This window comes from Thamnophis elegans, chromosome 2 (genome assembly GCF_009769535.1).
Source record: "Thamnophis elegans isolate rThaEle1 chromosome 2, rThaEle1.pri, whole genome shotgun sequence".
NCBI classification, from domain to species: Eukaryota; Metazoa; Chordata; class Lepidosauria; order Squamata; family Colubridae; genus Thamnophis; species Thamnophis elegans.
This window is the reverse complement of record NC_045542.1, coordinates 8197968-8486325: the sequence shown is the minus strand read 5'-3', so window position 1 is coordinate 8486325 and position 288358 is coordinate 8197968. Positions and strand designations below refer to the sequence as shown.

General features: G+C 44.7%; 3 protein-coding genes and 1 long non-coding RNA gene across 4 annotated transcripts; 2 read left to right on the top strand and 2 right to left on the bottom strand.

Moving 5' to 3' along the window:
* Positions 1-17012: 17012 nt before the first annotated feature.
* LOC116503959 (extracellular matrix protein 2-like) lies at positions 17013-48798 on the bottom strand. The gene is made up of 9 exons (XM_032210712.1): positions 48597-48798; positions 43210-43518; positions 38873-39967; positions 36270-36385; positions 34867-34999; positions 28961-29118; positions 26805-26944; positions 21038-21364; positions 17013-17317 (listed from the first exon to the last, which is right to left on the bottom strand). Exons 1-9 carry the CDS (start codon positions 48796-48798, stop codon positions 17140-17142), a joined length of 2658 nt encoding a protein of 885 aa, XP_032066603.1. The 3' UTR covers positions 17013-17139.
* A 41261-nt stretch (positions 48799-90059) lies between these two features.
* Positions 90060-124679, top strand: HAUS7 (HAUS augmin like complex subunit 7). The gene is made up of 10 exons (XM_032211684.1): positions 90060-90203; positions 96354-96471; positions 101229-101299; positions 111055-111116; positions 111798-111913; positions 113191-113349; positions 114826-114922; positions 117895-118122; positions 123003-123114; positions 124605-124679. The coding sequence occupies exons 2-10, from the start codon at positions 96395-96397 to the stop codon at positions 124676-124678; spliced, it is 996 nt and encodes a 331-aa protein (XP_032067575.1). The 5' UTR covers positions 90060-90203; positions 96354-96394; the 3' UTR covers position 124679.
* Positions 124680-154415: 29736 nt separating this feature from the next.
* Positions 154416-277154, top strand: LOC116503571 (filamin-A-like). Its single transcript, XM_032210071.1, is given in 61 exon segments — positions 154416-154624; positions 170048-170535; positions 185899-186147; positions 187037-187134; positions 187298-187445; positions 188285-188403; positions 189258-189335; positions 190354-190516; positions 192909-193109; positions 193603-193740; positions 199527-199653; positions 201246-201382; positions 204178-204371; positions 205283-205396; positions 205958-206101; positions 209378-209501; positions 211040-211200; positions 211779-211869; positions 212615-212784; positions 213677-213794; positions 216074-216336; positions 218547-219144; positions 222288-222461; positions 222861-223023; positions 223801-223961; positions 226396-226566; positions 226649-226772; positions 228533-228689; positions 231003-231192; positions 231455-231478; positions 235461-235601; positions 235604-235707; positions 243452-243518; positions 243521-243541; positions 244437-244577; positions 244683-244811; positions 246831-246844; positions 246846-246899; positions 246901-246982; positions 246985-247005; positions 247097-247113; positions 247115-247259; positions 247381-247584; positions 249928-249966; positions 249969-250079; positions 250829-250951; positions 251962-252228; positions 253984-254121; positions 258153-258173; positions 258176-258267; positions 258887-259019; positions 270227-270276; positions 270278-270310; positions 270312-270399; positions 271028-271119; positions 271121-271186; positions 271188-271217; positions 271219-271290; positions 272303-272498; positions 276305-276442; positions 276445-277154. Coding segments are annotated over 60 exon segments (7887 nt in total). The 5' UTR covers positions 154416-154624; positions 170048-170123; the 3' UTR covers positions 276492-277154.
* LOC116503572 lies at positions 204209-208980 on the bottom strand. Its single transcript, XR_004254722.1, has 3 exons — positions 208793-208980; positions 206427-206589; positions 204209-204292 (listed from the first exon to the last, which is right to left on the bottom strand). It is a non-coding gene; the product is annotated as an uncharacterized LOC116503572 (long non-coding RNA).
* Positions 277155-288358: the final 11204 nt, after the last annotated feature.

Below are 288358 nucleotides of genomic sequence, written 5' to 3'. Positions count from 1 at the left end.
AGTTCCGTTTTCTTGTTCAGGGCAACAAAAGAAGATCAGCTGGGAGGCAGCAGGGGGCGGGGCCAGCCTATTTGCCGGTTCTCCAAACTACTCAAAATTTCCGCTACCGGTTCTCCGGAACCTGTCAGAACTGGCTGAATACCATCTCTGTGCACAAGCCAAAAAGAGGGCCGTGAAAATATCTATAGACCCCTTGTTTCCCCTTGGACATAAACAGTTTCAACTTCTATAGGGCAGGGCTGTCAAACACACGTCATTATGGCGGCATCACATGACGTATCGGAACACTTTTTCCCTTTGCTAAACCAGGCATGGGTGTGACCAGCATGTGACATATCTGGCCCACAGGCCAGGAGTTTAACAGCCCTTGCTTTGGCATTGCACATCAGAACAACTAGACATAAGGACAGTCCCCCCCCCCCCCCCAATGCCATCACTCTGCTAAACAACTAATTCCCACAACTCTAAAAAGTATTACCATCATTATTCTCATCTTCCCTATTACTTATCTTCTTATGGCTATAACTTTTGTAGGAAGTTATCACCCAGCCCTCTCCCAGGAAAAATGAAATATCCTAGGAAATATTGAAAAGGCGGAATATTTCTCTGGATGCGAAAAGGAAGAAACATGTTTTAAAAGACAGAATAGCTCCCTGGAGCTTCCTGCCCATCCCCACTTTGTCAATGGGCCATTAAGAAGGCCAAGCTAGTCCCTTTTGCATAATAAAGACTTCTCCACTGCAGCCCCAGGGGGGATGGGAGTAAAGGCATGATAATATTCGCCCTTTACTCAACTGACCACATGGCATCTGAGAACTCAAGCAAACCTGGATTCAAAACGCAGCCTAGAGAGTTGCCCCTGCATGGCCCCATGGGAGTCTGACTACAGAATCAGAATACATTTCTTACACAGGAACAGGAAACAGAGAGGTGGGACTTAACAGGTTATAAAAAGCCTAGCAAGCCCTTCTCTTCTTCTCCACCAACATTGAAGCATGTGATCACCTTTCCTGTTCAGGACTCAATCCATGTGGTCCTGTCCACCAATAAACCATCTTTCCAAGCAGCCTCCATGTCTCCAGTGTCTTTTTCCCCATTTGGAGCCGAACCCAGAAGGACATTTCTTTCATCACTTTGTTGCTTATCACTATTGTTCTATGTACATTGAGATCTTATGCACTGGAAACAAATTCATTGTGTGTCTAATCACACTTGGCCAACAAAGAATTCTGTTCTGTTCTTAGTTGTTATTTCTTTTCCAGCCCTGCATGATTATTTTCTGTCTGTCAACTCCCAGTTTAAATCCTCACCCCAGGAGCTCCTGGCCTCCTCTCTATCTTAAGTGTTAACATTTTCACTAGATGGCTCCTGTTAGGCTGGTTAGCAGATGAACCAATGGCTCTTTATCCTCTACAGTAATGTGGGAGTCTGCTCTACAGGTGGGGGGAAAGGTACAAGAATTGAACACTGTTTTAAGGATAAATAGAGCTTATATTTACTAGACTGCAGTGAGTGGAATTCTTTCATGATGGCTTCTTAGCTTTTCTTCAGTAAATCAAGGGTTCTGGCATTCTTTGTGCGCCTCTTCATCCCTTCCATTCCTGGTCACCAGGGAGATGCTTGGGAGAAAGGAGAAAAGGCAAGGCTACAAATGGCAGAGTAAACTTCTCCCTATTGCTCCAGCACTCCTGAAGAACTAAATGAACTGGGAAAAGGTGATGTGTAGCACACACTAGAGAGACGTGAATTGGGGCAACAACATTGTGGCTTGTGCATATGAAAGCGCACTAGACACAGGAGGAAGTTGAGGCCCTGGAGAAATGAGATAGACAAGGTAATATAAGCCAAATGAATGACAAATAATAATAATTTTAAAACACTCAGAAATTAATCCAGGAGGAAACCCTGTAATAACTGATTTATTTTTTTCCACTTATCCCCTCACTCTTCTTTTGTTTATTTATTTGCAATTAACCTTGTAGGTTAAATGCTTAGAAAAGGAAAGGAGCAGATATTGGGGGCGGGGGAGAGATTCACCTGCATCCTACCTACCGAATAGGTGCGAACTGGTAGGAACCCAACTCTGGGTGGGGGGGAAACAGTGAAATATAAATCAAGTAACAATAAGTGTCAGTTTCCAGAGTCCCGTAGCAAGCTAGCTTCATGCCCAACAAGTGAACTTAAGGGTGGAAGTGCACAAAGGAGAGCTGCGGCTGTGCAGATAATCCTTCCCAAAGGATTCTGTGGGATTGAGTTAATTAGATGCACTTGATAAGACTATTACAGGGTTGGAAAAGCAGATCCACTTAATGGCCTGGGATCAGCTCCCATTCTTACCCAAAAGAGAGTTCTACCATGCCGTACCCTTGCACAGAAAGCGAATGGAATGAAGCTGAATTAAAATGCGGCTTTCCAGATTTCAGCCATTCTCCCAGAGTCGGGAACGACTAGCACATATATGGGAAGGGAATCTTTACCTTTACCTTGAAAAGTATTATGGATCATCCTGCTGCAATTCCCTGGATTCCTATCAAATATAAGCTTTAATTCTGGTCACTGTCATAATGATTGATGTTTGCTTACAATGTCTGTATTTACTATTTATTCTAACCCTAACCCTTCAGCTCAGCAGACCATGCCTGAAGCAACTTAAATTGGATTTGTCTAGTCTAGTGAAAAGAAGGACTAGGGGCAGAGGTGGGTTCCCTACCAGTTTGCACCTATTCGGTAGAACCGGTGCGTCAAATCTACCGAACCGGTTAGAAGAGGTTCCACCAGTGGACCCGGAAAGCAGGCTCACACCTACAGAAGAGGTTCCAAAATTTTTTGAAACCCACCACTGGTCCTTGGATAGGATTATTGTACACTATCATGCTCATATTTATAAAACTCAGTGCCTCTGTGAAAGGTAAGGATGACCACTGCGTTTGTGGTGCAATCAGAACATTGCGTGTGTTGAAGTTGTTTTAACGCAAACCAAAGATGCCTTTTAAAAAACAAGTTTACATCATATTCTTATGCATGCCAGTGCTGGGTGTGAGGAAATTTAAGGTGGTTCTGACAAGTGTCGTCAGCATCTTCATATCCGGTCACATGGGTGGCAAGCCACTCCCATCCGGTCACATGGATGGCAAGCCACTCCCAGAAAGGAGGCCACACCCACAGAGTAGGTTCGAACAATTTTTGAAACCCACCACTAACTAGGGGTGATATGATAGCAGTGTTCCGAATATTTGGGGGACTACCATCAGGAAGAAAGGGGGTCAGACTATTTTCCAAAGCACCAGAAGGCAAGGTAAGAAACAATGGATGAAAACTAATCAAGGAGAGAAGCAACCTAGAGCTAGAGAGGAATTCCCTAACGGTGAGAACAATTAACTGGAACTCCTTGGCTTCAGAAGTTGTCCTTCACTGGAGGCTTTTAACAAGAGATTGAAATCCATTTGTCTGAAATAGCATAGGGTACCTTGCATGAGTAAGGGGTTAGGCTAGAAGACTTCCGACTCTGTTATTCTTTTAACGTCATAAAGCCAGGAGTTGATGGGTTTTGCTTTGTTTGCTTTTATGGTTATTTAAAACTCTTTTTATAATTGTATTGTTGTTTGTGTCCCATTCAGGATGCTGCTGCGTTAACTAGACACCTGTACAGATCTCTCAAGTAAATAAACTTTCCCTTTAAATAACAAGAAGTCATAGAAATTTGCCACAGGTATACTCCGATGGTTCACCGACAAATGCACGCTTGACAAAAGCACACCGACAAAACCACGGGGAGAAAACCGTGAGTTTGAAATCGCACCGACGAATGAGCGCAGAAGCGCGCCGACAACAGCGCGCCAACAGAAGCGCGCTCTTAAACCTAACCCTCAACCTAACCCTAAACCTAACCCTAAACCTAACCCTAAACCTAACCCTAAACCTAACCCTAAACCGAACCCTAAACCGAACCCTAAACGTAACCCTAAACCTAACCCTAAACCTAACCCTAAACCTAACCCTAAACCTAACCCTAAACCTAACCCTAAACCGAACCCTAAACCTAACCCTAAACCGAACCCTAAACCGAACCCTAAACGTAACCCTAAACCGAACCCTAAACCTAACCCTAAACCTAACCCTAACCCTAAACCGAACCCTAAACCGAACCCTAAACCTAACCCTAAACCTAACCCTAAACCTAACCCTAAACCTAACCCTAAACCTAACCCTAACCCTAAACCTAACCCTAAACCTAACCCTAAACCTAACCCTAAACCTAACCCTAAACCGAACCCTAAACGTAACCCTAAACCTAACCCTAAACCTAACCCTAAACCTAACCCTAAACCTAACCCTAAACCTAACCCTAAACCTAACCCTAAACCTAACCCTAAACCGAACCCTAAACCTAACCCTAAACCGAACCCTAAACCGAACCCTAAACGTAACCCTAAACCGAACCCTAAACCTAACCCTAAACCTAACCCTAACCCTAACCCTAACCCTAAACCGAACCCTAAACCTAACCCTAAACCTAACCCTAAACCTAACCCTAAACCTAACCCTAAACCTAACCCTAAACCTAACCCTAAACCTAACTCTAAATCTAACCCTAAACCTAACCCTAAACCTAACCCTTACCCTTACCCTTACCCTTACCCTAACCCTTACCTTAACCGTAATCGCCCTTCTCTCGGCGCTCATTTGTCGGTGTGCCTTTGTGGGCGCGCTGTTGACATTGCGGTTTTATCGCCGCAGTTTTGTCAGTACGCTGTTGTCGGGCGCACATTTGTTGGGTCACGTACTCTGACATGTTTCACTGGCCATTTGGTCAGTCCTGCAATCAAATGGTCATTGAATCAACCCAGACCCTCTTTAGGTTGGTGTCTTTCCGATCTTTTTTGCTAGAAGAGACGTAAGAGTTTGGTTCTTTCAAACTGAGCTCTTCTGCAATTCACCCATGTCCATTGGGTCTCCAAGCCAATCTGTGGGTCAAACTGAAGACCAGATGACCACTGGCAGAAACAGGGGCTTTATAAAATGAAGGAGGAGAAGGAAGGCCAACTTTCTGTTATTTCACGGTGAAACTTTCTCCATGCTTGTCAACTATTGTTTAGGCTGCTTTTGAACATGGGCTTAGTGCTTTTTTCTAAAGCATCGCTCTTCCAGAATATCTCATGGCTAAAAGGAGTTCAACTATCAAATGGTATTAGCTCAAGTTGGGCTCCTTTTGAACATATCCATGCAAAACATCTACCCACACCCCACACCCCAAACAGAGTAAGTTTTCACAGTTGGCTGAACTGCCAATCTGTCACAATTGGTTTGCTCCATAGCCCCGTCCTACATTATGGAGAACTGTAAATAAGGACAAAACAACTGCTGGCATTGTGCCCGCAGCAAGCTAGGGATTAACCACAGGGGCAGCAAATCTTATACTAATGTATAGTTTTATGCTGGTTCAAGGACTGGTGAATAGCATTTTAACTCAGCCATGAGGAAGAAACTTCAGCCTCTATTAGCTAAGATATTTGTCAGAATTGTTTTGAACTCAGCTGACCTGGCTAAAGAGGAAAGACTCAACAATATGCCCCTCAGAATAATGACACCAGGGACAACCTGCTACCTTCTGCGCAAATCCAACAGAAATAAAAAGACAATTCACAACGTTCTTGTATTCATTGGGGTCCAGTCATGGTTAGTTTAAGGTTCTTGGACAATTTGTGGCTTTTAACTACTGAACTAGCTCAGGAAAAAAAAAATGGACTAATTCAATGATTGGGTTCAATATATTGTGTAAATGTTTCCTATGTATCTAACTTTGGTTATCATAGCTTTTGTATATCAGCCCTGAAATTGCCCACAGCTTGATTGATTGATTGCAGATTGTCAGCATCTCAGATGGGATGGGCAGTCTTACCCAACTCTCCTGTCTGAGCATTTTTTAAATTAAAATACTGGATCCTTCTACATTTCAAGGTTGTATTCAGTCTCTTAGCTATGAGCCCTTCCTCTGTCAAGAGGGTTTCTGTCAAACTCATGGTCCATGGGCCAGATGTGTCACATGCTGGCCACGTCTACCCCCAGTTTAGCAAAGGGTGAAAAAGTCCCGATACGTCACATGATGACAATGTGGGTTTGACACCCCTTGAGCAGCAATCCAGCACAGATAAGCCATGGCAGCAATCCAGCCTGCCAAGCTCACAATAATGTTCTCCAACATTAGTTCCTGTGTTGACTTCTGCAAGAGGAGCGTGTGCACAAGCAGTCTTTTTATAGTCTGGAGAGGAGCCTAATGACTACCAGCTGAGTGCAATTACCTCCTGTACTTGCGCAACTGTTCCTGACGCCTATTAGCTCTTCGGTGCCGGGCATCCAGGAACAACTCACTGCTGGCATCCGGATCACTCTCCCTTGTCTCCTCCCCACTGGTCCAAGGCTCAGGCGCCTCCTAGTGGCCAACCAGCCTCTCTGCTCCCTGCTCGGAGTCGGAACCCTGTCCAGGGTCCTCCACATCCTCCAGAGCCGACTCAAAGGGCCCCTCGCTGTCGGAGTCTGGTGGCAGCTCCAATGGCTCCTGCTGGGCCACAACAGAAACTAATCAACGAAGCAAACTGGAATCAAGGAGAAACTTCATAACAGTGAGAACTATTAACCAATGGAACAGCTTGCTTTCAGAAATTGCAGGTGCTCCATCACCGGAGGTTTTTTAAGAAGAAACTAGACAGCCACTTAACTGAAATAGTATAGGTGCTCCTGCTTGAGCAGGGGGCTGGACTAGAAGACTTCCAAGGTCCCTTCTAGTTCTATTCTATTCTATATTCCATTAATTGTGTCCCTTAGGTCAAGTATATAATGTATATCATACATACATTATTCCCCCTCTCCATATCTAGCCGAGGTGGTGCAGTGGTTAGGGTGCAGTACTGCAGGCCACTTCAGCTGACTGTCACCTGCAGTTCGGCGGTTCTAATCTCACCAGCTCAAGGTTGACTCAGCCTTCCATCCTTCCGAGGTGGGTGAAATGAGGACCCAGACTGTGGGGGCGATATGCTGACTCTGTAAACCGCTTAGAGAGGGCTGAAAGCCCTATGAAGCGGTATATAAGTCTAACTGCTATGGCTATTGCTGTATCTCAAGCTTTTATTGTCAACCAGATTAATCTAGGAAACTCACAAATAATCTGAAGGCTAAGACCTCATTGGTATTGTCTTCAGAGCAGACTTCCTTCCCTTGTTGGAGACCATATGGAGTTGTGAAGACCAGGATTGTATCTCTCCCCTAAAACTGTGTTAAGTCTCCTTTGAGAAAACATCTACATTGATGGTTCCTTCCCTACCTGCAACCTATAACGTAACACCTATCCTCCGCGAGCTGCACTGGCTGCCTATTGGTCTTCGGATACGCTTCAAGGCGCTAGTCGTCACTTATAAAGCCCTTCATGGTATTGGACCTGGGTACTTGAGAGACCGCCTACTGCCAATTACCTCCGCTAGACCGATTAGATCCCACAGATTAGGCCTCCAATAGCAGTAATAGCAATAGCAGTAGACTTATATACCGCTTCATAGGCCTTTCAGGCCTCTCTAAGCGGTTTACAGAGAGTCAGCATATTGCCCCCAACAATCTGGGTCCTCATTTTACCCACCTCGGAAGGATGGAAGGCTGAGTCAACCCTGAGCCGGTGAGATTTGAACCGCTGACCTGCTGATCTAGCAGTAGCCTGCAGTAGCCTGCAGTGCTGCATTTAACCACTGCGCCACCTTGGCTCCTCCGAATTCCATCCACCGGCCAATGCCGACTGGCGACTACCCAGAGGAGAGCCTTCTCTGTGGCTGCTCCGACCCTCTGGAACGAGCTCCCCGTGGAGATTCGAACCCTCACCACTCTCCAGGCCTTCCGCAAAGCCCTTAAAACCTGGCTGTTCCGACAGGCCTGGGGCTAAAGAGCTGTTACCCCCGTCTCGAATGGTATGACTGTTGTGTGTTTTTAAATTATGTATTGTTATGTTTCGTCTTTTTATTTTCTGTCTCTACCCCCCCTTCCCTGATTTGAATTGTGAGCCGCCCTGAGTCCCCTTCGGGGAAAAGGGCGGCATATAAATGAAATAAAATCAATCAAAATCAATCAATATAAAAAATGTTCATTTTATCACCTCTTTGAAACATGCCTGTTTATTTTCAAAAGTATGGAGGGAAGGTCTCTCTCTCTCTCTCTCTCTGTCTCTCTCTCCCTCCCTCCCTCCTTCTCTTTCTCTCTCTCTCTCTCCACATCATGCAAGAACATGTCAGTGTGAAAAGAAAGTGCTTGTAGTCATCCAATGACTCACTTCTGGGAGTGATGGAAATGGATTGTCTTCCTCCTTTATCCCTTACTCACTCTTTTAATGCAACGTGTTCTCTAAGCTGCCTATGTTGTATCCCTCCCCCATCGCTAGGCCCCCAGAGGGCTCCATCAAACCCAGCTTGCTGCTACAATCTTCTTCTGATCTGGATCATAACAAAGGCACTTCCTGTTTTGGAAAGGTCAGGGGGCCAGCACTAAATGTTGGCTTTGGCTGGGGTTTTGCTGTTCCCTCCAGCCCTTGAGCTGCATTGACCTAACCCTGAGCTATGTAAATTGGAACCAGCTTTAGAGACTACGTCACAAAGCAGTTGCTCCTCCCGCTCACCCGCAGAAGAAAGCTGAAATAGCCTAAAATGTGTCCTTTGCCTGCTTTCTGAGAACAGCAAAGTAACAGAGTTGGAAGGGGCCTTGGAGGTCTTCTAGTCCAACCCTCAAGCAGGAGACCCTGAACAAGGATTTCTGGCTTGATTGCACAATTCAATGCGGATGCCTTTCACGCTGGTGGAACCAGGTTTGCTCTCCTTCCATCTAAAGCCACCCACACATCATAAAGAGCCGAGGTGGCGCAGTGGTTAGAGTGCAGCACTGCAGGCTACTTCAGCTGACTGCCGTTCTGCAGTTCGGCTGTTCAAATCTCACCGGCTCAAGGTTGAACTCAGCCTTCCATCCTTCCGAGGTGGGTAAAATGAGGACCCGGATTGTTGGGGGCGATATGCTGACTCTGTAAACCGCTTAGAGAGGGCTGAAAGCCCTATGAAGCGGTATATAAGTCTAACTGCTATTGCTATTGCTATCTTGTGCTCCATATTGCAGTAGTGGGCGACATTTGGATGGTAAAGAGGTCTACTTAATATTTCAGGGGGGTCTGAAAGTGGAGAAGTCATATCACAGTACAAGGACAGGTTTGGGGAAGGAAAAACATGAACCTTTGGGTTTATTTAGGTTATGCTATGGGGCATAAATTATAACGTTCCCAGATTTTCATGATGAGAAATATACTGTCAAATGCCTGCAATTTAAGTCCAAGGGACCTGGGGGCCACATGTACCCTCAGGACAGAGAATGGCCACCTTTGCCATATGAGAGGGAATATGGTTCATATTCCTTGTGGTTTTTTTTTAGATAGTGAAATATTTATGGCCATAGGAATTATCGATTTTCTGCAACTGGGAAGGGAAGGAGAAAGAAAAGAAAAGAAAAGAAAAGAAAAAAGATAGAGAGAGAAAGGAAGGAAGGAAGGAAGGAAGGAAGAAAGAAAGAAAGAAAGAAGCTTAAATCTAGTCAAGAGGTTAGCTTGGGGATCACTACAACTCCCTTTTCCAGCTCTAGGAATTCTGGTTGCAATCTTTCAGAGGGGAAATGCACATTTTAAGCTATTTGGGGCTGGGGGTGTCATTCAAAACCAATGAAGGGTATTCCTTTGCGTAAAAGAACCAGATGTAGATCTCACATATTAGTTCCACTCTTGGTAAGATTGCCAAGTAATCAAATGATTAAGCTGAAACACAATCCTTACAAAGTGATGTTTTTTAGATGTGTTTCTTTGCGAGATGGGTCAAAATGGACGCTTTGAGAGATGTTTTGGAAACCTTCAGCATTAAAGAACTCGGGGTGGGGGGGAGACGCAGCCAGAGATCCCTTCAACCAGAAGAAAACAAGGCTGGCCATTGGTTCCTCTGCCTTCTGCTAAGCCCGACTCGCTGGCCACGTTTGGCGATGCTGCTGCTGAAAGTTCTGGTGCAGAATCAGGAAGGCGGTTAGTGGACTTCCCTCTCTTCATTTCCTCTCCTACTAATCATCCCTTTCAGGGAGGAATAATGATGAGCTGCTCTGGGGGAAGGGGAGGGAGGGGTGTAAGCAAGTGCTTGGCATGACTGGTTTAGCTACCTGTTGTCATCTTCATCCCTGCAACCTGGCTGAGATGCTCCAAGGATGGAGAGAGGTATGATTAGATTTAGATTTAGATTTATTTTATTTGTATGCTGCCCTTCTCCGGGAGGGACTCAGGGCGGCGAACAACTCAAAAGGGGAAAAGGGGAACATAGAACGCAATACAAGTAGTTAAAATAGCCAAGAATCACACAACCACACAAGTCAAGAGGGGAGAGGAACTCATCAATCCCAGGCCTGCCGGCAAAGCCAAGTTTTGACGGCTTTTCAGAAGGCCTGGAGAGAGGTGAGGGTCCGAATCTCTGCGGGGAGTTCGTTCCAGAGGGCCGGAGCTGCTACAGAGAAGGCCCTCCCCCGGGTAGTAGCCAGGTGGCATTGGCTGGTAGACGGAACCCGGAGGAGGCCTAATCTGTGTGATCTAACGGGTCTTTGGGAGGTAATTGGCAGCAGGCGGTCTCTCAAGTACCCAGGTCCAATACCATGAAGGGCTTTATAAGTGACGACTAGCACCTTGAAGCGTATCCGGAGACCGATCGGTAGCCAGTGCAGCTCGCGGAGGATAGGTGTAACGTGGGTGTACCGAGGTGCACCCACAATCGCTCGCGCGGCTGCATTCTGGACGAGTTGAAGTCTCCGAATACTCTTCAAGGGCTGCCCCATGTAGAGCGCGATTGGAAGCAGGAAGATAGTAAACGTTGCAAAAGAATGGCAGGAGAAGCAGAAACTGTTAATGAGCAGCCACACTTGAAAACAGCCCTTGTAATACACGAAACAGGAAGTTCTCACCTTACAACCATCCGTTTAGTGACCCTGCTAAACAACGGCACCGGAGAAAAGTGACTTAGAACTGTTTTTCCCACTTACAACCATTGCAGCATTTCCACGATTGTGTGATTAAAATTCAGATGCTTGGCAACGGGCTCATATTTATGATGCTTGCGGTGTCCGGGGGGGGATGTGATTGTGACAAGCAAAGTCAATGGGAAAGCCACATTCACTTAAGAATCGTGTTGCTAACTGAATAATTACAGTGGTTCACTTAACAAGTACGGCAAGAAAGGTCTTAAAGTGGGGCAAAACTCACTTGACTGTTTTGCTTAGCGTCGGAAATGTTGGGTTCAATTGCCAAGGACTGCCTGTAACAATAAAAAAATGCAGTGCATGAAACCCCTTAGCCAGTAACTAAGATGGCTTTTTAAATTATTGCCATCAATCTCCTGGGAGATTGAGAGAGAGAGATTGGGATTGAGAGATTGAGATTGAGATTGAGAGAGATTGAGAGAGATTGAGAGAGAGATTGAGAAAGATTGAGAGAGAGGTTGAGATTGAGAGAGATTGAGAGATTGAGATTGAGAGAGATTGAGAGAGATTGAGAGAGATTGAGAGGGATCGAGAGGGATTGAGAGAGAGATTGAGATTGAGAGAGATTGAAAGAGAGATTGATATTGAGAGAGATTGAGAGAGAGATTGAGATTGAGAGAGATTGAGAGAGATTGAGAGAGATTGAGAGAGATTGAGAGAGAGATTGAGAGGGATTGAGAGAGATTGAGATTGAGAGAGATTGAGAGAGATTGAGAGGGATTGAGAGAGATTGAGAGATTGAGATTGAGAGAGATTGAGAGATTGAGATTGAGAGAGATTGAGAGAGATTGAGAGATTGAGATTGAGAGAGATTGAGAGATTGAGATTGAGAGAGATTGAGAGAGATTGAGAGATTGAGATTGAGAGGGATTGAGAGAGATTGAGAGATTGAGATTGAGAGAGATTGAGAGGGATTGAGAGAGATTGAGAGAGAGATTGAGATTGAGAGAGATTGAGAGAGATTGAGAGATTGAGAGAGAGATTGAGAGAGATTGAGAGAGATTGAGAGAGAGATTGAGAGAGATTGAGAGAGATTGAGAGAGAGATTGAGAGAGATTGAGAGAGATTGAGAGAGAGATTGAGAGAGATTGAGATAGATTGAGATTGAGAGAGATTGAGAGATTGAGAGAGATTGAGAGAGATTGAGAGAGAGAGATTGAGAGGGGGAGGGAGGGAGAGAACTAGACAAAGAGTTTGCTGTTTCCGTGAAGAAATACAGAAAAAATGTAACATCAATTACATTGTAGATGAACATGACATCATATGAACAATTATTCAAAATGATTGCTGTTTTGAGCAAAAACGTCTTGTGGGAATGTTGCTAACATGAGAAATTAAATTAAACCAAACCATTGACTTCCAAACAGCTTTGAACTTTCAAGATAAAGTGTACCTGAATATACACATGCGCAGGCACATACCCACACACTTCATTCACTTCCTATTCACTAACATTAACACTAGCATCTAATATGGTCTATCTCAGCTTTTTCCAAACCGAATTTCAAATTAATTGAATGTTTGCAAATTGAGGATGTTAGATGATAACTTGCATCTTGTTAGCTGTTGATGAGCAAAATTGTCCAATACCTCTGAAAGCCACTTAGTTGCAATGGCCAGTCTATTTGTAGAGTAACAACAGTTATACATCGCAAATGTGCTTTTTCTGTGGTTTAAAAGTTTTTATTTTCCATTTTATCATTTTCATACACTCACATATGTACTGTGCATAGCCTGCGCCATACAACATTAAACAATAATCGCAGCAATTCCTCTTGTCAACAATACCCCAAAAAATACAAACCCAATATACCTCTTCCACTCTCCATACACCTCTTTCTTCCACCCCCTCCAACTTTCTATCTTCCCTCCATCATCATCCTCTACCCTACTTCCCCTCCCCCTCTACCACTCCTCTCTCCCGATCCACTCCCTTCCTTCCTTCTCACCCTCCCTCCTATCCTCTCTCCCGTCCCTCTTTACCCGTCTTTCTTCTATCCCACTCCCCTTGGTGTATTTCCACTATATGTCAATGTACTTAACTTATCCTATTTTTACAGAGAAATTATAGAAAAACAGTATACATGTGAAGTCATTTTACATTGAAATCTAACCTAGTATATATCCCTCCCTCCTCCCACCCATATTTGTTTTGTATATGGTCAATCCATTTTTTCTCGGCAAATGTGCTTTTTCAAGAGGCAGCTGGACTTTCTGATTTTTCTTCAGAGCTGAAGAAGCTTCTTGGATGAGAAGTGAAACATCTTCAAAGAAAATCCAGAAAGTCCAGTTGCCTCTTGAAAAAGCATCTTTGGGGCAGCCATGACCTGGATGACTGAGAAGCTCCATAGACATATTATTTCTATTAAACACGTTCTATTACTAGGCTAGTAAAGTAGACATCAAGCATTTAATTATAAAAATCTGTTTGCATGGAGAAAATAAAAAAGTGAATTCAACTTTTATGTGTATACATATAGATTTGAGTGAACAAGGCAATAGAATTCTAGAGCTTCTGACAAAAGGACTTGGGGTGAAGTGAAAATGAATAAGCAACAAATAGTTAATCTTTTTTTTAAAAAAAAATCAGCAGCATACAAATGATAAATCAAAACAAATCCTTGCGCAAATTGCTATTGGAACGCAGTCAGCAAAACAGACTCTGTGTGAGTGGCCTATGGCCACCTTTTCAAATCAAAGGGAACATTTGGCGTCATGCAGAAATCTTATATCAAGTATGACAGGCTGCCTTGAAAGTCTGCAAAAAGTACGAAAAGAGGATTTGGGAACTGAACTTGATGAATCAGCTTGGAACTCTTTCGAGCATGAAAGTCCCTTCTAATCTGTTTCGATGATTCATCAAGAATGAGCCATAAAAAAACAATTCACAGATTATATTACTCCCATTCAAATTACATTACAACCAGGCCCTTGATGTAATGGACTAATGGGGTGGGGGTGTGAGGAGAGATGTCCATTGGAACCAAATGTCCATTAAATGTTAATTTGGGCCCCCCAAAAAGGACATGGGTATATTTAAAAAAAAGAAGAAGAAAGGGGGGTGGATTTGAGTTGCAGCTGGAGAGCAAGAGGCAGCATGGCTGATCACACATGTGGCAGGGGAGCAGGCCAAAAATGAACTGTAGCCAAGAGGCCATATGTTGAGTGAGGATCAGTACCTAGAAACACCAGAGCTGGGACGATTACACAATTGAGCTGTTCCATGGATTGGAGGAGCTATCAATGCCAACGAAGAGAGGGTAGAATAAGCAGCATATTGGGCACCAGCAGCAGCTTTCTGATTTCAACACATTTTGAGAAATTCATCCAATGGTTACTTAAACCAAAGTCTGTCAAATTGCTGGTAATAGGTTTAGCTATATATCTTGTTCAGTGGTGGGATTCAGCCAGTTTGCGCCTATTCGGGAGAATCGGTTGGTAACTTTCTAAGTAGTTCAGAGAACCGGTTGTTGGAAGAAATCTCCTTTTGTTTTTTTCCCACTTTGCAGGGCTAATCCTGTAAGGAAGGCAGGAAGGAAACATTCTGGTGTTGTTTCTAGCCTCATCTTTGTTGCCCTGCTTACAGAAACTGCCTCTCCGGTTAACCCTTATTACATTGCAACAGCTAAGGCGAAGCACCCATCGACCTGAGTGACATTGAGTTGGCCACGCCCACCCAGTCACATGACCACCGAGCCCCACCTACCCAGATAGTCATTAGGGCAGAGAACCGGTTGTTAAATTATTTGAATCCCACCACCGATCTTGTTTTTAAAAAAAAGTGGGAAAACAATTAAACCATCTTTAAACCACAATTATTCCTATTGTAGGTTTCTCTTCCATAAGCCTCAGATAGTTAATCTTTAAAAAAAAAATCAGCAGCATACAAATGATAAATCAAAACAAATCCTTGTGCAAACTGGATTAAACATAAACAACTGCAATAACAAGGAATTAATTTGATTTCTTATCTTTACCTGTCATATTTATTCTTAGCAATAGCAATAGCAGTTAGACTTATATACCGCTTCATAGGGCTTTCAGCCCTCTCTAAGCGGTTTACAGAGTCAGCATATTGCCCCCAACAATCCGGGTCCTCATTTTACCCACCTCGGAAGGATGGAAGGCTGAGTCAACCTTGAGCCGGTGAGATTTGAACAGCCAAACTGCAGAACTGCAGTCAGCTGAAGTAGCCTGCAGTGCTGCATTTAATCACTGCGCCACCTCGGCTCTTAAACTGGGAATGCATTTTTCTTTGGATCAATGTATTTCAAAAAGTGGCAAATTGCATTCTCCGAGAAATTAGCATTAAAGAGTCTTGGTGCCTCTATCAATTACAGATTGTTTTATTAACAGATTGGCTGTTATTTTAATGTGATTATTTTAATGTGATTATTATCAAATTATTTTGTAATAGCTTGCTTTTTGTCTATCTGTCCCTTTTCTGGATCTCAAATGTTCTTTTCTTGGTATCCTTTATTATTGTTTATTATTTTATCACGGAAGGGTATCTGTTTCATTATAAACATAAAGAAAAAGATATAGGATACCTGAATGCTTGTCTGGTCTTTTATATATGTTTGCAAATAATGGGTTTCTTTTAAAAAAAAAAACTATATTCCCAGGAATCACAAAAAAAGGTTTTTTTTAATCCAATAAATTGGATTTTTTTAAAAATAGAGTAATGGGAGTAGGAGGCATGTAAAATTGATTGTAAAAAAGAGGAGATGTAGGTAGATGCATCTTTTTTTGCAATTTGTTTTTATTTTTAAACATAAAAAACAACATAAAAAAAATTCTCATCCATTACATACAGCATGTCGTTTGATTACAAGTGTTTTGCATCCATATTCTCAATTACATTTACAATCACAGATTTTTCATCTAATATAACTGGATACCTCACTTTCATTGTACAACGTATATTCAATTACAATTAATATTTTTTTTCAATAAACCTAATTCCCTTACCTTCTTGATTGTCTGTTTAATAACAATATACCTTTATATAATCACATATCCCGATATGAAAAAGATTTACCAACCATTTATATTTGTATATCACTGTTTTCAATTAGGTATAATCCCACCAATCAACTATCGAGTATGCTTATGTTCATTATTGTCCTTGTACATCATACATTCAAACAGAGATGTTATTCCTTCATTTTTCAACAAGGTATTCTAAATAGTCACTTCATATATATATATATATATATATATATATATATATATATATACATACATACATACATACATACATACATACATATATATATATATATATATATGCCCAAATATGGGAGGAAGGTCACACTTCCACTCTCTGTCTTCGGCTCGTCACAAGAGACCATCCAGACAGAAACCCAATATTTTTTACTGTTGCCTTTTTGTTTCATTTGTTATATTTATGCTGATAAATAAATAAAGGGAGACTAGTATAGATCTATTTCAAGCTATTTAGCTCTCATCAGCTAGCCATACCCTATGTTGGGAATCGAACCTGTGCTCTATTGCCTCTCAGGCAGATGTGTTAACCATTGAGCTACAAGGCTCGACTCCTTATGGAAGTGTGACCTTCCTCCCATATTTGGGCATACCAGGGGTTGTGACTTTAAATATATACCTCTCACCCTGGCTGGCTGATAAGGAGTCGAGCCTTGTAGCTCAATGGTTAACACATCTGCCTGAGAGGCAATAGAGCACAGGTTCGATTCCCAACATAGGGTATGGCTAGCTGATGAGAGCTAAATAGCTTGAAATAGATCTATACTAGTCTCCCTTTATTTATTTATCAGCATAAATATAACATATATATATATATATATATATATATATATATATATATATATATATATATATATATATATACACCAATTTTTAATTACTTCCTTATTAAAATTATTTAAGATGCATCTTTTCTTATTATTTTAGTAACATAATAATCCTGAATAGCAGAGACTTCTCTAGTCATCGCCCACCTTCAGGTTAAGGGGGGGGGGGGCTTTCTTCCCATACTAAATCTGAGGCTACTTCAATGCTGTTGGTCTAATTCCCACTAGCTTAGTAATCCTCTTCATTCTGTTGTGGTCTCAGTATCACACTGTGATAGGCTTTGATGCAGGAGAAGGCTGTGGGAGGGATGCGGCGGCGATCAATCAAATTGTTCTCCAAGTGCACAGACACAATGTTCGAGTCTTCTGACACCCTTGTGTCACAGACAGAGTTCAGGGGCACATGCCTACCAGGAAGAAAGAATAAGAATACATAAAAATATATAAAAAGGACTCGTTGAGAGTTTTACAGTACTTTCTGTAACTTATTGTTTTGACCTAGGCTTCCACAGCAGCACGAAGCTGAGTCCTCGTCTCGATAAAACCCTTTTATTTAATTTACAGTGAATTCCTCTCCAGCAAAATCCCGGTCCGCAGTCTTTCAAGGTAGTTCCACAATTATCACCACTGATTGTTCTGCTATAGAGACTAATTTGATTTTGAACTTAATATCGGCAGCGAGACTGTTGGTGGCGCAGTACTGGAAGAAGGAAGATTTGCCTACTATTCAAGAATGGACATTAAAAGTAACAAACTTGGCAGAGATGGCTGAAATATCAGCATATCTTAAAGATCACTCAAATGAGAGATATAAACTGGAGTGGAGAAGATGGATTGGCTATACTCAAAATAAATATGGGACTAAGAAATTCCAGATAGTTTATGACTGAAGAAACAAGGAATGATATAATCTGTTTAGAGTTAGCCTAGCAAAGATGAGTTAAAGCTCAAATGAAAGATGACACTAACTATCTTTAAGTTTATTTTAGAACATCTTTGTTAAAGATTTTTACCCTGTAGTAGTTCTGGGAAGTCGGGAGGGGGAAGGTTGGGGGGAGGGTAGGGGGGAGGGAGGTAAACATTTGTAAAAGTTTTTTTCTTCAAAAATTTTCAATTAAAAAAAATATATAGTTCCACAATTATCAACCTTTATCAGGCTTGGAGAGTGGCCAGGCCGATATCTTTCAGATGCCACAATACTTGGCAAGAATGCAGGAACGAACTAATTGTCTCCTGCAAAGACCCCTCCCCTTTCGCTCCTCTTTTATTCCCTATGAGAGGGGCCATTCGGCCTTACTCCCAAGTCAATCCTTGTTCCTTAGCTGTTCCCTTCGTCTGGCAACCCTGCGCATGCGCACACCGGGAACAGGCTCCAGCTATTCGTCTGCCTCGCTGATGTCTGACCCTGAAGGCAGCTGATAACTGTCAAGACAGCCCTGGCCCCATCTCTGCCTCTGATGCAGAGCACTCTTCAGCCTTCCCCAGACTCCAGGACTGACCATGTTCTTCCCCCACCTCCTCAGAGTCTGAATCTGAATGTTTGAATGTTTATTTCATTTGTATGCTGCCCTTTTCCCCCGAAGGGGGACTCAGGGCGGCTCACAACTCAAACCAGGGAAGGGGGATACAGACAAATTAACAACAACACAAAACAATACATAATTTAAAAACACGCAACAATCATACCATTCGAGATAGGGGCAACGGTTCTTTAGCCCCAGGCCTGTCGGAACAGCCAGGTTTTAAGGGCTTTGCAGAAGGCCTGGAGGGTGGTGAGGGTGCGAATCTCCACGGGGAGTTCGTTCCAGAGGGTCGGAGCAGCCACAGAGAAGGCCCTCCTCCGGGTAGTCGCCAGTCGACACTGGCCGGCGGGTGGAATTCGGAGGAGGCCTAGTCTGTGGGATCTAATCGGTCTATTGGAGGTAATTGAATCTGGTGGGCCACAACACTTATCTCTGTAGTCCTTTAATGTGGAGCAAGTTTAAAGCCTTTTTCAAAAATTGGAAGACTGGATAAGATAAGGCCTCTTAATCACAAGTTAATGATACTGGACTGGCTGACACATCCTGGCTCATCTTAGAACAAGATCCAGCTGCTGAGAATCTACTTCTCCATAAGATGCTACTTTTGAGTTTTTCTGCAAAAGGCTCCCTTTAACTCTTCCTGGATTAGGCCAAAGTAGGAATGTTCAAACTTTCCACTGTGACCACCCGGATACCAACAAGAGAGAGGCAAGCAAGATTATATTGCAGCAAAGAATTAGGAAGTCCAGCATAACAACTTCATCTCTTTTCCTTGGGACCTCTTGCTAAGTAAGAAAGAATGAGCACATTTCCTGCCTGCAAATTGAGTTTGCTGCAGCAATAAACTTTGGAAGGATTTAACAAGAGCTGTTTTGTTTATGCCTCGTAGGTATAATACAGGCTTGGAACTGCTTGAGCACCCACTTAAAGATTTTGAGGAGGCCGATGCTGCTCGAAAAGTACTTTGTATACAACTTGCTTACTGGATGCATTCGTAAATAAATCGATGTGAAGCAGAAGTGTCCAATCACCAGCATTCTTTCCTACAGAGAAGTGACCTTGGTTAAGAGTTAACCTGGGATTCCCCAGCATTTGGGAATAGGAGGCGGCATAAAACAGGGATGGCCAGCGGAGAGCTGTATAGCCCCCTTCATTTTTTCATTTTCATTTTTTCTCCATCTATTTCTTTTTGCATTCAGGGAAAGAGTTGGCTAAACATGCTTGCAAACACAGCCTTCCTTGCGCATGATAAGAAAGGATTCAATCTTTTGAAGGCGTCTAATATTGAGATGAATGCTGGCTGTTTTTTTTTGCTAAGGCACGGATGTCAAACTCGCCATGTCGTGTTGCCATCATGTGACATTTCACAATGCTTTCCCATTCATGGAGCTGAGGTGGGCGTGGCCTGCGCATGACTCATCCGGCCCACGGGCCACCTAGTTTGACAACCCTGGTCTAAGGCAATATTTCTTCCACTGTCTCTCTCAACTGCCTTTTTCCTAGACTCCAATAACATAGCAATAGCAATAGCAATAGCAGTTAGACTTATATACCGCTTCATAGGGCTTTCAGCCCTCTCTAAGCGGTTTACAGAGTCAGCATATTGCCCCCACAGTCTGGGTCCTCATTTCACCCACCTCGGAAGGATGGAAGGCTGAGTCAACCCTGAGCCGGTGAAATTTGAACAGCCGAACTGCAGATAACAGTCAGCTGAAGTAGCCTGCAGTGCTGCACTCTAACCACTGCGCCACCTCGGCTCGACATGATTTCCCCCACAAAAAAAAGGATCCTTGTATTACAGAAACATCTTGGCAGCTCCAGCCCCAAAACCAGATTCTTGACTTACAAACAATAACACCCTCCCCCCCCCAAAAAAAATATGCCCAAATTACCCCCTTGTTTAATAATCTTGTACTTAGCTCCAGTTCAATTAACCTCCAATTTAAGAACCACTGCTTTAGGGGTCTCGACCTCCCTCAGCCAAGGCTAATAATGAGTATTGGGCCATATGGTCCTGGACAGAGGTGGGTTCCTACCAGTTCACACTTATTCAGTAGAACCGGTTCGTCAAATCTACCGAACCGGTTAGAAGAGGTTCTACCAGTGGACCCGGAAAGCAGGCCACACCTACAGAAGAGGTTCCAAAAATTTTTGAAACCCACCACTGACACACACACACACTCACACAGAGAGAGAAAGAGAAAGAAAGGAAGAAATAAATAAAGAAAAAAGAAAAAAGAAAGAAAAAGTGAGAGAGAGATAAAAGAAAAAAAGGAAAAATTGTCAGAGAGACAAAAGAAAGGAGAGAGAGAGAGAGAGAGAGAGAGAGAGAGAGAGAGAAAGATAACACATGGCTGACAAGCCACTCCCACCAGGTCACACGGCCGGCAAGCCACTCCCACAAAAGAGGCCACACCCACAGAGTAGGTTCGAAAATTTTTTGAAACCCATCACTGGTCCTGGACCATGGAATCAAACCCAATTGCCTCTGCCCAAGAGCTCCTTCTACTGGAAGGGTAGAGGCATGCAAGACACAAGCTCTTCCTTCAGTACTCCGATTACCCTTCCTCAAAGGTGAACAAGAGCAGAACAGAATCCCTTTACCGGATGCGGTTGTGGCTCAGCCGTAGAACCTGCAAGCCCTTTAACTTGATGATGCCACGCGGGATGGCCTGGAACTGATTGTTGTCCAAGAGCAGCTCGGCAAGCGAACGGTGTAGCCCTAAGAAAGACACAGCATGGACGCCCTCATCCTGCAGCACGTTGTGGGAGAGATGCAGGAATTCCAGGCCAGGCTTCATATGGGCGAAAACGTAGCCGGGGATACGTTCGATGCGGTTGTGATGCAAAGCCAGCTGTTTCAAACATCGAGGCAGAAATGAGGGCACGTGTACTAAGCGGTTGTGAGACAAATCGAGTGCCTCCAGTTTCCTGGAAGTGAAACAAGCACAACGGTCCATCAGGATTGTAAACCACATTTCTCTGGAAATAAGAACCATACCCAGATATTTAGTCACGCTCTATGACCGAGAAGAAGAGCTTGAGATGGGTCTGTGCCAGGAGTGGGTTGCTGCTGGTTTTACCACCAGTTTGCAACCTTTAGTGACTGCAGGCACAGTCACTAAAATCCAACATGGCAGTGAAATCAGCGATGGCGAGGGAACCTGTTCGGGGGCATGACCCAACAAAAGCGCGCACGGCAAAAGTGTGCCGACAAAACCGCGTCGCTAAAACTGCGACGTCATCAACGCGCTGACAACAGCGCGCCGACAACAGCGCGTCGACAGAAGGGCATTTAAGTTAAGGTAAGGGTTAGGTTTAGGGTTAGGGTTAGGGTTAGGGTTAGGGTTAGGGTTAGGGTTAGGGTTACGTTTAGGGTTAGGGTTAGGGTTAGGGTTAGGGTTAGGGTTAGGGTTAGGGTTAGGGTTAGGGTTAGGGTTAGGGTTAGGGTTAGCATTAGGGTTAGCGTTAGGTTTAGGGTTAGGTTTAGGGTTAGGGTTAGGTTTACAGCGTGCTTCTGTCGTTGTTGTCGGCGCGATTCAGCGCTCATTCGTCGGCGCGGTTCAGAACTCGCGGTTTTGTCACCGCGGTTTAGTCAGGCGCACTTTTGTCGGTCGCCCTTTTGTCGGTGAACCGTTCGGGGGCGCGGCAGGCCTGGGTTGCTGGTGATCCTGCAACCCAGGCCTGAATTCCACTACCGGTTTGACCAAACCGGGCTGAACCGGCAGAAACCCACCTCTGATCTGCGCAACTAGAAGCAGGGCAGAACGGACACTGGCACTATTAGATGCAGAGAGCAAGATCTTTTTAAATCTGCCTTAGGGAGGGGGTTGCTTTTCTCTATCCTGTACATATGATTTTACATATATGAGGATTTTACTCATCCTCAAAGGGGCAAAATAAAAAGCAAAGAACAGAAACCAAACTCTGTCCCCTGCATCCTGGCCAGTTTTCTGGAGGCTATGGAAAACACCCAACATTTCCTGGGTGGGGTGGGGGTGAGGGGGGTCAGCCAGCTTCCCAAGTGGATTCGGAGCCACATCTGGCACGGCCATTAGAGTTTACGGAGATGCATTGCAAAAGCTCTTTTCCACAGTCATTGCGACATAGCGCCCTTTCGAGAGGTAGCCTGCTGCATCGCAATAATGGACTTTTGGCGACTTTAAAATGAACTATCCGTAGAATCCCAGCCAGTTCTCCACTCAGTCGAGACAAAGCAGAGTTATGCTGATTTAATGTCTACAAGCAGCGGTTAAAAAAAGGGGATGGGAGTGTTTATGTAAACTGCTAAGCTAAACCCTCTCACTTGCTTTTCCTGAATGCTGCTTATTGTCTCTTTGTAGCTGATCTGCAGCTGGGTTGCAATAGGCGGTATACAGCATTCTGTGTAAGGGAAATATTTATTTTATTTTTCTTACAAAAGTAAGCCTCCTTCCATTAGCACAGTCCCGTCCTGCACACTGGGCTGATGATGTGACATCATAATGCAGGCAATCAAATCTGGCCATGTGGTACTGCTTTACAAAATCAAGGCAGAGTGAAATAGCTTTAATTATGCTTTCTGACAGGAGGACCATGTGGCCAAATAAGCTAAGGGAGGCTGCTGGCACAAAAACTGTATCAGAGAACACACACACCCCAAGCGTTGCCAAAACACACACACACATCTTGGTGATGCGTGCTACAATATGAGTTGTAATTTGTTTTTGTAGAACAACGTGTTTTAATCATCTCACTTTTGGATTGTTGTGATGTTTTACATGGCATTGCCCTGAAGACCTTTCAGAAACAGCAGCTGGTTCAGAGTAGGGGACATGGGGTAGTTATGCCTCAGTAGGCATCAGAGTAACATCTCTGTCTAAGAACCGCACTGGCCCCTGGTAGGCTTCAGGGTGAAATTTAAGGTGCTGGTCATCACCTATATAGCCCTTCTGTTGTGGCCCAGCAGGAGCCGTTGGAGCTGCCACCAGACTCCGACAGCGAGGGGCCCTATGAGTCAGCTTTGAAGGATGTGGAGGACCCTGGACAGGGTTCCGACTCCGAGCAGGGCGCAGAGAGGCTGGTTGGCCACCAGGAGGCGCCTGAGCCTTGGACCAGTGGGGAGGAGACAAGGGAGAGTGATCCGGACGCCAGTAATGAGTTGTTCCTGCATGCCCGGCACCGAAGAGCTAATAGGCGTCAGGAACAGTTGTGCAGGTACAGGAGGTAATTGTACTCAGCTGGTGGTCATTAGGCTCCTCTCCAGACTATAAAAGGACTGCTTGTGCACACGCCCCTTTTGCAAAAGTCAATGCAGGAATGAATGTTGGAGAACATTATTGTGAGCTTGGCAGGCTGGATTGCTGCCACGCCTTATCTGTGCTGGATTGCTGCCCAAGCTTGTCTGTGCCGGTTTGCTGCCAAGGACCTGTCTGTCTGTTAATTAAATGCCGTAACTTATCTTTGGCTCGGAGTGTTTTGGTGTAGGACGAGGGGGGGTCAGAACACCTTCATGGCAGAAGGTCTGGTTTCTTCATAGCCCAGAACCTGTCTTCCACAGCTACTGGCCACCCTAGCAGATTCTGCATGCTCTGGGGCCCATCAACTAAGCAATGCCTCCTGATGGGATCCATAAAGCAGGCCTTCCCCATCATAGCCACCTACCCTCTGGAATGATATCCCTCCAGAGATTCATACGGCTCTCCCTGATCTTATTTAGTGGAGTCCTTAAGAGCCAGCTCTTTTCCCAGGCTTTGATCTCTCTGGGATGCCTAGTTTGTATGATGAGGGATGTGGTGTGTTTGCCAGACATCCTTTCGTATTCTATGGAATGTTTCATTTTAAATTTTGAATATGGTATGCCACCCAGAGTTAGGCAGCTTATATGTTGAATTAAATTTTAAATTAAAATTAAATTAAAACATATGATCCACAAAAAAAAACATTGCTGTCTAAGGTCAGACTTAATTGAGCAGAGCTATTAAGTCAAAGAAACCAGCACCATTTTACTCAGTGCAACAAGTGTGAAGGGCAATAACCCACCTACCTGCTAGCAAGGCTCGCATCTTTTATGTTTAGTTCAAACATAACATAATGTAACATGACGTAACGTAGCATAACGCGATGGAGTACTCTTGTTGTAATGTGTCATGTTGTGAAGCTATGTTATGCTATGTTTCCTGTTACATTATGTTATTAAATCTAGTGTAATTTTTCATTCTAATTGTCAATTCAGAAAATGCATGACTATTTTACGTGATCCTCTCTTGAAAGAAAGGTAGTGAATTTAAATTGGAGCCGAGGTGGCGCAGTGGTTAAATGCAGCACTGCAGGCTACTTCAGCTGACTGCAGTTCTGCAGTTTGGCTGTTCAAATCTCACCGGCTCAGGGTTGACTCAGCCTTCCATCCTTCCGAGGTGGGTGAAATGAGGACCCGGATTGTTGTTGGGGGCGATATGCTGACTCTGTAAACCGCTTAGAGAGGGCTGAAAGCCCTAGGAAGCGGTATATAAGTCTAACTGCTATTGCTATTGCTTGCAGGCTGTTCCCATTTCCACCACTGCTCCATCCTTCAAAAGTCATCCTGCCATCAATGTACAAACTTCTGTTGATCTCAAAGTGGAGATGTTTGTGCATTTCCTCCAGTTGACCCAGAAGAGGGTACCAAGACTATCACTTGGTCAAGATTCTGTCCTGAACTGTTCCTACCAGAGGTGGGTTTCAAATCCCGGCACCACCGGTTCGCTCGTGCGCACAATGCTCCTGCGCATGCACAGAAGCTTCCGAGCCATGACCCGACAAAAGGGCGAATGACAAAACCGCGCCCGACTAAACAGCGTCGCTAAAACCGTGACATCATCAATGCGGTGACAACAGCGCGGTGACAACAATGCGGAGACAGAAGGGCGCTTTACAACAGCGCGTCGACAGAAAGCCGATTTAACTTAAGGTAAGGTTTAGGTTTAGGGTTAGGTTTAGGGTTAGGGTTAGGGTTAGGGTTACGTTTAGGGTTAGGGTTAGCGTTACGTTTAGGGTTAGGGTTAGGTTTAGGGTTAGGTTTAGTTTTACAGTGCGCTTCTGTCGCCACGCTGTTGTCGGCGCGATTCAGCACTCATTCGTCGGAGCGCTTTAGAACACGCGGTTTTGTCACCGCGGTTTAGTCGGGCGCGGTTTTGTCGTTCGCCCTTTTGTCGGTGAACCCTTCCAGGCAGGTGGTCGAGCCTCCCCCCACTACCACTACCGGTTCAGCCAATCTGGGCCAAACCGGGAGCAACCCATCTCTGGTTCCTACTCTTGGAGTAATGAGCCTCCTCGCCCCCATTACCTTTGCACAGAAAAAAGGGGATTGCTGGCAAGCCCCATTTTCACAAATGTTTGTTCTGCTTCTGCAACATCCAAAGCTTTTACCCAAATGAGCTTTTGTCAAAATGACGACATCTGCGTCACAGAAGCTCAGCCACTCGTATACATGCGTAAAGTGTCACAAGTCGTAAAGTGCGTAAAGTGTCACCCTATCGGTCTCCGAGCACAATTCAAAGTGCTAGTTATCACCTTTAAAGCCCTACATGGCTTAGGACCCGGATATCTACGAGACCGTCTTCTGCCGCACACCTCCCTACGACCGATAAGATCGCACAGGGTGGGCCTTCTCCAGGTGCCATCAGCTGGACAATGTCGGCAGGCAGCCCCTCGGGGGAGGGCCTTCTCTGTAGCCGCCCCCGGCCCTATGGAATGAACTACCCCCAGAGATCCGGACCCTACCCACTCTCATGGCCTTCTGAAAAGCTATCAAAACCTGGCTATTCCGGCAGGCCTGGGGCTGTTGACCTCTCGACCGAGGTCCAGCCCCGATTAGACTGGGTGCATGATGTGTTTCTTTTAATCTGCTTTCTCTTGTTTGTTTTTTAACCCTTCTTTTAAAATTTTATCTTCTGTAAGTCGCCCGGAGTCCTTCGGGATTGGGCGGCCTATAAATTTAATAAATCCAATCCAATCCAAATCCAAAGTCCCCATATAGAAAAGGAGTGATGTAACACTGCTTTTGTCATCCCCTTCCTTAATCCCCCTCCTCAGACTAATGATGCAACATCTCTTTTATCCATGTTATACTGGAAGAAACTGAGTCATTCTTATGGGGGAAAGTTTCCTGGTGGATCTTGACAAAAAGTGTGTGCATTAGCTGTTCTTTTCCTGGCAGGACACCGAGGACTTTAATAGCTGTAGAACAGGCAGAAATTCACAGTAGTTACTTTTGCCTACTGGTGCATCAAAGAAAAAGAACAGACAGTCTTGAATTTCTGATTATCGTCACACTTGCAAGTGGGCATGACTGGCAATCTTAACCCAAAGGTTTCAGCTGTTTCCTAGGAAATGGAAATACAGTGTTACTCACAGGAGGTCAATCCAGGCACGTGAAGCAATACGATGCTCTTCCAGCTTATTGTTGCTCAAAACCAGCACAGTGAGATTCGGGGTTCTGTTGAGGACACCCTCAGTCACCTCCTCAATGTGATTGGAATCTAGATGCAGCTCCTGGAAGCAGATGGGATAATCCAGACACAACCAGAAGCATCTCAGCCAGCGTCTTCCCCCTGACTCTCCTGTTCTGACCCCCCCCTTCCTCGCTCGATCACAGACGACAGTCAGACAGACTTAAAAGGAAATAACTTTATCAGTCCTGACTCACGCTGGCTGCGAGCCCAAAATAAACATAAATAATGTCTCTGGCAAAAAGGTTACGCAGCAGAATGCAAAAACAAAGAGCTATTACAGCAACGCCAGGTTTACAGAAAGAAAGCAAATCACTTCTCCAAGTGTCTCTTTGAATCAGGGTTACAGAAAGCAAATCACATATCCAAGTGCCTCTCACAAACAAACCACAACCGATGAACGACGAACCACAAACGAATGAATGAACGTTGACTTCTGCAACCGGGGCATGGCACCATCAGTTCTTTTATCTCCAGAAGACGACACTAACGAGCCCCAGCTGCATTGTTATTCCTGCATCCCGACTCAACTCACAGCAAACTTCTGCTGAGTCACAACACTCTCCTATCCCGCTTCCCAATCTGCTCTGCCTCCTTAGCTGACATAGATATGTCATTGAGGTAGAGATCACCTCCACCACCTTGCCAGCTATCAAGCACAGAGGGAGACAGGTTAAATGAGGCTAGCATCAATCTATTTCTGAAGGGAGCTCAAAGTGATGTATAGATAGGAATGCAGGCGGTAACACAAAGTCCTCCCCTGTTCCGACCGAGGCTTCCTGATACAGTAAAAAGCAGACACTCAGTCCCCAAAATCCTCTTTTTATTTCAAGGGCTGTGAATTATGTTCATTCCCAGCCCGTAAGGAGTCCCAAATAGTTTGTAAAGAGTCCGACAGTAAGCTTTTGGGATAAGGCTGATAAGCACTCGCCTTTATCTTCCTTGAAATGCTGCCAAAGACTTAACTGGCAATTAGCTTGGCAAAGCCACATGGAGCAAAGAGTCAAAACGGAGCTTCAGAATGTAAACTGACCAGCATGAACGAAGTTGCTTCCTACAAAGGATCACATGCCTTTGCTCCTCCTTGATGTCCTATGGGAGCGGCCAATCACCTCCAAGCCTTAATCCCAAGTCATCCCTTCTGTCTTAACTGTTCTTGCCTTCTGGCAGTTCTGCACATGCGCACACTGGGAACAGGCTCCCCTGTTCCTCTCCTTGCTGATGTCCAGCTCTGGAGGCTCTGGAAGCAGCACATAACTCCCAGATGGCCCTGGCCCCTTCTCTGCTTCCGATGCAGAGTCCTCATCCATGCCTTCCCCACACTCCAGGACTGGCCCATGCTTCTCCCGAACCTCCTCACTGTCCAACTCTTCTGCCAGCTCTGCAAACCACCAGTGGACCACAACATGAGCCAAGAGCCGAGGCGGCGCAGTGGTTAGGGTGCAGTACTGCAAGCCACTTCAGCTGACTGTTATCTGCAGTTCAGCGGTTCTAATCTCACCGGCTCAAGGTTGACTCAGCCTTCCATCCTTCCGAGGTGGGTAAAATGAGGACCCGGATTGTTGTTGGGGGCAATATGCTGACTCTGTAAACCGCTTAGAGAGGGCTGAAAGCCCTATGAAGTGGTATATAAGTCTAACTGCTATTGCTATTGCTATCTCCCTGATTTATCCTCTTATTGCTCTCTTTCTTTAAATCCGATTTGGGTAAGTTTTTTTAATCAAACAGAGGAGTATGAAGATGTGCCCTGGCAGCTTACAGGTGAGAAGGACAGCCTTAATAATTACCAACAATTTCCTGAACAACCACCTCCAGCTTTTCAGAGCTGACACAATGAACCACTGAACCTCCAGATTCTGTTTCCAGCCTGGTCTAGGTGGCCAATATTTTCCAAACCAAGAGTTGGCAGTACATCAATTACAGCTGTTGGGCTACAACTCCTATCACCTCCAACCTGGACAATGGAGATTGCAGGTTTTGCACATCTGGAAGCATACCAGCTTGGGAAAGTCTGCGTCAGGAGTTACATTCTGATCTAAATGAAAGGTGTTCTGCTCACCTGCAAAGATGCAGGCAAACCTGATGGGACAGTCCGAAAATGATTCCGGTCTAGTCTCAGATAGATAAGCCTGCCCAGGGCCCTGAAAGCAGCAGGGGGGACATTGCCATCATGCAGCTGGTTTCCTTCTAGCTCCAAGGTGAGCATCTTGAAGAGGCCTGTGGAAGAAAGGGACAGAGACAATGAATGCCTCTCGGGACTAGGTAGAACCAGTTTTTTGAAAATACACAGATCAAGGTGGAAAACAAGCTGTAATATGGAGCCGTGGTGGCGCAGTGGTTAGAGTGCAGTACTGCAGGCTACTTCTGCTGATCACCGGCTGCCAGCAGTTTGGCAGTTCAAATCTCACCAGGCTCAAGGCTGACTCAGCCTTCCATCCTTCCGAGGTGGATCAAATGAGGATCCAGATTGTTGGGGGCCATAGGCTGACTCTGTAAACTCCTTAGAGAGGACTGCAAAGCACTGTGAAGCGGTATATAAGTCTAAGTGCTAATGCTATTGCTATTTTACAAAATGCTGCTCAGTGCTAGAATGGCAGTGATAAATAGAATACAGTATAAAACACATTGCTGATTCCCAACCACCACATTAAGCCAAATCAAATTCCATGCTCCCACAGCAGTTGTGGGTGGGATTCAAATAATTTAACAACCGGTTCTCTGCCCTAATGACCATCTGGGTAGATGGGGCTCGGTGGTCATGTGACTGGGTGGGCGTGGCCAACTCAAGCTCACTCAGGTCGATGGACGCTTCGCCTTAGAATGTAATCAGGGTTAACCGGAGAGGCAGTTTCTGTAAGCAGGGCAATAAAGATTAGGCTAGAAACAACACCAGAATGTTTCCTTCCTGCCTTCCTTACAGGATTAGCCCTGTAAAGTGGGGGAAAAACAAAAGGAGATTTCTTCCAACAACCGGTTCTCTGAACTGCTTAGAAAGTTACCAACCGTTTCGCCCGAATAGGTGCGAACTGGCTGAATCCCACCACTGTCCCACAGCCTCCTGAAATCAGCAACTTAAAAGGCTAACACAAAAGGTAAGGTTGTAATTCAAGCATTGCATGGCTATACACCAATTATAAAAAGTTGGTCCAGCTAAATGGTAAAATTTACATATCATTACTAGGCAGCTAGGCAGTCGGGCCAGATTAGTGTAAAAAAACAGCAAGAAAAGTTTTGAGCTGTAGGTTAAATTGGGAAATGCAAAAAGCACTTTCTAATTTAACCTACAGCCTGTTGGAATCAGGCTGTGGCCAATCACTTCAGTATTGCTGCCAAGAAAACAGATGTGCTCATGAAGCCTCAAAGAGATGCTCTCAACCCAGGTCATGGCTGTCTCAAGGGTGCTTTTTTCAAAAGGCAGCTAGAATGGGTTTTTTTCCCCCTTGAAGAAGACATTTCGCTTCTCATCCAAGAAGCTTCATCAGTTCCAACTGATGAAGGTCTTTGGATGAGAAGTGAAAATCTTGTTCCTCAAGGAAAAAAAACATAGTCCTTTTGAAAAAGTACCCTTGAGACAGTCAATTTGAAGTAGGTTTTATAACAGAATTAGTTAAAGATTGTATGATAAAATGGGCTCAAAATATTGAGGAACCAATAATGTTGGATACATGGGAAAGAATCTGGGTAAGAAATGTGAAATTCACACAAGCTCAAAATCTGAGAGAAAATTTTTACAAGATGTTCTATAGATGGCATTTAGATCCTAAAAAGCTGGCTTCTATGTATCCGAATGTACAGCCTAAATGTTGGAGGTGTGGTTCTCTCGATGCTACATATTATCATATATGGTGGACCTGCCAAAAGGTTAAGGCATTCTGGATAAAAATATGGTGGGTTATGCAAAATATTTTTAAAAGAAGGATAAAGTTTATTCCTCAGTTATTTTTACTAGGTATATGTACTGACTTTACAGTGGTAGAGACTAACTTGATTCTGCACCTAATAACTGCAGCAAGACTGTTGGTGGCGCAATACTGGAAGAAGGAAGACTTGCCTACAATCCAAGAATGGACATTGAAAGTCACAAACTTAGCCGAGATGGCTAAAATATCAGCATATCTTAAAGATCACTCAAATGAGAGATATAAACGAGACTGGAAAAAATGGATTGACTATATACAAAATAAATACGGGACCAAGAAATTCCAGTTAGCCTATGCTTAAGATCAGAAATTATTTAAACTGTTAAAAGTTAGTTCAGTAAGAAGAAGCTAAGGTCAATGTAGAATGTCATTAATTTCTTTATTTCTTTTTTCTCAAAAGATTTTAGACTGTGTTAGTTAAAAATCCATACCGTGTACGGGTTCTGGGAAGTCGGGGGGGGGGAGGAGGAGGGGGGTTGGGGGTGGAGGGAGGGGCATACAAAAAAAATTGTACTTCAACGTTTTAATGATTGACGAATGATGAAATATTTGTGTTTTTTAAAAGAAATAAAACCTTATCTAAAAGAAAAAAAAAGAATTGGTATCTTTCCCCCTTATTTTAGAAGAAAGGACTTAGAGAGAAGATGATAGGCCTGTAAATGTCTTAGAAGACTTCAAATTGAAGAAAGTCAAATCTTATTCTCCATCTTTCCAGACATGGGATAATAGATTAAAGCTATATAGAGGCAGATTTTGAAAGGGAAACAATAGCAATTCAGCACTGGGACAAAATGTTCAGACATAATAAATTCTCCTTCATCTGATGTGTTTAAGTGGAAGCTAGAAGCCATTTATTAGTGATACTTTAATTTTAAGTTTCTGCACTGGATTCCAAGGGTTGGACTTGATGGCCTATAGCTCTTCATGGCCCCTGCTTTTGCGTACATCATTTTCTATGTAACCTACAAAAAATTGGCAAAGAGAGGGGAAAAACTACTCAACTGTTACTTAACCCACAACTGGAAAATCTTTTAGAAGAAGGTTAAAAAGGAAAAGCTAACATTCCTGGTCTTGGTAATTCCAATTTTGTAACAAAGGACCTGGCAATTTTAAGCAAGAAACGGAAGAAAAAAAATCTAAGTCCTACAAACGGCAATCTTGTTGTGTACATAAGCCCCATTCCCAGAAGGAAATATGAAATAGGAACTATTCGACCATATTTTATCCTCAGAGAGAAGATAGAAACAAGGGGCCTCTGTTAAGTGCAAACATAACAGAATTTGCTTACAGTAGGTCTAGTGTATGTGTCAGCTTCCTGTTTACATACTATTTATCAACTGGTAACAAGCTGCTCAGAAACCAAGCTGCACATCCAACATGGGAGGTCATAGAAGAAGAAGAAGAAAGCAAATGATGTCTTAATTCTGGATTGACTGGAAACCCCTGCTTAACACTGCTTGGGTGAAAGGGTACATTGTAATAAAAAGACAGACAACATGACTTTGTGATTAAAGCATTGGACTAAGGCCACAAGGACCAAACTTCAAGTCACTGTCTCTGAGCCTATCATACTGTACCATACTGTAGATGTGGAACATAATGGCTCACCGACAAAAGGGCGACCGACAAAAGGGCGCCTGACTAAACCGCGGTGACAAAACTGTGAGTTCTAAATCGCGCCGACGAATGAGCGCTGAAGCACGACGACAACAGAACGCCGACAGAAGCGCGCTGTAAACGTAAACCTAAACCTAACCCTAAACCTAACCCTAAACCTAACCCTAACCTAACCCTAACCCTAACCCAAACCTAACCCTTAACCTAACCCTAACCCTAACCCTAACCCTAACCCTAACCCTAAACCGAACCCTAACCCTAACCCTAACCCGAACCCGAACCCGAACCCGAACCCTAAACCTAAACCGAACCCTAACCCTAACCCAAACCTAACCCTTAACCTAACCCTAACCCTAACCCTAAACCTAACCCTAAACCTAAACCGAACCCTAAACCTAACCTAACCCTAACCCTAACCCTAACCCTAACCCTAAACCTAAACCTAACCCGAACCCTAACCCTAACCCTAAACCGAACCCTAAACCTAAACCGAACCCTAACCCTAACCCTAAACCTAAACCTAAACCTAAACCTAACCCTTAACCTAACCCTAACCCTAACCCTAACCTTAACCCTAACCCTAACCCTAAACCTAACCCTTACCTTAACTTAAATCGTGCTTCCGTCGGCGCGCTGTTGTCAGCGCGCTGTTGTCAGCACGTTGATGACGTCGCGGTTTTAGCGCTGTGGTTTTGTCGGCGCGGTTTTTTTCGTGCGCACATTTGTCGGGTCACGGAACATAATAACAAAGAAATGTCATAAATAAATATGTCTACCAGATAAGTCCTTATTCTGGCTTTCAACTTTCAATTGAGGAAATACCTTTTTGTGTGCCTGCCCAAGTCAACGGCATTCTACTCATTTTACTCAAGAGTTTTATTTGACTGTTCAGCGGTTTCAGATATTTAGACACATGGATGCTGTTAGCAAAATGAGTTCATGTATATTAATGGCAAGCCCTGTTATATAATTGTTCTACTGTCTACATCTTGGTAGCACATGTCTTGCGTAATGTGTAAAACTGCAGAACAGTTATTTTTTTTCCTTAACGTCCTACCCTCCAGATGCATTGAACTACATAACCTATCATCAAACAGCAGCATCTACAAAAAAATTATGGTGACCATTATGTACTTGCTCCCAATGCCTGATGCAATTTATAGCAGCAGTGTAGTGATACTGTCATACCCACGTTGTCATTTGTCCCCTATCACATCTTTAATGTAACTAGGACTTCTGGTCATTGTAGTTCAAATACATCTAGAAAATAGATAGATGGATGCAAGGATGGGTCACTGCTTCTGTATTTCTTTATACTTCAAAAACTCAAAATCAACAACAACTAGAGTTTGAAGCTAAATGCTGTCTGGATCCCCACATGAAGCTAATTCATAATCTGATTTCCTTAACGTGGCTTACCTAATATGTAAACCTAGCCTCTACTTACGGTTTGTAAATGATGATTTAGGAATTAATGTCTTGTGTTAATTCAATCAATCATGGATTTGTCAAACATGGTTAAAAAGCATGGGTTAATACATAACTGGTACATGTTCCATGTGTCCCAGCACTCCTTTTTATAACCTGGGGGTGAAGGAACTGAGCAATTTTAAGGGGCATACTTTTAGCAAAATATATGAAACACCATTGTAACCAGAGGTGGGTTCCTACCGGTTTGGTAGAACCGGTTCGTCAAATCTACCGAACCAGTTAGAAGAGGTTCCACCAGTGGACCTGGAAAGCAGGCCACACCTACAGAAGAGGTTCCAAAATTTTTTGAAACCCACCACTGACACACACATACACACAGACTCACACAGAGAGAGAAAGAGAAAGAAAGGAAGAAAGAAAGAAATAAAAAAAGAAAAAAGAAAGAAAAAGTGAGAGAGAGATGAAAGAAAAAAAGGAAAAAGGGACAGGCAAAAGGAAGGAGAGAGAGAGAGAGGGAGAGAGAGAGAAAACACATGGCTGGCAAGCCACTCCCTCCAAGTCACATGGCTGGCAAGCCACTCCCACAAAGGAGGCCACACCCACAGAGTAGGTTCGAAATTTTTTTGAAACCCACCACTGATTGTAACCCCTATTGTTTTTTTAGTGCAGTGCATTATTTTGGAGAACAGCAATAGCAATAGCAGTAGACTTATATACCGCTTCATAGGCCTTTCAGGCCTCTCTAAGCGGTTTACAGAGCGTCAGCATATTGCCCCCAACAATCTGGGTCCTCAGGAAACATTATTATGCCTAGGACATGGCAGTATTACACAAATCTCTCAGATAAGTGGATTAGTACACTAACTTCTCTGGCTAACAAAAGTTCTAGCATTTTGAAATGAAGGCTCCCGATTACGCGCAGAGTTTGTCCATGTCCCAAGACTTTTTTGCTCTTTTTGCTATCCTAGGAAAAGGCAGTTTGTGAGAGGTCTCCTACCTCTGAAGCTCTGTCTCTGAAGTCCTGCTAAATTATTGTCATTCAGTTTAAGTTCGTGTAATGAACTTGGCAAGGCTGGGATTGAAGTGAGCTGGTTCCCATCCAGATTCAGACGCTTCAGCTTGGTGAGATTCTGCGTGGGAAGATAGTGGCAGAGAAGTAAGTAATAAACATTCCAATATTGCTGTACTGCAAACAGACAAGATAAGCAGTGGACTCGCTCTGAATGTAAACAGGGAGCAGAGAACTGGGCCATGGGATCGGATTACTTGTGGTCCATCTTTCCTGTTGTACAGTGGTGGGATTCAAATAATTTAACAACCGGTTTTCTGCCCTAATGACCAGCTCGGTAGGCGGGGCTTGGTGGCCATGTGACTGGGTGGGTGTGGCCAACTCAACGTCACTCACGTCGATGGGCGCTTCGTCCTAGCTGTTAGAATGTAATAAGGGTTAACCGGAGAGGCAGTTTCTGTAAGCAAGGCAATAAAAATTCGTCTAGAAACAACACCAGAATGTTTCCTTCCTGCCTTCCTTACAGGATTAGCCCTGTAAAGTGGGGAAAAAACAAAAGGAGATTTCTTCCAACAACCGGTTCTCCGAACTGCTTAGAAAGTTAACAACCGGTTCTCCCGAATAGGTGCGAACTGGCTGAATCCCACCACTGCTGTTGTATCTACCTCTTGTGAGATCCAGCAGGAAAGGCATGTTCCAGATCCAGACTGTTAGGGAGTGTCACTTGGTGCATCCCCAGACAAGAGCCTTTTTTATTGTGATGCCTGCCCTCTGGAACATCATTGCCCCAGAGATTAGCAGTGCTCCGACCCTGCTGTCCTTTTGTAATGTCACACCCTACAAAAACCTGGTTTTGTTGCCGAATCCAGGGCCCAAGATGTGTGCCTGAGTTCCACCTCTTGGTTAAGTTGACTGCATTCTTGGTTTTATGTCAGCTCCTATAATTGCTATTTATTGTTTTTCCATGTTTGTCTTGTTTTGATTTTCTGTTAGCCAGGCAGAGTCATATGTTTGAAATGGGTAGCTATATAAATTAAACACATAACTAAATCTCTGGCCTAAATGCTGCATTGCCTGCAAACTTCAGCCTCATTTCATGCAGAGCTAATTTCACACAGGTTGAAGAGATACCGTAGCAAGGGAGACGGAGAGATATGAGATGGCAGGGAGTGAGAGAGAAATGGGACAGCAGAGAGTAAGACAAATCTGTCAAAATTACCAAATTTTCTTTATCTATAACTGTTACCTACCTATTAACTATAGTTTCTGCTTTACTTTGCCCATTGCATTTCTTCATATGGGTTTTCTACGCTTGATACAAGAATCCTTAAATCCACTCCTCCCTGGCATTTCCCCCTTTCCATTTCAGATAGCCGTTCCTTTCCAATTACCTTGAAGGCTTCTGGATGCAGGCGGGTCGATTTTAGCTTGTTTTTGCTGAGATCCAACCATTCCAGATTAGGTAATCCCAAGAAAACTCCAGATGGGATGTTGTTGATTTCATTCTCTGGGGGAGCAGGAGAGGGAAATGTGAAAGGTTACTGTCTTAATTAGGGAGAGTTTGAATTCTTGAACTACATGTTCAAGGCAGCATTTGATTCCAAAGGAGGGTGACTGTGTATGAGTTTCATGGGAGAGGGTTGGGTTTTTTTTAACCATCAAACTCACATGCAGCAACTCACAAGAACAACCTTCAGCTTTTTCCTGCGGCTGAGCAGAAGATGCTATTCACTCATCCTTGACCTCTACTGGCACTAAATGAGTTGCCCCCATAGCTGATCTCTTTTCTGCTCCGACCCTGATTAGGTTCATGCAGTGCATGACTTGGCAAAGTGATTGGTTGGTTCTTCCTGCTTTGCTGCCCTCCCTGTCACCAGCCAGCAGGAAAAACATCTGCCAATCACTGCACTGCACTGGGAACAGGTTGTGCCTGATACCAACTGTCTGATGCTTGGGCTGGCCCATTCCTTAAACTCCGTTCTCCATTCTCTCACCTCGCAAGTTCAATCAATTGTGACATCCCCACTCCTCCCACCCCCCAAAAATCATAATAAGAAAATTGAGTTCCTGCCAACATAGCAATAGCAGTTAGCAATAGCAGTTAGACTTATATACCGCTTCATAGGGCTTTCAGCCCTCTCTAAGCGGTTTACAGAGTCAGCATATCGCCCCCACAATCTGGGTCCTCATTTTACCCACCTCGGAAGGATGGAAGGCTGAGTCAACCCTGAGCCGGTGAGATTTGAACAGCCGAGCTGCTGAACTAGCAGTCAGCTGAAGTGGCCTGCAGTACTGCACTCTACCCACTGCGCCACCTCGGCGCCATCTCCCGAGGGGGAAATTCTTTTATTCAGGATTTATTTTCTTTTATTCAGGATTGTTTTCTTTGTTTTCTTTTTGTTTAGAATCATGTGTAGAATTTTATTGGTTGAAACTAACTTTTGGGGCAATCCAATGGAATTTCACTGTTAAGCTGTTTCAAGCCTATTCCATTACTCCATGATTCCCACCCCAATGGCATCCTATTGTTGGTAGTTTTCCCAACATTTCGTGTGATACACCACCCACTCTTTAAGCATTGAATGACAATGGAAGAGTCAGTGTACACATCAGAGAGAATTTTCCAATAATGTCTCTTTGATGCATTTTCCCTATTAATGGCCACCTGTCTTTGTTGTCAGAAGTGGTGAGAAGTCTAGCATTTAGATACTTGAAGCTACTTCTGGACGGTGTTAAAATTCAAGAGACAGTGCTATTTTAACCTTTAACCAGATGCTCAAGGAAACTCAATGGGGAAGCCGAGGGAAAGTTGAAAGTCACTCCCACTGTGCTTTTTTTTTTTTAACCTACATATGGTAAACATATGGTGTTTCTCTGTTTAGGTAAGGAAATATCTCTGAAACGATGACCTAATGGCTTTCTAAAACACAGTAGCTAGGTACCAGGGGTGGGTTCCTGCCAGTTCCAACCTCTTCTATAGAAGAGGTTCCACAAATCTACTGTGCCGTTTAGAACCGGTTCCAGCTCCTTCCCCCCCTGCCCGTCCGCACATCATCAAGATGAAGAGCGAGAGGAGGAATTCTGGGAGTTGAAGTCCACAAGTCTTAAAGCTGTCAAGTTTGAACACCCCTGGGGTTTTTTTTCTAAAGGGTTAGGGGTGCAAAAGGGTCTTGTAACTTGACAGCTTTAAGACTTGCACACTTCAATGCCAGAGTTCCTGAGCCAACATGACTGGAGGAGGAATTCTGGGAGTTGAAGTCCACAAGTCTTAAAGCTGTCAAGTTTGAACACCCCATGGGTTTTTTTTTTTTCTAAAGGGTTAGGGATACAAGGGTCTTGTAACTTGACAGTTTTAAGTCTTGCGTCCTTCAAATGCCAGAGTTTCTGAGCCAACATTTTGGTTGCTAAGCAAGAGCGTTGTTAAGTCAGTTTCACCACATTTTACAAGTTGGCCATGCCCACCCAGTCACATGGCTGGCAAGTCACTCCCACTTGGTCACATGGCCAGCAAGCCACTCCCACCCAGTCACATGGCTGGCAAGCCACTCCCACACGGTCACATGGCTGGCAAGCCACTCCCACACGGTCACATGGCTGGCGAGCCACTCCCACAAAGCCGGCCACACTTACAGAAGAGGTTCTAAAAAAATGTGAAACCCACCACTGCTAGGTACCCACAATATGCTGAACCCACTTTGCATCAATGTCTACGGAGCTTCTCAGTCATCCAGGTCCTGGTTGGCCCAAAGGTGCTTTTTCAAGAAACAACTGGACCTTCTGTTTTTTCTTCGAAGACGTTTCGCTTCTCATCCAAGAAGCTTCTTCAGCTCTGGCTGGATGGTGGGGAAATGGGGAAAAAGCACCTTTGGGACACTTTGCATAAACGTTTATAACTTAGCACAACCAGGCTTAAATATGTGACTCCATCCAGCAGGAACACTTAGAACAAGATTCAACGTTTGAAATTGGGTACATGCACGATTCAGTGATTCACCTGCCAGGTAGAGGGTTTTCAGAACAGGATCGGTCAGTTTGGGCACACGTTCCAAGTGAGCGTTCCCACAGGCGATGGCGTGTTCAGACAGCAAGCAAGTGGGAGGTAAGGATGGCATGATGGGCTTCTTCCTTCCTTTTGGCTTTGCCGGCTGCTTTCTTGGTGAGTCTATCCTTCCTTGGGAGATATTTGCATGAGGTCTTTGTCCTCTCCTATGTTTTGACTGAGTGATATTCCCCAGCTGAGCCTGGACAGTATTCTTGCTTTGCAGAACATGTCGAGTTCTGCTCAGGGCCCGTGTGACATCTCTATGGGGAGTCCCTGGCTCCTGGCTGAGTAATGACCTGTTTGAGTTCCTGTGGCAAGGGCTCTGGGGATTGTCTTCTGCTGCCCAGCTGGCATTCCTTGGCTTGCTGGTGAGTCTTTTTCCTGGGGATGCTCCACTCGCCACCTTAAGAGATGATGTGAGTTCTTCCTGCAGAAGGGACTGACTAGCATTTCGTAAGGAAGTTGTGGAATCCTTCCTGTCTTCAGCCTGGCTACACAGAGTAGTAACCGGTCCTTTTGCCAGCTCTACCTGAATGCCAGTTCTCTTTTTGCCCATCTTCTGGAAGGCTCCCTGCTTTTCTCCAGGAAGCCTCACGGTGACATTTGCAGAGGGCATTCCCTGAAACTTCCCCTTTGGGGGTGGGCTGGCATGTTTGTGGAGAAGCCTAACCTCTTTCTCTCTTGGAACATGAGTGCTGTTCCTAGCGCGAGGGCCACGTTCCTTCCAGGTCACTGTGAGGTTGTCATTTTTCTTGAAAGTGCCGTGGGCATTTTCTGTGGGTGACCTATTGGTCTTCCTTGGTGTGGAGCGGTTCTGCTTTCGCAACAATATCCAACTGGCATTTCTTTCTTTTGTCTGAATGACACATCTATCGACAGAAAAAGAGGACGTCCGGTTTTCACTTCTATGCCGAGGGTTTAGAGCTTGCCCCGTTTCCATCTGAGGCACAGTCTTATATTTGCAGGCATCTCCTTCTCTTGCCTTCTTCTTGTGAGTGGCGATGTCCCTCTGCACTGATGCTGTTGTGGTGTGATTCAAAACCAAACCTGCAGAAAAGGAAACACACGTTGAAAGGCAGAGCCAGATCGCAATATTTTGGAACCCCTTCCCGGCTGACACAGAGCCTAGCACAGAGGTGGGTTCCTACCAGTTCGCACCTATTCAATAGAACCGGTTCGTCAAATCTACCGAACCGGTTAGAAGAGGTTCCACCAGTAGACCCAGAAAGCAGGCCACACCTACAGAAGAGGTTCCAAACTTTTTTGAAACCCACCACTGGTCCTTGGATAGGATTATTCTACACTATCATGCTCCTATTTATAAAACTCAGTGCCTCTGTGAAAGGTAAGGATGACTACTGCGTTTGTGGTGCAATCAGAACATTGCGTGTGTTGAAGTGGTTTTAACGCAAACCAAAGATGCCTTTTAAAAAACAAGTTTGCATCATATTCTTATGCATGCCAGTGCTGTGTGTGAGATAATTTAAGGTGGTCCTGACAAGTGTCGTCGGCATCTTCATATCCGGTCACATGGGCGGCAAGCCACTCCCATCTGGTCACATGGGCAGCAAGCCACTCCCACAAAGGAGGCCACACCCACAGAGTAGGTTCGAACAATTTTTGAAACCCACCACTGGCCTAGCACTTAATGAACGACCTCAGAGCTAATTAAATACTGTCATCCTTATTCAACCTGGACATAGAAATGTAATTAAACAGGCATTCTCCTCTATGAGCCCAGCATGGCTCTTGAAGAATCCCAGTGAAACCTGCTCAGATGAACTTCCTCAGTTCAGTCTTCCACTCAGCCACTGTAAATGGCCCCTGAAGTCTTAGAGCTACTTCATGCACCGTTAAATTTCTGTGATCTGCACAGATGATTTCCAGCTTGTTGTCCAAAGGATTTGGACTTAATTGGGCTGTTTTAACCGTTACCAAAATGGTACGGGCTAATTGATATGAATTGTAACCAAGTGTTATGCACACAGTAATTATTTCTGGGAGATGCAGGCTGAGCCATCTATTAAAATCAAGACATGTTTGCGGATGAATAATTGGCCATGCGCACTTAGAACAGCGTTTCTCAATCACCTCATATTTAAGATGTGTGGATTTCAATTCCCAGAATTTTCCAGCGACCATTTGTAGGAATATTCTGGGAGATTAAATGCACACATCTTAAAGTTGCTGACATTAACAACTGACCTGATGGACTCAAAGGGGCTATGAAGGGAAATTTAGGTTCCACGCCCCACTCAATTGAGCCAATAAACCCCACAGGTTTGCTGTGGAAAAAGAATGGCAGAAGGCAAGCTATGTATGCCTCCTTAAATCCCTTGGAGAAAAAATAGATATATAAATAACCTTTGCCAATTCACCCACAAGGAAATCGCTCTTCCAAGGAAAGTATCTGCTGGCTGGGTGTTTGTTTTTTTTCATAGAAAACATAACTTGCAAAATTCTTATTAGAAAGTAGGCATTGCTGTGATGGTTCTATGTTGAATTTTTTTCTGATTCATGTACAAACAAGCTGCCCTCATTAATTTATTTGTTAGTTTGTTCCATTTACATAGCTGTCCACTTGCCAGGCAACTGGCAACTCTTAATATATGAAATCATTTCCCCTTTCCCAACTAATTGATCCCAAAGAACCAAGAGTCTTTGATTTTGTATTCAAGCACAATAATTAAAGCAGATTAGAAATCCGGCAGCATCTTAATTGTAAACAGTAAGAGCCATTCAGAGAGTGGGTGACCACAACATGCAATCTTTGATGTTCCAAATGTGTGAGAACATAAGGTATCATATGTCAGGGTGTTAATGTGTGTGTGTCCATGTGTGTGTCCATGTGTGTGTCCGTGTGTGTCCATGTTTGTGTGTGTGTGTGGGTGGGTGGGTGGGTGTGTGTGAGAGAGAGAGAGAGAGAGAGAGAGAGGGAGGGAGAGAGAGAGAGACTGACAGTGTCAGCGTTCCAAATACCATGCAGAATTAAATCAGAGTCAAAGGCAAAACTATCCTTAAAGTTCCAATTTAATAAGACGAGGCACATTGGCATCATGCTATGGAATCCCAATTCTGGAAATGACATCAGAATTCCACCCAGTTAAAAGTTCATGATCTTGTCCCCACACCCACAATCCATCACATGGTCCAATCTTCTTCCTCCACCCTGGCATCCACACTCAGCTGCTTCCGGTCAGGTGTACTGGTGCGGAGACAAAGGATCGTGACCCGTCAAAACCGCGTTCCACAAAAGCGCGGTCGACGAAAGCGCGTTGTGACGTCATCACAGCGCGACGAAAAGATCGAAAAATTGAAATAAAAATTACATTACAGCAAGCCGATTCACATAAAGGTAAGGGTTAGGGTTAGGGTTAGGATTAGGGTTAGGTTAAGGGTTAGGGTTAGGTTTAGAGCGTTAGCGTTACGTTTAGCGTTAGGTTAAGGGTTAGCGTTAGGTTTTTCGTTAGGTTAAGGGTTAGGTTTAGGGTTAGGTTTAGGGTTAGGTTAAGGGTTAGGTTTAGGGTTAGGTTGGGGGGGTTAGGGTAAGGTTTTCGCTTTATTTTTACATTTTTCGATCTTTTTCGTCGCGCTGTGATGACGTCACATATGCGCTTTCGTCGACCGCGCTTTTGTCTACCGCGGTTTTGTGGTGGAACCCAAAGGATGACCTTGGCTTCTAGTAAAGAATGAAAAACAATACATTCCACAATCCCACTCCCTGTCTATTCCCCCTCCCATCAACTATACTAAAGAAACAGCATAATGAAATAAGATAGGCCATAATTCTAAGAGGAATATAATTGCAGGCCTGACAGACAGACAGACAGACAGATTGATTGACTGACTCCTGGCAACTGCCTAGATGAGTCCCTGCAGTTTCCTTGGCAAGGTTTCAGAAGCGGTTTGCCTTTGCCTGCTTCCTAGAGCTGAGAGAGAGTTACTGGCCCAAAGTCACCTAGCTAGCTTTGTGTCTTAAGGTAGGACTAGAACTCATGGTGGCCTAGTTTCTAGCCTGGTGCCTTGATCACCACCCAAAACTGGCTCTCTAAATTCATTGTCTTGAATAATAAATGAACCCCTTTATAGATAAGGGGGAAATCCCGGGTGGGGATCACCTTTAGCAATAACTTCTCAGAAGTGAATCTCGCTAAATTGCGTTGCGTTTATTCCTCTGATAAGCTTGCTTGTATCTTAAATTTAGGAGGTCAAGCTGAAAACAGAAGTTCTGCAGGTTAAATGAGAGGCTGATTTTTCTTTTCCTTTAACAGCTTGTATTTCACTCATACCTTCTGGCTCATATCTGTTTCTTGCTTGGGTGAGGCTGCTGTTAGTCTCCAGGCCAGTAGTTTCTGGTATAGCATGCAATACGTTCCTGTTCTCTGTTTTCTTAACACCCGGTACTTTCTTCCCAAATCCGACAGACTCTGCCACCTTCTTAGCTCTGTCTCCTTTTTTCCATGTTTGCTCATCTTGACGGAGGTGAATTGGCACCTTTCTCTTTAAGGCACTGTTCTTCAGGATGGGAAGCTTCCTTCTTCTCAGCTCCTTCCCTCCACCTGGAAGTTTCACTTTAGTGGCAGCAGATCTGGAGAGTTCTAGAAAAAGGAGCAAGGAAATGTGACTTAGTTAAGGTTCTTTTTCTTTCTTTCTATTAATATACCCTCATGTCCTCTATGTGTGTTGGATTACAAGCGCCACCATCCCTAACCTGAATGGCTCAGAACAATAGTAACCTGTTGTGGCCCAGCAGGTGCCGTTGGAGCTGCCACCAGACTCCGACAGCGAGGGGCCCTATGAGTTGGCTCTGGAGGAGGTGGAGGACCCTGGACAGGGTTCCGACTTCGAGCAGGGAGCAGAGAGACCGGTTGGCCACCAAGTGGCACCTGAGCCTTGGACCAGTGGGGAGGAGACAAGAGAGAGTGATTCAGAAGCCAGCAGTGAGTTGTTCCTGGATGCACGCCATCGAAGAGCTACTAGGCATCAGGAACAATTATGCAAGTACAGGAGGTAATTGCACTCAGCTGATAGTCATTAGGCTCCTCTCCAGACTATAAAAAGACTGCTTGTGAACCCTTCTTGCAGAAGTCAACGCATTGACTAAAGAGAACATAACTAACTTGGCAGGCTGGATTGCTGCCAAGGTTTGTCTGAATTGCTGCCAAGGTTTGTTGGACTTGCTGCCAAGGTCCTTATCTGTTCGTTTGCTTGGCTTTCAGCCACCAAGATTCTAGTCTTGTTATTAAAGGACATTCTAATTAAGCTCATCTCGGCTTTCGTTACTGGGGATCAGAACAGTAACCTGATTATGCAGAGAGGAACAGAAATTAGAGGCAGGAAGCTGATTTTACTTCTGAAAATATGGCTGCTCTTAAAATCACCTTTTTCTTTCCCACTTCCATGGGGAAAGCAAAACACTCTTGTCATGCTGTTAGCCACTAGATGTTACGCATACGTTCAGTTTGCTGAGAAAAAGACCGGCATCTTGCCCTCAGGATGATGTATCTATGCTAACTCAAGTATTGCAATAAAATATGATCTGGTAAAACATAATTTGGTCATTATTGGTTTGAAGTGGGACTCCAATATGTGAATCTTGTCTACGGGACATTGACACTGGGTTCACTTATCACACAGCCATAACTTTGCTCACAGTTCCTCTTCCCCCTCGTGACCTCTTGTCTGGACAACTGTAATGTGCTCTACATGGGGCTGATCTTGAAGAGCATTGGGAAACTTCAACCGATGGAGTATGTGTTTGCAAAGGTAATAAAAGCATTGGGTATATGTAACCCCACTACAGTGGTGGGTTTCAAAAATTGTTCGAACCTACTCTGTGGGTGTGGCCTCCTTTGTGGGAGTGGCTTGCTGCCCATGTGACCGGATGGGAGTGGCTTGCCGCCCATGTGACTGGATATGAAGATGCCGACGACACTTGTCAGAACCACCCTTAAATTACCTCACACACAGCCCTGGCATGCATAAGAATATGATGTAAACTTGTTTTTTAAAAGGCATCTTTGGTTTGTGTTAAACAACTTCAACACACGCAATGGTCTGATTGCACCACAAACGCAGTAGTCATCCTTACCTTTCACAGAGGCCCTGAGTTTTATAAATATGAGCATGATAGTGTAGAATAATCATATCCAAGGACCAGTGATGGGTTTCAAAAAACTTTGGAACCTCTTCTGTAGGTGTGGCCTGCTTTCCGGGTCCACTGGTGGAACCTCTTCTAACCGGTTCGGTAGATTTGATGAACCGGTTCTACCGAATAGGTGCGAACTGGTAGGAACCCACCTCTACTCCACGAACAGTGTGGTTGACAGTGCGTTTCTAGGTACAATTCAATTCAAAGTGCTGGTGAGCACCTCTAAAGCCTTAATGGCTTGAGGCCTGGTTAACTAAGGGAGACTGCCCTTCCAGCTGTTCAACCTCTCCAGTGAGGTTGGACATGCTGCAGGTCCTTCAGTCAAGGAATGTCAGCTGGTGGGAACCAGGAGACATGGCTCCTCTGCCATAGCCCCTGCCCTCTATATCAGGGGTCTCCAACCTTGGCAACTTTAAGACTTGTGGACTACAACTCCCAGAGTTCGTCAGCCAGCTGGCTGAGGAACTCTGGGAGTTGTAGTCCACAAGTCTTAAAGTTGCCAAGGTTGGAGACCCCTGCTCTAGATTATTCACCCTTCAGATATCAAGATAATCCCAATCCTGTTGGCCTTTCATAAGGCCATGAAGACTTTGTTGTGTGCCTCGGCCTGGGGCCCTGTGTATGTTAAGGGCCCTGTTACCTGGCTGTTTTAACATCCATAGTAACAGCTTTACTTGGCATCATATACAGTCTATTTATCTTGCACTGTTTTAATAGTTACAGTAATTGTGTTTATATTTATTGATGTATGCCACCCAGAATCACTTGTTGAGGTGGGTGGCTGTAGAAATCAAATGGATTAAAAAAATAAATAACCAAACAGTTAATAATGGTTTAAAAGACACAGTTGCTTTGATTCAGACATATTAAATCGAAACTTATCAAAACACGTTTTGGTTTCACATAATGTACGAATAAAGAGGAAATAACTGTTTTGACATCCCTAAAAATGGACACAAAATTGGGAGTTGGATCAGAGGCTATGCTGCTTTTCTGAGTGGAGAGACAGTTATGCTGATTGCTGGAAGAACTTGCTATTCTTCTATTCTCTCAATGAAAAAAACCCTGAATCTTTCAAAATGCCATCAGTTCCATCATTCCTTTTTACATAAGGAATCTGCCTATACAAAATTATCCCAGGAATTTTAAGAAAACTTGAAGATTTGAAAGAAGATGGACATTGCAAATAATATCCAGAAGAGCCTTTCTGATTTTCCACTACCCAGTTAGGATGGTGCCATTTTGGGGATAGACGATCTAGAAGAAAATATAATTTGGATTAAAAAGGTCTTGTAAACTTACTCCTGGACTTTTATTGGCAATAGACTCTATATCCAGACAATTATCCTCTTTGCTGAATAAAGTAGAGACTAGCGAGCCATTTGTCTGGAAGCTTTGAATTTGATTTCTGAATTGAGTGGAGGTTGGACTTGATGGCCAAAAATTGTAACCTTCCACTAATCTTGATCCCAAGAAGTTCTGGTCTTTATTTACTAAATTAGTCCTGCATATGTTGGGACTGATCCAGAAAACAATCCAAGCCAGGCACTGATTGGAAGGGGATGTAGTGAGAAGGCCAGACCTTTTTTTTTTTTAAATAAAACAAACAAAAAATTAGATTAGCAAATTCAGAGTTGTACTATTCTTTGGTTCTGTGTTCAGCTGTTGCTCAATGCTGATTGTTTCCCCATGATTTACTGAATGTAAAATTAAAATAGAAGCACTCATATACCACATAATATAGAGCTAGGAACCACGGTGTCCGGCATGCTGAACTAGCCAATATCTTTGCATATTATTTAGTAACAAGTAAATTCTATTCAGCAAAATTGCCAATAATTAAATTCTTTAAAACTGTTTTCTACTTTCTTTGCCAGGGCTGGGGACTTAACTAATGAATAGTGTGTTTCTAACACCATGAATAGCTTTCCTTAATTGCTTCAACATCAGTTCCTTTTTCCTTGTGGTTACACATTTTCTTGCACTTCATTTCATGTGACCTTTTTACTTAGGAAAATATAATGAAAAAAAAAAAACCCTAATAATTAGAGAAATAAAACCTATGTGACTAGTAGAAAGCGACAGTGTGATTCTATATACGTTTGCTCAGGAGTAACTGCCACACTGTTTTATGCATTTTACTCCATCCTAAATGGAGTCACTGCGTGTGGGTTGGTCAGCTATATAAATTGGTTTAATTAATTAAGTAAGTAATTAAGTAATTAATAAATAAATGTGTTTAAAATTTCAGCCTAATAATTATGCTGTTCACAAAGCAATTAGCAGGCAGTTTTTCACTATATTTCACCTGCAATTAAAGTTAAAACTAGAAAATATGAACATTTTAATTAAAGTCATGGGAATTCTGTGAAGCCTCCGGCTGCAACATGTAGAACTAACCCGTGGCACGACAAAACCACGCTCGACTAAAGCGCGCCCGATTAAACCGCGTCCGCTGACGTCATCAACAGGGCGACAACAGCGAGCGCGGAGAAAAAGGGCACTTCAAATAGCGCTTTGAAAGCAAGCCGATTCAAGTTAAGGTAAGGGTTAGGTTTAGGGTTAGGTTTGGGGTTAGGTTTGGGTTAGGTTTAGGGTTAGGTTAAGGGTTAGGGTTAGGTTTAGGGTTAGGTTACGGGTTAGGTTTAGGGTTAGGTTTTAGGATTAGGTTTAGGGGGGTTAGGTTTAGGGGTTAATTTTAGGTTTAGCTTTTACAGCGTGCTTCTGTCTCCGCGCTGTTGTCGCCCTGTGATGACGTCAGCTACGCGGTTTCGTCGAGCGCGCTTTAGTCGAACGCGGTTTTGTGGTGGAACCGAACTAACCCTATGTTCCAAGTGGAATCTCTCTCCCATTTGTTACCATATAGCTGTCTTAATTGTTAGATTTAACAGATGAATAGGCAAGGACCAGTGTGGATGGTCACATCCGGAGTAGGAAAGGGGAGGAGCGGGAAGGATGGACAGAGTAGAAAACAGAGTAGCTTTTAAAGGTAGCTTTATCTAGAAATGGTGGTTGGAAGTGATACGCTCAGGTAGCTTCACGGTCGTTCTTATCTCAGTGGTCTCCAACCTTGGCAACTTTAAGACTTGTGGACTTCAACTCCCAGAGTTCCTCAGCCAGCTGGTAGAGCCGAGGTGGCGCAGTGGTTAAATGCAGCACTGCAGGCTACTTCAGCTGACTGCAGTTCTGCAGTTCGGCTGTTCAAATCTCACCGGCTCAGGGTTGACTCAGCCTTCCATCCTTCCGAGGTGGGTAAAATGAGGACCCGGATTGTTGTTGGGGGCGATATGCTGACTCTGTAAACCGCTTAGACAGGACTGAAAGCCCTATGAAGCGGTATATAAGTCTAACTGCTATTGCTATTGCTAAGCTGGGAGTTGAAGTCCACAAGTCTTAAAGTTGCCAAGGTTGGAGACCACTGACCTATCTCACCTCCCCATTATTTTTCTCACAACTTCTTTTTTTTGCCTGAAGCCCTTCCCTTATAAAGTTCCTACCATCCAGCCAACCTTTTCCATGACTCACCTTCCTCCACATCCTTTCCCAGGTTTAGCTCATTCTCCGTCAGCTGCCTTTGGCTTTCCACTGCATGGGCTGACGCCTTTAGATCAGGAGAGAATGAGGAACTCAGATCCACGACTGGATGGTTGGGCTTGGGCCTGACAGCCCAGTAAGTGGGCGCCCAGAGGACCACAACGAAGAGGCCAAGGGAAAAGAACCTCATCATGCCCGACCCTTCTCAATGGAAGACTGCTATTCTCTAGGTTGGGATCTCTCAACTCCACATATCATCCTGTACAGTGAGTGGGTTTATATTCTTCTTCCCCTCAACTTTGATGAGGGGGGAGGAAAGTGGAAGCCAAGCTAATGGAGCAAACACTCTGGCAATCCAGAGGGCACTCGGCCAGTTACCAACGTTTGGGAACCCGACCTGCCTAATACAGGGGACTTCTCTATTAGTCTTTGGCCAGGCTCTGAAGTCTCACACATTCATGAATGCTTGCTTCTGTGAGTGCACACAGCCAGCTACTGTCCAGAAACCCATGAACTGTTTCTGTCAAGAAGGAGACATGATATTCCCAGAGCTAAACCAGCCTGTGTCTGCACAGGGCCAAGGCTGTGACTGCTGACGTCAGCATCTGTCTTACCAAGCACCGGTGATGATTATTGGTCAAGCCTCGTGCAGGAGGTGGGGCGTTTATGCTCTGCTTGGTGTTGGGCATTGAACATCTAGTGGAGGTCCTCTTGAAGGAATCTCCCATACGGACGTAACATATAAGGTCAATCCATCTGTATCTCCTGAAGCCAGGAGGACACCAAACCATGATTTTGCTTGGCATCTAGTATCCAAATGGGGGAAAAAAGGTACGGTTTTCTGTTCTGACCCCCCTCATTCCACACCAAAGCACATTCCGAGTCAAAGATAACTTGTGGCATTTAATTAACAGACAGACAGGTCCTTGGCAGCAAACCGGCACAGACAAGCTTGGGCAGCAATAAACACAGATAAGGCTTGGCAGCAATCCAGCCTGCCAAGCTCATAACAATGTTCTCCGACTTTCGATCCTGCGTTGACTTCTGCAAAGAGGGGCGTGTGTTGTAGCATAAGTGTAGGCATGCATAGCTGTGCTGGAACACGTATACAACAGCAGTAATGATTAACCATACCATAAGATCAGTAACACAAACTCTTAACTCTAAGCATTAAGTAGATCAGTAATCACAGACTCTTAACTCTAAGCATTAAGTAGGTCAGAGGTTACAACTGATTAACTCTCAAACGTTAATTAAGGATTAGAAGTTTGCATGCTGGTAAAAGATTTATTTGCTGACTATGGGCATTCTTTAGGTCTACATGGAAGTAAATGAGTTACCATATACCATAGACTTGTACAACCATGATTGGTCCACATAGACCATGTGAATCCACCCTTTCCTTGTGTATGCTCAATAAAAGATGGCCTCCGGACTCTGTTCCGGGTCGGCTCATCCCGAGAGAGACCTGCCTCCGAGTCTTCTTTCATCATTGGCTTCATGGGCGACCTGCGGAGAAATCGCAGCCGTGTGCACAAGTAGTCTTTTTATAGTCTGGAGAGGAGCCTAATGACCACCAGCTGAGTACAATCACCTCCTGTAACTGCGCAACTGTTCCTGACGCCTATTAGCTCTTCGATGCCGTGCATCCAGGAACAACTCACTACTGGCGTCCGGCTCACTCTCCCTTGTCTCCTCCCCACTGGTCCAAGGCTCAGGCGCCTCCTGGTGGCCAACCAGCCTCTCTGCGCCCTGCTCGGAGTCGGAACCCTGTCCAGGGTCCTCCACATCCTCCAAAGCCAACTCATAGGGCCCCTCGCTGTCGGAGTCTGGTGGCAGCTCCAACGGGCTCCTGCTGGGCCACAACAGTTTTCCTTGACTTGTTTTCCTTGAAACGTCTAAGCCATCATTGAGTTCTATTGCTTAATTTGGAAAGGAGAGATTAGAACCACTGTCATCTTAACAGCAGCAGTAGAAATACAGGCAATCTACCTCTGCTTCTGTAGCAAAGATTGCAGATGAGAAACAGTCTGAGCAGTTTCCATTTCTTGACTGTCTAGTTTGGCTTAACCAATAGACTTCGTGGCTTTTAATTATTTACCACAACAAGAAACCTCCCATCATAAGAAAGATGGATGACTTCCAATCTGTTTGATCGTTCAATCCATCATTAAGTTTAGTTGGCGGAATCTTCTCTAATATTTCCTGATTTCCTGTCCAGAATTTTTCCATTTATATGGCTGTCTGGAAGGATAAAGGGGAAAAAAGGAAAACTGGTGTGATTAGGAAAGCAATGAAGTCTCCTGAGAGGAACCAAGTTTGGGGGTCCCCCGTGTAGCACCGTAATAATTCCTTTGATGCACACCAAGTTTCCACCCTTCCTTATTCCTGTTGTTCTAGTATTTCAGAGAACATTAAGTCAATATTTGTCACATTCTTCAGAGGAATGGTGTAATGTAATATACCACCTTTTGCATTACGCGAGAATTACATTAGGACATCTGTTGTGGCTCAGCAGGAGCCGTTGGAGCTGCCACCAGACTCCGACAGCGAGGGGCCCTATGAGTCAGCCCTGGAGGATGTGGAGGACCCTGGACAGGGTTCCGACTCCGAGCAGGGCGCAGAGAGGCTGGTTGGCCACCAGGAGGCGCCTGAACCTTGGACCTTTTCCCCACTTGGAGCCGAACCCAGAAGGACATTTCTTTCATCAATATATTATGTCCGTATGGAGATTCTTTCAAGAGGACCTCCACTAGACAAGGGAGTGTGATCCTGACGTCATGCATTGGAGCAGTGGGGAGGAGACAAGGGAGTTGGTCCTGGATGCCCGGCAACCGAGAGCTAATAGGTTTAAAGAACAGTTACGCAGTTACAGGAGGTAATTGCACTGAGCTGGTGGTAATTAGGCTCCTCTCAAGACTATAAAAGGAATGATTGTGCACACGCTCGTTGGAGAACTCTCGTGGCTAGCTTGGCAGGCTGGATTGCTGCCAAGGTTAGTCTGTGCTGGATTGCTGCCCAGGTCTGGACTGTGCTGGATTGCTGCCAAGGTCTGGACTGTGCTGGATCGCTGCCAAGGTCTGGTCTGTGCTGGATTGCTGCCAAGGTCTGGTCTGTGCTGGATTGCTGCCAAGGTCTGGTCTGTGCTGGATTGTTGCCAAGGGCTAGTCTGTGTGTTAATAAATCCTTGAAGTATCTTTGTCTCGGCGTGCCTTGGTGTAGGACGAGGGGGGGGGGTCAGAACAGATATCCAACTGAAGCAGCTCCAACCTACTGAGAAGTCCTTACCTGTTTTGGCATTAAAGTAGGATTTCCCCCCTATTCCAACCTAGTCCAAGACATCCTTGAGGTACGCCCTTGGCTGGTTTCAGGAATTCTAGGAATTGAAGTCCACAAATCATAAAGAGGCCATCGTTGCCCACCCCTGATACAGCTAAATATTAAAATGGTTGCCTTTGCAACAAATATTTGCTTGGTTTGCTCTCATCCTAACCATGACTTCCTCTTACTTAATAAAAACAACAAACCATGAACGTTGGATTGGCACAATTGGATTTATGTAACCTTGGGCTACCACAATTTTTCCATGAAACTGGGAACCAAATTGTATAACCAATCCATTATACCTGCTTTTACTCCTTGAGGTGAGATGGGTGGCAAATCAATCAATCAAGCAAACAAACAAACAATATTTGCATCCCCAAATGGTTATTACGAAAGAAGTATCAAGTGGATTTTTCCCAGATCAAACTAGACATGATGGGTTGTTATCCAACACTTTTAAGCATACTTACTAGAGACAAAGCCACATGTTGCTGCTTCTTGAATGTATTCATAACAAAGTCAAATATAACTAGGGCACTTTCCCCCCAGGTCCCATGCTGCTGATCCCAGAGGAGGAAGCATATCTCAGTCCTTCTCATTTTGCAGGACCCATGGAAAGAGGAATTACAGAAATTACAGAGGAAATTACAGAAATTACAGAAATAATGGGAATTATTATAAAATGGGAAGTTAACAATGTTCTGTGCACCTTCGATGTTTAGTCATGCTAGCCATATGACCATGGAGATATCTTCAGACAATGCTGGCTCTTCGGTTTTGTAATGGGGATGAGCACTTGCGAGGATACCTTTACCTTTATAAATATATAGTGTACTGCAGTCTAGGAATTAAATGACTGCTTCTAATTACATAACATCTACATTGATCCAGATGGATCTTGACAGGCCTAAAACAATGGGCCCTATCTAACAAAATGAAATTCAATGTAAGAAAAGTAAAGTCTTACACTTAGGCAAGAAAAAACCAAAGTAATATTACAAGACTGGGTGAAACCAGCCTTAATAGTAGTAATTGTGAGAAGGATCTGGAGTTTTTGTGGACAGCCAATTAAATAACCACTTTGGACACTTTGGAAATTGGGACAACCAATTTCATTGTATTTAAGTACAATGACAATAACGATTATACTACTATAAAATATGAGCAACAGTGTGCGGCAGCAGCCAAAAAAGCCATGCAATCCTAAATTTCATTAACAGAGGGAAGCAATCAAGATCACATGAGGTAGGTAATACCACTCTATAAAGCCTTAGAAAGACAACACCTAGAATACCTTCCCATATTAATTTCTGTAAATTACAGAAATAATAATGCCTTTTCTTCTTGCCATCTGTCATTCCAAGCATTTTCCTCCTACAGAACTTCCTCCTCATATCTGAACTGAATGGGAACATGGGATAGGAAAGTCCTAAGCTTAGGCATTTTCTTTCATTTGTCCAATACTGTACATTAACCACGTTCATACAATAGACTTAAGGTTAATTATGATTTACAGAATTCAAACCAATACAGTGGTATTCTGGTACTCAACTGCTTTGAAACTTATTGACTTTGGTACTCAACGCATTTTGATGCAAAAAAATTTGTCTCGGTACTCGTTCATTTGTTTGGTATTTGACACACAAGCTAAAACGTGTTGGTTTGGGCTGCCTTGCAACTCACTGGGTACATTATTCCTTATGGGAAAAATTTTGTTCGGTACTCATCATTTTTGGTACTGAACATGCCTCCTGGAACCAATTAACAATGATGAATACGAGGTACCGCTATAATACAAAAGCCATCAGTCAAGGTTTAGAAAACCCTCTGGATATTACATCCAATCCAACAGGTTATCCCACACCTTTTCAGTTCCGTTATAAACCCAGTATAACATACATCTGCATAACCAACATGTCTTCCATCTTCCTTCTTCATACTTTCATCCCATTTTAATTCTACATCAATTTGGGCATTTCATGCATCATGAAAGCTTATGCCTTTTATAAAAATTAATAGTCAGAAAGATACCAGTCTCCTGAATTTTTTGCCACCATAGACTAGCATGGTTTCTCCTCCTACAAACCCAACATATGATTGAGTTCATTACATTTATGAACTTATATCTAAATGGATTATAGGTTGCTATTTATTGAACCTGTGGACTGCCATCCTCATGAAATCATTCTAACTCTAAGAGGCCCTTAGCACAAATAAATGTAATAGGTTTCTGGCTTTGTGTGAAGGACTCGGCAATATGATATTCAACTGCCTCCATGTTATGGCTGTCCTTATAAACACCCTAAGTCCTAATAGGATTAGTTTGGTTTTGGCTTAATGTGTATTAGGGACTTAACCAGTGGTGGGATTCAGCCAGTTCGCATCTATTCGAGAGAACCGGTTGGTAACTTTCTAAGCAGTTCGGAGAACCGGTTGTTGGAAGAAATATTTTGTTTTTTCCCACTTTACAGGGCTAATCCTGTAAGGAAGGCAGGAAGGAAACATTCTGGTGTTGTTTCTAGCCTAATCTTTATTGCCCTTCTTACAGAAACTGCCTTTCCAGTTAACCCTTATTACCATTGTAACAACTAAGGCGAACGCGCCATCGACCTGAGTGACATGACTTGGCACGCCCACATGATCACATGACCACCAAGCCCCACCTACCCAGATGGTCATTAGGGCAGAGAACTGGTTGGTAAATTATTTGAATCCCACCACTGGACTAACCATTAGAGTTTTGCAAACTCTAGCTTTGTATGTTGTGGAAGCCCAGCAGCTATGATTGATTCAGACACATAATTATACCCACCATGGTTCAGCACAATATGTCATTCCAAGCTAAACATGAAGTTTGACATTATTAGGCCCATTTCCTTTGTCTTGCAGAACAAATATCAACTGCTCCGTGAATTTTTATCAGGAATATAGGGAAAATATTTTTACACATACACGTGCATCCTAGTTAGATCTTAACTGGATGATAGTGATCATTACTTTTAAGGCAATGTTTCTCAACTTTGGCCACTGGAAGATGTGTAGCCTGTTAAATTCTGGGGGTTGAAGTCCTTAAAGTTGCTGAGGTTGGGAAACGCGGGTTTAAGAAATCCTTTACAACAGTGTTGTTTAAACTTTTTGCTTTCGGGATCCCATCACACTTTTAAAAATTGTGGCGAAAGAATTTTTGTTTGCATTTTGTTTACATTTATTAAATACTTACTGTATTATTAAACATTTACTGTATTAAATGTTTAAAAATTGTAAAATGTTTAATGAATTATGTAAAGATAACAATGTTAAGCTATTTGATATTAACACAAACACGTTTTTTTTTCCCATTAAAAAGCCATATATATTTTTTAAGAAATAAAAATAGTAATGAGAAGCATGGCATTGCTTTAATTTTTTTGCAAACAACTTCAATCTCTGGCAAATAATTCTGATTTTGTGGACCCCTGAGAGGGTCTTGGGGGACCTCCACCGCACTTTAAGAAACTCCACCTTTCATCATATCCTGTTACTGGCTTTTAAACAATTCCAGTCTTGGCTTCCGATTCTTCTGGTGGCTCCAAAATTGAAAGCTCAGAATCAGCTGACTGAGGGAGCCTGCTTTTTCCCCTGTTTCCTAATTGCTGGCGTGTGTGTATGTATGTGTGTAGAGCAAAGTTGGAGTCTGGGAGGGAACAGAACAAATCTTTGGAGGAGGTGATCACACGGCTGCCAAAAGTTTGCAACGTGCTGCTTAAAAGGCTTCTTACTCATCCTCAGCCACAGAAGTTGGACTCTGTGCCAGGATTAAGATGGGCCCAGTGCTAGGAAGGTACAAATCACTGAAGATTAGTAGGCACAGCATATTAAAACCATGATGTTGCAAAAAGGAAGAATTATAATATACACATGACAAAGCAATCTTCCAACCCTACCTCCCCACGCACAATTATATGGAGAACTTTGGGGAGAGGGGGAACCAGGCTTACAGTACATGTGTGTGTTCTTTAGTCCAGCCTTCAGAAGGCACCGTACTGAAAAATTAGGATTAGTTCAACATATACAGTATGCCATTGTTCCACAGAATGCAAGAAGATTGTGCAACGCATTGTGGGAAGTTATCATCCAGCCCTCTCCCAGAAAAATGAAATATCCTAGGAAATATTGAAAAGGCAGAATATTTCTCTGGATGTGAGGAGAAGAAACATGTTTTAAAACAGAATAGTTGCCTGTAGCTTCCTGCCCGTCCCCACTGTTAATGGGCCAAGCTAGTCCACTTTTACATAATAAAGACTTCTCCACTGCAGCTGCAGGGGGAAGGGATCAAGGAACTCTACTCAACTCTCCACGTGGCATCTGAGAACTCATCCATACCTGGATTCAAAACACAGCCTAGAGCAGTGTTTCTCAACCTTGGCAACTTGAAGATGGCTGGACTTCAACTCCCAGAATTCCCCAGCCATGCATTTGCTGGCTGGGGAATTCTGGGAGTTGAAGTCCAGCCATCTTCAAGTTGCCAAGGTTGAGAAACACTGGCCTAGAGAGTAGCCCCTGCATGGCCCCATGGGAGTCTGACAACCAATCAGAATGCATTTCTTACACAGGAACAGGAAACAGAGAGGTGGGACTGACAGGTTATAAAAGCCTAGTAAGCCCCTCCCTCAGCCCTTCTCTTCTTCTCCACCAACATTGAAGCATGTGATCACCTTTCCTGTTCAGGGCTCAAGCCATGTGGTACTGTCCACCAATAACCATCTTTCCAAGCAGCCTCCATGTCTCCAGTGTCTTTTTCCCCACTTGGAGCTGAACCCAGAAGGACATTTCTTTCAACAGCATCATTGGACAGAGAATTTACGGGATCTGGGCTTTTCCATTTCAGAAAAAGAGAGAGAATGCAAGTGTTAAATTCCCTGCAGTTGAGTTTCAAATATTGCACTGAGACATAATATAATCTAAGTTAGAAACTCTGGGTTACAGTTTAGCTTGATGAGTGAGTTTAGCCAATGGTGGTCCATTTTTTTAAAAAAACTTAAAAATATAGTATGACATGTAAATTAAGGCTGTGCCTGCTGATCTTAGAAACTTGCTAAGATCCTCTTCGGTCAGGGTAGATTTTTGGTACCTCCAGGGGTCCTTGTTCACCTTGTATACTAGAAACAAGTCAGTTTATGTTGAGATTAGTAAACGTATCTATTACATTCTGCAAAGTAGCATAAACTGCGGGGTTAGCTTAATCTGTACAATTTATCTAGTCACAAAAACTACCTACTCTTGGAAATAATTTGCCTTGCCTAACAGCAAATATATATATATATTCCTTTTTAAAGTTTATATTTGAACTGTGTAGCTCAGTTGTATGTATCTTTATTTTGAAGTGAGTTTTGGCAAGTTCCATTTGACAAGGCTGCAGGTCTATAAAAAGCAAGGATTTTCTTTTTCTTTTTAAAAAAAACCAAGCTTTTATTCTTAGCCAAGCTCAGGGATTTCAGTAATGCTCAATTTCTTTGACTGAGCCGACATACTTGCCAAACCATAATATAACTTTGCTTGCTTATGATTTAGTATGTTCTGTAAATCCACTTGTGTGGTACAGCAAATAGTAGCTTAGCAGGGCAGAATTATTGTGTTCTTAGTGAGCTTAATATTCTAGGCCAGTGATGGCAAACCTTTTTCACCTCGGGTGCCAAAAGCATATGCGCGCGCTTGCATGCCCACCCCTATAATTTAATGTCCCCCCCCTATGTCGTGCCCAATGAGCATGTGAAAAAAACCCCTCTGCTGCCCCGTGCATGCATGCATGGCTTTCTTGGAGCCTGGGAAGAGTGAAAAGGTTTCCCCAGCCCCCACTCGGGAGGCTGGAAAGGGCCTGTTTTCCAATTTGGGGGGGGGGTAGGTCCATTTTTTTGCCCTCCCCAGGCTCCAGGGGCTTTCTAGGATCCTGGGGAGGGCGAAAAACAGCCCAACACGCAAACCGGAAGTTTGAAAACAGACTTCCGGGTTGCCCGTTGGGCCATTTTTCTCCCTCCGGAGGCTTCAGGAGGCTTCCTGAAGCCTCTGGAGGGCAGAAAAACCCAATGCTCAAATCAGAAGTTCGGAAGCCTCCGGAGGGCAAAAACCAGGCAAAATCAAGGCCGAAAATCAGTTGGCATGCGCACGCATGCACGCTGGAGCTGACAGGACAACGCTTCACGTGCCTCAGAAACCATAGGTTCACCATCAGCGTTTTAGGCTATTAATTAGCAAATTATTCAACAGGATTACAGATTAACAGAGTTGGAAGGGACCTTGTAGGTCATTTAGTCCAACCCCATGCCCAAGCAGACCCTACACCATTAATGACAGATGGCAGTCCAGTCTCTTCTTGAAAGCTTCCAGTGATGGAGCTCCCAAAACCTCCGAAGGCAGCCTGTCCCATTGGTTGATTTTTCTCACTGTCAGAAAATTTCTCCTTATTTGAAGGTTGAATCTCTCCTTGTTCCGTTTCCACCCATTATTCCTTGCCTGGCCTTCAGATGCCTTGGAAAATAGCTTGACCCTCTCCTCGCGGTGCCAGCCCCTCAAATATTGGAACACTGCTATCATGTCTTCCCTGGTCCTTCTCTTCACTAGACTAACCATGCCCAGTTGTATTATGCCCAGTTGCTAGACTAGTCATGCCCAGGAGTATTATTAAGAACCTGCCAATCCATAACTGTTCTTAACTGTGAATTTATACCTAACTGGAAGCAAAATGGCTAAGTTGTACAATAACTTTATTATCAAATGCATATAACAATAGAATGGATCAGATAGAAGTTTATTCCTCTGTACTACAATCTGGTGCCTTATAGAAAACTTGGATTACAGCTATCAATGGCCATGTGGGCTGTGGAAAATGTGAATCTAGATGGTGCAAGGTTGGATAAAAACCAGACTTCAACATAAGGTATTGTATGGATTTAGCCCACTTTGGGGCTAAATTGGCCACATTTTGTAAAACCATTGCTTATGATTTATCATGTTGTGTAAAGCCAGCCTCTTTCTATTCTGCACCTATTCAAATATTCATCTGTAAATGCCTTTCCTTCAGCTTCTTACATTGTACTGGGAATATAAAAATATACAAGGACATTTGCACTTATTTCTATACGCAACTTTCCCTAACATATAATATAAGATGTACTTTTTAATATACGGTTGCAATAGAGAATGAGTTCACAAAATACAGAGAAAGTTTCGATTCAATTGACAGCCATGTTCCATTTTGTATAATAAGCATAAATTAGACCAGTTCTCTTATTAGGGCAGGCCAAATCAACAACTCTGAGCTCTGTAGCCTGGGGGAGAAGCCTTTGTAAGTTTTCTGCTAGGTTTTCTGAAGGACAGTCCTGCCTGTTGAACCCATGGCTCTTGCCAACAGCAACTAGTCCTTGGAGGAATATTTGTTTCAAAGACAGTAACACAGATCTGAAGTACGATGGGAAGGTGAATTAATGAGCTAAAACTTTATTATCATTCTTTGTTCCAGAAGACTTTAGAGCCAATCCCCACCCCTTTCCTGTTTTTCATTCAACCTGACCCTGTTCTTCTGATAGAAACCATCTTTCCCATAGCTCTGGCAGCTGGTTCCCATTACGACGCCTCTTGAAAGAGCTGTTTTAAAATGCTTCAATGTAATTTTTGTCCAAATAAATTCATGGCATTAGGCATTGCCCCAGGGCTCAAGACTAGGACATTCTGGACTCTCAGCTTTATTGTGTTCTCTCTCTCTCTCTCTCTCTCTCTCTCTCTCTCTCTCTCTCTCTCCTCTCTCTCTCTCTCTCTCTCTCTCTCTCTCACACACACACACACACACACACACACACACACACGGTTGTGTTGTGAGATAAGGCATCAGGAGACAAATGCAATCTCTTTTTCATCAAAGACAGAACAGAAGCTAGCATTCTGGGTTTTGGGTGAGTCAGACAAATTGTAAACAAAGGCAGCAAACACGGGTGTCAGTCCTTTGAGACTGGATGAACTGAAAGTGATTTTTTTCCCCAAGTATAAATCCACTGAATTCTCTTTAGCAAGATTTATTGAAATGGAAAAACAGTCATTTAAGAGTTCCAACACATGAATTACCGGTAACTTTCAATTTAGAACTAGTATATCTCCTTATAAATGCCTTCCTATTAACTGATCAAAGATTGGGGTGGTGTGAGCTGCACAACAGAACTCTTCTGCTTTAACTCACCCACCCACCCCCAATACTTGAAACTGAATCCCTTGAGGTCTGCATAGCTGAATCCGCGATATCATGTAGAAAAGTAGCCAAAATGATACTGTTGTGTTGACATTTTAATAGAATATTAGGGTGAAAGCTTTTTCTCGTTTTCCATAGCAGTGCACTGAAGTCCAACCAATAACACAGGAAGATTATTTCGGGTAAGGGTCTTGCCTTGAGCAGGGGGTTGGTCTAGAAGACCTCTGAGATCCCTTCCAGACCTATAATTCTATGTCCTATGCAGCTGATGGTTAACCTGTTGGTTAATCTTATCAGTCTGAGAACCAACTCCCCAGGATAAATAGAGAAATATAGAAAGCTATATGAATGCACTGGGAATCTGTATCCTTGGTTCCCTTAAGACAGGCAGCATCTCAAGCAACATTCTTCCTCTTGGTACCTTCAAACATGCTAGACCAGCATTTTACATGAACTTGTAGTGCAATACTTGTAAATTGCATCAAGTCAGGCAAGATTAACTGAAATCCTGTGGACATAAACAGAAAACATTTCATAAAGTTATGGTGGGCCTATATAAAGATTAAAACCCACCTCTCTTCTATAATTGTACCAGTGGTGGGTTTCAAATTTGTTCGAAACCTACTCTGTGGGTGTGGCCTCCTTTGTGGGAGTGGCTTGCCACCCATGTGACCGTATGGGAGTGGCTTGCCGCCCATGTGACCGGATATGAAGATGCCGACGACACTTGTCAGAACCACCTTAAATTACTTCACACACAGCACTGGCATGCATAAGAATAGGATGTAAACTTGTTTTTTAAAAGGCGTCTTTGGTTTGCGTTAAAACAACGTCAACACGCAATGTTCTGATTGCGCCACAAACGCAGTGGTCATCCTTACCTTTCACAGAGGCACTGAGTTTTATAAATATGAGCATGATAGTAGAATAATCATATCCAAGGACCAGGGGTGGGTTTCAAAAACTTTTGGAACCTCTTCTGTAGGTGTGGCCTGCTTTCCGGGTCCACTGGTGGAACCTCTTCTAACCGGTTCGGTAGATTTGACGAACCGGTTCTACCGAATAGGTGCGAACTGGTAGGAACCCACCTATGAATTGGACCTATATAATGCTACTCCTGTATAATTAGGGAGACGTATATGACAATATACGATTGCATTGTGAGGCAGAACAGGAAGAATGTGGGAGAAACGTAGAACACTCCTCTGCTCATTCCTTTGCATAAGGTCATATTCTGGTGTCATATTCCATTCAGTGGGAGCTGGATATCTAGATTAGTGCCGTTGCAGAAGGCCAGCTCAGAATGGCATTCAAGTCAGCGCATAACATTCATTCAGATTAGTACTGCAATGTCCATTTTTTCCTCATAATGTACGTTCTCTCCTCTACCCTTTGCTGACTACACATGCCAATCAATCAGCAATTGTCCTTCTGACTGCTCAATTCAAGTTTCATCTGAGATTGTGTCATTTCTGAGAATAAAAAGAATGCAAGCTGTTTGCCTCTTCTACTTCCTCTGGGATTACTTGTCTAGGGCAGTGTTTCTCAACCTTGTCAACTTGAAGATGTCTGGACTTCAACTCCCAGAATTCCCCAGCCAGCATTCGCATTCGCTGGCTGGGGAATTCTGGGAGTTGAAGTCCAGACATCTTCAAGTTGACAAGGTTGAGAAACTGGTCTAGGGTTAACACCCTTGAATAGACTCTAAAGATGGGAAAACAATATTGTACGGTAGAATAAGAATGCATTGGACACTTTGTCAGCAGAACCATGTTGAAAGAAATGTCCTTCTGGGTTCAGCTCCAAGTGGGGAAGAAGACACTGGAGACATGGAGGCTGCTTGGAAAGATGGTTTATTGTTGGACAGGGGCACATGGCTTGAGCCCTGAACAGAAAAGGTGATCACATGCTTCAATGTTGGTGGAGAAAAGAAGGAGGACTGAGGAAGGGGCTTGCTAGGCTTTTAATACCCTGTTCAGTCCCACCTCTCTGTTTCCTGTTCCTGTGTAGAAATGTATTCTGACTGGTTGTCAGACTCCCATGGTGCCATGCAGGGAGCTACTCTGTAGGCTGTGATGAGTCCAGGTATAGGTGAGTTCTCAGATGCCATGTGGAGAGTTGAGTAATATCCCTTCCCCCTACAGCTGCAGTGAGGAGAAGTCTTTATTATGTAAAGTGGGCTAGCCTGGCCATCTTAATGGCCCATTAGCTGGGGATGGGCAGAAAGCTATAGGCAACTATTTGTCTTTTAAAACATGTTTCTTTTCACATCCAGAGAAATATTCTGCCTTTTCAATATTTCCTAGGATATTTCATTTTTCTGGGAGAGGGCTGGGTGATAACTTCCCACAACCATCAAGGTAAGTAAGTAAGATCTTTTTGACGGTCAAAGACCAGCAATATACATTAGTCTTTACACTATATTAAAAAAATACTAACATTGAAATATAATTAAAAAGTATTGACATTAAAAGTGGATAATAACATAATGGTCCAAAGATTGTTAAAGGTATGTCCAGATAATTGGTACCAGATGACAACTATACTTCTGTAGCCAATTTTTTTCTTATGGACATTACAGCCGCACAGAACTTCGCCACTGCATACGTGGTAACCAGGTTAGTGTCCTGGAGGAGAAAGCCTAGATAAAAATTGTCTGCCCTCCCTGGCAATCTCTCTAATAAGGGGAGAATGTGTGCAGACCTACAAGCTCTGTATAGCTCGCAGTGTAATAGAACATGTGAATTATCTTCCGCTTCTCCTTTACCACATATACAAACCCGTTCTGCTGTAGGTGTTCTCTTATACCTGCCCTGGAGTGCTGAAGAATGTTAAATCCGGCTCTAAAGAAAGCTATTCTTTGTTTTGGGGAGATCAGGTCATTTAGATACCTTGCCGATTCCCACACACCCTGTTTGATTCTGTCCCTACTGTGGAGAGGCAACCTATTTAGTTCTTCTTGGAACTCCGTATCCTTCATTCTATTAATTACTACTTGCTTTGCTTGCTCAAAGCCTAGGGACATTAAGAATAATGGTGAGAGCCCATAAGAGCCCAGCTTGTGATCAATTGCTTGTTTCCAGGGGGAAGGGAAATTGTCAGTCAACACTAGTGGGGACAGTCCCTCTGGGAAGAAAGAATCATCAAGGAAAGAATACATTGAGAAATATCCAGACAGCTGAACGATACTGCAAATATGGTTGTTCTTAAGGATATCAGGACATTTACAACAATACAACATAAAAAGAAATGACACTGGCTAATGGCTACTGGCTACTACATAGCACTGGCATCATTTTTATGTCCACATTTTTGTAAAAGGGACATTGTAGTGTCACGGTCAAATAAGATCCAGAAAGTTTCTTATGTAATTGTTTCACCGAGGAAAGCCTAAATATTTACTCCTTGACCTGTTTTTGAGCAGAGAGAGAAAACGGCTTGTTTCCTGCAATGCCTTCCCCCACACCCCACCCCATATAATGACCAAAAACAGAAATAGCCATTCCAAAACTCATCCAGGCAAGTGCAGAGGTGGGTTCCTACCAGTTCGCACCAGTTCGGTAGAACTGGTTCGTCAAATCTACCGAACCGGTTAGAAGAGGTTCCACCAGTGGACCCGGAAAGCAGGCCACACCTACAGAAGAGGTTCCAAAAATTTTTGAAACCCACCACTGACACACACACACACATACATACACACAGACTCACACAGAGAAAGAGAAAGAAAGGAAGAAAGAAATAAGAAAAAAGAACAAAAGAAAGAAAAAGTGAGAGAGATGAAAGAAAAAAAGGGAAAAGGGACAGAGAGACAAAAGGAAGGAAGGAGAGAGAGAGAGAGAGAGAGAACACATGGCTGGCAAGCCACTCCCACCAGGTCACATGGCCAGCAAGCCACTCCCACAAAGGAGGCCACACCCACAGAGTAGGTTCGAAAAAATTTGAAACCCACCACTGGTCAAGTGATTGGAGAATTCAAGAATCTAGAATGACACCCCTCACCCATCCCGAAGTATGGCTTCCAGAACCTTCTGGCAGCATAGCCAATGGAGTTAATCAACAGCCAATGAAGCCACAGATTCCCCAACATTCCTATCGTTGAGTTTAACTACTGGTGGTTTCACAATTTTCTTGACAACAATACAAATATCTGCCATTTCACTTACTAACATACCCTATAGCATTCCTATTTCTTGGTAGCTCCCAATTATAATTATCTAGATTTCTGGCTATCACTGGCCTTCTATTTATTGTCATGACTGAGCATCTGCTAGTGTGTGACTCTGGGTCTGTTTGATGAAATATTTTGTTCTAGGATGGTTTAAGATTCCGTTTCTAAATGAACCCACTTTAATCTTTCTGGCCAATGATTCTAACAATTAGATCTCTAGGAAAGAGTGTGATCCTTTTGACTCTCATGGATTATCCAGCATCTATGGATAGTAGTCACCTTGGTATCCTTCTGGACCATCAGACTAGACTGAAAATTGGAAGCAGCTTTACAGTGGCTTTACTAGTATGTATTAGTGAGATTCATATGGTACCGCTGAGCATTGTTAAGGAATTCCAGAGGCTGTGTGTGACCCACTTGCAAAACACTTTGGGGATAAAATCCCATGCATCCTATTTTTAGGATATATGTGCCTAGAATATATCTGGCCATATTTCTTCAAATGGTTTCAAGCGTTGTTCTTACAATTATAGCCAAGGTGCTTGTGGGAGCATATTCTACCATTTGTGTGCTCAGTTCTTGGTCTTGTGAGTCAGAGACCATCAGCTGATGGCAAATGTATGTTCCACTTTAGGGATAAATACTTAAAAATCGACCAATTTCAGTCTGGTTTTGACTGCACTTCTTGTAGGAAAATCTTCTACTGTGAAATGTGCACCATTCATTACATAAATTTCACTGGGCACCAAGATGGCATTGCTATTATTTAATTATAACTCTACATTTTACTTCTAGCTCCTAAATTAACTGGAGTATTCTGTTAGACAAAAGTCCTGGACCAGAAGAACACATTCTTCAGAGAAGAAGAAAGAAGAGAAGAGAAGAGAAGACAAACAAGACAAGACAAGACAAGACAAGACAAGACAAGACAAGACAAGACAAGACAAGACAAGACAAGACAAGACAACAAGACAAGACAAGACAACAAGACAGAATAGGACACAAGAGGAACTTGTCACAATTACCTCCCACAGACCGATTAGATCGCACAGACTAGGCCTCCTTCGGATTCCATCGGCCGGTCAATGTAGACTGGCGACCCCCTGGGGGAGGGTCTTCTCTGTAGCTGCTCCGGCCTTCTGGAACGATCTCCCCGCTGAGATCCGGACCCTCACTACCCTTCCGGCCTTCCATAAAGCAACGAAGACTTGGCTGTTCCGCCAGGCCTGGGGCTGCTGAACTGTCCAGCCCCACCCTAGGTTGTGAATGTTGTTGTAATTTTAAACTGTTGTTTTTATTTTTGTATCCCCCTTCCCTTTTTTTATTGTAAGCCGCCCGGAGTCTTCCGAGAGTGGGTGGCATACAAAACCAATAAATAATAAAAATCATAATAATTGTCTCCAGTGTATAAGCTCTCAGTGTACATACATGATAAATTATGATCATAATCATAAATACAATCATCATAAATCATAAGATACAACACTCAGTGATAGACGTAGGATACTAAATAAGCAATCAACATAAATCATAACAGGATACTAATAAAAGCAACAATAGCAATAGCAATAGCAGTTAGACTTATATACCGCTTCATAGGGCTTTCAGTCCTCTCTAAGCAGTTTACAGAGTCAGCATATTGCCCCCACAGTCTGGGTCCTCATTTTACCCACCTCGGAAGAATGGAAGGCTGAGTCAACCCTGAGCCGGTGAGATTTGAACAGCCAAACTGTAGAACTGCAGTCAGCTGAAGTAGCCTGCAGTGCTGCATTTAACCACTGCGCCACCTCGGCTCTTATCATAAATCATAAGATACAACAACAAAGTTATAGGCATAAGAAGCTAAGGAAATAGGTAATAGGAAAGTTGAGCAGGATAATCGTAATACAGCCCTACTAAGTGATTTGACATCCCAGGGCATAAAGACAGTATTGTTGGAATTAGTTGTATAGGAGAACCTTTTTTGCAATGCGTGCCAAAAGCAGGGCGAGTTCAAGGGGGTTGTGCGTGGGCATGCCCACACCCATAATGCTATGTGCACCACATGCTCCCCCCCCCCCCCGCTACTTTTGGTGTGCTTTTTTTGCCCTCCCCAGGCTCCGGAGGCTTTCTAGGAGCCTGGGGAGGTGAAAACAGCACCCCGCGAGGCTTCAGGAGCTTCCCTGTTTTTCGCTCTCCGGAGGCTTCCCCAAAGTCTCCAGAGGGCAGAAAACAGCCTTATCAACAAACTGACTTCCAGTTTGCTCGTAGGGCGGTTTTTCACCCTCCGGACAATTCAGGAGCTTTCCTGAAGCCTCCGGAGGGCAAAAAACGGCCCTATGGGCAACCTGGAAGTTCGGAAATGGTGGCTTCTGGTTTGCTTTTGGGGCGTTTTCCGCCCTCCAGAGATTCAGTGAAAAACCGCCCTACGAGCAAACTGGAAGTCAGTTTGCTGATAAGGCTGTTTTCTGCCCTCTGGAGACTTTGGGAAGCCTCCGGAGAGCGAAAAACAGCCTTAAAAGGAGGCCAAAGCCAGCTGGCTTGCATGCCCTTACAAATGGCTCTGCGTGCCACCTGTGGCCCTATAACATTGTCTTGAGGGAAGAAGTTGAAACACCGGCAATGCTACTGCCCTACAAACCGACCTTGACTAGGTGTTAAATGGTCAAACAATTGGCAACTCCAACTCTCAGCCAACCAATGCTCTGTCTTACACATTGGCAAAAAATAATAATCAGAACACCAAATACAATCTGGGCAGATATGTATTTGTATTGTATTTATTTGTCTTGTATGCCGCCCACTCCCGAAGGACTCCGGGCGGCTCACAATAGACAAGGGAAGGGGAATAACTAGACAAAGACAACACTTTAAAAAAAACGCAACATTCACAGTTTCCGTGGGGGTGGATGTTTCACAAGCCCCCCGGCCTGCTGGAGCAGCCAGGACTTGGTGGCTTTGCGGAAGCCAGGGTAGTAAGGGTCCGGATCTCAACAGGGAGCTCGTTCCAGAGGGCTGGAGCTGCAACAGAGAAGGCTCTCTCCCGGGGGGGTCGCCAGCCGACATTGGCTGGCGGATGGATTCCGGAGGAGACCTAACCTGTGAGATCTAATTGGTCTGAGAGAGGTAATCGGCAGGAGGCGGTCTCTCAGGTACCCAGGTCCGATGCCATGTAGGGCTTTATAGGTAGCGATCAGCACCTTGAAGCGGGTCCGGAGACTAATGGGTAGCCAGTGCAGCTCGCGGAGGTGTAACGTGGGTACCTGGGTGCACCCACAATCGCTCGCGCGGCTGCGTTCTGGACTAACTGAAGTCTTCGAACACTCTTCAAGGGCAGCCCCATGTAGAGCGCGTTACAATAATCCAGTCTTGAGGTCACATATGACCTCATAGATGACCCTCCCTCTGTCAAGGACCTTGGAGTACTCCTCTGAAACGATCTAAGTGCCAGAGCTCACTGTAACAGCATTGCCAAAAAGGCATTAAGAGTTGTCAACCTAATCTTGCAAAGCTTCTTCTCTGCTAATATTGTACTGCAAACTAGGGCATGCAAACCTTTGCTAGACCAATTCTCTAATACAGCTCATCTGCCTGGAATCTGCATTGTATATTGGATATTAATTCAATTGAGAGAGTTCAGAGGTATTTCACGAGAAGAATACTCCACTCCTCTACGCACAACGAATACCCTATGCCACCAGACTTGAAATTTTGGGCTTGGACAACATAGAACTATGCCGCCTACAATCTGACCTAAGCGTAGTACATAAAATAATCTGCTACAACCTCCAATCTGTCAATGACTTCTTCAGCTTCAACCATAATAATAGACGAGCACGCAATAGATCCAAACTCAAGGGAAACCACTCCAAACACGATTGCCGAAATTACGACTTCAGCAACAGAATGGTCAATACCTGGAATGCTCTACCTGACTCGGTTGTTACATCCCCAAATCCCCATAATTTTAATCTAAGACTGTCTACTGTTGACCTCACCCCATTCCAGTGGTGGGTTTCAAAAAAATTTTCGAACCTACTCTGTGGGTGTGGCCTTTGTGGGAGTGGCTTGCCGGCCATGTGACCTGGTGGGAGTGGCTTGCTGGCCATGTGTTCTCTCTCTCTCTCTTTCCTTCCTTTTGTCTCTCTGTCCCTTTTTCCCTTTTTTCTTTCATCTCTCTCTCACTTTTTCTTTCTTTCTTTCTTTCTTTTATTTCTTTCTTCCTTTCTCTTTCTCTGTGTGTGTGTGTGTGTGTGTGGTGTGTGTGTGTGTGTGTGTGTCAGTGGTGGGTTTCAAAAAAAATTTTGGAACCTCTTCTGTAGGTGTGGCCTGCTTTCTGGTGGAACCTCTTCTAACCGGTTCGGTAGATTTGACGAACCGGTTCTACCGAACTGGTGCGAACTGGTAGGAACTCACCTCTGCCCCATTCCTAAGAGGTCCATAAAGGGGGTATGCATAAGCGAACCAGTAAGCCTACCATCTCTGTCCTACTGTCTCCATTTACTATGTTCATATTTACGTACATATTTTATCTGTTATTTTTTTTAACATTTTTGACAAACTAAATAAATAAATAATAAAAATAAATGTCCAGGACATGAGGAGTCTGTAGATATTTTTGCAGCCCTTTTTCTGGCTCATGCAGTATGCAGGTCCTCAATGGAAGGCAGGCTGGTTGCAATTACTGTTTCTGCAGTCCTATAACTATCCATTGAAGTCTGGGTCTGTCTTGATTGGTTGCTGTGCCAAACCAGACAAGTTATAGAGGCGCAAATGACAGACTCAATCATCCCTCTGTAGAACTGTATCAGCAGCTCCTTGGACAGTCTGAACTTTCTGAGTTGGCGCACGATGGACATTCTTTGTTGTACTTTTTTGATGACGTTTTTGATGTTTAGAGTAACCCGGGAATTCATTCTCAAACTTCCGGTTTGCATGCTGGGCCGTTTTTCGCCCTCCCCAGGCTCCTAGAAAGCTCTGGAGCAGTGGTGGGATTCAAATAATTTAACAACCGGTTCTAATGGCCAGCTGGGTAGGCGGGGCTCAATGGTCACGTGACTGGGTGGGTGTGGCCAACTCAACGTCACTCCCATCGAAGGGTGCTTCGCCTTAGCTGTTACAACGGAATAAGGGTGAACCGGAGAGGCAGTTTCTGTAAGCAGATCAATAAAGATTAGGCTAGAAACAACCCCAGAATGTTTCCTTCCTATTCCTTTTAGAATTTTGGCCTGCCACACTTTCTCTTATTTCATTATGCTGTTTCATTAGTATAGTCGATGGGAGGGGGGAATAGACAGGAGTAGGATTGTGGAATGTATTGTTTTCATTCTTTTCTAGAAGCCAAGGTCATCTTTTGTCTCCGTACTTTTACACCTGACCGGAAGCAGCTGGGTAGAGATGCTAGTGTGGAAGAAGAAGAATGGATTATGTGATGGATTATGGGTGTGGAGCAGTGGTGGGATTCAAATAATTTAACAACCGGTTCTCTGTCCTAATGACCAGCGGGGTAGGTGGGCTTGGTGGTCATGTGACTGGGTGGGCGTGGTTAACTCAACATCACTCAGGTCGATGGGCGCTTCGCCTTAGCTGTTACAATGTAATCAGGGTTAACCGGAGAGGCAGTTTCTGTAAGCAGGTCAATAAAGATGAGGCTAGAAACAACACCAGAATGTTTCCTTCCTGCCTTCCTTACAGGATTAGCCCTGCAAAGTGGGGGAAAAAAGGAGATTTCTTCCAACAACCGGTTCTCCGAACTGCCTGGAAAATTACCAACCGGTTCTCCCGAATAGGTGCAAACCGGCTGAATCCCACCACTGCTCTGGAGCTTGGGGGAGGGGGGAGAAACGGACCTACCAGGTCCACTGGAAGTTGAAAAATGGGCTGTTTCCGGCCTCCAGAGGGCCGGCGGGGGAGGATGTTTTTGCACTCCGCAGGCTTCAAGAAAGCCATGTGCACATGCGTGGGGCAGCGGGGGGGGGTGTCACGTGATCATGCACAGGGGGCACAGCATGTGGGGGCATTAAATTATGGGGTGAACACACGAGTGCACGAGATAGCGCCCGCACGTACTTTTGGCACCCGAGGTGAAAAAGTTTCGCCATCACTGACATGGTGTTTCTTAATGATATGGTGTAGGAAGTTATCACCCAGCCCTCTCCCAGGAAAATGAATATCCTAGGAAATATTGAAAAGGCAGAATATTTCTCTGGATGTGAAAAGAAAGACACATGTTTTAAAAGACTAGCTGCCTGTAGATTCCTGCCCATCCCCACTTTGTCAATAGGCCATTAAGAAGGCCAAGCTAGTCCCTTTACATAATGAAGAGTTCTCCACTTCAGCTCCATGGGGTGGGATTAAAGCATGATATTTGCCCCAACTGACCACATGGCATTTGAGAACTCAACCAAACTTGGATTCAAACGCAGCCTAGAGTGTTGCCCCTGCATGGCCCCATGGGAGTCTGACAACCAATCAGAATACATTTCTTACACAGGAACAGGAAACAGAGAGGTGGGACTGAACAGGTTATAAAAAGCCTAGCAAGCCCCTCCTTCAGCCCTTCTCTTCTTCTCCACCAACATTGAAGCATGTGATCATCATTTCTGTTCAGGGCTCAAGCCATGTGGTCTTGTCCACTAATAAACCATCTTTCCAAGCAGCCTCCATGTCTCCAGTGTCTTTTTCCCCACTTGGAGCCGAACCCAGAAGGACATTTCTTTCATCAATGGACACAAAAATTAACCTGCTCTGAATATGAAATGTGTAGCTTGTCAGTCAGCCCTGCCTTGGGATCATTGTGGAATATTTATAGCATGCATCACCTGTCCTCTGATTATTGACAGAAATAGCCTGACTACTATTCTTTATGCTAGCCTTTCGCATACAGCAATGGTTCCCAAACTTGGCAGCTTTAAGACTTGTGGACTTCAACTTCCAGAATTCTCCAGCCAGCTGGCTGGAGAATTCTGGGAGTTGAAGTCCACAAGTCTTAAAGTTGCCAAGTTTGGGAACCACTGGCATACAGCAAAGGCTATGTTGAAACTGCAACTCCCAGAGTTCCTATTCAACGATGCCATATTGACTAGGAGTTCTGGGAACTGCAGTCCTAATGCAACTGGGGGATCCATGGAGGGGAAAGTCTGCGCTATATCCCGTACAGTATTTCTCAATCTTAGGCTTAGGAATTCTGGACGTTGGCCCACACATCTTAAAATTGCCAAGGTTGAGAAACACCGCTTTAGTAGAATCCAAAATACAATACTGTAATTACTATGTATGAGATTATCTTTGAAAACACCACAACTATTTGAAGACCGTCTTTGACTTACAACCACAATTGGGATCAGAATTTCAGCGCTAAGCAAGGCAGTTAATTGTTAAGTGAGTTGTGCCTTATTTTACAACCTTTTCTGCTGTGGGTTTTTAAGTAAATCACTGCAGTTAGCAATAGCAATAGCAATAGCAGTTAGACTTATATACCGCTTCATAGGGCTTTCAGCCCTCTCTAAGCGGTTTACAGAGTCAGCATATTGCCCCCAACAACAATCCGGGTCCTCATTTTACCCACCTCAGAAGGATGGAAGGCTGAGTCAACCCTGAGCCGGTGAGATTTGAACAGCTGAACTACAGAACTGCAGTCAGCTGAAGTAGCCTGAAGTGCTGCATTTAACCACTGCGCCACCTCGGCTCTTAAGCTCTTAAGTTCTTAAGGAAATCACATGGTCATTGGGAAAATCCAGCTTCCCTCATTAACGTTGCTTCTTAGAAGCTGGCTGGGAAGATCACCGTTTGTATCACTTTGTCCTAGAATGATGTCTGAATCCAGCCAGTATGGCTTGATTCTACAAATTAGAATTAAAACAAGCCATGACTGAACCCAGCCTGTGATATTTTGTGTGTCAAGAAGATACAGTGGCTGTCCTGGATTGGCTGTTTCTGGAAACTACGTGGTTTCATCTGCCTTTGCTAGAATTAAAAGGCAATTGCAAGGACATTATGGACAAGGCTGCTTTTTTTTAAAAGCATTTTTCATTTTCCTTTCTATCATGTTTTCCACTCCTGTCCTGCAAAGAAAGTATATTGATCTAAGCCAGTGTTCTTAACCCTGATCTGTTGATTAAATCATGGTTGGATTCACACTACATGCTAAAGCCACAGCTTAGAGGAGAATAAAAAATATGGTCATACATCAGAGGTGGGTTCCTACCAGTTCCCACCTATTCGGCAGAACCGGTTCGTCAAATCTACCGAACCGGTTAGAAGAGGTTCCACCAGTGGACCCGGAAAGCAGCCACACCTACAGAAGAGGTTCCAAAATTGTTTGAAACCCACCACTGGCAAGGATCTTGTAACTTGACAGCTTTAAGACTTGCATGCTTCAATGCCAGAGTTTCTGGATAGCTACTTGGACCAACCTAAGTACTAATTCATAATTTCATATCCGGTCACATGGGCGGCAAGCCACTCCCATCCGGTCACATGGGTGGCAAGCCACTCCCACAAAGGAGGCCACACCCACAGAGTAGGTTCCAACAATTTTTGAAACCCACCACTGTCATACATATTCCAGAGGGATGTCTAATGAAACCCCTAACTCCAATTCTAGAGTGCAGTCAAGTGTTACTGTGTCAAACGGTTAGTCAAACTGCTCACCACCACCATAAACCATGATTCACAAACTGTTGCAATATAGTTCCTTGTGTAGGCGTAGCGGTCACCCATGGCCCAGTGGATAACAGGGCATGCAGAGCCACGCTGAACCACACAGGAGAAAACAAACTCCTAAAACGCCATAACATCCTGATAGTGCATAATAGCAGTAGACTTATAGCAATAGCAGTAGACTTATATACCGCTTCATAGGGCTTTCAGCCCTCTCTAAGCGGTTTACAGAGAGTCAGCATATTGCCCCCAACAATCCGGGTCCCCATTTTACCCACCTCGGAAGGATGGAAGGCTGAGTCAACCCTGAGCCGGTGAGATTTGAACCGCTGAACTGCTGATCTAGCAGTAGCCTGCAGTGCTGCATTTAACCACTGCGCCACCTCGGCTCATAACATTCTGAGATGTGCCCTACCATTGACGCCCAGGATTTGACCATATATAGACTGAGCAGTAGATTAGAAATTGTACCGTATATACTCGAGTATAGGCCGACCCGAATATAAGCCGAGGCACCTAATTTTACCACAAAAAACTGGAAAAGTTATTGACTCGAGTATAAGCCTAGGGTGGGAAATGCAGCAGCTACCGGTAAATTTCAAAAATAAAAATAGATACCAATAATGTTTTTGAATATTTATTTCAAAGAAAAACAGTAAACTAGCGGTGTATTCAATGAAATACTTCACTCACCTCATGATGCTGATGTCCCTGTGATGATGATGTCCCGTGCAGCCGCGGGAGCGATGTCCCGCCTCCTATGACACACGGCACAGTGATTCCTATCATTGGATCACTGTACCAGAGGAGGTGGGACATCGCTATGTGGCTGCTTGCCATAACAAGGAGGAGGTGGGACATCGTTGCAGAGCGGCAGGAGGGGGGGAAGGGGAATCGTAAGACAGCCCTGCATTACATTAGAACGTGAGGAGGGGGGATGGTGCGGTGCGCGCTGCGCGGCAAACTGACACAGAGGGAGGGGAAACTCACAGGGGCACTGGGCCATTCACGAGTGTCACCCAGCGGCATGGCCCCGCCCCTTTTTCTCCTCCATTTCGGGCAAATTTTTCACTGACTCGAGTATAAGCCGAGGCGGCTTTTTTCAGCCCAAAAAGTGGGCTGAAAAACTAGGCTTATACTCGAGTATATACAGTACTTTTACAGGCTGTCTTTACTCACATGCTATTGCTCCTCCTGCCTTTGCCCTAGCTCAATAAAAGGGGCTCTCAGACCCCCAATCTGGGTCGCTCCATCCCGAGAAAGGTTGTGCCTTGTCTTTTCTCAACATTGGCCTCATGGGCGAACCACGGGAACGTTACAACAAACTTCAGTGGCTGGATTAATGCAACACAATAAGCCAAACCCAAGTAACCACCTTATAGCCAAGTGTAATACATGGTTTAATCAGTGAATTCCACAACTGCCCAGCACAGTGTTTCTCAACACTGGTTGAGAAACACTGCCCCAGCATCACCGCACGAAAGGCTGTTCTGCCAGTAAGTCTTATGCAATTCTCCCGTGAAACCCGATAGGCCTCTAGTTACGTTTCCCAGGAAGTTAGTCAACTGCTTTATTCCAGCAACCCAAGGAATCTGGTTTTTATCCCTTCAGAATGAATTGCGGTCATAGTGGGAAATGCTATGACTGCTATGGCTTTATTATTTGTGCTTTCAGAAAAAGATGTTTGGGGGGGGAGCACTTCTTCCTTAACAGAATAGGGTGGAGGGACAATAGGAGTAACCTAGTCCCAGACTATGTCCTACTCTGTAATTTTTCCATGCTTTCCTACCACTTCCTCCCTCCTTCTCCTTCTCCATCAAAAAGCCATGCACAGGCAATTGTTACAACAAAGAGGAGAGATACACAATGTCTTTTGACCAGTCGCTAGGAGGTACGATTTGGGAAGCATCCTGCTTATGTGTGGGGGAAGTTATCATCCAGCCCTCTCCCAGAAAAAATGAAACGTCTTAGGAAATATTGAAAAGGCAGAATGTTTCTCTGGATGTGAAAAGGAAGAAACATGCTTTAAAAGACAGAATAGTTGCCTGTAGCTTCCTGCCCATCCCCACTTTGTCAATAGGCCATTGAGAAGGCCAGCTAGCCCTTTACATAATAAAGACTTCCCCACTGCAGCTGCAGGGGGAAGGGATATTACTCAACTCTCCACATGGCACCTGAGAACTCATCCATACCTGGATTCAAAACACAGCCTAGAGAGTTGCCCCTGCATAGCCCCATGGGAGTCTGACAACCAATCAGAATACATGTCTTACACAGGAACAGGAAACAGAGAGGTGGGACTGAACAGGTTATAAAGAGCCTAGCAAGCCCCTCCCTCAGCCCTTCTCTTCTTCTCCACCAACATTGAAGCATGTGATCACCTTTTCTGCTCAGGGCTCAAGCCATGTGGCCCTGTCCAACAATAAACCATCTTTCCAAGCAGCCTCCGTGTCTCCAGTGTCTTTTTCCCTACTTGGAGCTGAACCCAGAAGGACATTTCTTTCAACATGTGGAACTACACACTTGGAATACTGCAGACAATTTTGGTCACAGTGACACAAACAAGATGCCGAGGCCCTAGAGGGTGTATAGAGAAGAGCAACAAAGATGATAAAGGGTCTGAAGGCTTAGGATGAATGGTTGAGGGAACTAGGTGCGTTTACCCTATCAAAGAGAAGGATTAGGAGGGACACGATGATTGTCTTCTAGTACTTGAGGGGCAAAGAAGAGGGGATTGATTTATTCTCCAAAGCACCAAAAGGCAGGATAGGAAATAGCAATAGCAGTTAGACTTATATACCGCTTCATAGGGCTTTCAGCCCTCTCTAAGCGGTTTACAGAGTCAGCATATTGCCCCCACAGTCTGGGTCCTACTTTTACCCACCTCGGAAGGATGGGAGGCTGAGTCAACCCTGAGCTGGTGAGATTTGAACCACCGAACTGCAGCTAACAGTCAGCTGAAGTGGCTGCAGTACTGCACTCTAACCACTGAGCCACCTCGGCTCTTCTAAAGTCTTCGGAAGTAATGGGTGGAAGCAGTGACGTGCGGTGAGGTTTATGGATGGTGAGGCAGTCCTCTCCCCCGACACCCCATTTCTTTCGCCCTCCTGAGCCTAAAGCATTTTCTTTCGCCCACCTGTGCTCATGGCAGAGCTCAGGCGGGCTGCCGCAAGCTCAGGCGGGCGAAAGAAAGTGCTTTAGTCAGTGGGGTGTCGCGGGAGAGGAGAGAATGCCTGAGCATTGCATTTATTAAAGAAAAAAAAGGAAATTTGAAGGAAAAGAGGGAGCGTGGAGTGGGGGGCATCAGAAACGGAGAAAGAGAGAGGAAGAGTGAGCGCAACGCTGCAGCTTTAAACAGAATGACGAGAGTTGAAGCCTCTAAAAAATGCGCCCTCTACTGTGAGGCAGGAGAACTGCGTGCCTCAACTACCTGGGGATTTTTCAGGCTTTTAACCCTCGCTTAACTCTGCTCGAGCGCCTAAAAAGTCAGACTAGATGAGGCATGCAGTTCTCCTGCCTCATGGTAGAGGGCGCTTTTTAGAGGCTTTTTTTAAACAGGTAGTCATTCACGGTATGGCAGCAGCTAGCTAGCCTAACCTCAGCACTCACCTTTTCCCGTGTACATTTTTTTTCCTTTTCATGATTGACAGTGGTGAGGCTGTGCCTCTCCTGCCTCCCCTGACTGCACGTCCCTGGGTGGAAGCTTGTTAAAGAGAGATCCAACCTAGAAGGAAGGAGAAATTTTCTGACAGTGAGAACTGTTAAGTTGTGGAATAGCTTGTCTCCCATTACTGGAGGTTTTCAAAAAGACTGGACAACCATTTTACTAGGATGGCATAAGGTCTCTTGCCTTGAGTAGAGGGTTGGACTACAAGACCTCTGAGGTTCCCTTCCAGTCCTATGATTCTATGTTCTAATCCCACCTTGCTGTGCCAGCTCCTTACTAGCAGGGGAGAAGGTAGAGAAAGCTGCCTGCAGAGCAGAGAGCAAGGGGAAATCTCAGTGGAGCCACATTTATTTCCCTGGGACTAGAATATTTCTAAGCTGCAGATGTCTTTTGGCAAGGCTGCCTCTCTCCCCGTGTTGTTTCTGGGGACAAGAGCAGAAGGGTTGGACAGGGTTCCAACAGTTTAAGGGCCATTCCTCTCCCCTTACATTTAACTATGATGCAAACGTGCTCTAGGCATATCTTTATTCTTTAATTTATGTGGCTTGTCCCCAGCCAAGGGTTGAGACAGCCTTAAATTGTCTTTAGCAGAGCTAATATAAATACCTAACACTAAAACTATACTACAACAACATCAGTTAACAATGTTTGCAGATGCCAGAAGAAGAAGAGCCAGAACTTTGTGTCTCCCTCAACATCCAAAGTAGAAAAGAGGAAGTAAAGAAGAAAAAAAGAACTAATATTAAGCTAGTTTTCTCCCCTGTTCCAGCAATGTCCAAAGACAGCCTTAAGGTGTTTAAATCAGCCAATAGGGAACAGAGGCATGATGGATATTAGCTGTGGGGACAGCTAACTCAAAAATACTGCATGTCAATAGCACCTGTGCAACATGCTAGGCTGCACATAGCAGAATAACAGAATAACAGAGTTGGAATGGGCCTTGGAGGTCTCCCAGTCCAGCCCTCTGCTCAGGCAGGAAACCCTACCATTTCAGACAAATGGTTGTCCAATCTTCTTCTTAAAAACTTCTAGTGTTGAAGCACCCACAACTTCTGCAGTTAAGCAGTTTCCACCGTCAGGAAATTCCTCCTTACTTCTAGGTTGCTTCTCTCCTTGATTAGTTTCCATCCATTCCTTCTTGTCCTGCCTTCATGTGTTTTGGAGAATAAGTTGACCCCTCTTCTTTGGGGCAGCCCCCGAGATATTAGAACATGTGGATTTCGCCATATAGGCATGTTCTCTCCCTCAAACTTGTTAATGATGCACACATTGCACGATTTCTTTCAAAGGTATTGTTTTATGATTCTAATGTATTTTACCGGGTTGTTTTGAATTTTTAGTAACCTACAAGATATCCACTGGGAAAGCCAAACATTTTTACAAATCCCAAAATTTTAAACGCCCCATCGTAGAACTTGTCCAGGAAAAACTAGAGGGTTAACTAGCCCTCTTTTTCTTCTGGGACAAGATATAGTCTTTGTCTACAACCCATAAAATAGGCATTTCTATTTCGGTTTTTCCAAACCACCAACTAAATCAATTTGTAGCAGGACTCCAGTTGTGCATTCTTTAAAACACCGAAGGAAGGGATTTGTTACGATAGTGCAAAAAGCTGCCAAAATGCAAGACAAGAAAACACTTTCTAGACAAACTGTCAGAACCTCTCCATTAGATAATTAGGAAGAAGACCACGAGACTCCGTGGGTAGAAATCAAGTGTACTTTTACTAATATAAATGATTAAAGGAATAGCGAAGCGAAGACTGATTATTTAGGCGCGAAAGCGATTGATATATAGAATAGCCCATTCCCCACCCTTGGCATCACAGTTACAGTCCAATCATAATTCTCCAAGTGTCAGGTGTGAGATAACTTCAAAAGGCATCACGAAGATGGAATGTCAGTGCCGTTAGTCCTGGCGGGAGAACCTCCTACGCATGCGTAGTCCGACAGGCCGCAGAGCTCCAGAAACTTCCTCCAGCACAATTAGTAACCCCTCCCAAATACCATGCCCTCCCTCCCCGTTTCATGGCAGCCGAAGCAAACAGCAAAGCAGAGGCTGACACAAACGTTTGCAACCTAAGTAAGGTAAAGATCAATTTGATCCAGACTTGGCTGGACCTTCCCATCCGTGTCTAAATTCAGCAACCTGAACATATGGAGTGGCCCAGCAGGAGCTGTTGGAGCTGCCACCAGACTCCGACAGCGAGGGGCCCTCTGAGTCGCCTCTGGAGGATGTGGAGGACCCTGGACAGGGTTCCGACTCCGAGCAGGGCGCAGAGAGGCTGGTTGGTCACCAGGAGGCGCCTGAGCCTTGGAGCAGTGGGGAGGAGACAAGGGAAAGTGAGCCGGTAGCCAGCAGTGAGTTGTTCCTGGATGCGAGCACCGAAGAGCTAATAGGCATCAGGAATAGTTGCGCAGTTACAGGAGATAATTGCACTCAGCTGGTGGTCATTAGGCTCCTCTCCAGACTATAATAAGGACTGCTTGTGCACACGCCCTCTTGCAGAAGTCAACGCAGGAACTAATGTTGGAGAACAGAATTGGAGCTTGGCAGGCTGGATTGCTGCCAAGACGTATCTGTGTTGGATTGCTGCCAAGACGTATCTGTGCCGGCTTGCTGCCAAGAACCTGTCTGTCTGTTAATAAATTCTGGAATGTATCTTTGACTCGGAGTGTGTTGGTGTGGGAAGAGGGGGGGTCAGAACAGAGTGGTAATTAAAAATTAAGTAATATTATTCATTACATTCATCATATCATAGGCAAAGGCCGATTTATCAGCCTAAATGTACTTTTTTCATGGGGTTGCCCCTGAAAAGTGTTCAGAGACTACAGTTGGTCCAGAATGCAGCTGCGTGAGCGATATTGGGTGTACTTAGGTACACCCATGTTACACCTATCCTCCGCGAGCTGCACTGGCTTCCTATTGGTCTCCGAACGCGCTTCAAGGTGCTAGTTATTACTTTTAAAGCCCTACATGGCTTAGGACCTGGATATCTGAGAGACCGCCTCCTGCCACATACCTCCCAATGACCAATTAGATCTCACAGGTTGGGCCTTCTCTGGGTCCGTCGACGGACAATGCCGGCTGGCGGCTCCTCAGGGGAGGGCCTTCTCTGTAGCTGCTCCGGCCCTGTGGAACGATCTACCCGTAGAGATCCGGACCCTTCCCACTCTCTCGGCCTTCCGAAAAGCCACTAAAACCTGGCCGTTCCGGCAGGCCTGGGGCTGTTGAACACAGTCCAGCCCCACTTAAACGGAATGTCTGGTATGTTGTTTTTTAATTGTATCTCTCTTTATTTTTAATTTTAATTTTTATCTTTCTGTAAGCCGCCCAGAGTCCTATGGGATTTGGGCGACATATAAATTTATTAAATTGGCAATTGCCAATTTATGTTGGAATTTCCTTCTATATAGCTTTTCTCTTGTATCTCCCCCACCCAACTTTTTTTTTTAAAGCACACAGACAGTTTTGCTATTTGTTCACCTTCTCTCTAAGCCAAGCCCCTGCAAGTCACAACTTTTCATAAGATAGTGAGACTAAATGCAGTTTGCAGGAGAGATTATATAGGAGAGAATGTTGTGTGTGAAAGGCATTCTTCTTTCGTCAAACTGAGCTCTTGCTAGCTCTGATTTCTTCCTTTTAGTGACCCCCCTCCGCCTGTCGATTCCTTAGGATCTTGCTCCTCGTGGAATTCCTGACCGGAATGCTCCCTTTCTCCCCACACCCCACTTTCCATTAATATTTCTCTGCCATTCCCTCTTTCTTCAGACATTTTTGAGTCACAGGTGACACTGCCAAGCACTCTGTCTAGACTGAGAGTCATTCCCAGTTATTTGACTTTTCATTTCCTCCCTACTGCAAGTGGGGGAGGCAGAATTCTCCCTCCCTTTAAGCTTGGTTAGCCCATTATACTACTACCACCACTGCTCCATAGGCACAGGGCTGGGCCCCACATTTCACAGGCTGCCCAGCAACAACAGTTTTAGCCTAGGATATGCGAGGTGAAAGCAGTTAAACTAAAAAAAAGTTTAATTTAAGGGAGTGGGGATGGGAAGGCCCAAGACAAATGGTATATAGGTGAAAGAATCGCAAAAAAAAAAATCAGCATGTCAAATGTTACCAGCTATTCATTATAGCTGCTGGTGCACTTTGAAAAGGAGCCTGATCTCCACTCAAGTCTATAACAAGTAGCGGTATCTCTTGCCAATCACACTGAGCAGCATTCCTGGTGACTTTTGCAGTTAAAGGTTTTAGAAAAGGCACTCAACCTCTCTAGGAGGGGTGTGTGTGTGTGTGTGTGCGTGTGTGTGCGCGCGCGCACGTGTGTGTGTGTGCGCGCTGCGACGTGTGTGTGTGGTGTGCATAAGTATAATCTTTAATGTCATTGTACTAAAATACAACAAATTGCATGCGTATGTATAGATATAGATATATAGCAGTGGTGGGTTCTGGATCCCGTTCCAACCAGTACGCCTGCGTCTTAGCGCCTCCATGAGTCTCCGTGACGCTCCAGCTGCTCCGCGGAGTGTCGTGCAGGCACTGTACACGCCGTGCGCGGAAGCCTTAAGAGACAGGTAAGGAGCTCAGGCGGGCGGGTGGCCCGCCGGAGCACCATACCGGAATGATATCCGGTGCTCCGGGCAGGCTCCGGTATGCCGTATCGGGGCGTACCACCTGCAACCCACCACAGACAGACAGACAGAGATAGAGATATAGAAATATAGATGTATAGATGTATAGATGTATAGATGTATAGAGATAGAGAGATAGAGAGATAGAGCAATAGAGAGATAGAGATAGAGAGATATAGAGATATATAGAGATGAGATAGATATAGATATAGATATAGATATAGATATAGATATAGATCTAGATAGATATAGATATAGATATAGATATCGATATAGATATAGATATAGATATAATAGATATAGATATATAGATATAGATATAGATATAGATATAGATATAGATATAGATATAGATATAGATATAGATATAGAGATAGAGATAGAGATAGAGATAGAGATAGAGATAGAGATAGAGATAGAGATAGAGATAGAGATGATAGATATAGAGATAGAGATAGAGATAGAGATAGAGATAGAGATATAGATATAGCTATAGATATAGATATAGATATAGATGATATAGATATAGATCAGTGGTGGGATTCAAATAATTTAACAACTGGTTCTCTGCCCTAATGATTTCTTCCAACAACCAGTTCACCAAACTGCTTAGAAAGTTACCAACCGGTTCTCCCAAAGGTGGTGCGAACTGGCTGAATCCACCACTGATAGATATAAATATAATGTTATAGTATTATATAGATATATAGATATATAGATATATAGATATAGATATAGATATAGCTATAGATATAGATAGATATAGATATAGATATAGATATAGATATAGATATAGATTATAGATATAGATATAGATATAGATATAGATATATAGATATAGATATAGATATAGATATAGATATAGAGATAGAGATAGAGTAGAGATATATAGATGATATAGATATAGATATAGAGATAGAGATAGATGATATATAGATATATAGATATATAGATATAGATATCTAGATATAGATGATATAAGATATAGATTAGATATATAGATATAGATGATATAGTTATATAGGATATAGATATAGATGATATAGTGATATAGATATAGATACTATAGATATAGATATAGATGAGATATAGATATATAGTATAGATATATAGATATAGATGATCTATAGATATGAGATTTTAGCTATATAGATATAGATGATATAGTTATATAGATATAGATATAGATGATATAGATATATGATATATACTGTATATACTCAGTATAAGCCTAGTTTTTCAGCCCACTTTTTGGGCTGAAAAAAGCGCCTCGGCTTATACTCGAGTCAGTGAAAAATTTGCCCGAAAGGAGGAGGAAAAAGGGGCGGGGCATGCCGCTGGGTGACACTCGTGAATGGCCCAGTGCCCCTGGGAGTTTCCCCTCCCTCTGTGTCAGTTTGCCGCGCAGCGCGCACCGCACCATCCCCCCTCCTCACGTTCTAAGGTAATGGCAGGGCTGTCTTACGATTCCCCTTCCTCCCCCTCCTGCCGCTCTGCAACGATGTCCCACCTCCTCCTTGTTAGGCAAGCAGCACATAGCGATGTCCCACCTCCTCTGGTACAGTGATCCAATGATAGGAATCACTGTGCCGTGTGTCATAGGAGGCGGGACATCATCATCACAGCGGGACATCAGCATCATGAGGGGAGTGAAGTATTTCATTGAATACACCGGTATTGTGTGATAATAATTTTTAAAGCAATAGCAATAGCAGTAGACTTATATACCGCCTTCATAGGCCTTTCAGGCCTCTCTAAGCGGTTTACAGAGAGTCAGCATATTGCCCCCAACAATCTGGGTCCTCATTTCACCCACCTCGGAAGGATGGAAGGCTGAGTCAACCCTGAGCCGGTGAGATTTGAACCACTGACCTGCTGATCTAGCAGTAGCCTGCAGTGCTGCATTTAACCACTGCGCCACCTTGGCTCTATTTGTTATGCAGAGCAAATTTTTACAATGGCTACTGTATATTTAATGGGCACAGGCAGGCTGTATATGTTATTCAATGGGCAATGGCATTATTGGTATCTATTTTTATTCTTGAAATTTACCGGTAGCTGCTGCATTTCCCACCCTAGGCTTATACTCGAGTCAATAACTTTTCCAGTTTTTTTGTGGTAAAATTAGGTGCCTCGGCTTATATTCGGGTCGGCCTATACTCGAGTATATACGGGTAGATATAGATATATGGATATGGATATAGCTATAGAGATAGAGATATATATAGATGATATAGATATAGATATAGAGCTATAGATATCGAGATATAGATATAGATGATATAGAGATATAGAGATATAGAGATATAGATTAGATATAGATTAGATATATATAGTATAGATGATATAGTTATATATAGATATAGATGATATAGATCTATGATATATCTAGATATATAGATATATGGATATGGATATAGAGATATATATAGAGATATATATAGATATATATAGATATAGATATAGATATAGATATAGATATAGATATAGATATAGATATAGATATAGATATAGATATAGATATATAGATATAGATATAGATATAGATATAGATATAGATATAGATATAGATATATAGAGATAGAGATAGAGAGATATAGATATAGATAATAGATATCGAGACAGAGATATTTAGATATAGATGTAGATGATGACCAGCTGCAATCCTGTTTTAAAAAGAAGGGAAGGAAGAAGTCAAGCTCTCCTATAAATTATAGGGGAAAGAGCTGCCTGATCTAACACTATCGCTATGCTGCTTAAAAGTTTCCTTCTAGTCAAGGAAGCTCCTAGAGGTTTTGAGGCCGTCTCCATGTAATTTTCTTGGCAAATTGTATGATTTTCTTGTCATTGCGTCCTTCCATAAACCTCTTGGCTTCCTAGATTGAAAGTTGGGTTTTCCTGTTTGTCCCCACCCATCCCAGGACAAATTAAGACCAACCTGCATACACTTCTGAGATAAACCAAGATCCCAGCAGGGGTTCTTATCTAGCAAGATCTTTTATTTTGGTATTTATATGTAACTAAAAATAGCATGCTTTGATGTTCACGATTAATGGTAAAACATTACCTTAGTCCTGCCTCCATTCCAGGAGTTTAAAAGTTCAATTGCATTTAGGTATTATTAATTACTATTTTTAGGTTATGTTGTTTTTTTTGCATTATTTTATATATGTATGTATAAATGTACATGCAAATAATTATGTAATTATTTTAAGCCTTTTTTTAAAAAAAATCAGATTTGCAGTCCACCATAAACAATCTTACTCTTGGAATTATATAAACATCCAACTAAGAAATAACACTAGTTTTTGAGAAAATATGCCCCAGCATCTACTTCCTTTAGGAGAATTGGGAAAGTGGATTTTTATTTTCCTTGGTTCCACCACAAAACCGCGTTCGACTAAAGCGCGCTCAACGAAACCGCGTAGCTGACGTCATCACAAGCGCAACAACAGCGCAGAGAAAAAAGCACACTGTAAACGCTAAAGCTAAAATTAGCCCCTAAGCCTAAACCTAACCCCCTAAACCTAATCCTAAACTAACCCTAAACCTAACCCTTAACCTAACCCTAACCTAACCCTTAACCTAACCCTAAACCTAACCCTAAACCTAACCCTTAACCTAACGCTAAACCTAATCCTAACCCTAACCTAACCCTAAACCTTAACCTAACCCTAAACCTAACCCTTACCTTAACTTGAATCGGCTTGCTTTCAAAGCGCTATTTAAAGCGCCCTTTTTTCTCCGCGGTCGCTGTTGTCGCCCTGCTGATGACGTCAGCGACGCGATTTAATCGGGCGCGGCTTAGTTCGAGCGCAGTTTTGTCGTGCCACGATTTTCCTTTTCATTTCACTGCTATTACATTTTCACTTACAATACTTCCATCTTCCTTCAGGGGGGGTTACATGAGGCAGCACGTGTACAAACAATCATATAAATGAATTTCCCTATAGCCCTCACAGATTTTTTTTTTGGATGGACAACACGAGTCATTTGTTAGGAGTATCTGAAAGAACAAAATTGTTCTCTCCATTTAGACAGATAAGCAATATTTTGGCTGGGTTAAACACTAAATTAAACTGCCGTTTGTGGTTCAATTGGGTGACATCAACAAGAAATGGCTCAGCTGTACAAACACAGTTCTCACCATCTGATAACACCTGTCTTTGTCTTCTATTTATTTATTTTAAATATTTAAACAGCAACCCCCTTGTAACCAACTCTTGGCAACTCACACAAAAAGTAAAAAAGTAAAAAAGTCAGATCTTCCAAACTTTTTGGAAGGCTGGGAGGGTGGAGGCTTGCCAAATTTCAAGGGGCATAGGGTGTTCCATCGGGCAGGGCTGCCACAGAAAGGCTCGCTTCCTAGATCCCATCAGATGGCAATTTATTTATTTAGCGTATGGCGATGGCAATATTTAGAAGGGACTAGTCAGGGCCGGATTTAGATGAAAGAGGCCCTAGGCTATTCCCACTTATGAGGCCCTTTCACCTCCCATTTTTAAGTTTGTAAATTGCATGAGAGACAATAAAATACATCATTACTGTGATAGATATCAATATATATCAATATATATAGCTGGCCCTCCGACGGAGGGCGGCTCTGCTCTGCGGCAAAGGCAGCGAGGCCAGCCGCCTCCCCTGCTGCGTTCAGCTGCCCGGCTTGGCCCCCTTGCCCTCACCTGCCTGGCCGCTGGTGGGCTCCGCGTCGACGGGGCGGCTACTGGGAGCGGCCACGCCTCTCGCCCGACCACCGGTGCCGGGAATGTGGGCGGGCTCCCCAACTGCCGCAGCGCTGGAACGATCTTAACCAATACATTTTTATGTTTGTTTATTAGTCATATGCGTAGAATTTCTCCTTATTTTCGGTTCAGTGTTTTAGTGTTCACTGTTTTAGAATAGTGTAATTTTAATTTTGCTAACAATTTGAATGTAGGCCCCTCTTGATCTTGAGGCTCTAGGCTGAAGCCTAGTTAGCCTATAGGAAAATCCAGCCCTGGGACTAGTACAGAGGGGGTATTCAGCAGGTTCTCACCAGTTCTGGAGAACCGGGTAGCAGAAATTTTGAGTAGTTCGGAGAACCGGTATAAATGCCACCTCTGAGTGGCGCCGCCCCTGAGTCCCAGCTGATCGGGAGGAAACGGGGATTGTGCAGTAACCTTCCCTGGAGTGGGGAAGGAATGGAGATTTTACAATATCCTTCCCCTGCCACGCCCACCAAGCCATACCCACAGAACCGGTAATATATTTTTGGGGGGAATCCCACGCCTGGACTAGTAGCATCCTTATTCTAACTGATCTGACTCGAAGTGCTACTTTTCATTTTTAGGAGAAATTCCTGCAGCCAACTTCCTGATGGACTTAGTTACTGCTGAATAAATGCCAAATCCTGTTTAGAGTTGCACACTACTACAGTACTGAGTCTTAAATCCGCCATTTAGAAAAGATGTTGAAATTGGCTATTATGCTGTACCGGTTTGCTTGATGCGCCCTCTGCTGGCCACTGCAAGTCAGCAACATTAGGACTCCAAAAGGCACTTCGAATGGTCACTCATGCCCTCGTCACGTCAAGGCTCGATTACTGTAATGCGCTCTACATGGGCTGCCCCTGAAGAGTGTGCAGAGACTACAGTTGGTCCAGAATGCAGCCCGCGCGAGCGATATCGGGTGTACCTAGATACCACCCATGTTACACCCATCCTCCGCGAGCTGCACTGGCTTCCTATTGGTCTCCGGACGCGCTTCAAGGTGCTGGTCATCACCTCTAAAGCCCTACATGGCTTAGACCTGGATATCTGAGAGACCGCCTCTTGCCACATACCTCCCAACGGCCGATAAGAACTCACAGGTTGGGCCTCCTCCCGGTGCCGTCGACCGGACAATGCCGGCTGGCGGCCCCTCGGGGAAGGGCCTTCTCTGTAGCTGCTCCGGCCCTGTGGAATGATCTACCAGTAGAGATCCGGACCCTTCCCACTCTCTCGGCCTTCCAAAAGCCACTAAAACCTGGCTATTCTGGCAGGCCTGGGGCTGTTGACCTCATGAACAAGGTCCAGCCCTACCTAGATGGAATGTATGGTGTGTTGTTTTTAAATTTGTTTCTCTTTTTCTATTTTGAACTCTTATCTTTTATCTTGTTTTTGTAAGCCGCCTGGAGTCCTACGGGATTGGGCGGCATATAAATGTCTAAATTACTAAATTACTAATTAAACTACAATGACAAATGAGCTAAATAGATATATAATATGAATTTCAGGAAAATCCTGTCCTTGTCTGTGAGCATATATGTAGAGCATGATACATAAATCTGGATTTTTTTGCTGAGATTGCATAATTACAATTTTAAGCAACATTAGCCAGCGTGGTCCTGGTAAGGAGGAGTTGTCAGTACAGCTAGTCCTCAACTTACAACAGTTGACTTAGTGACTGTTCAAAGTTACAATGGCACTGAAAAAAGACACTCATGACCATTTTCTGACAAGCAAAGTCAACGGAGAAACCAGATTCACTTTATAAACATGTTACTTACACTAACTTAACAACTGCAGTGATTCACTTAACAAATGTGTGCAAGAAAAGTTGTAAAATGGGACACGCCTCACTAATAAATTTCTCACTTAGCAACATAATTTTTGGGCTCAGCTGTGGCCATAACTTGAGGCCTGCCTGTAATGGGAGGGGAGTTTGTAATGTAGGAAGTTAGCACCTAGAAGAATGAATATCCTGGGAAATATTGAAAAGGCAGAATATTATATTTCCCTGGATAAGAAATGGAGAAACATGTTTTTAGGTAGGAAATAGACTCACTCTTAATAGCCCCCACCTTTGTCAATAGGCCATTAAAAACCCTGGGCTAGTCTACTCTGTATAACAAAGGTAGGATTAGTCTTCCACAGAAACTCGCCCGCAATGCACCTGGGAAAATTACATTAGGCAGCAAGGCAACCAAAACTCAAAGCACAGCCTAAAGAGTTGCCCCTGCATGGTCCCATGGGAGTCTGACAACCAATGAGAATACAGGATCAAGATCAAAGCCAGAGAGGGCATAAAACCAGGATCTCTCAGCATCTCCGCCTCTTTTCTTCTCCACTCAACATCTTGAAGCACGTGGTCCCCCCTTTTCTGTTCCAGAACTCAAGCCATGAGATCCTGTCCATCATTAACCATCTTTCCAACCAACCTCCATGTTTCCAGTGTCTTTTTCCCCCCACTTGGAACTGAACCCAGAAGGACATTTCTTCCAACAGTAGTGTGTCTACTTCTGTGTGTGGGAAGTTATCATCCAGCCCTCTCCCAGAAAATGAAATATCCTAGGAAATATTGAAAAGGCAGAATATTTCTCTGGATATGAAAAGAAACATGTTTTAAAGGACAGAATAGTTGCCTGTAGCTTCCTGCCCATCCCCACTTTCTCAATGGACCATTGAGAGGGCCAGGCTAGTCCACTTTACATAATAAAGGCTTCTCCACTGCAGCCCCAGGGGGGGATGGGAGTAAAGGCATGATAATGTTGGAACTTTACTCAACTGACCACAGGCAACTGAGAATTCATCCATACCTGGATTCAAAACACAGCCTAGAGAGTAGCCCCTGCATGGCCTCATGGAGTCTGACAACCAATGAGAATACATTTCTTACACAGGAACAGGAACAGAGAGGTGGGACTAAACAGGGTATAAAAAGCCTAGCAAGCCCCTCCTTCAGCCCTTCTCTTCTTCTCCACCACATTGAAGCATGTGATCCCCCCCTTCTGGTCAGGGCTCAAGCCATGTGGTCCTGTCCAACAATAAACCATCTTTCCAAGCAGCCTCCATGTCTCCAGTGTCTTCTTCCCACTTGGAGCTGAACCCAGAAGGACATTTCTTTCATCAGTTGTTGTACCGTTATCAGCTCGTTCAGAATACACACAAACTGTGCGCTTGTGAATATAACTGAACCAATTCTTCACTGCTTTGTGTCCCATTTTATGCGCGCCCTTGTCATCTGGGAACTGGTTTTTCTTGCACGTCTGTATGCATTCTAACAGAAACAGGACTGGGGGGAAAAAAATAGCCCGCAGTCACGAAGGATTCAACCTCACCTCCTACCTAGCTCTTGTGGGAAGTTATCACCCAAGCCCTCTCCAGAAAATGAAATATCCTAGGAAATATTGAAAAGGCAGAATGTTTCTCTGGATGTGAAAAAAAAGAAACATGTTTTAAAAGACAGAACAGTTGCCTGTAGCTTCCTGCCCATCCCCACTTTGTCAATGGGCCATTGAGAAGGCCAAGCTAGTCCCTTTACATAATAAAGGCTTCTCCACTGCAGCTGCAGGGGGAAGGAATGTTGGAACTTTACTCAACTGAGCACAAGGCATCTGAGAATTCATCCACACCTGGATTCAAAACACAGCCTAGAGAGTAGCCCTGCATGGCCCCATGGGAGTCTGACAACCAATGAGAATACATTTCTTACACAGGAACAGGAAACAGAGAGGTGGGCTGAACAGGTTATAAAAAGCCTAGCAAGCCCCTCCCTCAGCCCTTCTCTTCTTCTCCACCAACATTGAAGCATGTGATCACCTTTTCTGTTCAGGGCTCAACCCATGTGGTCCTGTCCACCAATAAACCATCTTTCCAAGCAGTCTCCATGTCTCCAGTGTCTTTTTTCCCCACTTGGAGCTGAACCCAGAAGGACATTTCTTTCATCACTCTGCAATCCCGCTCTTTTACTATCTCTAGCAGCGTCCTACTCTCCTCCATAACCTACTAAGACTCCCTAATCAAAACAAGGAGATATTTGCCTTCCAGCAGAACTGCCTATCCTTTTGCAAGAGCGGCGGATTCCATTCTGTCCTATCAGCTTCGAGGCCGCCGAGCCGACCAACCAATAAAAGCGGCGTGTGGGCGGGGCCTAGCCGCGCGCGGGGAAGATGGCGGCCGGCGGCGTTATGGCGATCTATGGGCGGCTGAAGGTGGTTTGTTTTTGGCAGAGCGGGGTGGGCGAGATCTAATTGTTCGCGTACAAGGAATTGGGGAGTGGGGGGCCGGCGGCGATATTGCTCCGTGTCGCCTCGGTGTAGGGGTAAGGGCTACCTGCTTTGGGGAGGTGGGTCCCGGGCAGGAGTCGCCATCTGCGCAGCGTGTAAAAAATTCCAATGCAAAAAAAATAGCAAAATGGTGCAAATGCAAATAGATGCATCTGGGAGCTGCCTGTTCTTTTATCGTGATGCGCAGTGGCGGCGGTCCTTTTTTTGACACACGACCGTTTAGACGCGAGTTTTCCTGTTTAGATTTCAAATTCAAACAAAGTAGGTGGACTGGAGTGGTCTCCAACCTTGCCAACTTTTAAGACCTGTGGACTTCAACTCCCAGAGTTCCTCAGCCAGCTTTGCTGGCTGAGGAACTCTGGGAGTTGAAGTCCACAGGTCTTAAAGTTGCCAAGGTTGGAGACTAGGACCTAACTGTTTCAAAATGCTAATGTTCTTGGCTTGTTAAAGATCCCCTGGAAAATGTGCGTCTCTAATTTGCTTCCTGGAGATTGCTTTATTTTATTTTTAAATTTTTATTTTAAACACATCAACAAAAACAAACACATGACTTAAAACAACGTAGGAACAAGAAGTTCCATCGTATATCTACAGCAGTTCAGTATCGGTTTCTTTACAGTTAGTGTTTTCCCTTCTATACATTTCTATCTTGCATTCATGGTCCCCTTATTCGTTATCCATTTTTATGTACTATTCTATATTTATTTATACTTAGCTATTTATAAAATATTGTTTACCTATATTGTGTTTTATAGTCATACTATCATTTATTCTCTTACATACAATTATAGGTATACATTCACATAGTTATTCTTTTTCTTTGCCATTCTTATACTTTTTGTTATTCCATTTAAAAGGTTATAATATACAGTTTGGGTTGCTTGTTTACCATCCCTAGGGCCTGTTGTAACACCACCTTATTTTCCCTTTTCTGGAGATTGCTTTAAAAAGGAAGGTCAGATTCCCGAGTATTGATTGATGGCGTTACGAACCTCCACGTTCGGAGGCAGTGTATCACAAAATACTGCTTATGTGGAGCACTGGTAGGAGCAATTATTTTTAGATGTAGGTACCTTGGTTATGAAAACTGGGTTCTAGTTTAGCTATCATTCTTTTCTAAGTTATGGCACACGTTATTAATCCATGTTGGATAAAAGAGCTAATTTCTTTGCCTACTGTGCTTATATTATGGTCTTTGGTATATTTATTCTGCAGTAACTTACATTCCACTGAATGTGATGAAATTTGCTCCATGAAAAAACAGCCTTGCAACCTGATCTTCTGCATGTTACTTAGAAGTAAATGTTGAGTTTTATTGTACGTAGAATCCTAACAGTCTTTCCCCTGAATAACCATGCATAGAAAGAAAGCATTGGATTATGGCTGTGAAAACTCAGTGTGGCTGCTTATACTTGAAAAAGAATAGATGTTGTACGGAGGACATCATGACTTTCCTGGAATTCTTGAACTTTTATTTAATATAGACTTCTTGCACTACATTGATGTTTAAGATTTCTTTCTTTGTTTACCCTAAATGCGTTCCCTAATACAAGGTTGTGCTTCAGAAAAAAGTACCTTGCTTCTTTTTATGCATCTGTTAGAATACAATACACTACTTCAACTCAGTATAAATAGAATAAAATAAGTTGACCTCACATTTCAGAACAGTATATATTTGTTTCTGAGTTCTTGGACTACTAATATTGCTACCGTTTACATCCTGACTCTGTGTATTGAAAGATTTCCAATGGTTGTAATACAAATTGAACCCTAGAGACCAATTCCTCTGTCTTTTCAAAATACCTAGGAAGCAAAAAACTGTATGAGGTTAAGAAATCTGGAAAACAGATGTGGAGTGAATGCAATATTGTAGGAGTAAACTCATTCCAGCAAATGTTAATGGCACTGGAGTAGTGTTGGCATATTTTAGGTTAAATGATTTCCACATTTACCCATAAATTTGAGGGTGACATGGAAGATTTCCACTATGCCCTATACTTTTTAAAAATAATTACCACACAAATAGATATTGATTTATTTATTGATTTATTTATTACATTTATATGCCGCCCTTTTCCCCGAAGGGGACTCAGGGCGGCTCATAATTCAATCAGGGAAGGAGGTACAGACAGGGGGATAAAAAAGACGAGACATAACAATACAAAATTTAAAAACACACAACAACCATACCATTCGAGAAGGGGGCAAAACTCTTTAGCCCCAGGCCTGTCGGAACAGCCAGGTTTTTAAGGGCTTTGCGGAAGGCCTGGAGGGTGGTGAGGGTTCGAATCTCCACGAGGGGAGCTCGTTCCAGAGGGTCGGAGCAGCCACAGAGAAGGCTCTCCTCCGGGTAGTCGCCAGTCGGCATTGGCCGGCGGATGGAATTCGGAGGAGGCCTAATCTGTGGGATCTGATCGGTCTATTGGAGGTAATTGGCAGCAGGTGGTCTCTCAAGTACCCAGGTCCAGTACCATGAAGATATGATAAACTATATCAGTGTCATTAAATTCATAGGTTGGAAAAGTTGAAGTCTTAACCTCCTCCTAGAAGCCATCTACAGTAGATCTTCATACTTTGGACCTGCCTTCTTATCACACTGATTTGATGGATCTTGCTGTTGTAACATATCTTCTGGAAGTGCCCTGTGGAAGAAATATGCTTCTGGGTTAAGTCCAAGTAGGAAGAAAGGGCACTGGAAAGAAACATGGTGACTGGTTTGGAAAGATGATGGTTTAATGATGAACAGGATCTCGTGGTTTGAGGTCCTGGGCAAAAAGAGGAAGATGCTGAGAGTGCAGGGGGTTTTATGCCCTCTCTGGGCTTTTGAATTTGAGTTTGTATTCTGATTGGGTTGACAGACTCCCATGGGGTCATGCAGGGGTATTTTTTTTTCAAAGAATTTTTTTTAATTCTCTTAGATACCATTTTAGTATACATTCACATGATTGTTCTTCTTTACATTTATCATTCTTATACTATACATTTATTATTTCATTTAATAGGTTACAATATACAATTTGGGTTGCTTTATTTACCATCCCTTCCTCCTGTTGTAACACCACCTTGTTTTCCCTTTCTTTTCTCCCTCCCTCCCTTCTCTGCTTCCTTCCTTCCTCCTCTCCTTCCCCTTCCTTCTTCTCTTCCCTTTCTCCTACTCCTATACTTTCCCTTCCTACCCTCTCTCCTTCTCTTTCTCTCCCTTCCTTCCTCCTCTCCTTCCCCTTCCTTCTTCCCTTCCCTTTCTCCTACTCCTACTCTTCCCCTTCCTACCCTCTCTCCTTCTCTTTCTCTCCCTTCCTTCCCTTTCTCCTACTCCTATTCTTCCTTCTTCCCCTTCCTACCCTCTCTCCTTCTCTTTCTCTCCCTTCCTTCCTCCTCTCCTTTCCCTTTCTTTTTCTCTCCCTTTCTCCTACTCCTATTTTTTCCTTCCTACCCTCTCTCCTTCTCTTTCCCTTTCTTCCTCCTCTCCTTCCCCTTCCTTCTTCTCTTCCCTTTCTCCTACTCCTATTTTTTCCTTCCTACCCTCTCTCCTTCTCTTTCCCTTCCTTCCTCCTCTCCTTCCCCTTCCTTCTTCTCTTCCCTTTCTCCTACTTCTATTCTTCCCCTTCCTACCCTCTCTCCTTCTCTTTCTCTCCCTTCCTTCCTCCTCTCCTTCCCCTTCCTTTCTCCTCTCCTTCTCTTTCCTTCTTCCTTTACCTCTCCCCTACCTCCTATTCTTCCTCTTCCCCTTCCTACCCTCTCTCCTTCTCTTTCTGTTATGCAGGGGTAATTTTGTAGTCCCAGGCTTGGTTGAGCCTTGCTGGGTGATGATGTAATGACGGGGCTTTGGCAATTCCTACTATGGCTCTGCTGAAGGAGGGAGATCTTTGTTGAGTAGAACAGACTGGCCCAGGCATTAATGACCCATTGACAAAGGGGGGGGGGGGGAGTTACTGCCCTCCCTTTTAGGAGAAATATTCCTGATTCTGCCTTTTTAATATTACCTAAAATATCTCATTTTCCTAGGAGAGGGGTGGGTGCTAACTTCCTACGGCCTCCCCTGATGTCCTTCCCGTACCTCAAGTGAGGTATGAAGGACATAGGACTCCTGTAGTCTTTATTCTTAAAAGTTGTTTCAAAAAATCTATAGTGCCACTTTCTGGCAGGGGTAGATGGAGGCCAAAATCGCATCCTTTTCCACTCCTTGGCAAGACAGACTAATCTCACTGGAGATAAATAAATCAGTTTTTAAAAGAGAAAAAGTATATAAAATCTGGGTTTTTTTTAATAGATGTAATAGTCACATGCCAAAACCTTCAGTGGCAAAGAGTTATAGTGCTGTTAATTGCTATTTCAGTCGTAAGTCAGAAAGGATTTTTCACATTAAAATGTTAAAAGATGATAAGGCTTTAGGCAGATCTCCAGATGATGCTGGTCTGATCCTTGTTTTACAAGGCAAGTCTGCTATGAAGAGATTCTTAGTTGAATAGAGAAGTAACAGACAAATTATTAGGCTTAAGTAGTGCCGTAAGTCAAAATAAAAATAACCCTTTACAATCTTTCTAACTAAACATTTTTACCTACAGTATTAACAATATTCATTTTAAATGGCATATAATCAACGCTGTAGCCATGGGAAGCAAATGGAAAGTGTTTTTTTTTAAATATTTTTTATTTCCATTTTCATAACATACACTCACATGTATACTATACATAGCCAGTATCATATAGTATTAAATAATAATTACATCAGTTCCTCTTGTCAACAACGCCCAGAAAAATAAACACCCATTATAGCTCTTCTGCTCTCCATACACCTCTTTCTTCTACCTCTCTCCAACTTTCTAATCTTCCCTCCATCATCCTTTCCTACTCTATTTCCCCATCCTTTCTCCTTCTCCTCTCTCTACATTCCACTCCTCCTTATCCTCATCCTCCTCATCTTCTCTCCCCTTACCCTCTCTCCTATCCCTCTCTTCCCATCTTTCTTCTCCCTTCTGTTTCCCACTCCTTCTCTCATTGGTGTATTTCCGCTTCATATCAATATGCTTAACATATCCTAGTTATAAAGAGAAAATAATAATAATAGTAATGAAAATATAAGAGAAGACAGTATACATGTGAAGTCAAATTACATTAAAATCTAACACGTCTCGTCAAACCTGATATATATCCCTCCCCCCAACCCCACCCCAGCCTTCCCTCCTCCGACTTCCCAGAACCCGTACACAGTATAGATTTTTAACAAAAAAATTGTAAAAAATAATAAAAAATTTATAACCTCTTTACATTGAACTTAGCTCCTCCTTGCTAAGCTAACTTTAAACAATTTAAATCGTTCCTGATCTTAATCATAAGCTATCTGGAATTCTTAGTCCCGTATTTATTTTGTATATAATCAATCCATTTTTCCAGTCTCGTTTATATCTCTCGTTTGAGTGGTCCTTAAGATATGCAGATATTTTTAGCCATCTCGGCTAAATTTGTGACTTTCAATGTCCATTCTTGAATTGTAGGCAAGTCTTCCTTCTTCCAGTGTTGCGCCACCAACAATCTTGCTGCAGTTATTAAAGTTTAAAAACAATAAAAACATGAACAAACAGATTTGCCTCTGTCAGTTTTTCCTGAACTTCCTCTGCAGATCCCTGAATATCCCAGTCAGTTAATTCTGAGGCTGCTGAGGAGATGGAAAGAGCTCTCTGTCTCTCTTCTCAGCCTTTGTTCCCAATTTTTTTTTATTTTTTAAAGTTGTCTAGCAAAAAGAGAGGGATTGGGAATGACTGCCCTGCTGACATGATTAAAAGTCATGCCTCAGTCATCTTGAATCTTAATTGAAGCTGAGAAGTGGCAAAACAGCCAGCAAATGCAGAATCGGAGGCTTACTATTTACGTAAGCATTTACCATTTATGATTCTGCCTATTTTTACACAGTAAGAAAAGGCAAAGAATTTAATTTCTTAAGATCAGTCTGGGAGAGGAGGGTGAGAAAACAAAGTATTTTTGGTGGTTGGAGATCCTAGCAGCAATTCAAGAAGTACGGGGGGAATGCATAGAACGAAACGAAATATTCCAGACTTTATTCTCCATTATCCTCAGGAACTGGGCTGCCCTGCACTAGAGGGTGTATACCCTGTCAGATGCTGAAGACATACAAAATTGCTATCCGCCCTTCATCTCTTCCGCTTGGACATATTGGAATGGATCTCTGTGTCAGGTAAGGGTACTCACATTGAAGCCTTATTCCCTGATATGTTATTCTAGCAGTACTGTCAGAATGTCTTTTGCAAACTCAGTGAATCTAAGGATCTGACAGTACGAGCTCAGAAGCGAGGGAGGAAGGGAGGGAGAAATAGATGTTTTTTTCACTCCTTCACAGAGAAAAAAACTTTATAGCAATAGCAGTTAGACTTATATACCGCTTCATAGGGCTTTCAGCCCTCTCTAAGCGGTTTACAGAGCCAGCCGGAGTCAGCCAGTCAACAATCCGGGTCCTCATTTTACCCACTCGGAAGGATGGAAGGCTGAGTCAACCTTGAGCCAGTGAGATTTGAACAGCCGAACTGCAGTCCAGCTGAAGTAGCCTGCAGTGCTGCTTTTAACCACTGCGCCACCTCAGCTCTTTATAGTCTGCTTTGTTAAATATCTCCACAAAACCCCTGTATAAGGTCATCCACCAGTTCAGAGTCCCCGTATCATTAATATAAGATATATTCAGTTGTTTATACAACTTGACCCAAGTGATGATGTCTCAATATCTGTGCCTATTCAGGTCTGAATTGGGAGGAACAGTCTCAGGCTCAAGAAGGGGTGGCTGGTAATTATGAGGCTCCCTGGATTGAGATTTTTCATATGTGATCTATTGATCCCACAGACAATTTGTTTTTGGGTATGCTGGTTTGTTTTCTTTACGAGAATGCTTCTCTTTTTTTTCCCTCTTCTTTTTATTATTTCTTGCTTTTAAAATATAACATGTCCAGAATCTGGGAGTTTGTCAGCCTCTAAATAGCAATAGCAGTTAGACTTATATACCGCTTCATAGGGCTTTCAGCCCTCTCTAAGAGGTTTACAGAGTCAGCCTATTGCCCTCAACAACAATCCGGGTCCTCATTTTACCCACCTCGGAAGGATGGAAGGCTGAGTCAAACCTTGAGCCAGGTGAGATTTGAACAGCCGAACTGCAGATAGCAATCAGCTGAAGTAGCCTGCAGTGCTGCACTCTAACCACTGCACCACCTCGCGCAAATAATACATCATTCCTTTTAGAGAAACATGACTGTAGAGTTGAGGAGGCCCTACATATAATGCCTCTATAGCCCCTTCTTTGCCACGCCTGTTTTTAGCCTTTCAAGTGCTGGGAGGTAAAGGAGAAAGTTTCTGATCACAGATTCCTTTGCTGATAAAGAATTATCTCTGCAGTCGTGGGAGCAGGAGACTGAAAAAATCCTGTGACTCTTAGGATGCTTTGCTGGAGATCATAAGATTGCGATTTTAGCATTTTCTTTCCCTGACAAGCCAGAGTCATTTATTATTAATAGTAAAAGAAACAGCTCTTGAAACCGTTATTGCTTCTTTCTTTGTGATCCTAAAATGTATATGATTTGACCTACTTTTAAGGGTGGTGTTAGTTTCATTTCACGTATGTGTTCCATTTCCAGTTCTGATCAAATGACAGGTGTGCCCTTTGAAGCTTACTTTCCTTGATTATACATGTTAGTAAGGAGGTTAGTTTAGGGAGTTGTAACAAATGTTGAGATTAGCTATAGCAAAAAAAATCACACGTTGCAGAAAACAGTTTGTAGAAATTAAGAGTAGCTAATCAAAAATAATTTACACTAATTTTTACTTCATTGGGCCCAGCTAGTGATAGCATCTAGCTAACGCTGACTGATCTTGAAAAGCTATGTGGGTCAGATTTGATTGTTATTTGGATGGGAGATGAATATAGGTTAGACTATAAAAAAGGGAAAACTTCTTGGAAGAAGGAAATGCCAACCATTTCCATAATATTGTCAAGAAACCTATACAGGTAATCCTCATAACCATTCGTTCAGCAAGCATCCAGTTATGATTGTGCTGAACAAATGGTCCTTATGATTGGTCCTTGGAGTTCCATTGAAGAGCCGAGGTGGCACAGTGGTTAGAGTGCAGCACTGCAGGCTACTTCAGCTGACTGCAGTTCAGCAGTTCAAATCTCACGGCTCAAGGTTGACTCAGCCTTCCATCCTTCCGAGGTGGGTAAAATGAGGACCCGGATTGTTGGGGGCAATATGCTGACTCTGTAAACCGCTTAGAGAGGGCTGAAAGCCCTATGAAGCGGTATATAAGTCTAACTGCTATAGCATGCCTGTAGCCATGTAATCACAACTTGGGATCTTGGCACGCGACTCACAATTTCAACAATATAGTGATCTGGCTGGCCTTTCACAAACAAAATCAAAAGGTGGGGAGCACGAGGTTGGAAATTGAACCACGTGAGATCTTTGCTTAATAGAGTTGCTTCAAAACCATAAGATGGATGGCAAATAGATAATAAATTAATAATAGCAACCAGAACTGCTGGACCATGTTTGACTGCGCCCTCTGATTTAGAAAGAGCTGGCAAATATAGTTTGCTCCCGTGTAACCCAGTATCAACCCATTTTGTAAATGAAATAAAGAAGAACTGAAGTTTTGTACTACCTCTAGGCCATTTATGTGGGGTTTTTTTTTTTTTAGTTAGTTGGCATTTAAAGTCTCTTGATAAGAAATGGCAGGAAGAGACTATGACAAATAGAAGGTTTAAATGGTATTGAAGTATTTACCGTATTTTTCGGAGTATAACACGCACCAAGGTTTTGAAGAGGCAAATTTTAAAAAAGTACGTAGGTAGATATAGGGATAGAGAGGGAGAGAAGAGAGAGAAATAGAGTAGTAGGTAGGGGGAGAGAGAGTAGTTAGGGAGGGACGGATGGAAAGAGAGAGAGTAGGTCAGTAGAGGAGAGAGAGACAGAGAAATAGAAAGAGAGAGAGGGAAATACAGTAGATACGGAGGGAGAGAGTAGGTAGGTTGGTAGGTAGGTAGAAGGATAGAGAAATATAGAGAGAAATACAGTAGATAGGTAGGGAGAGAGAGAGCAGTTAGGTAGGTAGGTAGAAAAAGGGATAGAGAGAGAAAAATACAGTAGGGAGGTAGGGAGAGAGAGTGTGTAGATAGGTAGGAAGAGGGATATAGAGAGGGAAAAAAATACAGTAGATAGGTAGGGAGAGAGATTAGGTAGGTAGATAAAGGGATATATATAGAGAGTGTGAAATAGAGATAGAGAAATACAGTAGGTAGGCAGGGAGAGTGTGTGTGTAGGTAGGTAGGTAGGGAGGGGGATACAGAGAGAGAAATAGAGCTACAGAGAAATGCAGTGGATTGGTAGGTGTTTCTGCTGGCACAGCACTTGATCAATGTAATTCTCATCAATCAGTTAAAGAGCTTTCCAAAGGGGAAAAAGGTTTTGCACTCTGCAAACCTCCCCAAAACAGCCCATTTTTCATGAAAACGGGCCCTTCCCCCCCCCCAAAGAAGGCATGAATAGCCTTTGGGGGGCTTGCAGAGTGTTCCTGGGGTGTGGCAAAAATGAGCAAAAAACAGCCTGTTTTTTGTCAAAAAAATTGCATGCATAGCCTTATGGAGGCTTATAGAGTGCTGCTAGGGGCTGGGGGGGGCAAAAAATAGCCCATTTTTGCTCATTTCTGCCCTCCCCAGCCCCCAGGAGCTCTCTGAAAGCCTAAGGGTATGCACAGCCATTTTGGTGAAGGGCGGGGCTTCAGGAGGCCAAAATGTTGTATTCAGTGTATAAGACGCACCCAGATTTTCAGCCTCTTTTTGAAGGAAGAAGTTGTGTCTTATACTCTGAAAATACAGTAAATTATTAAAGAGGCAGAATAGCTTTTTGCCTTGTAGAAATATATGAAAATTAAGGCAGATTCTTCCTGTGTAAGTTCTCCCTAGATACTATATGGGGTTATAATAGTTTGGTGGAATCCAATCTTTAAAAAAATGCATATTTGGAGTTTCGATTGTAGGAATGTTTTATAACAAGAGTAATTGCCTGTGTCCCTTTGTTCTGGCCAATCTTCCTCTGACTGCTCTCTTCATTCTATGCTAAGGGTTTTCCCCCTTGTTAGATTGAAAATCCATGGGTAGAACTAGATTTTACAATAACTTGTTTTGAAATCATTATACGAAATGATCATCATCGCTATTCAAAAAATAGATGTCTAAATGGTTGGCTATTGCTCTTTGAAAAGGCAGGTATATTATTGTACCTTTTCACCTTTTTTTATCTCTGAATAATTTCAATTATGAAAAGGTGTGAAGTTTTTACAATATTCTGACAAGGCTATTAAAGTTTTTTTCCCCATTAGTTTATAATATAAAATACAAAATAAAATAGTGGGAAAATAAGGGAAAGGTAAACTGTAGGTCAAAGAGAAAAAAGAAAGAAAAGGTGTTGACTTGTGGCTCCCTTTGGTGCATTAGAATAAGGTAATAGCATCAAACTTCCATTTTTTACTTTTACATATGCAGTAAAATAAACCAGCCACTTCTATAACAACAAGCCTATCTAATCGATAAAACCCAAAAATCAAAGTTTCTTTTTTTTTTTCACCTCAAGCACAAAGTCCAGAAGCAGTTTCCAGGTAGAAACTAAAGTAATTGTGTTTTTTTCTTTAATCAAAGCAGTCAATTCGGCCATCTCTGCATCAGCTTTTGTAAGCATTCATCCATTGTGGGGATTAAAGCATCCTTCCATTTTTGTGCACGCAGTAATCTTGCTGCTGTCGACATATATAATATCAACGTTGCAATTTCCCCCCCCCCCCCCAATCTTTTATCCATTAAAACCCAAAAGAAAAGCTTCTGGTTTTATCTTTATATTCACTTTGCCAATCTCCTGTATATTGCTTTGCTTTGAAAGTTTATTTTGCATTCCCTTGCAGTGTGTACCCACCTCTTCGAGAGCAGTTTTCATCTTTCAATAAGGAATCACAATCAGATTTAAAGATAAAAGGTATACTGTATATTTAGTGGTCCTATTAAGTGGATTAATAAATGATCTCTATCATTCTATCAGGGCTGTGGGTGGAAAGGTGGGCAGAATAAGACTATATAGACCAGTGGTAGTCAACCTTTTTCTACCTACCATCCACTAATGGATCTTTCTTGATGGAAAAATTTGCTTACTGCCCACAGGTTTTTGCCCAAGTGCGGAATATTTTTTAGAAAGGAGGGTGTTTTTTAAAAAAAAGATATGTATGTACATTTATCTTTTTGTTTTGTATTGTGCTGATAAATAAATAAGGGAGACTAATATAGATCTATTTCAAGCTATTTAGCTCTCATCAGCTAGCCATACCCTTACTGGGATATGAACCTGGGCTGTATTACATATTAGGCAGATGTGTTAACCACTAAGCCACAAGGTTCTCCTCCTTATCAGCTGAGCCAGGGAAATAGGTATGTATTTAGTGTCACAACCCCTGGTATGCCCAAATATGGGAGGAAGCCTACTGCTTCCTTTCTCTGTCTATCGGCTCGTCACAAGAGACTATCCAGACAGAAACCCAACATTTTTACTATTGCCTTTGTTACATTTGTGTTGTATTTGTGCTGATAAATAAATAAGAGAGACTAGTATAGATCTATTTCAAGCTATTTAGCTCTCATCAGCTAGCCATACCCTTACTGGGATTTGAACCTGGGCTGTATTACATATTAGGCAGATGTGTTAACCACTAAAGCCTTATCTTTTATTTCTACTTTATGCATGTTTATAATGTTTTTAACTTTATAAAGTTAATTAGAAAACAATAAAGTAAATTGAAATTAGCTTACTAGTGATTAATGAGATCGTTGAAGCTGATGCTGCGAGACTAAATATTTGATATCTGGTTCGATTTCGTAAGGAACAAACGAAGGTCTCCTCTTTTGGTGATATTCAGGCTGTTTCTCTGTTTGCTCATAATATGATTAACAGCACTAAAGCCTGATTCTACAAGATATGTGGTAGCTTCTGCCTGTCCCTGCTATCAGTTTCCACTCCTCCCCTTCCTCTTCCCACGGGTTTGCTTGTTTGCGTGCACCGCGCACTTTGGTTATTGATGTGTGCGCTCGCGCCTGCCGACTCGTTCAAAAGGAGGCTTTAACCTCTGAAGTCCCTACCGCCCACCTGGAACCCCGAAACGCCCACTAGTGGGTGGTAGGGACCAGGTTGATGACCCATGATATAGAGATTCAAATTCAAACTCTGCAGGATCAAAGCCTTTTGTCAAAAAGACACACACACACACAGACACCAAAAAAAGACACTGTGATAATGCAATTCCGTTTGTATCTGCACACAGTGTCACAATGTTCATAGAAAAGGAATGAAATCAAATGGGAAATTACAAAGTGGAAGAGCCAGTTTGCTCTAGTCTAGTGGATAAAGCAGAAGGCTAGAAACCAGGATTCTATGAGTTCTAGTCCCACCTCAAACCCGAAACTGGTTGGGGGATCTATTTCTCAGCTCAACCTACCATACAAGGTTGTGGAGAAAATAAGAGAAAGAAGCATTATGTGTGTTCAACTGCAATTATTGTTTAAAATAATAAAGTCAGGAAATAAATAAAATGGGACAGCATTGTTTTCCTCAATTGGTACCCTAGACATCTCTTGTACATTCTTGTCATATATCTATAAACAGCCTGGAGACTAAGTCTAATAGCAATAGCAACAGCAATTAGACTTATATACCGCTTCATAGGGCTTTCAGCCCTCTCTAAGCGGTTTACAGAGTCAGCATATTGCCCCCAACAATCCGGGTCCTCATTTTACCCACCTCGGAAGGATGGAAGGCTGAGTCAACCCTGAGCCAGTGAGATTTGAACAGCCGAACTGCAGTCAGCTGAAGTAGCCTGCAGTGCTGCACTCTAACCACTGCGCCACCTTGGCTCTAATGTGCTGGGCAGAATAGAATACAGAATATGAAATTGGAAGGGACCTTGGAGTCCAACCCACTGCTCAAGAGAAAATCCTATATCATCGATGGCGAACCTTTTTTGGCTTGCGTGGCATAAGTGGGGGGAGCACGGTGGGGGGTCGTGCGCGGGCGTGCCGCACCCATAATGCAATACGCAACCCACCCCAGTGCAGATGCGCGCATAACAGGCGCCCTCCCCCATTTTTTTGCATGCTTTTTTCACCTTCCCCAGGGTCCAGAGGCTTTATAGGGGCCTGGGAATGGCGAAAACAGCCCCCCCCCCCAGGGAGGGGCCCTCCTCATGTTTTATATAGTTTTATTATACTATTGTAAACCACCCAGAGTCACTTAGGTAAGATGGATGGAATAGAAATTTAATAAGTAAATAAATATAGGTTTGCATCAAGCTCTTATAAGTGATTGGATTGAATTGAATTTATTGCATTTATATGCTGCCCTTTTCCCCGAAGGGGACTCAGGGCGGCTCACAATCCAAGTCAGGGAAGGGGGTACAGATAAGGGATAAAAAAGACGAACAGAACAATACACGATTTAAAAGCACACAACAACCATACCATTCGAGGGGGGGGGGGCAAAAGCTCATTAGCCCCAGGCCTGTCGGAACAGCCAGGTTTTAAGGGCTTTGCGGAAGGCCTGGAGGGTGGTGAGGGTTCGAATCTCCACGGGGAGCTCGTTCCAGAGGGTCGGAGCAGCCACAGAGAAGGCCCTCCTCCGGGTAGTCGCCAGTCGGCATTGGCCGGCGGATGGAATTCGGAGGAGGCCTAATCTGTGGGATCTGATCGGTCTATTGGAGGCAATTGGCAGCAGGCGGTCTCTCAAGTACCCAGGTCCAATACCATGAAGGGCTTTATAAGTGACGACTAGCGCCTTGAAGCGTATCTGAAGACCAATAGGCAGCCAGTGCAGCTCGCGGAGGATAGGTGTTACGAGGGTGAACCGAGGTGCACCCACAATCGCTCGCGCGGCTGCATTCTGGACAAGCTGAAGTGTCCGAATGCTCTTCAAGGGCTGCCCCATGTAGAGCATGTTGCAGTAGTGATGAGGAGTCACTGCTTGTAAATAAGTTAGAAGGTTAGAAGAAAGTAATAAATGTTTAAGAAAGAGATGCTTATTAAAAACAAAAAGAGGCTGCTTTTTACCCTTTAAAATCATCAAGTTAATCTATGGGGATACTGGCAACTTTACTGTTAAAAGAAAACAGAAAAAGCAACTTTTGCAGCTAACATTTGTGGCGTTTCTCTGGCATACAGATGCACTGCAAAGCAATTGCTCGGTTTCCAGGAAATGAGTCCACATCTTAGTTGGCATTCCATCAGTCCATGTTTCAGTCCATCAAGCTTCCAATATTCCAAGCAAAATCTGAACTTTTGGACCAAAGTTCTGATTGTTCTGAAGTCCCGTCCTCAAAGGGGGTCAAGAACTAATCCAACGGACATAAAACACATTTGTATGAGTTGCTTTTTAAATCTTAACAGTGTAGGGTTTTTGCCAAGGAACATGGTTTAGGTTTTCAGTGCATAGCATGTGACTTGGATCAATCTGTAATCTTCGTAATTTGAGAAGCTGCATAAAAATGGATCAACTCGTAATTTATTATGTGGTCATATTTTCCTTTGTCTAATGCTTGCAAGCTAGAAATCATATTTTAATCCATGCCTGTCTTTGGCAATTGAAAACAGCCCTTTCTTTCCCCCGGCAGATGTGATGTGCAGGGATTGGTTGATAGATTGCTCTTGTTTTTATGAAAGTCTTTTAAAAAAAACAACTTGCCTCTCTTGGTTCCTCAAAGTTTTCCATAATTGAAAAATGCAGCCGCGCAAGCGATATCGGGTGTACCTCGGTTCCACCGGTTCCACCACAAAACCGTGTTCGACTAAAGCGCGCTCGACGAAACCGCGTAGCTGACGTCATCACAGGGCGACAACAGCGCGGAGACAGAAGCACGCTGTAAACGCTAACCTAAAATTAACCCCTAAACCTAACCCCCCTAAACCTAACCCTAAACCTAATCCTAACCCTTAACCTAATCCTAAACCTAACCCTTAACCTAAACCTAAACCTAACCCTTAACCTAACCCTAAACCTAACCCTTACCTTAACTTGAATCGGCTTGCTTTCAAAGCGCTATTTAAAGCGCCCTTCTTTCTCCGCGCTCGCTGTTGTCGCCCTGTTGATGACGTCAGCGACGCGGTTTAATCGAGCACGCTTTAGTCAAGCGCGGTTTTGTCGTGCCACGGGTTACACCTATCCTCCGCGAGCTGCACTGGCTCCCCATTAGTCTCCAGACGCGCGACAAAGTGCTGGTGATTACCTTTAAAGCCGTACATGGCACTGGACCTGGATATCTTGAGAGACGGTCTCCTGCTACACACGTCCCAACGTCCGATAAGAACCCACAGGCTAGGCCTCCTCTGGGTGCCGTCGACCGGACAATGCCGACTGGCAACCACTCGGGGGAGAGCCTTCTCTGTAGCTGCTCCGGTTCTGTGGAACGAACTACCAGCAGAGATCCGGACCCTTCCCACCCTCGCGGCCTTCCAAAAAGCCACCAAAACCTGGCTGTTCCGACAGGCCTGGGTTGCCGATTTTTGAATCAGGTTCAACCCCCAATTAAACCGAATTGTATGTTGTGTTTTTTAAAATTGTTGGTATTGTTTGTATTCTCCCCCTGTGTGTATTTTATTTTCATTTCGTATTTGTAAGCCGCCCGGAGTCCCCCGAGATGGGCGGCACAGAAACCCATGAAATTGCGAACAAGTTGAGTTCAGTGTATCTTCACTAGACTTGGCTACCAAAAGGCCTCATTGTCCCTCCTGATCTTTGCACAGTGTTTTTGCATTTTACTGAGCAAGCTGCCTTGTTGTGGCCCGCCAGCGGCCAGCAGAGCTGGCAGCAGATTCGGACAGTGAGGAGGTTGGGGAGGAACATGGGCCAGTCCTGGAGTCTGGGGAAGGCTCTCATGGGGGCTCTGTGTTGGCGGCAGAGAGGGGGCCAGAGCCGTATGTCAGTTATCAGCTGTCTTCATAGTCAGACATCAGTGAGGCAGATGAACAGCTGGAGCCTGTTCCCAGTGTGTGCATGCGCAGAGTTGCCAGACGAAGGGAACAGCTAAAGAACAAGGGTCGACTTGGGAGTAAGGCCACAGGTGGACGATGAATGGCCCCTCCCAAAGAAAATAAAAGAGGAGCTAAAGGGGAGTGGAGTTTGCAGGAGACCATTAGTTCACTTAATTAGTTCATGACTCTCGGAGGCTCCTGGCCAAGTTCTGCAGATCTCGGCCTGTCAGCTCTCCAAGCCAGAGGCTGTAAATCCTCCCTTGAAAGACTTTGCTGGATGTGAATGAGTAGAATTCACAGTAAATTAACAAAAGCCGGGACAAGGAGTTTGCACCACGCTCTTGGGAAGCCTCGATCAGAACACTACCTAATGGAGCGAGCCCCATTCCAGAAAGATAATGAAGATGTGAGCAAATATGCCGCAGTCTACAGTCACGAGGGACACAAAGCTTGGAATCTGCATCTGAGGCTGTTTCCTACACAACTCAAGAATGGGACTCCTGGCTCACTATTCTTTAATATTATTGGCTCTCTTTTGGCCCATCAAGTCATGCCCTTTTGAATAAGAGGAGCACATCCTGGGGGTCCCTGTGCCACCTGGAATTCTCAGACAACCTTTAAAAGTTTGTGGCCAAATTGTAATATTTCATATGTTTAATATAAAAGAAAAGGGAGGTGAAGAGAGCAGTCCTATTAATAGCACTTAATGCAATACTAAGATGCTGAGCTTGTCAGTCAGAACGTTCGGCGGTTTGAATCCCTAGCACCGCACAATGGAGTGAGCTCCCGTTACTTGTCCCAGCTTCTGCCAACCTAGCATTTCGAAAGCATGTATAAATGCAAGTATTAAAATAGGAACCAACTTTGGTGGGAAGGTGGTAACCGTTCCATGTGCCTTTGGCATTTAGTCATGCCGGCCACACGACCATGGAGACGTCTTTGGACAGCGCTGGCTCTTTGGCTTTGAAACAGATGAGCACCGCCCCCTAGAGTCGGGAACGACTAGCACATGTGTGCAAGGAGAACCTTCACCTAATGCAATACTCTTTTGCTCTGAAGCCATCGGCTTTTGTGTCTATACGTATAATTCTTGGCCCAAAACTGATAACACACGTTTAGTCTGAAACATAATTGTCTTTTTTCCAGTGGACTCCATATCGCAGTCAGTGCTTTTGTTCCCAGTTATTTGTTGCTATCCCGTCCCTTGAATAAGAGACACTGAAAAATGAACTGGGGTGGCAGTGGTGGGTTTCAAAAATTGTTCGAACCTACTCTGTGGGTGTGGCCTCATTTGTGGGAGTGGCTTGCCACCCATGTGACCGGATGGGAGTGGCTTGCCGCCCATGTGACCGGATATGAAGATGCCGACGACACTTGTCAGAACCACCTTAAATTACCTCACGCACAGCACTGGCATGCATAAGAATAGGATGTCAACTTGTTTTTTAAAAGGCATCTTTGGTTTGCGTTAAAACAACTTCAACACACGCAATGTTCTGATTGCACCGCAAACGCAGTAGTCATCCTTCCCTTTCACAGAGGCACTGAGTTTTATAAATATGAGCCTGATAGTGTAGAATAATCATATCCAAGGACCAGTGGTGGGTTTCAAAAATAGTTCGAACCTACTCTGTGGGCGTGGCTTCCTTTGTGGGAGTGGCTTGCCGCCCATGTGACTGGATGGGAGTGGCTTGCCCATGTGGCCGGATATGAAGATGCCGACGACACTTGTCAGAACCACCTTAAATTACCTCACACACAGCACTGGCATGCATAAGAATAGGATGTAAACTTGTTTTTTAAAAGGCATCTTTGGTTTGCGTTAAAACAACGTCAACATACGCAATGTTCTGATTGCACCACAAACGCAGGAGTCATCCTTACCTTTCACAGAGGCACTGAGTTTTATAAATATGAGCATGATAGTGTAGAATAATCATATCCAAGGTGGGCAAAACAAATGTCCTGTGACTGAATCAAGCCTCTGTCCAATACCTCTGCTGTGGTTTTTGGCGTACATGGAATTGTACAAGAAGTACCAGATGGGGATTTTTTTTTTTTGTAGAATCACCTTTGAGTGGGCACTGAAAGAATCGGGCATCTTGGTCTGGTATCAAACTCCTCTGTCTCTATAAAAAATGAATAGCTGGACCAAAGACAAAATTACTTGTGGAAGCCAAGTCATGCACTACTAATCTGCTGTTTAAAAAAAATAAAATAAAATGTTGCTTTCAGGGAAGAGTTTCCTTCCACTCTGGGCCAACGTTTTAATTTTTTTGCTATGGAGTTGTTGTAGAAAAAAACAGGACACGCAAGCCAGCTCTTCAGGGAAGAAATAGTTTATTTGCGCAGGTTCATAGCAAAGAATAAATGGCCTGAACCATGAATGACAGGCAGGAAATCCCTTATATAGTTTATCACTTTCAGCTAAAGCCATCTGCTAGTTTTGGATACACCCCTCAAGATTTGCCCCTGAGTTACAGCAATATTATGTCTACAGGAAATCATAATACATAGTCAGCTAACGGAGCAGAGTAGCTCGTATTTTGAGGAACTTAAATGTGTCTTCCAGACAGATTTACAGTCAAGCCAGCAAATACATTAAAATGCCGAGGTGGCGAGCCGAGGTGGCGCAGTGGGTAGAGTGCAGTACTGCAGGCCATTTCAGCTGACTGCTAGTTCGGCGGTTCAAATCTCACCGGCTCAGGGTTGACTCAGCCTTCCAGACTTCCGAGGTGGGTAAAATGAGGACCCGGATTGTTGTTGGGGGCAATATGCTGACTCTGTAAACCTCTTAGAGAGGGCTGAAAGCCCTATGAAGCGGTATATAAGTCTAACTGCTATTGCTAATGGAGACAGTTAAAGCTTAATATCATGAAACCCTAGTTTGGTTCAGGCTTGGGGCCTACCTTGGTTCAGCCTGCCATCTCAGAGTGGTCATTAGGAATTAGGGGAAAGTAAACAAAATAGAATATAGAACTTTTGTTTTGTGGGTTTGGTTCAGCTTCCATAGCCTTCCCCAGGCCTGGCCTCGTGCCGGACGTCTGCCATCTTCAAATGGTTCAAATCTCACCGGCTCAGGGTTGACTCAGCCTTCCATCCTTCCGAGGTGGGTAAAATGAGGACCCAGATTGTTGGGGGCAATATGCTGACTCTCTGTAAACCGCTTAGAGAGGCCTGAAAGGCCTATGAAGCGGTATATAAGTCTACTGCTATTGCTATTGCTATCTCCTGCCACCAAATGGAGCCAGACATGCTGACGTCATTCTACAGATATAGATGTGTAAAAACCTATCAAAGTACTGTAGGTTTTTTTAAAAAGCTTTGTTAAGACTTAAAACCTTGGAATGTAAGTGTATGTTGCATTAAAATCTCAAGCTCTCCCCCTATACTCTCTTTGTCACCAAAGCAGAATGGATAAGTGTTCTGACCCCCCTCCTTCTCTGTCCAGGAACGAAAGCCAAAAGCCACGTAACTAAAAAGGTTTCTTTTAATCAGTCCAAGCTCTTGTTGGCTGCAAGCCCAAATAAACAAAGATAATAGCTCTGGCAGAAGTGCTACAACTCACAAAATTCACTGCAACCAGGATTCTATATATCCAGCCACTTATCCAAGTTAGCTTCTCTCGATATATGAACGAGGAACAATCACGAGAACTTTGACTTCTGCAAACAGGGCGTGTCACCAGCAGTCTCTTATCAGCAGGAGGGGATCCTGATCAGCATCAGCTGTTTGTAATCACCTCCTGTAGTTACTCCGTTGTCCTTTACGCTGTTCAGCCCTTCTCCTGCGTGCATCCTGCTACAACTCCCAAATGCTTTCATGAACATTCCCTTTGATCCAATTCTCTGCCGCCACCTGGTGGCCAACCAGTCTCTCCTCGCCCTGCTCCGAGTCGACACCCTGTCCAGGATCCTCCACCTCCTCCAAGGCCGACTCATAAGACCCCTCGCTGTCGGAGTCTGGTGGCAGCTCCAATGGCTCCTGCCGGGCCACAACAGGTAAGTCTGGGCTGGAAAGTCATCAAATGCATGACAAATTAAAAAGAAAAAAACCACCCAAAGCAGAGCCATAGAAAGTTGAAATGCCAAATGTTTCATAGGTATCCCTTTGTGAGGTGGCAGGCTGAACCAAAGTAGGCCTCAAGCCTGAACCAAACTAGGGTTTCATGATATTAAGCTTTAACTGTTCGAATATAGAAATTGCAAAGGTTTGCTTTTAGGAAGTATGCACATGAAAACTGCTGAAGCAAAAGTCTCTATTTTAATGTATCTGCTGGCTTGACTGTAAATCTGTCTGGAAGACACATTTTAATTCCTCAAATGTATGCTATAGTTTATAACTTCCTGTAGACATAATATTGCTGTAACTCAAGGGCAAATCTTGAGGGGTGTTTCCAAAACTAACAGATGGCTTTAGCTGAAAGTGATAAACCATATAAGGAAGTTCCTGAATTTCATTCAATGTTCAGGCCAATTATTCTTTGCTGTGAACCTGCGCAAATAAACTATTCCTTCCCCGAAGAGCTGGCTTGCGTGTCCTGTTTTTTCTACAACATTTGGACGTCTGCTTCCATTTGCAAGCAGGGAAAAACCGGGAACATTTAACCCAAAGGACTTCATGAGCTGAATTGCTCATGAGACCTGGAAACTTGTTTGTTCCGCAGCAAATTATAACTGTGGGGAAACCCTAGCACCCATGCAGCTAAACTTCCTCCTCTCCTGACAGGAATGGCGAAGCTGGGGTACGACCTGATGCTTTGTCGAGCTGACGATTTGGACCTCATCAAGGTAAGCACCAGGAAAACATCTGCAGAAGCAGCCTCCTGTATCTTCCATGGCTGCTTTATGCCCTTCATTCATCATTCAACAAAGATGTCAGCTCCTTGTTGCCTACTGGGCCTGGATATTCTTCTACTCTTCGCTTTCCTGCAGCTTGCAATAGATATGACAAGCTGCTTCCTCTCCCCACCCCCCCTCCATAGTAACATTTAACTAATTAAAAGTGTAGGTTATGTGATAAGGAAAAGAGTGAAATGAAGCCTGTGTCATTTCTCTTGGTGGAATTTTCTTTCTAGGCCTCAGATATTTTTCTTTCCTTTCAACATCGGGTCTGTTCAAGAGCCAAGGTGGCGCAGTGGTTAAATGCAGCACTGCAGGCTACTTCAGCTGACTGCAGTTCGGCTGTTCAAATCTCACCGGCTCAAGGTTGACTCAGCCTTCCATCCTTCCGAGGTGGGTGAAATGAGGACCCAGATTGTTGGGGGCAATATGCTGACTCTGTAAACCGCTTAGAGAGGGCTGAAAGCCCTATGAAGCGGTATATAAGTCTAACTGCTATTGCTATTGTTCAAACACTGTAACCTGAAGATTGACAGCTGAGCATATCTGAGCGGGAGGCCTGTTTACATCAGCAGGCGGGAAGGGAAGGTGCTAAGAGTTTGCATGCTTTTTTTGTGTGTGTCCCCACAGGGAAAGGCCTCTGTTCAGAAGCAGCTCCATTTCCTGCAGCAGCTGGTGGCTGTCATTCCAGTTCAAGCTAACCTTACGCTCTCGGACTCTAAATCAGACTCCAGTAGTTATTCCAGGTGAGGGAGAGGTGCCCTTCCCCACAGTTAGAATTTCCTAGGTTTTGCAGCTGTCGGGCACTAAAATAATTAGATTTAGTTAATGTGGTGTTGAATATCGCTGCTGTTGCCCAGTAAGGCTGGATTGTTACTGTTGGCAGAAGGCGTGGAATTCTGCCATTTACAATGGCATGCTGATTCAGATTTCGGGATGAAATTGGCATGCCATCCTAGATCATTTGTCCTGGAAAACGTCCAAATTTGCGTGACCCGTCAAAACCGCGCTCGACAAAACCGCGCTCAACGAAAGCGCGTACCTGACGTCATCAGCAGCACGACGAAAAAAATTAAAAAATAAATAAAATTAAAATAAAATTAAAGCAAGCCGATTCACATAAAGGTAAGGGTTAGGGTTAGGGTTAGGTTTAGGGTTACGTTAAGCGTTAGGGTTAGGTTTAGCGTTAGGTTAAGGGTTACCGTTAGGTTTAGCGTTAGGTTAAGGGTTAGGTTTAGGGTTAGGTTTAGCGTTAGGTTTGGGGGGGTTAGGGTAAGGTTTTCGCTTTAATTTTAAATTTACCGCTCACAACGCGATGTTTTCGTCGCGCTGTGATGACGTCACGTACGCGCTTTTGTCGAGCGCGCAATTGTCTACCGCGGTTTTGTGGTGGAACCCAAATTTGTGGGTACGTTCTTTTTTTCAGCGTGGGTTTTAGAGTAGATATTTGGGATGGATTGCAAAGGGGAAGTACAGAGGAACTAAGACTATAATGATGGAATCTTAAAACCCATCATTTTATATTACTTCCACCCAGCCATAGCTAAAATATATGAAACTCTGCCCCTTTTTCTGCAATGCAGAGCACTTGTTCAAGGTGGCTGATCTTAAACTTAAGAGCCGAGGTGGCGCAGTGGTTAAATGCAGCACTGCAGGCTACTTCAGCTGACTGCAGTTCGGCTGTTCAAATCTCACCGGCTCAAGGTTGACTCAGCCTTCCGGCCTTCCGAGGTGGGTAAAATGAGAACCCAGATTGTTGTTGGGGGCAATATGCTGACTCTGTAAACCGCTTAGAAAGGGCTGAAAGCCCTATGAAGCGTATATAAGTCTAACTGCTATTGCTAAACAAGTGCTCTGGGGCCATGTTTTATTCCTATCGAACTTACTTGTCTTTTAATGGGGACAGATCATGTCCTCTTTGATTTTTAGACTCCTCCTTCTCTTCATACCAATCCCAATTTTGCTTCCTAGGTTAGACTGCCCTGCAGTCTGCATTTTATAATTCCCCGGCATTCTCTTGCAGCACAGGAGAATATTGCGAAGAAATAGCTAGGAAGAACGAAGAATACGTAAAGCAGGTTTTCACTAGCCCTGATCTACAGAGAGTGCTGAATCCAGAGTCCCCTCCCTGGAGCTCAGAGATAAAGCAACTGCTTTTGGGCGAAGAACGAAAACAGAAAAGGTAAGGTTCCTGTGCCTGGTGTTAAGTTATGGAAAGTAAGAGAGTCAAGAAGTCCTTCGCCTCAGCTTATTGAACAACAATGCGGGTGGCGCGCTAAAAGCGTCGAATAGAGGAAAGGACTCGTGTAAAAATGAGATCTGCTTTTCCATTGATGTCCGGTGTCCGTATCTGTTATGGTGAGACCATGAACTCCTTCTGCCCACTTTCTTGTCTGTGTATATAAAAGGACCCTGCTGTCTCTGAAGCTGAAATACCCCAAGTGAATTAGAGGAAGAGTGGGAAGCAGAGGAGAGAAGAAAGTTAGGAAGAGAGGGATAGGAGAGAGGGTGAAGTGGGAAGATGAGGTGTATAAGGAGGAGTGGTAAGCGGGGAGAGGAGAAGGAGAAAGGAAGGGGAAGTAGAGTAGAAAATGATGGAGGGAAGACAGGATGTAGGAGTAGGAAGCAGAGGAGAGAAGAAAGATAGGAAGAGAGGGATAGGAGAGAGGGTGAGGGGGGAAGATGAGATTTATAAGGAGGAGTGGAACGAGGAGAGAGGAGAAGGAGAAAGGAAGGGGAAGTAGAGTAGAAAATGATGGAGGGAAGACAGGATGTAGGAGTGGGAAGCAGAGGAGAGACGAAAGATAGGAAGAGAGGGATAGGAGAGAGGGTGAGGGGGGAAGATGAGATTTATAAGGAGGAGTGGAACGAGGAGAGAGGAGAAGGAGAAAGGAAGGGGAAGTAGAGTAGAAAATGATGGAGGGAAGACAGGATGTAGGAGTGGGAAGCAGAGGAGAGACGAAAGATAGGAAGAGAGGGATAGGAGAGAGGGTGAGGGGGGAAGATGAGATTTATAAGGAGGAGTGGAACGAGGAGAGAGGAGAAGGAGAAAGGAAGGGGAAGTAGAGTAGAAAATGATGGAGGGAAGACAGGATGTAGGAGTGGGAAGCAGAGGAGAGAAGAAAGATAGGAAGAGAGGGATAGGAGAGAGGGTGAAGTGGGAAGATGAGGTGTATAAGGAGGAGTGGTAAGGGGGGAGAGGAGAAGGAGAAAGGAAGCGGAAGTAGAGTAGACAATGATGGAGGGAAGACAGGATGTAGAAGAGTGGGAAGCAGAGGAGAGAAGAAAGATAGGAAGAGAGGGATAGGAGAGAGGGTGAAGGGGGAAGGTGAGGTGTATAAGGAGGAGTGGTAAGGGGAGAGAGGAGAAGGAGAAAGGAAGGGGAAGTAGAGTAGAAAATGATGGAGGGAAGACAGGATGTAGAAAGCGGGAGGAGAGAGGGGGAAGAAAGTGTCGGATAAGGTATAAATATGGTGTATGGAGAGCAGAAGAGCCAATAACTGGGGTTTTTTTCTTTTTTTTTTCTTTGGTAGTTGATGGTAAGATGAATTGATGTAATTACTTAATAATACAACATGATATTGACTATGTAATAGTATACATGTGGATTATATGCTATGAAAATGGAAAATAAAAAAATTTTCTATGAAAAAAATAGGGCCCTTCTGCCAATGACTTCTCACGAGCAAACTCTCTTGGAGGCATCAGAGGAGCTGGAGAAGACAGCAGCAGACTTGGAAAACCTAAAAGCACAGGTAGGCAATTTACAAACCTGCTTTACCAAACGGGGGGGGGGGGTGCATTTGTTTTACAGTGAGACGGCTGAGTTAGAAGTATCTTTCTGAATCGCCTCCAGTTTATTTGCCCCATTACTGCAGTTACAAACAGTCTGTGATATTTCATTTTATCAGTTATATAGTGAGCCGAGGTGGCGCAGTGGTTAAATGCAGCACTGCAGGCTACTTCAGCTGACTGCTAGTTCTGCAGCTCGGCGGTTCAAATCTCACCGGGTCAGGGTTGACTCAGCCTTCCATCCTTCCGAGGTGGGTAAAATGAGGACCCGGATTGTTGTTGGGGGCAATATGCTGACTCTGTAAACCGCTTAGAGAGGGCTGAAAGCCCTATGAAGCGGTATATAAGTCTAACTGCTATTGCTATAGGCTCCTCATGGAATATTTACAGAAAGGAATATCTGATTTTATGAGACTGGTGATCTGTCTCGGTTCTATAACACAGTAATTACTTAAATTGTGTTAGGTAGATGTCTATTAGTAAGTTTCCATATCAAAAAGTGTCAAGAAAATAATGTTGAAGAGTTGCTAGCCCTAAGTATCATATTTTTTGCACTATGGCGCACCCCCCCCCTTCACACACACACAAACAAAAAGTGGGTGGAAATATCTGTGTGTCTTAAAGAGCGAATATTGCCAGGAAGGGAGGGGGTTGGTGTGTCACTACTGTTGCCATTCCCCACCACTGGGGAACGCTGGAGCCTTTACTGCCAAGCAGCTGATTGGCAATTGGATCGGCCTCCCTGAATATCACCGATCAGCTGTTCTAGGCGGGGATTGCCGACACCAAACAGCAGGACAAACGGCAACGTTGGCGATAGGCGGTGGCAGTGATGCTTGTCGCCTAGAACAGCTGATCCAGGAGGCCGATCCATCTGCAAATCAGCTGCAGCAGCGGCTCACCTCATTTAACCGGTGGTGGGCACAACGAAAGTGAGCCCTGACGAGCCACATGCCGCGATAACATGCTGAAGCTGACCAGGCTGTTTCCTGCTTGCTGCAAGGATGCCATCCAGATGAATACGGAAGGATGGATGCTGGGAGGCAGAGACAGGTTTTTTTCCCTAGATTTCCTCTCAACCTAGGTGTGTCTTATAGTCAGGAGCGGGTTATGGAGCGAAAAATATGGTAGCCTTCCAGGGGTGGGTTTCAAAAATTGTTCGAACCTACTCTGTGGGTGTGGCCTCCATTGTGGGAGTGGCTTGCCACCCATGTGACCGGATGGGAGTGGCTTGCCGCCCATGTGACCGGATATGAAGATGCCGACGACACTTGTCAGAACCACCTTAAATTACCTCACACAGCACTGGCATGCATAAGAATAGGATGTCAACTTGTTTTTTAAAAGGCATCTTTGGTTTGCGTTAAAACAACTTCAACACACGCAATGTTCTGATTGCACCACAAACGCAGTAGTCATCCTTACCTTTCACAGAGGCACTGAGTTTTATAAATAGGAGCATGATAGTGTAGAAGAATCCTATCCAAGGACCAGTGGTGGGTTTCAAAAACTTTTGGAACCTCTTCTGTAGGTGTGGCCTGCTTTCTGGGTCCACTGGTGGAACCTCTTCTAACCGGTTCGGTAGATTTGACGAACCGGTTCTACCGAATAGGTGCGAACTGGTAGGAACCCAACTCTGTAGCCTTCCCCACGGAAAGACTAGCTTGGACTAGCAACTGCATTGCCTTTAATTCTTCTTCCTTTCTCTCTTCTGTTTTGCTTACTTTATTGACTTATCTAGTCCTATTATTAAAAGCAATACCTCCACTTTTCCTTTTATTTATTTTAATTTTTTTTGCTATACAGCTATTGCAGCCATTTTTCATCTTCTTGCTGTAATTGGTACCACGTGCCTGTATTTTAATTGTAACAGAGATATCTTGGCTAATAAAGTTGCAGTAAAGAGCTATTTCATTCCATTTCTCATAGGGAGTCAGGGAGCTGATGCTTGGGATTTCTAGGCAAGCAGAACAGGAAGCTAGAAAAATAGTTTGACATAGCAATAGCACTTATATACTGCTTCACAAGTGCCTTTACACCACTGCTCCTAAATGATCATTCGGAAGTTCAGCCAGTGCTTGAATCTCATTGTATGTGACCGGAGATGCTGGGTCAATTAGCAATAGCAATAGCAGTTAGACTTATATACCGCTTCATAGGGCTTTCAGCCCTTTCTAAGCGGTTTACAGAGTCAGCATATCGCCCCCAACAGTCTGGGTCCTCATTTCACCCACCTCGGAAGGATGGAAGGCTGAGTCAACCTTGAGCCGGTGAGATTAGAACCGCTGAACTGCAGATAACAGTCAGCTGAAGTGGCCTGCAGTACTGCACCCTAACCACTGCGCCACCTCGGCTCATTGACAGACAGATCTCCCAGACTTCTATGGACTTAATTTCTAGATAAGAAAATCTTTTTGATATTTAGCTGCCTACACAGTAGTGACTCAAAATGTAGTCTGGAGAGTAGAGGGAGAATTGCCAAATTGCAGCCAGCCGGCAGTCAGCAGAAGCAGCCGGCAGTACTGCATTCTAACCACTGCGCCACCGCGGCTCTATAGTGTAAGTGTGGAGGAGTTGGCGGTCTAGAAACCAGGAGATTATGAGTTCTAGTCACCTTTTAAGCCTAAAAGCCAACTGCGTGGCTTTGGCCAGTCACTTTATTCTCAAACCATCACACTTCATAGGAAAATAGGAGGAGAAAGGACTATTAGCTATGCTTGCCACCTTGAGTTATTTATAAAAATAATAAAGGCAGGATACAAATGAAATTCAATAAAAATGGTCCTTGGCTTTAATTACCTGTCCATTACCCACTGCTGCATAAATGGTTGGTTTTCACGGGATGTATCCTCCCCTCAAACAGTTGATTCCCTCTCTTCTTCAATTCAGGTGTTTTTCACTGTGTTTTTTCGGGGGTGGGTGGGGGGAAAAACAGTGTTCTTTCCTCCAGGGGAATCCCGCTGGTGTCGATCCATCTGACAACACCGCCACGGCTCTTCAGTCCCTCAAGCTGATCGTTTCTGACTACAGCCAGCTGCTCACAGCCTTTGAACAAGTCTATGAGAACGAGCTGCAGAAGCATTGTGAGCGCCCTGCTCTTCAACTGAGCCCTTGCGACCACCTCTTCCAAACCGTGCACCACAATCTGCTGCTGTGTTTGCAGGTGAGCTTGGGGCCTGCGAATTGGGTGGACAGAGAATTCGAGAGCCTCTATGGGAATGGTGGCCATGCAGAAAAGGGTTCTTTATAAAGTTTTTCAGTCATGGCTTCTGGCTTTGTGTTTGGAGAAGCGTGGCAATAAAAATAGGAAATGCTAGTTAGTTTCCTAGCAACCCTCCAAAGATGTCTTGATACTCCTCTTTTTCTCTCCTGAGTCAGAAAACATGCATCTGACTCTACCCATTTGGAGTCTGCAGATATGGCTCCACCCCAGATCCCAGGAAATCTGCAGGTCAGGGGGGTGGGGGAGAGGGAAGGCCAGATAAATGCACAAGATAGCCCTTGTGTCAATGGAAGATAATCATTTTGGAGCTGATTCATTTCAGCAGAAGGAGCTCTTCTGGGGCTATGGTGGACCTCTATGTGGAGGTTTGGTGACGGGGGGGAGGGGGGAGCAGTAGTTCAGGCTTATTTCCTCAGGGAAATAAAAAACCTATCTTCACAGGTCATCAGATGGGTTCACCGACAAAAGGGCAAACAACAAAATCGCGCCCAACTAAACCGCGTGTTCTAAAGCGCTCCGACGAATGAGCGCTGAATCGCGGCGACAACAGCGCGGCGACAGAAGCGTGCTCTAAACCTAACCCTAAACCTAACCCTAAATGTAACGCTAAACCTAACCCTAAACCTAACCCTTACCTTAAGTTAAATCGGCGTTCTGTCGACGCGCTGTTGTAAAGCGCCCTTCTGTCGGCGTGCTGTTGTCGGCGCGCTGTTATCGGCGCGTTGATGACATCGCGGTTTTAGCAACACAGTTTAGTCGGGCACGGTTTTGTCATTCGCCCTTTTGTCAGGTCACGATCAGATGGCAGCAAAAAGCCACCACTCTAGTCCTGAGACATCCAAACGTCTCAAAAGTAAACAAAGCTGCTTCCCATTTCAAAGGTTTCTCCTCTGTTAAATCTTAGTTACCCCAGTTACATTCCTTATCAGTAGAATTACCATCTACTGGAATACTTTACATGACCCTTCAGGAGAAGATGAGAGCCGAGGTGGCGCAGTGGTTAAATGCAGCACTGCAGGCTACTTCAGCTGACAGCTGTTCGGCAGTTCGGCTGTTCAAATCTCACCGTGTCAAGGTTGACTCAGCCTTCCATCCTTCCGAGGTGGGTAAAATGAGGACCCGGATTGTTGTTGGGGGCGATATGCTGACTCTGTAAACCGCTTAGAGAGGGCTGAAAGCCCTATGAAGCAGTATATAAGTCTAGCTGCTATTGCTATTGCTAAGATACATTATAGAAAGGCAAGCATAATGTTTTCCTCCTTCCTGACGTTAGGTAAATGAACCCACATTTTAAGTCTTAATATGTTTGAATGCACAAATGTCTCCCTTTCTCTTAGTTCTACCCACATGTCCATTTGCATGGAGTAGTTCCCTTTCCTAAATCTTCCTACCAGCTCCACTCATAGATTTGTGTGTGTGTGTGTGTTAATTTCAAAAATTGTTTTTGTCTTTCATACATAGCTAGGTTGTGATTAATGCCAAGTTCGGGATGCTACAATATTCAATTTAGAGCAAATTGTAAATTTGATACCAGGTTGCATGTAATCTGACTGAAAATTCAGCTAATTGCACACCATTGCAATTGGGGCTATAGAGATAGTTAAATCTTTATGTGTACAAAATGGAGGAAAAAAAGATTCCATCAGAGGAAAACAATGCAAGCTCAAAAAGCCTTAGTTATTACCTTAGAACAAATGTGATATAATTGAACCATGTGATATAGAAATAGCAATAGCAATGCTAAAATAAAATGAGATGTTGGAATTTCTGAATCTGTAGTATACAATATTATAAAACACCGTGACCCGACAGATGCGCGTATGACAAAAGCGCGGCGCTAAAACCACGATGTCATCAACGCGCCGACAACAGCGCGCCGACAAAAGCACGCCGGCAGAAGCGCGATTTAAGTTAGGGTTAGGGTTACAGCACGCTTCTGTCGGCGCGCTGTTGTCTTCAGCGCTCATTCGTCGGCGCGGTTTTGTCACTGCGGTTTAGTCGGGCGCGGTTTTGTCGTTCGCGCATTTGTGGGTGAACCATAAAACAAACAGGGAAAATAAAGTACCATCATCTTTTTGTGATTTGCAATCATCATCAAGGAATAGAAGTGCTGCAATAGAAACAACATCTTTTAACTGTGTACACTGATGATTGCAGTCAGTATGAATACTGGTATTTCACTGAAATTTGTGCTTGAAGTGGGGAAAAAAAATAAAACTTTGGTATTGAATTTTACCAGTTACATAGGTTTATTGTCATAGAAATGGCTAGTTTATACTATTATGCAGAAGTGAAACGTTGAGATTTGATGCTATTATCTTATTCTACTGCACCAAAGGGAGTTGGAGGTCAATGCCTTTTCTTTTTCCCCTTTTTGCCTCCTCTGCTTTCCCCACCATTCTCTTTTGTATTTTTATATTTGATTTTATGAACTAATAAAAAAAGAAATCAATTGCTTATTCACTGAGCACATTTCACAAGGACAGGGCAGTTCATCAATCTTCCTTTAGTCTAGATCATGGGTGTCAAACTCGATCGCGTCATGTGACATGACCTTTGCGGGGGGGGCATTAATTATGGGGGGTCGGCACGCAAGTGAGTGCGACAGCGCGCAGACATGTTCTTTTGGCACCCGAGGTGAAAAAGGTTTGCCATTCCTGGTCTAGATATTGGTTACTTGTGTTCACTGATCAAAGAAATTTATCCTGCTAGTTTCAGTATCAATCGTGCCATTATTAGATATCAAACTGATCAATTTAATTCAGTTTTTAACTTCTGTCATTTCCCTTTTCCTCAAAGGTGACACGACAATAAGGATATTATAATTTCTGAAAGGGCTGAAATGGGTACCAGACAATTAGTGATTCCCTACCTTATAGCAATAGCAATAGCAGTTAGACTTATATACCGCTTCATAGGGCTTTCAGCCCTCTCTAAGCGGTTTACAGAGTCAGCATATTGCCCCCAACAACAATCCAGGTCCTCATTTCACCCACCTCGGAAGGATGGAAGGCTGAGTCAACCCTGAGCCGGTGAGATTTGAACAGCCGAACTGCAGAACTGCAGTCAGCTGAAGTAGCCTGCAGTGCTGCATTTAACCACTGCGCCACCTCGGCTCTTTCAATGTTCAGTGTTGATCAGTGTTCACTGATCGAAGAAATTTATCCTGCTAGTTTCATTATCAATCGTGCCATTATTAGATATCAGACTTAATTCAGTTTTTAACTTTTGTCATTTCCCTTTTCCTCGAAGGTGACACGACAATAAGGATATTATAATTTCTGGAAGGGCTGAAATGGGTACCAGACAATTAGTGATTCCCTACCTTATAGCAATAGCAGCTAGACTTATATACCGCTTCATAGGGCTTTCAGCCCTCTCTAAGCGGTTTACAGGGTCAGCATATCGCCCCCACAGTCTGGGTCCTCATTTCACCCACCTTGGAAGGATGGAAGGCTGAGTCAACCTTGAGCCGGTGAGATTAGAACCGCTGAACTGCAGATTATGCAGAGCATTCCATCTGCCTCAGCATATAATAGTCATGCTGGCCATGAGGCGTCTTCAGATAACTCTGTCTCCCTCTACTAAGAAACGGAGATGAGCATTGCTGTAGGGTCGGACACGAAAGGACAGAGGAAACCTTTACGTTATGAACTAGTAGAGGCTCAGTTTCATGCGAAATAGCAGGATTCATATTTCGAAATGTTCACATTCAGATGGAATTTGTAATAATGGTAGCTGGCTGCTCCTGTGTGTTTTACCAACTAGAATAGCTTTCTTTAAACATGACATTTTTGATATACCACGTTTCCCCGAAAATAAGACAGGGTCTTATTTTCTTTTGAGCCCAGAAATAACCGCTTGGCCTTATTTTCAGGGAGGGCTTATTATTTTTGAGGTGCAGGGGACGGCAAGCATGGTCACCTCATGGCTGCTGCTGTATTGCAATATTTTCAAGGAGGGCTTATTTTGGGGGGAGGGCTTACTTTAGCGCATGCGCTCAAAAGCCCGATTGGGCTTATTATACGGGGAGGACTTATTTTCAGGGAAACGGGGTATTTGGCTTTTGTGGCAAAAGTGCTTGAGACTTAGAACCCATTTTTAGTAAAAGAAAGAGGGCAAGTGTGCGTTCACACAAATATGAAATGATGTGTACAGTGAACCACAAAAAGTCTGTAAAATGCAAGAGGCAGCAGTCCGGTTGCTAGGCTCAGGAATTTATTTCTTATCTCTGTGGCTGCTCCGGCCCTCTGGAACGATCTCCCCATGGAGATCCGGACCCTCACCACCCTTCCGGCTTTCCGCAAAGCCACTAAGACCTGGCTGTTCCGGCAGGCCTGGGGCTGATGAGTTCCTGGCCCCATTGAAACTGTTGTGATTGTTGCTCTGTTTTTAACTTGCCTGTTTTGTCTTTTGTTTGTATTTCCCTTCCCCCTTGCTTGTTAGCCGCCCTGAGTCTCTCGGGATAGGGCGGCATACAAATGCAATAAACATTCAACATTCAACATTCTTCCTAGGTAAATCTACCCTCTGGCATACTGAGTTGCCATCGAATAGAAATGTCTTATAGTCCGTGAAACCTGTGCTACAATATATTTATTAGCTTTCCGGTCCTTCGTGGTTTTGTTTTTAATTACACAATTCCCCCCCCCCCATTTTTAACTTTTTAAAAAAATATCCTCCAGAATGGGCTTTTCACTCCCCTCTTTCCTGCCCCACCTCTTCACAGCTATTAACATCTGAAGCACAAAGTCTTGAAGAGTGGGGGATGATAAGATGTACTAAAGGAGCATTTGTTTTATGAATATTCTCGTTTGCAGGAGCTCCAAGGCCTGGCGCAGGTTACAGAAACCTCCGAATGCATTACGGCGACAGTGCAACAGAGACATGAACAGAAAATGTTCTGGAAGGAAAGCGCTCTAGCCACGTTACGTAAGTCTTTTCGTGACCCGTCAAAACCGCGGTCCACTAAAGCGCGCCCGATGAAAGCGCGTACGTGACGTCATCAGCAGCGCGACCACGGAGAAAAAAGGGCGCTTTAAAAAGCGCTTTTAAAGCAAGCCGATTCACATAAAGGTAAGGGTTAGGGTTAGGGTTAGGTTAAGGGTTAGGATTAGGTTTAGGGTTACGTTAAGCATTAGGATTAGGTTAAGGGTTAGCGTTAGGTTTAGCGTTAGGTTAAGGGTTAGGCTTAGGGTTAGGTTTAGGGTTAGGTTTGGGGGGGTTAGGTTTAGATTTACGCTTTAATTTTAAGTTTACCGATCACAGCGTGCTGTTTTCATCGCGCTGTGATGACGTCACGTACGCGCTTTCGTCGAGCGTGCTTTAGTCTACCGCGGTTTTGTGGTGGAACCAATCTTTTCGGCCTGGTCTTTTGGGCCTGGTCTATTACTGTAACGCGCTCTACATGGGGCTGCCCCTGAAGAGTCTTCGAAGACTGCAGTTGGTCCAGAATGCAGCCGTGCGAGTGATATTGGGTGTACCTAGATACACCCATGTTACACCCATCCTCCGCGAGCTGCACTGGCTCCCCATTGGTCTCCGGACGCGCTTCAAGGTGCTAGTTGTTACTTTTAAAGCCCTACATGGTTTAGGACCTGGCTACCTGAGAGACCGCCTCCTGCCACATACCTCCCAAGGACCAACAAGATTGCACAGGTTGGGCCTCCTCCGGGTGCCGTTGACTGGACAATGCCGGCTAGCGGCCCCCCAGGGGAGGGTCTTCTCTGTAGCTGCGCCGGCCCTGTGGAACGATCTGCCCGAGGAGATCCGGACCCTTACCACTCTCCCGGCCTTCCGTAAAGCCACCAAGACCTGGCTGTTCCGGCAGGCCTGGGGCTGTTGATCAATATCCAGCCCCACTTAGACAGAATGGATGGTGTGTAATTTTAATAATTGTGTCTTTTATTTTTAAATTTTTAAATGCTTTTTATCTTGCCTGTAAGCCGCCCAGAGTCCCAAGGGAGTGGGCGGCATACAGATTTTATTAAATTGAAATTGAATTCCTACAAACGTCAGCTCCTCTTTCCTACACTGCTTTTTGCGAAACTCCCCTTTCTGGCGTTTAAATGTTGAGTTATGGCAACTGGACCGGAACTTCGTTTATCTTGAGGCGTTTAGTTGCTCATCCCAGCAACTTCATCAGTCAGAGGAAAATTAGTGAGGCAGATGTTCAGAGAGCATCTGATTTTTTCTGATTTATGAGTTGGGGGCTTTCTTAAGTGACCCTACCTTAATCCTGGTGGTGGGGGAGGCCTTTTCTTCAGGGAGTGAAGTTTAGGGATGATGAGCAGCTAGGGGAGAAGGACGTGTAAATGTGTAGAGAGGATTTCGGTTTAGCTTGAGCATGTTGATGAAAGGCCAAAAGGCTCTCGAGTCACCTTCACCTTTCGCTCCAGCAAACTGATCTTTTACTTTTTCAGCCTCAAAGCTTGAAGAATTGCAGCAGAAATACAAAACCATCCATGCCACCCTTAAGGGCTGCCAGAGATCCTAAAGATGAAAGGACTGCAAATTGTAAATTATTTTTGGATGAAGGCAATAATGCTTCTTCCTGGGGATGTACATGAGAACCCGATTTATTATTTTTTTTCCCAAATGTAAATATATTTTCTGAAGTCGTCTGTGAAAATTTAAAAAAATAAAAGTCCTTTAGCATGAATATTCTCGCTCACGCTTCTTGGTTCTTGTTGTTTTTTCCCTCTTAAACTTTTCAACAAGTTTAAATCTCCTTTTAATTCCTAGTTTCCAAATAGCACAAGTTGAATCAGAAAGGCACTTCTCCCTTTTTTCTACATTTCCATCCCTATATCTAGCATCTTGTGGAATAGACTTCTATCTCTCTCTCTTTAAAACTACATGCCAGGTATTTCTGTATGGCTGAAGATTTGCCGAATCCCTTGAAGGACAATTTTTAGAATTCCCAATCTACTCTAAAGAGATCATTACCTCCTAATGTTTTGATTTGTTGAATACTTTGCAGGATGAAAACAGTGCAGTTAATGGATTGAACAGCATTTCAAATATCTCTGGAGAATTTTCTTGCTTCTGAAGTACAATTCTGTTGAAACTCCAGTTGAATTGTAGAATAGGGAGATTACTTGGACAATTGACATAATTGCTCCTAATTGCCTTCTCTTGAGTGGATGAGAGTTCCCTGTGAGTTTTCTGTGATCTAGACTTAGAGCAATGAAGCATTTGGGTAAATGACTCGAAGGATGGTGAATTTCATGGAGCCAATGGGATCAAACACAGAGGCCATTTGAATGGGAGAGGACAATAAATTGTTGCTCTATTCTTCTTCTTTCCTATCAATATATCAGGCTAGTGGCATTGTTTTAGGTCAGAGGTGTTAAACTTGAGATGTCACATTGCCATCACATGGTATATTGTGACTTTTTCCCCTTTACTAAACAAGGGGTGGGCATGGCCACATCCAGCCCCTGGTGACACATGACACATCCAGCCCCTGGTGTGACACCTTTGCTCTAGGTTATTAAAAGGCTAAAGTTAATTGTAGTGTTGAAAGAAATGTCCTTCTGGGTTCAGCTCCAAGTGGGGAAAAAGGCACTGGAGACATGGAGGCTGCTTGGAAAGATGGTTTATTGTTGGACAGGGCCACATGGCTTGAGCCCTGAACAGAAAAGGTGATCACATGCTTCAATGTTGCTGGAGAAGAAGAGAAGGGCTGAAGGAGGGGCTTGCTAGGCTTTTTATACCCTGTTTAGTCCCACCTCTCTGTTTCCTGTTCCTGTGTAAGAAATGTATTCTGATTGGTTGTCAGACTCCCATGGGGCCATGCAGGGGGCTACTCTCTAGGCTGTTTTGAATACAGGTATGAGTTCTCAGATGCCATGTGGAGAGTTGAGTAATATCCCTTCCCCCTACAGCTGCAGTGGAGAAGTCTTTATTATGTAAAGTGGGCTAGTCTGGCCTTCTCAATGACCTATTGACAAAGTGGATGGGCAGGAAGCTAGAGGCAACTATTCTGTCTTTTAAAGCATGTTTCTTTCTTTTCACATCCAGAGAAACATTCTGCCTTTTCAACATTTCCTAGGATATTTCATTTTTCTGGGAGAGGGCTGGATGATAACTTCCCACAATAGTAGAAAGCTTCTAAAATTCTAATTTTTATGAATGTTTTAGCTTGCTCAACCGAAGAATAGAGCATATTTGGAATTGGTTTTTCTAAGCAATTTGCTTTGAGTTGTTTCCGTCTTGGTTTGTTGGAATTGTAAACATGGTTTATAAATCTTGGTTTAAATGCAGCTGGAAGAGGGCCGACAAATTGGTGGTGTGGTTTAGAAACACTTTATGCAAGAGGAAAATGATCTTAAGATTTTTGAGATACGCTAGTCTTTAGGAAGCCTTCAGTGGTCTGATACTGTTTATATTTTCATTTTATAGAATGTCCATAAAGAGATGCAGTGAAAACGTATTATGGCTTCCATACTGCCCTCCCTAAATGTAGGTTGCTGCTTTTTATCTTATCTCATAGCAACTGTCAGCCTCTAGGATTTTTTTCCCATTAAAGGAATCATTACTTTTGAATACATTTTCTGCAATTAATAGGCTACAGGGAGTGTGCAGATGCTGTACAATCTCCTGCTTCAAAGTATTCTTCCTGCTAAGGAAAATGGCCATGTAATACCTTACATAAAAATACTACCAATATACCCTTTCTCTTGTTTGCCATGAATGGTCATCATCTTACTGATATATTCTGACTCATGCAGACATGACTTTACCTTTAAGATTTTAAATGCTCCACATACTACAGAGGGTTCACTGACAAAAGGGCGAACGACAAAAGCGCGCCCAACTAAACCGCAATGACAAAACCGTGAGTTCTAAAGCGCGGCGACGAATGAGCGCTGAAGCGCGGCGACAGAAGCGCGCTGTAAACCTAACCCTAAACCTAACCCTTACCTTAACTTCAATCGCTACAGAGTACTCTGCGGGACCGCCTCCTGCCATATACCTCCCAACGACCCATAAGATCTCACAGGCTGGGCCTCCTTCGGGTACCGTCGACCGGGCAATGCCGGTTGGCGACTACTCGGGGGAGGTCTTTCTCTCTAGCTGCTCCGGCCCTGTGGAATGATCTACCCGCAGAGATCCGGACCCTTCCCACTCTCTCGGCCTTCCGGAAAGCCATTAAAACCTGGCTGTTCCGGCAGGCCTCGGGCTGTTGACCCCAAAATACGGTCCAGCCCCATTTAGAACGGAGTGCATGGTGTGTTTTTTAAATCTATCTTTTCTTTCCTTCTATTTTTTTTTTTCTTGATTTATTCTGTACTGTAAGCTGCCCGGAGTCCTACGGGATTGGGCGGCATATAAATGTTATTAAACTTATAAACTTACTCCTCAAGACAGGATTGTTAATTGAATAATACGAGTACAGATTTGGACAATGAGTTACTGGATCTTGGGGGATGGGGTGAGGCTGGGATTTGTTAGGTTGTTATAATTCATCTTTAAATTTTCCAGAATTAATTCAATATTATAATGGGGGGGGGGAACGGTGTTCGCCTAGCTGGCAGGGTAATTTTTTCTAGCTAGAGAACATTTAGAAGCAATATTTTTTGTTGGTTGGGTGTATACAGGACGGTTGATATTTGTACTGCTGTAACTTTGCAGTTTAACAAAGTAGAAAACTCTTCAGAAAAATCTTATGAATGGCAGCGCAACATATGTATTAAATTATATGCCTCCTTCCATTCAGTAACTTCAAAGTAAGGCAGATAGGTCTTGCAAACTCCCTTTTTTTTATTAGCAATATTATGATATTCTCATAGTCAAGTATCTACACTTCGTGTAAGAATCTCTGCCCTTCTTGACCCCACCCTTCAATTACACCGTGACCCGACAAATACGCGCACGACAATAGCGTGCAGACAAAACCGCGGCGAGAACACCGCGATGTCATAAACGCGCCCACAACAACACGCCGACAAAACCGCACCCACAAAAGCATGATTTAAGTTTAGGTAAAGGTTAGGGTATTAGGTTGTTTTCGTTGTTTTTTGATGGCGCGCTTTCATCGGCGCGAATTTGTTGGCGCGCTTCTGTGCTCATTCATCAGCGCAATTTCAACGCCACAGTTTTGTTGGCGCGCTTTTGTCAAGCGCGCATTTGTCAGTGAACCCAATTACACAATTTTCAAACTATACTGACTTCATTCCCAAAAATCTTTTCTTAAATATGCACAATTAACAAAAAAAAGCAGTGTATTCCCCATTTTCCTTTTTGGATTCTTTTCTGTATGATTGTATGAAAGTGACTTGCCCATCAGCCAAAAAAATTACTTTAATGTGCCAAATCTTAAATTCCATGTCTTTCAACAAATATACAAATAAACAAGAGCTAGCAAATAATACAAATGCATATATTCTGAGTGTGATGTGTGAATTAACAGAATCTTCAAAGTCCTTACAACCCCACGGATCTCTTAACGTTTCAGGGTGGATGGAGGATGGCAGCAAACTGAAGAAGAGCGTAGAGTATACAAGTTTGTTGTGAAGATGTCTCTCTCCTGACCATAAACTACAATCTGGAGAAAAGGATATAATTGATTAGACATAGGAAAATGGATAATAATTATGGACTTTATGTTACAACTAAGCTACCGTGTAGGTTAATCACATAGGTTCTTCAGGTAGGTGGAATCTATATAAAGAAATAAATAAAAGCTAGACGGAGCTAACTCTACTCTGATCTGTATTTCATTCCTCACTGATTTTGAGTAGGGCAAATGCAAGATACTCCTGTAGAAATTATGGCACAGAAAAATGCGGTAAGTGCTTTAGCTTTTTCTACCGGTAACAACAAAAAGGGTCCCAAATTAGCTTATGGCCTTTAATGGTGGACATCTAAGGACAGAGGTATATGATTCTTTCGCAGATTTCCCAGGAATATCGCATAGCATAACCTCATTATGCTCTGAAGTCTGAGCACAGCAGGGGTGGGTTGCTAATCCCGTTCCAACCGGTTCAGTTGGAACGGGGCCGCTGGCGTCCTCGTGCACGCGCGCAGTTCACGCATGCGTCTTAGCGCCTGCGCGATGCTTCAGCTGCTTGCGGAGACTCACACAGGCGCTGTATGTGCCATCCAGCTGCTCGCGGAGAATCGCGCAGGCGCTGTATGTGCCATGCGCCTGCGTGGAAGCGCAGAAGCCTTCAAAGGCCGGTAAGGAGGGCGGGCGGGTGGGCCCTTCGCCATTCCCAGAAGTTACTTACTTCCGGGTTCGCCGACCAACCGGTTCGCGGGGACCGCCGCGAACCGGTTGAAACCCACCCCTGGAGCACAGACTTCTAGTTTTTGATTTCTAAAGGAGTCGCAAATACATGTGTTCTGATACATGTGTTCTCCATCCAGGAACGAAAGCCACAAACAAACGTAAATAAGAATACTTTTAATCAGTCCAGGCTCTCGTTGGCTGCAAGCCCAAAATAAGCAAAGAGATAAGCACTCTGGCAGCAAGTCCTACAAAACTAGGCAATGCAAACAAGCTCTCACACCAAACCAATTCTCCAAGTTGGTTTCTCTGAATCATGAACGTTGACTTCTGCAAAAGGGCGTGGCCCAAGCAGTCTCTTATAATCAGAGGATCTTAATAAGCATCAGCTAAGCGTAATCATCTCCTACAATTACTCAGTTGTTCTTGCCGCCGAGTAGCCCTTCGACGGCGTGCACCCTGAAACAACTCACAAGTGTTTTCCGGATCACTCCCTCTGATCCAAGGCTCCGGCGCCACCTGGTGGCCAACCAGTCTCTCCTCGCCCTGCTCAGAGTCGGCACCCTGTCCAGGGGCCTCCACCTCCTCCAGGACTCACTCATAAGACCCCTCGCTGTCAGAGTCTGGCGGCAGCTCCAACGGCTCCTGCCGGGTCACAACACTTATGGATGCTTGAGATTCAAGGATATTGTAATGTTTCATCTAGCTTAATAAATTATGGTACTATTTTTAGCCAGTGATCAAAACTGAAAATAGGACATTGGTAATAGTCCTCAAGTAGAGCCCCCATTATCTTCATAAATTGCTGTGTTAATTACCAGGCAAACAGAAAGCTGGCTGATAGCCCAAAGCTTAAGACAGGTCTCCAATCCCTGGGCCGCAGCTCACTACCAGCCTATTCGCAACTGGGCTGTGGACCAATGCACACGCGTGCACACACAACTCAAGTCCGGCAAGCGACGGGTCTGTGGCACAGGTGCACGCAACTCAACTCATGCAAGTGATAGGCTGGCACACATGTCCGTGTGCGCACAGCTGAACTTGCAGCCAAGTTTGTGTGTGTGTGCATGTGTCCCGACCAGAGGTGGGTTCCTACCAGTTTGCACCCGTTCGGTAGAACCGTTCGTCAAATCTACCGAACCAGTTAGAAGAGGTTCCACCAGTGGACCTGGAAAGCAGGCCACACCTACAGAAGAGGTTCCAAAAATTTTTGAAACCCACCACTGACACATACACACACACACACAGATACAGACTCACACAGAGAGAGAAAGAGAAAGAAAGGAAGAAAGAAATAAAAAAAGAAAAAGAGAGAGAGGTGAAAGAAAAAAAGGAAAAAGGGACAGAGAGACAAAAGGAAGGAGAGAGAGAGAGAGAGAACACATGGCTGGCAAGCCACTCCCACCAGGTCACATGGACAGCAAGCCACTCCCACAAAGGAGGCCACACCCACAGAGTAGGTTCGAAAAATTTTTGAAACCCACCACTGGTCCCGACCCAACACTTGCGTGGCCCGATTTCCCTCCCCCCAGCTGGGCCACCAAGCTGCAAAGATTGTGGACTGTTAGTTTAAGACATAGAACGTTCTAAGGATGAAAGTTTATAATCAAAATGTGGTAGATGTAAAATGTTTTCCGTATTAGTGGCTAAAATTCCAGCATAGGAAGGAAATCACGGGAATGAATAATTGGGTGTGGAGGAATGTGGAGAAGTACTCCTGGGTGTGTGGAAAATATTTAGGGTCAGGGTTTATAAGAATCCTCTACTTACAAGCAATGTGTGCTGTGTACACTAATACTTGCAGAATATAAATTTCACACATCTATATACATATCTCATTTGGCACAGCGTTTTCCAAGGTACAATCCCACCAACTCCAGAAAAGAAGGAATGGACATAATTTAAAAAATCTTAATTTAAAAATCTGAAATATGGGGAATGGTGTGATTTTGTTTATATGTATGCCCTTTTACCTAATGGTCTCATTGAGGAAGAACGGATGGGCCGTCGTCTTAATTTGATGTATTATGAATGAACAATAGGATTCAAATGGTGGCTTATTTCACACTTTCTCCAGTGTTCTTTTTTTTTTAGCCTGTGGGAAGTTATCATCCAGCCCTCTCCCAGAAAAATGAAATATCCTAGGAAATATTGAAAAGGCAGAATATTTCTCTGGATGTGAAAAGAAAGAAACATGTTTTAAAAGACAGAATAGTTGCCTGTAGCTTTCTGCCCATCCCCAGCTAATGGGCCATTAAGATGGCCAGGCTAGCCCACTTTACATAATAAAGACTTCTCCTCACTGCAGCTGTAGGGGGAAGGGATATTACTCAACTGACCACAAGGCAACTGAGAACTCATCACAGCCTACAGAGTAGCCCCCTGCATGGCCCCATGGGAGTCTGACAACCAATCAGAATACATTTCTTACACAGGAACAGGAAACAGAGGTGGGACTAAACAGGGTATAAAAAGCCTAGCAAGCCCCTTCCTCATCCCTTCTCTTCTTCTTCACCTACATCAAGGGCATGTAATCACCTTTTCTGGTCAGGGCTCAAGCCATGTGGCCCTGTCCAACGATAAACCATCTTTCCAAGCAGCCTCCATGTCTCCAGTGTCTTTTTCCCCACTTGGAGCTGAACCGAGAAGGACATTTCTTTCAACAAGCCTATGCAATAATTGTTTGCTATAAGCAAATATCTTGTGTTGTTTTGGATAGAGTAAATGCCAAATATAGCCTCAAAGTTAAGTGTTATAAAAAAGGGGGTGAAATAATACAAACACAAAGCATAACCATGAATATAAAACGCAGTACAATTGCACTTTAAAAAAATCTTTGTGAAACAATAGACTGTCTTTCAGAAAAGCTGAAACTGACGCATCAGATAGGAATGTAGTGTCTATCTTATCGTTCAATAGAAGCACCAAGGAAAGCAACTGCTCAGGTTGAGCCAGCAGAGGGCGCCGAGACACTGAGAATTCGTTTTGCATTGCAACTTAGGCAGCATAAATATCCCTTGTACCCTGAACTCTTTCCTAGGTCAGCAAGTTATGAGATTTCTCCTTGGCTCTTCATTCTTTGTCTCTCCCTAAAAAAAAAAAAAAAACAATGGGGGTTGACTGTTTTTGCAAGCCCACTCCTCTTATTCCCTTTAAAGCTTTTCAACTCAAGACTTCCTCATCTCATCCACCCCATTTAAGAGTTCAGGAATGCGGGCCTGGAGCTGAGTCACCTAGGCTGAGTATATAAACACAGCCCTAAAGTGAAGTGGCTGCCTTATAGGGGAGAGATTCCAGTGCCCTCCCTCCCTGCTTCCATCAGCCAGGAACAGGCTTGAATAGATCTGGACTTACCCCGCCCCCATTCTGGCTTCACACTCCTGTTCCTATCTTAAGAGCTATTGGGGTTGGGGGGGGGGGGAGCCTACCTCCCTCCCTTTTCTGTAAAACCAGGAATTAGGCAATGATGCCCTTGTGTAGGAGGCAGGTCTATGTGTAAGTGATAACTAAAAGGCTTTAGGGGGAGGGAAGGCTGGCGGGGTGGGCTGGCGGGGAGGGAAGGCTGGGGGGGTGGGCTGGGGGGGAGGGTGGAAGGGAGGGATGAATATTAGGCTTGACGAGGGGTGTTAGATTTTAACGTAATATGATTGCACATGTATACTGTTTTCTCTTATTTTTTTCTTTAAAACTAAGATATGTTAAGTATATTGATACGGAAGCATAAATACCATCAACATAGAATGGAGTTTGCTCAGAAGCTGAAATACACCAAGTGAATGAGAGGAAGAGAGGGAAACAGAGGAGAGAAGAAAGATAGGAAGAGAGGGATAGGAGAGAGGGTAAGGGGGGAAGATGAGGAGGATAAGGAGGAGTGGAACGAAGAGAGAGGAGAAGGAGAAAGGAAGGGGAAGTAGAGTAGGAAAGGATGATGGAGGGAAGAAAGGAGGTAGGAGAGAGGCAGAAAGGAGAGAAGAAAGATAGGAAGAGAGGGATAGGAGAGAGGGTAAGGGGGGAAGATGAGGAGGATAAGGAGGAAAGGATGATGGAGGGAAGAAAGGAGGTAGGAGAGAGGCAGAAGAAAGAGGTGTATGGAGAGCAGAAGAGCTAATAATGGGTTGTTATCTTTCTGGGCGTTGATGGCCAAGAGGAACTGATGTAATTACTACTTAATACAATAGGATATTGGCTATATAATAGTATACATGTGATTGTATGTTATGAAAATGGAAAATAAAGTATATTTCAGTAACTAAAAGGCTTTTAACTCCCTTGGTTGTGTACGATTTATGGCTATTTATTTCATCCTAGTTTTGCTGCATTTTTGAATGCCAGCTAAGGGTCTAGGGCAGTGTTTCTCAACTTTGGCAACTTGAAGATGTTCTTGAGAATTGCCTTGACATCTTCAAGTTGCCAAGGTTGAGAAACACTGGTCTAGGCTCTCTAACCCCATCACGAAAGCAAGCAAGAGCTGAAGCACAGCTGACTCTCCTGCCCCGCCCTTCCCTTCCAAGTGCCCGTTGCTCAACCACCCTTCTTTGACCCCCCCCCCCAAGGCAACAACCCATCCCATTAATAGGAAGTCTCTCCTATTGATGCTGCAATCTTCCGAGCAAAGAAAGAAAGCCAAGAGGAGTTGGCAGGCATTCTCAACAAATACATCTGTCCCTGAAGTCACGCTCGCTTGCCTTCCTTCCCAGAGCCAGAAGTGCTGCTTCTGTTGGCTTTGATCTATCGCTCTCTCTGCAATAAGGGGAAAGAAATCTTGAAGTCTAGCCAACCAACCAACCCCCCCACCCCAACTTTACTTCAACAAGACCACCCCGCTGTATCCTCCCTCACCCCAGCAGACCTAGAGGACGGGCCCAGAGGTTGCGTCGTATCGCGAGCCTCCCGTTCTAAGGGAGAGGCGCCATCTCCCACCCAGCTGGGAATTCTCAAGGACTCTTGGGTCTATCTCCATCCCTCTCTCTCCCAATCTCTCATTCCACCCACCCACCCCACCCCGCCTCCCGCCCCCAGCTTTCATCCTTGCAAGGCCAGATTCCTGAGGGGCTGAGGTAATGGCTCTGGGTGGGAGGCGGGGGGGGGAGTGGGAGGGCCAGGCTGCCCTCCTCACCCCCGTTGTTGCTATCATCATCCGGCAATAAGCCAAGCCTGGTCTTCAGCATCCGGCTCTCAGTTCCTCTGGGCCAAAAGCCAACGCCCTAGGCTTGCAAGAGACCCAACAGCTCTTCAAGCCGCTCAGCGGGATCTGCATTCGCGGTGAAGCAGAACTCGGGGGGGGGGGGGGTGGGGGGGAACGGAGCCTGTTGATGCTCTCCAGCCTCTCCTTTCACTCGGAGGAATCCACTTCCCTTTCTTGCAATTGCACTTAATAGCAATAGCAGTTAGACTTATATACCGCTTCATAGGGCTTTCAGCCCTCTCTAAGCGGTTTACAGAGTCAGCATATCGCCCCCACAGTCTGGGTCCTCATTTCACCCACCTCGGAAGGATGGAAGGCTGAGTCAACCTTGAGCCGGTGAGATTAGAACCGCTGAACTGCAGATAACAGTCAGCTGTAGTGGCCTTCAGTACTGCACCCTAACCACTGCGCCACCTCGGCTCTTAAGAAGGGCTGTTGTTCAAACTTGCTTTGGCCAACTCGTTGGAGGCGTGTCTGGAGCACCTCCTCTCCTTCACAGTTCTAAGAACCGAAAGGTCAATGGGAAGCCTCAAGGGCAGCAAACTGTTCCTTTTTCTCCAGAATTTCCTACTCAGGTTACTCGTGCAAGCTAGCCAAGCTGTACCACTCGCTAAACCAGCATTTATTAATTACCAACATTCTGCCTGCTCTACAAGGCCTGTCGTTCTCTAGAATCCCTGCCTTGTCTAGCTGCTTCTTACATTTTTCTTTTCTTTTTTTGAAAATTTTATTAATTTCATATATACATTCACAATTATATGATCTCATCACTGTTACTAATAATATGTATTTATAACAATTTTTTCCCCTACAGTTGACAATATACTTGAAATTGCTTTCTTACCATCCCATAAATCCATCTTACCTTACAACATTCCTACTTCTTCTTCCTTCCTTCCCTCCTTCCTTCCCTCCTTTCTTCTCTCCTACTCTCCTTCCTTCCCTCCTTCCTTCCCTTCCTCCTTCCCCCTTCCCTCCTTCCCTCCCCCCTTTCTTCTCTCCTCTCCTTCCCTCCTCCTTCCCTCCTTTCTTCTCTCCTACTCTCCTTCCTTCCCTCCTTCCTTCCCTCCCTCCTTCCCCCTTCCCTCCTTCCCTCCCCCCTTTCTTCTCTCCTCTCCTTCCCTCCTCCTTCCCTGCTTCCTTCCCTCCTTCCTTCCCTCCTTTCTTCTCTCCTCCTCTCCTTCCTTTCCCCCTTCCTTTCCTCCTACCTTCCCCCCTTCCTTCTCTCCTACATTCCCTCCTTCCTTCCCTCCTTTCTTCTCTCCTTCTCTCCTTCCTTCCCTCCTTCCTTCCCTCACCCTTAACATTTTTCAGTGGGCCTCCTTGCTCAAGGGCCCTTGGTTATCACCTTTAAAGCCCTACATGGCTTAGGACCAGCGTATCTGCGAGACCGCCTACTGCCACACACCTCCCAACGGCCAGTAAGATCCCACAGATTGGGCCTCCTTCGGATGCCGTCAGCCGGGCAGTGTCGGCTGGCGGGCCCCCGGAGGAGAGCCTTCTCTGTGGCTGCTCCGACTCTTTGGAATCAGCTACCCCCAGAGATCCGGACCTTACCCACTCTCATGGCCTTCAGGAAAGCCGTTAAAACCTGGCTGTTCCGGCAGGCCTGGGGCTGTTGACCTTAGTGTTAAGGTCCAGCCCCGATTAGAACGTATGCGTGTTGTGATTTTTAAATTATTCTTTTTTACTTTTCTTTCTTTTTTTTTTTCTTCCTCTTGTAAGCTGCCCAGAGTCCTTCGGGATTGGGCGGCCTATAAATTCAACAAATAAATAAATAAATAATGATCCCATTTCCCCACGGCCAGAACTGCCATTTGTAGAAAAAGCAGCGACATCTGTTGGGGCACGCCCTACACCCGTGAAGAAAACGCAGGGGCCCGATCTCTCCGGGTTGCCGTGAAATTAAAATACGGATGAGAAAAGAGGAAGACCACGAATGCCGGGTCGAACTTCTGGAGGAAAGGTGAACCACAACTGTAACCAGGGTGTAAGTCAAATAAGGCCATGGCTAGTTTGATGCAAGGAATAGGCAGGGCGAAGGAAAGCATGATTCCTATTGCCTAAGGCAGCAGCAAAATGAGCAAAAAAAGAGACGGCCATTTGTAATGGCAGAGGCTGCAGGATTGGGAGTGGGGCAGGGAGCAATAGGGGTGCACGCAGAAAATGTCTGTTTCTCTCAGTCAGCTGCAGCAGGGTGTGCCCCGGACTTCTCTTTCCCCGCTTCGCCCTCCCACCCCTTGCAATCTGCTTCCTTCAGGGCAAGGAACATTTTTTTTTTTAGCCTCTCGATCTAGACATTCAACCGCAGGTCAGCCTTATTGTGTGACACGTCTCTTTAACAAGGCATCCTGTCCGGACATGGGGTACAAACAGACTCTTTCCCTTCCTCCCTAGCCCTGCGGTTAACAATATTCTCCCGAGTCAGAGAAGGGAAGGACGCAGGGCCTCCAAGGATTGAGACACAAACCCAAAGGATCGCTATATGGCTAGGCTCAAAGGGAGATTATTTAACAGCCGTTGGGGGGGGGGGAATGGAGGGGGGGTTGACCTTCCGCTGGAATTGGCTGGATTGGTTTTTATTCTTATTTTCAGAATCATCTAAACCAGGGGTTCCCAAACTTGGCAACTTTAAGACTTGTGGACTTCAACTCCCAGAATTCTCTGCTCTGCTGGCTGGAGAATTCTGGGAGTTGAAGTCCACAAGTCTTAAAGTTGCCAAGTTTGGGAACCACTGATCTAAACCACTGTTTTCCCAACCTTGGCAATTCTCAAATTTTGTGGACTTCCTATCCCGGAATTCCATAGCCGTCGTGGCCATAGATCCAGGATAGCGAACCTGTGGCACGCGGAGCCGTTTATCACGGCGTGCGAGGCGTTGCCCTGTCAGCTGGCCAGCGCGTGCATGCGGAGTTCAGCCTTTTTCAAAGGCATTTTTCGCCCTCCCCAGGCTCCGGAGGCTTTATAGGAGTCTTGGGAGGGCCAAAAGAGCCTCCCCTGTCCCCCCCCAGGAGCCCTCCAGAAGCTGCAGGAGCTTCCCTGAAGCCTACGGAGCGCAAAAAAATGGCCCTATGGGCAAACCAGAAGTTCGGGAATGGACCTCCAGTTTGCTCGTAGGGTCGGTTTAAGCCCTCCGGAGGCTTCAGGGACCTAAACCAGCCCTATGAGCAAACCGGAATTGACTTCCAGTTTGCTCATAGGGTTCTTTTTAGTCCTCTGGAGGCTTCAGGGAAGACTCCCGAAGGTCTCTGAAGCCTCCGGAGGGACTCCAGGAGGGCAGGAGAGGCTCTGTTGCCTGCGGAGGGCGAAAAAAGCATGCAAAAAAATGGGGGGGTGCACGCATGTGCACTGGCGGGGTGTCGCGCATTGCATTATGGATGCGGCACGCCCGCGCACGACCCCCCACCTGCGCTCCCCCCCACTTATGGCATGCGAACCCAAAAAAGGGTTCACCATTGCTGCCATAGATGATAATTGTGGGAGTTGAAGTCATACACCTAAAACAGGAATGGTAATCTTTTTCTAAAGGTGTGCCAAAAGTATGTGCATGTGCACTATCGTGTGTGTGGGCGTGCCCACCCACCTGCGCATGCGCGAGCAACCTCCACTTGCAGATGTGCGAGCGACCCCCCTCATGCGGGTGGGATTTGAACCCTCCCCAGGCTCCTGAGGCTTCCCTGAGGAGGGCAAAAATGGTCTCCCCTGGCCCGGGGGAGTCCATTTTCGCCCTCCCTAGGCTTCGGGAAAGCCTCAGGAGCCTGGGAGGGCAAGACACAGGCCCAACGGGGCAACTGGAAGTTCGGCAACAAACTTCCGGTTGATCCGTTGGGCCTCTTTTTCGCCTTCTCTAGACTCTGGAGGCTTTCCTGAAGCCACGGGAGGGCGAAAACAGCCTCCCTCAGCCCTCCGGAAGTCCTAAAATCAGCTGCAGCTCAGGGCTGCCGAGGGCTGCCATGCCAGCAAATATGGCTTCTCAAGAGCCGAGGTGGCGCAGTGGTTAGAGTGCTGTACTGCAGCCACTTCAGCTGACTGTTAGCTGCAGTTCAGCGGTTCAAATCTCACCGGCTCAGGGTTGACTCAGCCTCCCATCCTTCCGAGGTGGGTAAAATGAGGACCCGGATTGTTGTTGGGGGCAATATGCTGACTCTGTAAACCGCTTAGAGAGGGCTGAAAGCCCTATGAAGCGGTATATAAGTCTAACTGCTATTGCTATTGCTAACCCAAACATATAACGTATAACATGGGTGAACCCAGCCATTTGCGAATGGCTTCTGATGATCTCCTACTGCATAGACCCAGCGACACTTACCCAACATTGACTATTCTCATTAAAAAAAAAAAACTATGAAGGAATTGAGTTATCAATGGGAGAGCCACCAGGGTCATAGATTAAGCAGTATAATTTAAGAAAAAAAATATATCAGAAAAAAGCAAAGGTAAGGAGGGGAGGAAGTATGTAGAGAATGGAGGGACAAAGGAATGGAAAGGAGTGGAGGGTGGAAGAGAGAGAAAGAGAAGGAGAGACAGTAGGAGAGGAAGAAGAAGTGTGGAGGAGAGGTAGGGGAAGAAGAAAGGGGTAAGGAGAGGTGGGTGGAAGGGAGAGAAAGAGAAGGAGAGGAGGGAGGAAGAGAGAGAAAGAGAAGGTGAGAGGGCAGGAAGGAGAAGAGGGTAGGAGTAGGGGAGAGGTAAGGGAAGGAAGAAGGGGATGGAGAGGAGGAAGGAAGGAAGTAGAGAAGGAAGGGAGGGAGAAAAGAAAGAGAAAATAAGGTGGTGTCATAGAGGGTGCGAAGGATGGTAAACAAAGCATTCCAAACTATACCTTATAACCTTTTAAATGGAATAATAATAATATTAGAATGGCAAAGAAAAAGAATAACTATGTGAATGTCTACCTATAACTGTATGTAAGAGAATAAATGACGGTAAAAATATAAAGCACAATATAGGTAAATAATATTTGGTCATAAGCAGCCAAGTATAAATAAACAAAGAATTGTACATAAAAATGGATAACGAATAAGGAAATCATGAATGCAAGATGGAAATGTATAGAAGGGAAAACACTAACTGTAAAGAAACCGATACGGAACTGCTGTATGATATACCATGGGACTTCTTGTTCCTATGTTGTTTTTAAGTCATGTATTTGTTTCTGTTGATGTGCTTATGTGTTTAAAATAAAAATGTATAATTGATTAAGAAAAAAAGCAAAGGTCAGACATTTCCATTGTCTTTATGAGTAACTAGCAACCAGGACCTGAACTCGGCTAAGAGACACGACATGACACCGTTTAACTGAATGACCTTAAGTTTGTACGTATCTTAAAATGTACCTAATAATAGTGGGGGAAATTGATGGCCTTAATCATTCCACAGTGTGCAGTTAGTACCATGCAATGTGATTATGCAAGGCTTACATCACAGACTGCTAGCTGTGTTAAGCTCTTTTAGCATTCGCTGATTGCCCACTGCTTTGCTGTGTTAGCAGTATGAAAGGATCACCACCACTTTACTGAAAACAATAGTAAAATCAATGTTTTAAGTTGCAAAAAACAAAAATAACACATGCACTACTATGTCCAAAAAATGAGAAACATTTAAAAACCGTTTTAAGTTTTTATCATCTTGGAAATCAGCTTAGTTGAAACATGGATAATATAGTATTAAATTATAAATGAAGGGGAATTAAGGAATAACACTTGGAATGAAATACAGGTGGTCCTCAACTTACAACAGTTCGCTTAGGGACTATTCAAAGTTACAACAGCCCTGAAAAAAGTTTCTTTTTTCAAAAGAAAAGTTCCATTTTTCAAAAGAAAAGTTCCATTTTTCACACTTAGGGTTGATGCAATACCCCCATGATTTACATTCAGATGCCTCATAACTGACTCACATTTAAGTTGCTTGCCTGGCCTCTGGGTCATATAATCCCCTTTGGAGACATTCAGACAAGCCAGGGCAATGGAGAAGCCAGATTCACTTAACAACCATGTTACTGATTCAACAACTGCAGTGACTCACTTAACAGGTTCACTGACAAAAGGGCGAACGGCAAAACCGCGCCCGACTAAACCGCGGTGACAAAACCGCAAGTTCTAAAGCGCTCCGACGAATGAGCGCTGAATGGCGCCGACAACAGCGCAGCGACAGAAGCACGCTGTAAAACTAAACCTAACCCTAACCCTAAACATAACGCTAACCCTAACCCTAAACGTAACGTTAACCCTAAACCTAACCCTAAACCTGTTCTGACCCCCCTCTTCGCTCGTTCACAGACGACAGCCAGACAGAACTTCAAAGGAAATATCTTTATCAGTCCTGGCTCAAGCTGGCTGTGAGCCCAAAAATAAACGTAGATAAGGTCTCTGGCAAAAAGTTACACAGCAAAAGCAAAAACAAAAAACTCTTACAGCAAACCAGGTTTACAGAAAGCAAATCACTTATCCAAGTGCCTCTTTGAATCAGGTTTACAGAAAGCAAATCACTTATCCAAGTGCCTCTTTGAATCTCGAAACTGAACTCACGAACAAACAAACGATGAACCACGAACCACGAACGACGTTGACTTCTGCCACTAAGGCGTGGCACCATCCGTATTTTATCTGCAGAAGACAACCCTAACGAGCAACAGCTGCTCATTATTCCTGCATCCCGACGCAACTCACAGCAAGCTTCTGCTGAGTCACAACAAAACCTAACCCTGAACCTAACCCTAACCCTAACCCTAACCCTAAACCTAACCCTTACCTTAACTTAAATTGCCCTTCTGTCGACGCGCTGTTGTAAAGCGCCCTTCTGTCGACGCGCTGTTGTCACCGCGCTGTTGTCGGCGCGTTGATGACGTCGCAGTTTTAGCGATGCAGTTTTGTCGGCGCGCTTTTGTCAGGTCACGCACTTAACAAACATGGCAAGAAAAATCTGGAAATGGGGCAAAACTCACTTAACAAATTTCTCGCTTAGGAACATAAATTTGAAGCTCAATTGTCATTGTAAATTGAGGACTACCTGTAGAGACGCCTAATGTCAAATTCAATGAGAGAAGAAACTAGATCTACGTTGGTATTGGTTTTTTTTCCCTGCTAGATGGCAAAAATACAATTTTGACCACTACTGGCCATCCCATGAGCGGCCATATGGGTGCAATTATAATATTGCAAACAGTTCCTGCTGTTGTCATTCTGTATTTACAGCCTCCCACTGGGCAATATTTGGCTTTCCCTTCTATCTAGAGTTCCCATTGAAGCCTCTAAACATCTGTTGGAACTCTTATAGAAAAGGACCTTATTTCTTAGATGAAAGGTGAGACATAAATCTAATATACATCTGGAGGCATGAAGAGAACCTGTTTGGTCTGGTGATTAAGGCACCAGGCTAGAAAACTAGGAGACGGTGTATTCTATAGCAATAGCAATAGCAGTTAGACTTATATACCGCTTCATAGGGCTTTCAGCCCTCTCTAAGCGGTTTACAGAGTCAGCATATCGCCCCCACAGTCTGGGTCCTCATTTTACCCACCTCGGAAGGATGGAAAGCTGAGTCAACCTTGAGCCGGAGAGATTAGAACTGCTGAACTGCAGATAACAGTCAGCTGAAGTGGCCTGCAGTACTGCACCCTAACCACTGCACCTCGGCTCTAGTTCTAGTTCTAGTTCTAATTCTAGTTCTGTCTTAGGTATGAAATCCGGGTGACTTTGAGCTGGTCACTTTCTCTCAGCCCAACTCACCTTACCGGATTATTGTTGTAGAGAAAATTGGAGGAGAAAGGCTCATTAGTTAGAAAGACTCATATTAGTTATGTGAGCCACCTTGAGATATTCATCAAAATAATAAATGTGAGAAATAAAAACAGACAGAGAAAGTTTGAGAAAAGTTTCTAAAAGTTTCTGCCGTATGACAAGGGGAACAACGTTCCTAACACCCAACCCTACAGCGAAAAGAAGAAATAAAGTAGATGGAATTATTTTGACTATAACTTTTTTTTTTTTTTTTTTTTGGCAGAAGTAGCTGAAGCCCATCAGTTCTGGATTGGTGGAAAGCAGAAATCCACAGAAGAAATAGCAAGAAGGAATAGGAAATTAAAAGTGAAAAGCAGTAACTGCAGCATCCTTCATTTGGCATCAAGGTAAATACCGCAATTGCATCACGGGGGTGGGGGGAAAAACCAGCAAAAAAAAGGTTTTTTTTGGCTTCACGTATTTCATTAAGTCATGGGGTTTTTTTTTTGAATAAATCCCAATTGATTAGCTTCCACTTTTCTCTGGTCCACTGGCTTTTCTTCCTGATCCTGCCCCAGAGGACTGTTCCTGACACAAAACACTAATAAACAAGTCCCTCGGCCTCAAAATAGTGATTCATTCTTGTGTTACATATTGACAATCCAGAAAAAAAAATTTTACTGCACATTGACAGCAGCAAATCACGCCAGCAGGTCGGTAACCGACAGAATTGTGCTATTCTTTTGTGTTTTTTTATATGCTTTTCACTTTATTCGTTGTTTTTTTTAAGAAAAAGGTTTTATTTCTTTTAAAAAACACAAATATTTCATCATCCGTCAATCATTAAAACATTGAAGTACAATTTTTTTTGTATGCCCCTCCCTCCCTCCACACACACCCAACCCCCCCCCTCCTCCCCCCCCCCGACTTCCCAGAACCCGTACACGGTATGGATTTTTAACTAACACAGTCTAAAATCTATTGAGAAAAAAGAAATAAAGAAATTAATGACATCTCTACATTGACCTTAGCTTCTTCTTACTGAACTAACTTTTAACAGTTTAAATCATTTCTGATCTTAAGCATAGGCTAACTGGAATTTCTTGGTCCCGTATTTATTTTGTATATAGTCAATCCATTTTTTCCAGTCTCGTTTATTATATCTCTCATTTGAGTGATCTTTAAGATATGCCGATATTTTAGCCATCTTGGCTAAGTTTGTGACTTTCAATGTCCATTCTTGGATTGTAGGCAAGTCTTCCTCCTTCCAGTATTGCGCCACCAACAGTCTTGCTGCAGTTATTAGGTGCAGAATCAAGTTAGTCTCTACCACTGTAAAGTCACTTTATTCGTTTTTGATTGCTTTGTGATTCAGCAAGACGAGATCAAGATCCACAGCAGAATACCAAGGCGAGTCTCACCCCCCCTAACCACACCCTATCCTTTGTGTAAAATTGTGGGCTCTGGAGGCCTTGAAGGCTTGGCCACAATTCTGTGCACTTGGTTGGTTAGTTAATTTTAGGTCATTCTCTTTCTATGGAGATTCTTCTCTAATTTCTTCCACACACCTTAAAAGGCTGTAGGTTTGGGGCGAAAACTACTGGCAGCGTTCCCTCTGCTGGGCCAAACAGCCTTGGCAGTTTCCCAGGCAGTTAAGGCCATCCCTGCAGAGGCTTAAGGTTTGATTGGCTTCCCCCTCCCTCTCCAAGCATTTTAAGTTAGGGATCTAACTCTGTGTGCACGGGAAGAAAGTTGACTTATGCACAAGGGATACAGTCTGAATATGATCCATCAGCCTTTACTTGCTCTCCTCTCCTCTCAGTGTCCTATTCCATGGAGCTGTCAAGTACATAAACCTCCCAGAATTCCCCAGCCAGCTGGGTCTCCAAACTTGGCAACTTTAAGACATGTGGAGTTCAACTCCCAGAATTCCCCAGCCAGCTGGGTCTCCAAATTTGGCAACTTTAAGACATGTGGACTTCAACTCCCAGAATTCCCCAGCCAGCTGGGTCTCCAAACTTGGCAACTTTAAGACATGTGGAGTTCAACTCCCAGAATTCCCCAGCCAGCTGGGTCTCCAAATTTGGCAACTTTAAGACATGTGGACTTCAACTCCCAGAATTCCCCAGCCAGCTGGGTCTCCAAACTTGGCAACTTTAAGACATGTGGAGTTCAACTCCCAGAATTCCCCAGCCAGCAGGGTCTCCAAACATGGCAACTTTAAGACATGTGGACTTCAACTCCCAGAATTCCCCAGCCAGCTGGGTCTCCAAACTTGGCAACTTTAAGACATGTGGAGTTCAACTCCCAGAATTCCCCAGCCAGTTGGGTCTCCAAACTTGGCTACTTTAAGACATGTGGACTTCAACTCCCAGAATTCCCCAGCCAGCTGGGTCTCCAAACTTGGCTACTTTAAGACATGTGGACTTCAACTCCCAGAATTCCCCAGCCAGCTGGGTCTCCAAACTTGGCTACTTTAAGACATGTGGACTTCAACTCCCAGAATTCCCCCAGTCTCCAAACATGGCCGCCTTAAGACATGTGGCCTTCAACTCCCAGAATTCCCCCAGTCTCCAAACATGGTCGCCTTAAGACATGTGGACTTCAACTCCCAGAATTCCCCAGCCAGCTGGGTCTCCAAACTTGGCTACTTTAAGACATGTGGACTTCAACTCCCAGAATTCCCCAGCCAGCTGGGTCTCCAAACTTGGCTACTTTAAGACATGTGGAGTTCAACTCCCAGAATTCCCCAGCCAGCTGGGTCTCCAAACTTGGCTACTTTAAGACATGTGGAGTTCAACTCCCAGAATTCCCCAGCCAGCTGGGTCTCCAAACTTGGCTACTTTAAGACATGTGGACTTCAACTCCCAGAATTCCCCAGCCAGCTGGGTCTCCAAACTTGGCTACTTTAAGACATGTGGACTTCAACTCCCAGAATTCCCCAGCCAGCTGGGTCTCCAAACTTGGCTACTTTAAGACATGTGGACTTCAACTGCCAAAATTCCCCAGCCAGCTGGGTCTCCAAACTTGGCAACTTTAAGACATGTGGAGTTCAACTCCCAGAATTCCCTAGCCAGCTGGGTCTCCAAACTTGGCAACTTTAAGACATGTGGAGTTCAACTCCCAGAATTCCCCAGCCAGCTGGCTGGAGAATTCTGGGAGTTGAAGTCCACAAGTCTTAAAAGTTGCCAAGTTTGAAGACCTCTGACATAAACTATTGCCTTTGGCCCAGCCCAGGACAAATAAAGTACCTGTTAGCAGGCCACAATGTGAAATAATGACAGGCCCACACAATTGCGCTACGGTTATAAAACTTGATGTAGCAGAGAAATGAATGTATAAGATCTTTCCCCACACCATGAATTTCTGCGTCTTTTCCATTCGGGTCACAATATACTAACTACACCTCCAGTCCCCACTCTAGATTATTAGAATGGGTGTGGAGGGCTGGGTTGTTTCCCTTAATAGTTCTGGAAGTTAACCTGAAATTCCTCACTTAAACATTCCTTTTTTCCCCTTCTCATTGCCAAAATGGAGCCCTTCCTCATTTTAGTAAAAGATATCAAGTATGAAACTTGGAGAAGCCCTATTCATGTATTTCTTCAGGCTCTGATGTATAGAGGTAGCATATAGACTAACAGTTGGAAGGGACCTTGGAGGTCTTCTAGTCCATCCCACTACTTAGGCAGGAAACCCTACACCACTTCAGACAAATGGTTATCCAACATCTTCTTAAAAATTTCCAGTGTTGGAGCATTTACGACTTCTGGAGGCAGGTTGTTCCACTGATTCATTGTTCTAACTGTCAGAAAATTTCTCCTTAGTTCTAGGTTGCTTCTCTCCTTAATTAATTTCCACCCATTGCTTCTTGTTCCGCCCTCAGGTGCTTTGGAGAATAGCTTGACTCCCTCTTCTTTGTGGCGGCCCCTGAGATATTGGAAGACTGCTATCATGTCCTTCTTTTCATTAAACGAGACATACCCAGTTCCTGCAACCGTTCTTCATATGTTTTACCCTCCAGTCCCCTAATCATCCTGGTTGCTCTTCTCTGCACTCTTTCTTGAGTCTCAACTATCTTTTTTACATCGTGGCGACCAAAACTGGATGCAGTATTCCAAGTGTGGCCTTAACAAGGCATTATAAAGTGGTATTAACACTTCGCTTGATCTTGATTCTATCCCTCTGTTTATGCAGCCTAGAACTGTGCTGGCTTTTTTGGCAGCTGCTGCACATGGCTGGCTCATATTTAAATGATTGTTAAATGACGCAGAACAGCCCGATTCGCATCCTCAGTGGGATGAAAGCTGGGCTCAGGTAGATGCTAAGGTGTCCCCAAATCTTCATTTAGAAATGTCAAGCTGGCAGCTTTGCTGCAATGTCTTTACTGTCTACCTATACTAGAAGAATGTATGAGCGGATTTCAGGAGAGTATGGATGACCAAGACACAGTTTAGCAATAGCAATAGCACTTAGACTTGTACATCGCTTCCTAGTGCTTTATGGCCCTCTCAAAGTCAGCATATTGCCCCCAATAATCTGGGTCCTCCTTTTACCAACCTTGGAAGGATGGAGTCACCTTGAGCCGGGGAAAATCGATGTTTGTGGCTTATGCTCACCACTGTGAAAAACAGGAGTTTTTCAGTCGCTGCCGCTGCATTAAATTCTTTGCTGCTTTTATCCAGAAGTAAAATAGGTGATTATCTTTAAATCGTTTCTGTTGTGACTCAGCAGAAGTTTGCTGTGAGTTGAGTCGGGATGCAGGAATAACAATGCAGCTGGGGCTCGTTAGTGTCGTCTTCTGGAGATAAAAGGACTGATGGTGCCCCGCCCTGGTTGCAGAAGTCAACGTTCATTCATTTGTTTGTGCTTCATGGTTCATCGGTCGTGGTTTCTTTGTGAGAGGCACTTGGATAAGTGATTTGCTTTCTGTAACCCTGATTCAAAGAGACACTTGGAGAAGTGATTTGCTTTCTTTTTGTACACCTGGTTTTGCCGTAAGAGATCTTTGTTTTTGCATTCTGTTATCTTCTTGCCAGACACTTTGTTTATGTTTATTTTGGGCTCACAGCCAGCGTGAGCCGAGGACTGATAAAGTTCTTTCCTTTTAAGTCTGTCTGCCTGTCGTCTTTGAACGAGTGAAGAAGGGGGGGTCAGAACACATTTCTATAATTCCAAAGAGAAAGCAATTTTGTGACCCGTCAAAACCGCGGTCTACTAAAGCGCGCCCGATTAAAGCGCGTACCTGACGTCATCAGCAGCGCAACAAATAAAATTAAAAATAAATTAAATTAAAATTAAAATAAAATTAAAGCAAGCCGATTCACATAAAGGTAAGGGTTAGGTTTAGGGTTAGGGTTAGGGTTAGGTTAAGGGTTAGGGTTAGGTTTAGGGTTAGGTTAAGCGTTAGGGTTAGGTTTAGGGTTAGGTTAAGGGTTAGGCTTAGGGTTAGGTTTAGGGTTAGGTTTGGGGGGGTTAGGTTTAGATTTACGTGTTAATTTTACGTTTACCGCTCACAGTGTGCTGTTTTCGTCGCGCTGTGATGACGTCACGTATGCGCTTTCGTCGAGCGCGCTTTAGTCTACCGCGGTTTTGTGGTGGAACCAGCAATTTGGGTGTAGAACATCACTTACCTGAACTGGGTGTCCATCTCCCAAACGCAGCCTCCTTTTTTCTCCTTTCCTCCTCTGGGGCCATCCTCTCCATTCTCAAACTGGCTGTGACACGGAGAAAAGATTAAGGGTAGCTTAAGCCGAATGACTCAGGCCAGCCATCCCAAAGTGATTTATGTCGGCAATAATGTAGGACTACAGTAAAGTCTGCCAGTGTGACCCTAAAACCTTCTTCGAGCCATTCCCAGCGTGCAAATATGGTCATGCTGGTGATGGCAAAGAATGTTACCAATCACACTTCGTACCATTTACGCTCTTGAACGCCTACATTCCTTTAAACTGACTGGTAAAATATTAAGCCCTCAGTTGGATACGCAGCTTAAGAGTCTGAAATTCAGAACCCCGTTTAACTATGTAATTCTTGACAGCCTTGGGGCAAATAACTCTAGCTCAGTTACTTCGCCTGTGATATCCGTATTAACATATTGCCACTGCAGCAGGGGTGGGTTTCAACCAGTTCGCGGCGGTCCCTGCGAACCGGTTGGTCGCCAAACCCGGAAGTAAGTAACTTCCGGGAACGGCGAAGGGCGCGCCCGCCCGCCCGCGGTCCTTACCCGGTTTTGACAAGTTCTGCGCTTCCACGCATGCGCAGGACGCATACAGCGCCTGCGCCATCGTCCAGGAGCAGCTGGAGCATCGCGCAGACGCTAGTACGCATGCGTGCACCGCACGCGTGCACGAGGACGCCGCCGGCCCATTCCAACCGAACCGGTTGGAACGGGGCGAGAAACCCACCCCTGCACTGCAGGTAGTCCTCAATTTACAACCGCTGTTGGGACCAGAACATCCATTGCTGGCTAGTTGGTCGTTAAGTGAGTTGGGCCTGATCTTAATTTGCTGCTATTGTTAAGCAAGTGGCAGCGTTTATTAACCAAATCACACAGTCACTGAACAAATCCAGCTCTCCTCATTGACTATGCTTGCTGGAAGTCACCAATGCCGATCCCGTGACTCCAGGACACCACAACCCTTGTAAATCCATGCTGGTTGCCAAATTTTGATTATGTGACCAGAAGGACACTGCAACGGTCATAAGTGTGAGGGCTGGTAGTAAGTTACTTTTTTCCAGTGCTGTCATAACTTCAAACTGTCATTAGTTGAATGGCTGTAAGCAAGAGTGGACTTCAAAAATTTCAGCAACGGGTTCTCTGACCGGTTGCTGAAACCGCTGAGCATACGCGCACCAGCCAGATGGTCTTTGGGTTTACGGCAGCTGCACGCGTGCTGGCCAGCTGGTATTCGCACATGCCAGAGCACCAAAGACCAGGTGACTGGCGCGCATATGCCCTCAGAGAGGGCTCTGTGTGCCACCTCTAACATGTATGTCATAGGTATGTCATCACAGACCTAGGCCAAGGTAGAGTTTTCAACCCTGTCCCCATGTCTCCCAAATAAATATGGGGAAGTCCTCACAATTGGCAACTCTATAGCTAGGTTCCCCAGTCTCAGAAGATCACATGATGTCCCTTCCCATTCAGTCATTAAGCGAGAGATTGTATGACTGCGACTTGCAATTTTACTTTTGCATTCTCTATTCTCTATCTATCCCTTGTCACCTCAAGGCTGGATTATTGCAACGCGCTCTACATGGGACTACCCTTGAAAAGCGTTCGGAGACTACAGCTAGTCCAGAATGCAGCCTCGCGAGCGATATTGGGTATACCGAGATACACTCATATTACACCTATCCTCCACGAGCTGCACTGGCTACCTATTGGTCTCCGGACGCAATTCAAGGTGTTGGTTATTACCTTTAAAGCCCTACATGGCTTAGGGCCAGCGTACCTGCGAGACTGCCTACTGCCACATACCTCCCAACGGCCGGTAAGATCCCACAGATTGGGCCTCCTTCAGATGCCGTCAGCCAGACAGTGTCGGCTGGCGGGCCCCCGGAGGAGAGCCTTCTCTATGGCTGCTCCGACCCTTTGGAATCAGCTACCCCCAGAGATCCGGGCATTACCCACTCTCATGGCCTTCAGGAAAGCTGTTAAAACCTGGCTGTTCTGGCAGGCCTGGGGCTGTTGACCTCATTGTTGAGGTCCAGCCCCGATTAGAATGAATGTGTGTTTTGTGAATTTTAAACTATCCTTTTCTTATTTTCCATTTCTTTCTTTTCTTTCTTCTTTTGTAAGCCGCCCGGAGTCCTTCGGGATTGGCGGCATATAAATTTAATAAATAATAATAATATTAATTCTGCTTGTTGTAAGTTGGTTGTGAAGCAAATGGTGATTAGGTGACCACGGGACATTGCAATGGTTTTAAATGCAAGGATTGGTTGCAAATGGGTGTTCTTTCACATTATTATAACTCTGAATTAAATGAGTTAAATGAGAGAATTGGTAAGCTAGGACTACTTGTTAAGTACGGCAAGAAAATGGCAATCTGCCAGCGAGTGGCTGGGATAACCAGCATCAGGATGTAGCCTGGGTAGCACCCCAAACGGCATGGGAATTTTAAGAAAAAATGACATCAGCCACTGGTAATCAATAGATAGTACAGCCAGAAAGAAGCCGTGGGAAACTGGCAAGTATATTCATTAAGAAATATCAATAAACGCTTGGCAGAATCTATCACCCTCTCCTACTTTAAATCTGATTGATTTCAAGTAAGTGTTTAAATTAAATGTTCTTGTATTAGTGTATTTGTGAAGACAGGACTAGTGCTCTTGCAGAAGGGCAGTAAAATCGTGCCTCTAAGGAACCTGGATAATATTGAGAGGCACATTATGCGGGCAACTGGGTGCCTGGTCTCTCAGGCAGCATGAACTAACATGGCCATGGAGAGCAGTGGCCATCTAGCAGAAAGAAAGGGAACATACTTGCCACAGCCTAAAATGACAGGGCAGATCCCAGCTGCTGACTACATCATCTTCAGCATCATTAATGAGCTGTTATCGTTCATTTATATGGTGTGATATGTCAGAGGATGGCGGGGGAAACACTACTTTAAAACAGGAACAGGTAAAGATGGATCAAACTGTAACTCTTGCCCTTTCCAGGGTCAATGGGGAGATTATAAACTTTCCCAATGTCGAGGAAGAAGGTCTGTAGACTGGAGTCTTCTCATCCAAGGGATCTGGGTGCTTGATGTACATAGAGCCGAGGTGGCGCAGTGGTTAGGGTGCAGTACTGCAGGCCACTTCAGCTGGCTGTTATCTGCAGTTCAGCGGTTCTAATCTCACCGGCTCAAGGTTGACTCAGCCTTCCATCCTTCCGAGGTGGGTGAAATGAGGACCCAGAGTGTTGCGGGCGATATGCTGACTCTGTAAACTGCTTAGAGAGGGCTGAAAGCTCTATGAAGCGGTATATGTCTAACTGCTATTGCTGTTGTTATAACACCATCCTATTCATGGAACTGAACTGACAGGGCTGGTCCACCTCCACAGAGCAGTTGTCCCATGGGTTGAAATGAAGGGAGCTGGGCTGTTCTGCTCCTTGCAGTTCCTGCCCCAGGATCTGAACTTTTCTGCTCTTCTGGCCTTTCGGGAGCATTCAGAAAACCATCAGTTGGAGGTGGCCACCTTACCTGGTGTCACCTTTGCTATCCACCACCATCCGTGTATCCCCAGTTCCCGGGAATTCTGTCCTGGGTGGAGCTGGGTTAATTTACTACCTTGCCCAGTCTCTAATTGGAGCTGGCGCCCCCTGGAAGGATTGTTGCAAGGTAAAGATGGATTTAACTGATTCTGTAGTAGCTGACTAGGGATATATGTCTTGTAAAAAAAAAGTTAGTGACACTCTTTTTGCCGTGGTTAATGGGATGTCAGGATGAGCCACAGATACAGTGATGGGTTGCTGCCGGTTCGGACCTGTTTGGCCGAACCGGTAGCTCCGAGCACTATCCCTGCCCACCCAACGCTGTTCGGTCCTAGATATCTTACTTTCCTGTTTGTGCTCCCCACCCTGCAGCCTAGCTGAGTTGTGCGCTCTCCCATTCTACTAACAGTTGCTATCCTCAGAGATGCGCAGGTAGCCCCCATCAAAAAAGCCTTGTTTTGGGTGTTGCGCGCTAGCTCAAATGGGCGCACATTTTCAGCGAACCAGTCGTTAAAGTATGTGCAGCCCATCTCTGCACAGATAACTAGATAACTTAATGGGATGACTTATCCTGCCACAGTCCATTGGAATTGAGTGGATTTATCACACACTCAGTTAGGAAGCTGCTTCATTCAGAACCAGACCATGGGTTTCTCTAGAGTCTAGTCCAGTGGTTCCCAAACTTGGCAACTTTAAGACTTGTGGACTTGAACTCCCAGAATTCTCCAGCCAGCAGCCCCAGAGAATTCTGGGAGTTCAAGTCCACAAGTCTTAAAGTTGCCAAGTTTGGGAACCACTGCTCTAGAATCTAGTCCAATGTTTCTCAAGCTTGGTCCCTTGAAGATGGGTGGACTTCAACTCCCAGAAATCCTCAAACAGCTTGCCTGGCTGGGGAATTCTGGGAGTTAGCAATAGCAATAGCAGTTAGACTTATATACCGCTTCATAGGGCTTTCAGCCCTCTCTAAGCGGTTTACAGAGTCAGCATATTGCCCCCAACAATCTGGGTCCTCATTTCACCCACCTCGGAAGGATGGAAGGCTGAGTCAACCCTGAGCCGGTGAGATTTGAACCGCCGACCTGCAGTTAGCAGTCAGCTGAAGTGGATGCAGTGCTGCACTCTAACCACTGGGCCACCTCGGGAGTTGATGTCTACCCATCTTCAAGTGACCAAGGTTGAGAAGCACTGTAATCTAATAGGGGCACCATAGGAGGGGTTTTTTTGTAGATGCCCAGAGTACTATTTTGTGAGAAGATGGAATGTAAATTGAATGAATAAATAAAAGTCATTCGCCTAAGTTGAAATCTGAAAACACCCATATAGAAATACCAACCAGTGTGCATGCATACATAATGCTCTCTGGCAATGGCATAAACTCAAGCATGCTGACTTCAGAATATGCGTGCTCAACTGTGTATGTATGGTAGGGCTAGTTTCACCCATTTAACATGCGATGGCTGTTTTTCTGATATCAATATTGTTGCCTTATTTGGTACAAACAGTATTAAAACCAACAGAGGTTCTGTGCCAAGCCTTTATCAACCAAGACAGCACTCAAACAGCTCCGGTTATGGTTCCCTCGGTGGCAACTTATCATCCACCTCGCAACCCCATTTCCTATTACTTATTTCTGGTCTCCGAATTTCTACCCTGGGTTTCCACATTTCTCATCCGTTGGCCTTCTCACCCCCTTCTTGCGCAAATGAGTCATCCCATTGGGGACATCAAGATTAAGTCAAAGGCTTCTTGAGTTCATAGTGGCCAAGTGGGGCAATCAAACTCTAACTCTTGCCCTTTTCAGGGTCAATGGGGAGATTATAAACTTTCCCAATGTCAAGGAAGAAGGTCTGTAGACTGGAGTCTTCTCATCCAAGGGATCTGGGTGCTTGATGTAGATAGAGCCGAGGTGGCGCGGTGGTTAGGGTGCAGTACTGCAGGCCACTTCAGCTGGCTGTTATCTGCAGTTCAGTGGTTCTAATCTCACCGGCTCAAGGTTGACTCAGCCTTCCATCCTTCCGAGGTGGGTGAAATGAGGACCCAGCTTGTTGGGGGCAATATGCTGACTCTGTAAACTGCTTAGAGAGGGCTGAAAGCCCTATGAAGCGGTATATAAGTCCAACTGCTATTGCTATTGCTATAACACCATCCTATTCATGGAACTGAACTGACAGGGCTGGTCCACCTCCACAGAGCAGTTGTCCCATGGGTTGAAATGAAGGGAGCTGGGCTGTTCAAGGCCTAACCAGGTCCTTGCAGTTCCTGCCCCAGGATCTGAACTTTTATGCTCTCCTGGCCTTTCCGGGAGCATTCAGAAAACCATCAGTTGGAGGTGGCCACCTTACCTGGTGCCAAGGTGGCGCAGTGGTTAGGGTGCAGTACTGCAGGCCACTTCAGCTGACTGCTATCTGCAGTTCGGCGGTTCAAATCTCACCGGCTTAAGGTTGACTCAGCCTTCCATCCTTCCGAGGTGGGTGAAATGAGGACCCGGATTGTTGGGGGCGATATGCTGACTCTGTAAACCGCTTAGAGAGGGCTGAAAGCCCTATGAAGCGGTATATAAGTCTAACTGCTATTGCTATTGCTATTGGTGCCACCTTTGCTATCGGCCACCATCCGTGTATCCCCAGTTCCCGGGAAGCCTGTCCTGGGTGGAGCTGGTGTGGTTAATTTACTACCTTGCCCAGTCTCTAATTGGAGCTGGCGCCCCCTGGAAGGATTGTCGCAACTCCCCGCCCCTCGTTACTTCGGATCAGGGGCCGCACCTCTACGGGGAGGGAGGTTTTCTACCCCGGGTTTGCCTTGCTCTGAGCTCATCCCGGGGGCGGCGTCTGTCTCCCTCCTCCCCGCGACTCCCTCCATTTGTTGCCGTCGCCCCCTCCCTGCTCTCGCTTTCCTCCAGCCGACTCTTTACCAATTAAGGCTTGCTGAGCCGCCCGCCCGGCCGGTGTCCTCCCGCCACCCCCCATCGCTCGGCCATTCCGTGCCGAACTCCGGCCCGAGACGTACCGTCCTCCGTCCGTCCGTCCGCTCCTCCATCCGTCCGTGGCGGCGCGGGCCAGACGGCTAAGCCGCAATCCCCGAGGATCCGTCGATCCGAAGAGGTGAGTTGAGAGGCACCGCGGGGCGGGAGGCGGAGGGACGAGGGGGGGGGGGACTGGGGATCGCCTCGCCCGCAAGGTTGGGGATGTAGCGAGGCAGAGACGGCGCGGGAAGGGGAAGCCGAGCAGGGATGGACGGAGGAGAGCGAGAAGCCGAACGGGGGAGGGAAGCGCAGGGGCGAGAGAGGCTGGATGGCGGACCGAAGGGAAAGGATGGGGGGAACGCGGGCCGGGCAGAAAAAAAGACGGGCATCCAAACGGAGCAGAAGGAAGGACGGAGGGAAGGAAAGAAGGAAGGAAGGAAGGAAGGAAGGAAGGAAGGAAGGAAGGAAGGAAGGAAGGAAGGAAGGAAGGAAGGAAGGAAGGAAGGAAGGAAGGAAGAAGGAAGGAAGGGAGGGAGGTGGTAATGAAGGGGCAGCAGAATAACTAGCATATCTAGGCAGAGAGGAAGGAAGGAAAGAAGGAAGGAAGGAAGAAAGGAAGGAAGGAAGGAAGAGGGAAGGAAGGGAGGGAGGTGGTAATGAAGGGGCAGCAGAATAACTAGCATATCTAGGCAGAGAGGAAGGAAGGAAAGAAGGAAGGAAGAAAGGAAGGAAGGAAGAAAGGAAGGAAGGAAGGAAGAGGGAAGGAAAGGAGGGAGGTGGTAATGAAGGGGCAGCAGAATAACTAGCATATCTAGGCAGAGAGGAAGGAAGGAAGGAAGGAAGAGGGAAGGAAGGGAGGGAGGTGGTAATGAAGGGGCAGCAGAATAACTAGCATATCTAGGCAGAGAGGATGTGGGAGTTCTGGGAAGAGTGAATGTGGAAAGTGAGGATAAGAAACTTCCAGCTTCTAACTCAAATTTAAGAGATTGGAGCTATATTGCCTCTCTTCCTGGCCCCTCTGCGCACAGTTGTATGGTCCCTACTGGAGAGAGCAGGATCCCACAACTTGATATGTATGCACATTGGCAGATGTCTTTCCCCTCTTTATGGGCGAATGTAAGCATTGGGAAGTGCTCATTCAAGGCCATGGCAATGTAAATTGTTCCATCTGTATCATTTTGCCAAGGGGCTAGAAAAATCACATCACATGTAAGTCAGAACTTGTGGTCAAACCCACATATTGAGTTTCCTGCTGAGTGTGGTAGCGAGTCACAATTGCCATAGCCACTTGAAAGGAAGATATGGTTAATCAGGTGATTAAGCACACATTCCCTGATAAATCAAAGATTCTCTTCTCCGCATGGATAGCCAGCCTGGGACTGTATGTGTATCTGTTTAGAAAAACAAGTTCGGGAAGACTAGCTGGGAGCCTGTAATTGTTGTAATGCGGTTGCAAGATTGCTCTCTGAATTAGTAGCTGAGAAGATTGCTCAACAGACAAAGTTAGCAATGGGCAGAGGAGGGTTACAATTTTTACCCCACGGGATAAGCCTGGCTTTGGAATCAGACAAAGCTAAGAGATGTTGATGCTGAACAAGTAAAATGAAAATAGCTGCCCCAGCACTATCACCATAGCCTTAAGTTGGATGCCATCAGCCAAGAAACCCTTCTCCCAAAATTCAGTACTCTTGTCCATCTGAGTTTGTAGAGAATTCCCTAAAGGACTGTGTCTTCCTGGATCAATACTGTCTATTGCTTATCTTCACTGTCCTTCATGGACCCCTTAGGTTTTCCAGATAGGAGAAATAAATACTTGGAATAGTTTCTAGACTACAAAAGGAGTGTTAAAATAGATCAAACTAAACGTATTTGTCATAAGTTATTTCTAATTATGTGTCCATTGTGTGCTTGATTGCATAAAGCCCAAATTTCTGGTTGCTTTTTCTTATACATTTTCTCCTGAGAAAATTTCTGAGACTGAAGAAATGTCACCCACAACATCACAGTATTAGTCACAAAGTGCCACTTATCAAGTGTCAGCTACAAATGTGTGGAGATGGTAGAGACAAGGGTGAGGAACATATTTCAAAGCAAATTCACTCTCGGCGAACATCTTGCTGTGTACCATTTGAGAAATTCTTCACCTTTCTTACCCTCGTAACAACCCCTAGCAATAAGGGTAAAAGAGAGAGAGAGAGCAAAATCGATAAACAGCCAGTAAACATTGCTGAGAATCCAAGAAGCCATAATTCCAGCAAACATGAAAAGTTTGAACAGCCAAGTGAAAATCCTAATGCACGTTAGGAAATGTACCTAAAGCATGTGTGGTTATGAAAGGAAAAACAGAAGTGTTTTATGTATGGCATGAGATATGAACGCCTATCACTTATGGATAAGTTAGTCCTAACTTTTTTCCAGTTCTCCAAATGCCATATTCAAGTTACCATACAAGGAAAACCAGTGGCTCTGATGCATATGTATTCAGAATCAAATCCTACTGCAATTCAAACATGATTACCTCAGACTAAGTCCCGCTAAAGGGAACGATGGCTGAGAATTGTGGAGACAGCAGTAACTATGTACCTCGAAGGTAACACATTTTTAAAGGGTGCATTAAATCTTTTGAACACCATTAGCACCAAGTGACATAGCCAGGTACCCGTAGAATAGAGGAGCATGAAGATGATAGAGATCTCCCCCCCCTCCCCTTCACACATACACATCAATTAGAAAGAAATGAATTTCATAGTTGGGTTGAGACCTTAAAACCCAAGAAATCTAATCAGTCCAGCTACGTTAAATTATTTCAAGGAAGTCCACCTCCCAAGCCTTGCATGCATTGAATGACAATTCTCACCACTCCTAACGAACATGATTATCTCTAGTCCATTCCGAATTATATGATCCAAGGCATCCTAATTTTTTTGCTGATGCTCTTCAGTAATACGATGGATCCATTCTTGGTTTTGGCTATTTGTGGTGAGGTGAAGCTTTATTGAGCATATTAATAGGCCTGAGAAATGTAACTCAGTGACAAAAACTGGTCTTTGATGATACCTTCTGGTGAACATCCTGGCAGTTTGGATGCATCTTTATCTTTTATTCTCTCTCCCCTCCCTCCCCTACTCAGAGAGGAGACGAAGTGTCACTGTGAAGTAAGGCAGTTTCCCCTATTTGGTGCCTTCCAGAACTATCCCAATGACAGCTTCCAGAATCCCCAGCCAACATTCGAGAGAAGCAGGCTTAAGAAGTCTTTGCTTAGATCGCTGAAGCCAAAATTCAGATCCTCATTCAGACAGGAAGATGATTAGGTGTCTCTGATCAGTGGCTCTTAAGCCTTTGTTTTTAAAAAAAGCAAATGGTAAGGCAGACCCTGCGTGCTGTTCTGAATTGGATGAAGATAAAGTCAGATTAAAGTATAATAAGAAAGGTGGGTCTGACTTTCTATACCATTATGCTTTGGGGAATGAAAGGAGTAACTTTTTTGTGCCCAAATCAAGACCCCAATTCATTCTAGGTGATCCACCTGCCATAAATATAGGCAGAATTCCATTACAAAACCTGAACAGGTTTTATGGAATCATGCAGGTGCTCTGTAATGGATCCTCCCTGACATCCTAACTTTGTCCTTCGAGACACTTTCCTGAAATAACTTTAGGGTTCATCTTTCCTGCCACTTTAATCACTGTTCCGCCATTCTACTGTTGGCAAAGGTAAACCGTATCTTGTTTTGGCTTTAGGAAATACCACCAGAGTGGCTCAAGAAACTGAACCAAGCTAATCCGCCCTAAAATGGATAAGGCAGCAGTCAGTTTTGTATATCAAGCAACCTCATTGTAGTGTGAGAGAAAGTCGCTTTGGGAAACTTAAAAGTCATGGCTATCGCAGGTTCAGAATGCTTGTGTAAATAGTCCTTTAGCTTTATCTGTGGCAGGAAAAAAAAAGTAGAATGCTTAATCATTTCTCTCTAGGGAATGTTATTTTTCAAGGCTATCAGTTGCCCTTTAATACCCATAAGCTACATTATTATATCCACGTGCCTGGAAATTAAAAGTAAAGCAATGCATTCCCAGCAAAGCCATTTCCCCCACCTTTCTATTTTATGTTTATAAGGGAAAATGGAGATCCCTAACATGGAATTAAATGCAGAGTCAGAAGCTGTGAATTATTCCATGTTAAATTAACTAGAAACGTGGAAATCGTTTTTCCTGTCTTGAACTTTTGAGGGCGAGCTCACCGTCTTTGACCCACCCTTCATGCACATCATCACTCCCCCATCATAGCTGTTAAAAAAATCTCCCCTTTCTTAGCTGTAACCACACATACATTCTGTATCTACACACACACACGCAATGTGATTCTGCCTCCTTCTCCTGTGGAGGCCCTTCAGTTCTTGCCTTCTTGCCCACTGCTACATCTCCAACCCCCCAGGCCCCTGGGGAGGGTCTGTCTAGTTATTTTAAAAACCCAAAGAAATGAAACTCTCCAAATAAGGGGAAAATATGAAGAAGACGGGTCCATTAGCTTGGTGATCTAGAAGGAGTGGGGGGGGGGGGCACATTGGGAAAGGAGGCAAGGCTACCACCTATTGATGAAACCTTGGAACTGCAGGCATCTCTTTTATAACACCCCCCCTCCCAATCACACACAGACACACCTTTTTTTAAAAGAATCCAATTGTTGGGCTGCCACTGTCTCCAAACTCAATAGTCCCGGAGGAGGGAGAAATGAAAACTCCTCTTTTGTTTATTTTCTGTAACATAACAAGTCCATACTTTCCCCTCGCTCATCATGAAGGACAGACACTCCCAATTGACGAGGAGGCTGCCTAGCAATCAGACCGAGGGAAAGACTCACAATTCCATGTGTTATTCCTGAATTCCCACTATTGGAGTGGGATCCTTAGGTCTTTCTGATAGACTAAATGAAGAAATTTGGCTCCCGGGAACGGAGCAAGAATGGCAGCCCGCTCTCGGAGCTACGGCAGCCAAGGTCTGCAAAATATGCTGCAAACCGAGGCAGGGAATTTAGTGAAAAGGGAAAAAAAGCAGCACTAATTAATTAAATGTGCTGCCTTTCCTTAATTGCATTAAACCTGATGTTGGGGTGGTGGTGGCAAAAAAACCTTTGCTCTGCTTCCACTTCTATGCTTAGCTGAGAATATTGTATTGTATTGTATTGTATTGTATTGTATTGTATTATTTGTATGCCGCCCTTCTCCGGGAGGACTCAGGGCGGCGAACAATTCAAAGGGGAAAAAGGGGAACATAAAAAGACAAAATACAAATAATAAAAGTAAACAACAGTCGCACAACCATACATGTCGGGAGGGGAGGGAACTCATCACCCCCAGGCCTGCCGGCAAAGCCAGGTTTTGACGGCTTTTCGGAAGGCCTGGAGAGAGGTGAGGGTCCGAATCCCTGCGGGGAGTTCGTTCCAGAGGGCCGGAGCTGCCACAGAGAAGGCCCTCCCCCGGGTAATAGCCAGGTGGCATTGGCTGGTAGATGGCACCCGGAGGAGGCCAACCCTGTGAGATCTAATGGGTCTGTGGGTGGTAATTGTGTGTCCTACTCACAGTATCCACTCATGTGCCAATGCCCCAGCTGCCAGAATAACTTCCGCTGTTTTTTGTTGTTAGCAGACTTCTTAAAAGTTGCAAAGAGTTTGTATCTGAGAGGGCAGCTCACGTTTTTTTTGGAATAATAGAAAGGATGTTAGACTCTATAAATCTCAATATTGCAGAAGCTTCACACAGCCTAAATGTGGACCCTCCCGGGTGGCCTCTGCGTTTCTTAACAATTCTGCAATTGTTGGAGGCAGCAAAATGTCTCTGGATGCTGTTGCATACTTCAGATATTTACCTGGCACTCACTTCTTCCAAACAGCGTTTCACAATCTCAGCAACTTTTAAGATGTGCGGACTTCAACTCCCAGAGTTCCCTGGCCTGCATGCCAAAATTCCCCAGCCAGCAGAATTCTGGGAATTGGAGGTCCACTCATCTCAAAGTTTCTAAGGGTGAGAAAGATTATCCTAGGGACCTAGATCTTTATGAGAACTCCAACGAGACCTCCGTGTGTAGCAATAGCAATAGCAGTTAGACTTATATACCGCTTCATAGGGCTTTCAGCCCTCTCTAAGCGGTTTACAGAGTCAGCATATTGCCCCCAACAACAATCTGGGTCCTCATTTTACCCACCTCGGAAGGATGGAAGGCTGAGTCAACCCTGAGCCGGTGAGATTTGAACAGCCGAACTGCAGAACTGCAGTTAGCTGAAGTAGCCTGCAGTGCTGCATTTAACTACTCCTAATACAAGTAGGTAGCAGGAAAAGCTTCCATGCAGAGGAAAACAGCTTTTTAAAGGATGGCATAATTTGAAGGGCATGTTTTAAGGGCAAGACAGCTGTCAGGTGGCATATTTTTCCTTTGTAGATAGGATACTACAAATGTCAGGGAGCAGAATTCATCAGAAAGTCCTCCAATTAAAGTTACTCATTTCAATGAGACTGATACAAAAAAGAAAACTTTATGGGAAAATTATTCATACGGTCTTGAGTGGCCATAGCATTGGTGGAACTAATTTTATTTATCATAATTTAAATTATGAACTAGCTTTGTGCAGTGGTTAAGGCAGGCTAGAAACCAGGACTATCCCCCCCTTAGGCATGAAGCTAGCCTGCGTGATCTTGAGCCAGTCCCTCCCTCCTTAGGAAGTAGGCAAGGACAAACCACTTCCAAAAGACCTTGCCAAGAAAATTGCAGGGATTGGTTCATGCAGTTGCCAGGAGTCAACCCTATCTTGAAAAAAAATATATATATATTTTGCCATTTTCTCCCAAACTCTCAAAACCTTGCCATAGTTTAATGATTGGCCTTTAGCAGATTGATCTAAAAATATGTGCCAATAAGAGCAAGGTGCTGCTATCATATTCTGGATGGAATCTCTTTAGTGAACAAATAAATAGATGAGCTGTTTTAAAGTATAGCAGTGTGTAATAATTGTTTTCCACAGTGTGCTGCTTGGGAATGATCATTCAAAGGCACTAGTTTCATAAAGGCTACTGCAAAGCATTTTTATTTTTGCTTCTTGGGAAAAAGAGATTTTCAGCATATCTAGATTATTTCCTTCATTGGAAAGAGTGGATTGGAATGGAGATATGCACACGAAAGGGAAGAATTATACTGATAGGGAATGCTTGATTCCTGAAGGCTTCCATTTAGTTCTTTGAAGAATATAAGAGACTTAAGAAAGAAAGTAGATTGCAGTTGGGAATATATGTGTTGCTCTGTTAAATCTACGTCAGATTCTGTAGATTTATCTTCTGTTCCATAGGCAGAGAATTTTTTGCACCATCGCTTAAAATGGCAGCCATGCCATTTGATATCCAAGCAATGCTACTTTCCATACATTTCAGTCCTGCTATTCAAATATTCACAGAAAGGACAATGTGTTTAGGTAAAATTCACACATAGCTCTACATGCAGTATGGATACTGTAAAAAGGGGGTGTCAAACTTGGATCATCATGACAGCATCATGTGACAGTGACGTATTGGGACTTTCCCCCCTTTGGTAAACTGGGCGGGGGCGTGGCCAGCATGTGACACATCCGGCCCCATGGCCCATGAGTTTGATACCCCTGCCTTAAATCCAGACAAATGACTGTGTGCATTTGTCAGCAACAGAAGGGCGCTTTAAAACGGCGCCGCGGCAGAAAGCCGATTTCAATTAAGGTAAGGGTTAGAATTAGGTTTAGGGGTTCGTTTTAGGATTCGTTTTAGGGTTAGGTTTAGGGTTAGGTTTAGGGTTAGGTTTAGGGTTAGGTTTAGGGTTAGGTTTAGGGTACTGAGTGCTTGGGAATGCGCGGATTTGCCCTCCGCGATTATGTCATCGCGGTAGGGTCGCGTTTTTCCTTAGCGCTTAGAACGGCGCGAATTAGTCTTCACGCGTATGTCTCCGCGGATAAGGGCTTCGCGGATTTGTGGTGGAACCGGGAATGGTACCCATTTAGGGCAATGGCTATATAGGAGCTTCAGGTCTATTCAGTATAGAAATTGAATCTTTCCTTTATTGGATCATTACTTCCACATTGATTGGAAGGAACAATTCTTTAACCAAATCTGAACTATTCACAACTGCAACAGTGGTGGGTTGCAGGTGCTATGCCTCGGTACGGGCGTAGTGCAGCCAGCCTGGAGCACCAGATACCGTTCCGGTACGATGCTCCGGAGGGCCCATCCGCCCGCCCGAGGTCCTTAACAGTCTTTTAAGTCTTCGGCGCTTCCACGCATGTGCATAGCACATACAGCGCCTGTGCGATGTTCCGCTGAGCAGCTGAAGGGTCATGGAGGCTCGCAGAGGCGGTAAGACGCATGCGCACACTGTGCGTGTCCATGTGGACGACGCCGGGCCCATTCCAACTGTACCGGTTGGAACGGGATCTGGAACCCACCATTGAACTGCAAGGACTACGTGTACGCTGCTACTTAGTCTGCCCTTTAATATGTGCTTACTTGGCAATAAGTCCCAAAGAACTCAGGGAACACATGAACATTTTTACAGTATTGCCCTGCTAAAATGCGCTGTACAGAATATTTGGCCCCACAATAACACACCCAGTCTCTCATAAATAGAAAAAAAACATTTGAATCCGTATAGTGGGAGACAGGAAAACAAACTTGCTTTTCTTTTGGTGTGATGCATGTATATTCATTCCACCTCCCTCATTATCACCAGATGCTATAATAATCATAATGTTTTTGCAACAGGCTTATAATCTGTTAAAAGGAACCTGCCAAATCTAGGACTCCTCCTCCCCAGTACTGTAGCCTCTGTTACTTTGCTAAACTTGTGGTTTTAGTGACTGTGACCTCCTATCCCAAGTATATTTTGACAGTTTGTATGGTATGATCAGAGGTTTGCACCCGTTCGATAGAACCGGTTCGTCAAATCTACCGAACTGGTTAGAAGAGGTTCCACCAGTGGACCCAGAAAGCAGGCCACACCTACAGAAGAGGTTCCAAAAAATTTGAAACCCACCATTCACACACACACACAAACACACACACACACACAGAGACTCACACAGAGAGAGAAAGAGAAAGAAAGGAAGAAAGAAAAAAAAGAGAGAGAGATGAAAGAAAAAAAGGAAAAAGGGACAGAGAGACAAAAGGAAGGAGAGAGAGAGAGAAAGAGAGAGAAAGAAAGAAAGAAAGGAAGGAAGAAAGGAAGAAAGAAAGAAAGAAAACACATGGCTGGCAAGCCACTCCCACCAGGTCACATGGCCGGCAAGCCACTCCCACAAAGGAAGCCACACCCACAGAGTAGGTTCGAAATTTTTTTGAAACCCACCACTGAGTATGATTAACTGTTGAACAGAGGTAAGCATTCAGTTATTTGGTTATGCTGAATTGTGTCTTATCAGTAATCTTACTAAGAAAATTACTTTATATTTATCTTTGATTTACAACCAGCATTTATTAATGGGCAATAGTATATTGTGAGAAGCTGTGTCGCTTCCTTTTCTGGAGCCATCTTGACTCCAATACAGGTGGTCCTCCACTAACAACAATTCATTTAGTGACGCCCAAAAGTTATAACGGCACTGAAAAAAGTGACTTATGACTGTTTTTCACACTTAACAGCCATTGCAGCATCCCCATAGTCGCATGATCAAAATTCGAACCCTTGACAGCTGACTCATATGATGGTTGCAGTGTCCTGGGGTCATATAATCACCTTTTGCAAACTTAGGAAAATAGCAATAGCAATAGCAATAGCACTTAAGACTTATATACCGCTTCACAATGCTCTGAGCGGTTTACCGAGTCAGCCTATTTCCCCCAACAATCTGGGTCCTCATTTTACCCAATTCGGAAGGAGGGAAGGCTGAGTCAACCTTGATCCTGGGGAGATTCGAACTGCCAAATTGCAGGCAGCTGGCAGTCAACAGAAGTAGCCTGCAGTGCTGCATTCTTACCACTGTGCCAACGCAGCTCTTCAAGCAAAGTCAACTGGGCAAGCCAGATTCACTTAACAACCATGTTACTAACCCAACAACTGCAGAGATTTACTTAACAAAAGTGGCAAGCAAGGTCGTAAAATGTTTGTATAATGTCTCACTTCAACAACAGAAATTTTGGGCTCAATTGTGGTTGTAAGCCGAGGACTACCTGTAGCTGGAGTAAGGAGGCGGCACTATCACCTAGAAAAGCAAGAGGCACAGCTTGCATGCTCCCAGTTGGAGTGGCAAAACAGCCTGCTTCACCTTCTGCAGCTGCAGAGTATCTTCTGAGCATGCAAAATCAGTAAATTAGTTGCTTTAGTGCAGGAGAGAGATTCCAATGTGATGTCTAGAAGCAGAAGCCACGATAAAAGAGCACTTCTAAAGATTTGGCTAACCCAGGGTTTCTCCGTGACCCGACAATTGCGCGATAGACATATGCGTGCCAACAAAATAGTGCCGATTAAAATGCGACATCAAAATCGCGACGACAAATGCGTGATGATAAAATCGCGACGACAAAAGCGCGATGACAAGCACAATAAAATCGAAATTTTTTTAGGGTTAGGGTTAGGGTTATAACGTACGTATATGCGTCCCACTATGTTAAAGGCCCAGCACACTCACTGGGCTGTCTATAGTTTGTTGATGATGCGATTTTGTCGTTGCGCATTTGTCATCGCGCTATTGTCGAAAATCAATTCACGATTTTGACGGCGCTCATTTGTCCGTCGCGGTTTTGTCGGCGCGCATATGTCTATCGCGCATTTGTCGGTGAACCAGTTTCTCAACTATAGGAACTTTAAAACAGGTGGACTTTATCTCCCAGAATTCTCCAGCTAACCAATTCTGGGAGTTGGAGTCTATTCGTCTTAAAGTTATAAAGCATTATTTGATGTTTCACCTACAACTAACAAGCAAATCAATAATACTTTAGTACAGGGGTGTCAAACTCGCAGCGTCACATTGTCAACACATGATGTATCGTGACTTTTTCCCCCTTCACTAACCGAGGGTGGGGGTGGCCATCGTGGGCCACATCCAGCCCGTGGGCCATGAGTTTGACACACTTATCTTAATGTCACTTCCATCTTATGCACATACACATATCTCCATACATAGTTGCAGGATAGGAATAATAGTATCTTACAGGACTGCAGTCCTCCGAAAACACGTATGTGTGGCACATCCCTGAGTGAACCAGCCATAGCAGCTGCTGGAACCCACCACTGGTTTGCTGCCTTGAGTTATTGTGTGGGTAATCTACAATTATATTGACAGCCTAATAGTGGTGGAAACTTAATTCAAGAAAACTTAAAGAGTTAATTATTAAGATAGCGTCTAAGAATATAGGCAGAGCTGAGCAGGATGAATTTGTTTTATAAAAGTAGGATGATCAGTTCTGATAAATTCAATATTTCCAGATATCGAAAGGGTCATTTAGATATTGTTCTGAGATTTCCAATCATGATTGGTGTAATAACAGATTTCTTTTTCCATAAAGATTCAGCTTCATCTGCAATTCCCAGTATTTTGTATTTTCCCCGCCTCAATCCTAGCATCACTTCATATAGAATAGAATACCAAGAGTTGGAAGGGACCTTGGAGGTCTTCTAGTCCAACCCCCTGCCTAGGCAGGAAATCCTATACCATTTCAGACAAATGGCTATCCAACATCTTCTTAAAAACTTCCAGTATTGGAACATTTACAACTTCTAGAGGCAAGTTGTTCCACTGATTAATTGTTCTAACTGTCAGGAGATTTCTCCTTAGCTCTAAGTTGCTTCTTTCCTTGATTAGTTTCCACCCATTGCTTCTTGTTCTGCCCTCAGGTGCCTTGGAGAATAGTTTGACTCCCTCTTCTTTGTGGCATCCCCTGAGATATTGGAAGACTGCTATCATGTCTCCCCTAGTCCTTCTTTTCATTAAACTAGACATACCCAGTTCCTGCAACCGTTCTTTATATGTTTCATATGTATACATTCTATATGTGTATACATGATGATGATGATGATGATGGTGATGATGGTGATGATAGTAATAATAATGATTGTCAGTCTAGCATTGAAGATAGAGCAAAGTTGGCCAGGGTCTATTTTCCTAGTAACCAGACATCTGAAAATTATAAAAATGTCACTGGGTGTCCACTTATTTCTGTGTCTGTTTCCACTGAGTAACACCTCTAAGATGCCATAATCCAAAGTTTAGAGCAGAGATGGGGACTTTGTGGCCTTCTAGATGTCTTCGATTAAAACAAACCTATCTTGTCAACTCCAGCTAATATAGCCAGTATCTGGAAGAATTGGGACGCTACAAGGTCTCACTCCTACTTTAGAAGTTCTCACTTTTGTATCTGATTATATTTAATCAAGATTTTTCTATATTAAATTGTGTGCTTTGCTTTGCCCACCCTTCAATATAGTCCTTTCACTTAAAGGAAGTGCCAGGATGAAATGGTGAAAAGCAAGGCTGCAACACAAAACGAGACATTTCAAAACTCATCTCAGAGTTGGGTGTGGTTTCTATCAACCCAACGGAGCCACTTTGCTGAATCATGACTATATAAAGAATAAGTGGAAGAACCAAATATATGCCAGTAGAGGGCAGCACCTGGGCAGAACTTCATTCTTTCTTCAAAAGTCTGGCTGATTCAACAATCCGTTCTCCTACTTTCTTGCCAACTAACAATTTGTTGGCTGTCAAAATCCTGCCAAAGTCCTGGAAACGTATCAGTAATATGTTGAGTGGAAGCTGGTATCTCCTAGGCATTTCTTTGCCCTCCAAAGAACATTATTCCATTCTGGGGGGGCGCAGGTTCAGACATGTTTTGGTGGAAAGTGCTAATCCCTCCATATGTTCAACAAATTAACATGAACACCCAAAAAGCTTTAATCTTCGGCGGCATAGAAATAAGGGACAGGCCTGGGCCTCAGGCGTCAACCATTAGCAATAGAGCTGCAGGTGGTTTTTTTTTGCAAGCGATAGCGACTGTATATGCAAATCAAGACATTATTACAGCTTGGATGTCCCAATCCAATTGTTCCCCCCCACCTCTCAAAAGTTGGTACCTTCAATGTGTTAAAACTACCAATATCAGAATTCCATTTGATTTCTGAGAATGCAGGAGATGATCATTCATCACATCTGGAGGGGATCGGCATGTGCAAGGCTGTCCTAATCCGTGCACGTCTGGGTGTGTGCTTGAAAGCACTACACGCATTCAGAGGCAGCCTGTTGCACAATTAAGAGCTTTGAACGAAACCAGATACTTTTTCCGAGAGGTTCCTTAGTCATTGCCCTTAGCTGTGCTATTCTTCCTGCCTGCTTGCAGATTAATGGCATGCATTTGTGTGTCTAAGTGAAAGAAAGGGTGGTGATGACATGACAAGACTGGCCCTGTTGCAGTTTTGTGGAAAGAGGGAAGAGGGCAAGGCAGAAAGAAAGACAGCTACTTCTTCTTACTCAAATATATCCGACTCAGCTGAAGGAGACACACAGCCAGACTGAGACAGGTAGATTCTTCAGCTCACACCTGAATTGGGTTTTCATTGCTGGGGGGGAGAAAAAGGTGGGGACAGGAATCACAGTTTGGTGAGAAAAAAAAATGAGGAAGCTCCTATTTGGTCAGGTAGTATTATAGGAATTTGGGAGAGGCACTACCAGTAGCACAGAAGGGGTTCCTCCAAGCACCTTTCGTGGTTTGGGGTAGGAAAGGGTCTGCCCCCAAACCCACCTAAATCTCTTGGCTTCAAGCCTGTCTCCCTAGTTGGCAAGTTCGGTCTCCGGATACGCTTCAAAGTGCTAGTCGTAACTTATAAAGCCCTTCATGGTATTGGACCTGGGTACTTGAGAGACCGCCTGCTGCCAATTACCTCCCAAAGACCCGTCAGATCTCACAGGGTCGGCCTCCTCCGGGTTCCGTCCACCAGCCAATGCCATCTGGCTACTACCCGGGGGAGGGCCTTCTCTGTGGCAGCTCCGGCCCTTTGGAATGAACTCCCCGCGGAGATCCGGACCCTCACCTCTCTCCAGGCCTTCCGGAAAGCCGTCAAAACCTGGCTGTGCCGGCAGGCCTGGGGTTGATGAGTTCCCCTCCCCTCTCGACTGGTACGGCTGTGTGATTTTCGTGTATTTTAATTATGTGTTTATGTTCCCTTTCCCCTTTGAGTTGTTCGCCGCCCTGAGTCCCTCCTGGAGAAGGGCGGCATACAAATAAACCAAAACTAAACTAAACTAAACTAAACTAGTTCGGGTATCAATGTCCCATAGTCACAGATCGCAGGGCAATGGATGCTGTATTTCATCTCTGTTTCGTAGCAGTAGAACAAGGTTTTCTGGTAGGCTGTTCTGCCATCTTCCTTGGTACTTGACCCCCTTCTTCTCCCTTCCCCTCCCTCCTATTTCCCAGCGGTCAAATCATTTGAAGGGTGGGGGAGGATGACTAAATTTGTCCCTTCCCCAACCCGCCCCCTCCCACCCTCTTTCCCCCTGCCCTTTCAGTGGTTTCCCAGAGTGCCAGAAAAAAGTGAAGGTGGGGGTGGGTGTCTGGATGGTTGAGTCACCTTGTCTGGCTCAGGCTGGAATTCTCACCACCCTTCTCCTTCCTCGTCCCCCCCCCCCCGCCACTACCCCAGCATACTCTGCACCCCCCCCCAAAAAAAATAAGCCTCCACAAACCTTAATGTTACAGAAGGGGCTTGTTCGGCTTCTCCCAAAACTTTACAGCATCGTCTTCCTAATCTATACTATAGCCGGCTGTCCCGCCCAATCGTTTTCAGAAGACCTTTGAAGTTATCCCGTCCAACTTCTTGCTGCTGCTTCCCCCCCCTCTCTCCGTTCCCCCCCCGGAGGCCAGCTTTGGGGGGTCCTCAAAGAAGATGGCCATGGTGCTTTGTTTGCCAGTTTATTCTGTTCAGAGGTACGATGCCTTGGAGTATAGAAGTTCAGTTCCAAGATTGCCAGCCAGCCAGCCGACAATTGAGCGGTAACTCGGTCCCTCTTAACTGTGCTCCTTTTTCAGCCCACTTGGTGTGGGAGTGGGAGCGTCTAGCCCTCCCCAATCGGGCGCCTTCCCCCCAAAAACCCCATCCCGAGCGATCTGTGCTCATTCGTGCTAGAAATTAAAGGCGCTGCAAGGAAGACATACAACATGGAAAAGGCGGATACGTTCAGCCAAAAGTACCCGCTTGGTTTTCATAGGATTTACTTCCAAGTTGAAGGCGTGCAGGATTTGGGGGGGGGGGGGGAGAAAAAATCTTTGCTTTCGACTTTCTCTGCATCCCCAAAAGTTGCAGCTTTTTCTTGCTCCGCTGCGCGACCCGATATCGAGATAACAATCTCTCCCCCCCCCCCCCGCGCGCGCTCTTCCCTTGCAGTTCCAGGTTTATGAGCTTTCCAGCCTGTTCCTCTTTGTCTCTACTTGCCTCGGGGCAGTAACTTGTTCGAGGAGGGGGGGGCTGTACCTTTCCAGCACACGCCCCCCCCCCCCGTCCTATAAATCTCGCCTGACCCCGCCCGGCTTAATTACGTCCCGCTCCTCTTGTGTTTCCAATTTCTGCAGGATCCTGCGCCTTTAAACCCGGACCCAACCCACCCGAGCGCCGGGGTCCCACCCACCCTTCTCAATCCCAGTTAAAATGAGCGGGTCTCAAGCGCGACTCCATCAGGCCGCAGGAGCGGGTGCAGTCAGTGGCGGCGGCGGAGGCGGCGGCGGCGGCGGAGGTGCCGGCGGTGCCCAGGGGGAGGTCTCTGCCGAGATGCCGGCCACCGAGAAGGACCTGGCGGAGGACGCGCCCTGGAAGAAAATCCAGCAGAACACCTTCACGCGCTGGTGCAACGAGCACCTGAAATGCGTCAACAAGCGCATCGCCAACTTGCAGACGGATCTGGGCGACGGGCTGCGCCTCATCGCCCTGCTCGAGGTGCTGAGCCAGAAGAAGATGGGGCGCAAGTACAACACGCGCCCCACCTTCCGCCAGATGCAGCTGGAGAACGTGTCGGTGGCGCTGGAGTTCCTGGAGAGAGAGAGCATCAAGCTGGTCTCTATCGGTAAGTCCCGGTGGTGGGCGGGGAAGTGGAAGAGTTTTGTCCCGGGAGAGCGCTAAGGATTTGGGGGACGGGTGGGGAGGATGGAGGCCCGGCTCTGAATAAATGGGGCTGCAGGGAAAGGGGCGTTGGAAGGGAAAAGTTTCCCCAGTAAAAGACGGGAAAAGCGGCTGGCTGGTGGTTTTGGGGGGAGAGGCATCGCCTTGTTCTCCGTTGGCGAGGCCCAGGTGCAGAGGGGGAAAAGGAGGGGCGCGCTTTAGAGCCCCTCCCGCTTAAGGGGTGTGTGTGTGAGCCTCAGCCTGGCGGGATGCTCCCGGGAGGGGGCGGGGAGGAGCACCCCTTAAAGGGGAGCACCCGGGTGTGTGTGTGGGGGGGGGGGGGGCGTAGGCTTCCTTGGAAGCGGTTGGGGGGAACGGGACACCCAGCGTTTGCAAACGGGGAGAAATGCCTCGGTCGGCCGGGGCCTGTTGGAGGGGTGGGGTTGGCCTTACGACGGCGCATCTGGGGCGTGGTGAGAGCGCAGTGCCCGACTCCGCTTCTGTCTGTCTTTTTAAAGGCGGCCTCCTTCCTTCCCACCACCCCCGGGGCCTCGTTCTCCCCCCGCGGAGGTGATGAGTCTCTCCCCGGCCCGGCCTCCTTTTGGAGGCCGTTTGTACTTTGGGAACTCGGACCGTCGAATAAATAATTCATCCCTGTGTGTTTCTAACCTTTCCTGGCCTGGCGCACCTCGGTTCTCTCTGCTCGGGGAAAGGCCCGTTAACTTCTTGGAGGGGGGCGGAGGGAGGTTTGGGGGGAGGGAGGCTTCCACGCTTCATCTGCTTTTGATTCCAGAACCGTGCTCGGTTTCCCCTTGCGCTGCCCCCCCTTTTCTTTAACAGCCCCCCCCCTTTTCCCTTTGATCTTCCCTCCTGCCAGACGGCGGGGTGGTGGTGGTGGAGGAGGAGGGTGGGGGGGGGGGGAAACAAAGTTAGAAACTTTGCAGCCACAGAGAAAGGGCGGGTCGGGGGAGAAAAGATGTGCCTAGGTTTGGAAGCTGCACTTGGGAGCCTTCTGGAAAGAAAGCCCCTTTAGTAAACTATGTGGACCTGCAATGCCTTTGTCTTTCCAACCAGGTCGGTCCCTGATGGAGGCCTGCTTTGCTGCTCTCTTTCAGCCACAATAGAATCTCAGCCTGTAATATTGGCATGGCTGCATTCCAGGAAAGGAACCAGTTGGCGTGCAGCATGCTTTTTTTTCTTCCTTTAACATTACTCCAGGGTGGGAGCCTGTGGTCCATCCTATGCTGCTGGACCGCAATTCCATCGAGTCTTAGCTAGTGTGGGAAAGAATGACGACTCTTCTGCCCACTAATATTTGGCAAGCCACTGATTTCCTATCTTGTCATATCAAAGAGGCTAGAAGCTGCAGCTTAAAATAGATTCCCCCAACTACTCTGGGCCACTGGGGAGAGAGACTATGCCTAAAACTACTGGCAACTTCCTATAAGCCTTATATGGAGAAGGAAATGGGGCCAAACTGCACTCAAGAGTGCCTGTTTCTCCTGCACTTCTAGGGGCAGGCAAACTAGTTTATGGTAACTTGTAGGTAAAAGTTGATATAAAAAGGGGGTTTGTTTCTGTCTGCCATCTGCAAGTGGGTACACTTTCTCTACCTTCCGCTGGATTTGGTTTCTGGATGATGCTGAATTTTGCCAAGCAATTAAAGGAGGCAAAGTTTGGCTCATTGATCATTTAGTGTTTGGGCTGTGCCCATGAGCAGCAGTGTGGAGGAGGTGTGCCACGAGCAGCTTTGCTGTGGCCCAGGCTGTGGAAGGAGTACAGATTCTGAACTTAGTTAGACAAAAGAGCTGACGAAGAGCTTATTAGCATAAGTGCCCTTGAATAAGTCTGTTTCTCCAAGAAACAAGTTTGTTATCTATACGTTGTGCTGTCTTCTATGCAGCCAGCATTTTTTTAAGTTAAGAGGGTCAGCCAGGTCTATACTCCATGGTCAAGGATGGTCTCCTCGATTACTGTATCTATCCTGATGAAAGAAATACGGAAGATTGCTGAAAGTGCCCTTGACACATCACACTTTCTTATCAAACATTACCCTTGTCTAGAGTTAATGATGAGCAAGGTCTATAGAGCCTCCACTTCACCATGACACAGAGGAAGGGGCTTAATGTGGCTTTACGTGGGCTCCTGGGCCACATTTCCAACCGGTGACCATAATGTTTAGGAAGCCTGGAAATTCAATAACGTTTGGAAGATATTTCCCCCCATTTCTAGTCTACAGCAGCCTGAAATGTGATGGAGCTACACCACCCATATCTTCCAAGTCCATAGTTAGTAGTTAGGAAGTACAGTTGGACGTAGCTGGAGGCAATTAAGTCAAGATGGGGTGTAGTGTCTAGTTTGGGGGGGGGGAAGGCTCCACAATGTATCTAGGAAACTTCGAGCTTCCCATAAATTGCATAAATAGCATCTTTGCAGGCGGATGCTCACATAAAGAGAACTTGATTTTATAGGGTTTCTCTTGTCTTGTAGCTGTACTGCTACAATCTCAATTCTACACTGCCATAGTCTATCCAGTGATTCTCTGTCCACAATCTTAGTTCTGTACGAGACCAAACCTGGGTCACAGTTTGCGGCTCTCTTAACAGATTTTTGAAGTTCATGGCGAAATTGGGTGTGTGGATATATAGCATTAGTGATAAAAAGGTTGAGTTGTCAAATGTCTTTTTTTTTTGGTAATTGTTCAAGCCTGGGATAATTTCTGTGTTACTTTTTCTTTGTACTGTTCCTTTTCCTATTTTTCTAACATTTTTTTCCTTCTACATTTTAACTTTTATGTTTTTAAAAATAACGGGGTAAGTCCCTATGTGATTAAGAGCCTGACTTTGCAAATAATATGAAATTGAGTAATACGGGGTTAGCTCCGAAAGGCACTGATTTGTAATTCTTAAGAAATGATATAAAGAGGAACAAAACCAGGCAATTCTTAAGACTTGCATGGATTTCTGGTTGAACTACTCTGGCTGCTGGTGGCAGAGAATGAAACTTGCAATTTGAAGGCAGGCTCATGATAAATACACAAAGCATTCTTGAAAGAACATGTATGTATGTTTGTATGTTTATTAGTCTTGTATGCCGCCCACTCCTGGAGGACTCCGGGCGGCTTACAATAAAAAGGGGAAGGGAATAAATAAGACAAACAAACAATTTAAAATACAACAACATTCATAGATTACCGTGGGGCTGGGATACTTCAACAGCCCCTGGCCTGCCGGAGCAGCCAGGACTTAGTGGCTTTACGGAAAGCCTGGAGGGTCGTAAGGGTCTGGATCTCCACGGGAAGCTCGTTCCAGAGGGCCGGAGCTTCAACAACATACTCGTACACCACTCTGAAACCGTTTACATCTGCATTTGAGCTTGCCCAGCAATCCTAGAGAGCGGTTGTAGTAAATTTTCTACATACTGCACAACAGTTAGGGGCATCAGCTCTAAAGCAGTCTTCAGTTTGAATAGGGAGGGGGGGCGGAGGAAAAATCCCATCTTTTCTCCCAAATTAGGAGTGGGGGACACTCAATGGGAAACATTTCTATCTGGCCCTGGTCCTGCTAAACCTTCTAGCCTGGGAATTAAGGGAAGTTTTGAGTACTGCAGTTTGATGCACTGAATCACTGGGCTGCAGACGCTGACTCAACCTCGCAGTGGCTGAGAGGTGGAGGCAAAAAGTGTGTCTCCAGGCTGCAAAAAAGTGAAGCTTAGGCCTGGTATACATGTGGGCGCACGTATGCACGTCTGTCTGCTGGTGGGTAGGGTGGATGGGAAGGAAGGAAGGAAGCAGTGAATGGGCATGTGGGATTGGCCTCCATCCTCCCTTACGAATGTATGTAAGCTGGCTATTCCAGTTCTTCCTCCTCAGATTTGGACACAGAGATGGGTGGGCTAGGAAGCCCTTTCCTCCTCCTCCTTTGGGAGGCAGGAAGCATGGGGGGGGGAAAGGGGGAGCAAGCCAGACGGGAGGGGCTGAACCTAGCCTGCAGAAGGATTATTCTTTCCCCTCCCCCTGGAAGGAGGATCTTGTTGGGATGGAGAAGCCGCTGCCTGCCGGCCATTCCATATAAGGCTAAAAAATGCTGGAGCAGCCTGCGCAGGGTTGTGTTATGTATGTGTGTGTGTGTGTGGCTGGGTGGGCGGTGCAGTGCTGGGTGGGGGAGACGGTTTCTTCGCTTGCCTTCTTCCTATTTGGTCCCCCTCCCCCAAATTGGTGAAGAAGGCATGGGTTGCTTAGCCCTGCCCAGTGTGTGAATCTGCGGCAGAAGTCAACATTAAAAGCTTAAAAGCCGTGGGCTACGCATCTCCTGGAGACCTCTTAGAAGGGGGGGGGTTTCCCATCCCAGCATTTTTCTGAGCAGGGCAGAATGAGACGCTTGGGACTTTACACCTGTACTTGGGAAAGTGAAGTTGGGCTTGCAAATCTCACTGTCTTTTCCATTGGATGCTGACTTCTGAGTCTTCTCTGTCCTCCTGGCCCTTTTGTTAAATGCTTACTTGACTTAGTGCTGGGTGTTCTCCGAATATGCTCAAGCTCTGACTCCCTGACCTGTTGAACAGCACATAAGGCTGCATGGGTAAGGGTGGCTGGAAGAGAAAGTTCAGTGTGGTCAGGGGCTTATTCACAAACTCTCAAGAATGATACGAGAGGGCTATGCATATTCTTACATAGTTTCTGACGATCCAGATGGTCTATATGTGAATTGTAGAGACAAACAAACATTTTTATACTAGTTAGCTGGATTTTAGTTCAAGGCACTCTTGTGAGAACACAGGGGAAGAAATCCAGAATCCATTAAAACTTTTATGGTGCCACAAGACTCCTTCAACAGAATACCTCTGCTGCTGGAAGTGGTCCTTATAAGGATGGCATGATAGTCTGCTTTTAATTGGAGGCCTCTACATGGACCTTGGCCATACTTCCCCAATGAGCATCCTTAAGATATGTGACACTGCAAATTCCAACCATCCCTAGTCAATGACTGGGCTGTTACTTATTTATTCAATTTGTATAGTTGCCCCAACTCAGTGATTCTGCTCATTCATAAAAACTATTAGGTGAAGATGAAGGAAAATGTATTCTGAGTGGGTACTTGCTGATCGGGCTTCTCTGATGTATAATACTATTCACGTTGGACCCAAATACTATTGCTACACCATAGATAGATAGATAGATAGATAGATAGATAGATAGAGAGAGAGAGAGAGAGAGAGAGAGAGAGAGAGAGAGAGATAGAGAGAGAGAGAGATAGAGATAGATAGATAGAGATAGATAGATAGATAGATAGAGATAGATAGATAGAGATAGATAGAGATAGAGAGATAGATAGATAGAGATAGATAGAGATAGATAGAGATAGATAGAGATAGATAGAGATAGATAGATAGATAGAGAGAGATAGAGAGAGATAGAGATAGATAGAGATAGAGATAGATAGAGATAGAGATAGATAGATATACCGTATATACTCGAGTATAAGCCGAGTTTTTCAGCCCACTTTTTGGGCTGAAAAAAGCCGCCTCGGCTTATACTCGAGTCTACAACTGGATCCGGCAGTGCTGTTGCCTGTTGGAGGAGGAGGAGGCGAACCAGCCTGCCATCGCCGGCCACCGCTAGCCCCGCCGCTCTTCCCGACCCCTTCCAAGCCCCACAGTCCAGCGGATGGAGCAGCGAAGCCCCGGGGCTTCGCTGCTGCTCCCCGCATTTTCTGCACGGGGATCCCTTGGAGAGGGGATTCCAGTTGCCGGGCAGAGAAGAGCTCTTCTGATGGGACAGGTGAGCTCCGAGTCGGGGCGGCTGCGGAGGCTTCTCCCGCGCCTCGGCTTTGAGGGCTCCATCTCCGCCTACTACCCGTTCCTTTTCGGGGGCAGCCGCCGAAGAGGTCGAGGAAGGAGAGGCGGGCGGGTCGTCAGCCCCCCGGCCGTGCTGCTGTTGCTGCTGTCCCCCTTTGCCCTGAGGGTGGTGAAGGAGATGCTCGCGTAGGCGGCGCAGAGCAGAGCGGGCCTCGGCGCTCACGCCCTCCAGGGGCTCTGCCGAGGAGCAGCACAAGTTGGGCTGAGAGGACGAGAAGACGCGGTCCAGCACGTGTTTTCGACGCCTCAAGCCGCCCCACCTGGAACCGACGACGACGCCCCCTGCTAAAAAGTCCGCCTTGGCCGGCTGCTCCGCGGCGCGACTCCGCGGAAGCGACGACGAGGTGTCCGCACTGCGGCGTTCGGCTCCCGCTTTGCTGCTGCCTTTGCCTTTGCCCCCCAGCTGCAGGCTCCTCCACAGGCGGCTCTGGAAAGACGACGCCGGCTCCCCTTCGCCGGCCTTGCTGCTCCCTGTTGCTGGTGCCGCTCCGGGTTCCTCGGCTGCTGCCATTCTTTTCTCCCCGCCTCCCTCCCTTCGCCTCCGCCGCCGCCTCCGCCTTTTCCACCAACCCCGCCGCCCGTTACCGCTGCAAGCGCGGAGGCAGGAAGAGCAGCAGCGCGCGGCGGCGGCGGCGGCTTCAGCCCAGTCCGGCCGAAGGAAGAGGTTGCACTTGTTCGCTATCGCAGCGGGCGACCGCCTCAGGGGCTGGGCCTGGGCGGCTGGAGGGCTCCCGCTCTCGGTGCGTCGGAGGCCGCGAAGAGAGGAGCCGCGGCTCGGAGCATGGCAGGAAGCGCGGAGAGCTACCGAAGTTTCGACGCGCCTGACTTTTCCTGATTAGGAAGGAGGTCGGCTGTCTCCACCGGCCGCGCAGACTCGCTTTGTAGGGGAGGGGTGGGGCACAATAAAAAATGATTATCGGTTGGCGTTGTTAAACACTCGTCCCCCGTCCCCCCCAGCAAAAACAATAAGACCGGAGAAAGTAATATATTATAAGGCAATTGCCAGAGTTAAACTTCATCGACGTGGAAGAACAATGCTTTATGATGTAAATTCGGACTTGTATGAATTTGCAAAAGTTTCTCTTGAGTTGTTTGCCCGCTTCAGAAGGCTAGAAGAAAGAAAATTAAAGGTAAATGCAGCGTGTCTCTCAATATCACTGATCAACCCAAGGGTGCTTTTTCAGGAGGCAACTGGACTTTATTGTTTTTTTCTTTGGAGACGTTTCGTTTCTCACCATTCAGCTCTGACAGGATAGTGGGGAAGTAGGATAGTGGCAGAGCTGAAGAAGCTTCTTGGATGAAACGTCTTCCCAAAAAAACCCAAGAAAGCCCAGTTGTTGCCTGAAAAAGCACCTTTAGGACAACCGTGACCTGGATAACTGACAATCTCTACAGACCCCCGGGGCTTCGCTGCTTCATCCCCTGGACTGTGGGGCTTGGAAGGGGGTGGGAAGAGCGGCGGGGCTAGCGGTGGCCGGCGATGGCAGGCTGGTTCGCCTCCTCCTCCTCCAACAGCACTGCCGGATATCCGCCCAACGCTGCGGGGGCGCCAGCGGGAGCTTTGGCGGCTTCACCTCAGCCGCAGCGCTGGGCAGCAAATGTGCTGGTGCTGTTGGAGGAGGAGGAGGCGGCGGCAGCAATAGCACCTGAGGACAGGACAAGAAGCAATGGAAACTTGTCAGAAGGAGACTCAAGCTGGAAATAAGGAGAAATCTGACAGTAAGAACAATTAAAATCCTAGGAAAATGTCCTTTCATGAAAAATTACTTTTTCAGTTAACTCTGCCTGACATTAGTTGGGTGAACAGAAATATTAGTTGGCCAATTCTAAAATGGAGCACCAGAAAGAACTTAAAATATTTTTTAAGAGAGCTGGGTTTTTCATTTATATTATATGTATGAACAGAATTAACACAAATTGCAGATACCAATCAAACATAAAGAAAAAAAGGATGAAATAATGCTCATTTTTAAAAACTCAGTGAAAATAAAAACAATATACCAAGAAGGTGGCATACTGGTTGTGATTTGATCTCTTCGGGGGATCCCGGGGATCCCCTATACAAGTATTTTAATATTGCAGACTTGCAGTATTATAAGTCATACTGATATTATAGAACACTTTAATTAAGCGGGTCCCTTGAATAAACATAACTTTGAGTTTCAAATAACACTGATTTTTTATTTTTGAAATTTACCGTAGCTGCTGCATTTCCCACCCTAGGCTTATACTCGAGTCAATAACTTTTCCAGCTTTTTGGGGTAAAATTAGGTGCCTCGGCTTATATTCGGGTCGGCTTATACTTGAGTATATACGGTAGATAGATAGAGATAGATAGATAGAGATAGATAGAGATAGATAGATAGAGATTGATAGAGATAGATAGAGATAGATAGATATAGAGATAGATAGATATAGAGATAGGTATAGATATATAGAGATAGGTATAGATATATAGGGATATATATATATATATATATATATATATATATATATATATATATATAGAGAGAGAGAGAGAGAGAGAGAGAGAGAGAGAGAGGGATATATATATATATATATATATATAGAGAGAGAGAGAGAGGTATAGATATATATAGAGATATAGAGATAGATAGATAGAGATAGACAGACAGACACAGAGAGAGAGAGAGAGATTAGATAGATAGATAGAGATATATAGAGATATATAGACATATAGATATATAGATGATATATAGATAGATACTACGTAAGATTTATGTCACATGAACTAAGAATATATATATGCTTGATCTAAGGCCAGGCCCCCTTGTACTTCATGGAATGCGTGTGGAATGTGGGATCTGTGACTCCCTCAAAAACCATAATAACAAAACTGGGGAGTTGGCTAAAGAGCCTTCTCAGCAAATGATTAATTCGGAAGCTTAATGAGAGTAGGGAAGGTCTCCCCTGTATGCATTTTATTCAGCAAAAATAAACGCACTGATTTATGACTTAATTCTGCAGATCTGGGGCCATTTACTGTTCTTTCTCTTAAGATCTGCCAGTAACAGCAGCCTCAAGCTTGTGTTGCATTGCCAGATCAGGGCTGTTGTGAGTGATAGCAATCAAGAAAAAAATGCTCCTTACACTTTCCATGCCGTGCTTAAAAACAGCTACGATGCCTCTCTTGAGTCCAGAATAAAAATCTGTGCAAGCCTTCCAAACGAATTTAGCAGTTCCATCTCTCTTTTCTTTGTCTCTTAAGGCACAATTTCTTTCATAATGCGCCTAGGATGTAGCTGTTGTTTTTGCACTCCAGGATCAGGATATGAGACAATGCTCTCTCTAAGTCAGTGTTTCTCAACCTTGTCAACTTGAAGATGTCTGGACTTCAACTCCCAGAATTCCCCAGCCAGCGAATGCTGGCTGGGGAATTCTGGGAGTTGAAGTCCGGACATCTTCAAGTTGACAAGGTTGAGAAACATTGCTCTAAGTAGCTCTTTATGCATAAAAATGTGTGGCAGAAAATTAACATGGTATACAGGTAGCCGTCATTTGGTGAGCAAAAAATTGGAACTCTCAATCCAGTCGTTAAACTAAATGGTCGCTAAGTGAAATAAGGATCGTACTTATTATCTTACTTCAGCTCTCCTTTGCATTACAGTCCTGTGAAGGTTGTAAATGTGAGGATTGGTCACAAACTTACTCTTATCCTTGTAACTGCAAATGGTGGTTAAACATGGATTATTGATGAGCCTTCCTGGGAGTACTTATAGCAATAGCAATAGCAGTTAGACTTATATACCGCTTCATAGGGCTTTCAGCCCTCTCTAAGCGGGTTACAGAGTCAGCATATCGCCCCCAACAACAATCCGGGTCTTATGACCCGGATTCAAAGGCTCTTATGACCCGGATTCAAAGTTACGACAGTCAGGCCTCCTCCATGATCACGTAACCACACTTCAGGCTCTGGGCAACTGAGCCACATTTAGCAATAGCAATAACACTAATATACTGCTTCACGGTGCTTTACTGCCCTCTCTAAGTGGCTTACAGAGTCAGCATATTGCCCCCCAACAATCTCAGTCCTCATTTTACCCACCTCGGAAGGATGGAAAGCTGAGTCAACCTTGATCCTGGTGAGATTTCAACTGCCAAATTGCTTGCACACGGCAGGCAGCAGAAGTAGCCTGCAGTACTGCACTCTATCCACTGCGCCACCACAGCTCTCTTTACAGGCATTTGCGGTATCCTGTGGTCACATGACCCCATTTTATGGCAGTTTTGCCAGCATTTGCTTCCAGTTTTCAGCCAAATTGTACCCATAATAAACCATTGATTTGCTTAAATGACTACGGTGATTTGCTCAATGACCATGATGATTCACTTAATGATTTCTCCATATAAGGTCATAGAATGTGATTTTTATGACTATCACGACGACCATAATGGGCAGACTCCCATTCTGATTGCTAACTCAAGGACTCTATATATGCATTATGTCATTTAATTAGATTTGGAAGAACCCCAAATGGAGATTTAACAAAGAAAAAAGAGAAAAGAATATGCATCCCGAGGTGCATATACATCCCCAGCCGAGGTGGCGCAGTGGTTAGGGTGCAGTACTGCAGGCCACTTCAGCTGACTGTTATCTGCAGTTCAGCGGTTCTAATCTCACCGGCTCAAGGTTGACTCAGCCTTCCATCCTTCCGAGGTGGGTGAAATGAGGACCCGGACTGTGGGGGCGATATGCGGACTCTGTAAACTGCTTAGAGAGGGCTGAAAGCCCTATGAAGCGGTATATAAGTCTAACTGCTATTGCTATTGCTATCCCCACGGTACAGGGCTGATCCTCAGTTTACAATCACAGTTGAACTCAAAATCTCCATTCCTAAGTGAGGCAGTTGTTAAGGGAGTTTGAGAAAGTTACAAATAGAGATCGCATGACCCGGGACAGGGCAGCTCTCATAAATACATGCCAATTACCAAGTATCCGAATTTTGATCATGTGACACTCCGGATGCTGCAAGTGTGAAAAGTGGTCATAAGTTACTATTTTTAGGACCGCTTTAACTTTGAACAGTCCCCATATGAAAGATTGTAAGTCAAAGGCTACCTATACTATTATTTTGCATATCGACATCCATAAATAAGCAGTACAATTTTGCTTCTAAAACGCCTTTCCCTAACAGGTCAGCAGGGCACCACATTGGGGAGAGGGGTGTTCTAAAGATTTCTGGAAATAAAATAAAAATAGCAATAGGAATAGCAATAGCAGTTAGACTTATATACCGCTTCATAGGGCTTCCAGCCCTCTCTAAGCGGTTTACAGAGTCAGCATATCGCCCCCACAGTCTGGGTCCTCATTTCACCCACCTCGGAAGGATGGAAGGCTGAGTCAACCTTGAGCCGGTGAGATTTGAACCGCCGAACTGCAGATAACAGTCAGCTGAAGTGGCCTGCAGTACTGCACCCTAACCACTGCGCCACCTCGGCTCCCTGTCACTTGAAAGACAGATAGTCCTTCAGTCATAAAAGATCTGGCCAATCATTGATTATTATTTGAGGAGGTTCTAGAGCAGGCGTGTGTCAAACTTGTGGGCTGGATGTGTCACCCACTGGCCACACCCATGCCCGGTTTAGCGAAGGGGTGGGAAAGTCACGCTATGTCACCTGACGACACGAGTTTGCCACCCCTGTTCTAGAGCCTGGGAACTGCATGCAGGTAAATGCAATTCTGTGAATATTATGCAATCTCTCTTTGGAAAGTTCTCTTGCCAATATTCTATGCCAGTGATGGAAAACTTTTTCGACACTGAGTGCCCAAACCCCGGAACATGCGTGCATTTGTACGTGTGGGAGCACCGGAAACCCAAAGACCAGCTGTCTCCCCGTGGAGATCCGGAGCCTCACCACCCTTCAGGCTTTCCGCAAAGCCACTAAGACCTGGCTGTTCCGGCAGGCCTGGGGCTGATGAGTTCCCAGCCCCGCTTGAATTGTTGCGACTGTTGCTGTGTTTTTAACTTGTGTGTCTTTTTGTTTTGTTGTTTGTATTCCCCTCCACCTTTGTTTGTTAGCCGCCCTGAGTCCCTCGGGAATAGGGTGGCATACAAATGGAATAAACAACATTTCTTCCAGTTTCCGGCAAGTGCATGCCTGTTTTGGGGGCATTCTTTGGGCTGTTTTCAGGTTGTTTTTCAGACCAAAAATGGCATGAAAATGCCCCCCAAAACGGCTCAAAAAAGGCCTGAAAATTGCCTGGGTTTTTGGCCATTTTTCAGGCTATTCTCAGGCCATTTTCTGACGCTCTGGCGCCCATGAAGTCCAGCTGGCCGGCGTACATGTGCGCACTGGAAACCAGAAGAGCAGCTGGTGACGGTGCAGATGCCCACAGAGAGGGCTCATGTGGCACGTGTGCCATAGGTTTGCCATCACGGTTCTATGCTATGGTATTTCAAGAGTCTACTAAAGACCCATCTCTTTATTGAAGCCAAGTTAAATTTTCCTTCTTCCCTTCTTTTAAATATTCCTGCACTGAATGGTGTATACACACCATTGTTTCTCAACATGAAGCAGTGACACAGAGCTGAAGTCCATACATCTTAAAGTTGCCAACTTTGAGAAAAAAACTGGTCTACGTCAGAAGTACAGTATTATTTCTGCTTTGCATTTGTATTTGTATTTTGTATTTTATTATTTGAATGCCGCCGTTCTCCGGGAGGATTCAGGGCGGCGAATAATTCAAGGGGGAAAAAGGGGAACATAAAAAGACAAAATACAAATAATAAAAGTAGACAACAGTCGCACAGCCATACATGTCGAGAGGGGAGGGGAACTCATCAACCCCAGGCCTGCCGACACAGCCAGGTTTTGATGGCTTTTCGGAAGGCCTGGAGAGAGGTGAGGGTCCGAATCCCTGCGGGGAGTTCATTCCAGAGGGCCGGAGCTGCCTTCCCCCGGGTAATAGCCAGATGGCATTGGCTGGTAGACAGAACCCGGAGGAGGCCAACCCTGTGAGCCAAGGTGGCGCAGTGGTTAAATGCAGCACTGCAGGCTACTGCTAGATCAGCAGGTCAGCGGTTCAAATCTCACCGGCTCAGGGTTGACTCAGCCTTCCATCCTTCCGAGGTGGGTAAAATGAGGACCCAGATTGTTGGGGGCAATATGCTGACTCTCTGTAAACCGCTTAGAGAGGCCTGAAAGGCCTATGAAGCGGTATATAAGTCTACTGCTATTGCTATTGCTAACGGGTCTTTGGGAGGTAATTGGCAGCAGGCGGTCTCTCAAGTACCCAGGTCCAATACCATGAAGGGCTTTATAAGTTACGACTAGCACCTTGAAGCGTATCCGGAGACTGATCGGTAACCAGTGCATTTCATTTGAATTATCTGTTTTCAGAAAATTTCAAATCTCAGCATTCCTAGCCAGAATGATTAAGCTAACAGTAGCACATCTAGGTTGGTTTTTATCTTTTGGATTATTAGGGTGAAAAAAACCAAAGGTCTTGAATGAGTTAAACAAGGCATCCAAAATCTTGGCTTTTCACTACAATGAGAACCAGTTCGTGTTTTCTCCAGTCCTCCAGCTCACATTACTGGAGAGGCTGAGGTTTCATTTTGCTTGTTGCATATTTAAATGGTTGCATTCCTTTGCATAGCTTTATTAAGCAATTCCTGGTAGCCATTTTACTTCATCTATACTTTCCATTTTTGTCCCCTCAAGTGTTTGGGGCATCCTCTAAGGAAACTATAGCTCAGTGTATCGGTTCTGGTTAGAGCCGTGATGGCGAACATGGCCCGTGTGCCACAGGTGGCACGTGGAGCGAGGCATTGCTTTGTCAGCTCCAGCGCCCATGCGCATGCTGGCCAGCTGATATTCAGCCATTTTTCGCCTTCCGGAGGCTTCGGGCTTCCCTGAAGTTCCCCTCTGGAACTTCCGGTTTGTGCGTTGGGCTATTTTTCGCCCTCCCCAGGCTTCTAGAAAGCCTCTGGAGCCTGGGGAGGGCGGAAAACGGACATACCAGGCACACAGAAAGTCAGAAAATGGCATTTTCCGACCTCCGGAGACCCTCTGCGGGGGGGGGGGACAGGGGAGTCTGCTTTTGCCCTCCCCAGCCTCCCAGAGAGCCATGCGCGCATGCACGGGGAAGCAGGGTGTGTGTGTATTCACGAGCACATGCGCATGGGGCTAGGCGCAGGAGGGCATTAAATAATGGGGGTGATGCAAGCGAGCGCGATAGCGCGCATGCGCATACTTTTGGCACCCGAGGCGAAAAGGGTTCGCCATCACTGGGTTAGAGGATCAGACGTAATAATGAAGCCACAGATGATAATAAGATTTTTGTTCTTGCTAGTTTGGCTGATCCCATTTGCAAAACCAAATATATAGGAAAAATTCCCAAGCATGCCAACATTCTAGAAAATTACAGCGTACAGTCTTGTAAGTATGTGGTCTATGTATTTTTGTAACAGTGGCTTTCATCTGAGCAGGTGAATTGTCTGTGCAACTCTGTTTGCCCAAGGCATTTGGATAGTGCATATGATGATGTGAAAATCTAGCCACTATGTTTTGTAAACATGACCTACGATTTAGTACGTTGTGTGAATCTTCCAGATGTATTTCATAAAACATGGCTTAGTTTAAACTATGGACCTGTTTTTAAGCGGCAGTTCTATGGTGGGGGGGAAACAAGAAGAATTGTGAAGCCTGAGGAAGGAAGTAGAGAATGGAGGGACAAAGGAAAGGAAAGGAGTGGAGGGTAGAAGAGAGAGGAAGAGAAGGAGAGAAAGTAGGAGAGGAAGAAGGTGTGGAGGAGAGGTAAGGGAAGAAGAAAGAGGTAAGGGAAGGTGGGTAGAAGGGAGAGAAAAAGAAGAGGAGGGAGAAAGAGAAAGAAAGAGAAGGAGAGAAGGTAGGAAGGAGAAGAAAAAGGGTAGGAGTAGGGAAGAGGTAAGGGATGGAAGAAGGGGACGGAGACGAGGAAGGAAGGAAGTAGAGAAGGAAGGGAGGGAGAAAAGAAAAGAAAGAGAAAACGAGGTGGTGTCTTAGCAGGTGCAAAGGATGGTAAACAAAGCATTTTAAACTATACTTTATAACCTTCCAAATGGAATAATAATAATATAAGAATGGCAAAGAAAAAGAATAATTATGTGAATGTATATCTATTATCTGTATGTAAGAGAATAAATGACAGTGAAAATATAAAGCATAATATAGGTAAATAATATTTGGTCATAAGTAGCTAAGTTTAAATAAATAAAGAAATGTACATAAAAATGAAAAAAGAAGAATTGTGAAGCCCACCACACCTGGGAGGCTAGATTGGTCTCCGCCTTACTCTGTTATTAAACAGGAACTGCAGCTTTGATGGGAAAAAAAAATTAAGATTTCCTTGAAAATAGAACAGGATCATGGTTGGGACTGGGATTTTCTGTGGTTAATTCTCTAGAGGTGGAAATTTGGGTGAATCTCTTCTGATGCTAATGCTGATCTGTATTTCTGAATTTCTCAGACAGTAAAGCTATTGTGGATGGGAACCTGAAGCTGATTCTGGGCCTGATTTGGACTTTGATCCTGCATTACTCCATCTCCATGCCCATGTGGGATGAGGAAGATGATGAAGAAGTCAAGAAACAAACTCCCAAGCAGAGATTGCTAGGCTGGATCCAAAACAAACTTCCCCAATTGCCCATCACAAATTTCAGCAGGGATTGGCAGAGTGGGCGGGCTCTTGGAGCTCTGGTTGACAGCTGTGCCCCAGGTAGGTAGGGAAAGGGTGTATTGTCTTCTTTTGGTGCTTGGGGAATGCAAATGAATGATGTCTACCCTGTTTCCCCAAAAAATAAGACCTCCCCGGATAATAAGCCCAATCGGGCTTTTGAGCACATGCGCTAAAATGAGCCCTCCCCTGAAAATATTGCAACACAGCAGCATGAAAAATAATAAGACCTCCCTGAAAATAAGACCAAGCGCTTATTTTGGGGTGTGTGTGTGTATAATACCCTGTCTTATTTTCCGAGAAAGACTGTACATAGATATTATTTCACTCATTTCTGTATTTATTGTACTACTGATATGTAAAACTGCTAACAAGTTTAGCTTTTCCCATCTGTCACATTCCCTGAACTACAGTTGCTGGTTTGGCAATGGATGTTGGAGATGATGGGAGATGCAACAGTGCTCCTCTTGGAGAGTCCGAGGATGAGGAAGACTGAATTGATCAATATCATTTAAAAATCTCCTTTTCAAGGAGGAATAGGAACCAATCACTGGCAAGAGACATTTTAGCTCAGAATATAATAATTCATGCAGTTCCTGACTTCTGAGCAAGATGAAGGCAACATACTGTATCTTTCTCAGAGTTCAGATATTGCTGTTCTTAAGAGTTGGTAGGATGTGTAGCTAGCTGGCTACTTTGCATAATTTGCAGCTCTTGTGAGATGGGCAGCCGTATAAATATGATAAATAAATGCCTTTTTTATATAGTACATCATGTGACTTGTGCTCTTCTCTGTGAATTTTCTGAATTGGAAATGGTTTGCTAAAATAGAGGAGCAGATAAAATAATTCACCCTGCTAAAAAAAATCTCTGTAGGAAAATATTTTTACTGTCTGTATTTAATGAAGTCATGGGGCCTCTCTCAAAACAGGCTTGTGCCCTGACTGGGATTCGTGGGATGCTAGCAAACCTATCAACAATGCTCGTGAAGCTATGCAGCAAGCTGATGATTGGCTGGGCATCCCACAGGTAAGCCAAAAATACTTAATTCTGTCCCCTGCAGAACTCGGCACAAAGCAGGGCTTGACAATGGATAATGCTGATGTGTATTTCTTGTATTTGATCCAAAATAAACTGCTTGAGGGGCACATTCTTGGGTTGGATTTCTGCAGCAATTCTGTATCCTCTGTAGGTGATCACTCCAGAAGAAATTGTAGATCCCAACGTGGATGAGCACTCGGTGATGACATACCTCTCTCAGTTCCCGAAAGCCAAGCTAAAGCCAGGGGCTCCTCTCAGGCCAAAGCTGAATCCCAAGAAAGCCAGAGCTTACGGGCCAGGTGAGTCACAAATCAAAGATAAGAGAGCTTAGTGTGTCTGTCGCTTACGTATCTTGGAGACTGGTGACTGAATAGGTTGGCTGTTAAAGTAAGAATTTTGGATGACTAATTGGTTTACATTACACTAAGACGTAAATCGTTCCGTTCCATTCACCTTATATGGTGCGTAAGGACTCAGCCGCTGTCCTCTGCAAGCAGTGGAGCTAACGCAGTGATCGAACCTCTCTAACCTTGTCCTCTGGAAGTGTTGAGGTGGATAGGAAATCAACCTGTACCTAGCTGGGGTTCCACCACAAAACCGCGAAGCCCTTATCCGCGCCGACATAAGTGCGGAGGCAAATCCGCGCCGTCCGAAGCGCTAAGGAAAAACGCGACCCTACCGCGATGACATAACCGCGGAGGGCAAATCCGCGCCTTCCGAAGCACTCAGCACCCTAACCCTAACCCTAACCCTAAACTTAACCCTAAACCTAACCCTAAAGCAAACCCCTAAACCTAATCCTAACCCTTACCTTAATTTAAATCGGCTTTCTGCCGCTGTGCTGTTTTAAAGCGCCCTTCTGTCGCCGCGCTGTTGTCGCGGCGGTGATGAAGCGCGGTGATGACGTCGCGGCTTTAGCGACGCGGTTTTATCACCATTTTGACAAGCGCGGTTTTGTCGTGCCACGCCTAGCTGGAAAGCAGCTAATTAGAGACAGGTGGCATAGATAACTTGAAAATGCACAGAAAGAAATTTTTCAGGGGTGCTTCCTGTTTTGGCCAAAGTAGGTACCCTGGCACCATTGACAGCAGGAATCCAGGACTGATCCAACATCCTCTGTGCCCTTTGTTAATTTTAGGTATTGAGCCCATGGGTAACATGGTGAAGAAGAAGGCCGAGTTCACAGTAGAAACCATCAGTGCTGGTCTTGGAGAGGTGCTGGTTTATGTAGAGGATCCAGCTGGCCATCGTGAAGAAGTAAGTATTTTCAGAAGCATACTGGGAAGAGTGGATGAGCTCTGAGGTGGGAAGTTGAACTGTTTTGGTCTACCTCAGTTATGGCTCATCTTTTTGGCCGAAAGCGTGTGCATGCACACCCGTAATGCAATATTCTGTGACACAGACACACACACGTGTGCGCCCCCTCCCCATGCAGCACATGCATCTCCCGCATAGGGAGGTGGCGCAGTGGTTAAATGCAGCACTGCAGGCTACTTCAGCTGACTGCAGTTCTGCAGTTCGGCTGTTCAAATCTCACTGGCTCAGGGTTGACTCAGCCTTCCATCCTTCCGAGGTGGGTAAAATGAGGAGCCGGATTGTTGTTGGGGACAATATGCTGACTCTGTAAACTGCTTAGAGAGGGCTGAAAGCCCTATGAAGCGGTATATAAGTCTAATTGCTATTGCATGCACCCCCCACGCATGCACAACAGAGACCCGGAAACCATCTGGCCGGTGGGAGGTGCGTGTGCATGCACCGCAAAGCTGAGCTGGGGCGACAGCTCACGTGCCTGCAGAGAGGGCTCTGCGTGCCGAGGTGGCACAGTGGTTAGGGTGGTTAGGGTGCAGTACTGCAGGCCTCTTCAGCTGACTGTTATCTGCAGTTCAGCGGTTCTAATCTCACCGGCTCAAGGTTGACTCAGCCTTCCATCCTTCCGAGGTGGGTGAAATGAGGACCCAGACTGTGGGGGCGATATGCTGACTCTGTAAACCGCTTAGAGAGGGCTGAAAGCCCTATGAAGCGGTATATAAGTCTAACTGCTATTGCTATTGCTACTATTGCCGTCACAGGTCTATGTAATGACGGCTCAACTTGTCCTGTTTATCTCCTAGGCTAAGGTCATCGCTAACAATGACAAGAATCGGACCTTCTCAGTGTGGTATGTGCCTAAAGTGACAGGTGTCCACAAGGTAAGCATGAATATAGTGGCAGTGAGTGGAAGAACACTACAATCGGGATACAAAAAAAGACGTAAAAGAATATGGAATATACACAGAATTACCACAAATAGATACAATTTTAATGGGCCTGGAAAATAAATTCATAATGAAAATATACAAATATTTGTCAGAAGCAACATTAGAAGAAGAAAAAGTGAAAGGTTGCATGATAGCGTGGGCCAAAAGCTTTGGTTACAACCTAGATCTAGTGAATTGGGAAAGAATTTGGAACACAAATTATAAGCTAACACGATCAGCAGCACTTAAAGAAAATATGTACAAAATGTTTTATCGTTGGCATTTATCACCAACAAGATTGGCTAAAATGTACCCAGACATGAAGCCGACCTGCTGGAAGTGTAAAAAAGTACAAGTGACTTATTATCACATATGGTGGACCTGCCCGGAAACACAAAAATATTGGACAAAAATTTGGAAATGGGTGCAAGAAATTACAGGAGAACAGATAAAATACAAACCCGAAATCTTTCTACTGGGAATAATAAAAGGGAAATATACAAAGAAAATTAAGTACATATTAACCCATCTGCTAACTACAGCTAGAATAGCATTCACCCAATGCTGGAAACGAAATAATACCCCCCTCGGATGAATTAGTGATAAAGAAAAACTTTGGATTGTGCAGAGATGGACAAATTAACACTGAAATTAAAAGATAAAGAAGAGTTGGGATATTTTGAAATTTGGAACAATTGGTACAAATGGCTGCAAAACAAGAATAAAGTTAATTAAGCCAAAAAACAATATATATAAATATATATAGAACTGTGTATAAAGGTGTGTAAATATAGAAGCAAGATATTATATACATGTCCAGGTATGATGACATAACAATTTTGATGTAATGACTGTAAGGTGTTGTAGAAGGGAAAAAATAATTTTAAAAAACCCTGCTAAAATAAAAAGAAGTATTCTGAATGCACCACCATAACCACCTTCCTCTGACTTCCTTCCTTTCTTGTTCCAGGTAACGGTCTTGTTTGCTGGACAGCACATCGCCAAGAGCCCTTTTGAGGTGAATGTGGACAAATCCCACGGTGATGCCAGCAAGGTCACTGCTCAAGGCCCTGGCCTCGAACCCACAGGCAACATAGCCAACAAGACTACCTACTTTGAGATCTTCACCGCTGGTCAGTGAAGGGGGTGGATCCTAGGCAGATAGCAGCCTGGATGAGAAATTGTACCATTGAAAATGTACTTTGTTCAGTTCAGTTCAGTTTAGTTTATTGTATTTATATGCTGCCCTTTTCCCCCCGAAGGGGACTCAGGGCGGCTCACAACTCAAACCGGGGAAGGGGATACAGACAGAAAATTTAAAAAACAACAAGCATAACAGTATATAATTTAAAACTCACAACAGTCATACCATTCGAGACGGGGGCAACAGCTCTTTAGCCCCAGGCCTGTCGGAACAGCCAGGTTTTAAGGGCTTTGCGGAAAGCCTGGAGGGTGGTGAGGGTCCGAATCTCCACGGGGAGCTTGTTCCAGAGGGTCGGAGCAGCCACAGAGAAGGCCCTCCTCCGGGTAGTCGCCAGTCGACACTGGCCGGCGGATGGAATTCGGAGGAGGCCTAATCTGTGGGATCTAATCGGTCTAGTGGAGGTAATTGGCAGCAGGCAGTCTCTCAAGTACCCAGTTCCAATACCAATACTTTGTTGAAAGTTGATATGAATTCTGTGTCTCTGGTCAGGCCTCTATGTGGCTTCAGAACTTCTCCCAGGGGCTTGATTACCAAAAGGAATAGCAAATGTTTCCTAGTTTCAAACTAATTGCCAGGTTGTAATAGTTGAAGACAGTTAAAAGACTCTGTTCAAGGATTTTAGTGTCCTTTCATGGATTGCAGAGAACACCAGCAAGTATATCATGAGCGAATAGCTTGTCTTGTAGATCCGAATGTGGGACTTCGCTATTTGGAAGCATGATTCCTCTATAATAACTCACTAGCTTCAGGGTCAAGGATGTGGTTCAAGGAATGGCTGCCTAGACGTTGATTTAGAATAACTGTCATTTTATTCTGTTGTATATCTATGTATTCTATTACTGTTGAGTGAGGTGTGTGTGTATGGGGTAGGGAGGGGGAGATAGAGACTACTAATGGTAGAACTACACATTGTACATGTTTCTTTCAAGAACATGAATAATTGTAGCCTTTAAGTCACTTGAGTATCTTAAGCTGCTCAGCCTGTTCTTATTGAACTTGGCATGATATAAAATCAAACAATGATGTAGGGCTTGGATGATACCAGTTGTTCTGAAACGCTCAACTTAATCCAAAAATATCAGCCTCTTGGAAAGGTTTTTTTTCTTTCACTTGCCCATCCTGAAACAGATTGTTCTTGTTGTACAAAAAATAATAATTCATTCTCCTAGTTGTGGTTTGCAAAACAAGACATTCTCATTGTTGCTTTTTGTACATATAGTTAGGAAGCAAATAGCTTTAAGTCTTCAGACATTAAACATTAAGCAGCTGCTGGTAAGCAGTTTACTTGCATTGCTTACTGTATCTAGTGCTCATGAAATTCCCTGCTAAATCCCAATTGATCTAGAGCATTTATATTCTAATTTTATCAGAAGTCTTCCCATTTATTTTCCTTTGTGGTTTGTATCTGTGAGCCCTGAGCAAAGCCTGAAGCAAAATATACAGGGACATAGAACAAAAAGTTTTCTGATAGTTTTTCAAAACATTTTTACTAGATAACTTACATAAGAATTCCATACTGTATGCAGAGGAAGCAGTATAAGTACACTATACATTGAATTCTGCTCTAAGAAGTTACATCTTCCACCTGCACGAATAGGGTTTGATAGTTCGTTCAATTGCTAGAATTCAAATTTAAACTACGCTTTGGGTCAAATAGCAGTTCCAGCTATCCTCTTTCCCCAAATCGGTCTTGTTTGTTGAGATTTTAAGATTGCATTTGACAACTGGGTGCCCTCCAGATAAGCTGGCAATCTAACTACCATTCTGTTTGATAATTCTGGGCCATGCACTATAGTCCCAATGTATCTAGGTGCACCAGTTAAGGAAGACTAACTTTAAAAAGCAAAATGGTTTTGTAATGAGGGAGTAGAATGCATTTAATGAAAATTCTGATTGCCTAAAGTAATAATTGCTAATGGAGAAAGGGTTTACATAATTTTGATGCTTTCAAGAACCACAGGCTTGGAACGTTGGTGAAAAAAGTTCGAGCAATAATACTTGATCGAAAACTTGCTCTGTAGAGAATGGAAACCTGAGCACCTACCATTTCTGTGATTTCAAATGCAAATGAGTGTAGGAGGCGAGGAAGTCTACTTTGAGGAGCTGGGTTTCCCAGGGGCATATCTGCACAGAAATCATTCATATGGGAAGAATGAAAGTGCCTTTAGAGTTGGTCTATTTGCATATATTGGTCCAGGACAGATTGCTTTGATAAATTGCCACTGCTAAAACAATTTTTTCCCCACCATGCAATGCAACATTGAAGAAATTAAACAAAATGTGGCGCGCGTGGTGTTTAAGTTGTCGTATTACTGTCCCAGGTGCTGGGGTTGGAGAACTTGAGGTGATCATCCAAGATCCCACTGGCAAGAAAGGAACAGTTGAACAGCAACTGGAAGACAAAGGAAATAGCACCTATCGCTGCTCCTACAAGCCCACTTTGGAGGGCACTTACACCATCTACATTACCTTTGGCGGGATTCCCATCCCTCGCAGCCCATACACGGTCACTGTGGGACAAGGTGAGTCTTCTGGGCTTGACGGTAGGCCTTATCTTGTCCTTATTATCACTCACTCTGCTTGGGTTCCTCTTTCTGGCCAGAAGAGGGTAAAGCTCTACTCTATGCTAACCTCTGTCCTCTCCTTTCTGCCTACCTTCTCCTATGCTGGCCAGCTCTCCTCTCTTCTGTCCTCTCTCCTCTGAGGAGCCATCTCCCTGGATCTCTGCTGACCTTCATCTCCTCCCAGCTGCTGCGCGCCTGGACCCAGGGCTCATGGTATTTCACGTGGCAAATGAGGGTGGAGGAAATGTGGCAGAGGTGCATGTCAGTTGCGTCTGTGGGGCAGCCTATAACTTTAAAATCCCATTCCCTTGATTTCACGAGGGTACCCAACGTATTAATGATGGAAAGAATCTGTATATTTGTGTAGTGGAGTGTTGTCTTGATTCCAGAGAATTGCATCCTACTGAACTCTCGTTTCTCCGCATTTCTTTTGTTGCTGCTGCTGCTGCAGCATGCAACCCCAGTGCTTGCCGAGCGGTGGGTCGAGGCCTGCAACCCAAGGGGGTCCGAGTAAAAGAGACTGCAGACTTCAAGGTGTACACCAAGGGCGCTGGCAGCGGGGAGCTCAAGGTGACGATCAAAGGCCCAAGTAAGTCCCCTGGATGTATACTTCACGGTGGTGGGTTTGCATTTTACAAGAAGGGGGTGGGGGGTGGGGTTTGAGGGCAGGGGGTGGGTGGGGTTAGATTTTATATAAACGAACCTGTTTGATTTCATCCGATGTCTGGTGTTCAGCTCCTTATTGCACTTTTCCCAGGGTTCAAAGCAGTGGTGGGTTTCAAAAATTGTTGGAACCTACTCTGTGGGTGTGGCCTCCTTTGTGGGAGTGGCTTGCCACCCATGTGACTGGATGGGAGTGGCTTGCTGCCCATGTGACCGGATGGGAGTGGCTTTCCGCCCATGTGACCAGATATGAAATTATGAATTAGTACTTAGGTCGGTCCAAGTAGCTATTCAGAAGTTAGTGGTTAGAAGCAATCATAAAGCAAGATATGGAATGAAAACCAGAAATATTTTGTTGGCTATTTGAAAGGGAGTATAATATATATTTAATTTTACACATGTTAGCAGCTCCTGGAATTGTGTTTGCACAACAGTGGAAAAACAGAGACATGTAAATGAATAAATATTACAATGTGCAGGAATAAATAAATTGACAATTAAAATCAAGAAGGTTTTGAATACTTTTTCACGTGGGATTGGTTTTAGCAATTGCCAACTAACGGAAACAGAAATTAGAAATCCAAAAGTATGAAAGAAAACACCAATTATGTAAGGAAAGGTCCCTAAAATGTATCAGGAAATATTACTAGATCATTATTAATGCATAGATAACTGCGGGACATTACACACCCACCAGTGGTGGATTTCAAAAATTTTTGGAACCTCTTCTGTAGGTGTGGCCTGCTTTCCGGGTCCACTGGTGGAACCTCTTCTAACCAGTTCAGTAGATTTGACGAACCGGTTCTACCGAATAGGTGCGAACTGGTAGGAACCCACCTCTGGTTCAAAGTCACGCTGGAGCTGTTTTCGTTCAAAGACTTGTTATTTTCTTGTCTCTTTGGTTGATGTTTGGTACTGATCACTAAGAATAGCTAGTAAGTGGCCGCAATGGAACTATAGGTAGCCCTTGACTTCAATTTATTGTTTCTTTGTGTGTGAGTATGTGTGTTTGTGTGTCTTCATTTGCTCTGAGTCGCTTGTGAAATTGAATAAAATGCTAAAAAACATTGACAATTTAATAAATGGGGGAAAAAACAGTGAATAAAATCCAGCAAAACAATAAGATGAAAGCGTGAAATGTAATAAGAAAACAAGAAATCTAACAAACTAAATATAAATGAATAAGATAAAGAGGAGTCATTGAATAAATAAAACATACTTATACTTTCTCAAAAGCATTGCAACATGGAAATACTTAACACATTTCTTAGTGGTTACCTTGAGGAGAAAGCCTTATAAGGAGATGGGGGTCTTACTTCTCCTTTTGTTTATGGAGTACGTGTCATTAACGAACTTTAATTGAACCTTGGACTTTTGACATAGTTTTTGACGTAGACTTTTGACATCTTGTGGTTAGGCACTGGCTTCCTGTTCTTTTGCAAGCTGCAATTCTGCCTGCGTGGCTTTAATATAGAAGTAAAGGGGCTCTTAAGAGGCTGTCCAGCCTGACCCGGTAGGTGTCACACTTAATGTCCAAATCTCACTTTACGTCTGCTTTAGGCTAGTGTATCCAAAATAGAGGAATAAACTTCATATCCTGAAAGATTCGCTGACTGAAGCTTAATTCACTCGTCTCTTGTCTGGAGCCATCCTGACATTGGGCATTAATTCTCTAGGGATCATAGTTCTCTCCTAGCATGTCTGGAAGTCCCAATGTAGAGGAAGCTAAAACTTTATCCTCTGTAAGTAGAGCTTCCCTTTGAAACACGCCTCCTGGCTTGATGCTTCTGATCCTGAAATGTCTCAAAATAAGTCAGACAGCTTGGACCCAGTAAACAAAGGAGAAAATGTCTAATGTCAACATACTCTCCACCTTAAGCAGGTCCCAGCTTGGCCATTGCGTGTTTTGGAGTGGCTGCAAAGGTTAGACATGGAGACAGACTAACTTTACTATGAAAGAGAATCCAGTGAGGGCAAAATTTAGCTTTTGGAGAATGAAGTAAGATGTAGCTACTGGACATTAGTGGTTGAAGTATGTTTCTTGGGGTGCTTTCTTCTTCTTTTTGTCATTAATACCCAGTCTCAATAACTGCATACAACTCTTCTAAAACTACAGTGTCAGGGAGCCTCATTTTTTTTTGCCTATGGATGTGTTAAATTCTTGGGCCTTCTAGAAGGCAAGTATATGCGGGATTTGACAGCGGTAACCCTCAAACAGGGTTGGGCAACTCCGCCTAAAGCAATCTTTAAAAACCTGAGCCAGGAAGATAAAAATCTTGAGAGCGTGGCTGCTTCAGTTTATTCCCTTGGGGGACTCCTATCTACAAAGATCCCAAAGATACATTGGGGAATGTTAATGACTTCCAGAATTTTGCTGTTGCCAAATAGTAGGATGATACTCAAGCTCGGAGGTGAGCTGGGCCAGGCCATTTGTGAGGCTGGAGAAAGAGCTAAGATCTCAGCTTCTTTGGTAAGAAAATAAGACCGTTTAATGAAAACATGTGTTCAGCATTGGAAGAAAGGATGGGTTTTATGCTCAGCAGTCTCACCACTTCTATTATGGTGAAAAGACAAAAAAGGTGACAGAATAGGATTCGCACCTCACATGGCGTCTACTGGGATTCTTATATAAATGGGACATAGTATCCTCCCCTCAGTGTGACTGTGGGGTCCCATGTCAAACTGTAGATCACATCATGACCAGTGGTGGGTTTCAAAAATTGTTTGAACCTACTCTGTGGGTGTGGCCTCCTTTGTGGGAGTGGCTTGCTGCCCATGTGACCGGATGGGAGTGGCTTGCTGCCCATGTGACCAGATATGAAGATGCCGCCACTTGTCAGAACCACCTTAAATTACCTCACACACAGCCCTGGCATGCATAAGAATAGGATGTAAACTTGTTTTTTAAAAGGCATCTTTGGTTTGCGTTAAAACAACCTCAACACACGCAATGTTCTGATTGCACCACAAACGCAGTAGTCATCCTTACCTTTCACAGAGGCACTGAGTTTTATAAATATGAGCCTGATAGTGTAGAATAATCCTATCCAAGGACCAGTGGTGGGTTTCAAAAATTTTTGGAACCTCTTCTGTAGGTGTGGCCTGCTTTCCGGGTCCACTGGTGGAACCTCTTCTAACCGGTTCGGTAGATTTGACGAACCGGTTCTACCGAATAGGTGCGAACTGGTAGGAACCCACCTCTGATCATGACCAACTGTAAGCTGGGGGCTTATAGCAGTCCAGAATCTGATTTTTTAAAAGATAAACAATGCTGTGCTCCAATGGTTAGATGGCCTGGACATTGGTGTTTCAACATAGATTTTTTTTTGACATTTATATTTTGTCAGGTTCTACTAATCTAATTGAAATGTTCATTCATATTGCTAGTCCGTGTGTGTTATACCATATGCTAAATAAATAAGGGTTAAGATGATAGCATTGCTCAATGACAATTTGTAGTACAGATGGCCCTGGACTTATAAATACAATTGAGTCTGGAATGACAGTTGTAGGGATGGTCATTAAGCACCGAATAATTACCTTCTTTTGCAACAGTTGTTAAGGAAATGCTGCAGTTGTTAAGCAAACACTGTAGTCATTAAATGAGTCTGTTTTCCCCAACGGGCATTTTTTGCCAGAAATGGGAAGTAAACACTGGAAACTAGCAAAAAATGCCAAAAAAATTGCTGTCACATGGCTACGGGACACTGTAAACAGCTGTAAATGTGAACTGGTTGCCAAGTGCCTAAAATGTGATTGTGTGACCATTGGGGTGGAGATGAGGGTGGAGCACACAGCCCAAAAATAGTACTGGTGGGAGGCCCATTGTAATTTTGCATAGTTGCTAAGTAACTGGACATTAAGTGATGACCACCCGAATGCTTCCTTCTTTTACATTCCACTCTTTCTTTCCCAAGAAATGCAGAGGTTTAATTTCAGGTTAAACTAGAGAAAGGCGTGGTCAGTTGTTTGAAAAGTCAAATAATTACAATTTCAGACCATACCACTAACTAGAACCTGCTTTATCTTAATTTCTGTATCATGTAGACTTGTGTGAACAGATCAAATATTTCTTATATCCAGTCACTTAGGCTTATCCTGATCGTGGAGTAATAAAAATAGGAGGAATACTTTGCAGGTCAGCTTGGTATTTAAAAGAAATTTCAATTTCCTCTCAGCAGTACTGGGATAATTTTACCAAAGCGCATTAAAGAGAGTGTGTCGGGTATAAGAGCCAAGGTGGCGCAGTGGTTAGAGTGCAGCACTGCAGGCTACTTCAGCTGACTGCAGTTCAGCAGTTCGGCGGTTCAAATCTCACTGGCTCAGGGTTGACTCAGCCTTCCATCCTTCCGAGGTGGGTAAAATGAGGACCCGGATTGTTGTTGGGGGCGATATGCTGACTCTGTAAACTGCTTAGAGAGGGCTGAAAGCCCTATGAAGCGGTATATAAGTCTAACTGCTATTGCTATTGCTATAAGGGATAGTTGGATAGTCCAACTATCCAAGGGATAGTCCTTCCAGTCCAATATTATTTTAATTATTAAACTAAGGATACAGGAAAATTCTGGCTTCAGATTGGAAGTTTGGAAGTTTAATAACATTTATATGCCAAATTGATTAACATGCCAAATTGTGTTAAAATGAAATAAACTGGACAAGCGTATTTTTTTTTTGAAACAAAAAAGATGAGAGGTTATTAAAGTAGTAGTTTTCTACTGAAAATACGACATGCAAGCATTAGCACACCAGTTCTTTCTCCGTGAGGTTCAACAAAAATCCACTTGTTTAAAAAACAAACAAATGCATGAATTGCAAAATATTTTAACCACTCTTGGGATTCCCATTAATTTTTGTTTAAAAGATATTTAAGTACATAAAACTACAACAATTACACCTGGAATATTACAATAAGAAGAGAAGAAAATGGGTATTTCAAAAGAAAATAACAGGTGTCAAGGCAACTTAATCAATTCAGTTCACCCACAAATGCGCGAACGACAAAAGCGCGCCTGACTAAACCGCGGTGACAAAACTGCGAGTTTGAAAGCGTGCCGACGAATGAGCGCTGAAGCGCGCCGACAACAGCGCGCCGACAGAAGCACGCTGTAACCCTAAACCTAACCCTAATCCTAAACCTTACCTTAACTTAAATCGCGCTGTTGTCGGCGCGCTGTTGTCGGCGCGTTGATGACATCGCGGTTTTAGCGCCGCGGTTTTGTCGGCGCGCTTTTGTCGTTGGCGCATTCGTCGGGTCACGAATCAATTCCATGGTTGCATGAGCATTCAGATTCAAACCTCCAAGTACTGCATTGGGCTTGCTCCTATGCAGTGTGCAATAGGCTGCGGGGTTCTATTTCATGACATGAGATACAAACGTGTGGTTCATATGAGTAGCTTGCAACTGTAAATATTATTATTTCTTGGATATTGCTTTCCCCTCTATACAATGGGGAGTTTAGTTGCTGTGATCAGGGATCTGACCCAAGGCATTGTCAAATTCTCCCGCTCCTCCGAAATCAAATTTATAAGACCTACGATACAAAAATGCAGAGATGCTTCTCACTTTCTACAAAAACCCCACAACAATCCGTTGGGGTTTTTTTTCCCCCCAGGCACTACAAATTAGCTCTCTGAGGAAGCTGCCTCATTGTGATTAATTATAGGGCTGGCTTGATTTGATCACTGCAACAGTCTCTCTCTCTCTCTTTGCAGAAGGATTAGAAGAACGTATCAAGCAGAAGGACCTGGGTGATGGAGTGTATGGTTTTGAATACTACCCAACCGTACCTGGCAATTATACTGTCACAATAACTTGGGGAGGGCAGCACATCCCCCGCAGGTGAGATGGAGAGCAAAAGCCAGATGGGGGCAAGAAAGATACGACTATTATTGAAGGGTCTGTTCAGGCTCCCGTGGCTGTGGAGAGGAAAGGTTTAAAGTTCTGTGATACACAACTGAGCCAAACAGGGGGTATGCAAGGTTGCTTATATAGAAAATAAGCATGATTTTAGGTGATGATACTCTGGGTGTCGTGGGATGCGATTTCTCCGCGGGTCGCCCATGAGGCCAATGATGAAGGAAGACACGGACACGAGTTCCCTCGGGATGAGACGACCCAGAGCAGAGTCCGGATGCCTCTTTTCTTGAGCATACACAAAGAAAGGGTGGAGTTGCAAGCTCTGTGTGGGCCAATCATGGTTGTACAAGTCTATGGTATATGGTAACTCATTTACTGCCACACAGACCTCTGACCCTAGAGAATGCTCATAGTCAGCAATAAATCTTTTACTGGCATGCAAACTTCTGACCCCACATAATACTCAAAGTCAGCAGGTTGTAACCTCTGCCCTACATAATGCTGAGAGTCAGCAGGTTGTAACCTCTGCCCTACATAATGCTGAGAGTCAGCAGTTTGTATTACTGACCTTATGGTATAGTAAATCATTACTGCTGTTCCGCATAGTGTTCCAGCATACCTATGCACGTGACCCGACAAAAGCGCGAACATCATAAGCGCGCCAACAAAACCGCGGTGCTAAAACCGCGATGTCAAAAGCGCGCCGACAACAGCGCGCCGACAGAAGCGCAATTTAAGTTAGGGTTAGGGTTAGGTTTAGGGTTGGGTTAGGGTTAGGGTTACGTTACAGCGCACTTCTGTCGGCGCGCTTTTGTCGGCGCGCTTCAGGGCTCATTTGTCACACGGTTTTGTCACCGCGGTTTAGTCAGGCGCGCTTTTGTTCGCGCATTTGTGGTGGAACCACCTATGCATGCTTGCACTTATGTTACAACAATGGGACGCGGTAACTCAGTGGCTAAGACACTGAACTTGTCGAATCAGAAAGGTCAGCAATTTGAATCCCTAGCGCCACGTAACGGAGTGAGCTCCCATTACTTGTCCCAGCTTCTGCCAACCTAGCAGTTCCAACCCGTGTAAAAATGCAAGTGGAAAAATAGGGACCCCCTTTGGTGGGAAGGTAACAGCGTTCCCGTGCGCCTTTGGCGTTTAGTCATGCCGGCCACAAGACCATGGAGACGTCTTCGGACAGCGCTGGCTCTTCAGGTTTTAAACGGAGATGAGCACCGCCCCCTAGAGTCGGGTATGACTAACACATACAGTATGTGTGAGGGGAACCTTTTCCTTTACCTTACTTTGGGTGTAAGTAGTGTTCAGTTTTGGAATTTGCTGACCAAAATGAGGCAAATAGAAGAATTCAGTCATTCTCTTGTTCTACATCTTGATGGAAGATCGCGTTAGGTTCGTTTCCACTGAGTGTATCCGTAGAACAAGTCCTGAACAAACAGCGTTCAGGGCCATTGAGCTTCAACTTCCTAGAAAGGAGAAGTTGGTTGGGAAAGACCGTGATAGGGTCTCTTTACAAGGATAACTATCACAGAAGCAGAACATAAAACTTCACCCTCTTAAACTTGTAGCCCCTTTGAAGTGAGAGTTGGGACAGAGTGCACGAACCAGAAGGTGCGCGCCTGGGGACCAGGTTTGGAAGGAGGTGTCGTGGGCAAGTCGGCAGATTTTGTAGTAGAAGCCATCGGGGATGATGTTGGCACATTAGGTAAGTGGTCTTCTATCTTTGCGTTTCCATGTTCATGCAATTTGTTGATATAATTTACATCCTCTCACTTCCCACATGTGGGCAGTTAAAAGGATTAAAAACCGTAATACATCCCTAATCTGGGGAATCCATCCAAATGTCTCTTGAGAACTTTCCGCCCTCGTAGGGGAAAAGGAACTGCTTTGCCCTGTTTTCTCAGTTCTTTTTTCCTCATCCAGCCTGCACAATAGCTTTGCCCCCTTCAGTCCGTGACCCGTCAAAACCGCGGTCCACAAAAGCGCGCTTGACGAAAGCGCGCATTTGACGTCATCACAGCGCGACGAAAAAAATTAAAAATTGAAATAAAAATAAAATTAAAGCAAGCCGATTCACATAAAGGTAAGGGTTAGGGTTAGGTTAAGGGTTAGGGTTAGGTTAAGGGTTAGGGTTAGGTTAGGGTTAGGTTTAGAGCGTTAGGGTTACGTTTAGGGTTAGGTTAAGGGTTAGCGTTAGGTTTAGCGGTAGGTTAAGGGTTAGGTTAAGGGTTAGGTTTGGGGGAGTTAGGGTAAGGTTTTCGCTTTATTTTTACATTTATCAATCACAGCGCGATGTTTTCGTCGCGCTGTGATGACGTCACGTACGTGCTTTCGTCGAGCGCGATTTTGTCGTCCGCGGTTTTGTGGTGGAACACTTCAGTCTCTTCAACAGGCACATTTGGATAATTTCAACATTGGGGACGGTCATCTTAAGCTCCTCCACATGCGGAGTTGCCTTGAGGATGGTTGGTTTTCATGAGAATCACAGCTGCTCTATAAAGAATTCTGTGAGCTTCCGGTGTCTGTCTGGACATGACTTAAAATGTTATACGTCACCTCTTTAAAATATATTTGCCCAGAGACCAGACTTTTCAGAAGAACTGTCTCTACCCTTATACTTTCCCACTAGCTGAGGTAATCCCATGGCCCTACTGGATGCTTTGTCCTTTGGAAGGAACAATGCAGCGATGGGTTGCAGGCGGTACGCCCCGGTACGGGCGTACTGGAGCCAGCCCGGAGCACCGGGTACCGTTCCGGTAAGGTGCTCGCCCGCTCAAGCTTCTTACCGGAGTTTAAAGGCTTCTGCGCTTCCGCGCAGGCACATGGCGCATACAGCACCTGTGTGACGCTCCATGGAGCAGCTGGAGCGTCGCGGAGGAGCTTGAACGCATGCGCGCGTGCTGCTCACGTCCATGAGGACGCTGCAGGTACGGTTGGAATGGGATTTGCAATCCACCACTGGGACAATGGCTCTCAAAACTGGCATTTTGCAGTGCTGCTAACTTGGGGGGTCTCCTCTGACCAAGCCTCCGTGTGAAATGAGTGTTTAATACATTTAATACATCACTGCCACCGACCCAGAATAATACATTTGGAATTTTTATATTGATATGATCCACCTCTTTAACCAGTGGATCCTTAGCCATAGCGGGGAAGGGTTATTATGTCTTTGTCTGTGATCTGTCTTTCCTTTATTTAGAGGGTTGCTTATAAAATCATTTTGTATGAACAAATCATATGGATAAAGCTTGTTTCTGTTCAGAGGTTTATCCACGCACATTTTTTCTAAGGAGAGTGTGTGTGTGTGTGTGGGTGTGGGTGTGGGTGTGGGTGTGGGTGTGGCAGTGGTGGGTTTCAAATTTTTTTAGAACCTATTCTGCAGGTATGGCCTGTTTTGTGGGAGTGGCTCGGCGGTCATGTGACTGGGCGGGCATGACTTGGTGGGCGTGTGACCGGGTGGGTGTGGTCAACTTGGAAAATATGGTGAAACTCACTTAACAATGCTCTTGCTTAGCAACCAAAATTTTGGGTTCAATTGTGGTCATAAATTCTCTTTCTTTTTCTTTCTTTCTTTCTTCCTTTCTTTCTTTCTTTCCTTCCTTTTGTCTCTCTCCCCCTCTTTCTTTCGTCTCTCTCTCTCTCCCACTTTCTTTTTCTTTCTTTCTTTTTCTCTTTCTCTTTCTATCTGTCTCTCTCTTTTTTCTCTCACTCTCCCTCAATTCCTTCCTTCCTTTCTTGTGTGTATCTCTCCCCATTCCTTCCTTCCTTCCTTCCTTTTGGAATGGGTTCCAAAAGGTACACTAAATTTCACGAACCGGTTCTGGCGTACCGGTGCGAACTGGGAGAAACCCACCCTTGGTGTGTGGAGCAGGGGTGTCAAACTCACGTCGTCATGGCATCACATGACGTATCCGGATCCCCCCCCACCTTTGCTAAACCGGGCGTGGGCGTGGCCAGCGCGTGACACATTCAGCCCATGGGCCAGGAGTTTTGACATCTCTGCTCTAGAGAATGATCCTTTTACCTTTCCAATTTGTATTCCATCCCTTGCCTCTTTCTCCTTTACTTCTCTCCCTTAGCTGTCTGTATTGCCTTATTTACATGGAATTGTCCAATTAACCCTTTACTTTCTTTTACTGCAAAAGCATTTCATTTCATCACATTCCCTTTTAAGGACATGAGGCTTGTAGCGTTGTTGATTTTTTGTCATTAGTTTATAGATTTGGAGAATCTTGGTTTGTATGATCCAACTTTCCCCAACCTTATGGTTTCTAGGCATGTTGCATTTCAGTGCTGTTGTGAAATTAGAGAAATCTTAACCTAAAAACACCCGGAAGGCATCAGAGGGATGGCTGGATTAGTATCACATGAAATATGTTATCTTCAGAACATTGTTTCTTGTATTCTTTGCTTGCCATTTAAAGGGGGTATATCTCATAAATGATCTCCCTTCTCGGTTCTGTGTAAGCGCCTGATTCATTCCCTCTCTGCTCCTTGAAGGCTTCTCAGTGGAGGGTCCCTCACAGGCAAAGATCGAGTGTGATGACAAGGGAGATGGCTCCTGCGATGTGCGCTACTGGCCCCAGGAGCCAGGGGAATATGCAGTCCATGTGCTCTGCAACAATGAAGACATCAAACTCAGTCCCTTCATGGCGGAAATCAAGGCTGCTCCCAAGGACTTCTACCCTGAGAAGGCAAGTGCCTCTTTGCCCAAGAGGTGTGCTCACTTTGCGTTCACTGTATTTTTCGAAGTATAAGACACACCGTTTTCCCTCAAAAAAGAGGGTGAAAATCTGGGTGTGTCTTATACGCTGAATGCAGCATTTTTGGCCTCCCGAAATCCCGCCACCTTTGCAAAAATGGACATACAGAGGGTTTGGGAGGCTTGCAAAGCGCTCCCAAGGGCTGGGGAGGGCAAAAATGAGCAAAAACCAGCCGTTTTTGCCCCTCCCCGGCCCCCAAGAGCTCTCTACAAGCCTCCCAAAGCCTCTGCATGCCCCCCTCCCTTTTTTGTTGCAAAAAACGAGGTGTGCTGAGGGTTTGGGAGGCCTGCAGAGTGCAAAACTTTTTTTAAAAAAATTTACCTCTTCAAAATCATGGTGCGTCTTATACTCCGGTGCATCCTATACTCCGAAAAATATGGTATGTCCGTTTTTGTTTTTTGTGCATCCTGACTTTAGTTTTGTGTGCGGATGCTTCTGTGGTAGAAGAACAGTTAATAGCCAGTCATTTGGCCATCTGTGGCTGGCTGGTGTGTGTGTGTGTGTGTGTTTCAGATCATGTCTTTACGAATGTCTTTTTAAAGCTGTGTCTTCATGTGAAGTTTAAAGCTATTGTTTCCTTGGGAAAATAATATAAATCAATGTTTCTTGCTATCGTGATTTGGGGAAATCTGCAAAGGGAATTTCAAGCAGGTCTCCCAGATGTAAACAACGAAATGGAAGGTCTTTTGTGCCAGTTGTTCAGGACTTTATGCAACTTTAATTCTGGTTCTCTGGCTGATCCTACCTTCTCTCAGCAAAATTGATTGATTGGTGTGTGTGTGTGTGTTGTGATGGTCAGCAGAGGTCCTTCAGTTAACAGTTCTCTTCCAACTCCTTTCAAGGTAAAAGCACATGGACCAGGCCTAGAGAAGACTGGTGTTGCAATCAACAAGCCCGCAGAGTTCACAGTTGATGCAAGGAGTGGCGGAAAGGCACCTCTCAAGGTGCAAGTACAGGTGAGATCAGCAATGGGCACAGGATTCTCCACTGCTAAAAGATGCCTTCCGCAACCTGGCATCTCATAGGGAGCCGAGGTGGAGCAGTGGTTAGGGTGCAGTACTGCAGGCCACTTCAGCTGACTGTTATCTGCAGTTCAGCGGTTCTAATCTCACTGGCTCAAGGTTGACTCAGCCTTCCATCCTTCCGAGGTGGGTGAAATGAGGACCCAGACTGTGGGGGCGATATGCTGATTCTGTAAAACTGCTTAGAGAGGGCTGAAAGCCCTATGAAGCGGTATATAAGTCTAACTGCTATTGCTATTGCCATCTAAATGGTGTATCTGTCTAGATTGGGATTTTAACTCTTAGACGTGAGTGGGAAGTGTAAGGAATTGAGCGCTATTTGAAAATCCTGCCTTTGTTAGCCCCAGGGCATCTGCAGGACATCTGCTTAGAAAGTTGCTCCAAAGGAATTGGAAAAGTGCCTTCTCCATGAAGGAGTGTGTGTGTGAAGAAATTGTGGTGAATGACATTGACCTGCAGAAAGATGACTTTTTTAATTTTATTTTTCTACCTCAGGATTCTGAAGGATCGCCGGTAGATGTCTCAGTGAAGGATAACGGCAATGGCACCTATAACTGTTCCTACTTGCCCAAGAAGCCAATGAAGCACACAGCGATGGTGTCATGGGGAGGAGTCAATATTCCCAACAGTCCTTTCAGGGTTAGTGTTCCTTGCAGTAGCAAGCGAAATTATTAGGGCAAAATGGGACTTAATTCATCTTGGTCCCAGGAAGCAAAAGGCGTGCACTACAAAAACTGTTGAAGCCAAATATGTCTTTTCACGGTTCACCGACAAAAGGGCAAACGACAAAACTGCGCCCGACTAAACCGCGGTGACAAAACCGTGAGTTCTAAAGCGCTCCGACGAATGAGCGCTGAATCGCGCCGACAACAGCGCGGCAACAGAAGTGCGCTGTAAAACTAAACCTAACCCTAACCCTAAACGTAACACTAACCCTAAACCTAACCCTGAACCTAACCCTTACCTTAACTTAAATCGGCTTTCTGTCGACACGCTGTTGTAAAGAGCCCTTCTGTCGACACGCTGTTGGCGCGTTGATGACGTCGCTGTTTTAGTGACGCGGTTTTGTCGGCGTGCTTTTGTCATGCGCGCTTTTGTCGGGTCACGTCTTTTCACTAGTAGGTTTCCTTCCCAAACAACAACAACAACAGTAACAACTACTTTATTATTAGGATCAGTCAGTCAGTCAATCAGTCAGATATTTAGACTGGATTTTTGCCCACCCATTGAGTCCTTCCCAAGGGCCTAGGATAGGCAAATGTTGTTTAATAACATATCGAAAGTATTGTTGCAGGATGTAAGCTGTTTTAAGTAAAACTGCCTTTTTCCATTGACTGATGGTGATTTTGTCAATGCCAATGGTGTTCAGGTGGTATTACAGATGTTTTGGAATTGTACCCAATATTTCTATCGGTACTACCTTTGCTTTCTTTTGCCACAATGGTTCTATTTGTCACTCTCTGTATTTTGTGATTTCGTCCGGTTCTTTCTCTTCTCTTCTACTGCCTCCCAAGTATTTTTTGTTATTGAAAATTTTAAAAACAAAGCTTTTACAAATATTTACCTCCCTCCCCCTACCCTCCCCCTCCCCCCAACCTTCCCCCCTCCCCCCCAACCTTCCCCCCTCCCCCCGACTTCCCAGAACCAATACAGGGTAAAATTCTTTAACAAAGATATTCTAAGATAAACTTAAAAAAAAAGAAAGTTAGTATCCCCTTTCATTTGAGCTTTAACTCCTCTTTGCTAGGCTAACTCTAAACAGATTATATCATTCCTTGTTTCTTCAGTCATAAGCTATCTGGAGTTTCTTGGTCCCATATTTATTCTGCCTCCAAGTATTGCAGACTTTTTTTCTCTGTCTTATCAACAGTTGTTAAGTCTGGGGTGTTGTATGGCGGATGCTTGTGTGTTTGAATTCTAAAGTCCCAGAGCTTTAGCTTCTTTATTCTCTATTACTTTGTCTATTTTGTAGTTTCACCATTTCTTGCTTGCAGGCAAATAGTATTTCTTGCCGATATTCCAACGCACCATTGTTACTACGGTACTTTGTCAATGTCGTTGTTTGTAATGAGTGATCTTGTATTGATTCTGCATGGCAGTCCACCAGGTCTTCATTTGCTATGTTTCAATTCTGGCTTTATATGCATGATTATACACAGCAATGTGAAATCACAGCTACTGGTTCTTTAGCTAGTATTGTCCTATACTAGCATCCTATATGCATTAAACGTTTTTCCCAAGAACCTAGGAGATCATCTTGTATCAGGATTATATTATATGTGTGTGTGGATCCAAGTATTTGGCAATATGCAGATTTTCTAAGTATCGACCAAGTTTCTTTGGTCTGTGGCACCTAATGTCCTGATAACCGCTGGGACTTGCACAGTTGGTTTTGCCACAATCTTTCAAATTCATTTTTCGCATATAGCAATAGCAGTTAGACTTATATACCGCTTCATAGGGCTTTCAGCCCTCTCTAAGCGGTTTACAGAGTCAGCATATTGCCCCCAACAATCTGGGTCCTCATTTTACCCACCTCGGAAGGATGGAAGGCTGAGTCAACCCTGAGCCGGTGAGATTTGAACCGCCGAGCTGCAGAACTAGCAGTCAGCTGAAGTGGCTGCAGTACTGCACCCTAACCACTGCGCCACCTTGGCTCTTTGAGATCTTCAATTCTTTGTCTACTATTCTACTATCCTCTGGTATTGCCACCTCAATTATCACCCTTTCTTTGTTTTAACAACAATTAACTCTGGTGCGCCAGGACTTGATCCGTTTATATTCCGAAATCTCACAATATTTTAACTGGTACATTTTCAACCACCCTTGTCCATCAATTTTTCATTCTGGTGCATAATTTTTATGGATATTCCAAGTGAATCGTTTTGGCCACTGTGTTGGGTCATTCTTTATAATCACTTTGTGATTTTCTTCCATGAGCTTGAGTATATGATGGACTCTTTCTTCTGCTTCTTTGCATAGTCTGCACTTCAAACCATTTGGTGATTTCTATTTTTCAGTTTTGGCCTTGGTTGCATGAGTTCAAAACACTTGCTCTCTTGGGTAGTCGAAATAAACCTTCGGTTTCTATTTTTTAAATGTTTCCCTTGTAAGCCATTGTTATTACTTAGATGTAATATAACCACCCAATGCAGTGAACTATGGGCACAGAATAGAAAACAGTTTTCCCTTGTGAACAAATCTGCTTTGGCTGAAACAGGACTGAGCTCCTATTAGATTTCCTTCCTTTTTTTTATGCTGACGGCCTGTGCCCTCCCCCTCTTCAGACGTTTAAGACAAATCCCCAAACACCAGCACTAAAAAAGTTACCTTCTTGCTGTGTTGACTCCAGGAACTTTTCTAAGATGCATATTTGTTGTGGTGAAGAAGAAAAGGCACGCAGGCAGGAAGAAGAAGGTTGTGAAGGCACTCTCAACAGCTTGTGAGAGCTCTCCTTTTATTGTCATAAAAACAGTTTACGTGGCAGAAACTAATACATTGATCAAAGTATCCTTGTACTGATTGGATTTAGCTAGGCAAAGTCCAGCTGTGTTTGAGAAAGTTAATAGACAACTAGATGTTGTTGCGAGCGATGGAATGTGCCTACGTGCCAGATGTTGCCTCACATTTGTTAAGGAAGGATCAGGTTATTGATTATTGCGCTGAGTTGCATTCCTCAGGCTTCACACTTATTAAGGAAGGATCATTGTGTTGATATTTGGATTTGGATTTATTACATTTATATGCCGCCCTTTTCCCCGAAGGGGACTCATATTTGCATTCTCAACGTGGTTTGCCAGCCATTGAGAAAGGCAAACATCCCCACACATATTCCAGTTTTTGGGCGGGGCACATCTTCTCCTATCTCTCCAGCCCCAAGTTCAAAGGCAGAATTTTGCATTCTTGTGCCTCTAGGTAAACATTGGAGCTGGCAGCCATCCCAACAAAGTGAAAGTCTATGGCCCTGGTGTGGCGAAGACAGGCTTAAAGGCTCACGAACCGACCTACTTCACAGTGGACTGCACAGAAGCTGGGCAGGGTGAGTTGAGCCCTTTCTATCCTTGACGCCTAGGAATGTCTGGCATTGCTGGAATGGAGGAAGAGGAGGATGGGCCACCCCCGTCTTCCAGCCCACCCCGCCTCCCAGTGAAGTGTAAGCCAGGCTGAGAGTTAGCTCTGAGAAGCTAGTCTTCTGAAGTGCACCAACCTTGGTCTGATTAAGCGTTGGGGAAGGTGGGAACATTTCAGGCTCATTCTTAATTGGGGAACCAAGAATAAAGGCTTGTGTTGTGAATTGCTCTAAGAAGCACTTAATGCTGAAGGGCAGCACGTAAAAGAAATTCTTTTGTTTGCTGATCCCCCTCCCTTTCTCCTCCTGGCAGCCAAGGGGAACAAAAGACAAGGCTGTGCAATCTTTCTGGCCTTTTCATTGAGACTGGCTTCTCCAGTTCTGAAGCCTTTTGTATCCTAACCGCTGCTGTCCGTTGCCTTGTTTGTGTTGAGAAGGTTGTGTCATTGGAATCCCTTTAATTAGCTTGTCCCTCCCCTGCTCCCTCCCATGGTTAGGAGACGGTGGTGGAAGTAAGAGGGGGAGAGAGAAAGTTGCGCTGCTTCTGATGTTGCCAAGGTGTAGCTCCCATCAGCTTCAGTCACCATGGCCAGCCGTTGATACAATGGGATTTAATCCCATAGCAACTGGTTTCCAAAACTTCAAAATGGACAAGCAACCCACAGCTGGAAAATGCTTGTCCTTTCTCGCTGCTAATTTTTAAGTGCAGTGGACTATACAGAGATAGGGCAGTGCTAATTTGTATTCTGTGGCAAAGGGTGACTAAACTTCCTCCCCAATTTGCTTGGCAGATTGCCTTAATTGCTCTGTTCTGTTCCTACTGTACTATGTGTCCTTGAACAAGTTACAGAAAGGAAATTAGCAATTAAGTGAAGCCATTCTGGCCTTGCTTTCCCGTGCCCTAGAACTTTGCTATTCTTCGTTCTTGATTTCTTCTAATGCAATAAGGATGTAGAGGTAGATTATAAAAAGTACCCTGAATTTTATGCACACTTCATGCGTGGATCAATGCCTTGCATCTTTGCCTTTGTTTTACCATCGTGGCTACTCCAGAAAAGACCAGAATTTGCCCGTTGGAGAAATGATCCTCCTCAATTAAATCTCTAGAAGGAAAGATTGAAGCTGGAGGTTGATAAACTTCAGGGGCTGCACCAGGGGTGAAAGTCAGCAGGTTCTGGAGAACTGGTAGTGGAAATTTTGAGTTGTTTGGAGAACTGGCAAATACAACTGTTGGCTGGCCCCAGGAGTGGGCTGGGAATGCAGTTTTTGCAATATCCTTCCCCCAGGAGTGGGGTGGGAATGTGGATTTTGCAGTATCCTTCTCCTGCCACGTCCGCCAAGCCACGCCCACAGAACCGGTAGTAAAAAAAATTGAAATTTCACCACTGGGCTGCACTATATTGGGATATCTTGGCCCACTTGCGGGATTTGGAATTTGCGTCACAATTGCAGGCACATGTTTTAATAGTCCACTGAGATGCCTCTTACGGACTTGTCTCTTATTAAAGGTGATGTGAGCATTGGCATCAAGTGTGCCCCTGGTGTGGTGGGTCCGGCTGAGGCTGACATCGATTTTGACATTATTCGGAATGATAATGACACCTTCACCGTCAAGTATACCCCCCGGGGTGCTGGAAGCTACACAATCATGGTGCTGTTTGCTGACCAGGTGAGGCCATTTTTCAGAGGAAGCACTGCGTTGCAAGAAATTACAGGAGAACAGATAAAATACAAACCCGAAATCTTTCTACTGGGAATAATCAAAGGGAAATATACAAAGAAAATTAAGTACATATTAACGCATCTGCTAACTACAGCTAGAATAGCATTCACCCAATGCTGGAAACGAAATAATACCCCCCTCGGATGAATTAGTGATAAAGAAAAACTTTGGATTGTGCAGAGATGGACAAATTAACACCGAAATTAAAAGATAAAGAAGAGTCGGAATATTATGAAATTTGGAACAATTGGTACAAATGGCTGCAAAACAAGAATAAAATTAATTAAGCCAAAAACAATATATATAAATATATATAGAACTGTGTATAAAGATGTGTAAGTATAGAAGCAAAGTATTATATACTTGTACAGGTATGATGACATAACAATGTTGATGTAATGACTGTAAGGTGTTGTAGAAGGGGGGAAAAATCTGCTAAAAGAAAAAGAAAAATTGGGGAGGGATGTGCGAGAGGGTCAACCGGAGGTCGCTCTCGGTTTCACCTGCTTCCTCTTCATCTCTAGGCCACTCCTACCAGCCCCATCAGAATCAAAGTGGAACCCTCACACGATGCCAGCAAAGTCAAAGCTGAAGGACCTGGCCTCAACAGGACTGGTGAGTTGGGGACATGCTTTGCAAGAAGCTGTATGTTACAAATAGGAGCCAGGAGCTTAGAAGCTGTGTCTGGAACTCCTGATCCAGCAACCTGAAGAAGGAACAGAACTCAAATCCTATTGAATGTGGATAAAAACAAAAGGGCTTTGTAAACATTAGAATTAAGCAGCAATTTCCCGGACAAGCTTTTAACTTATTTTGATAAGATGCATAATTTCCTTGTCTGTCCTTGAGTGAGCTTCCCTGGGTTCTCATGCAACAGCAATAGCAGTTAGACTTGTATACCGCTTCATAGGGCTTTCAGCCCTCTCTAAGTGGTTTTACAGAGTCAGCATATCGCCCCCACAGTCTGGGTCCTCATTTCACCCACCTCGGAAGGATGGAAGGCTGAGTCAACCTTGAGCCGGCGAGATTTGAACCGCTGAACTGCAGATAGCAGTCAGCTGAAGTGGCCTGCAGTACTGCACCCTAACCACTGCGCCACCTCGGCAGCCATTAGTGCAACCCAACTGCAATATTGAAATGGGTCAAGGCGGGTGGGTGCCAGTTTTAGAATGCATTTTAATCATGTGAGCTTAAAATCAACTTGCCGTATAACACAACCGCCCAAAATGCCTGGGAAGAATAAACTGCGTTTGACCCCATGGAAGTTCTTGGTTGACAAAAATCAATAAAGCAGAAAGCATGCTTACCAGCCTGTAAAGTTTGCCTGCCCTTCTGAAAGTTTCTCCTGCTGCTTCCTCAGGTGTAGAGATGGGGAAGCCAACTCACTTCACAGTTAACACTAAACCAGCTGGCAAGGCCAAGCTGGATGTGCAGTTCACAGGCCCAGCCAAGGGAGACGCCGTAAGAGACTCCGAAGTAATTGATCACCACGATAACACCTATACCGTCAGATACACCCCTGTACAGCAGGTAAGCTATGAGAAGGAGAGGGTGGTTTTCTGAGATGTGACTGAAACATGGTGTCTTGTTAAATAGGAAACTGCTAGAGACTTTGTACAGATTTATCATCTTAGGAAAGCAAAGCTTTTGATTGAAATCTTGCTAGTCAGCCCGGGTGGGATGGGACTTGGCAGCCGTACTCCCTTCTTTCCTTTAATAAGTGACTCTTGGGGAAGGGACTTCTGGGAAGAGTCTGGATGGAAAGTCAGTAGGAAGGATGTGGGCACCATAGAAGGGGAAGAATGAATGGTAGGCTAGGGTGCCTGTTGTGGCCCAGCAGGAGCCGTTGGAGCTGCCACCAGACTCCGACAGCGAGGGGCCCTATGAGTCGGCTCTGGAGGATGTGGAGGACCCTGGACAGGGTTCCAACTCCGAGCAGGGTGCAGAGAGGCTGGTTGGCCACCAGGAGGCACCTGACCCTTGGACCAGTGGGGAGGAGACAAGGGAGTGTGAGCCTGAGGTCAGCAGTGAGTTGTTCCTGGATGCCTGGCACCAAAGAGCTAATAGGCATCAGGAACAGTTGCGCAAGTACAGGAGGTAATTGCACTCAGCTGGTGGTCATTAGGCTCCTCTCCAGACTATAGAAAGACTGCTTGTGCACACGCCCCTTTTGCAGAAGTCAACACAGGAACTAATGTCGGAGAACATTATGGTGAGCTTGGCAGGCTGGATTGCTGCCAAGCCTTATCTGTGCTGGATTGCTGCCCAAACTTGTCTGTGCCGGTTTGCTGCCAAGGACCTGTCTGTCTGTTAATTAAATGCCGTAACTTATCTTTGGCTCGGAGTGTGTGTTGGTGTGGGACGAGGGGGGTCAGAACAGGTGCCTATACACACAGTAATAAGTGTACCTCTTGTATTTCAGGGTAACCTTGGAGTAAATGTAACATACGGGGGAGACCACATCCCCAAAAGTCCTTTCAACGTGGGAATAGCTCCCACCCTGGACCTCAGCAAGATCAAGATCTCTGGGCTTGGAGACAGTATGTATCCCGGGTAGCTTTAATCCTTGGCTTGCTTTTGCCTCCTAATCACAAAGAAGGATGCTGAGTAACTCAAAAGCACCACTCTCTGGTTGCTGTGATTTCTTTTTTCTTCTTTTTAATTGGGCACTTCTCAATTTCTGGAAATGTTATTGCATTTGGCTAACATATTTTTTTAAGCTGCCGTAGAAGCTGGACATTTGTTGTTTCTTTTTTTTAAAAGGAAAAACAATGATTTTTTTCAGAACGCCTAGTTCTGTTGCCGATGCAGCATGGATGAAAATTGCAGCTCACAACATCTGGAGGGCTTTGGGTTCCACATCCATTTTTAGACCATGCCTGAATTGAGAGTTCAATAAAAAGCCAGTGTGCACAGCTGTCTAGCATCTGCTAACAGTTGTCTTTTGGGACTGGACCAAGAAGCTTGCTTGTTCCAGCTTTCTGTCAGGACCAGATGGCCTCTGGGAAGTTTGCACAGGACATCCTTCAAATGACAAAATAGAACCTAGTATGTTTATGGCTTAAAATAAAAGGTGCAGTTCGGCTAGAATATAGACTCTGAGTGCCCAATCATCCTTGGGGTTTTGCCATCGGTGAAAGCTTGAGAATCTGGAGGCCAAATTGTATTACATAAAATTGTGGGTCAACAAATTTAGTTCAACTATTTCTCTTGTACACGCACCTCTCATCTTGTCAGTCTCCATCAGATTTATCCTGAACTGTGATGGTGATTTTCATCCTAGCCGTCCAACTCCTTGTTTCTGATCCATCCAGGGTTGTGAACCCTCTTTTAAAATACATTTGATGCAGCGTTGAATTGTATGGGTGAATTGAACACAGTTGAGGCAGCATCAAGTTCCATTCTTATCCCATCAGCTTCCACCAGTTACACTATGTTTGTTCATGCATGTACAGTCCCCAACCCACTCCCAGGCCTTAAACCCTTTGGAACCGGGCCAGGGGTGGGTTTCAGGTGGTTCGCAGCGGTCCCCGCGAACCGGTTGGTCGGCGGACCCGGAAGTAAGTAACTTCCCGGAACGCCGAAGGATCCACCTGCCCGCCCGCGTTTCTTACCCGGTTTTGACGAGTTCTGCGCTTCCACGCATGCGCAGAACGCATACAGCGCCTGCGCGATCCTCCAGGAGCAGCGGGAGCATCGCACAGGCGCTAGTACGCATGCGTGCACTGCGCGCGTGCACGAGGACGCCGCCGGCCCCGTTCCGACCAAACTGGTTGGAACAGGGCGAGAAACCCACCCCTGAACCGGGCCCTCGAGGTGGCGGGTGAGCACGGGCACACACATTCCCACTTGCACAAGCAGCAGGCGTGTGTCAGAGGTGGGTTCCTACTGGTTTGGACCAGTAGGCAATAACTTGGCCTGCTACGCCCCCCGAACTGATTCTATTAGTGGTGCTATAGGCGCTGCCATGTTGTTTTTTCCTTCTTTGCATGCACAGAAGCATTTTTTTCCCCACTACTGCTTGTCCCTGAGCGAACCAGCAGTGCCAGCAGCCGGGACCAACCCCTGGGTGTGTGTGCCTGCATTTGCTCAAGTGGCATGAGTGCCCACCGCTTGCCCAAACGGAGCTGTGTGCCTGCCACTCACCCAGGACCATCCCCTTTCCTCCCTCCCCCCCCCCGGGCCGCAAAACCGGAAAGGTTGGGGAACTCTGGTGTGCAGCATGACTGCCTATCCAAACAATTGGCCTCCTCCTTGGGTCTGTTCACTATCCATGTAAAGTTTGAATTGGGATGGCTCCTAGCCCAAAGCAAAACTCTATATCCTAACCCACATTAATTACAGAATTTCCAGCCCGCCCCGTCCCTCAGCTATAGTCCCAGTGTTCCATGGGGGTGACGGAAAACATGCTTAAAGAACAGGCATGTCTTTAGAAAACCTCCTTAGTGGTTCCTGAATAAAACTTTTCCCTTCCTGGACATTTGCCAGGGCAAAATGGCTGGAAGCACTCCAAGGCTGCCTTTTGGTTTTTTTTTTTTTTCCCCAGGAAATATTAGTCATGCCAACAATATCATTCTCTCCCCCTCAGCTTAACTCCAGCTGCAAACTACAGTCACCTTCCCCCGTGCCTTGGTATAATAGAGGCATATCTAAATGACTAGGAAAAGAAGGGTCACCCCAGATGTCTTGGCAAAAGCATTTGCAAAGGATGGGAGATTTGTGGGTGGAATCCTCTCTTCGTTCTGGGGGAAATGGGGCACAGGGATGCCCTGTCAGTTCCAGGTTTGATCTTCATAGATGTGCACTTGGTTCTTTGCAGAAGTGGAAGTGGGCAAAGACCAGGAGTTCACCGTTAAATCCAAGGGCGCTGGAGGCCAAGGCAAGGTGGCTGCCAAAATCGTAGGCCCGTCCAGTAAGCCTGTGCCTTGCAAGGTAGAGCCAGGCTTGAGCTCAGACAACAGTGTGGTGAAGTTCATTCCAAGAGAAGAAGGACCCTACGAAGTGGATGTCACCTACGATGGTGTCCCTGTCCCGGGCAGTCCCTTCCCTGTGGAGGCTGTACCTCCCACCAATCCATCCAAGGTAAGATTCCCAGTTCTCGATGGGCGTGACCCGACAAATGCCCGCCCGACAACAGCGTTCTGTCAAAACCGTGGCGATAAAACTGCGACGTCGACAGCACGCCCACAAAAGCGCACCGACAAAAAGAGCGCCGACAGAAGCGCAATTAAGTTTAAGGTAAGGGTTACGGTAAGGGTAAGGGTTAGGGTAAGGGTTATGTTTAGGGTTAGGGTTAGGTTCAGGGTTAGGTTTAGGGTTAGGTTTAGAGCGCGCTTCTGTCAGCGTTTCTGGCTGATTCGTCGGCGCTATTTCGAACTTGCAGTTTTCTCGCCGCGGTTTCATCGGTGCGTTTTTGTTGAGCATGCATTTGTCGGTGAACCCTCAATGGGTGCCTTGGAAAATGTTGTCCGTTCTCTCCTTCTCATTTAAAGCACTCCTGTTCTGCTAAATTAGATTGCACAGTCTTGCCCTAATTCAGCCAAGAGGATTCTAGTTCGGGAATACGATCCTCAATGTCAAGGGATCGCACCTTATTTATTGCCATGAGCCATTCCTAGGTAAGACAAGGGGATCCATTCAGACGAGTAAACGTGTGCCTAGTTCTGTGTGTGAGTGTCACATATTGGAGAGGCAGCTGTCATGTCATAAATGATAGCCATGGCACTTATATACTGCTTTTTAGTGCTTTTACAGCCCTGTCTAAGCGGTTCACAGCCTATTGCCCCCAATGATCTGGGTCCTCATTTTAACCACCTTGGAAGGATGGAAGGCTGAGTCAACCTTGAGCTGGTGAGATTTGAACTGCCAAATTTCTGGCAGCTAGCGGTCAGCAGAAGTAGCCTGCTGTACTGCACTCTGGCCACTGCGCCACCAGTGCTCCTAAATGATCATTCGGAGCAGGGGTGGGTTTCAAAAATTGTTCGAACCTTCTCTGTGGGTGTGGCCTCCTTTGTGGGAGTGGCTTGCCGCCCATGTGACCAGGTGGGAGTGGCTTGCTGCTCATGTGACCGGAAGAGCCAAGGTGGCGCAGTGGTTAAATGCAGCACTGCAGGCTACTGCTAGATCAGCAGTTCAGCAGTTCAAATCTCACCGGCTCAGGGTTGACTCAGCCTTCCATCCTTCCGAGGTGGGTAAAATGAGGACCCAGACTGTTGGGGGCAATATGCTGACTCTCTGTAAACCGCTTAGAGAGGGCTGAAAGCCCTATGAAGCGGTATATAAGTCTACTGCTATTGCTATTGCTATATGAAGATACTGATGACACTTGTCAGAACCACCTCAAATTACCTCACACACAGCACTGGCAGGCATAAGAATATGATGTCAACTTGTTTTTTAAAAGGCATCTTTGGTTTGCGTTAAAACAACTTCAACACACGCAATGTTCTGATTGCACCACAAACGCAGTAGTCATCCTTACCTTTCACAGAGGCACTGAGTTTTATAAATATGAGCATGATAGTGTAGAATAATCCTATCCAAGGACCAGTGGTGGGTTTCAAGAAATTTTGGAACCTCTTCTGTAGGTGTGGCCTGCTTTCTGGGTCCACTGGTGGAACCTCTTCTAACCAGTTTGTTAGATTTGACGAACCGGTTCTACCGAATAGGTGCGAACTGGTAGGAACCCACCTCTGATTCGGATGTTCAGCCAGTGCTTGAATCTCACTGTATGTGACTGGAGATGCTGGGTCAATTCCCAGACAGATCTCCCAGACCTCTATGGACTTAATTTCTAGATAAGAAAATCTTTGATATTTAGCTGCCTACACAGTAGTGACTCAAAATGTAGTCTGGAGAGTAGGGGGAGACTTAGAGGTTCAGTGCACTGCATTTCCCCTTACTCACTACAATGACCTCCTTCAGATGTGAGAAATGTGTGTGCCTGAAAATGTTGCTTCATTACAGCTCGTGGTAGTCATCCCAGCCGGCATGTTGAGTGGGGAGAGGTGCTGCCCAGAGTTTGATACAAGATAAAACATATAAATGTTTTAAATAAATAAATTACTGCAGCTCGTGGGCAACAACATAACAAAAAATGTCACAGCTCGAAATTTATATAGACAAATTAATTCTAAGTAACAAAGCATTTATCTTTCTCTCTGGTTGCAGTTTAGCAGCAAAGGATTGTCTTTGGAAGGGGACACAATACAGTGTTTTGTGGGGGATTTTGAAGAAGAATTTTGCTAATGAATTAAGTCAACTTCTCTTCTCTCTTCCACTCTGCCATCCAGGTGAAGGCCTATGGACCCGGCTTGAAGGGCGGCTTGGCTGGCATTCCTGCCCCTTTTACCATCGACACCAAAGGAGCTGGCAACGGAGGCCTCGGCCTGACCGTGGAAGGCCCCTGCGAGGCCAAAATAGAATGCCTGGACAATGGAGACGGCACTTGTTCAGTCTCCTACTTGCCCACTGAACCAGGGGAGTACAACATCAACATCCTCTTTGCGGACACCCATGTGCCAGGCTCTCCTTTCAAAGCCCAAGTGGTGCCCGGCTTCGATCCCTCCAAAGTGAAGTGCTCTGGGCCAGGGCTGGAGCACGCCACAGTGGGGCAGGCAGGAGAGTTCAGCGTGGATTGCTCTAGCGCCGGGAGCGCTGAGCTCACCATTGAGATCATCTCCGAAAGCGGCACGCAGGCCGAAGTCCACGTGCGGGACAATGGCGATGGCACTTACACCATCACTTACATCCCACTCTGCCCTGGCATCTACACCATCACCATTAAATACGGCGGGCAGCCTGTACCCAACTTCCCCAGTAAGCTGAATGTGGAACCAGCGGTGGATACATCTGGCGTGAAAGTCTATGGCCCTGGAGTGGAAGGCAAGGGTAAGAACGGCAGGGGATAATCCAGAGCAATAGCAATAGCAGTTAGACTTATATACCGCTTCATAGGGCTTTCAGCCCTCTCTAAGCGGTTTACAGAGTCAGCATTATTGCCCCCAACAACAATCCGGGTCCTCATTTTACCCACCTCGGAAGGATGGAAGGCTGAGTCAACCCTGAGCCGGTGAGATTTGAACAGCCGAACTGCAGAACTGCAGTCAGCTAAAGTAGCTTGCAGTGCTACATTTAACCACTGCGCCACCTCGGCTCTGCCCAGGTCCATATCTTTTTTTTTAATTGAAAAGTTTTAATAAGTTTTACAAATATTTCCCCTTCCCTCCCTCTACCCCAGCCCTACCCCCACTCCAACCCTCCCTCCCCCCAACTTCCCAGAGCAAAATACATTTAACAATCATACACTAACATAAGCTAACTAACTATAGCATCCTACCTCCCTCTTGTACTTTAACTCCCCTTTTATTAAGCTAACTTTGGATAAATTATAACATTCCTTGTTCATTCATAAGCTAATTGAAATTTCTTAGTCCAATGTTTATTTTGAATGTAATCAATCCATCTTCTCCATTCCAACTTGTATTTCTCATCTGAATGGTCCTTCAAGTATGCTGATATTTTAGCCATCTCTGCTAAGTTTGTTACTTTTAACGTCCATTCTTGAATAGTAGGCAAATCTTCCTTCTTCCAGTACTTCACCAACAACAATCTTGCTTCTGTTATTAAGTTCAAAATCAAATTAATCTCTATAACTATAAAATCTATAATTATACCTAACAAAAACAACTGAAGAGTGAACTTTATCCTCTTTTTAAAAATATTTTGAATAATCCACCATATTTTTATCCAGAACGCTTTAACTTTTTTACAAGTCCACCATACATGATAATACATAGCGTCAACACAGTCGCATGTCCAACATTTGGATTATAAGTTCGGGTACATACAAGCTAATTTTTTGGAATCTAAATGCCATCTATAAAACATCTTATAAAAATTCTCTCTCAAGTTATAAGCTTATGTAAATTTTACATTTCTTACCCAAATCTTTTCCCATGTTTTCATCATTATTAAACAAAGTTATTAATACCTTTCTGCCATTCTTCCAAATTTGCATCTTTTTAAAGTATAGGTATCACTTGAAAAAGAAATAAAAACTTAGGCAAAACATTTATTTTTACTACAGCTATCCTTCCCAGCAAAGACAATTGTAATTTTTTCCATTTATTCATCTCTGTCTGCATTTTGTGCCATAATGGTTCATAATTGTATCAGGTCCATATCTTAAGGCCAAAATAGAGAATCTCATGAATGTGTCCCCTGACTTTTGAGGCTGCAGGATAAAGGTTAACAGTTGGGACTGGAATTTCCATCGCTAAGGGATGTGATCCCAAAGTGCAACATTACATAATAGCCATAGCATTAGATTTATATACCGCTTTACAGTGCTTTACAGCCCCCTCTAAGCGGTTTTACAGTCAGCATATTGCCCCCAACAATTTGGGTCCTCATAACCATGTTACTTATTGATGGTCACCATTTACGATTTCCTTTCTGCTGCTTAGAAGCCATTCCACATTTAATCTTCTCCACCCAATTACTAAATCCAGGCAAGCCACTTGTCCAGCAATTACTATTTAGTTTGGTAATAAATCACTACTGATTTAATGATCTTTAAATGTTCTGAGCTCCGTAGAAATCTGTGTCGTCAGAGCCTGACCCCTCCTACAAAGCTGTTCGGCGCCATTTTCTGTGTACTTCTAGCAAGTAAATTGTCAGAAGGAATTCTTTAAAAAATGGAGTTAAAGTCTTATACATACAATTAGAAGTTCACCAGTATCAGTTCTGCCCGTTTTGGAATCAGTAATAAATCAGTCCTTGAGCTGAGGGTGGACGTGTGCCTTCGTTCTGCAAAAAAAAGCAGAAGAAGTCCTTGACGCGGAGAATCCACTATGTTACCGGGCGGCTCCCTCTTCCCACCCCAGATTTATGTTCTGGGGGGTCAAATGGAGCACTGCCCAAACATAGCTTAGCTCGCCGCCTCCTCCTATGTCCGGAAAAGAGGTAATCAAACTGTCAAACAGTTGATGGATACTGTTTAGACAGCTTAACGCAGCCAAGGATCCGGAGCTATTAAAAACAACAATCCCCTCAGGCCCCGCCCAAACTGGAAGCCACCATTTACGATTTCCTATCGGCTTCCCCACTGACGGCTTATGAGATGCTGGCATCCCATGGGATGTTGCAATGTCGTAATTGCAAGCCAGTCACTGAGCACATGGATCACAATTACGTGACTGTGGGGACATTGCCACAGCCAGAACGTAGAGGACCAGTTGTAAATACCACATGTTCAATGTCATTGTTAGTTTCAGGAATACCTATAAAAGCAAATGCTTGAACCCCGCTTAAGTTTTCTGCCTCTGTTTACTGGGGGACTATTTCTGTTTCTTGCATACGTAGAGAAAGGCAATCAGGGAACTTAGCTGTTTTCCTAAAACGTATTCGCAGCATATAGACCAGGAACTAAAATGCATGATGTATATGTGCTTGTTGCTAGTTACGCAGGGCAAGTCCTTTTAAATAAGCCTCAGGCTTTATTATAAGAGGACTTGAGAATGTGCTGAAAAGTTTGCATAGGAGGATGAAAGCTGTCTGTGTGGGAACCCTCTATCCCTGGTGTTTCCTGGCTGCAGGGTTAGTTTTCATCATCATTATTATGCCTTCAAGTAGGTCTTGACTGCTGGAAACTGCCTAGACTGGTCCCTGCAGTTTTCAAGGAAAGATTTTTGGAAGTGGTTTGCCCCTTGGCTGATTCCTAGGGCTGAGAGAGAGAGAGTGACTGGCCCAAGGTCACCCAGTTTGTTCATGCCTAATACGGGACCACAATTCTGAGTCTCCCAGTTTGTAATCAGATGCAAGTGAGGTGGAAGTTTGGGCAGGCAGGTTAGAGAGCCTAAGGCAGGGGTCTCAAACTCGTGTCGTCATGGCGTCGTCATGTGACATATCGGGACTTCGCTGAATCGGGCGTGGGCGTGGCCAGTGCGTGAACACATTCGGCCCACGGACCGTGAGTTTTGACAGCTCTGGCCTAAGGCCTGCCTTATTGATGCTGCTGGTGCTCTCTCCAGGTGTATTCCGTGAAGCCACAACAGAGTTCAATGTGGATGCCCGAGCCTTGACTAAGTCCGGGGGCCCTCACATCAAAACCAGAGTATCCAATCCTTCAGGAAACCTTACAGAGAGCTACGTGCGTGATAACGGCGACGGTACCTACAATGTGGAGTACACACCCTATGAAGATGGTGAGTTAGTTGTTTTGTCCACTGGACCTGCAAAGCTTGCTGCTTTGTTTAAAGATGATGAGAGGGTGAAATAGTATGTAGGAATAATTTTGGGAGACAGGAGGAAGATTCACAGCCCAGACAACAACAGTTTGATGAATGGAATCTGAGTCTGAAGGAGCAGTGGAGGTAGAGAGAACATCTCAGAAGGGAACCCTCCTTAGTTTTCAGGAATAAAGGAGGAGAAAAGTTAGCAAGATTCTGTTATTGAAATCCTAGAATAAAGGTAGTGTTAGAAGTCACAGCTTCTTGCCTGAACTGTGTTTGTGTTACATCAAGAAGTGTGTCCACTTGTTTTAACATCCCAAAGTGCTTAGGAAGAGCCCAACCTTCCATATAACCTTTCTTGTCTCCCTTTAGGTGTCCACTCAGTTGATGTGACCTACGATGGCAGCCCTGTCCCAAGTAGCCCTTTCCGTGTACCGGTAACTGAAGGGTGTAACCCTGCAAGGGTGAGAGTTCATGGGCCCGGCATCCAAAGTGGGACCACTAACAAGCCCAATAAATTCACCGTGGAGACAAGGTAAGCATTAGAAAGAGAGAATGCAGCAGTATTTGAAAAGGAGGAATGAACAAGTAAAGCTCTTAGTATTGGCTGGCTACTTTTACCCATCGTTCAGAAAAGGCATATATTAAAGTTGATCAAGAATATATACTGTATTTTTGTTGTATCTAGACCAGGGGTGTCAAACTTGCGGCCCACAAGCCAGATGCATCCCGCAATAGCAATAGCAATAGCAGTTAGACTTATATACCGCTTCATAGGGCTTTCAGCCCTCTCTAAGCGGTTTACAGAGTCAGCATATTGCCCCCAACAATCTGCGTCCTCATTTTACCCACCTCGGAAGGATGGAAGGCTGAGTCAACCCTGAGCCGGTGAGATTTGAACCGCCGAACTGCCAAACTAGCAGTCAGCTAAAGTAGCCTGCAGTACTGCACTCTAACCACTGCGCCACCTTGGCTCTAAATAATAAAGATGTTACGGGTATCCCTAAGCAGGCTTTAGGGCTTTAAACAGAAGTGCAGGGCTGGTATAGATGAAATCCAAGTAAGATACAGCTACATCTTTCAGGTGTCCATGATTTCTGACTCTGTAAACTTTACAAATACATTGGCTCCAACATAGAACGTTGGGATTGCCCATCCCTCCAGACTGATGTTGAAATATTTTGATTTTTAGATTCCTTCCCTCTCTCTTTCTCTTATAACAGCTGTAATTCCCCATAATAGAAGGCTTGGTTCAAAGCTCAGGGGGATTCTTTGGAATGCGTGACCCAATTGTTTGTTCTTTCTGCTACAGGGGTGCTGGTACTGGGGGCCTGGGCCTAGCAGTTGAAGGTCCCTCTGAAGCAAAAATGTCCTGCACCGACAACAAAGACGGCAGCTGTTCTGTGGAGTACATCCCCTATGAGCCTGGCACCTACAACCTTAATGTCACATACGGTGGTCACCAAGTGCCGGGTATGACTTGAGCTTGATGTAGTGCAGTGGTGGGTTTCAAAAATTGTTTGAACCTACTCTGTGGGTGTGGCCTCCTTTGTGGGAGTGGCTTGCCGCCCATGTGACCGGATGGGAGGGGCTTGCCGCCCATGTGACCGGATATGAAGATGCCGACGACACTTGTCAGAACCACCTTAAATTACCTCACACACAGCACTGGCATGCATAAGAATAGGATGCAAACTTGTTTTTTAAAAGGCATCTTTGGTTTGCGTTAAAACAACTTCAACACACGCAATGTTCTGATTGCATCACAAACGCAGTAGTCATCCTTACCTTTCACAGAGGCACTGAGTTTTATAAATACGAGCATGATAGTGTAGAATAATCATATCCAAGGACCAGTGGTGGGTTTCAAAAATTGTTTGGAGCCTCTTCTGTAGGTGTGGCCTGCTTTCCGGGTCCACTGGTGGAACCTCTTCTAACCGGTTCGGTAGATTTGATGAACCGGTTCTACCGAATAGGTGCGAACTGGTAGGAACCCACCTCTGATGTAATGATAATACGGATGGCAGGGAAGTTAGAATTTGGTAACTGAACTGGTTTGGCGGTGGCAATCCCTCAAGAGTTCAACAGGTCACACCTATCTGGGCCACAAGTGCAACATGGCTTAAATGCTATTGACAATTCGTCATAGTCACTAGCTCGGCAGTTTTTTAGACTATGATCAGCCTAGGCTGGGGAAACGATTCCGAGATAGAAGAGTGGTTGCCTTTTTATAGGACGATATGTTAACAGTACTTGAGTAGTGGTCTTCCCCTCTTGAAGCCTTATGCGCCTTCAGAGTAGTAGTCTCTCTGTGGAGGAGGAGACTCAGTCTCTTTGAGTGCGGTTGGATGACTCTGGTATAAAGAAAGAGGAAATCACTTTCCTTGCAATATGGGCAGAAAAGTAGTGATGAGTTTGATGATGGAAGAGGCAGCCAGGCCTCCTCCTCTTCCTCCTCCTTTCTGGGCATGCAGTTTCTACTGGACGAAAAAGCCTTGTAGGCCCTATCCAGCCTTTGGCCCAAAGATTATTGCCTCATCATTTATTGCATTTATATCCACTTGCTTCTCTGGGATCTGAAGAGACAACTTGTGTGGAATCTAATTTTACTAATTAGATTAATTTTATTTGTACAATAACAATGGGGCAGCCCTTGAAGAGCATTCGGAGACTTCAGCTCGTCCAGAATGCAGCCGTGCGAGCGATTGTGGGTGCACCTCAGTACACCCACATTACACCTATCCTCCGCGAGCTGCACTGGTTACTGAATGGTCTCCAGATACGCTTCAAGGTGCTAGTCGTCACTTATAAAGCCCTTCATGGTATTGGACCTGGGTACTTGAGAGACCGCCTGCTGCCAATTACCTCCCAAAGACCCATTAGATCACACAGGATAAGCCTCCTCCGGGTTCCGTCTACCAGCCAATGTCATCTGGCCACTACCCGGGGGAGGGCCTTCTCTGTGGCGGCTCCGGCCCTTTGGAACGAGCTCCCCGAAGAGATTCGGACCCTCACCTCTCTCCAGGCCTTCCGAAAAGCCGTTAAAAGCTGGCTGTGTCGGCAGGCCTGGGGTCGATGAGTTCCCTTCCCCTCTCAAATTGTGTGGCTGTTGGTTGTTTTTAAATGCCCTGTACTTTTGTAGTTTTTGTGTTTCCCTTCCCCTCCTTGGGTTTGTGCGCCGCCCTGAGTCCTGCCGGGAATAGGGCAGCATATAAATAAAATGAAACTCAAACTCAATCCCGTGAGGTGTATTAGGTTGAAACATAGTGGTTGGCCCAGTGTTTGTGGCTGAACCAGGGACCTGGCTCCGGGCTCCCCCAATTCTGAATCTCAATCTCTGCACTGGTTCCCCATCATTTCTATAGGTATAAGCCACTACTGTGGAACGGTTATTCTTGGCCAAAAGGTTAACGAAATGGATGTCTTCAGCCTGGTTGCTTCTGAAAAGAGGAGCTTATAAGTTGCATTTAGGTTTTGGAGCACTTCAGCTGCTCTTATCTAAGCAATAATTGCCAAACCAGGAAGGGTGGAGCAGGAAATTCTAACTCCTGGCATAGGATTGGATGGGTACAGTAGGATATCCTGGGCTGAATACAAGATATCTGTCCAAGCTATTGTAACTTCTTGGTGCTGATAACTAATAGCAGGTATTGTCATCCTATGGCTGGAGCATGTTCAGAGTCATCAAATTAGTTGGTCACTCGCTAAAGCTCACCTTTCCCAAGCTTCCTTAAAGGCCAGAAAGATAAGCAGGATAGCAAAAGAGGTTGTGAAAATAAGGATTGCAGATGTGCCTCTTTCAATGCAATGAATGGTGAGAAATCAAATAACCTTTTTAAAGAACTACAAGGAGCTTACTCCAAGTTGCAGCTTCTTGACTCAGGTTATGTTTCTTCCTCCTCTGTAGGAAGCCCATTCAAAGTCCCTGTGCATGATGTGGTGGATTCATCCAAGGTAAAATGTTCAGGCCCTGGTCTGACTCCTGGTGTCGTCAGAGCCAATGTCCCCCAGTCCTTTACGGTGGACACCAGCAAGGCAGGTGTGGCACCCCTCGAGGTTAAAGTTCAAGGTCCAAAGGGTAAGTAAATCTCCACCTGACTGGACAAATGATATCTCCTTTGAGCTGGGTTCATCCCTCACCTCTTGCCCTTGCCCTGCAGGTGTAGTTGAACCTGTAGATGTAGTAGATAATGCTGATGGTACTCAGACTGCAAGTTACGTACCAAGTCGCGAAGGACCGTATAGCATCGCTGTGCGCTATGGAGACGACGAGGTGCCTCACAGGTAAGAATGGGTTGGTGGAGGCCAAAGAACAGAAGCCTCTGTGACAGAAATGCAGAAACATAGCATTCATTGACCAGCTTTTGATCCTTACTATTAACAGACCTCTCTTCTCCCAGAGAACCCTATTTGAAAAATGGAAGCTAAGGGCCTGAGAAGAGCTGCTGTAGCATTTGGGATATCTTACAGGGTGGTTTCCTGCATTATACTTACTCTAGAGCAGTGATGAGATTCAAGTAATTTAACAACCGGTTCTCTTCCCTAATGACAAGCTGGGTGGGCGTGGCTCGGTGGTCATGTGACTGGGTGGGCGTGGCCAACTCAAGGTCACTCAGGTCGATGGGCGCTTCGCCTTAGCTGTTACAATGGTAATAAGGGTTAACCAGAGAGGCAGTTTCTGTAAGCAGGTCAATAAAGATGAGGCTAGAAACAACACCAGAATGTTTCCTTCCTGCCTTCCTTACAGGATTAGCCCTGTAAAGTGGGAAAAACCAAAAGATTTCTTCCAACAACCGGTTCTCCGAACTGCTTAGAAAGTTACCAACCGGTTCTCCCGAATAGGTGTGAACTGGCTGGATCCCACCACTGCTCTAGAGTGACATAGTGAACGGTCTGTAAATAGTTGTTTTTGAGGCTTTCAACCATGAAGAAAGGGCAGACCTGGTGGTAACCTGGTGGTTTTATTCCATAGTAAACAGAACTTGCAGAAAATAGAAATTGCCTAGTTGTCAACTCTTGAGAGTCACTAGAATGCTTGCTTGAGCTAACACTCAATATTCCTCATTATCTTGGTTAGTAACGTGAGAAAAAAGCCAAAAAAGCTTCCACCGCCCATTATTTTTAATGGCAGAAGATACTCAAGGGAATGCGTCCCCCTGTTTATCTACAGTAGCTTCTGCTGAAGCTGCACCAAAAGCTCTCTTATTGAATCTGCCCTTGCCTTTATCTTGAAAAGGGCAGCTTAGTCCCTGTCCCAGCTTTTTTTCAATGTAATGCATTCTCAATATATTCAGAGTCAGTGGTGGGTTTCAAAAATTGTTTGAACCTACTCTGTGGGTGTGGCCTCCTTTGTGGGAGTGGCTTGCCACCCATGTGACCTGATGGGAGTGGCTTGCCGCCCATGTGACCGGATATGAAGATGCCGACGACACTTGTCAGGACCACCTTAAATTACCTCACACACAGCACTGGCCTGCATAAGAATAGGATGTCAACTTGTTTTTTAAAAGGCATCTTTGGTTTGCATTAAAACAACTTCAACACACACAATGTTCTGATTGCACCACAAACGCTGTAGTCATCCTTACCTTTCACAGAGGCACTGAGTTTTATAAATATGAGCATGATAGTGTAGAATAATCATATCCAAGGACCAGTGGTGGGTTTCAAAAAAGTTTGGAACCTCTTCTGTAGGTGTGGCCTGCTTTCCGGGTCCACTGGTGGAACCTCTTCTAACCGGTTCGGTAGATTTGACGAACCGGTTCTATCGAATAGGTGCGAACTGGTAGGAACCCACCTCTGATTCAGAGTCAACTTCACAAAACTCAATTCAACGGGGCTGAAAGGAATTCTGAGGGTACATTCTTATTTCTTGGGTGGGTGTCAGTTTGCAAAGACTATACTGTGTTGCAAAATAGGACCATTGCAATAATTTCTGATGCTGAGGAGCATTTGTGCACCTTAGAAGTGCAGGGCGTCCTCAGACTTTTTGATAAACTTGTAAACTTAGCCCTCACATTTCTTCTTTCTTGTATTTTCTCCAGCCCCTTCAAAGTGAAGGTTCTACCTACTCATGATGCTAGCAAGGTAAAGGCCAGTGGTCCCGGGCTAAACACTACAGGTGTTCCAGCCAGCTTGCCAGTAGAGTTTACAATTGACGCTAAGGATGCTGGAGAAGGCTTGTTGGCTGTACAGATCACGGTAAGTGCAAATAGCCCGCCGAGATGGGATTGCAGGTAGACCAAATGAATTCTTGATAGGGGTAATTGTGGATTGCTAGATGTGTGCACAACTGTATCCTTCAGGATGAGTAGCAGTTCTCACTCATCAGTAGGCAGACAGCTGCATTCTGCACTGTGAGGTTTACTCAAAGTCCTGAACTAAGGATTCTAAACTATAAAGTGATGAATCTAAGCTCTGCAAAGTCTTTGTTGGTCACTGTTGTATGATTAGTTAGTTAGTTAGTTAGTTATGACCACAGTTCCTCCACAGTCACCATTTATTTATTTATTTATTTATTTATTTATTTATTTATTTATTTATTTATTTATTTATTTATTTATTACAAACTTATTTCTTCATCCCAAATAAGTGAATGAGGTTTTTTTGTGTTGGTCTCTTTAAAAAGAACAGCTGGTTTTACTAGCAGTATCTAGTGATTGCAGGTTTGGGGTAACAGCCTAAACCAGGACTTCCCAAACACTTCCCGCCTCATCAGCCCCTTCAGATTGTTCATTGACTCCCAGACGTTTAGTCTATGAAAATAATGTAGTCAAATACTACTTTAAATAATAGTTCTATGGGTATACTAACGGTAATAATACCACGGGCTCTGACAGAATCATGATCAAACCATTGCAAAAGGCAGCTTTTACTTGGAAAAGTTACATCCTGCAACAATATCTTTAATACTATCAAGGAACAACATCTCCCTATCCCAGATCCTTGGGGAAAACTTGATGTGGATAAAAATGTCAATTCCAGTCTAGATATCTGGTTAACTATGTGACCAACAACAACAACAACAATAATTAATAGTGATCTCAGTGATTATTAGCACAGTGGGTACCTGTTCTGACCCCCCTCATCCCACACCAACACACTCCCAGCCAAAGATAAGTTACAGCATTTAATTAACAGACAGACAGGTCCTTGGCAGCAATCCAGCACAGATAAGCCATGGCAGCAATCCAGCCTGCCAAGCTCACAATAATGATCTCCAACATTAGTTCCAGTGTTGACTTCTGCAAAAGGGGCATGTGCACAAGCAGTCCTTTTATAGTCTGGAGAGGAGCCTAATGACCATCAGCTGAGTGCAATTACCTCCTGTAACTGTGCAACTGTTCCTGACGCCTATTAGCTCTTCGATGGCGTGCATCCAGGAACAACTCACTGCTGACGTCAGGATCACTCTCCCCTGTCTCCTCCCCACTGGTCCAAGGCTCAGGCGCCTCCTGGTGGCCAACCAGCCTCTCTGCGCCCTGCTCGGAGTCGGAACCCTGTCCAGGGTCCTCCACATTCTCCAGAGCCTACTCATAGGGCCACTCGCTGTCAGAGTCTGGGGGCAGCTCCAACAGCTCCTGCTGGGCCACAACAGGTACCCTACCAAAAGATCACTACAAATCCGCACATTGACAAAATGTCTGTCAGTTACAAAAGACCCCACTTCTTGGATCTGCACATATACTATGCCAATGGATTACAATATCCTAGTTTGTGCACACACTCTACTGGGCCGTGAACAGGAAGAGGAGCTGCCCAGGGGACACGCACGCGGCTGAAAACGAACTTCTGGTTTCCAGCACGCACTGGCCAGCAGGCCTTCCGGTTACTGCCGTGCATGCCCCACGCGCCAATCAGCTGGCCGGCACACATGTTCATGCTGGAAAACAGAAGACCAGCTCTTCCAGTTTCCGGCACTGCCGCATGCACAAAGACCAGCTGGTCATCGCATGTGCATGCGTGCCAGAAACCCGGAAGAGAAACGGGCAAGGCCGCACGTGCCAGGTGACATGGCTCCACACAACATTCCGGGAATGCATGCCATAGGTTCACCACTATAGTCTGAGGTTCTTGGCAAGAATTCAATGCATATTAAGGCCAACGTCAACTAAAGAATGGGCAACTGAGATTCCACACTGTTCTGTAGTAACACTGGTCCCTTCCGTAGTCTCAAGGACCCTTACGGGTCGATGCTGACCACTTTGGGGGACCCTGATCTATAGCTTGGGTGCCTGAGCCGAGGTGGCGCAGTGGTTAGGGTGCAGGCCACTTCAGCTGACTGTTATCTGCAGTTCAGCGGTTCTAATCTCACCGGCTCAAGGTTGACTCAGCCTTTCATCCTTCCGAGGTAGGTGAAATGAGGACCCAGACTGTGGGGGCGATATGCTGACTCTGTAAACCGCTTAGAGAGGGCTGAAAGCCCTATGAAGCGGTATATAAGTCTAACTGCTATTGCTATTGCCTTCCCCCGCCTCTACATCAGCCCCCTTACTTGCCTTGCTCTTTGCTCAGGATCCTGAAGGCAAACCCAAAAAGGCCACCATCCGGGACAACCAAGATGGCACCTACACAGTATCTTACGTTCCCGACATGACTGGCCGCTACACCATTCTCATCAAGTATGGCGGGGATGAGATTCCCTACTCACCCTACCGTATCCGTGCTTTACCAACCGGTGATGCCAGCAAGTGTACGGTGACAGGTGAGAGCTTTTCCGGGCAAGGAGTCTCAGGGCGGGGGGGTGGGGGGGAGAAGATGCTGGAGGGTGGGCAAGTCACGCTGAACCAATGCCACGCCCCACACAGACTGCTTTTTGCCGGGCACCTCCGGCCCCACTGCGCATCACTGTGGGGAAAGGGATTTGTGTTTTCTCTGTGTGTGTGTGTTTTTATTTTAATTGTGCACTGTTTTGTGTGATTTTTGTCTCACTCTGATTACCCTTGCTCTTTGCCCTTTCACCTCAGTGTCGATTGGAGGTCATGGGCTAGGTAAGCAGCTTGCTGATGGCTCCCCCCTCCCCTCCGTCTGCTTGCTCCCTCTACAGTTTTCCCCTTGCATGGTTCCCCTCCCCTGCATTAGATTCCACCTGCGCTTGAGATTGGGCAGCAGGATCCCCTTCGAACTGGGAAGAGCCTGTTTTAAAATACACGTATACTAGAACTAGGCCGTCCAATCAGTCTGTTAATATTGCTGTGCCTTTTGCCAGAAATAATACAGAGCTGCTACTTATTGTTCCTCTTGCCACGCAAAGGAACATCTTAAGTAAAACATTAGGATGGAATGACTTGAACATTTAAGAAAGTAGGCTCTTCAAGAGCCGAGGTGGCGCAGTGGTTAGGGTGCAGTACTGAAGGCCACTACAGCTGACTGTTATCTGCAGTTCAGCGGTTCTAATCTCACCGGCTCAAGGTTGACTCAGCCTTCCATCCTTCCGAGGTGGGTGAAATGAGGACCCAGACTGTGGGAGCAATATGCTGACTCTATAAACCCCTTAGAGAGGGCTGAAAGCCCTATGAAGCGGTATATAAGTCGAACTGCTATTGCTATTGCTAATTGCAGTCCTGCTGATCAGTCAGTCAACGGTTAAGATTGTCATTTTAAAAACCAATTATCAGAATATATATTTTAAAATAGATATAACTCTGGCAGATTAATGGGGACATAAATGGTTTTACTCTACTATAAAAATGCCAGTCTGTAAGAAGGACCCCTAATCAGCTCTCCCGGCCTGGAGAAGAATAGATAACCTTCATGCCCTAATGCAGGGCTCGCTTCTCTCTTCACGCATGACGGACTGAGCCAGGGATCGTGGTCCGCATGAACATCTGGGCTATCAGTTCTACCTCTGATTACATCATATTCCTCACGTAGCCCAGATTGTGTCGTGAACGTTGAGCTGAGATGACTGATGTTTTCCTCCAACAATTCAGCTAAGGGTTACTTATAACTTTGGCAAGCAGTTCTGCCTGATTGGCAAAACCGTACATACTTTTCCTTGTGAGGTGAAAAAAAAAACACCTTGGGCCGCATCCAACTCAGTGAACTGCTGAGAAACAAGCAGGTGGATTTAAATGTCAGGGTAAGATTGCAGCATGGTAGTCCTGAACCCCCCACCCCTTCCCCAGTTCCCCGGGGAAGCCCCTTCCTCTCCCTTCCCTGTGCTCTTGAAGTCACCCTCTTGCTTGTACCATGAAGGGTGTGTCTTTATAATCAGAAGTAAATGGATTGGCACCATGCATGTTTCCTAACCTTTCGGGGGAAGGTTTCCTCTCTATAGACAGGGGTGTTGCAAGCTTTGGGGTGGCTGGAGGGGGCTTGTCTTGGAAGATGCCTATTGTCAAGGTGCAGAAGTCTTGAAGCAGGGAACAGATTTTATTTATAGAAGTGACCAGAAAAATCTCCCATGTTAATTGAAGAACTGCTGGAGAATTATTTTCAGACCGGGGAAGTTTATTTTGACACAAATAACAGTGATGATAATATTTGTTACATTGCTCAAATTTTTGTACCCTTGGTGTTAATACATGCTTGAATAGGTGTGAACTGGTAGGAACCCACCTCTGATTCTCTCAATATGAAAAAGTTGCTGATCTCTGACATCCAAAGAAGAACTATAAATTGCAAGGGATGAACAGGTCTTTAGCATGGACCTAGCTTACCAGCTAGTGAGAGACATATTTTTGGCATTTTGTATAACCGATGGAGTTCACAAGTAATCTGAGCAGGGAAAGCACTCGCCCAAAGCTTGCTCTTGTGTGCCAAACTGGCAATACCGTATATGAATTCAGGCATCTCCCTTGTCAACATACCTTGCCAATACTGAAAAATATTACCCTGCCAAAATAATACTAATTCTGGGTTCCCAAAAAAGGAACATAGGCCACTGTGGAAGTCTTGATGACTTTGCTTAACCTGTGAATTCAATGTCCTGGTAAGAAAGCAACAGATTCAGGAGAAAATAGCTTAAAAATTGAAGCAATTTATCTAATTCAGTGTTTCTCAACCTTGGCCACTTGAAGATGTCTGGACTTCAACTCCCAGAATTCCCCAGCCAGCGAATGCTGGCTGGGGAATTCTGGGAGTTGAAGTCCAAACATCTTCAAGTGGTCAAAGTTGAGAAACACTGATCTAATTTATAAAGCCACCTATTCATGAGCAAGTGACTCTGGGCACAAACCTAAAATAGTAAATATCTAAAATTGTTAACAGTGTCATGAACAAATATTAAAGTGCCTCGCCTCATTCGCCTTACTTCAGCACCTTGAGAATTGTAGTTTATAGAGCAGTGTTTCTCAATCTTGTCAACTGAAGATGTCTGGACTTCATCTCCCAGAATTCCCTAACCAGCGAATGCTGGCTGGGGAATTCTGGAGTTGAAGTCCAGACATCTTCAAGTTGCCAAGGTTGAGGAACACTGTATATAGAGAGTGGGCTGCCAATTGGAATTTCAGCTAAGGTTTTCTCTTAATAGAAAAAAAAACTAATCACCACATAGATGTTATTATTCAGAATTCAGAAAAGCACCTTTACGTATGGCCCTTCCCATCCTTCCCCTGTTAAGTTGGAGCCCTCCCAAAAACTTTTGGCATTGATAGATACAGCCACGTGAAACTGTTCCCTTGCTTCAAGAATCTGCTCCTGATAGTGACTGACCATAGCTTTGATAACTATAATTAACACTAACTACCATTTGCTCTATTTCTCAATGTGACGTTGTCTGACGTAGTCCTAGGGGCTGATAAGAAGTGTCAGGTGTGTTTCTGATCTAGTTCTCAGCCATTTGGGTGAGCTTGGTAGGGTTCCTAACATGTTTTCCCTCCACACCTTTGCAAATAGCAACTGAAGCCCTGATGTTGCTCTTCTTTGACACCTCAACAGCTTCCTCCCTGCATGAAGTGCATGGATAACTGGGAGCAAGCTACTGAGATGCATTAAAGAGGGGCCTGGGCTAAAGCTTTTGGCAGTAAGGAATGGGCAGCGTTCTCTCTTTATACGGAACTGAGTTGAGATTGGGCCTAGTTTCAGCCAATTGGTTTTTGTTCCCTTTTAAGATAAGTGATTTTCTAAAAGAGTTTACTGATACACAGTTAGAAGTGTTGGCTGAAGCGGCCACAGTATTAACAGCCAAGAGGTGTGGGAATTAGCTCTAGTTCTGCTTATACAGAAGGCATTCTGCAGTGAATGTTAGGGAGCCACGCTGTGGAAGGGGTTCTCGCCTGATTTTGCACTGAGTTATCTCAATTTGATCATTCATGGTTCTATTATCTATTTGTGAACCAGTCTTTGATTCCGTGACCCGTCAAAAGCGCGTTCCATAAAAGCGCGGTCGACGAAATCGCGTATGTGACGTCATCACAACGTGACGAAAAAGATCGAAAAATTGAAATAAAAATTAAATTACAGCAAGCCGATTCACATAAAGGTAAGGGTTAGGTTAAGGGTTAGGGTTAGAGCGTTAGTGTTACGTTTAGCGTTAGGTTAAGGGTTAGCGTTAGGTTTTTCGTTACGTTAAGGGTTAGGTTTAGAGTTAGGTTTAGGGTTAGGTTTAGGGTTAGGTTTGGGGGGGTTAGGGGAAGGTTTTAGCTTTATTTTTACATTTTTCGATCTTTTTCGATCTTTTTCGTCGCGCTGTGATGACGTCACATACGCGCTTTCGTCGACCGCGATTTTGTCGTCCGCGGTTTTGTGGTAGAACCTTTGATTCCACCTTCCCTCACTAAATGTGTTGGGGGAATTGGCAATACAGGTTGATCCAACCTTCCTCAGTCAAGATATCTTTCAGAGAGACTGTGATGGGAGCTTCCAGAGTTGACCACCAAGCACAATTTGAAGGGCCCCCCGTTTTAAGGAACCCGGTTGGCCGGAAAGGCTTGAGAGTTTAGCAGATTCAGAGTGGAAGAGGAGGAGGAAAGGCTGGGTGCGGGTTTGGGATCAGGTTTCTCCCTTTCCCATAATTCGTTCTTTTGCTAGGAGCTGGCATTGGTCCCACCATCCAGATTGGTGAAGAGACTGTCATCACGGTGGATGCCAAGGCTGCTGGAAAAGGCAAGGTGACCTGTACCGTGTGCACACCAGATGGCACGGAGGTAGATGTTGACGTGGTAGAAAATGAGGAGGGACCTTCGACATCTTCTACACGGCACCCCAGCCGGGCAAATACGTCATCTGTGTACGCTTTGGAGGGGAGCATATTCCCAACAGCCCGTTCCAGGTTACGGTGAGTTTTTTTACCCTAAGGCGGGAGAAATCTTCATATCGGTGGCCTCCATGGAGCCTGCTGTGGTAGCTTTTGTGGGGATACACTGCCTCCTGTGTAGACAAAGTGCAATCATCTTTCAGGTGGAAGCAAGTTGTGTGCAAATTTGTCCAAAGGTTCTGATGAAATGGCTTCCCCAGTTTCCCCCCCCCCCAATTCCTTTGCATACAAACCCCCCCCCCCACACACACACAATAAATAAAAGGAGGAAGCAGCTGGTGCCTGGATTTAAAAACTCTTTTGAGTGGGAGGTGGGAGGGTATGTAAAGCTAATTGGTTAACAAGTATAATTGGAACAAATCAACTTTTATTTCTGGGTAGTATAAACATGGAGTAAATGCATTTTCTGTGCAGAGAAAAGCAGGGGGCCTGCTGGAATGATTGCCCAGCTGCCTACTTCCCAGAGCAGGAACCACAGTGCTTCCTACCGAATCCAGTTTTGAAACATGATTCTACTTAATTAAAAAAAAGGGGGAGAGGAGCTATAAATTAGGCAGTCTCTGTATTCTTTGCAGCTGGTTCCTGAAAAAGTTTCACTTAAACTCATCCAATTTTGCCACGCCATGTATCTTGAGGACTAGAAACTTGTTTTTTTTTTAAATATCAAGATGGCAGACCCATGTTCGCAAGTGCGTTGCTTCAGTTTCTAAGTTTAGGGGTTGCATTTCAGAATGCTTTCTCATGGGAAATCACCGGTGTGGAACCAAGGAGGACAGATAGTGACAAAGGGTGTGTGTATCAGTGGTGGGTTGTAGGCGGTACGCCCCAGTACGGGTGTACAGGAGCCTGCCCGGAGCACCGGATACCGTTCCGGTACGGTGCTCGGAGGGCCCACCTGCCCGTCCGAGCGACTTACCTGTCCTTTAAGTCTTTGGCACTTCCACGCACGCGCATGGCGCCAACGGCGCCTACATGACACTCCACCAAGCAGCTGGAGCATTGTGGGGGCTTGCCAAAGTATCGCAGGAGAGTACGACGCATGTGCGCACGGGGCGCGCCCATTTAGGTGATCCGGAACCCACCACTGGTGTGTATGAATAAGAGAGAGAGAGCTTTCCCCCACTTGACAGTGGATTCTAAGGTTAAAAGCAAGTTAGCACTTCAAAACTGTGATGTGCAATTTACCCGTCTTTAACAAGTGACTCATTGTTTGGCTTTTGGAAGCCGTGTCTTCCTGTTCAAATATTTGTAACACTTTCCAGTTTCCAACACAAAGGAGAATCCTGGCTCACTCAATGGAAGGAGGGGAAAGGAGGGGTGCTGAAGCAGGCAAGGCCTTTCCTCTTCCTCCTCCTCTCTTGTGGCTTTAGGAATAAACAGGCAAGAGAAGTCCCTGAATCAAGGGAGCTTGATTTGCTGGGAAGCAATTAACTGTTTTTCCTTCCCCACCTTCCTTAGCAAGCTGGAGGCTCACCCTTTGGATTTTCAATTCCCCAGTTGCAGAAACTTAGGGACTTACTTGTTAATTCCCCCAGCCCCCTCTTGATGTTGGCTTTTGCAGTGCTTCCCTCCAGCACAAACTTTAAATGCGGTGTGATAGCTCTCAGCCACTCCCTGCTAGTCCATGATCTGCATCTCACTGCCAACTTGAGGTGCCAGAATGAGGCAAGTGACCTGAGAGATAGCCTTTTCCCGAGCAGATGTGCTAGCCAACAACTCATCCCAGCCAGCATGGTGGATGGTAGGGGTGATGGGGGCTGTTGAAAGCATCTGGCAGGTGTGGGGAGAAGGACACGCACTGACATCTCCGTGTTTTCTGCTTGGCCGTTTGTCTTCCAGTTGCCAAGGAAGCTCATTACTTTGTTGACAACCAGCAGTTCATGATCCCAACTTGGGTTATCCAACTGTAGTGTGATTTGATTGATCCTCTATTGCCTCAGCCATCCCCGAAGCCACCTCTTTTCACATTCTGTTTACAGCAGTGTTTCCCAACCTTGGCAACTTGAAGATGTCCAGACTTCAACTCCCAGAATTCCCCAGCCAGCATTTGCTGGCTGGGGAATTCTGGGAGTTGAAGTCCGGACATCTTCAAGTTGCCATGGTTGGGAAACACTAGTCTACTGCTATGCATTTGGATTTACACAAGGATGCACTCCTCCCGGAAAAGCACATCCGTATATTAAGCCCACCTGCGCAGAAAATATGCACACATTTCTTGTCAATCCCCCCAAATTCAGGCAGAGTATTGAAAACCTTTAAAAGGAGGGCGGGGGGAAAACGTACTTTTTCTATTTTAATGCCTCTCGGTGCATGAGCAAATGTCAAAACTCCTCTGCTGAGTTTCTACTACGTAATTTCAGGCAGCCTCTTCTCCCAGTGTAGATTGGTGCTGTATTATATAACACATGCTGCAGTGAGATCATTATTTGGGATTGGCAATCAATGAAGAGGTGTGTGTGGTGTGGTGTTTGTATGTGTGTGTGTGATCTAGGTCTTAGGAAAATAAAGGCTCCCTTAAATCAAACTGGACGCCCGGTGACTTCCTGATGTGTCTTTTTTTCCCCTCCTTTTGGCAGCAATACCAATTAGCTTGCCATTGTTCTCTCCCAATTTTTCCAATTTCCGATCTAACATATAGCATTGGAGTTTCCAAGTAGTTCCCCCATACAAGCTGTTGTGGCCCAGCAGGTGCCGTTGGAGCTGCCACCAGACTCCGACAGCGAGGGGCCCTATGAGTCGGCTCTGGAGGATGTGGAGGACCCTGGACAGGGTTCCGACTCTGAGCAGGGCGCAGAAAGGCTGGTTGGCCACCAGGAGGCACCTGAGCCTTGGACTAGTGAGAGGAGACAAGGGAGAGTGAGCCGGAGGCCAGCAGTGAATTGTTCCTGGATGCACGCCATCGAAGAGCTATTAGGCGTCAGGAACAATTACGCAATTACAGGAGGTGATTGTACTCAGTCTGGTGGTCATTAGGCTCCTCTCCAGACTATAAAAGACTGCTTGTGCACACGGCCCTCTTTGCAGAAGTCAACGCAGGATTGAATGTCAGAGGACATTACTGTGAGCTTGGCAGGCTGGATTGCTGCCAAGCCTTATCTGTGTTTATTGCTGCTTGAGTTTGTCTGAGTTGCTACCAAGGTCCTTATCTGTTTGTTCTGCCTGGCTTTCAGCCACCGAGGTTTGGTGTCTTGCTATTAAAGTACATTCCAGTTAAGCTTGTCTCGGCATTCGTTACTGGACGGAGGAGGGGGTCAGAACACAAGCACTAACCAAGCTTGGCCCTACTTAGGATGCAAAGATATGCCAAGGTGCTGCCATCGTCTTTAGACATTTTTTGGTTGCATGCTCTTTAAATAAAAAGAATTGAAGCACCCAGAGGCTTGGGGGAGGGGGCAGAGCAGAGCTTCGCTCTCATGTCCTCCCTCATGTTCCTTGATTGTCCTGATTTTGTATGCCATTGCTATTGCAGATAGTGGAGTAGGTTTTTTTTTTTAAAAAAACAAAACAAGTTTCTAGCTCTCACTTGGTAGTGGCAAGATCCAGATCATACCTGAGTCCTTTGCAATGAGTTCTCTCTCTGTCTCTCTATCTCTCTTTCTTTCTTTCTTTCCTTCTTCCTTCCTTTTTCTTCTCTTTCTTCCTTCCTTTTTCTTTTCTTTCTTTCCTTCCTTCCTTTTCTTCCTTCCTTCCTTTCTCTTTCTTTCCTTCTTTCTTTCTTTCTTTCTTTTTCTTCTTCTTTTTCTTCTTTTTTCTTCTATTTTCTATCTTTCTTTTGAAGAGCAGTGTTATGTTTCAGCTTTGGGGTTGTTGCCTATTGGGAAGAGTGGAATCTCGAAGATGAGCATCAACAGAGAGAGAGGCCCGACCCTGTTATCAAAGAGCAAGGCTGAATCATTTTATCCTTTGCAAATGAGCAGCAGGCGGCTAAGATATCTCCACTGGGGTTGGTCTCCAGCTCAATGGGGGAAAAACGTTGTCCTTTTTCTGTGTCTGAGCTCTGAAAGGGAAGAGCGCCGTAATGATGTCATTGGCTTGGAGCCGGCCTTCCCGTCCGATCTCATTCTAACCATCTTGCCCCCCCCCGTTCCTGCCACAGGCCCTGGATGGTGAGCGCACGACCCCCCAGCAGATGGCCCAGCCGATGCGTGCCCCGCCCTACGCATACGCACCTGGTGCACAGCAGCCCTGGGGACCGAAAGTAACAGTTCAGTTTTATAGAGGAAAAGCTAGCCCAGCGCATTCTGGGGGTGGGAGGAACTGCCCATGGAATTCAGATGGCTGCTTCGCTTGCCTTGGCACTGCTTGGGGCTGACATAGTTGCTTGAAATGATGATGCCAGGAGCCAGCCCTTTTCCCCCAAGACCGGCACCAATGAATTACTCAGGATAACGGTCCTGTGACGGGGAAGGTGGGCGGATGCTATGTGGAGCACCATTAGCTACTCTCCCTTGAAACGCCACCAAGCTGCAGAAGCCGTTGGATTGAGTTCATGACAGGGAGTCCTCGACTTACAACAACAGTTCACCTCAATGACCATTCAACCAGGGGTGGGCTGCTCCCGGCGTTACCGCCGGTTCGGTGTTGGCATAGCACACCAGCTACGCACAAATGCACATTTGCACAAAAATAGGTCTGCGCACGGGCAAAATGTTAAAGAACGAAAAATAAATAAATGTGTGCCATTACAATTGTTCTGCGCATGCACAGAACTGAAAATCAAGATGGCGGCCCCGGGGGAGAACCGGTTCGGGGGCGTGGCAGGCCTGGGTCACTGCCGGTTCCAGCGACCCAGGCCCCCAAACCACTACTGGTTCGGCCGAACCTGTAGGAACCCACCTCTGGTTCAAACTTACAAGAGCACCGGAAAAAGTGACTTACGACCATTTTTTCACACTTTACAACCTTTGTAGGCTTCCCATGATCATGTGATCAGATTTCAGATACTTGGCAACAGGTTCATACTTACAATGTTGGCTGTATCCTACGGTCAGTGATCCCCTTTTGGGAACCTCCTGATAAGCAAAGTCAATGGGGAAGCAGATTCCACTTAACAACCCTGTTACTAACTTATCAACTGCAGTGATTCACTTAACAAACTGTGCTCAAGAAAGGTTGTAAAATGGGGAAAAACTCACTTGAGAAATGTCTCACTGAGCAACAGAAATTTTGGGCTCAATGGGGGTCGTAAGTCGAGGATTACCGTATCTCCCTCTATGACATAGGGATGATACAGCCTTCAAGAGCAGATGAAGGCTCTGTCATCCTATGAGATACACACACACACACACACTTAATTCATTTTTTTCCCACGAAGAAACTAGGAACAGACCATCTGACACTTAGAAGTGCAGGATGTAAAAACAGGAGAACGAAACTGTCCACTTGCAATGATGGTTTGAGCTCTTGGAGAGCCTCTGTTGGTTGGGCTTTCCTATTAGTAGCTATTTGATATCTCTACATGGAGATATTGCGGCTGAATATGGGAGATTCACCATGCAAAGCAGGTGCTCCTTCCCTGAATGATGGTCTGCCCTCCATAGTACGAGTGACAGGTCAGAATCGAACTAGATACGGTGATAATGCCAATGCACAAATAGGGCTTCTTCTTTAAATGCAGCTAGAAAAACAATGACTCTTATCAACAAGATTACACCGATCCTCAAACCAATGAACTGAGGAACGTTCATTATTTTTTTCCTCTCTTCCAAGCTTAAATCAAGAATTGGGCTGTTTTTAGAGAACCCTAAAGTTTTCAACTAACTGTCCTAAGGGTGCTTTTTTTCAAGAGGCAACTGAACTTTCTTTGAAGACGTTTTCGCTTCTGTTGAATTTAGGGTCACGTCCCCTTAGGTAGCTGATGCTGCTTTGCTAATCTCTCTTGGCATTCTCTGCAGTCGTGAAACGTTCTTCCAGCAGCCTGTTTCCTACATAGGTGCTGCCAACTAGCAATTAATAATTCTGCAAATTATGGCGGGAGATGAAAGTGAAACGGAGACGCTTGGCTATCGCAAACTCCTCGATGAGCTTATGCAGAGGGCAGCACTGCGGGCATGTTGTTCTCGCTGTGGGGCTTTCTCATAGGGCTTGCGAGGAACTCAAAACGGGCTATGTGGCTTTTGGGGAGACTTTTCTTTGCACCCCCACCGCACCCCCAAACATACTCCCTTCACTCCATCTGCTCCGCTTGAATTCCAGAGCGGGTAGGAGACCTTCCAGAATGTGGCAGGTTTGGTGCTTTTCCCAGGGTGTCTTTTGTCTGAGGTCACCTCCCTCCATCTCTAGATGCCATCCATGCTTTGTGTGTCGTCCTTGTCAAGGCCTCTGCTGGGCAGGGCTTCCAGGTCCTACCCAATCAGGCTAGGTATCATCCTTATTCCAGGGTATGAAGGAATGTGGTTCACCTCTTCGTTAGGGGCATCTGCAGGAGGCCTGGCTAGCTATAAGTAGAGTCCTCCTTGGCTTGATGCTGGCCTGGCTTTTTTTTGGGGGGGGGGGGAAACTTGCTGATGGGGGCAGTGTCTGTCTGGTTGCCCATTGGTTGGATCCCAGTACTTAGCATTCCCAACTGAATTATAAGCCAGACATAAGCAAGCATGCCAGCCAGCCGGTTCACCGACAATAGGGCGACCGACAAAACCGCGCCCGACTAAAACGCAGTGACAAAACCGCGAGTTCTAAACCGCGCCGATGAATGAGCGCTGAATCGCGCCAACAACAGCGCGGCGACAGAAGCGCGCTGTGAACCTAAACCTAACCCTAACCCTAAACCTAACCCTAAACCTAACCCTTATCTTAACTTAAATCGCCCTTAAATTGCCCTTCTGTCGGCGCGCTGTTGTCGGCCCGTTGATGACGTCACGGTTTTAGTGACACGGTTTTGTCAGCGCAGTTTTGTTGTGGCGCTTTTGTCGGGTCACGCAGCCAGCCAACAAGGGCAAGGTAGCAGAAGAAAACAGAGTTAGAGCATAAGTAAGCAACAGCTAAGCTAAACCCTTCTGAGGAATATCTAATCTGGCATCTAAAAGCACAGAGTTTGAACTCTTTGGAAAATACGAGGTCTGTAACTCCTTTGAGAGCAGGAGAAGTAGAACTTGGGGATACAGAAAGGAACCTGGGCAGGATTGTGATGCTTCTCAGGGATGCTATTGCCAGGTGCCTCTGAAACAATTATGGGCAAGACAAGCTGAACTAATTTCTCTTTGCTCCAGTGCTTTTTTAAAACAAAAGGGGGAAAGAAGTGATACAGCTGCGCGGATTTCTGATTTGGGGGCCAAACCCTAAAACCCAGTTCTGACTTTAGAGATCTAGTTCTTGCCAGCTTGGGAAGTCCTTGAATATCGCAGTTTCCAATTAATTGTTTCGTTAGCTATTGGCATAGAAAGCTATGGAGAGAGACATTCAGCTTCATAGCAAAAGCTAGTCATGCCCTGGGCTCGAAGCCTGCATCCAAAGCAAGGAGGGTCCCATGCTTGCAAAATCCAGACTTTGCAACTCTGAACTTTAAAGCAAAGAGAAATTGTCCAGCTCACTTACATTCAGCAGTGTACCTGTTTTGCCTAGCCAGTATGCCTATTCAAATTCCAGCATTTAGGATATTTTAGGAGAAATTGGGGGCTTTTCAGAGTCTTGTCTTTGTCAGCTGTGTTCCATTGCTTTTTTATGGATTCTCTCATCCCTTCTTGTCACCTTTACGTGCCCTTTCTCTTTAACGTGCCTTCCATGTTCTCACAGCGTCTTGTTGGAGGTGGGGTCACTCTATTTTCAGGCCACAGATCGGTCCTGTCAATGGCTGGATGCTGGACTGCGGCCTTTCGACTTGGTTATCCCTTTCACTATCAAAAAGGAGAGATAACAGGTAACGGGGAACGCGGCTTAAAGGCTGCTGTGTGCATAACAGCCTGGGGAAATGTCAACACGTAATGTGAGTGCATAATTCAGCTTCCCGGTCCCCTATTTTTTGTTTTAAGTAGCTGTATTTTACAACTTAAAATGTTCACGAGCAAGGTCTGCGGAATTTGTGAGAAAGTTGTGAGGAAGATTATGGAGATGTGTGGGTTGGAGGTTTTAAGTCGACTTTCCTTTTCCCATTCCTCAAAACTAGAGATGCAGAAAATAATTGTTATGGTTTTATTTTATGGGAATTGCAGGTGTTCTCGAATTACCTGAATGCACTACATGTGACTCTTCTTCGAGTACTTTGCAGAAAGCGATCTGCATTTTTGCAACTATAAGTGTCATCTCTTATCTGGATTTGACACCAAAACTAAGCCCTCATCTTAGCCATAACTTTCACTGCGTTGGTATCTACCAAATAAGCTGAGTAACAAACCATCTATTTGGAAGCTGCAGGGGAGATATCACTTCAAGCACAGATAGCGCAGCTTTTCCTGTCTCTTCCAGATATATTGGAAGCAATCGACATCATTCCCAACTGATATGACAAAAATTGCAGTCCGGAGTATCTATAAAACTCCAGGAGATGTAAAGGGGATTTCAGTGTTTAGCTTTAGGCCTCTGAACCCATCCCTGTCCAAAATGTCCTTGCAAAATTCTTAGGGTATTCTAGCCTAGTGCAGCTAAATGAACTAGCTCGTATGCTGTGAGTTGCTGCATTGGACAACAGAAGTCAGTTTTGTTCAAACGTCCCATTCTAGCAGGATAGTATACAGAGCTGCCCCCGCGGCTTACTACTCAAGACTAACCGAAGCCGCTGAATTGTTTTTGTTTCTCTTCCCATCCCCCTTCCAAAGGAGAGGTACGCATGCCCTCCGGTAAGGTGGCCAAGCCAGATATTACTGACAATAAGGATGGCACAGTGACAGTGCGTTATGCCCCCACCGAGGCTGGCTTGCATGAGATGGATATCCGTTACGACAATATGCATATCCCAGGTAACATTGCCGAACTGTGGAGGTTCCTGGTTATCCTGGAAGGGTCTGGTTTGTGAGTTCCGAGTAATATCTAAATGGCATCACAACCACTTTCTGATTCACTAGGTAGCCCCCTGCAGTTCTACGTGGATTATGTTAACAGTGGCCACGTGACAGCTTTTGGTCCTGGACTCACCCACGGCGTGGTCAACAAGCCAGCTGTGTTCACAGTCAACACAAAAGATGCTGGAGAAGGTGAGTTGTGACATGTGCTCCTCCTCCCACCAGAACTGTTCGTTCTTCCGTTTGTGTCTTTCCCTTAATGTAACAAAGACATCCATAAACTATACAAATTGGTCATTGGATTCCTTCATACAACTTAAGATATTGAGCTTGTCAGGGCTAATTTCGGTGTTTGACCTTCTTCTTTTTGAGAATTTTTTTAAATTGAAATTAAAAGTAAGAGCCGAGGTGGCGCAGTGGTTAGAGTGCAGTACTGCAGGCCACTGACTGCTATCTGCAGTTCAGTGGTTCAAATCTCACCGGCTCAAGGTTGACTCAGCCTTCCATCCTTCCGAGGTGGGTGAAATGAGGACCCAGACTGTCGGGGGCGATATGCTGACTCTGTAAACCGCTTAGAGAGGGCTGAAAGCCCTAGGAAGCGGTATATAAGTCTAACTGCTATTGCTATTGCTATTTAGAAAAAAAAACTTTTACAACGTTTACCTCCGCCCGCCCCCCCGCCGCCTTAGGCTCTTAACCTGCCTGGCCAAACTTCCACCTCACTTGCATCTGATTATGAACACTTTTTAAAATTGTAAATCATTTATAACCAAGATCTAAGCAAAATACTGTAAAGCATCAATTATTGAAAGACCTCCTATGGTTGCAACATACTTTTTAAAGCAGCCATTAAAATTGCCTATATTAATCTACTTTTTTTTTTTAGGTGCTTACAGTACACTTTCTTTTTTATTGAAATTTTTGAAAAAAAAGTTTTACAAATGTTTACCTCCCTCCCCCTACCCTCACCCCCCAACCTCCCCCCCCCCCAACTTCCCAGAACCAATACAGGGTATAAATCTTTAACAAAGATGTTTCTAAAATAACTTTAAAACAAAGTTGGTATCATCTTTCATTTGAGCTTTAACTCCTCTTTGCTAGGCTAAGTCTAAACAGATTATATCATTCCTTGTTTCTTCAGTCATAAACTATCTGGAATTTCTTAGTTCCCTATTTATTTTGAGTATAGTCAATCCATCTTCTCCACTCCAGTTTATATTTCTCATTTGAGTGGTCCTGAGATATGCTGATATTTTAGCCATCTCTGCTAAGTTTGCTACTTTTAATGTCCATTCTTGAATAGTAGGCAAGTCTTCCTTCTTCCAGTACTGTGCCACCAACAGTCTTGCTGCCGTTATAAGTGCAAAATCAGTTAATCTCTATAACTGTACATCAGTAATTATACCTAACAGAATAACTGAAGGGTAAACTTTATCTTTTTTTAAAGAAATTTTGCATAATCACCATTATTTTATCCAAAATTCTTTTACCTTTTACAAGTCCACCATATATGATAGTATGTAGCATCGAGACAATCACTCTCCAGCATTTAGGTTGTAAATTCGATACATACAGCCTAGTTTTTTAGGATCTAAATGACCGTCTATAAACATCCTGTAACAGTTTTCTCTCAAATTTGGCCTTGTGTAAATTTTACATTTCTTACTCATATCTTTTTCCCATGTATCCAACATTATTGGTTCTTCAAAATTTTGTGGCCACTTTATCATACAGTCTTTAACTAATTCTGAGAATTTTTTATTGTTTTAGTTAAACAAAACAAAAAAAAAAGAGAAAAAAAATCATCTTTCGTTACATCTTGTTGAAAGCGTAGTCGATTGGTTACAATATATTCCGTGCGTTTCTTCCACAGTCCTTACATATACTTCATTCAAACCATGTTGTACATTTTAAGTCAAGAAAGAAAAGTTATGTATTTTACTATCCCTGTACCATAATTCTCATTTGGCTACTGTTGTTTAAACATGTTTTTATCTAGAATCATTTATATTAGAAGACACAACCACCTACTGGGGTTCATTTGCAATTTCAATAGATCTCCAATACCATTACACCTTTATGACATGTTCTAAAATTAATTCGGTTAAGTAAGATATCTAAATATCCCCCCCCCCGTAACACACCTGTATGTATCATTAAATATTGTCCGTTAACATTTCATAACAGTTTTTGACCTTCTGATGTTTGCAGGTGGCCTCTCCTTGGGCCATTGAAGGCCCTTCTAAGGCAGAAATTGGATGTACCGATAACCAGGATGGCAACCTGTACAGTGTCCTATCTCCCAGTTCTACCCGGAGACTACAATATACTGGTGAAATACAATGACAAGCACATCCCAGGAAGTCTTTCACTGCCAAGATTACTGGTGAGATGTGAGGTTGCTCTGATATGAAGTGGGCCTAAGCAGCCAGGCTGACTTATGCTGAAGGCCTCTTGTCTGCCTCTGCTTCCAACAGGTGATGATACAATGCGCATTGTCCCACCTGAAAGTGGGCTCATCAGCTGATATTCCCTTGAACATCACTGAGACAGACTTGAGCCAGCTGACAGCCACGGTGATCCCACCTTCTGGCCGTGAGGAGCCTTGTCTGCTCAAACGCCTACGCAATGGACATGTCGGTGAGTGTCCCTTTTTTTAGCCTACCTCTGAGCCAATTGGCAGAATTCATGGGAAGGACAAGATAGTTGGAGAGGCTACAAATCATCTCCTCCTTTCCGCCTCTTGCAAATGTCTCTGTAGGAATTTCATTTGTCCCCAAAGAGATTGGAGAGCACATTGTGAACATCAAGAAAAATGGGCTGCACATCCCCAACAGCCCTATCACGGTGATGATCAGCCAGTCAGAAATTGGAGATGCCAGCCGCGTCAGGGTCTCTGGCCCAGGACTCAGTGAGGGCCGGACCTTTGAACCTTCAGAGTTCATCATTGACACCAGGGATGCAGGTACTCAAATGAAGTTTTAATACAGCCTTTGAAATGTCTTAAGTTACATTGTTAGATTTATTTATTTTTTTAATTTGATGTTCACAACTCTTGTTGTCGCTATGCTGGCTGGAAATGGTGGTAGGTGGTAATCCAGCACATCTGAAGGTGTTCTGTCCCCCCCTTCACAGCTCTTAACAAACGGCAAGACGAATAAACTTAAAAGGAACTTTCTTTATCAGTTCTCAGTTCAAACTGGCTTCGAGCCCAAAAATAACATAAATACAGTCTCGAACGAGATAACAGAATACAAAAACAACTCTTACAAGCAATGCACTTCTCCAAGTGTAGCCTTGAATCAGGGTTACAAGAAACACTAAAGCACTTATCCAAGTGTATCTTCCATAAATCACGATTGATGATCAAGCAATGTTGTACCAAACAAGGAACGCACGAAGGAACGTTGACTCCTGCGACTAGGGCGTGGCAGCATCCGTCCTTTTATCTCCAAACCTGCCTCTAACAAGCCCCAGCTGCATAATGAATCTTGTATCCCGAAAAGACTCACAGCAGACATCTGCTGAGTCACAACAGAAGGGTACCAGATTGGGGTAAGATAGTCTAAAGAACAGCCTACCCCAAGAGGAAAAGTGAATATGATGAAGTTCCTGAGGTAAATCGGGGCAGATTTCATTTTCAGGGCTTCTAAGATAAGACAGAAGGTTCTGGAAAGCTACTGTGCCACTTCCCCTGCTTTAGCTCTGTGAGGATACCTGCCGGCTTGGAATGGTAAAGAAGGTCTTATACAGGTAATCCTTGACTTACGGCCACAACTGAGCTCAAAATTTCTGTTGCTAAGCGAGACATTTCTTAAGTACATTTTGCCCCATTTTATGACTTTGCTTGCCACAGTTGTTAAGTAAATCACTACAGTGGCTACGTTAGTTGTTAACTGAATCTGGATTCCCTGTTGACTTCGCTTGTCAGACAGTTGCAAAAGTGACCTTGGGATGCTGCAACCTTTGTAAATATGAGCCAGTGGCCAAGCATCTGAATTTTGATCATGTGCTCATGGGGATGCTGCCACAGTCCTAAGTGTGAAAAACCATAAGTCACTTTTTTTCAGCGCCGTTGTCATTTTGAACAGTCACTAAATGAACTGTTGTAAGTTAGGGACTACCTGTATGGCATTCCAACTAAAAAGAAGGGTTAGACTGAACCAGTGGTGGGTTTCAAAATTTTTTGGAACCTACTCTGTGGGTGTGGCCTCCTTTGTGGGAGTGGCTTGCCAACCACGTGACCTGGTGGGAGTGGCTTGCCGGCCATGTGTTTTCTCTCTCTCTCTCTCTCTCTCTCCTCTCTCTCTCTCTCTCTCTCTCTCTCCTTCCTTTTGTCTCTCTGTCCCTTTTTTTCTTTTTTTTCTTTCATCTCTCTCTCACTCTTTTTCTTTTTCTTTCTTTCTTCCTTCTTTCTCTTTCTCTCTGTCTGTGTCAGTCTGTCTGTCTCTCCCTCTGTGTGTGTGTGTGTGGGCTCGTGTGTGTCAATGGTGGGTTTCAAAAACTTTTGGAACCTCTTCTGTAGGTGTGGCCTGCTTTCCGGGTCCACTGGTGGAACCTCTTCTAACCAGTTCGGTAGATTTGATGAACCAGTTCTACCGAATAGGTGCGAATTGGTAGGAACAGATCTCTGGGCTGAACTAAGAACAGCCCTAGCTTAGTCTTCTCTTCCTAGAATTGCTAATTTCTGAAAGGTAGAAAAGAAGATTGTCTCAGTGAAGTGTTTCCAGGAAAGGAAAGGTTTCATACAGACAAGGATAAAGTGGCCTGCACATTTCTCTTTTATGAGTAATTAGCTCATAACTCGGTGTTGCCCGAGTATTTATTTATTTATAGAGGGAAAATGTCTGGACCAAACATAATTTCTAATGTTGGATTTTCCCCCTTACCAGAGGGAGCCCCCTTGTGGAGTATTGTGAAGCCATTACCATGGCAACTCCACTGTGCTGTACAGTAGAAGCCATTTTAAGGCACAACAGGCTGTATCTTAACAGACCACTCACACCGAGGGGTGTCTTACCCCTACAGTGTTTTTTTTCCAAAGAGTAAGTCATCTGTGTACCAAATTTGGTTGAAATTGCTTGAGGCGCTCAAGAGTGATGCTGGAACAAACAAACACACACACACACACACACACACACACACACACACATTTATAGAGAGAGAGATTGGAGGGAAATTATGTAGCATTAGCATAAATTGTACATGCAACTTGCTGCATTATTCTTAACCGTGCATATTTTTACCACAATGATGAGGTGCTCAAATGTATCCAAAAGCTTCTGATAATAAATGGATCTTTCTTTAGGCTATGGTGGTCTGAGCTTGTCCATTGAAGGCCCCAGTAAGTTGACATCAATACAGAAGACCTGGAAGATGGTACTTGCAAAGTCACCTATTGTCCTACTGAGCCTGGCAACTACATCATCAACATTAAGTTTGCAGATCAGCATGTGCCCGGTGAGTGCATTCGTCCTTGCTGTGTCACATGGGACCAAAAGTGGGTCCAAAAAGTGTTCAGGGTGCCCCAAAAGGTGGTTCCAATAAGGGACAGGCAGGCATGTCTTTAAAATCTGGATTGTTGAACAAGCTGTTGTAAGACTTGGTTCCCAGATAGATAAAAACCTGTTCTGACCCCCCTTGTCCCACACCAATAAACACTCCGAGTCAAAGATAAGTTACGGCATTTGATTAACAGGCAGACAGGTCCTTGGCAGCAAACCAGCACAGACAAGCTTGGGCAGCAATAAACACAGATAAGGCTTGGCAGCAAACCAGCCTGCCAAGCTCATAACAATGTTCTCCGACATTCGTTCCTGCGTTGACTACTGCAATAAGGGTGTGTGCACAAGTAGTCTTTTTATAGTCTGGAGAGGAGCCTAATGACCACCAGCTGAGTGCAATTACCTCCTGATCATTCAACTTAGCATGGTTGAGTGCCAAAAGAAAAGCTGTTGCTACTCTGGAGAGCTAGACATTCACCCAACATCTCCAGAGTTGTTGTAGGACAGCTAATGCTTCTGTTGCCGTATAGCCTTGATACCCATCCTGCTTCTGCCCAAATCTTCTTATCAATTTCTCCCCTGAAAGGATAAATGAGATCTGACTGGACTGCAAAGAGTTTGGGGGGGCTGTTTAAAAACTACCATTAGCAGGTAAGGTTTTGCTTCCCTTTTGACCACCCCCAAAAATCTGGTTTTCTGATGCAGGGAGCCCTTTCTCTGTGAAGGTGACAGGAGAGGGAAGAATGAAACAGATGATTACGCGCTGCCGCAAAGCCCCATCCGTCTCCAATATTGGCAGCCAGTGTGACCTGAGTCTGAAAATCCCAGGTAAGCAGAGTCCAGGGGGAGAAGGGAGCTAAGTAGGTGGGTTGAGCAACTTTTTATGCCTGAGACTATCCAGCGATAATGGAGAGCTATTGTGGAAGCACCACACCTTCTCTGAGGACAAAGTAAGCATTGTACCAGTTCCACGTAACCCTGCTTGCTTGAGCAAATGCTAAATTTGTTATGGAACTAAGTGCTTACTCTGGGGCAGTTTCAAGCAGCTGTCTAGGTCTTAGCCGCAAGGGACTGGGCATAGCATAGCACTTAGATTTACATACCGCTTCACCAGGGGTGGGTTTCTCGCCCCGTTCCAACCGGTTCGGTTGGAACGGGGCCGGCGGCGTCCTCGTGCACGCGCGCGGCGCACGCATGCGTACTAGCGTCTGTGCGATGCTCCAGCTGCTCCGGGAGGATCGCGCAGGCGCTGTAGGCGTCCTGCGCATGCGTGGAAGTGCAGAACTCGTCAAAACCGGGTAAGGAGGGCGGGCGGGTGGGCCACTCGCCGTTCCCGGAAGTTACTTACTTCCGGGTTCGCCAACCAACCGGTTCGCAGGGACCGCCGCGAGCCGGTTGAAACCCACCCCTGCGCTTCACAGTGGTTTTACAGCCCTCTCTAAGCGGTTTACAGAGCATATTGCCCCCCAACAATCTGGGTCCTCATTTTACCCACCTTGGAAGGATGAAAAGCTGAGTCAACCTTGAGCCTAGTGAGATCTGATCTGCCAAATTGCAGGCAGCCGGCAGGCAGCAGAAGTATCCTGCAGTACTGCACTCTCACCACTGCGCCATCATGGCTCTTGAATGTTAAGTGGATTCAACCATTCGGGCTTCCAAACCCTGGTTTGTGCTAAGCATTACCTGGCCAATGGGTTGATTTAATGTGGTTGGTTGATTTAATAAACTGTGTCTTAACGTCTATCCGTAAGAAGTAGTAGAAAAACCAGTATTTTATGTAGCAAAATATGTAGCCATGCAGTTCTGTATCCTTTTAATTCTTGTGCCGTGGTCCCCAGAAATCAACATCAGGGACATGACTGCCCAGGTGACCAGCCCGTCAGGCAAATCCCATGATGCAGAGATCTTGGAGGCCGAAAACAACACCTACTGCATCCGCTTTGTGCCCACTGAGACAGGCATCCACTCAGTCAGCGTCAAGTATAAAGGACAGCACGTGCCCGGAAGCCCCTTCCAGTTCACAGTGGGCCCTCTTGGTGAAGGCGGTGCGCACAAAGTCCGGGCAGGTGGCCCAGGCTTGGAGAGAGCTGAAGCTGGTGTGCCAGGTATGGTTATCAGTTGGGGGAAGAGCTTTAAATTGTGAGCGAGTACCTTGGGAAGCGGGGAAAGCAGGTTAATGCTCACCCTTACATTGTGTTTAATGCACCGTGTAAAATGGCAGGTGGTTTAGGTTTAGGTTTAGGTTTATTAGATTTATATGCCGCCCTTCTCCCAAGGACTCAGGGCGGCGTACAACATTAAAAGAAACACACAATACAAAAGTTAAAAAAAAAATTAAATAGAATATCCCCAAACAAACCCAATTAGAATTGACAATAACATTTTTTTAAAAAAATCGAATTAAAATTAACAGTGATCAATAATTTATTTTGTTTGTTCAGGCCAGGCTGGCTTGCTGGAAAAGCCAACTTTTTAGGGCGCGCCGGAAGGACCGGAGGTCGGGGATTATGCGAAGCTCCGGGGGCAGCTCATTTCAGAGGGAAGGCGCTCCCACAGAGAAGGCTCTCCCCCTTGGGGGTCACTAGCCGACGCTGTCTGGCCAACGGTACCCTGAGGAGGCCAACTCTGTGGGATCGCACTGGACGATGGGAGGCTACCGGTGGCAGTAGATGGTCTCGCAGGTACCCTGGGCCTAAGCCATGGAGCGCTTTAAAGGTCATAATTAGTACCTTGAATCGCACCCGGAAGACAACCGGCAACCAGCGCAGGCCGCCTAAAAGGGGTGTAACATGGTGGTGATGGATGGTGGGTTAAGGATTGAGTGGAGGATCTCCGTGTGGTCTCTAGATCAGCATAAATTGCTGTCTTCTGCTTGTCCTGATTTTGCACTTGAATCAGAAGCACCGAGGCGCTTCCGGGTTGAAAGGATTAGCCAGTGACATCACCATTGCCATAGGTACCCCCCAGTTGGGGGCTTCTTCATGTCCCTGGCAGGAGCTGGAGAGAAGGACGAGAACTTAACCCCATCCCAGGCAGCTCTTGGGTCTCAAATGCAGGATGGCTAAACTCCTGCCCAGCATTCCAACCAGTTGAGCCCTGTGCTCCTTTTCGCTTGTCCTGATGGTACTAATATTTAAAGCCTGTATAAATATATTGTATACCAATTAATGCCCATGAACGGCACTTCAATCATGCTGGCATTGAAACAGATGAAAATCAATTTTCCAGAACAGTTTTAGCTCTAGCGTGGTTCCTCTGATTTTTATCCCTGAACTCACAGATAAAATAGTTAGGCTTCAAATAGATGCAAAGCTACGTGGGATATACAAGTTACCAGAACTAATTTTCCACTCCATGAGGAAGTGTCAGCCCTTCGAGAAAGACCAGAGAAGGAAGCCAGAAGGAACGCAATGTTATAAACACTTAAAAAAAAATTACAGGATTACAGCAACGGAATCTTGCCAGTCTAAATGTTCTTCCTCCCCGCCTGCTTTTATTCTAACGAAAACTAGGAAGGATGGAGTCAGAGATGCTTTCTCAAACTGCATTTTTGTTTTGGATTGGGATTTCTTTTACGGGACTTTTATCTTGTCTTCGGCTCTTCCTCCTGTTCCTCGAGGGTTATTCTCCCCTCCCATTATGGGAAGCATGGAAGGGGAAATGGCCTGGCCAGAGAGCGGGGTTTGCCGTATAGGAACTTCAGATCTGATGAAGGGGGTTCCAGGCAACTCTCACTTCATTTACACCGTTCGAATTATTTTGTAAAGACTACACAACGTATCTTAAATGCATCTTACGCCATGTGGATTTACATATCCACCCTGGTTTGTAATAAGAACTATTTGCCTTGTTTCCCCCAGCTGACTTCAGCATCTGGACGAGGGAGGCAGGAGCCGGTGGCCTTTCCATTGCTGTGGAGGGCCCCAGTAAAGCCGAGATTGCTTTTGAGGGACCGGAAAGAGGTTCGTGTGGAGTTTCATATATTGTGCAAGAGCCTGGTAAGCGAGTGGTGGTGGTGATGGGGAGGTGAACAGTCATCTTCTGAGCTAGAACCGATTGCAATAGAGCTAAACGTTAACTATCGATTAAAGAGAAAGTCAGCTTCAACTTCAGTGGGGTAGAGGTCTGATTTGTGCATTGATGAGAGGAGGTAAATAGTTAAGGATCTTCTGGGAGATTATAATTATGGTTTCTGGTAGGTTATTGTAAAGTGTTGACCTCTCTCTAAATCCTGCCAAGCAGATGAGTGGCGGGGGGGGGGGGGGAAAGGACTGTAACTTTGTAACTTTAATAGATTTGTATGCCGCCCACGTCCCCTTGTGACTCTGGGCGGCTGACAACGAAGTAAAAAACATATAAAATTTTAAAAAATACAATTGTTAAAAATTAACTATCATCCATTCAATCAAATGGGGCTGGTATTCATCACAGGCCCCATGGCCTGCCGGACAGCCAGGTCTTGGTTGCTTTACAGAAGGCCGGGAGAGTGGTGAGGGTCCAGATCTCGGCAGGTAGCTCGTTCCACAAGCCGGTGCAGCTAACAGAGAAGGCCCTCTCTCGGGGAGCCGCCACCGGCATTGTCCTGTCAACGGCACTCGGAGGAGGCCCAACCTGTGTGATCTTATGGTCGTTGGAAGGTGAATGGCAGGAGGCGGTCTCTCAGGTAGCCAGGTCCATACCATGTAGGGCTTTAAAAGTAACACTAGCACCTTGAAGCTCGTCCGGAGACCAATGGGGAGCCTCGCGGGAGGATAGATGTATACCATGGGTGTATCTAGTACACCCATAATCGCTCGCAGCGCTGCATTTCGGACTAACTGCAATCTTCGAACACTCTTCAGGGGCAGCCAAAAAAGACTGTTACTTTTTTGAAGCAGGATAGAAAAAGTCATGGCCTTCAGGTATTTCTGGACCTGTCCATTGTGAACGTTGATTGCGCTCTTTATGCAAAATCCATTGGAGTCCAGTGCTTAGATTCCAGCATTTGAAGATACAGAGGCTTGTCTGCGTTACAGTAATCAGTATTATTCTGAATAAGATAACCTTTGTGTGTCACTTTTTCCTAATGAACACACTGAGACACATTAAAAATGAAATTCTGAGGCCGTCTCAAAAGCTCTCTCTCCCTCTCTCCCTCCCTCTCTCTCTCTCTCTCTCTCCCTTCCTCTCTCTCTCTCCCTCTCTCTCTCTCTCCTCCTTCCTCTCGCTCTCTCCTCTCTCCCTCCCTCCCCTCCCTCCCTCTCTCTCTTTCTATCTCACACACACACACACACACACACACCACACACACACACACACATTTGACTACATAGTGGGAAAACAGAGTCTTGAGAATTAACCAGGTGGATACTATAGGGTACAAAGCTATTACAGAATCTAGCTGTTCTGCTTCAGATACCATGAATTGAATTGAATTGAATTGAATTTATTAAATTTATATGCCGCCCAATCCCGAAGGACTCCGGGCGGCTTACAAAAAGAACAAGAAAGAAAAGGAAAATACGAAAAGGATAATTTAAAATTCACAAAGCACATGCATTCACTCTGATCGGGGCTGGACCTCAACAATGAGGTCAACAGCCCCAGGCCTACCGGAACAGCCAGGTTTTAACAGCTTTCCTAAAGGCATGAGGGTGGGTGAGGTCCGGATCTCTGGGGTAGCTGATTCCAAAGGGTCGGAGCAGCCACAGAGAAGGCTATCCTCTGGGGGCCCGCCAGCCGACACTGAAGTCTCCATCCAAAAGGTAACCAAAGAATTGTGACAGAATATTATAGGAGAGCCAGCTAGAGGAGGGACCATATGCCAAATCAAGGAGTGGAAAGGACAGAATTGAGGAAGATGGCCACAGACAGACCTGTAGGGAGAGTGACGAACTTTAGAATGGGATGCAGTTGGAATGGAATCGCTTTTTCAGGTGGTAGGAAAATAAAGAGAGAGGTTATTGGGGCAGGGCTCCCAAAGGAAATCAGTATTCTCACTACATACAGGGATGGCTGCCCTTAATGTTTTTTTTAAGGTAGCAGTGTCATGGCACACTTGCCAGAGAGGCTCTGAGGGTCTTAAGTCTTTTGTTCTAAATTTTATTTTAGCATTTGCACAATACGTTTCAAGTGCCTCTACTTCAAATTGCAGACAGCTGCATTCCAAAATAACACCCAGAAGGTCCTGGAAACTGAAAAGAGGAGCCCCATCCACCTCTGAGACCACAGATCACATGATCCTTGCAATAGCATGATCTGGGGTGTTCCAGAGCAAGGGTCCCCAACCTGTGGGCCATGGCCCACGACTGGGCTGCAGCCTATTCAGAACCAGGCTGTGCAAGTGGCGCCCACTGGTGCATGGGCATGCGCGCATGCGCACACAGCCCCACTCGCATGAGCGTTGAGGCGCTCATGGCGCCATTCACACAAGCAACTGGTGCTTGTGCGTGCTTGCACCTGCCCCTCCCATAAAACCATCCCCTTTAGCACTTAGACTTATATACGCTTCATAGGGCTTTCAGCCCTCTCTAAGCGGTTTACAGAGTCAGCATATCACCCCTACAGTCTGGGTCCTCATTCACCCACCTCGTAAGGATGGAAGGCTGAGTCAACCTTGAGCCGGTGAGATTTGAACCACTGACTGCAGATAACAGTCAGCTAAAGTGGCCTGCAGTACTGCACCCTAACCACTGCGCCACCTCGGCTCAATACACACACACACACACACACACACACACACACACGGCCAATCAACCCAGAATGGTGGGGAACTCTATGTTCAAGAGTTCCTGGGAGAAAGTGGTGTCTAAGTTGACTATATCTTGTGATGCAGCATATTCCCAAGTCGGGGCTGGAGAAGGAAGGATGTGGGAGCTCCTTTCTAGCACCTTCTCCTGGAATTGGAATACGCTCTGGCAAACCCATCCATGAACTGCAGAGTAGCCAGATTCTGCATTCCAACTGGGCAACATTTCATCCAAAGTTGAAAAGAACTTTCTGTTTGGTAGGGAAAACTGGCAGCTGTTCAGCGCAGCAACCATCTGGAACACAAGCTGGCTGATTTGCTAAGGGGGAAGAAAAACCCCAGAGATGGTAACACACACACACACACACACACACCCTCCTCTCTAAGAGCTTGCCTTAAATCAAAATTTTGTATCTGGAAGCAGCATTGTTCTAATCCAGCAGTAAATCTTGTCAAGGTAGCACTGAAGAACATACTACGGGTGTGATCCGCCATGTGCTAGAGCTTCAGAAATGCCTTTAAATAGAGAAATCGAATTTGTTAGAGACCTTGTGTTGAAATTTTTTTGGCAGTGGTCGAAATGCATTATCTCAACCAAACCATTAAATGCCAAATGCTGCTGTTAGTTCTGCACCCAGGGCTACCAAATAATACATATGTGACAGTTTCTCCATATGGGCATGCCGAGCAAATCTGGGAGGAAATTTCAATTCCAAGCCTCGCAAAAAACTCGAGCGCACTCTTCCCTTTGAAGCATTTACTTTGTTCTGTTTAATTGCAAGATTTTTTTTAAATAGAAAAAAAATCTGCTGTTGATTTTAAAAAAGGACGAGGAGTTAAGAGATAGCAATAGCAGTTAGACTTATATACCGCTTCATAGGGCTTTCAGCCCTCTCTAAGCGGTTTACAGAGTCAGCATATGGCCCCCAACAACAATCCGGGTCCTCATTTTACCCACCTCGGAAGGATGGAAGGCTGAGTCGACCCTGAGCCGGTGAGATTTGAACCGCTGAACTGCTGAACTGCAGTCAGCTGAAGTAGCCTGCAGTGCTGCATTTAACCACTGCGCCACCTCGGCTCTTAAGTTAAAATGCAACATCTTTAAAGTGTTAAATTTAAACGTTTCCAAAACAGTTCTTCATGGAGCAGCCATTGCGGTGCAAGCTTCCCTTTTCTTCATACTGGCTAAACTAAACATCATGTTTAATTCCTCTTCAGGGGCTTGTAATCTTTTGAATCTGAATTCGTGCCTGACAGGTGTGTTGTTGTTTTTTTTCTTCCTGTGTTCCCCTTTCCTGGCAGGTGATTATGAGGTTTCTGTGAAGTCAATGACGAGCACATCCAGACAGTCCCTTTATAGTACCCCGCCACCACCACCTCTGACGATGCCCGCCGACTCACTGTTTCTAGTCTTCAGGTGAGGCACTGGGAGAAACCGCCCACTTGCTCCCCCTGCTGTTGGGGTGGAGTTGGCACTGTTGCTCTCCTGAGCTGGCTTTCCTTCACCACAAAGAAGAGAGCGTAGATCCAGGCTGGGGAGCAATCTGTCCTGCAGATGTCGAGCAGAGGGGGGTGGTTTGCTTGAATGCCCGAATCAGTTGCAGGGGGAAGGAGACCCCACAAGTCATCCTCACTCAGAATAGTCCGGTGCCAACTTCCTGGCCACACAGGGATCTGCTCCGGGGTTTTCTCGTGTCTCGTTAAAGGCTGCTAACAGTCCTGCGCTCCGTGCCAAGGTTTAAAGATGGAGAGCTCCCCTGGGCACGCTGCATCTGCTGATCTGCTGCCATGCTGAAAGGCTACCCGGCCTTCCTCTTGTCTAAACTGTGCCCCTTTTGCTTGCCCGCCTGCCGCTTGTGCTGTGCCCAGCTTCCAGGGGAGCTCTCCCTCTCTAAGCCACCTGGCTCAGGTAAGTGGAAGCTTGTCTTGTGTTTGTCGGGGGAGGGAGGGAGGGAGGGAGGGGAGGATGCAGGGCTCTGGAGCTGGATGCTGCCCTCTTGGCCCTTTCGGCTGTCTCATGTGCTCTGTGCTTCCAGGAGTCAGGGTTAAAAGTGAACCAGCCAGCCTCATTTGCTGTCAGCTTGAACGGGGCCAAGGGTGTGATTGATGCCAAGGTGCACAGCCCCTCAGGGGCTTTGGAGGAGTGCCATGTCACTGAACTTGATGAAGGTAGGTCCTCTGATGTCTATTATTATTATTATTATTATTATTATTATTATTATTAGTAGTAGTAGTAGTAGTAGTAGTAGTATTTTCATTAAACATGAAACTCAGCCAACTGACATTCAAAAATGCATCACAAATACCATTGACTGGTGCTAATGGTTGATATGGATTGCTGCCAACGTCCTAGATATCAACCAAGTACCCTTTTAAATATAAGATGTTATATTATTATGTTAAAATTATTATTATATTAAAATAGGTGTTATATCATCTATTGTTATTATTATCGCAACAAAAGAATTGTATCACAGCGGCCAGTTGTTTCGCCAGATTTGGCATTGATTAGTAGTCGGGCCCTACCCAGGGCCTAGGGTGTCGTAACGTATTTTCGTAATATGCGTGCGGATCCAAGCAGTGCGGCTTTTTTGCATTTGACTGATGGTGATTTTGTCAATTTTTTTTTTATATATATTTTTTATTTATTGTTTTTTATTCTAGAAATTTTAATTTCTTTTTTTACCATACTATCAAATCATTATAAACATCAAAGGTTAGGTATCTTTCCCTCCCTCTTTTCTTCCCTCCCCCCCTTACTTCCTTCTCCCCTGCCTTCCCTCCTTTCTTTTCTCCTTTCCTCCTTTCCTTCCCCGTCCTTTCTCTCCCTCGGTCCCCCCCTCCTTCTCACATACCTTTCCTCCTTCCCTGCCTCTTTCCCTCCTCCTTCCTTTTAATCTCCCTCCTTTCCTCCCTCCTCCCTCCTTCCTTTCAACTCTCCTTCTCTCTTTCTTTCCCTCCCTCTTTCCCTCTTTACTACCCTCTTCTCTTCCCTCCCTCCTTCCTTCCCCAGTTTTTCCTCTTTCTCCTCTCCTTCTTCTTCCCACCTTCTTTCCTTCTCTTCTTTCTCTTCCTCCTCTTTATCCTTCCCCCCTTCTTCTGCCTTCCTATTCCTCTCCTTTCTCCTCTCCATCCTGACTTCCCTACTGCCCTCCCTCCCTCCCTTCTAACCTTTATTACATTTGCATGTTTTCCTCTGCTGAGGACAACCTGGTTTTCTTTCCCTTTCCTTGCTTGAAGAGGCAAGGATTATAAGTCCTCTCGCCTCATCTAAAATGAAGTTTGATCGCTAATTTTATGCAGGTAATTATAGCGGATTTCCTATCAGCTTTTTAAAGTTTTCCAACATTGTAGCGTAACAAAATTGCTCGACGGTGGGTTCTCGCCCCTGATACATTTCTCCTTTCGTTTATCTCTCAGTTGTTGTATATTGTTCATTTGAGTTATTAGTTTAATCGTATAGGTTAGTCAGCTATCTCTTTTTATGTCTAGGTCTTTACTGACTCATCAAGCCATTTGTATAGCTTCTCCCAGACTGTATAAAAGTCTGTGTCTTCTTTGTCATTAATTCGCATCGTCAGTCTGTTCATTTCTGCTAGTTCTAAAATTTTATTCATCACCATAGTGTTGGTGGGGGCATTTTCACTCTTCCAGCACTGTGCGTAAACAATCCTTGACGCTGTCAGAATATGGACTAGGAGGTATTGGTCAGATTTGCAAATTTTTTGATCTATTATTCCTAATAAGAAAGTTTCCGGCTTAAGGCATAGTTTAATTGACAGGATTCCATTCAGCCATCCTAGTATTTGCTTCCAATATGCTTTGGCTACCGGACACGTCCACCACATATGGTAGTACGTGCCCAGCACCGTTTACATTTCCAGCATATGGCCGAAACTTTTGAAGACATTTTCGCCAGTCTTGTCGGTGGAAGATGCCCTTGCACCCCCCCTCCCCTGTGGTTGTAAGCCGCCCTGAGTCCCCTCAGGGAAAAGGGCGGCATATAAATCCCAATAAACCTAAACCTAAACCTAAGATGCCAGCGGTAGAAACATTTTATATATATTTTCTTTATAGGCCGTCGACTTTGTCAATTTTAGGTTCCATTCCCAGACTCTTTCCCAGTCGTCTAGGTCTATTGTGTGGCCAATGTTTGGGCCCAGGTTACCATGACTTCTTTTACCCTTTCTGCTTCCGTTTTTCGAATCAGTAAGCAGTTGTATATTTTTGAAATTAATTCTCATCTGGTCCAATTAAAATTTTATCTAATTCCTGGTTCTTGTTCTGGAAGCCAGGTTGTGCTAGATCAAATTTGTGTTTGTTTTGAATTTGGAGATATGGCCACCAATCAATGTTTATTTCCCTTATCAGCCAAATTTTCCCTGGGGTTTAGTTTGTTTTGGTCGTCTAGCAGCTGTTGGTAGGTAACAATTTTATCCAAGTTTACCAAATTCGGGTATATCAGGGCTTCCGTTGGAGATATCCATTTAGGTAGTTGCGTGTAGTATCTCCTTCTAATTTCGAGCCAGTCCTTAATCAATACCCCCCTTAAATGGTGACTACTAAAATAATTGTGGATTTTATTTCCCTCGCACCATAGGTAGTTATGCCACCCGTATTGCAGGTCGTGGCCCTCTATTGTTAAGATTCTTTTATTAGCTAACATTACCCATTCTTTTATCCACATAGTTGTTGCTGCTTGATGATATGTTTTCCATTCCGGTAATCCCATTCCCCCTTGAGTTCTTTTATCCTGCAGGTGCATATTTTATTCTGGGCTTTTTACCATTCCATATAAAGTTTCGAATCATTTTGTCCAAATCATTATAAAATTTTTCCCCTAGCTTGACCGGTTGCCGTTTGAAATAGGTAGAGGATTTTTGGCAGAACGTTCATTTTAATTACTGCGACTCTTCCCATCAGTTGATAGTTGTAGTTTTGACCAGTTTTTTAAGTCCTTTTGGGTATTCTGTAACAACTTATCATAGTTGTCTTCTTTTATGGAAGAGCATTTCGCAGACAGCCAGATCCCTAAATACTTAATTTTTTTAGTTACCTTTAATTCCATTGTTTCCTCTAGTTCTCCAATCTGGTTTTTGGGGGAAGTTTTTTATAATCATTTTTGTTTTTTTCCTTGTTTATTTTTAAACCGGCCACACACCCAAAGTTCTCAATGTCCTTCATCAAATTCGGTCCTGAAAGTAAGGGGTCTTCTATGATAAAGACCATGTCATCCGCGAAGGCCTGTACTTTATATTGTTCTCTTTTTATGGTCAAGCCCCTAATTTCCTGATTTGATCTTATCCGATTTAAAAGGACCTCTAGTGACGTAATAAATAGTAGTGGGGAGAGCGGGCACCCTTGTCTAACACCCTTTCCAATTTGTATCCTCTCCGTTAGTTCCCCATTGACTATAATATTTGCAGATTGCCGTGAATATATAGATTCTATAATCCTAATAAATTTATCGCCAAATTTCATCATTTTTAGTTGAGTGGTTAGAAAGTTCCAATCTAGGTTATCAAAGGCTTTCTGAGCGTCGACAAAAATTAATGCGAGTTGTTTCTCGGATCTTGTTTGATAGAATTCCAGGGTATCAATTATTATTCTTGTATTGTTTCTAATATGTCTTTTTGGGAGAAAGCCGTTTTGATCCGAATGTATACTCTGATTTATATTATTTTTAGTCTTTCCGCCAATATTGATACAAAGATTTTGTAATCTGCATTTAACAGGGATATGGGTCTATAATTTTGACCTTGCTACTGTCCGCCTCTTCCTTTGGTATTAGGGTGATGTAAGCTTCCCCCCATGATTTGGGGACCCTACCATTTTGTAATGCCTCATTACATAGTTCTAATAGTTTATCTTCTATGGTATTTTGAAGTTTTTTATATATTTCCGACGGAAGCCCATCTGGCCCATGTGTTTATTGGTTTTTTTGTGTTTGAATGGCCTTTTTCAGTTCTTCTTGTGTGATTTCTTTATCGAGCATCTCTCTCATCTCCTCCGACAAGACTGGAAGCTTCTGCTTTATAAGGTATTTTCTAATGTCTTGTCATTAATTTCGTCTTGTTTATATAGTTTTCCTATAATAGTTCTGTACTATCTTTTTCTTTTCTCCTATTTCTTGTTTCAATTCCCTCCTCGTCATACAGTTGTTTAATAATTCTTTTGACCTTCTCCTTTCTTATTTTGTGGGCCAACCATCTCCCAGTTTTATTTGCATGTTCAAAATAATTCTGCTTCATTCTCTTAATGTTTTGTGCTATTTCCTCTTGAGAGATCAAATTTATTTGGTGTTTAATTAACTCTCCTTTTTCCCTGTGTCTACTATTTTCTGGCTCTTTCTGGGTCAGCATTCCGTCTCTCTTAATTCTTTGTTCAGTGTATTAAGTTTTTTCCCTGTGTATTTTGTTTCTTCTTATTGTATAGGCTATGGATATTCCACTCACACTGCCTTCATCGTGTCCCAAACATTTGGTATTGAGGTCTGCTCTTTACCGTTTCTTTAAAGAAGTAGCCCAATTCCTTTCTATTTGTTGTACAAATTGTTTCTCTTGTAGTATGTTCTGGTTTATGTCCACCTGGCTTTTATCCTTGCTTCCCTTTCCATTGCCATAAGACTGGGTGATGATCGGCCCACTTGTTGGGTTATTATTTCAATATTTACAGTATCCATGAGTAGCTCCGAGTTGGACCAAACCATGTCGATACGGGACCATGAATTATGTGGATGGGAGTAAAACGTGTACTGTTGCATCTTGTCATTCATTGCTCGCCAGACATCATAAAGATCTAAATCCTTCACCTATTTACATAGGCAGACGGTAGTTCCTTCTTGTGCTTTTCTTGTGAGTACCCTTATAGTCCATCTTACCGTCTGCAATAGCGTTGAAATCCCCTAGAATACATATATTTTTGCCACTCTATTTCATTTATCCTCTTATATAGATTATATAAAATCTCTCTTGTTTGTGATTTGGGGCATAGATTCCAACTAGTAAAATTTTTTCCCACCATTAATTATCTCCACCATTAATACCCTACCGTCTTTGTCTGCATATATTAATTTGGGGTTCAACCATTCTTTTATATACATTACAATTCCTCTTTTTCTGGTTTGTGCTGACGAGCAGAATGTTTTACCTAGTTTTGGACAGACCAACAGGTTATTGTATTTTTCTTTAATGTGGGTTTCCTGCAGACAAATTACATCTAACTTTTGTTTCACTAGATCCAACAGTACACGTTTTCTTTTGGAAGTTATGTTAAGACCATTTACATTTGCTGATAGTACATTCGTTTCCCATTCTTCAATTCCCTTACACGTTATTCGCTTTGAGGGCGCCTTTGGATCGAGTCTCGATGGGTGACCTTGCTCTCGGATCTTCTCTGCCATATCTCTCTCGTTCTCTGGCCTCTCCTGGCCCCCGCCCCTCTGGTTGAGTGTCAATTATAGTGTCCTCCTGTCTTAAAAGTCCTTCTTTATTAAATCTCTCATCGTCTGCTAGTAAAAGTTCCTGGAATTCTTGAGCTTTCGCCAAGGTGTCTATTCGGTATTTCTTTTCCCTCCATGTTATCAGCATTCCTTCTGGAAGGAGCCATCTGAACTGGATTCTGTCTCTGTTTAAACGTGTGGAGAGGAAGTTGTATTTCCTTCTCTTCTCTCTGACTCTCCGTGGAGTCTGTTTTAAGATGAGAATTTCTTTACCTTGTATGTTAGAGAGTCCCCTCTTAATTGTACTTAGAATGTCCTCTCTCAGCTGTCTTCTCAACACCCTCACATGGATCTCCCTCGGAAGCCGGTGGCGTCTCGCGAAGCCTGTATTGACTCTATAGGCTTCGTCCAGATCATTAATAACCTCTTTTTCGGCCTGCCGAGGACTAATCCCAGGATTTCTCCAATCAGCTCCCGGAGGTTTTCATCTTTGCTTCCTCCACGTTTGGTAGTCTTAAATAATATGCTGATCGCTCTAATTCTAGCTGGAGGATGGCCTCCTCCAGGCTTGAGTTTATAGATTCCAGATTGTCCTCTACTTTGTCTATCCTTTTTTTCCGCTATTTCCGTTCTCCCCTTAACATTTTGGAATTTCCTGCTCATTTTTCAGCAGCGCTGTTTGTATTACTCCTATGCGTTCCTCAATTCTTCCCATATTATTTCTTACTTCATGTATTTCATTCTTTACTCCCTCCAGGCCTTTGGTGAGACTTTGTCAATTTTTAACTGTTTAAATGTAATTCCAGTGCTTTTGGAATAGCACCCAGTGTGCCGATTACCACTGGAATTACCCCTGCTGGTTTGTGCCATAATCGTTGAATTTCGATTTTTAAGTCCTGGTATTTTGCGATTTTTCATATTCCTTCTCGTCGACCCTGCTATCACCTGGTATTGCGATGTCTATGATTGTAACCTTATTTTCTCAACCAGTGTGATGTCTGGGTATTATGCGCCAGTATTTTGTCCGTTTGTATACGGAAGTCCCACAAGATCTTGACCATCTGATTTTCGGTGACTTTTTCAGGCTTATGTTCCCACCAGTTCGTTGTTGTTTAATATTATAATTTTTGCATAAATTCCAGCGGATCATTTGTGCTACTGAATTGTGATTATTATTATTACTATTATTATCAATATCAATATTATCAATATTATTAATATTATTAACATTATCAATATTATTAATATCAATATTATCAATATTATTAATATTAATATTAATATTGTTAATATTATTGATATTATTAATATTATTAATATTATTAATATTATTGATATTATTAATATTATTAATATTATTAATATTATTAATATGTATTTGCAAAGTGACCTGTTAGGCTTGCTGCATGAAAGGGCTGTTTGACCCATCTATCTCACCCTCCAGCTCTAGAGCAAAGGATAAGGCTACCAAAGTCTCTTTCTCCGGCTTCAAAAAGTAGACTCTAGAAATGCAAGTTTGTGCCAAAAGTAGAATCAGACTATTCGGTGACCAGATCCCAGGCCTTTGTTCTGGGTATAAATAAACATTGTGGTTCCGGGAGACTCATTTAACAATGGTCTGCGGAGGAGATTCTCCACCATCCAAGTTATGGGTTGTCTCAAAGGTGTTTTTCCCAGAAAGCAACTGGGTTTTCTTTTTCTGAATTGAAGACGTTTGTTGGATGAGAACAAAACATTTCAAAGGAAAGCAGAAAAAACCAAGGAAAATCAGTTGCCTTTTGGAACACGTGCTACAATATTAAACCTAAATTGCTTTCTTGGTCAACATTGGAAATACTTTTTTTCCATGTACTTGGAAAAAAAGTTAACTGCTTCCTGGTGAAAACAACTGCGCATTGAAGTGTGGTGTGGTTGTGTAGCGCACCACGGAGTAATTGTGCTCAGTTGTAGCTCGGCCCACGCCATACCAGACTTTCTGACCAAACTGCCTGCATTGAATGCGGCTTGGAAGCAGATGGAGAGCTTTGTAAATGAACATTATAGTTGCTGTAATGTAATCCTCATTCGGCTAAGTTACAGTGGAGTCACCAGTCTTTTTATTAATTCTGTCAAGAACGCATCGCTCTAATCAGTTGCCACATTGTAGATGTTAGAAAAACAGCTGTACTCTTCAAAACCTGTTCCGATAAGAGGTCTTCTGCCCACTGGGGCAGCCCAAAGCCGCTACGTACGGTACTATTCTCTTGAGTCCAAGGGCAACAAGTCAAATCCAGAGAAAAGCCATTTGTTTACCTTCTTCCAGTCTGTAACAGCAATGGCTCAGCTGGAGCGATGAGTTGGGCTGACCCAGCCTTCCAGAGAGGCAGACAAAACTATTGGCAGTATCTTCAAGCTACTTTACCAAGGTCCCGTGATGGGCTAACAACAAAATGTCTCCCACACTGTTAGTTCTCCAGTCCACATTTGCTGCTTCAGGAGTCAAGAGCAGAAACGGACCCAGAGCCAAAACACAAAGGCAGATTCTTGGCTACGGGCCACTTCCTGCTTACTTAAGGACTTCAACAGACAGATCTGGAGCCTTGAACCGTCCAGGATAAGAAACAATGCTTCTGCCCCAACTCTAATTATGGGCTAGCCAACGCTGTCAAACTCCATCTGTCACAATTCCCATCTGGTTAGCATTCCCCAAGTATGCTTACTAAGGCTAATTATTTTAAGCAGCAAGCACATCTGCTCACAACCACCTACAAGTTGTAAGTCAACATAGGTCAGCTCGCTCGTGGCGGTGTAAAACGAGGGCTCGCAACACAGAGAGCTGACGCCTGCTAATTCCCCAAACTTAAAAGGAAATGGCTGAATTTTGTAAGAACTTGCGAAAGGATATGGAGATTCGTAAGATTGTAGCCAGGGCTGGATTTAGATGAAAGAGGCCCTAGGCTATTCCACTTACGAGGCCCTTTCACCTCCCATTTTAAGTTTGTAAATTACATGAGAGACAATAAAATACATCATTACTGTGATATATATCAATATAGATCAATATATATAGCTGGCCTCCCGACGGAGGGCGGCTCTGCTCTGCGGCAAAGGCAGCGAGGCCAGCCGCCTCCCCTGCTGCGCTCAGTTGCCCGGCTCGGCCCCCTCGCCCTCACCTGCCTGGCCGCTGGTGGGCTCCCGCGTTGACGGGCGGCTACTGGGAGCGGCCGCGCCTCTCGCCCGACTGCCGGTGCTGGGAACGTGGGTGGGCTCCCCAACTGCCGCGGCACTGGAACGATCTTAACCAATACATTTTTATGTTGTTTATTAGTCATATGCGTAGAATTTCTCCTTATTTCGGTTCAGTGTTTTAGTGTTCACTTGTTTTTTAGAATAGTGTAATTTTAATTTTGCTAAGAATTTGAATGTAGGCCCCTCTTGATCTTGAGGCCTAGGCTGAAGCCTAGTAGCCTATAGGAAAATCCGGCCCTGATTGTAGCCACTATTTTAGCTGTGTGTGCGTACACAGGCAAGTGATTGCTAAAGTTAACTGCTAACTGCGATATAGCATTGATTCCTATGCTTGCTGTAACCTATGGTCACAGTATGAAAAATCATGCCATATTGTTAGCTGTCCAAGCCTGATTTTGCCAACGCTGAACTGGGGCTTTTGCAATGCAAAACAACTTCGCAAAGCAAAGCTTTGTTCTTCGATTCCTTGCTGTGTATTCATCATACTCAACCTTCAAGAAAACAACATCTGTAGTCACCAGGAGGCAAACTCCACTCCACGGAGTCATTACTTTTACTGAGAAGATTGTGTGAACTCTGTACATAGCTTTTTTTCCCCCCCCCCCCCCTCTTTGTCACGGGAACTAAGGAGGGATGGATTAGGACTACTAACAACACTCCTTTGAAGTTATGGTCCCCAGAGATCCCCGCTCACATTGCAGTTTTATGGATTCTTATGTCAAATGAAGTTGAATCTATCCATCTTTAGAGGGTTCCACCACAAACCGCGTTCGACTAAAGGCGCTCGAGGAAACGGCGTAGCTGACGTCATCACAGCGCGACAACAGCGCGGAGAAAAAAGCACGCTGTAAACGCTAAACCTAAATAACCCCTAAACCTAACCCCCCTAAACCTAACCTTAAAACCTAACCCTTAACCTAACCCTAAACTAAACCTAAACCTAACTAATCTACCCTTAACCTAACCCTAAACCTAACCCTAAACCTAACCCTAAACCTCACCCTTAACGCTAAACCTAATCCTAACCCTTAACCTAACCCTAACCGTTAACCTAACCCTAAACCTAACCTAAACCTAACCCTTACCTTACTTGAATCGGCTTGCTTTCAAAGCGCTATTTAAAGCGCCCTTCTTTTCCGCGCTCGCTGTTGTCGCCCTGCTGATGACGTCAGCGACGCGGTTTAGTCGAGCGCGCTTTAGTCGAGTGCGGTTTTGTCGTGCCACGCTTTTAGGGTGGGGAGATGCAGGACTTGCTGCCTCTCCCGTACAGAATTTCCTGCCATGTAACTTGCAAGCTTCAGTGTGGTTGAGAATCTATTGTTGAATATTATGACTGCATGTGAAGGGGAGACACAATGACAATTGCAGAGCAGTGCTAAAAATGAGACACCTGTGGCTTTTGTGTGAAGTCCTGCCTTCTCTGCAGATTACTTTCAAAGCCATGAAAGGAGAGCCTTCACCTCTGACCCAATCTCTGAATGATCTACTCCCAATAAGTGGCAGCTTCCAAAGAAGGCAGTTAAGGAGAACAAATTGAATCAACTGTTGCCCTTCGGAATATGTAGGACTATAGTTCTTACAATTCTGTGGTCAGGAAGACAATCCGTTAAAACTTTGTCAGTTCTATTTGCATATTAAGCAAGTACTGTGTTTTCTGGACTATTAGATGCACTGGAGTATAAGACGCACCCAGATTTTGAAGAGGAAAACAAGGAAAAATAGTTTCAGCCCTCCCCATCCCCAGGAGCTCTCCCCAAAGATCTGCGTGCCACATTTATGTGAAAAACGGGCCTGTTTTTGGCAAAAATGGGACGCATGGGGCAGGGTTTCAGGAGGCCAAAAATGGACAAGTATTCGGTGTATAAGATTGCACCAACATTTAGTGGGGAAAAGTGTGTGTCTTATACTCCGAAAAGTGCAGTAGTCTTTTTTGCAAAGGTTGGTGGCCTTCAAAGACATAGGGAATGGGGGAGAGCTGAATTGTCTGTAAACCCCTTTACTTCTAATCAGTAACACAGATCTAATTTGTTAATATATCTGTGCAAGCCTGAACCTGTTCCATACATGTTGTTGTTGTCTGGCTCTTAAATTAACATGTTAAAGATTTTACTCATACAGTACATATGCACATCTTCCTTTATACTGTCTTAAGTACTGCCCAGGTTTGATGTAATATACTTGACTACGGGTAGTCCTTGACTTACAACAGTTCATTTAGCGACCGTTCAAAGCTACAGTGGCATTGAAAAAAGTGACGTTATGACGGTTTCTCACACGGCCATTGCAGCATCCCTACGGTCATATGATCAGATCAGATGCTTCACAACTGGTTCATATGTATGATGGTTGCAGTGCCCTGGGGTCATTGTGATCAGTTTTTGCAATAGGGAAAATCCAGATTCATTTAGCAACCACGTTACCACGTAATGATCCACTTAAGTGTGGCAAGAAAAGTCACAAAATGGGGCAAAAACCTCACTTAACAAATGTTTCACATTAGCAGCATAAATTCTGGGCTCAATTATGGCTGTAACTCAAAGACTACCTGTATATTGTACGATTTCACATGGAGAGTAGTGTCAACATCTGATTCAGAAGAAAAAGCAAAAATTTAGGTGCTTGTCATTTCCTTTTCCTGTGGATGATAATCATTTTAAGATTCACGTCTCTTTAAGATGCTCCTTTCTCCACCTTTGTGTTGCTACAGACAAGTAGGCAGTGCGCTGCATTCCCCGTGAGAATGGCATCTACTCAGTTTGATGTCAAGTTCAATGGGAGCCACATACCTGGCAAGTCCCTTCAAGATTCGCGTTGGGGAATAGGCCAAGCTGGAGACCCAGGGGATGGTATCCGCCTATGGCCCTGGCTTGGAAGGTGGGTGTGACAGGTAAAAGGAACCTGACTAAAGCCAAAGGCTACTGTGAGATTTTGGTAAAAGCTACCTGTTCTGACCCCCTTCTGTCCATGGAACGAAAGCCGAAACCAACGTAAATGAGAATATTTTTAATCAGTCCAGACTCTCGTTGGCTGCAAGCCACATAAACAAAGAGATAAGCACTCCGGCTCAAGTCCGACAAACCTTGGCAGTAATGCAAACAAACTCTGGCAGCAATCCAGCCTGCCAAGTTGTTTCCTGTTAATCCTTAACGTTGACTTCTGCAGAAGGGCGTGGCACAAGCAGTCTCTTTTATAATCAGGAGAGGATCTTAATGAGCATCAGCTGCGTGTAATCACCTCCTGTATTACGTAGTTGTTCTTGACGCCCAGTAGCCCTTCGTCGGCGTGCATCCTGGAACAACTCACAGGTGTATTCTGGATCACTCACTCTTGTCTCCTCCCCCACTGATCCAAGGCTCAAGCGCCACCTGGTGACCAACAGTCTCTCTGCGCCTTGCTCAGAGTCGGAATCCTGTCCAGGGTCCTCCACATCCTCCAGGGCCGACTCATAAGACCCCTCGCTGTTGGAGTCTGGCGGCAAGCTCCAACGGCTCCTGCTGAGCCACAATAGCTACCTAACTGGTTCTATGTTCTTTGTCTCCCTCCCTCTGGTCTGTAGGAAAACCTGCTGAATTCATAGTCAACACTACAAACGCTGGGGCCTGGGACGCTCTCTGTCACTATTGATGGTCCGTCAAAGGTGAAGATGGACTGCCAAGAGTGCTCGGAGGGGCTACAAGGTCATTTACACACCCATGGCAGCCTGGCAGCTACCTCATCTCCATCAAATTCGGTGGTCCATATCACATTGCTGTCAGTCCTTTCAAAGCTAAATCACAGGTAAGCAGACACAATGGGAGTAAGTAAGTAAAATCTTTATTACGTCAAGACCAGCAATACGCATTAGTTTTTACACTATATTAAGAAAATACTAACATTAAAATATAATTAAAAGTATTGACATTAAAAGTGGATAATAACTATGGTCCAAAGATTGTTAGAGGTAGTGTCCAGATAATTGGTACAAGATGGTACTATACTTCTGTAGCCATTTTTTTCTTATGGACATTGCGCAGCACAGAACTTTGCCACTGCCATACGTGGTAACCGGGTTAGTGTCCTGGAGGAGAAAGCCTAGATAAAAATGGTCTGCCCTCCCTGGCAATCTCTCTAATAAGGGGAGAATATGTGCAGACCTACAAGCTCTGTATAGCTCGCAGTTGTAATGAACATGGAATTATCTCCGCTTCTCCTTTACCACATATACAAACCCATTCTGCTGTAGGTGTTCTCTTATACCTGTCCTGGAGGAGTGCTGAAGGAAGAGTGTTAAATCTGGCTCTGAAGAAAGCTATCCTTTGTTTTGGAAGATCAGGTCATTTAGATATCTTGCTGATTCCACCCACCCTGTTTGATTCTGTCCCTACCGTGGAGAGGCAACCTATTTAGTTCTTCTTGGAACTCCGTGTCCCTCATTCTATTGATTACTACTTGCTTGCTTGCTCAAAGCCTAGGGACATTGAGGATAATGGTGAGAGCCACACAATGGGATAAAAAAACTTGCCTGTGATCTATTTAGAGATTCTCTTAATTTCTTAATTTTATGTCTGCATTTTTCAATTTTTCCCTCTTCACTGTTGAAGTCCCATCATCTCTAGAAGAAGCCCTCAACCATTTGAAAGGGACCATAGGCTGGGGAACTGGAGACTTTTTGTAGAAATACAACTGGGTCCACCTCCTTGCATTCGGCTAAAGCCTGGAGCTTTCATCAAAGAAGTGACGATGGAGAACAATGGCACATTGCCTTGACATGACTGATGTGTTGTAATTAACTTCCTCTTTCTTCCTGGCAGGGGCCCGCCTTGTTCCCAGCCACAGCCTCCATGAGACGTCCTCGGTCTTCATGGATGGAGTACCCAAGCCTGATGGCGCAGCGCCCAAATTTGCTTCAGATGCCAGCAAAGTAGTTGCCAAAGGGTTGGGCCTCAACAAGGGATTTCTAGGCCAAAAGAACTCTTTCACAGTCGATTGCAGCAAAGCAGGTGGGTGGAAATGACTCTGTAGGGTTGGGGAAGCTGTATAGAAAATCCCATATCTCCAGTCATCAGATATACTGATACTTTATGGCTTCTTAGAAAGCCACATCCCATGTTTTGTATGGTTAGCTTTTGACGGCTTAGTTTGAGCAGTGACTAGGGACCCTAATTCCGTAATTCGTAATTAATAAACTTATATGCCGCCCAATCCTGTAGGACTCCGGTCGCTTACAAAACGAAATAAAACAAAAATAAAAAATAGGGAAAAGACAAGAACAAGTTTAAAGGAACACAACATACACTCAACTTAGATGGGGGGTTGCACCTTATACATAGGTCAACAGCCCCAGGCCTGCCGACAGCCAGGTTTGGTGGCTTTTTGGAAGCTGAGAGGTAGAAGGGGTGAACTAGTTGGATTGATCTGTTCAAGGCTGCCTATTAACCTGAAATATTCTAAATACATAGCTGTTCTGTCCCCCCTTCTCCGCTTGTTAACAGACGGCATTCAAACAAACTTAAAGGAACTTTCTTTATCAGTTCTTGGCTCAGACTGGCTTCGAGCCCAAAAATAACATAATACAGTCTCTGACCAGATACAGAATACAAAACAAATCTCTCTTACAGCACACACAAGTTGAACAAAACGAAAGCAAGCACTTCTTCCAAAGTCTCTACGAATCAGGGTTACAGAAGCAAAAGCACTTCTCCAAGTGTATCTTCTTGAATCAGGGTTGGCAGAAAACCAGCACTTTTCCAAGTGTATCTTACATAAACCACGACTGATGATCAATCAGTGTTGAACGAACCAAGGAACGTTGACTCCTGCAACTAGGGCGTGGCACCATCCGTCCTTTTATCCCAAATCCCACTAACGAGCCCCAGCTGCATCGTTAATCTTGCATTCCGAAAGACTACAGAAGACTGCTGCTGAGTCACAACACATAGCTGGCCACATCCACCCTCAGACCTTCAGAGTAGCAATGGATGAAAATCTGGTTCCACCCTCTTATTTGTTAAACAAATTATCTCAACTTGAATAAAACCAATTTTTGATCTATTTTCCACCTAGCCTGTAGTTGCCCATACTGGAACCATGTTTGAACTACCTTCTCCTCTTTTAATACCTCTAAAGATTTTAATTGTAATACCCCCCTTTCCCGAGGTAAGAAGCGTCTGTAGCTGTAGATTAATGCATATAAAGAGGATATAGAATGTATTGATACAGATGGATTCGGAAACAGAATTAGTTAAAGATTGTATGATAAAATGGGCTCAAAATATGAGGAACCAATAATGTTGGATACATGGGAAAGAATCTGGGTAAGAAATGTGAAATTTACACAAGCTCAAAATCTGAGAGAAAATTTTTACAAGATGTTCTATAGATGGCTTTAGATCCTAAAAAGTTGGCTTCTATGTATCCGAATGTACAGCCTAAATGTTGGAGATGTGGTTCTCTCGATGCTACATATTATCATATATGGTGGACCTGCCAAAGGTTAAAGCATTTTGGATAAAAATATGGTGGGTCATGCAAAATGTTTTTAAAAGAAGGATAAAGTTTAGTCCTCAGTTATTTTTACTAGGTATATGTACTGACTTTACAGTGGTAGAGACCAATTTGACTCTGCACCTGATAACTGCAGCAAGACTGTTGGTGGCGCATATTGGAAGAAGGAAGACTTGCCTACAATTCAAAGAATGGACATTGAAAGTAACAAACGTAGCTGAATGGGCTAAAATATCGGCATATCTCAAGATCACTCAAAATGAGAGATATAAACGAGACTGGAAAAAATGGATTGACTATATACAAAATAAATACGGGACTAAGAAATTCCAGTTAGCCTATGCTAAGATCAGAAATGATTTAAACTGTTAAAAGTCAGTTCAGTAGAGAAGAACCTAGGGTCAATCTAGAATGTCATTAATTTCGTTATTTCTTTTTTTCAATAGATTTAGACTGTGTTAGTTAAAAATCCATACCGTGTACGGGTTCTGGGAAGTCGGGTGGGGGGGGAAGGAGGAGGGGGGTGGGGGGGTGGAGGGAGGGAGGGATACACAAAAAAATTGTACTTCAATGTCTTAATGATTGACAATGATGACCATATTTGTGTTTTTTTTTTTAAAGAAAAAATAAAAAGTTCTGTTATAACGAAAATCTGGTTCCACCACAAAACTGCGGACGACAAAATCGCGGTCGACAAAATCGCGCATTTGACGTCATCACAGTGCGACGAAAACATCGCGCTGTGATCGAAAAATGTAAAAATAAAGCGAAAACCTTACCCTAACCCCCCCAAACCTAAACCTAACCCTTAACCTAACCCTAAATCTAACCCTAAACCTAACTGTTAACGTAACGCTAAACCTAACGCTAACCCTTAACCTAACGCTAAACGTAACCCTAACGCTCTAAACCTAACCCTAACCCTTAACCTAACCCTAAGCCTAAACCTAACCCTTACCTTTATGTGAATCGGCTTGCTTTAATTTAATTTTTTTTAATTTTATTTTTTTTTCGTCACGCTGTGATGACGTCAAATGCGCGCTTTCGTCGATCGCGCTTTTGTGGACCGCGGTTTTGACGGGTCACGGAAAATCTAGATCACGTTCTTGATGTATTCCACCTTAGTAAAATTATATAGCAAGAAGAATTCTAGCTATCACACACCCAACCCAAATACAAACATTTGCCACATTCCAAATGGCATTGGGATTCGTTTTCTTGAAAGGAAAAGATTGGAAAAACTTGCATCAGTCCTCCAATGCTTTATTTCTTAATGCCTCAAATTAACATGCTGCTTCTGAACAGCAAAAGATGAAGCGCAGTTTCCATCGAGGGTCCTTCAGTAGAAACATTAGTCAAAACTAAAGCTATAGTTAAACCACGCATTTTGATGTGGGGGTAGGGGGGGAAACAAAGTAGGGACATGCTCAAATTCTTGTGGCAGAGGTTAACTGCCTTAGATGTTGGAGTTTAATCCCTCAGGGCTCAGGCTGATTATTCATTTCCCTACTTTGTGATTGAAAAAAGCCACTTAGGAAGTTTTATTCAAAGATTGGGGAAGCAGTACGAGACCCCCAGGGTGCAGCCAAGTTCATGGGCCATACTACAAAGCTAGCAGGACTGCTTCATCCTATGCATTCATCTGTGAACAGAGGCATCCAGTTACATTTTAATATGCTTAAAAGGGAGGTCAATTCAAGTGTGATCATGTTGCACAATTGATGGAAAAGAAAGAAGTAAGATAAAGGGCAGTGGTGGGGGGAATAACTCCTACATATATTGGGGAAGGGAGGGAGGAAGGAAGGAAGAAGGAGGAAGAAAGAAAGAAAGAAAGAAAAAAGAAAGATTATTGTACTAGCTAGGCTAGTACATAAGAGCCGAGGTGGCGCAGTGGTTAGGGTGCAGTACTGCAGGCCACTTCAGCTGACTATTATCTGCAGTTCAGCGGTTCTAATCTCACCGGCTCAAGGTTGACTCAGCCTTCCATCCTTCCAAGGTGGATGAAATGAGGACCCAGACTGTGGGGGCAATTTGCTAAAAATCTGTAAACTGCTTAGAGAGGGCTGAAAGCCCTATGAAGCGGTATATAAGTCTAACTGCTATTGCTATAGGCTATTATGTGATTGGGTTGATTTTGGCTTAATGATTTGTGTGAACCTAGTTACTGTGATTTGTGGGACATAGTTTATTCATAACGTGTGAATCCAGGGAGATGCACCAAGCCAATTGTTGTAAACACTCTAATTAAGTGGGTGATCCACTCAGCCCAACCGTTACTAGTTCTCTCCTTCTTTCTCTCCAGGGAACAACATGTTGCTGGTGGGTGTACACGGCCCAAAGACCCCATGTGAGGAGATTGTGGTGAAGCACTTGGGCAACCGGTTGTACAACGTCACCTACCTGTTGAAGGACAGAGGCGACTACATCCTGGTGGTGAAATGGGAGATGAGCACATCCCCGGCAGCCCCTTCCATATCTCCGTGCCTTAAAAGCTCTTCCCTCTGCCTGAGTGTAACACTGCCCCTCCTGAAATCCCTTTGGAATGCTCCTGGGTCTTACTAATTGGCAGGGCCGATGCCAAAGAGGTCGGCTCATGTTGTGGGAGGGCTCATGTTGTGGGAGGGATGAGTGCGGGCGGGTTGCCCTTGGAAGGAAGAGATTCCTGTGGATCTGTTTACATGCAGCAATAATTATTTCCAATCATTTTTCCCCCCCCCTCCCGTGTCTTTCTTTTCCTCGGCGGGAGGCTCGATTTGATTTTTCTCACCAGCATGCCAGCTTCATGCCCATGAACTGAACTTGTGCCCTCCCCCAGAGTTGCCAGAAAGGCCGCTTTCCCTACCGACAAATATATGGCACATGGATACTGTACCGGTGCATATTGTTGCCATCCACTGCTGGAGAAAGCACTGCTTCTCCTGGAGTGCAGACGGGCTGGTCTCTTTTCGTCTCTCTGTCCTTTCCCCTTTAATGGCTTGAGATGGAAGCTTTGTGGGCAATCAATAACCACAGTGGCAAGAGCTGCTCTTTGCTTTGCCAGTTTATAGCCAAATCCTTGTTTAGTCCTTCCAAGATTTAAATTGTGGTTGTGCACAACTGCCAGTACCTTTTCTTTGATAAGGGAAGGGAATAAAAGTTCTGCTTCAAATGCCTGTTGGTGGTTTCTGACTGTTTTTTCCCCCTTTTCGTATTCTATGCCCTATTCAGCCATTGTCGGTTGAGATTCTGGGTTACGTCCAATGATCTCCTACTTCAGTGTTTCTCAACCTTGGCTACTTGAAGATGTCTGGACTTCAACTCCCAGAATTCCCCAGCCAGCGAATGCTGGCTGGGGAATTCTGGGAGTTGAAGTCCAGACATCTTCAAGCAGCCAAGGTTGAGAAACACTGATCTAATTTATAAAGCCACCTATTTCATGAGCAAGTGACTCTGGGCACAAACCTAAAATGGTAAATATCTAAAATTGTTAACAGTGTCATGAACAAATATTAAAGTGCCTCGCCTCATTCGCCTTACCTCAGCACCTTGAGAATTGTAGTTTATAGAGCAGTGTTTCTCAACCATGTCGAATGCTGGCTGGGGAATTCTGGGAGTTGAAGTCCAGACATCTTCAAGTTGACAAGGTTGAGAAACACTGTTATATAGAGTGGGCTGCCAATTGGAATTTCAGCTAAGGTTTTCTCTTAATAGAAAAAAAACTAATCACCACATAGAAGTTATTATTCAGAATTCAGAAAAGCACCTTTATGTATGGCACTTCCCGTCCTTCCCCTGTTAAGTTGGAGCCCTCCCAAAAACTTTTGGCATTGATAGATACAGCCACGTGAAACTGTTCCTTGCTTCAAGAATCTGCTCCTGATAGTGACTGACCATAGCTTTGATAGCATTCGCTGGCTGGGGAATTCTGGGAGTTGAAGTCCAGACATCTTCAAGTGGCCAAGGTTGAGAACACACTGTCCTACTTAGTTCATTGAAATGGCTAGCCCTCCTTGTTGAGATCAGCTGACTTTCGTCACCATCCATCATCTCTCAGTAGCCTCCTCCAGTTACAAGGGAAAGCTGATAGACCAGGGATAGTCAACCTTTTATACCTACCACCCACTTTTGTATCTCTTGTTAGTAGTAAAATTTTCTAACCGCCCACCCGGTTCACAGTAATGGTGATTTATAAAGTAGGGAAGTCAATTAAATTTTAAAAAAGGAAATTGCTTCAGTATTGGACAAAACCCCTACCGCCCACCACGAAAGCTGGAACGCCCACAAGTGGGCGGTAGGGATCAGGTTGACTACCACTGTGATAGACCGTCTATAGCAGAGAAGAAGTCTCCTTGAACTTTACCCAATCTTCTGAGGAGGTTCAGAGATTACTAGGAATCATAATTGCATTCGGTGAACTGGAAACTCTTTTGAGATTTATCTGAGCAAAAAGTAGGTGCTGACTCTACACTTGAATTCCTAGGATTGTTCTGTCGGACTGAATTGAATTCTTGCAATCACATTTGCCCATCAAAACATATACCAGGTGTGGGCCTTTAACTGATCTAACAGAGAAAGTGTCATAGTAAGATATTTATTCAAGTATGGAACTTGTCTTAGACTTAACGTTCTGAGAAGATGTCTAGAATGTGTTTAGTCTAAAGCGCTGTCTTATTAAGGTAAGAAAATCCACATCGGATCAGAGAAGGAATCTAGCTAGGACAGGAGTCACTTCCCCGAGCAATTAACCAGATGCCAGTGGGCAGTCCATATTCAGGAACAAATACACAGCAATCACCTGTGACTTGTTTCCTAGCAACTGGCATTTATAGGCAATTAGTTTATTGATATTGGAGGCAACAAGCAACGATCATAAGTAGCCATGGATAGTCTTACCTGTTGTGTCCTGACCAGCAGATGGCGCTGTGGCAAATCGGGAGGGCGTGGGCTCGTAGTGGGTCTTTAGCCTTGACAGGAGCTGGTCTACATGCCTCCGCCAATGTCTCCCCATCGCCGAGGAGGACCCTGTAGGAACAGGGCCCGGTTACGTCTGAGATGATTCCAGGAAGCCACTTTGGGTCGCCCGGAATTTCAGAGGCGCCTTGCACAGCGCCATCTGCTGGTCAGGACACAACATTACTCGTCATAATTAGTTGAGAGCCAGCATATTATAACGGTTAAGGTGTTGGATTCACATTGGGGAGACCAAGATTCTATGCCCTGCTCAGAAAGAGAAGTTGATTGGATGACTTTGAACCAGGCCCAACTCACCCCACAGGGTGATTGGAGAGGGAAAAAATGGGAGGAGGAAGAGTTATGTACTCTTTTTGCAAAAAAAAAGGGGGGGATATAAATTTAGCAAACTGCCTAGTAGACAAGAGAGGACAATACAGATTATGTTGGCTAGTTTTTTTTTTTTGCCACATTCATTTGGACTTATAAAATAGCAGAAGTGACTACGGTATATAATAGTCCACCTTTATAATGTTATAATGGTTAATGCAGAATCATGCAAACCCGACTTTTCCAAGAAGAAAATGATTCACCTTTAATTTTGTAGTCAAGGCAACACGTGGAATGGCATCCGACTGTATTTGCCCTCCTTTATACAGTAAAAAATGGAGTCCCCTCCTAGTTCTTGGCAAGCAGTGACTCTTCCCTCCTCCTTTTTTAATTCTTTGCATGTTATCAGTGATGCTAATAGGCCTGAAAACTAATGTTTAAAGAGACCAATTGAGAGTTTCCTAAACAAATCCGGATGAATGGACAAGAACACTTTGCTTGGGCCAACTTGACTAATTGTCCATTGTTCCCGTTTCCACTGAAAAATTATATTTGGCATTCCTTGAAGCCTTAGAAAGTTTTCAAGAGCTAGGGTTGTGATTACTGATCTTTGCTTTAAAAAGAACACCCCTCGGGTGGAGCTCCAGCATTAAGGAGACTTCATAAACTTATGTGGATAAACTACAATTCTGTGGAAGAGGCTAAACAGGTGTCAAACTCACATCATCACGTAATATATCAGGACTTCCCCTTTCCACCTTACTAAAACGCGAGTTTCGCAGCCCTGGTCTAAAACTTCAGAAATGTAGTAGTTGGCAGAAAATGGAGTTTCTTAAGACCATGCCCATCTTTAGAAAAGCACATTTACAGCACTTTCCTGCTGCAAAGAGTAGTTCTAGAAAGGGTGTATCCAAACGTGGCACGACAAAACCGCGGTCCACTAAAGCGCGCCCGATTAAAGCGCGTCGCTGACATTATCAGCAGCGCGACAACAACGACCGCGGAGAAAAAAGGGCGCTTTAAAAAGCGCTTTTAAAGCAAGCCGATTCACGTAAAGATAAGGGTTAGGTTTAGGGTTAGGGTTAGGTTAAGGGTTAGGTTTAGGGTTAGGTTAGGGTTAGGGTTTAGGGTTATGTTAAGCGTTAGGGTTAGGTTAAGGGTTAGCGTTAGGTTTAGCGTTAGGTTTAGGTTTAGGGTTAGGTTAAGGGTTAGCGTTAGGTTTAGCGTTAGGTTAAGGGTTAGGGTTAGGTTTGGGGGGGTTAGGTTTAGGTTTACGTGTTAATTTTAGCTTTATAACCGCTCACAGCGTGCTTTTTTTGGTCGCGCTGTGATGACGTCAGGTACGCGGTTTCGTCGAGCGCCGCTTTAGGTCGGACCGCGGTTTTGTGGTGGAACTGTATCCAAACTCCCAGGGCTCTCAGTTTTAAGGCTAAATTTCATTTTCTCAAAATAAGAGGCTGGAGCTCAGGGTTTACCCAGGTACTTCTGATGAGCAATGTCCCACAATATAAAATGTTGGCATATCAGAAAAAGCTACTTGGGAGTTATGTCTATCTAAATGTCAACGTTACTTATCCACTCCTGTTACACACTTCTTCAAGTTCCGAAACAACTACATTTACAAGAAATGTGTTAAATTGCTACATCTACAAATGAGCAGATTGCAGAGTGGAAGAACTTTGGAACAAAGCTCCAATCCTCAAGTGCTCCAGCCAGTTCCAAAGACAAACTATGCTTTGGGGTGTTGCCTAAGTATTTGTCCAGTGGAACTTCCTCCTTCCTTCCATTACCTGACTAATTGGACGGGCACAAGATCCTGAATTGTATCTACCCACTTGAGGCTATCACTTCACTCAACAGAGAAGCCTCAGAATGCCTGAGTGTCACTAGCTGGTTTCCATTCTTCACACATGGACAACTTTTATGGATAGGCAAGCCAATTCAAATTACCAGGTTCATGGAGAGTATTTACTACAAATACAGGTAGTCCTCGACTTGCAACCATAATTCCACCTCTAACTGAGGTAGTCATTAAGTAAATCACAGTCGTTATATTGATGTTGCTTGTTGGAAGCCAGCTGAAAGATGCTGAGTGGCAATCATGTTGACCACAGGACACTGCAACCCTCATAAATGCATGTCAGTTACTGTTATGACTCCCCCTCGTCCTACACCAAAGCACACCGAGACAAAGATACTGCAAGGATTTATTAACACACAGACAGGACCTTGGCAGCAATCCAGCACAGACTAACCTTGGCAGCAATCCAGCCTGCCAAGCTAGGCACAAGAGTTCTCCAACTTTCGTTGAATACGTTAACTCCTGCAAAGGGGCGTGTGCACAATCATTCCTTTTATAGTCTTGAGAGGAGCCTAATTACCACAGGCTGAGTGCAATTATCTCCTGTAACTGCGTAACTGTTCCTTACGCCTATTAGCTCTTCATTGCCGGGCATCCAGGAACAACTCCCTTGGCTCCTCCCCACTGCTCCAATGCATGACGTCAGGATCACACTCCCTTGTCTCCTCCCCACTGGTCCAAGGCTCAGGCGCCTCCTGGTGGCCAACCAGCCTCTCTGCGCCCTGCTCGGAGTCGGAAACCCGTCCAGAGTCCTCCACATCCTCCAGAGCCGACTCATAGGGCCCCTCGCTGTCGGAGTCTGGTGGCAGCTCCAACGGCTCCTGCTGGGCCACAAACATTTACCAAATCCCAGATTTCTTATCTGATTGGGATATTTTAACAATTGTAAGTGTGAAGACGGATGCTTTTTTCAATTGCCATCTTAACTAAACAATTGCTAAACAATCAAACTACCTGTATATTTTAGATCTGGTGCAGGTTGCTGATGTAGAAATTAAAACTTCTCCAGTTGTTCTTACTTGCATTAACTTGCAGTTGGGGACAAAAAGAGTAAAGAGAAAATCCAGAAAGCGTTGTTGTCATTCCAGCATGGTATTATTGGATATTAATTTGGCTGGTTCCTTCCACAAACAATTGGCTTAAGTAACCACATTTGGTTCCTATAATTCCAAAGTGGCAACTAATTTTGCACTCCCCTCCCTCCACCCCCTGGTCCACAGGGGGAATATTAACCAGCTTCCCATTTTGTCAAAACTCCACATGGCAGCCACACAATATTTAAATGGATAAGAGTATTCTATCTCTTTCATGGGGGTCTTTATAAATGAGCGTCTAAATTAGATGTGATCATTTTTATATTAAAAGTGCAGTCCCCCATAATGCCAGATGCTACTTTGATGAGAAGAGAGGCAGATTATCATTTACATCCTTCAAAACTAATAAATAACCACCTGGGTGACATTGCTCATCTTTTCTCATAAATGCTTTGCCCGAGGCAATAATGATAAAATGGTATAGAATTAGGAAAATGACCTTGATGAAGATAAGCAAGAGTGGTCTCAGATTCACTGAAACATAACGAGGAGGAGGGAAGCCAGCACAATCGGAATTGCTGGTCTGGCCTATAGGACTTCAAGCTTTGAAATCTAAGTAAAAATACTGATTTACATTTGGAAAGAGGTAAAAAGTAAATGGCCATCTCTGACACCCAGAAGGCAGAATTAGCAATAGCAGTTAGACTTACATACCGCTTCATAGGGCTTTCAGCCCTCTCTAAGCGGTTTACTGAGTTAGCATATTGACCCCAACAACAATCCGGGGCCTCATTTTACCCACTTCGGAAGATGGAAGCTGAATCAACCCTGAAGCCGGTGAGATTTGAACAGCCGAACTGCAGAACGGCAGTCCAGCTGAAGTAGCCTGCGTGCTGCATTTAACCACTGGCGCCACCCTCGGCTCTAGATTGCCAGTTGGATGGTAGATGGTAGATGCAATGAGGCTTCTAGCCCAACATGAGCATTGCCAACTTCATTTGTAATCTACACGATTAGCCACGGGGATGCACAAACGGGAAGCTGTAGTAACAAGCATGCTGACCCACATCACCTCCCACATCACCTCTCAAGCAATGTGAATGGACCAGGATGCTTGTGGGAAACAAGCCCCACCCAGTTGGCAGTGTACAAACCATCAGGGCTCTGCGATATACAGAGAAGTAAAAAGTCATTGCAGAGCATACAGAAGGGGGACGGGATGGAATCTGTTGCTCGGGCACTGAACAGAAAGTTGGGGAGAATTGGCTGGAGATGGTTTCTTCCATGCCTTCTGCTGCCCCCCCTACCCAGAATGTGTCAATAGAACCCTGGCTGGCTGGACCTATGCTGGCAGCGTTATTTATTTATTTGGTTGGTTAAATTTGTTTTCCACCTATCTCACCAGTGGGGCTATTCTTGGCTGCGTTAGAGTTAATAGAGCCTTTGGTGTGGTTGCTGTTTTAACATACTGCTACTCTTCTTTTAATCACAACATAGTGGGTTAACAGGAATGTTCCCCGAACTTTCCTGACAGTCTTTATATATAAAAAAAAGGGCAGAGACAATAAACCGGAATCATTTTAAAGCAGATCTATGTATTGCATTGTATTCCTTTCCCACATGCTGGGGCAATTCTACCATGCCCTAATGCAGGGGTGTCAAACTCCAGGCCCCTGGGCCAAACCCACCCCAAAGGGGTACTTAGATCTGGGCCCGCGGGGCCACCCTGGAAACAATGAGGACCAGCCCACGGTGCCTCTGCCAGCCAAACGGCTCCTGAACTCTGTTTTTCACCGGCGAGGGTTGCAGGAGGCTGTCGCAAAGCCAAAAACCAGCTCGTGAGACCATTTTGGCTGGCAGAACACTTAGGTCACCACAGTTTCCCCGACACAAGATGATTTTGATCTGGCCATGCCCTCCCCCCCCAGCCACACACACCCTGCAGCTCCCGTGACTCGACAAAATGCGCAGAATGACAAAAGCGCACCAATGAACTGTGCCGAAAAAACCGACGACGTCATACAACGCCGCCCACAACAACGCGCCGACAAAACTGCGTCCACAAACGCACGATTTCATTAAGGTAAGGGTTAGGTTCAGGGTTCTGTTTAGTGTTAGGTTTAGTGTTAGGTTTAGTGTTAGGTTTAGGGTTAGGTTTAGTGTTAGGTTTAGGGTTAGGTTTAGGGGTTAGGTTTAGGGTTAGGTTTAGGGTTAGGTTTAGGGTTAGATTTAGTGTTAGGGTTAGGGTTAGGGTTATTCAGTTGTTAGTATACTTGTTCGTTGAAAGACACGTTTTTGTCGGCGCGCTGTTGTCAGCGTGCTCTCTGCGCTCATGCGTCGGTGCAATTTCGAACTCACGGTTTCCTCGGTGCGCTTTTGTCGAGCGCACATTTGTCGGTGAACCGCAGCTCCAAACTGAAACACAACCCTGATATGGCTCTCAATGAAATCGAGTTTGACACCTCTGCCCTAATAGTGATGGAGAATATAAGACCATTACAGGAAAGATATCAGGAATCCTGAGAAACCTTCACTGGTGGTTAGATATACTGCTAAGTTGAAATAGAAAAGAGCTTTGGTAGATTTCCAAGATTCTTTTACAATCCCTTAATCACATTCAGTACATTCCAGTCTCCTAACACAGCCGTGTCTTGACTTTGCCTATCTCAAAAAAAAAACCCTGACATTTGAAGAGGAAATGGGATTTTTGCCTTGGAAATCCTTCTGTGCATATTTAGTTAAAATATTTATATGGCTGTCCATTTGTGAGATACCCCAACTCTGGTAGCTAACAGCAATAACAAAACCACAGCAATAAACCAATTCAACAAATAAATGACAAGAAACCGATGTGCAAATCGATAACATTTACCGAACTTCAAAGTTCTCGGGCTTCCATGTCTGGAGAAAAGTCAACTCTAAACAACTTTCCAGAAAGCTAAGAGGTTGTGGGCCTGCTGGATCTCGGGAGGGAAATGTTCTATAGCACAGGAGTCACAATAGAAAAGGCATACTTCCTGATCCACTGGATCACAGCTCCCAGCCTTTTGGGCACAAGGGCCGGTTTGTGGCGAGGGGTTTTTCTTCTGCCACTGAGGGGCATGGTTTGGGTGCGCTGCCACATCTTCGCTTGTTTGCACGCTCCAGTTTCTGTCGGTCCATGGACCGGGGGTGGGTCGGGGACCCCTACAACTAGATAGCACATTTGAGGGAAGAGAGTAGGCCCAGACTATCTGGGATGGGCAGATATCCCAGTGAGAAGTAGTCTCACAAATAACCTGGCCTATTCAGTGACAATTTCAGGAAATCGAAGGGCTCTGCTCCCAAAAATAGATTCTGAAGAACTGGCTCACAGTAAGTACCAAATGCACAGATCTCCATAGAATAAGTAAGAGGGCACATCAAAGTAAACTCTCAAAAGAGACAGAAGTACATAGGTGGAAAGTAATGGTTTTCATAAAGTATATCATCCAGACTAGCGGTGGGTTTCAAAAAATTTCGAACCTACTCTGTGGGTGTGGCCTCCTTTGTGGGAGTGGCTTGCCGGTCCATGTGACCTGGTGGGAGTGGCTTGCCGGCCATCGGTGTTTTCTTTCTTTCTTCTTTTCTTCTTTTTTCTTTCTTTCTTTGCTTTTCTTTCTTTCTTTTTCTTTCTTCCTTTTCTTCTTCTTTCTTTCTTTCTTTCTTTCTCTCTCTCTCTCTCTCCCCTTCCTTTTGTCTCTCTGTCCCTTTTTTCCTTTTTTCTTTTCATCTCTCTCAATCTCACTTTTTCTTGTATTTTTTCTTTTACTTTTCTTTATTTCTTCTTCCTTTCTTCTCTTTCTCTCTCTCTGCGAGTCTGTCCTCTCTCTCTCTCTGTGTGTGTGGTATGGTGTGTTGTGTGTGTGTGTTTAGTGGTGGTTTCAAAAAATTTTTGGAACCTCTTCTGTAGGTGTGGCCTGCTTTCTAGTGGAACCTCTTCTAACCGTTCAGTAGATTTGACGAACCGGTTTCTACCAAATAGGTGCACTGGGTAGGAACCCACCTCTGAATCCAGCCCTAGTTAATTATGTAACCAAGCTCTTAACAACAGTAGGATGAAAATATAATCTTATATAGACAGCCCTTTCCCTCACTCAGTAAATCCGATACCATATATTGGATTCCAATTCTCATTATCCCATCTTGTGTAGCTGGCACTTTAGAATGCTTAATCAGAAAAGGGTAGTTTAAGATGTGAGCTGCAGCTGCTGGACCCCAGAAAGACAGCTGAGTTTAAGATTATATCTCCTGGGATTTTGGCACATTACGGGTGCTGGTATGCAGGGCAGAATCTCAGGACTATCCCAGAGAGTGAGCTCTGTAGTCAATCTTCCCTTCTTTGGGCATTGCTCCTTCTGGAAGCGTAACAGTTGGCAGAGAAAGCAGCATTCTTGCCTGACTTCCCAGTTGCATTTCACACTGACAAGGATGTTTCCACTGTGTTAGGCCTGAGCTTTTATTCTTATAACCTGATGCCACAGCTGGACAAGTCTGTTCTTCCATTGATTTTTCCCCCTCTCTCTCTTAGATGCATGGACACACACTACGGCTGAACGTCACAACCAATGTGCTCTGATTTTTCCAAACAGCTGGAAAACGTCACTAAATGTGAGGAAATGTAGGGATAAATACTTCCTCTTGACAATCTTTTGCAGACTGTAGCCATTAACAATTCATTATCCGCTCTGCTGGTTACCAATTTAGTACAGAAGGTGGTTGGGGCGCGATGGACTTTCTCTGAACTCCCAACAGGAGGACGTGTATTTTGCTGAAATTCTTCTGTCAATACTACCATTAAAGAGCTGAAGTCTAATTCAGGCTTAAATTCCATAAACCTAACCTGGTATTTTCTAAGACCCCATTGTTGCTGAGAATGTTAAATTACTTGGGGCCATGAAATGCCCAGCTTAACTATTTGTGGCTAGGCTGATGGCAGGGAGCTGGAGAAGCTTGAAAGTCTTATAGTGCTGCCTGATGTTTCAGCACTGAATTGCATTGTTTCCTGCTCTTTATTTGGTGTACTCAAAACAACGATTGGAGTTCCATATTTTCCTACTCTGGCTATCAGCACCCCAACAATTCTCCCCAAAGCCTTTTCCATTATTGTTGCCTGCTCTTTTTAAGATGGAGATCTTGAACCCTGGGCCCTCTCCAGAGGTGGGTTCCTACCAGTTCGCACCAGTTTGGTAGAACCGGTTCGTCAATCTACCGAACCGGTTAGAAAGATTCCACCAGTGGACCCAGAAAGCAGGCCACACCTACAGAAGAGGTTCTAAAATTTTTGAAACCCACCACTGACACACACCACACACACACACACACACACACAGACAGACAGACACACAGAAGAGAAAGAGAAAGAAAGGAAGAAAGAAAGAATAAAAAAAAGAAAGAAGAAAAAGTGAGAGAGAGAGATGAAAGAAAAAAGGAAAAAGGGACAGAGAGACAAAAGGAAGAGAGAGAGAGAGAGAGAGAGAGAGAGGGGAGAGAGAGAGAGAGAGAGAGAACACATGGCCGCAAGCCACTCCCACCAGGTCACATGGCCGGTAAACCACTCCCACAAAGGAGGCCACAACCCACAGAGTAGGTTCGAAAAAAAATTTGAAACCCACCACCAGCCCTCTCCATGCGAAGCATATATTCTGCTACAGAATGATGATCTTGTAGCAATAAAACCCTGCTGGTTCTTCCCAAAACAGCCTTGCCTTTTTAACAAGAATATTCTATGATATTCCATTTCTTTCCCCGTAAGTCAAGATTCACATGCCAGGAGGTATGTGTCACTCCTTGTTGAATTGTTTGGTTTCCCCCTTGTGGAACGAGGGTGGTTGGGTTTGATTGAAAGCCTCATCTGTATTCCAAGTGTGCTAACTATTCCCTCAGATCAGAGGTGGGTTCCTACCAGTTCGCACCTGTTCGGTAGACCAGTTCGTCAATCTACCGAACCGGTTAGAAGAGGTTCACCAGTGACCCGGAAAGCAGGCCCACACCTACAGAAGAGGTTCCAAAAATTTTTGAAACCCACCACTGACACGCACACACACACAAACATACAGACTGACACAGGAGAGAGAGAGAGAAAAGAAAGAAAGAAAGAAAGAAAGAAAGAAGAAAGAAAGAAAGAGAAAAAAGAGTAAGAGAGAGAGATGAAAGAAAAAAAGAAAAAAGGGACAGAGAGACA

What these genes read in the sequence shown, in the direction of transcription:
- LOC116503959 (XM_032210712.1), bottom strand. Translation starts at nt 48,798, where the DNA reads ATGATGAGGTTCTTTTCCCTTGGCCTCTTCGTTGTGGTCCTCTGGGCG. An exon ending in GGGAAAGGATGTGGAGGAAG is followed by an intron (nt 43,519 to 48,596) that starts GTGAGTCATGGA and finishes TCCTTTTTCTAG; the next exon opens with AACTCTCCAGATCTGCTGCC. An exon ending in TGCATCCAGAAGCCTTCAAG is followed by an intron (nt 35,000 to 36,269) that starts GTAATTGGAAAG and finishes CTTCCCACGCAG; the next exon opens with AATCTCACCAAGCTGAAGCG.
- HAUS7 (XM_032211684.1), top strand. Translation starts at nt 96,395, where the DNA reads ATGCTGAAGACATACAAAATTGCTATCCGCCCTTCATCTCTTCCGCTT. An exon ending in ATCAGATTTAAAGATAAAAG is followed by an intron (nt 101,300 to 111,054) that starts GTATACTGTATA and finishes CTCTCCTGACAG; the next exon opens with GAATGGCGAAGCTGGGGTAC. An exon ending in GACTCCAGTAGTTATTCCAG is followed by an intron (nt 111,914 to 113,190) that starts GTGAGGGAGAGG and finishes ATTCTCTTGCAG; the next exon opens with CACAGGAGAATATTGCGAAG.